A 270,298-nucleotide genomic window follows, 5' to 3' on the forward strand; every position below is an offset into this window, starting at 1 on the left:
GTCTTATTGTCATTAATGTATCGTACTTACATCTCATTGCCTTTCTGTTAGGCACTGCTTTGATTCTCTGCAATGTCATTTTTGAAGAACCATTCCCGAAATGAAGAGGTTCCTGAACTGCCACTTTGAAGAAACTAAGCTTTCTGAAGAACCATTTAAGGACCTTTATATTTCTGAGAGTGGTGTAAGAATGTGTATAATGTTGTGTTTCTCATACCTTCCACTTTTAGGTTGATAAATGACTCCTTATTTTTGCTGATGGTGCTGGTGTAGCATTTATATCTGCCCTCATCTTGAAGTGTCACCCCTGTCAGCTGCAGTGAGGCGTTTCCTTTGGCGATTTGGTCGTTGAACAGTGACGTTCTGCCACTAAAGCGCTGGTCCTGGAGTCCGAACTGGTCTTTGTTGTGGTAGTACGAGTGGACCTGAATGTTTCCAGGCAGAATCCAGTGGATGACGACTTCGTCACCAACCTCAAAAGTGCACGGTAAGATGCACTGCTCCTTTACATCACAGACGTGCTCAACATCTGTAAAACATTGGTAAAGAAACATCCAGTAAGCTTCAGTTAATGAAAAACTGCCGTCAGAAACAAGTGAGGAGCTTTAAATTCACTCACCGACAGTAATAATTTGTCTTTTTTTGAAAAACATGCAACATGATCTGAGAAAAAACAGGCCTTTTTTGACATATATAACTGTGTGTGATCTGCATAAAGCTGGATAATACATCATATTGCCAATTGTAATGGGACCTGATTCCAGAATAATGAATAATAATAAACATTGGGTTGTGCCTACATATATTTTATGTGTTCAGATGTCACTACAAGTACTAAGACAGCACTCAGAGTGGCCACGCCGTTAAATATGCACAACTTTCAGCCTTAATACAATTTAAAAGGGTGATTTATGTAAAAATTCTCCTCGCACAGTTGTCATGAATAGTGAATTGGTCCATGTAGCCCCAAAGCATTTTCTGTACCAGGCTGTAAACATGTTTATTTTTCCTGTAAAATTGGACATCTTAACATGGAAGTCTATGGGGACGGACTCCCTTTTGGAATCGGCCTCGAGTGGCCATTTGGGAACTGCAGCTTAATTTTTCATCCCCAGAAACTGCTGCCATGTACAATGTCCAAAATACTTAAAAAACCCTAAAATATAATAAACAAAAAATACTAAATATGTATTGTATGTAAGTTTATATTCATGACATTAAATCAGGGTCCACCATCACCACAATATATTTGCTGCAAGGTGCAAATCAGACTGGTTAAATTAAATCCAAGCTATAGCTCACTTTCTACTATTTTTACTATTATTGATTTAAGTATAAAATAAAATGGATGCAAAACAAGCCTTTTTGTCTGTGTGTGTGTGTGTGTGTGTGTGTGTGTGTGTGTGTGTTAGATTCATAAATGAATAACAACATAACAAATTGTTCTTCATATTCCAATCTTGGGTTCTTATATTGAATAAAAGAATGATCCACAAGTTATTTAAGACTTTTACATTTTAAGGGTAGTAAAGTTAAAGGTGTAACTTCTTGTTTAATCTGAGTGTTGTATTTTCATTTTCAGTAACAAGGAAATGACAACATTCATTGTAGGTGTTGGAATGAATTCCAGCAGGTTTTACAAGATTTCAGGCGTTCTCAACAAAGCTCTTAATCTTCTTTCGACTTCATAACACTTCCATTGTGCTACTTCACTTCTTCACATTTTGGCTGTTGTTAAAAGTGCTCTTTATATGCCAGTAAAAGGGAAAATTAATATTTTACTATGGATTTTGCCATGTGAAGGGTCAAAGTCACTGATAATAAACAAACACAGTTGTGTCAAGCTGTACTTTGTCAGCTGACTTGTTGCATAGTTTCAGTTTAAATGCCTGTGCTAAATCCTTTAAATATTTTCTCCCCTCCCTCAGGTGAATGTCATTTTGCTTGTAGTAGACCCAACAGCAGTTATTCAGTAAAATCTCTTTTATAGGCTCAAAGTGCCACAGATGGAGGTAAATTCTCCTCCACTATATTAAGGCTGAGGCTAAACTATACACGTTTTCCTTTGAAGTTACAGTAAAATGCTGGCAGCTGTGGTATTTTACTGTGTGTACATACTTCCCCCTTATGTTAAAATACAGGTAATAACCAATAAATATTAATTTACTGTCAAAACTAAGAAAACTGTAAACATCTACAACAAAAATCGGTATTTTTACAAACAGTAATTTGTTCTGTCACAGTGTTTGACCATAATATTACATGGTTTTCCTGTATTTAAATATGCTAAAGATGGAATTATTTTACAGACATTTGTTATGTTCACTGTTTTGAAACATTAAAATATTCCACCATTTTTAACATATTTTTCTGACATCCTTGCCGCCAGATTTTTAGTTTTTACAACACAAGCAAGGATTTAGTTAGGAGACAACAACCTGCGTAAGTGCCATAAAACAAGTTTTAATCTCATTTTTTACAGTGTAGAATGTGATTTACTGTTCTGTCTGTAACTTGTCTTTCCAATAATAGACTGTATTTATATTGTGTTGTGTGGTAATAATAGACTGTATTTATATTGTGTTGTGTTGTAATCAACTCTGACTGTAGTAACTGTAGTAAATACACCTTGTTTTTCTGTAAACTGCAGAAGTATACCGTAAATAATAATGTCTCTTTAATCTTGGATTCAGAACCACAACCAGGTGTAGTATGTAGTATAGGTTTTAGAAGCCAAAAAAATAAATAAAAATCAACTTTTAAATGTCACAATAATGTTCTTAGGTACCCAACACAAACCACTAGCTCACACTGTCAGTTTTTACAGTGGTACAGTGTAGTAATGAACCAAAAATAACACAGTATACCAAGTTCAGACGAGTTTGTGATTCATGCTCAGACTGCAAGAAGTACAGAAAAACTGTAAGAGACTCTCTCACCTCCTCTGCTAGAAGTCCACAAGAAGTTCAGGACCAAAAAACACACAGAAAACTGATTGACCGCCATCGTCCTGGTAGGGTTTCTCTGTCACTACTTGCTTTTTAATGACAAACACAAAAATAGATGTTGGCCAAACCAAACCCGCCTTACCGGCCTGATTGGTTACAGCCTTGATAGAATGTGACCTTGACAACTAGACAGCTCTGAGTCTGTGAAAATCAGGAGAATGAATACTGACAAAGTTGCACAACAGAAGTAACATATTAACCAAAATCACAAGGGTTAATAAGTTCCAATAAGTTCCAGCTGCATGTTGTTACTGAATAATATAAAGGACTTTCTGTGTGAGTTTTGTAAATCTAGCACAAAATCTGGGACTGTTTGCTGCCACTTGTCTGCAGAGAGAGTGACCTGCAGGCTGCAGCCACACGATAGTCTATTTAAAGACCTTACAGCAGCTGTTGGCTTCTGCAGTGCAACAAGTACACAGAAACACTCAACACAGTATGAGCAATATACAGGTAGCCAGTCATATATTAGCAGCACACTGCACACATCCACATATAGCAGGTGAATTATGTACAAGGCTTTAGGAAAAGCTGTGAAGTCTGACACTTGTAGCGCTCTCTGCAGGATGGCACTGGAAGAGCATATTTGCTAGTGTACGTCCTGTAATAAAAGACGTGAGGATGGCGGAGTAGAACAGAAAGACAAGTTGGGGCTTTTTCCTGATTTTTTTTTTTTTAAAGCTGCCAAGTATGTTAAAGTCCAGACAATTCCAAAGAGCTTCAATAGGAGGCGACTGGACTTTTCTTGTTGTTTCTTGAGGATGTTTCATCTTTTGTCCAAAATTTCTTTAGTTCTAACTTACTGATGGGTAGTCCCGGGTATATTGTCATGATCTTGGGGTTTGTTCTGTTTATTTCCTGTTTTATTTTGACATTTTCTGTCCATCTTGATTTATTTCAGACATGTCACACTCTCATAAAGACAAAAGAGTCAAAACACACACAAACAAAACATGCAACCAAACCAAATCCAGAACCTAAAATAATGTCTAAAAAAGACAAGGATGAAGTTTAACTTACTACCTCCTACCGGCTACATGTCTGTATAGCTCATATCTTACTGTTTCCTGTTTACATCAATCCTTAAACCTTTGTACCTCTTTAGAAACCCTAATTTAAATAATTTAAAAGTCTGTGGTGGTTTTACTTCTTCCGTTTGTCTGTTTCCCTCCCCTTTCGATTGCACTAATCAGTTTCACCTGTACATAATGTATGTAATCCTGCATTTCTTCCATCTTTTTTTTTCATTTTTCTATATGTCAAAACTTTAAACTTTTATAGCTCTTTAGAAATCCCAAGAACACGTTTACTGCTCTACATTATAGTCTTTTGTGTATTTTCTTAGATTGTTTTGTAGTTGTGTTCATTTTGACATCATCGTCCAGACTGTTGGTGGTTTGAGCAAATGGCTTTTTAAAATTTCCTCTTAATATATAGTTTCCACTGTTGTTTCTGTTGTGTGTTATCAGGGAGTAACTTGGTGCTTTATTTGTATAGTTGTAAATTTAAATCAAAAATTTCCTTGTTTGTCTCTAATGGCTTTACTACTTCCCTTTGTCCTTTTCCCTCCTCTTTTGATTGCCCTATTCAGTTTCACCAGCATCTTGTCTCCCCGATCAGTTCTTTCTGAAAATAATCCCGCTTTTTCCACTGTCTTTTATCATTTCGTACTTTTTCTCAAAACACAAATAAAATAGTAATTTTGATGTTATTGTATACACACCCGAACCGACTGCCAAAACATAGAACAGAGAAGCTCAGATTTCATCACACCCAGAATACAACTTTATTTCCTGCTAAGAATGCCATTATTTCACTGTATCTGTACATGGTAGAGAGTTGCTTTCAGCTGTAGTAATGCTATATTTAAATTAGAAATCTTGCATATTGCACTTTTAAGCTGGATGTCACAGTTTGCACCCAAAGGTGCAGATTGGAGGCCTAAAATAAATAAATAAATAAATAAATACATGCAAGCATGCATACATAAATACATAGATACATAGATACATACATATATACATACATATATAAATAAATAAATGTAAATGGGTAAGTAAAAAAAGAAATAAACAAAACAAAATTAGCTCTAAGAACAGTAATAAATGAAAGCCATCAAATCAATCAAAAGCCTGACTAAAAAGGAAAAAGGTCGGTCTTGAATTTGCTTTTAGAAAAGCTTTAAAGCCTAAAACACATCTGTAGTGCTTGTTAACAGCAGGTCACCTCTTCATTAAAGCTTGTCAGTGTTTTTCCTAGCTCCCGTACACGTTTCACATCATAGCCCCCAGCCAGTGATAAAAGTTCTAAATCTCAAAGGAATTTTAAGGGACATTGCAGACATGCAGAGGAGCAGAAATGGAAGAAAAAGCATTCCGATTATCTTGCTTCTTACGAACATCTGATATGTACATTATTGTGTAAGCACTGAAGAGGAAATGACCTCTTGTTTCTGTATCACAGACGATGTGATTGATCTGCTGAGCAAACCAGCTGATTCATCCCCAGAGAGATGTTAATACTTTTAGTCACTGCTTTGATAGTCAACTTCCCATACTGCTTATGCAACTTTGTGTTTTAATCACGCAATATTGTCATAAATCTCTAACCAAATATGACTATGTTTTACATTGAACTCAGGAGTCACCCTTCAAAATTATTCCCACATGGCCCAGTGGTAAAACTACTCAGTACATTTCCCACAGTTCTGTGGTTAAGTAGAATTCTAAGTAAATTTATTCTTCTGCGTCACCACATTTCAATGGAGAATTGTAACAGGTGAAGCCAGATTAAGATTTTATTGTTTGCTTAATTTGGACGAAATGATAAAAGACAGTGGAAAAAGCGGGATTATATACACAAAGAACTGATCAGGGAGACAAGACACTGGTGAAACTGAACAGGGCAATCAAAAGAGGAGGGAAAAGGACAAAGGGAAGTAGTAAAACCAATAGAGACAAACAAGGAAACTTCTTTTTAGTTAAATTTACAACTACGCAAATAATGGTCAAATAAAGTACCAAGTTACTCCCTGATATACAACATACAACTGACATACAACAGAAACACTGTAAACTATAAATTAAGAGGAAATTTAAAAGGCATTTGCTCAAACCACTAGGAAGAGGGTAAACTTATGGAACAGTGCAATCAAACAAGGAGGGAAACAGACAAATAGGAGGAGTAAAACCACCAGAGATTTTTAGTTAAATTAATTAAATTAGGGTTTCTAAAGAGGTACAAAAGTTTAAGGATTGATGTTAACAGGAAACAGTAAGATATGAGATGTACAGACATGTAGCCGGTAGGAGGTAGTAAGTTAAACTTCATTGTCGTCGTTTTTAGACATTATTTTAGGTTCTGGATTTGGTTTGGTTGCATGTTTTGTCTGTGTGTGTTTTGTCTCTTTTGTCTTTATGAGAGTGTGGCATGTCTGAAATAAATCAAGATGGACAGGAAATGTCACAATAAAACAGGAAATAAACAGAACAAAACCCCAAGATCATGACAATATACCTGTGTACTTGTTGCACTGCAGAAGCTAACCGCTGCTGTAATGTCTTGAAATAAACACAACTCAGACTGTAGTGTGGCTGCAGCCTGTTGGTCACTCTCTCTGCAGCCAAGTGGCAGCAAACAGTCTCAGATTTTGTGCTAGAAATACACAACTCACACAGAAAGTCCTTTGTATTATTCAGTAGCAGCATGCAGCTGAAACTTATTTTCCCTCTTGATGTTTCATCTGTTGTGCAACTTTGTCAGTCTTCATGGTCCTGATCTGCACAGACTCAGAGCTGTCTAGCTGTCAGGATCCCATTCTTTCATGGCTGTAGCCAATCAGACCACTAAGGCGGGGTTTAGTTTTTCCTACATCTACTTGTGTTGCTCAGTAAACAGCAGTAGTGACAGAGAAACCCTACCAGGATGATGGCGGTCAATCAGTTTTCTGTGTGTTTTTTGGTCCTGAACTTCTTATGGACTTCGAGCAGAGGAGGTGAGAGAGTCTCTTACAGTTTTTACTGTACTTCTTGTAGTCTGAGCATGCATCACAAACTTGTCTGAACTTGGTATACTGTGGTATTTATGGTTCATTACTACACTGTACCACTGTAAAAACTGACAGCGTGAACAAGTGGTTTGTGTTGGGTACCTAAGAACATTATTGTTACCTTTAAAAGTTGAATTTTGTCTTTTTTTGGCTTCTAAAATCTATACTACATACTACACCTGGTTGTGGTTCTGAATCCAAGATTAAAGAAACATTATTATTGATGGTACATGTCTTCAGTTTACAGAAAAACAAGGTGCCATTTACTACAGTTACTACAGTTGATTGCTGCAGCAACACAATATAAATACAGTCTATTATTGGAAAGACAAGTTACAGACAGAACAGTAAATCACATTCTACACTGTAAAAAAATGAAAAAATATGCGATAAAAACTTGTTTTATGGCACTTATGCAGGTTGTTTTCTCCTGACTAGATCCATGCTTATGTTGTATCTACTCTCAGATGTACATCGCTTTGGATAAAAGTGTCTGCTAAATGAAATTGCAGAATTGTAAACAAAAAAACTTACAGAAAAATATGTTAAAAACGGTGGAATACTGTAATGTTTCTAAAGTTGCACCTTTAACTTTACTACCCTATAAATGTGAAAGTCTTAACCAACATATGAATCATTCATTCGACAAGGGAACCCAAGATTGAAATATTATTTGTTATGTTGTTATTCTTTTATGCACACAAAAAAACAATAATGGCTTGTTTTGCATCCTTTTTATTTTATACTTTAGTCAATAATAGTAAACATAGTAGAAAGCGAGCTATAGATTGAATTTAATTTTGATAGTTAACCAGTCTGATTTGCACCTTGCAGCAAATGTACTGTGGTGATTGTGGGACCTGATTTAATGTCATGAATATAAACTTATCAATATATTTAGTATTTTTTATTTATCATATTTTAGTTTTTTTAAAGTATTTTGGACATTGTGGCAGTTTCTGGGAATGAAAAATTAAGCTGCAGTTCCCAAATGGCCACTCGTGGCCGATTCCAAAAGGAAGTCCGTCCCCATAGACTTCCATGTTAAGATGTCCAATTTTACAGGAAAAATAAACATGTTTACAGCCTGGTACAGAAAACACTTTTGGGCTACATGGACCAATTCACTATTCATGACAACTGTGCGAGGAGAATTTTTACATAAATCACCCTTTTAAATTGTATTAATTGTATTATCTTAACACATAAAATATATGTAGGTGCAGGTGACACACGGTTATATATGTCAAAAAAGGCCTGTTTTTTTCTCAGATCATGTTGCATGTTTTTCAAAAAAAAAGACAAATTATTACTGTCGGTGAGTGAACTTAAAGCTCCTCACTTGTTTCTGACGGCAGTTTTTCATTAACTGAATCTTGCTGGATGTTTCTTTACCAATGTTTTACAGACGTTGAGCACGTCTGTGATGTAAAGGAGCAGTGCATCTTACCGTGCACTTTTGAGGTTGGTGATGAGGTCGTCATCCACTGGATTCTGCTTGGAAACATTCAGGTCCACTTGTACCACAACACAGACCAATTCAGACTCCAGGACCAGCGCTTTAGTGGCAGGACGTCATTGTTTAAAGACCAGATCGCCAAAGGAAACGCCTCACTGCAGCTGACAGGGGTGACACTTCAAGATGAGGGCAGATATAAATGCTACACCAGCACCATCCGCAAAAGCAAGGAGTCATTTATCAACCTGAAAGTGGAAGGTATGAGAAACACAACATTATACACATTCTTACACCACTCTCAGAAATATAAAGGTCCTTAAATGGTTCTTCAGAAAGCTTAGTTTCTTCAAAGTGGCAGTTTAGGAACCTCTTCATTTCGGGAATGGTTCTTCAAAAATGACATTGCAGAGAATCAAAGCAGTGCCTAACAGAAAGGCAATGAGATGTAAGTACGATACATTAATGACAATAAGACTAAGTCAGTTAAAATAGGACTAGAATAGAAAAGTAAGAAGTAATTCTGACAATGATTCTAAAGTTAAATTACACATCAGAATCAAATATTGCATAAAGTTTTTTCCTTTTTATTGGAGTGATTTGGTTTGGTGGCTGCAACTAACAATTACTTTCATTATCGATTAATCATTTGTTGTATAAAACATCAGAAAACTGAGAGAAATGGCCATCAGTTTCAAATATTAAATGTGTTCTAGTGGAAGGGACTCAGAAATGCAAATTCTTACACTTGCATCGTTTTTTGAAAGAAAATTACTAAAACAATTCTCAGGCCCTGTGATCAAAATAGAACCAGGCTGGTCATAAAAGAACCGTCCAGCAAGAGTTCCCTCGTAAAACTATTTCCTTGAACAGTTCTTTAAAGAATCCCCTAAAAGCATCATAAATGCTCCTTTAAAGACCATTAGCAATAAGCTTCTTCAATGACATCACTGCAAAGAACCATTTTTGGTTCTGCTTAGCACCTTTATCTGTACAAAACAAATAACTGTCTAGCTTCGGCTCTAGAATTGCAAGAATTATTTGATTAGTTGTCAACTATTAAGTTAACTGCCAACTATTTTGACAATAAATCAGTTTGAGTAATTTTTTTTAGAAAGAAAAAGTCCAAATTCTGTGATTGTAGCTTTTTAAATGTGAATATTTTCTGGTTTCTTTTCTCCTTAATGACAGTAAACTGAGTATCTTTGGGTTGTGGACAAAACAAGACAGTGGTCATCTTAACAAAACAGCTGATTGATTAATTGACACAATAATAAGCTGATTAATCAACAATCCAGTTAATCATTAGCTGCATCCCTAATCAAGATTAAATAAACTTTGTCATTTCCTAATGTCAGTTATCTTGACAGAAGTTCTGATCTCTGTTGCATTGAGTTCCGACTGTGGAACCTGTTTTTAGTATAAGAGTGAGAACAAACACTTACTGATCAAAGTAGAGCTAAAACAGTTACTATAAGTTGATGCAGTGTTGAATAATTGCTGAGTATCAAAGATGCAACCATGTTTGTCTACATTACTGCATCAAAAAACAATGTTCTTACAATTTCTTTATTTTTTAAAGCTCCAGTCCGTAAAGTCAACATTCAGCTGGCAGGAAACAACATCACCTGCAGCTCAGAGGGGATCTACCCTGAACCTAAGCTCACCTGGTCCACCACACCTCCATCCAACATGAACCCCGACAACACACCCACAGTCCAGCAGAATGAAATGCAGCTTTACAGCATCAGTAGTTCTCTGGTCCTCTCAGATAGTGATGCTGATGTGGTCTACAGCTGCACTGTCAGCACCTCAACGAACAGGAGGATAGCCACTCTGTCTAAAACAAGTACGTATTTTAAGATGACCTATACTACAGATTTTTTTCCCTATATTTTTGAAACACACAAAAATGTCTGTAAAATTACAAAAACATACCGTGAATTTCAGTATCTGATGTAAAACAACATAAATGTCACTCTGATTAACTGAAACCTCCATTTCTTTCGTAAACATTCTGCATAAAAAGAGTGATTTCACAAATATTTGCTATGTATTTGATAGATGATGAACTCAAACCCAATTAAATATTGTGAAATTCAAGCGTAATACTGAGAAAATTAAAAATGTAGGCAGCTTTTTGGTTGCAAATTCGGGCCAGACTACCACAGTGATTGCATAGCCCCGACAGTGGAGCACAGAATTGGCAATGGGATGATATGGGGCTGCATGGGTATAAAAGGTTTCTTTCTCCCGTTTCAATACATGATCTGCATGACAGCGTACAGTAAGGAACATTTTTCTGTCTTACAGCAGACTCAGCAGTTAATATGCGGCAGCCAGTTAATAATTGTTGCAAATAATGTCAGTAAATTTGCCTATTCCATGTGACTGTGCCTCATAAACATTAAGGGGACACTTTTTACATTACATAAGATCTGTGTAATATTAGTCCCATGTGAGTTGTTTAATATTGTAAACATATTTCTAAAATTAGTTACCATTAGTGAGAATTAACAGAAAAATAAAGAACTTTACATTGATTTCTTTGTGAAATGAGAGATACCTGAACAAATGTGATTTCATCAGTGTATATCTATAACCAAGGACAATCTACTTAACATGAAATATCCTTCGGTAACATTAAAAAGCCAAGAAATTCACATGATCTCAATTAGAATTAAGGACAGAAAACTGATTTTAAATACAGAAAACGATGTCATGTAATTTTATAAAATGGTGATTTTCAGTTATCTGACAGTTTGTTTTTGGTGCCAGAAATTGCAGGCACTATGAAACCTACAAAATCCTTTAATCATTACAGGAGACGACTTTCAGAGTTGCTCTTGGTTTGAGTCTGGCAACAGGTCTGTATCAAAATATTCTTCATTTTCATATGTGCTTATAATTTCAGCATCTTCTAGTGGATCAAGCTCTGAAACAAAACTCACCTGCGGTACCTCAAAAACTCCTCAGATGGACCTCATCTGGAGATTCAACCACAGTCAGACTATCGTGGACTGGAAAAGGACTAGTAGCAGTTACACAGTCTCAGAGGGGTGGAGGCAGCAGGTGAAGGATGTCTCAGACTCAGGAGACATCACACTGAAGAACGTATCTTCAGATCAGGAGGGAATATACACCTGTGAACTCAGTGATGCTGAGGTGACATCAAGCACTATTCTTAAGCTTAAAGAAGGTAAGATCAAGTCCAAGTTAGTAAAGTCTCTCTGAGTGGAAACTGCTAGTATTTGGGTTTTATCATACTGTTATTTCACACTTATCACAGTAGTTTTCAGTCTAAGCTGCTGCAGTAAATAAGTGAGTGGAGACTAGAGGCTTCTCTGTGTCTAGATAGCATCTGGTATAGCCTGCATATAAGGCATTTAGGGAACATCTGGAAATAACAGGGTCGACCGATAAGCAGCAAGTAAGGTTTAGGTACAATTTTTTCTTCCACTCTGCTGTCTGTCATTTGTAGAGTCGAAACTCCACCAGAACTGATGCACCACTTTTTTCCCCCACACCCTTCTTCTGCCTCTTTTCCACTTGAAAATTCTGGTGGCTGTGTGCCAATTTTGAATGAAAGTTTGTAGAGGTTTTTAGTCGCAAATCCAGGCCAGGACTACCACAGTGAATGCACAGTCCTGACAGTGAAGCACATAGTTGGTTGTGTGATGACATGAGGGTAAAAGGTTTTTTTCTCCTTTTTGAATAGATGACAGCATAGAGTAGGGGACATTTTGCTGTCTTACAACAGTTAATTTGTGGCAGCCAGTTGTTGTTATTATGTGATATTCTCAAAGTCCTTTATTTTCATTATCAAACACACTGACTATGAAACAACCATAAGATCAATCGGCTCTCAGTAAAGGTAATGAGTTTGTTATTTGACAGAAATCTTGGCTTTTTCCTGTTATTTCCAACCATTTATTAAACAGAAATGTGTATTATCCTTGAGAAAATGGAACCACAATAGTCGCTTAAAATGAAAATGTGTGTTTTATCTCAATTTTTATAATTTTGCCACTGTTGATTTCTTATTAGGAATGCCACAAATTTCTGTTGCTGCTCTAGTCAGACTTCACGCTCCATAATCTCTACCAGCATCATAAATGTGTATGAAGCAAAAGCAGGCTGTAAAATGCAATATTACTCAGAAGTTTAATTCACTGACTCTTTTTCTGTTGCAGAGACAAAACCTCATTTCGTAGGCATTGTTGTAGGAGTGTTAGTGATGGCAGTGGCTGCAGTTTCAATATTTGTGTTCTGCCGTAAACGACCCAAGGTAAAAATAACCAGATAACTGTAAAAATTTACACGTTTTAATCATCTTGTGTTATGATGCTTGATTTTTATAAATATGCTGCATTGCTTTAGTTTATATTAATTTCATTTCATTTGAACTACAATTTTTGGTCACTTGAGTGGAAGCTGGATAAAATAAACCAATAAATAACAGTTAATCCATCACTTAAAGGCAGTCATAGTTCTCTAAAGATGTTGAAAACACTGAATTGACCACAGCTTTTTCCTACTCCCACCAGAGTGGCGTCCCCTAACATTCCAGAGCTTGTAGCAGGGACATGGAGTGATTCAACAAGATGCACTCTGAGTAACTGTAGACAAATGAACTGTTTCGCTGGGAACTGAAGGACTAATGACACTCGGAGGCTCCGATTTGCGATTCTTCAGTATCTCAGGAAAGAAAACAGCAAAACCTGCAGGTGTGACGTTCAGCTGGACTTCAGTTGGACAGGACTGTGAGTAGAGAGGACCAGGGCCAGAGTGGGACTCATGTTCAGCCCTAGAGTTTCATGCCTCAGACCGGCCCACTTTAGATCACGACCTATTATTATTAAAATCACGTAATTATAACCCTCAATCTTAAGTCTACAATAGCGCACTGTTCTGTAAAGCCTTGTAATTCAGTGTATTTTTCTAAAATATTTCCAATTCGGTACAAGTAAGGGTTGCTTCACAATGAGGGTTTATTTCTACATGAGTGCACATCTCTTACGTTATTCTTTACAACACATCCTTTTCAACAATATCAGAATCTATATTCTGTTCAAATAAGTGTTCACAGATATCCAAACCTTAAAAAAAATAAAAGAATGAATAAAAATATTAGATTTAAAAAATAAAAAAGTGTTGCACTTTCTAATAACACTATCATCTCTTTATCCTCTTAGATTTCACAAATATGAGAACATGAGTTAAAGGGCAAATCTCCAACACTATTTTTCACAACATCAGAATGTAGGTATGTACGTTCTGTGACTGAGGGCGAGCAAAGTCATCAAAACTATCAATCAACTCATCTTCATCTGTCTCAGTCCTAACTTGTGATTCAGGGTCCTGCTGCTGCCTCTGTGATCCGTGAGTAGACTCTGCTTTCCCTTTTATACTTCCTCCAGTTTCCCTAGACTCACCTGCACCTGTATCACAATAAAAAGGACAATAATCTGTATATGCATTTCGACTTAACCAACTAAGATATTTTAAATGGCAAAATATGCAGGCTTATTTCATATTACTTTCATCCTATTCCCTTTAAATTGTGTATTTACTGTCTTACTTTTAATGATAACAACGGGTCACTACTATCATTCTGGCATAGAAAGTGGTTATATTGGAACTAATGCTTGCTAGTTCACACACACTGTTACAACAGCTCACCTGTTCCTTCCATACTGACAGGAGCAATCCCCTCATCACTGCTGGCTCCTGGCTCTGCTTCTGACACTAAATCACATTTTTAAAATGCTCATAATTCTCAGCACAAATCTCCGCTTTTTACAAAGCCTTCTGATCAGTTCAGGTCAGTTTCATTAATGTAGTGCTGAATCATCTAGCATCTCAGACACTTTTCATATAGAGCAGATTTACACCATACTCTTCATTACATTAATTCTAATAATGTCCACTCAATGAGCAACCCTACCTGCCCACTCTGGACTTGTGGGCTCATGGCTGCTGCTTGGTGCTGGATTTCTTCAGACTCTGAGAGGCTACAAGACAAAATTTCCCAGTTATGTGGCATTGCATCATACTGTTATTTAAATTATATAATGTTATGTTATATGCCACAATGCCACACAATTCATTGACTTTAATTAACTTGAACGGTGTTTGCTACATCAGAACTGGTGCCATCTCTGATGAAGTTCATTAATTTTGTTAGCAAAACGTCTACAACCACCAAAGACAAACGTAAAAGCTTGATTGCAAAATTAAGTTCTTTCAAGTTTTGCGGTTTCTGTGAGCTTTTTGTAACACAATGTTATGACGTTATTACTGTGTCAGCTGCAAATCAAAACTACTGATCTCAAAACTGCTGCTGGTGAATCATTCTTTGTCATCCTGTGTCACTCTACACACACACTATCAGTCAGAAGTTTGGACACACCTTCTCATTTAATGTTTTTTTTTTTTTAACTACTTTCTACATTGCAGATTCTCATTGAAGACATCAAAACTATGAAGCAAGATATATGGAATTATGAAGCAAACAAACCTGATAGTAAGGAATTGCAATAGTCAAGCCTGGAAGTAAAAAATGCATGGACTAGTTTTTCTGCATCACTCTGAAACAAGATGTTCCTGATTTTTACAATATTTCTCAGGTGAAAAAAAGGAAGTCCTACACACTTTTATGTGTGAGTTAAAGGACATGTCCTGATCAAAGATAACTCAGAGGTTCCTTACAGTACTACTGGAGGCCAAAGTAATGCCATCCAGAGTAACTATATGCTTTGAAAGTGAGTTTCTGAGATGTTTGGGGCCAAATACAGTGACTTAAATCTTGTCTGAATTCAGCAGTAGGAAATTGCAGGTCATCCAGGTCTTTATGTCCTTAAGACAAATAGTCATAAAATAAAGAAAAAACATTAAATGAGAAGGTGTGTCCAAACGTTTGAATGGTAGTGTATATGTAAAATTAAATAAATTATATTGATAAGAAAGAAAACATCTAACAATGAGTCAAACCCATTTTGAGAGACTTGAAGCTAATTTAGTCAAATCTGCTTTCTACCTACAGATTGAAAATAAACAGAACAACACACCTGGAAACTCAGCGATTAGTCTTTTTAATAACAATATTTATGACACATTTGCGAAAGAAGTCAAGTATAATTCATGAAACGTGGCACCAAGCGAGGCACAATGACAGCAGGTTAAACAGTAAAGCTGATTTTTGCTAATTTACTGTCTCGTTAACCTTTATGACCCAGGAAATGGAAGCCAGAACTCTTCTTTAAGTTCAGGCTAGAGGCAGAACATGAGGTTAGTCTTTGAATTTGAACAGTCTCATAGACTCCAACCTCAAGAGAAAACACATCCTCACCTGTTTAACACATCATAAATAATGACACAAACTGTCTTTTACTAAAAACCAGACTCATAAACATTGAGTCTGTAGGATTTCTGATGCAGCTATTTGTTGTTGTTTTTTTTCAAAAGCTTTTCTGGTCGGGAATCAGATTTGTGCCAAAATAAACCAGAATACTAATTTGACTGAGGGAAAAAATATTTAAACTTAGATAATGTGTTTTTTTTCACAGTTCACTCTGCTTCTTTTTACCTTCACTGTGGGCTTGTCGCTGCCTGACTTTTCAATCCACATTGGCGAATTTTGCTAGTTGGCTAATATTCTAGAACAATAAAGACGCCCTGCTGCATCTAACTTTCTATCTGAGTGATAATTTCAGATTTAATTAACACCAAATTCCCAGTACAGCTGCTTTTAGCTCATGTTTATGGTGATTTCAGGGTTTTAGCGACGCAGAGGAGCAGCTTGGAAGCGACCGCCGGCCAATATGTCGCGTTAACGGGCTGCATTTCAGTCACTATGTCACACTTGTTCCACTGTCTGACAACAGACACAGTAAAATATGTAAATGTGGAATTTTTTGGGGAAATTTGGCTGCGTTATCATAAAATTTGAGCACAGGCAGCAGGAGAAAAGCGAACAGGCAGACACTCAAAAACTCATTAGCAAGTAGAAACACACCCTGGAAAATAAAACAAAAGAGTTAGCACAAAGCTAACAGAAGGGGTAATTGATATATGGAAAATATCTGACAGATTTTTCTGACAGATACCGCATTTTAATTCATGATTTAAATTTTTATAGTCAAATTTCATTTCAACAACATGGTAGCAAGAGTTTGTCAAACCGTTGCATGACACTGTAAATCTCGCGACCTTCGTGATTTGTGAATTCCATTTTTACAAATTGCATTTTGAAATCCATATATGGTTCAGTCCAAACCGACAGTGAGGGTAAAAGCAATCAAAAAAGCCCAATAATTTGTATGAAAGTTATAGTTTTAGTTTGATGTTACATTTTATATCTTAAATTCTTATTTTCATTTGATATTTAGGAAGTTTTGTTTCATTATAGTGGCACAAATCTCAGTCTTCCAGTGACCTTTTTGAGGAAATAATGCTAAATCAGGTACTACATTAAGTCCCTTTATCACATCTCTGCTTTGAAGAACTCTAACAGCCAACACCATCATTTTGTCAACATAATCAAACAATACAATGTCCACCTCTTGTCGTCGTGGCAACCGGTGTTTGCTCAGTGTTCGAATAACGTGCATGTCATACGAACATTTAAAAAGGTGGAGTTATGCTGCAAACTCAGTATATTTCAGTGGAACCGTTTTGATCAGTGGATTGGATCTCGATGTTGAAGTAAATTAGTGCAGTTTTTCTTGTCGGGTTCAGCTCTGTTGATTAACTGTAAGGCACTTTGACTCAGCTTCAAGAGGACAGAATGTCCAAAATAGAGGAAGCTGAAGGATCCTCCTCTGTAGAATCTCTTTGAAGGCTGTTTTTGATGGAAATAAAGGACCTACTTCAATGCAGGTACTTCTGAAAAACTACTAATGAGTATTTGTCCTCGTCTAGTAGTAGTTTTTTCCAACATTACCATTAATGGCGGAAAATTCCCCACATTGGCTACACAACAAACCTTCATTGTTCTATTACATATCATTAAAACTAGAGTTATATCCAGTAAATACTATTTGTCGTTGGTTAGAAGAACTCAGAAACCACAAGGGTCGATTATGGCCATTTTTCAGAACCAGAGACGGACAACCAAACTTCTACAACTCTTGTTTGTCACAACACTTATCAAACTGGATGATCGCTCAAGTGGTTTTAAAGGTTTGTTACCACCACAAAACTACTTCCTGTCCAAGTATACGTATAGTTTTAATGGTTTATTGCATCCAAACAGTACTTTCTAAGTGACAGGTTATGGGTTTAGATGTTTATTTCCCCCAAAGTGCTACTTCCTGTCCAAGTATTTATCATTTTATAGGATTGTCCCACCTAAATAGTACTTTATACCTGAAAAGTTATGGGTTGAAAGGTTTATTCCACTCAGATAGTACTTTCTAACTAACAGGTTCTGGTTTTAAAGGTTTATTCAACCCATAAAACTACTTTTTGGTCAAGTACTTAGAGTTTTAATGGTTTATTTGACCCAAAAGTACTACTTTTGCACTTATGGGTCCATATATTCCACCCAGATAGTACTTTCTAACCTCAGATTCTGGGGCTTAAAGGTTTATTATACTACATTCTGTCTACTCATAGTTTTAGAGTTTTTTTCCCCCACCAAAGTAGTATTTTCTAACTAATGAGGTATTGCTTTAAAGGTTTATTCCACTCAAAATACTGTTTTATTTCCAAGAACTTGTACTTTTAAAGGTTTCTTACACCCAAATATTTCTAACAATTTATGGTTTTTAAGATTTATTCAACCCATGAAACTACTTTCTGTTCAAGTACCTATAGTTTTAATGGTTTAATTGACCCAAAAATACTACTTTTGCACCTGTAGGTTTAAAGGTTTGTTTCACCCAGAATTCTACTTTCTGTCTAGTACTAGGTTTATCCCACCTAAATAGTACTTTATACCTGACAAATTCTGAGTTTAAATGTTTATTTGTCCCAAAATACTACTTGCTGTCCAAATACATAAAGTTTTAATGGTTTATTGCACCTAAATAGTACTTTCTAACTATAGATTCTGGGTTGAAAGGTTTATTCCACTCAAAATACCACTTTATGTCCAAGTACCTATTGGATTAAATGTTTATTCGATCCAAATAGTGCTTGTTAACCTACAAGTTATGGTTGTAAAGATTTATTCCACCCAGACAGTACTTTCTAACCTCAGATTCTGGGCTTAAAGGTTTATTATACTACATTCTGTCCAACTATGTATAGTTTTAGAGTTTTTTTTCCCCCACCAAAGTAGTATTTTCTAACTAATGAGTTATTGCTTTAAAAGTTTGTTCCACTCGAACTACAATTTTATTTCAAAAACTTGTACTTTTGAAGTTTTTTTTTTTTTTTTTTACACCCAAATACTTCTAAGAAGTTATGGTTTTTAATGTTTATTCCACCCAAAACCTACTTTCTGTCCAAATACTTATGGTTTTAAAATTTTATTTCACCCAGTGTACTACATTCAGTCCAAGCACATATAGTATTATCTTTTTAACCGACAACTTATGGTTTTAATGATTTATTCCAACCAAGTAAACTACTCACTGTCCAAGTATTTCTGGATTTAAACGTACATTTCACCCAAAATTGTGCTAAGTTATTAACAGTCTTTGTTGCCATTGTCTGTGGGCTAGAGGAGCTAATTTCCCTTTTGGAGTATAGTTGTCGTCGTGTAATGTGGCCCAAATAGAGCTAATAAATAACTGTCCTACAACTGCAGTCGTGAAACTACTTCATCCTCTGCTGCAGATGTGTTACTCAATAATAGGGGTGTTTGTGTAAATACTTACATCACATCACCCCTAATCCAAGATCCTGCAGTAAAACTATGATTTATTAGCTGTATTGTTTGATTCAGGTTCATCTAAACCCTTCTGTTGCAGGAATAAAACAGTCTACTGCAGAGACACGAACAATGGTCTGTATACGTCTTTATACGCCAGTTAGTGCTTCATTTTCTCTTCAATGAAGCTTTTCTTAGTCAAAGTGGTCTGTGATTTGGAATAAAATCGTCAGATATCATAAATTCACCATCTGGAACCAAACCTATGCCACAGACGTTAATTTAGTTTAACTGCTGTCTGGAGTGAGCAGGACTTAAAGCTCCACTGCAAACATTGCCACAGTAGCTCCTGGACCATCAGAAAGTGCTTCAGCTTGACCTTCTTGGTAGTCTTTCAAGATAATAGTGAGATTCCTGCAGGTTTTCAGAATCAGAAGAAGCCACTTATAGGGATCTCCAAAAACAAACATTTCCCTAAAGGTTCAACTTCACATCTCATCTATCAGGGCTCAGCAACCCTTCGTGGAGATGCTTGAACGCATCGTCTGTTCAACGTCGGCATGTACAGTCTGGAAAGTAGCCGTAGACTCAAAACCGTGCCAAAATAGTAACTTTAAAGTGTATGCTGTGATCCTTTAATAATAAATCCTTTCAGAGACTTCCTGTTTCCAAGAAGCCCTCCGTTCCTCTTCAGTGTGTAGCCGTGTGCGTGTTTGCCTTGTTAGTGCGTTGTTAGTTTAGGTCATTGTTTCTGTCGGTTCTCAGGTCAACCGAGTCCCAGTCTGGAGGTTTGATTGTCCGTTGGTGCCGCCGACAGCAAACGGGCTGCTTTCATTCAGGTTACTGTCAGCGGCTGCATCTGCAAGATCAGAAACAGAGTCTAAAGGTTAGAAGATGTAAAAACGGATGCAACGGAGTTCAGCAAAACAACTAATTCTCATGTAAACACTAGTTTTTCTTCATTTCTCTGCTCACGTCACTCAGAGCTGTAAGATTTTTAGAATATAAATTAGAATTACATCAAAACTTGACACTTTGTTGGGTCCACATGTAGTTTTATACAGTTTTTGTCAACTTTTCTCTGAGCTCTAAGCAGTTTCTGGATGTTTCATTTGCTCCTGTCTCATTTTTTCACTGCAACATAAAGTCCTGCACCTCTATGGAAACTCAAAAAGGTCTTTTGTGCAGTATGACAGTTATAAAGCCATACATAAAAAAGAAAAAACACAAGTTGATTTTCTTTAATGATTAAATTAAATACCTAATCAGTCAATTCAAAATGATGGTAATTGGAGTGTGTATCCAACATTTTGTCCATTTGATTGATGTAAAGGGGAATGAGTGAGTTGAAGACAGAATAATCTTTAGTTCTTCTCCGGCTCCATCTAGTGTCTGTTTTTATTATCTGCTGACCGACCTTTAACCGAATGCAGCTCTGTGATCTCGTCTGGATCATTTCTGGGCTTCGAGCTTCTTCCTGCAGATAAAGGAAGCAGAAAAACATCTGAAACAGTGAATTCGAAATTAAGACTGAAGTTAAAAAACATTTTATTCACTGTTGTTTATTCAACCGAACATATCTGCTTCTAAATCAGCTGGACACAAATAATCTTGGCCTAATTTAACATAGCAGATAATTATATATAAAACAGACTGAAAACTGACTTCATCCTGTGCGTTTGGTTAATTTTTCTCTCTTTTTGTTCGGAGTATATTAAATTATTCTACTTTTTATATCCAGAATAAGTTTTTTGCTTCTGTATATATTCACAAGTTCTTCAGAGCATTTGATGCAACAAAATGCAATTCAGTTTAATGGAAAAGTTGATTTTTTTTTTACAGTTTAATATAAAATCTGATTTAAAAACGTCATTTAATGTTTTGTCTGATGAATATAGTAAAAATTACCCAGAGATTGGCTCGTTTGCTTTGATATTTATTACATCCTTAGTCGAAATCCGCATTTTACGTAAATAAATGCTGATACCAAATAATTTACAGTTTAAAACCAGACATCTTAAGTACTTCCACACACTTCAATTTTGAATCTCTATTTCACTTTTCACTTAGATTTAGTCCACGTCTCCATGGTTACCTCTCAGCTTCAGGTAGGCCAACATCCCGACCAGAGCCAGAACCAGCCCGACGACCACCACGGCGACGATCCACCAATGAGATTGATCCTCTGCTGTGCTTCGCTCACCTGCATGTAGAAATACACACTTATTTACAAGAAACAACGTTTTTTGTTTTTCTGTGGATTCTCAGCCTGTTTTTTATGATGTTGTATTTGCTCTTTGACGGTGTTGTTTTGCGTCTGTTCACCTCCAGCGATGGTGACTTGGCTGCGTTCGGTGTGCAGGCTGTGCGGCATCGAGAACTCGCAGATGTAGCTGCCGCTGTGCTCCGAGTGTTTGGGGTCCATCAGCCGCAGGGATCCGTCTCCGAACGGGACCCTGAAGCCGTCCAGCTCCACGTGGTCGTCCCACGACGGTGACGAGACGCTGTGGCCCGACCGGCTGTCGTAGCTGAGGATAGGGGACGGATCCTCGCCGTTGGAGAAGCTCCAGCGTAGCGACGGGTTGCTGAGGTACGTCGGAGCGCTGCAGGGGATGGTCAGGTCCCGGCCCTGACTGCCTCGAATCTCTGCAAGAGAAGAAGAAAAAACACTGAACATGCTGCACTTTACAGTCTAAAAATGAGTCACTATTTATAAACTTATTATCCTTTTAAAATTAGGGGAAGCCTGATAAAAAATGAAATCTGTGCAAAGTGCTGAAGTGATAAACTCCACCTAATATGACATTTAGGAGAAAAATATAGATAGAATATTTTTAAAAATCGCCAGAGTTACAGTTTTATTCCTAGCCAGAAATGGTAAAAGCAGAAAAAATGGCCACATATTCAACTTTCCTACGGTCCTCAATCAAATCGTGTGACGAGGGTTCTGTCAGTTTAAAAAAAAAAAAAAAAATCCAATTATACCCTTAAAATTTCAGTTTTTCATTAAAAAATTCACCAAAAATAAACAGTTTTGGACCAGATCCTGCAACAAAAAACAAACAAAAAAAAAAAACAAAAACTGAGCCCCCCAGTGCAACAGGGCATGTTTGAGTATTTTTGTTGTTTTTACAGAATCTGGTGATAATTCCACTTAATACAAAATTTAGCTTTTGTTGTTTAGTTGTTTTCGGAGAAATATGTAGGTAAAATCTGGGCTAAAAGGGGATATTTTCTCATTTAAAAAATCAGGAAACTTTCAGCATTTTTGTTGTAAAAACTGAAAAAAAAAATCTGATTTTCAACTTTCTGACGGTTCTTGAATGAATCATGTATAATAAAATGTTCTGTCAGTTAAAAGTACCATAATGACTTTGTTCTCATTCAAAAGTAAATGAATAAATGTGTGTTATATAAAATATATATATTTAAAATGTCCAGTTTTTGTTTGCAGTCACAAAAATATACAAATCCAGTCTCATCTTTATTATATAAAGTCATTTTAACCTTCTGATCCTCAAAATCTGCCAGCAGGTTTGAAATGTGTGTTTCTATTAAACAAATAAACAAAAGAAATAAATGCCAATAAAAAATGACGGCATTTATCAGAGCCATAAACAGTAAAAACTGAAAAAAACATCAAATTTTCATACTTTCCAACAGTTGTTGAATGAGTTGTGTGACAACTGTCAGTAAAAATACCCGATAATAAGCTTGAAATCACTTTGGCTCTATATTTAATACATTTTATTTACCACTTGGTGGCGCCAACTCCCTTAGGTTTTTTGTTGCTCATAGCTGAAATAGTCATGGTTTCTCAGTTCATTTTATTGAAATTTTCTGTCATTTTATGTATTTTAATATTATGTAATTTTATTTATAGGATCTGGAAAACGCTGTTTATTTTTGGCAATTTTTAAAATGAGCCTCGTAAAAGTAAAGTGACTTTGATGAAAGATCACAATTTTAATCCTGCGCCTAATTTAAAGTGACTTTTATTTAAATGACTGCACTTTTTTCTATTTGTACTTTATCTCGTTCATGCTTTTAACCTTCTATTGTCTTTTTTTAGCCGTTTTTATTAGAAGTTTTAATTCTTCTAATAATCTGCGCACTTTATCTGTACTGTTTCTAATTATTTAAATTTTTTATTATTATTAACACAAAATACTCCACCATTTTCAATAGCATAAATAATAATAAAATTGAATATTGTGCAGACTGCTGAATTGATAATATACAAACGCTGAGAATTAGCAGAATTTTTCAGTTTTTAGAGTTTCTGGCTATGATATATGGTGTAATTTTGGTGATTTTTGAAAAGATAAAATGCCTTTCAAAACAGGATTTATGCACATCACGAATAAACATGTGAGGTTTGGGCTTTTTCTTTATTTTTATGTGTTTGCATTCAGGTACTTTTTTGTCCAAATGCTTGAGATTTTCAACAGCAACTCTGACTGAACTGTAAAAGGGAGACTGATTAAAGTCCACAGTGGAGTTACACTCAACAAAAGTGATTTTAGAAGCAGTTGTTCCTCTTTCAGCACAATGAAACATATTTTTTTACCTCTCTCCCTGAGTGAAGCCGTCCAGGCCGGCCCTCCGTACGAAGTGGTGACCTTGCAGATGTAGATGAGGTCCGGCTGCCCGGTGAGCTTCTTGAGGCGGCTGTCCACTGTGTACAGGCCCTTCTTGTCGGCCTGCATCCGTGTGACGGGACGGAGGTCCTCGAAGGTGGGCGGCTCGGTCGCCCAGGTTACCCGAGGTGCCGGGAAGACGTCCCGGACGGTGCACTTCATCTCCTCGTAGCCGCTGAGCCTGGACAGCTCCAGGAACAGGCCTTGGATCGGCGCTGTACGCAGAAATGTTGGTAAATGCCACCGCTTAATATAGCATCAGTCTTATCAGGACGACATTAGACCTCTGATAGCAATAATATAGAGGCACAGACGGTTCCAGCAGCACTACTGTGATATTTCTGTCCGTAGTAAAAGGTAGAATAAACAAGAAAAGAACTCAGAGAGCGCAGTACTCCACCAAGGCTGCTCAGTCGTATCATTTCAGATGGCTGAAATCTTAAAAAATTTGAGGTAGAAATCACAGCAACATTGAATGTGTCCATTTAATATAGATGTACCCACAAATAAAATGACCTTGCGCTGAGCACAGGCGTGTGTTATGCATGTGCACGTTATGTACAGATACAGAATCACATGACCTAAATATGTAGCGGGCAGCAGGAATTGATGGGACTCAGAAACACCCCCACAATTTAATCAATTGTTCCTTGTATCATTTCCGTGTTCGATCTGTAGTAGGATCACAATCATGTGGTCGTCAGCAGGCAGCTGATGTAGTGTTCACTTGTTGTCATAGTTACAGTGACGCCATGCTGCTATCTGGCAATGATTCAGAAATCTTTAACAAATCTGTGGATCCAGACTATAAGCCACATCACTGGCAAAATCTAATCACTTGGTCCTTGTGTCATTTCTGACCTTCCCTGAAAATTTCATAAAAATCCGTTAGTCTGTTTCTGAGTAATTCTCAAGCAAGCATAAGTTATGGCAACTGGACTAACCTCGTGTGAGTCGAAAACGTTTCACCTCTCATCCAAGAGGCTTCTTCAGTTCTGAAAGCCTGGTGGGGAGTACCAGATATTTATCCACCAGGAGGGTGGTGGCAAAAACAAGTGGACAAAGACCCGAAACCAACAGACTCGTTAGGTGTTAATGTGAGTCGTTAGCCTTTGATGGGCGGTCGTTACCCCTCCCAGCCCTCTAGGAGGGTGGTTGGGGGTCCAGCCCGGAACTGATTGAATATCAGTGAAGATATTAATTTTTGAAATGTTAAGATTTTTCCTTTTTTGGACTTCAGCATAAGCTATTGACATGATTTCAACTTTTTCTTGATAATTCTGAGATATTCAGTTTTTTAAAAAAGCGACAGCTGAGGCTTTAAAAGAATCACTGAAGTTCTCAAATTTAAATTCAAGCCCACGCACACCTCTCTGGTATTTCCTGGTGTGTCATGGAAACCCCCTGCAGTGACGCCTTAGTGTGTCACCATATCTGTTAAATATCTCTTGAGGAAGTGTGAAGGAGGTTCTGCCCTGATTTAACATCGAGTCATTTGTAATGCAGATTTAAAGCAACAGTCATGGAGCCAAAGTGTTTTTCCAGCAGAGAAACAAGTTAAAAACTAACCTAAGAAGTTTGAAGATCGGGGTTGAGACCCCACAGTGTAATTTACAGTGTAGATTAACCAGAGCAATTTAAGCATTACAGTTGAAACCCTATGAAATTGTATAAAATGCAGGAGGAGATCTTCGGCAGAACCAGGTTCAGTGAGAGCAGACGTCTACCTCAACTGCTCCAGTGTATGTTTTCTCTTTTTCCCTACATTTTTTAAAAAGATCTCCTTTAGCACAATGCAAGCTGCCTGATTTACCTAGTAAGTAATTTAAACATAACAGTTGAAACCCTATGAAGTTGTTTAAAATGCACAACGAGATCTTTAGCAGAACCAGGTTCAGGAGGAGCAGACATCTGCCTCGGTTGGTTGGTCGGTTTGTGGCAGTGAATTGTGCTGTCTTCCTGTATTTAAATCAGCTGAAATATAATTCTATTAGTCACTCTTCTCACAGTGTGATAGTATTTAAGTGTTGCAGTATTCCACCATTTTTTTGGGTTTATTTTTGCTGCCCGATTTACCCAGTAAGTAATTCAAACATTACGGTTTAAATGAAGTTGTATAAAATGCAGGAAGAGATCTTTGGCAGAACCAGGTTCGGGGAGAGCAGACGTCTGCCTCGACTTTTTACAATTAATGCTGTAAATAATAATAGTTTCAAAAAACTGTATTTCCACAATTTTGTGGCTTTAAATTGTGCTGTCTTCCTGTATTTAAATCAGTTGAAATATAATTTTGTCACTACGCTCATAATGTTGTAGTTTTTAAGTGTTGCAGAATTCCACCTTTGTTTTTTGGTTTATTTTTGCTGCTTTATTTACCTTGTAAGTACAGTTGAAACCCTGTGAAGCTGTATAAAATGCAGGAGGAGATCTTCGGCAGAACTAGGCTCAGGAAGAGCAGATGTCTGCCTCGACTGGTTAGGGTGAGATCAGATCAATCCACTAATTAAGGAGCTCACCTTCCACCTTGAGGATGACCTTGGCGGTGTGCTCGCCCCTCTTGGTATGAACGTGACACCTGTAGGTGCCTCGGTCCTTCAGGCTGCTCCTCCTGAGGACGAGAGTGGCGTTGCCGCGGGTTACCAGGTGCGGGGAGACGGAGGCCCGTCCGGCGAGCTGATCGTGCTCGACGTGCTCTTTGCTGCTGCTGCTGTCGCTGTCGTCGTCATCGTCGCTCCGCTCAAACTTGTAGACGACCACGTCCTGCCGGAACCACTCGACGGTTTCCTCGCCGCCCGGCTGGAAGCTACAGGGAAGGAAACACTCCTCGGAGACGAAGCAGGTCACGGTGACGTCTGGAACATGACGGCAAGACCAGAAAAAGTAAGTTAAAGTTACGTAACAGGATGATATAGTGTCACCGGTGCAAACTTTGTTATCAGGGTTAAGGGATAAAGGCTTATTTTATTTCAGTTTTGCATTGTGCTTTTATCTTTTCAGGCCCTGCATTTCTTATGTCATTTTGTGTTTCTGCATAGTTTCTGGCAGATATTTGCCTTTATTTTAAACAAAATTGTGTATATTAAAGATTGAGAAATATTAAATAATTTTAAACTCTTATTTTTATGATTTTGTTTTGTTCAAGTACAGATAACATCTAGTAAAATCACAGAAGATAGAGTATTAATTTAAATGTTGACTGTAAAAAAACAAAAACTCCCCAAAAAACAGGCCAAGCTGTAAATAATGTCAAAAATAAAAGTCAGTTTTTTTCGCTATTTTCACATGTTTTTTTTCTAGTATCTTTGCTGCAAGATTTTCGAAAAAAATCATATATCTATACATACAATTTTAGTTTTTATTTTTTCAAGGTATAGGAAGTATGTTAAACTGCATCTCTGCTGTTAAAAAAGGTAAATTCAAACTCAAATTCTGTTCATTTCTATTGAGGAATGTGTCTTTAATGCAAAACATACACAGAGTTTATTGTGGTTTTTGTTATTGTGTTAATAACTCTGCTGTGTTAAATGCTTTGTACGCTGATTTGATCTAAAATTTGATTATTTCTGCTGATGGAATTGTACATTGCACATGATGTGTTCATGGACTGTCGGAAAGTCGGAAGTATGGAGATTTTTTCAGTTTTTTCAGTTTCTTGCTCGAGTAAATGGTGTAATTTTGGAGTTTTTTTTAACCACGATAACATACTACTGTGTGTGTCCAACCTAAGAGTTTGTACAGCGGTCTGGTGTTTCTTCTTGTGTGGGAAGAAAAGCTGGTTGTCATGTTCACCAAAACACCAAAACACAACTATTACACAATAGCCTATCAGATATCAGCATCCCTCCACTGAAACATGAAAACCTTTGTTTTCTGGAGATGTTTCCTTCAGCCGGTTCAGATTACAAACTTAATTTATGACTTTATTCTGAACTGGTCAAACAAGACGAAAACAAAAGATGTTTTCATGCTCATCTATCATCCACTCTTTTCACCCTTATATGCCCCGTTTACAAAGACAATAAAACACGTTTCACAAAGCAAAAACAAGATTTTGCACAAATGTAGATCTGTAAACTGCAGGTTAGAGATAAAACAAATGAAGTATAAAAGCAAGCATCTTATCAAAAATAGACGTAATAATTCACAAAACGTGTAAACTTTAAACTGTATGCTGATTGGATGATGATAAATCAAGTCAAACGGTAAAAAAATAATGTTTCTTCATGTTTTTTAACTGTAATTTATTTTTACAATTTACCTTAATTTTACAAATTTCCCTAGTTTTGATAAATGACAGATAATAACTAATAAATTCCATAAGTATGTATTCACTTGTTTACCCAAATAAAAACAGTCCCAAACTGTAAATAATGTCTGAAAAACTATAAAGATAATTTTTTAGATTTTATGTATGTTACATAGATTGGAAAAGTGGTGAACAATTTTGCAGTTATTTTTGCAAATTTTGTTTAAAACAAACAAACAAACAAACAAAAACAGGCTAAACTGTAAATAATGTCCACATCAAAAATGAGTATTTTTATGAATGGTAATTTGTTATTTTATGAGATTTGGCCATAAAATTAGAAAATATATGTATATTAATAATTGAAAAATAGTAAATCCATTAAGAAAAAATGCTGTTTTGCATATTCCCGTTTTGTTGAATTAAGTAAAATAACAGAAAAAAAATGTAAATGTTAACTGTTTAAAAACAAAGTAAGATTAAATTGCAGTTTTATTGTCTTGTATAATCTGTTTAAAAAAATCACAATTTTACAGATATTTGCTGTTACTTTCACAGTTTTCTAGATTAATATTCTACCATTTTTCTGTTTGTTTTTCTGCCAGATAGTAATTTTGCAGATTCCTCCAGTTAGAAAAAACTAATTAAAAAAATAGAAAAAAAAATTCCTGGTTGATTTTTTTTTGATAAATATAAAAATAATCTGAAAAATAAACTGACCAAAATTTTACATAATGTCCACATTAAAAATCTGGATTTACAACATTTATTTGCAAGCACAGTATTACAGTGTTTTACTGCATTTAAATCTGTTAAAAAATATTATTGTTTTACAGATATTTGCTGGTATTTTCAGCTTCTTTTTTTTTACTTTTTACAGTTTTGTATATTAGTACATCTTTATTGTATTTTTTCTGTCAGGCTGGGATTTTTCAAATTCTTCCTGCTCTGGTAAATTACAGATAACTAGAAAAAGAAAATAATTTACAGGTTGACTTTAATCTGTGTTAAAAAAAAAATTAAAAATCACAATTTTACAGATATTTGCTGCTATTTTCCCAGTTTTTTATGTTACTATTCCACCATTTTTTTATTGTATTTTCTCTGCCAAACAGTGATTTTGCAGATGTTCCCTGTTAGAAAAAAAACTAAAATAAATAAAAATAGAAAAAAAAACAACTTACTGGTTGACTTAAAAAATAAATTAATAAATGTTAAAATAATTTTAAAAAATTAACAGGCCACAATTCTACATAATGTCCACATCAAAAATCTGTGCTCAAGCATGGAGTTACACTGTTTTACTGCATTTAAATCTGTTAAAAAATATATTACTGTTTTACAAATGTTTGCTGGTATTTTCACATTATTTTTATGGGATTTTTTTTTTTTTTTTTTTTACAGTGCGTGATTATTCTACTAATTGACGCTGATATCACTATGTGAGGAAAAAATCTGTTCTTTTGAGGGTAAATATGTACAAATGTCGACTTCCTGAATCATCACTAATGGAAAAAAGTTTTAACAGGCGGTAAATATTTATGAAAAGAGGCAGAAACTGTTCACAAGTGAAAAATTTACCCAAATCCATCAATGTCCATTCCTTTGTATAGTAAAGCATCGTTTGTGTCCACAGGGGAAACTGATGAAATCATCCTGTAAGTATATTGACCTAGAATGATGTTTTAGATTTATTTAATCCCCGAACGGCAGCTCATAAATATCAAATTAAATGTGCATCTCGGCTGTTTCTCTCTTGTTTGTACGAGCTTTAGAGTGTTTCACAGCTGGAACGGTGAACACGTGAGGACAAAACGGGAATTTGTTGGTCTTTCCACACAGCTGAAGGTGAGTTATTCATCCGGTCAGTGACGAAGAGATTACACCAGCATGAATTACACAAACGGGGAAATCAAACCAAGTTCTTGGGAAACACTGGCAGGAAACCCAACCTCAAACTTTCTAGTTCTTACACGCCTGTTGTACCAGTTTTCTTGAAGTTTTCTGTGACATGTTTGGCGTAAAACCCAAACACCTCGGCCAGTTTAATGCAACCAAACCGCATCCAACATCCACATCTGAGCCTAAAGTGGTGAATCATGCAGATTTAGTCGTTACTGTTGCAATTTCCCAGCAGAAGAGGGTAATCTAATCTGTAAATCCTGTTAAAAAAAGATGAAAACCAGTCCTGTCTGGTCTGATTCTCAACACTTTAATCTTTAATCCTTAAATATGAAACATCGATTGACTCAGATTGGAAAAAAAACAACAACTTAAAGCAACCCTACTTGTATAGAAATGTAATTATTGATAGATAGTCAAAGGGTAGTTGAAAGGTTTATAAAATGTGCATCCAGTGGTCGATTTAGGCAACATCCAGTATAAGTCAGACTAATTCAGATCAAAACAACAAAAAAGTCAACGAATGCAGCTTTAAAACAAATCATTCCCAGTTTTGTCACATGATTTAACCTGAAATATTTGCTATTTCTACATGTCAAAATGGTGATGTGACAAAACCTGGTGTGCATAAAGGTTCATATAGTTTCCTGCTTTGTGAGTTTCCAACTTTTTTCCTGAAAATTAGTCCAATACAAGTGACTTCTTTCTCATTTACGCTTTAAAAGCAGCATCAAATTAGGTGTTTTTTTTTATCATCTGTTGGTGCTAAAGGATCCAAAATGTTCTAATCTAGTTGGGAAGTTCCAGCTTTGTACAGGATTTCTTACCTTTCTGCTTCACCTGTCCATCAGTACTTTCAATACTACGACTGATTGAGATTATATCTGTGTACACTTTGATTCATAGTAATGTTTTCAAAGATTATTTCTGAATTCCACACACACCACAACCAGCTCCCAGAAAACCACTTCACTACTTATATGCTCCTGTTTCCCTCTGACAGGTTCAGGCCGGGCGACGCCTGGACGACAACCGAGACAAAACTGGAATCAGAGAATTGGTTTCGTGCCAGACGGTATTAGATTATCCTTTGTTTGCACGTCATATCTTTTCACATCTGTGTGTTTGCCTAAGTGTGCGACAGTTACTGGCATGGCAAGAGATGAATAGCTGCGGGGATTAATTGTTGCGGCTCTTTCAGCGCTTCACTCGCTGCAGATGGTGTTATGACGGAGCTCATTGTCACAGCTGTTTGCGCTTGTTCCTGCTTTTCTTGTAAATCACGCCGTTGACAGCAGCGTTGCTCTGACTCACACCTGAGTGACGATGTTTACCTGCCTGGCAGCACTGCGAGGCGCTGACACCGCGGTCGCACACCGATGTGGCATTTGGTGCCCTTGCAGAAAGTTTTGCGGTGACGCAAACACGTTTTCTCCAAGTGCGACCTGACGCATGCCGTTGTTTGATTTAGCTCCGTTTAGGTACAAGCTTTAACTGATAAACCAGCAGATTAATGCTTTTAAATGAGATTACAAACAGGCGATAGCGCTTCGCTAACACCAAATTTCCAGCCTGAGCTGAAACTCCTCCAGCTTGAACTCACAGATCTGCAGAGCGAGTCGGCAGGTTTTATATTCCGTCGTGTGGCATGAAAGTTGATTGTTAAGCTTGAATATGGAAAAAGTCAACTTAACCCAAGGTCCTTTCACAAGCATTTTCAAGGGCAAGATTATCTGCAAAAACCAACTGGAAAATAAACCACGAGTTAAGATTATTGTGTGAAATTGTGGCATTGTTTGGTTTTTGACAGTACTTTGCAGAAATTTGTCTTCATTCTGGCATGAAAGACTGTTAACTCTAAGGTAAATTCTTGTCAAAAAAGTCAGATTAAATTCAGCACAATTCAGTGTTGAAAAGCAAAGAAAAGGGAAAACTTCCAACACATGGTCAGTACTCATATGTTTCTCAGAAGTTGGTTTAGTCTACATAGTCAGACCAGATCTGCACAGCGCTGTGTCACCACCATAGAATGGTCTGACAACACCTCATTATCCTTCTGCTACAGAGGGAGTCGTGTTCTGGTTTGTTTGTATTTCTTGAAACAAATCACGGTCGTCTTAAGCTACGCTAAGCCCAGGATGCAGCAGTGGTGCCCCATGCAAGATAATGTTTGGGGGGATCTTCAACTTTCAAAAGTTCAACTTTTCTCCTATCATTCATGCTATGAATTTGAATTATTTATTTGATATACACAGCGATATCAATAAATTATGGGTTAGCTGGTGAAATAAATTTAGCATAATTTGTAGCCAGGTGTTAGAAACACTATCTAGTTTATGACTACTTGGATTAATGCAGAGTAGTAGCCAGAAGTCATTAAGCCTCACAGAAGTGTTTGTCATGGTGCCCCTTTACTAGTTGAAGATTAGCAATTACCAAACAACTGGGTTTTTTCCTGACTTCACTACAAAGCCTAGTTTATGTGCTACAAAGCCATGGTTGGAAACAAGCTAAATTTGCACTATCTTTTAAATCTTTAAATTTTCATTTTTACGTTCAAATTCTCCTAGCAGTTACATGGAAACACTGTGAGTTGTCATAACAAGGAAAGGACAGTTGAAACAATGGCACACTTTGATAGAGCCATAAAAGTGAGTCACATAATGTTCACATAACCAGGACCTTGGAACCAGCTCAGCTAAATAGAATGTAGTCATTGTTAAAGTGATCGATTACACCTGAGGATTTCCTGCTGTGATAAGGCTGAAAGTCTGCTGTTAAACTTACGGGAAAAAAAATCCACATTTGACCAATATTTTTAGTTAGTTGTACAGTGACCCATGTATTTACACTGAAAAAGAAAAAAAAAGAATGAAATGGTGTAATTTTATAATCAATCGTGTAAAAAAACAAATATTGAAATTATGTATGGATTTAGCGTTTTTCTTTTTACTGTCAACATGTACATTAATCCTTTTTTATGAGATTTTACTACATATCATCTATGACTAAATTACCATTTTTTGTCCTTAATATATATATTTTGTAATACAGCAAATATCTGGAAAAAATTAATTAATAAATTGCTGATTTAAATATAGTAAAATAGTGTGGGTGAATCGCCAAATGTTGTAAAAAAGACAAATTACTATTCGTAAAAATACAGATTAGTTATTATTAGTTACAGTTTTGGTCCATTTTTAAGGGTTAGAATGTAAATCAGTATTTTTTTCTATGATTTTGCCAGTTATAATCTGTACTTTCGCAAATTATGGGAAATCTGTAAAATAACAGTTAAAATATATTTACCCTTTTTCAGTCTTTGATATACATTTTTTTTTAATAGAAGCAACTAGCTGTAAAAAGATGATATTTTACATTGCAGTTTAATTCTACGGGCAAATGTAAAAGAATAAATTAGTATTTGCAATACACAGATCTGTAATGTGGCCATTATGTAGGACTTCTTTTGTTGTTTTTTTAAGTCAAAATGTACATTAATACTTTTTTAAAAAAAATATATTTTGCTAGATTTTATGTGTAGTTTACCAAAACTTATACTATATATATATATATATATATATATATATATATATATATATATATATATATATATATATATATATATATATATATATATATATATATATATATATCACATCACTCCTTTTTTAATCCTTAATATAATACTTTTTAAAAACGACAGCAAAAACAGATTTTAAAAAATTTGAATACAGCAGAAATAGTTTAACTTTATGGTTAAATGTAGAATTTTTGAAAATTTTTGATGTTGCCGCTATGTACAGATTTTTTTTTAAAGTCAACATGTAGATTAAATCTTTTTGTTTCATTTCGCTAGACTTTACTTTTTTATAATTCTTTAATTATTTTTTAAAGCCATTTTTATATACTTTTTTTTAAATAACAGCAAATACCTCTATAATATAGATTTTTAAAATATAAATGCAATAAAAAATAGTATAATTTTACAGTCAAGCATTGTAAAAGCATTTGGAAAAATACAGATTTTTGATGTGGACGTCAGTTATAACATGTACATTCTTACTTTTTCCTTTTTACTCATTATCACATGTAATTTAACAAAACATAAAAGAGAAAAACATTAAAATATGAGTAAATTTAGCAGAAAACACAGGTAAAAGTGGTTTTAGAACACTCATTTTTACAGTGTAGCTAGTTGTAACTTTAATTTTATGTCTTATTTCAAAGTGAAGCTGTTTAGATTACAGTAAAACCTCGACGGATGTGAAGCAGCTGAGTCAAACGTTCTGTCAGCGCTCAGGAATGATGCTGAAAACTGTGAAAATCAGACCAGACGATGTTTTTCCTTCAAGGTTTTGCAGCTTTCATTCATTACAGAATGTTTCCATCCTGAGTTCATCCTTGGGATTAAATTCAGAGGTAAAACCATCTGAGTGGAACTCTTGCAGCTTTAATAATGCCCAGAGTTTTTTTTTTTTTTTCTTTTTTCTCTACAAACTGGGTCTTTGTATGGGGTTCTGCAGAGGAACCTTTTAATCCCTCCTGCAGACGGATCATTGAAGCTGCCGGACAAAGAGGCGTTTGTGTCCTACCTGGGGTTTTGTCCTGCAGGGAGAAGCCGATCCACAGCAGGAAGCAGGTCCAGGTGAGTATCGAACACATGGTTTCCTTTCAGCTGCACTCATTTAAGACGCAGACCTTCAGTCCATTCTCCTGCCACTGTGCTGCCTTCTTTCCACTCTTCTTTCCCTTCCGGCAGGTTTTTTCCTTGGATCTCTCTGGGTGGTTCTGGCATCACACACAGATACAAGAGAGAGAGAGAAAAAAAGCATAATTAGAGACACATTCCTGCCGATCTGGACACAGGAAGGTAGAACGTGACGGAGCATGTGCACAACTCAGGTCTGATCCTTTGATGCTTCAGGGAGGATTTCCTTTTCATGGCCACAAAAACCAAAATGAAAGTGAGATTTGCAGCCCTTTCATCCACCGCAACCCCCGAAAACCTTCTTCCTTTTGTTCTCCGTCATTCCTACGTGTCATTTCTCCTCCTCGTCCTCCACTTCCAACCTTTGTTTTCCATCTTCTGGTAAGAATAAGGATCCACGTGGCTCTCACACTATCTCCACACCATCTCCAAAACAAGCACAGGTGAACTTCACTTCAAAGACATTCAGAAACCTGAGGGAAGTTTACTGCTAGAGGGAAGAAAATGGTTTAATAATGAGGAGGTGATGAAGGTCTGAGTCGGTGTCGTAACGGCGTGTTTACGTTGGTTCTTCCTGCTGAAGACAATACCCTCTTTAGGTTTAAACACCACAGAAGAAGAACCTTATCTCATATTTACTGATGATGGATGTTTGTTGGCTGAAGAAGAAGAGAAACACTTGGATGTTTTCCAATAAAAGGACTAAAAGTGCAGAAACAGTAACACGAGGAGGTTAAGACGGTATTTTATAGTGTTTATTTTAAAGTACCTAGGCATATTTTTTAGCGTAAAGACGTATTTTCTAGTATTAAGACATATTTTCTACAATTAAGGTGTATTTTTATAGTGTTGAGATGTATAATTTACAGGATTAAGACGTATTTTAGAGAGTTGAGACATATTTTTTGGTGTTAAGATGGATTTTTTGGCCTTCTGTTTACTTTATTAGATAGGTGAGTTGAGAGTCAGACAGGAAAGCAGGGAGAAGAATGGGAGAGGACCTGCAGTAAAGGGCCGTGAGCTGGAATCGAACCCAGGTCGCTGCATCGAGGACTATAGCCCCAGTTTACAGGTCAACTGGTTGAGCAGGTAACCCAAGTCCATAATAAATGCTCTGTGTGTGCTTTACATTAAAGATGCATATCTAAATTTAAATGTATGTAGAGAGAAAAACTGGTTTGTAGAGGTTGTAAAAGCGTAAATAGTTCAAGTCAAATAAGTGATTTACAGCATGTGGAGCTCCAGGTTTGTCCAGAACTGGTAGCACCTGTGGACACTTGGAAAAACATCTTGATTTCATTCCCCCCCCCCCCACAAAGAAACGTATGATTTAGGGCATTTAAACTATGTTATACCTCTGCTTCTACATGGTTGTTCTGCCTCCATAGAACTGCAGGATTTTAGATTGCAGTGAAAAATGAGCTAACAGTGAATCAAAATGTGCCTGTAGCAAGAAACACCTCGGAACTGTTTAATGTTCCCAGGGTTACTCTTATATTTAATGAAAATAGTTTTGTATTATCAATATCTTTAGTGTTTTTTTTGTCATTTTGTGTAATTTTCCAGTTTTAGCATCTTTTTGTGACAATTTTTGCATCTTTTTGTGTCATTTTAGCATCTTTTGTATCATTTTTGAATCTTTTTGTGTCAATCTGTGCATCCTTTATGTCATTTTTTGTCTTTTTGTGTTTTAGCATCTCTTGGTGTTGGTTTTGTGTCATTTTTGTGTCTGTCATTTTAGCATCTTTTGCGTCATTTGGTTGTCTTTTTGTGTTGTTTAAGCAGCTTTTATGTAATTTTAGCATCATTTTAAGTCGATTTTTGCATCTTTTTGTCATTCCTTTCTCTTTTTGTGTAATTTTAGCCTCTTTTGTGTCATTTTGTGTCAATTTTTCCATTCTTTGTGCCATTTTTTTGTCTTTTTGTGTTGTTTTAGCATCTTTTGATGTCTTTTTTGTCATTTTAGGATCATTGTGTGGCCCTTTTTGCATCTTTTGAGTAATTTATTTGTCTTTCTGTGTTGTTTTAGCATTTTTTGTGCCATTTTTGAGTCTTTTTAGCATCTTTTTGTGTCAATATTTGCATCTTTTGTGTCATTTGTCTTTTTGTGTTGTTTCAGCATCTTTTTGTGTCACTTTAACCCCTTTGTGTCATTTGTTGTGTTTTGATGTCTTCTTAGCATCTTCTTGTGTCATTTTTGTGTCTTTTTGGCATCTTTTCTGTCAATATTTGCATCTCTTGTGTCATTTTTTGTCTTCTGTCATTTTAGGATCTTTTGTATCATCTCTGGGTCTTTTTGTGTCAATTTTTGCATCTTTTATGTCATTTGTTTGTCATTTTGAGTTGTTTTAGCATCTTTTTGTGTCATTTAAGCATCATTATGTCTCAGTTTTTGCATCTGGTTGTGTCATTCCTTTGTCTTTTTATGTCATTTCAGCATCTTTTTGTGCCATTTTGCCCCTTTGTATCATTCTGTGTCATACTGAACAGAAGACATTTCTGAATTCTCTCTACTTCTAGTCATGGTTGTTCTGTTTCCATAGAGGTTCGGGACTTTAAATTGCAGTTAAAAAAATGAGCCCATAGTGAGTAAAAATGTGAAAGGAGTATATCAAAAAAACAGAAGTTCTGAGAATGAACCTTTGTCGTGCAATATCTGTAATTAATCACCCTTCATCTAGAAAGCTACATTAAAACACAAGAAACTGCACTAATAAACACAAACTATACCGTCTCAGCCAACTCTAAAATATACACCAACAGGCTTTTGTCACTTTATTTTGTTAGATTTAATGTCTGCATCATCTTTTCTAAAGAAACAGTTTAAACATGAATTTTGGCCTCTATTTACTTTTAAAATGCAAACTATGTAAAAACAAGACGATAAATGCTAATAAAAAGCCCAAAATTAATTCTGATCAGGGTATCAGTGCCTATTTATGCTAATAAATTAAACATTTTCTTGAAATGGACAATGGATTACATTATTATTATTAATTACCATTTCTGACAGTTGTGTAGAGCTACTAAGATGTCAGCTCTGCCTCTCCCAGGTTACCTCAGGTGACACTTACATGCAGAGCAGTAAATAAAGGTAAAATCTACCCAGTTTATTAAATTTATGAATGAAAATCTGGTTTAAATGACTCTTGTGAATTAGAACATTGAAACACAACCTTATTTTTTACAGCAGAAATTGAAAAATCCTCAGTTTGGATACTTCTAAGACTTTAAAATGTTCATATAAATCTTCCTTACAACTACTTTTAAGGGTGAGTTACTCATCAAAGCTAGTCTAGTATCATTAAATAACAGAAAAAAGGCAAAAACTTACAGAAGTTTTCCATCATCAGCAGTGAAATCCTACTTTTTTACAGAGAGAAAAAACCACGCAGAGCTGCTACAGAGCTGAAATTAACCCCATCTGTCAGAGAAACGCTGAGAAATCTGTGTGATAGCTGGAAAAAGAGAAAAAGGAAAAAACCCTCAAGACTCACAGTGACTCAGATGAAAGCCAGCAGAAGGAGGAAGAAGAGCCAGAGCCTGCTGCTGCCTGCAGAGACTGAGTGTCAGCCTGACTGGATCAACAGGTTATTTAGAGAATAGGCTGCGCTCATGCACGCGTTTGGCCGTGCACACGCCCCTCTGGATGGGTGGAGTTTGGTGGGAATTTGGCAAAGTCAAAGCCAACAAATGCTCAGACCCTCGCTGAGTGTCGACTCCGCTGCGACCGGTGAAATGTCAGAGGGGTATGTTTCCAAAGTGCAGAGCTGTTTTAGCTCCTGCTCTGTACATTGAGCTATGTCAAACACTCCGACACCTGCTGAGGCCAAACGCAAGCACAAGATAGTTCTTCAAGTCGCTTTTCTCACCTTTAATTGGGGCCTAAATCACACTAAACAAGCCACGCAAGCACAAATCTGGCGTCAAGTTTCCTTTAATTCATTATTCATTCCACAGAAACTCGTGTCACCTTTATTTCACCCCACGCCGACTTCTCTGTTCTCCTTTCCGATGAAACTCTGCCAGTTTCCTCTGGTCCAGCAGCAGAAGGGTTAAAGTGCTTCAGGTTAAAGGCTGGTAAACAGTGCTAATGAGTCCGTTATCTCTCTTTGTGTAATTGCAACAACCGCTGATAAGACTGGAATAGGAACCAGGAGCCAATTACTAAGCAGTGAAATGAGCAGAGAAAGAAAGAGTCCCGACAAGTAGAGTCAAGCAGCGGTAACCTGAAAAACCACACAGCTGTCAAGGCCGGGATCTAGAAAAGTTAAGTTATGATTATTAGTTCTGACTCAGTCGCCTGCTGCCAGATAGAAAAGGTTCTTGTCAAGAAGAATTAGACAGTTGCTGTTAACGTGTCCTTCATCTGTTGCCAGATAGATAATTTGCATTTACAGCAATGTTGGGTGATAAATAATCAATATTCATCGATCAGCCACAACATTATTAAGGGTATATTAGGCAGTAGGTGACCGGTGAGTTCTTGAGAAGAAATTCAAGGAAAAATGTGTAGCATAACATCTTGTTTTCATGTAGCTCTGTCTTCATATCTGAATTTACCAAAACTCCTATAATTCATATACGAAAATTCAACTGTCTCTGATATATTTGCGAAACTTTGAGTTTTGAGTTGGAGTTTGCCCCGATTACATAGGAAGTTTTGAGGTGATAAATAGTCAATTATTAGGGATATGTGCAACATACAGTCTGTTTTCAAATGTTAATTAACCAAAACTCCATTCAATCCAATTAGCTTGAATTAAATTCCCTATTAGACTAAATGGAATTCGATTACGGAGGAAATTTTGGTTTGATAATCAATTATTAGGGATATTTACAGCATAAAGCCTGTTTTCGAATATGAATAAAACAGAATTTGTGATTTCCACTGTCTGCCAAACTCTTCTTTCGAATTCAGAATTGGGTTCGATTACGTAGAAAATTTTGACCTTTTCCAGTAAATTACGAAGAAACTGAACTGCGTGCGTCAGGAAAGCAGACAGATTAGCTAGCTAACAGGCTGTTTAGTTGATAACTATGTTGACAGATAAATTGAGTAATTACAAAATAAACTAGATCAGCTAGTTTAGCATATACTAGCTGTCAAACGTCCATCTGTAATTACTTTGCATGAACACCAGGGGGCGCAGCCTGAATGTTTTACGAAGATACTGACACAAATTTACGAGGCATCAGGATTAAAGTGACAGACAATGAAGCCAGAGTATCTCCAAAAGAGAAGAACTTTTGGGACTTGCAAAAAAAAAAAACTTCTGTATCTGTTTAAATAAAATTTTAGTCCTTTCATATTTATTAGTTTTCTTCAACAAAAACCAAAAATGCTTTAGGCTAGTTGTTGTGGCGTAAAAAAGATTTTACTCTAATCTTTGTAAAAAAAAAAAAAAATTTAAAAATTTGTCTAGTTTTCATGAACCCCAACTAAAAACAATTTTGTTTCATTTTTGTAAATAAAAACTAAAAACTAGAGCATTTTTTATTTATCTTTTGTAAACAAAAATCAAAATAGATTTTAGTCTAGCTTTAACTGACAAAACTGCTTTGTCTGCTTTTTGTGAACAGAAATTGAAAAGATTTTGGTCTTCTTTTTTCCAGGGACGTTTTTGTCTCATATTTAGGTGCTGTTTTTAGTTTTTATATTTAAAAAGATGTCACCATCTTTGCATGAAACTTGCTGTTTATTCCAAAGGTGCTTCCTAACAGTCTCAAGAGGATCCAAACCACATTTTTTTAGTGGTATGTTGTCCTGACGAAGTGCATATTTCCAATTAATTTTTTATTAATAAATAACAGAACTGTATAACTATAGAACTATATAACATAACAAGATTGTGAGTAGCTACAAAAGAACATGTCCTAGAAGACTGAGGAATCACCTGATAGTAAATGATTAAATGATTGATACATCTGTGAAACGGTCGACATTAATGATTAACGGATTGTTAATGAGTAGCGCTGCAATCAGGACTAAGTCATATGAATCACGCCACTTTGATTCGTTCATAAATATCAGGGACTCTCCTGATTGACCTCTAAACTACATGATAAAAAAAAGTCGACCCATTTATTCCTCTGAGCTGAACCATTTGTTCAGCTTTCTGTGTCGCTGATTGACTTCATTATTTCATGATTTTGTGGCCATTTTTTACCCATTAAATGACCCCAAAGACAAAACAAACAAACAAACCGTTACGGAGCGTCACCATATTCTCATTTAATCTCAAACCAGAATCAGAATCTAGATTTTAACTTTGAGCCTGAGGCTGTTCTCAGGTCATTTAAGGATCTTTTATCTTGTTCGTTATCAGGTCAAACAGGCTGTGTCTTGCTTCTTTAAACTACTGTAAGATATTCAGATCCTCTGTCATTCCACATGATAGTAGTAGCAGCTTTTTTGTATGAGCCTTTATATTAAATTTTAAAAATATTTAGAATTATGAATTTATGTTTTTACGTTTATGTCACCATGAAATGCCAAAACTGTAAATAATGTCCACGTTAAAGATCTGTGCTTTTATATAGTAACCCTTCTTTATTTATTATAACAGTTGGTTGTATAATTACACTGTTTAAATTGCAGATAATATCAAGTAAAATCACAGGAACAAGTATGAATTTCATAAAATATTTGTAAAAAAAAAAAAAACACACACAAACAAATGAATTCAAAAACTGTAAAAAAAAACCTAAAAAAACAAAACATATATATCATATGTATGATATTTTTACATCACGTAAATCAGCAAAAAATACCATTATTTTAAAGTTATTTACTGTTATTTGAAACAAAAAAATTGTATATTAAGGATTGAAAAGCTGTATCTGTCAGTTTTTTTAATTTATCAATGGAGAAAAATGTTGTAGTTAAATTTTTAAATAGTTTTACAACAATTAAACTGTTAACAAAACATTTTTATATGAAATCATTTTCAGAGCCTCTCAGTTAAGCTTTTTTCTAGACTAATAAAAAATGTTCATTTAAGTGGTAGTGCTGAAAAAAGTATGAATTGCAATGCATTTTTTTATTTAAAAAATGAATTAATAAAATTACACTACTTTTACTTCACTTAAATCAACAAAAAATACCATTATTTCATTTGGTATTTTAAATAATAATTATGTGCATTAAAGATTAGAAAGTCACCTTTTCAACCGGTTATTTTACAGATTTTCTCAGCTTATTAGATTACACATAAAATCAAATTAAATCACAGAAAAATTTATTAATATAAATGTTGACTGTTGCTTTCCTTGTGTTTGTGAATTTTTTTATTTAGAATTTTTTTTGCCTAGTTAGAGTTTTTTGGGTTTTGATTCTTGAAACAGTGTTTTGCAATTTTCGGTTTTAGTTTTGTTTGATTTAAATTTTATTTCCACAACCACCGTTTTCCCAACCATGAATACAACAACTAAAAAAAATGCATTTGTATGTTTAATATGTAACAATCAGAGTACATTTGTCAGCAAAAAAATGCATTTTACTGTACTTTTAGTATCACAGTTGTAATTTATTTAAACACTAAATTACTCTGCAGTAGAAAATGCTGTTTACAGTTTAATACTGTAACTAGATTTTCCTTTAATAACTGTATTTATATTGTGTTGCCATGTGTTTCTTTTCTGTTTTTTATCTTGTTTGTGAGGTTTTTGATTCAATGTTTTTTTTTAGTTCTTTGTATTTTGTTTGAGTTGTTTTGTTTCAATTTTATTTTGTGTCTTGTTTGTTACAGTTTTGTCTCCTTTCTGTTGTTTAGTGTCTTATTACTCCTCCAAGGAGCACAACGGAGTTACGTGATGATGAACACTTGTCTGTCTGTCTGTCTGTCCGTCTGTTCGCAACATTACTCAAAAACGGATTAACGGATTTGCATGAAATTTTCAGGGAAGGTCAGAAATGACACAAGGACCAAGTGATTAGATTTTGGCAGTGATGCGGCTTATAGTCTGGATCCATGGATTTGTTAAATATTTCTGTATCATTGCCAGATAGTGGCACAGTGTAACCATGACAACAAGTGAACACTACATCAGCTGCCTGCTGATGATCACATGATTGTGATCCTACTACAAATCCACGGCTGCAGACTTAACGGGACTTATCCATCAGAAATGATACAAGGAACAATTGATTAAATTGTGGGGGTGTTTCTGAGTCCCATCAATTCCCGCCACCCGCTACATGTTTAGGTCACACGATTCGGTATCCGTACGTAACGTCCACATGCATAACACACGCCTGTGCTCAGCACAGCGTCAGTTTGTTTGTGGGTACATCTATATTAAATGTTGCCGTTATTTATGTTATTACTTTTTTGACGATTTCATCCATCGGGAATGATATAAGGACTGAGCAGCCTTGGAGGAGTGCTGCGCTCTCTGAGGGATTTTCTTGTTTCTGTTTGTGATTGTTGCTGCAGGTTTGCTGGATTGTGTTTGGGATTATGTCTTCCAGAGGTGTAAGCTGAGGAAGGCGCTAGGTGAGGCCAGATTAGACGCTTTTCGCTGGGATTAAAACCTCCGCAGATCTTGTCGACCTTTTGTGGTTTGAGCTGCCTCCAGTGGCCTGGTTTTGCGTTTGGTGGAGGTGTGCCTTCACCTCACATAATCACACCAGGTGCCTGTTTTTTCATCGTCCCGCTGAGAAAATCCTGATTACTGACGGGTTTGTGTGTGTGCGACTGTTTGTAGGTTAGTGAAAGATTGCTGTGGCCGTGGATAAGAAGATTAGGGTGGAATTAGTGTCATTCCTCTATCGCCGCGAGGAATGGATTCATATCGATTTTAATCAGGGATAGAACCGCAAAAACCGCCAGATAAAGCGGCGCGAGGACGAGGGGTGGATGGACGGCGTGGAGGGAAGATTCCCGGAGACGGCCGGGATGCAGCCGGACGGATCCGTGCACGTGAGCCGCCAGCCGGCCGCAGAGCACCGCAGGACGCCGGGGAACCTGTGAAGGATGAAGGTGGACCTGCTGACCTGCCTGGCTCTGGCCGCCACCGGCCTCGTCGCCATGGTGACCGGCGGCCGCAGCTCCAACCGTCGGAAGCACAAGGAGGTTTTCCTGGGCGAGAACAGCAAGTTCAAGTTTGGAGGGTGAGAGTTTTTGCACCAAACTGCAAACAAAACACGAGTTTAGCTGGTTTTCTGCACGTTTTCAGTTTGCTCCGAACCTCAAGCGGTTTCTGGCTGTTTCTTTTCTGCTCCTGATACAGTTTTATTTGCATTTATTAGTGCAGTTTCTTGTGTTTTACTTACTGTAGCTTTATAGACAAAATGATGTCAATGATGGATCATGTTATTAATGTAAAATGCGCGCAATAATCTAAACTAAAATGTGTGTTTAATCTGAAAATTTGCCCAAACACATTAATTTATAGATTTTTAAAGTAAATAGACGCAAAATTGAAATTGAAATTGATGTATTTTCTTCGTAAAACTGACACAGACACACAAAATGAAGTGAATTTGCATTAATGCAGTTTCTACATGTTTTTACACATTTTTTTATTCAATTGCTTAAATTAGAATGAACTTTAGGATTTTTATTAGCATTTATTGTCTTTTTTAATCAGAAAATTTGCCCAAACACATTAATTTATACATTTTAAAAGCAAACAGAAGCAAAAATAATATTGAAACTGATGCTGATTCTTCATAAAAATGACAGACACACAAAACCTGACACTAAACAAAGCAACTTTACATTTATTAGTGCAGTTTCTGTGTATTTTTACGCAGTTTGTTACTCAGTTACTTAAATTAAAATGAACTTTAGGATTTTTATTGGCATTTATTGTCTTGTTTAATCAGAAAATATGCCCAAACACATTAATTTATATATTTTGAAAGTAAATAGAAGCAAAGATAATATTGAAACTGATGCTGATTCTTTATAAATATGACACAGACAAGCGAAACAAAGTGACTTTGCATTTATTCATGCAGTTTCTTGTGTTTTACTTCCTGTAGCTTTCTAAATAAAGGGCTAAATATGTATAATGCTGCACAACAAAGCTGTTTCTGTATGTTTTTACACATTTTTTTACTCAGTTACTTAAATTAGAATGACCTTTAGGATCTTTATTAGCATTTGTGGTCTTGTTTAATCAGAAAATTTGCCCAAACACATTAATTTATACATTTTAAAAGCAAATAGAAGCAAAAATAATATTGAAACTGATGCTGTTTCTCATAAAAATGACACAAAGTGACTTTACATTTATTAATGCAGTTTCTTGTGTTTTACTTGGTATAGCTTTCTAGATAAAGACTAAATGTGTAAAATGTTGGTCAACAAAGGTTAACATTATAAAACAAAGTAGTTTCTGAGTGTTTTCACACACATTTTACTCACTTACTTTCATCAGAATGAACTTTAAGCTTTTTCTTAGCATTCCTTGTCCTGTCTTTGTATTTATTAAATGTGTGTTTAATCTGAAAATTTAAATAATATCACCCTGCATACTAAACTCGTCAGTAATTAGATCTGTTAATGATTAGATATGTTGCCTGGTTTACCTTCTTTGCTACATGTGAACACCTCAGTCTTTAAAATAATGTCATTTATTTCCGTTAAGCACATATTTCTGAGTCGTACAGTCCCCCCCCCATCATGGTTCTAATATTTTCATATTCCAGACAATGTCCTTGACACAGTTATACAAAGAAATCTACACTGGCAGCATATAAAGGGCAATATAAACCATCTGCAGGTGTTATCATGTTAGATGATTGAAGGTCTGCATAGCTGCGACTGTTCTGATAAAAAATCAAACAAGATGCCGCATGTGTGGCCTTTAAAATGACCAAGATAAGAGTTAAGAGAGTGAAAAAACCCTGATAATATCAAGGAGCTCGCAGGTAAAGTACTTTATCTAGATCTGACTTGTTTTGGGAAAACAGAAAGATAACCATGAGGGGTTTGGTTGCAGATCTTTGACTGATGACAATTTCTGTGGAAGTTGTGATTTCACTTCTAATGAAGACACCTCATAGTTTAGTAACTTTCACTTCCCTGTTCTCTATGAAAACCCACACAGCTCTGCCGGGAAGAAAATTTCACTTCTGAGCATTTCTTGTTTTAATTTGCTCCTGAATTAATGGAAATGTGTTGAAAAGTGATGGCTTCTTGGCTTCAAACTCCTCCAGGTGGATTATATTAGCTTAAAAGCAGAAGAAACTGTTTTTGCTTCCACTGGATGACTGAACGCTGCAGTTTTAACATATTCCAGGTTTTGGCTTAAAAAAAATGTTAATCTGCACCTCCAATAGTGTTTTATTTGATTAATGGAGAAAAAGAAGCGGTCAACTTTCCAGAATTGAGTTCAGCTTCGTGTCTGTGCAGCTGACTGAAGCTCTTTTCAGTTTTGGGATCAGTAACATGGTTTTGCATTTAGTCTTGTAGACATTGGTCACTTTATTTTTCCTTGTTGCTGCATTCAGACAGAGCGACGGGAAAACTTATGGTATGATATTTGTCATACAGCTGAGACTGAGAAGTACCTTCAGGAGCATAATACAGAATTAAAGCTGCAAGCAGCGTTGAATGGGTCCTCGAGACATCAAGCATGTCCACCAGGTGGCGCTGTGGCTGAAAGTGTGGTTTGGCCTATGGATGTAATGAGGACCAGACACTGATCACACATGTAAAGTTTCATGCAGATTAGAGCATGTACAGGCTAGTTAGACATCATTTCCTGTTTTATGGCGAAAAATCTAAATTTCGGGGGGCCACCATTTCCATGACCTCAGACTTTTGGGGCGTGTTTTGATAGCTTTTATTCACAAAGTTCGGCTGTACATCCTGGCCAAATTTGAGCTGTGTCGGCCTTAACCTGTTTGAGTTTGTAGCTTTTGAAAATGTCCAAAAATCACCCAAAATCGTCAAAGTATGACACATAATTCAAAATGGCCGACTTCCTGTTGGGTTTTGGGAATGAGTCTCAATTACATTTTTGTGCGTCTTGATGAGTTACATACACTATCAGTCAAAAGTCTGGACACACCTTCTCATTCGAGGGTTTTAATTTATTTGTATTATTTTCTACATTGTAGATTAACACTTTCTGGACATAGTTCCACATGTATTCTTTAATAGTTTTGATGTCTTCAGTATTAATCTACAATGTACAAACTAATTTAATAAAAACCATTGAATGAGAAGGTGTGTCCAGACTTTTGACTGGTAATGTATGTGTACCAAATTTCATAGCTGTATGTGACACTACTGGTCATAGCAAATGTTTGAAATTTTGCAGGGGGCGCTACTGAGCCATTTAGACTCATACCTGTGCAATATTTCGCTGGTCCTGATGTGTGCAAGTTTTCATAAGTTTTCGAGTATTTTTAGGGGTTCAAATTTGAGTTTTAATGACAACGAGGAACAAGGAGGAATGTTATGTAAGCAACATTCAAAAAATGTTTTCCAGATGTTATTGAGGTCTCAGAAGGCAGAACTTTCTTTGAAAAATGTTCCAGTAATGTGACGTATTTACAAAGGTGGAACAATTAGCTGCTAATGCTTCTAAAAAAAAAAACGCCCCACAATGCAGAGTGCATTTAGAAAATGTTTCAAGAACACCAAACTGTTATAAAGTGTGTTTAGCGAACATTATTCAGCCTTTAAGATTCTGGGAACTAAGAAACATAACTGGGGCTTTGCAGAACTTTCTCAGAACATTTTAGAACAAGAAAATCCAGCTGGAATGGAAATTAAAGAGGTGGTTTTTGGACCAATATTGGTGCAAAAATGTGTGAAAAGTCTCCACAAATGGCTTCACAATCATCAACATATGTTTTATATTCAGTAAGACTTGTATGTAAAGTTTTCTGTTGCAGCTTTTACAGAAAACTGAGCATAAAAATGCTCATTCAGATGTAAAACTGCTGCCAGATTAGCAGAAATAATTGCAGGAAAAATTTGCAAAACATGACAATAACAATAAACCGTTTGCTTAGGATGTTGTATTAATAATAAAAGCTCCATATCTGACTGTTCATAGACTCTCAGCGTCAGTAAAACTCTGATTTTGCAGCTGTTAGCTGAACTCTGGCTGCCCTGTTTGTAAATGTCACATTTTACTCCACAGCTGACGTTTGTGTTGCAACACAGTGATAAAAATACGACCTTGACACTGAAACGACGCAGTGACTCAGGCAGGAAACAGAAAATGACTCAAGTAAAAATAACTCTGTAGGTTTCTGCTTTCTAGGAAAATCTGTAAACATGAAATAACAAACATCCACAATGCAACGACCTGAAACAGAAGCAGCTAAATGGAACTCAGACATTAATAATTGTTATTAGTAATAATAATTCCTATTGAACTTCTTGATTATTTCTGCACTAAATACCTGTAACATTAACCAAGTGGGCATTGAGCGTTACACAAGTCTTTGTCATGGTGCCCCTTTACTAACGAAACTCCCGCGATGCTCTCTGCTTGCCAACACTGAACTACCAGTAGTTTATTTCCAGCTACTTCTGCTTTGTTTATTGCAGCCATGTAGCCTCTAGCGTCACCTTGAAGTCATTTTGTGTCTCTTTGTGGTAGTATTGTGACACTTTTGATCATTTTGTGTCTCTTTATGGTCATTTTGTATTTATTTATGCTCATTTTGTGTCTCTTTATGCTCATTTTGTATTTCTTTATGCTCATTTTGTGTTTTTTTAATAGTCATCTTGTGTCTCAGTGTTTTTTTTAGGAGTTTCTGCTCTGCTAAAACTATAGAAACAAGAGCTGCTGTTAAAATTGGGTCAAACTTTACGTGCTGTGTTGATTTTATTTAATTAAATTAGCTTGGGGACTGAGATTAGTATTAAATTCCTTTTTGGGGGGATTGTGTCGTGTGATTAAAGGTTAATTTGAGGGATTACGGAAAATGGGATTTGGCTCAAATTATGTGATGACCATAGCAGCGCGGCGACAAATGTGTCCTTGTTTGTGTATTTTAAGATGTATGACTTTGAAAGAGGCTTTTTGTCAGCGGGGGAAATCTCTAGCTGATTTTTTTTTATCGCTTTTACCACCTCGTGAGTGTGTGTTTGCCGCTAAAGTGTCGCTGTGTTCACACGCTGTATGTGCAGCTCTGATTACAGCTCCCTGGATGTTGTCTGCCCGGGGTTTCCCTGCTCCACCGTCACGTTTAGCAGTTTGTGTAGCTGCACTCTGTGTTTATTTCATGTTTTGTGACCACCGCAGACACTCGACAAGCCGTAAAATACGTATGGTGACGTTAAAGCAGAGCCTGGAGCTCCAACTCACTCAGTGTGCTCTGTTTACCTTCTGCATGAAATCCAGATGTTTTAACGTCCCCAGATGTTTATTTGTGACAAACTGAGGCCATGTGAGAGTAATTTAACCGTCTCCATGACAACGTCTGCACAGAATACTGCAAGATGGAGGGTTTTTTTTTAATGCTGTGTGTCACTTTGTTGGAGGTTTGATTGTCTTTGTGTCTTTGTTTTGTGTCTCTTTATGGTAATTTAGTGTTTTTTATAGTTATTTTGTGTATCTTTGTAGTCATTTTATGTCTTTTTAGTCATTTTGTGTTTCTTTGCAGTCATTTTGTGTTTTTTGTAGTTATTTTGTGTCTCTTTGTTGTCATTTTGTGTCTCTTTATAGTCAGTTTGTGTTTTTTTTAGTCATTTTGCATCGGTTTGTTGTCATTTTGTGTCTATTTAAAGTCAGTTTGTGTCTCTTAGTTGTCATTTTTTGTCGCTTTGTTGTCATTTGGTGTCTCTTTATAGTCAGTTTGTGTCTCTTTGTAGTCATTTTATCTTCTTTGTTGTCATTTTGTGTTTTTTGTTGTCATTTTGTGTCACTTTGTTGTCATTTTGTGTTTCTTTGTCCTTATTTTGTGTTTTTTTAGTCATTTTGTGCTGCTTTGTTATCAGTTTGTGTCTCTTGTAGTTATTTTGTGTCTTTTAATGGTTATTTTGTGTCTCTGTAGTTATTTTGTGTTTCTTTGTAGTCATTCTGTGTTTTTTCCAACCATTTGTGTCTCTTTGTGTCTTTTTTAAAGTCATTTATTTTCTCCTTATAGTCATTTTGTGTGTTTGTGGTTGTTTTATGTCTCTTGAATAGTTTGTTTTTTTTTGTGGTACATTTAGGTCTGTATTAACTGTGTTTCTCTGTGTCTCTTTACAGTCTTTTTGTTTTTTTTGTAGCCATTTGTGACCATTGCGTGTCTCTGTGTCTCTTTGATAGTTTGATTCTCTCTGTAGAAATTTGTGTCTCTCTGAGTAGCTTGTTTGTCTTTTAATGGCAGTTTTGTTTTCTCTTCTTAACGATAGTTTGGTTGTCTCTTTATAGTAATTTAATGTTTATTTAGTAGGTAGATTGTGTGTTTTTTTGTAGGAATTATGTGCGTCTTTGTGGTAATTTTGTGTCTCTTTGCAGACTTTTCATGATCAGATACAAAAAGCTAAGTTTTAGCTCATAGTAAATTTGATTTTTGATGTTTCTCAGGAACTAAAATGATCTGATGATAAAATAACAAGTTTGAATGAGTTTATCTGTTGTCGTGTCCATAAACGTTGTAAACCTGTTCTGCCTCAATGGGTGTTGTGTTTTAAAAGGTTGTTTCTGAGGACGTGATGACTCACACAGTGTTAAACACTCATCATGTGTTTAATCGACAGTCTGCAGCAGCACTCAGGCTGGTTTCTGGAACTAAACAGAACTTGTACGTGTGTTATTTGTTGGTGGATCTGAGCCACGTCTTTGATTGAAGTTGTGGTTTGACAGACGAGAGAACCACAAACTGTGTCTTCTAATCAAAACCTGCAATTACAGCTTTAATATAACTAATCACTGTGTGTGTCTGTGTGTCTGTGTGTGTTGTTTCTACAGACGTATCGACTACAAGCTGAAGCGACAGGACAGCACCAAAACTCTGCTGATAAAAACTGAACAACTGCTGAGGATCGAGGAGCACGACTTCGCCATGAGGCCGGGCTTCGGAGGTGACACACACACACAGACACACACACACACTCTCGCAGTCAAACCGAGCGGTCCTCCAGGTTTGGTCCCTGATCCTGATGATTTAATCCACTCACTCACACGTCGCCTCACAGAGAAATCACTCGTCGTCCCACGCTGATGATGCGTACGCTCTGATTTGATGATGCGACGACAGCCACTGGGTCACCCAGACAACGGATGTGTCGATCCAAAAATCACCAACCCTGACCCAGATTACGCCATTGTGTGGCAGCATGAGTGTTAGTGTGTGTCTGTGTGTGAGCATTAATGCATTTGAAACACAGTAGGACTCAGTGTGCTCAGATGTGATTGTGTGTCCATCTGTGTTTTCACAAAATATCAAGTGTGTGTGTGTATATCTTGTGTGTTTGGTTACAATTGTGTGTTTGTGTGTCTGTGTGTATCTGTATGTATATGTGTGTGCGTTTGCATGTTTGGCTATTATTGTGTGTCTGTGTGTATCTGTATACAGATACACTCTGTGTACGTATGTGTGTTTGTGTGTGGTTCTGTGTGTGTGTCTGTGTGTCTGTCTATATGTGTGTGTGTGTGTGTGTGTGTGTGTGTGTGTGTGTGTGTGTGTGTGTGTGTGTGTGTGTGTGTGTGTGTGTGTGTGTGTGTGTGCGTGTGTGTGTGTGTGTGTGAGCATTAATGCATTTGAAATACAGTGGGTCTCATTGTGCTCAGATGTTATTGTGTATCCTTCTGTGTTTTCACAATATAACAAGTGTGTGTGTGTGCATGCGTGCGTGCATGCATGTGTGTGTGTGTGTGTGTGCGTGAGTCGGGGGGAATCGTGTGCATTAATCTGGATTATATTCCAGGTCTGGAGCAGATGGAGGTTTGAAACAAACTGACGTCTGCAATAAAGATCATCAGACTATCAGACACACAACAATACCCTCATTCAGACACACGAGGCTCAAACTGTTTCCGTGGAGAGCTCGGAAATTGTGGATTAAAAGTTATATCAATATATGAAGAGAAAGCCTTTAAGGCGATAAATATTGCAGATTTATTAGTAAATCCGTGTGTTTACATTAAGAGATATTAAGGTGGGAAGTAACTGAGTGTATTTAGTGTTTATATCAGCTACATTCCACATGGGAGGACTGAGATCTTTATCCCCCTACGGTTATCTGACGGCTGCAAATGCTGCTTGTTTTACAGATTCTGATTTAATATTCAATATGAGACGCAGTGACGTAATTGTTGGGTAAAATGACTATGAAAATCAACTTTTTAGGATTGTTTTTCAGTAGATTTGATTAGATTTTAGGAAATCTAGTCTCTCCTCTTAGTGTTGAAACAAGTTTTTGCCTAAAAAAGTACATTTTTTGACTTCATTTTAGTCGTAAAATGGGTTTCACCCCATATCTAAATTGAAATCTGGGGATTAGTGAATGTTAAAACCCTCAGCTGATAAGCCTGGAGGTGTTAATGGTGGTGAAACCGACTTGGGAAGGACCTCAGGACTGTGTTATATGTACCTGATAGGTGAAAATGTAATTGTTGTCGAGGTAAATGGTGAATTTTAGATGTTATGAAACCATTTATTAGCATCTCTTCCACACATATGGACCAGTAGGGACATCCTCCACCTTCCAATAGTCTAAATAGGTGCATTATTTTGCAAATACCTTCAAGCATCCCTTCCAAAAAGTATATAAATTTAATAAATATAACAGATAAGTTGGGTCCAAAAATGAAAATATTACTCCAACTTGTCTAATTTGCTCAATCAGTTGTGAAATTTCAACAAAACACAACTTTTTTCTCATTTTTTGTGGTCAAATATTTCACATGAAACACAATTATACGTGTTTTGTGGTTCAAAAACCATCACTGGCTGATTTCTTTATCACATTTTTATTGTTAATTTCTTCAATGATTAGAGTTTTCATGGCTCTTCACTCAATTTAGCCATATTCAGAGATTATTTGATCTACTTGTCTGATATTGCAGATTTTAAATCAATGTCATGATGTGAAATAACAGTGAAAATTTCAGGCTTTTATCTTTAATAGTTCCTTAGATGTTGTCATCCAAGCAGCCTCAAACTTTATGCAAAAAATGTGCTAAAAGTGGGTCGACTGGCCATTTCTAAAGGAAATTATCTCAGATATGATGCTAAAATTTCATAGATACCATTTTAAATATCTATATTAAAGATTTTAAAAAGTTTCAAAAAAATCAAAAATAGTTGAGCAGAAAGACCCATGATCATTTAAGATGGAATAGCCCAATAGCATCATGGTTTGGACTGCATTTACCAGCTGTTACAAACCGCCAGTTATATTTCATATGTTTGCACTTATTTACATTATCAAGGATTATTTTCTGTTCATCAGTGATCAGGATGGATGACACTTTGCCTGCTGAGCCTATTAGAAGGTGCTAGAAGCTCCCTACTAGTCCTTATTTATGGGAATTATGTATATTTTAATGGGCTAATAACACCAGAATCATATTATTGTAGACTGAAGTTTACACCCTCCTTCTTATATGTTGTTAAGTTTACTAAAAGACTTCTCGTTTCCAACATCTAACCAAGATGGGCGCCGTTTTCCAAGCTGTAGTTCAATGTTATTCACTTAGAATAATTAGTTTGTCTCTGCTTGAAAGACTTCAGTTTAGCTCAAAATCTTGACTTTCCATTTACATTCATCAAATTAAAATGTAAAACTTGAAGCTAACAGGATGTTTCTGTGCGTTGTGTTCATATAAAATAACATGCTGTCCTATTGAAGTGTAGATTAACTGGATAAACACTTGAAGACACATCATCACGAGCAGCAGAAGGTTGCATTTGTTTACTTTCTGCTGCAGGCGTCTCCATTGTTCCTCCATTCAAACAAATGAGGCTTCACTTTCTCGCTGTTTGCAGTCTGAATGTGACTTTGGGTTTAAAGGAAAATTAAAAGAAACCGCTGCTGGCTCCTGGCAGGAGTCTGGACTGGAACTGTGGTCTCCACCCACATCTTTGAGGTTTTTACCGTCATTATTCGTATGACCACAATAGGCTGCGTGGCGTGAAGATGTAAACACGGGTCTTTTTAAGTTCCACAATGCTGTCATTTCTCTGCTGATGACAGTCTCTTCCTTTCATTCTTCCAGTGATCTGATCTTATCTGTGCTCTTCTTCACTTGGAAACTTTCACTTTTGACCGAAATTGTAGTTTATCGTGCTGCTAATAACTGCTTTTTCGGCTTTATCTGATTACTATTTACCTCCTAGTGCAGTAAAACTACACTTTTTGAGTCCCTGATTTAAAATTTTCCATTTATAAACTTCTAAAATGAGGCTTTTCTTCCCCGATTTTTAATGTTCAACCCCAGCACACAGTCCTGGCCTCCTTACTGCCATCGTATCTTTTCGGTCTATATGGCGGGTTGGCGTCTCTGTGGTCCTGCCTGTCATTCTGGGTGGGACAACAAAAGCACCACTGTCTGCCCCACGGCCCTGTGGCATTTCCACGGGCTATAATTTTACACGGCGGGAAAATCTCAGCATTTTTCTCGCTCATATAAGCCTATAGCTGCTGTGTGTTTTTCTCTGTGCGGCGCTGAAGAATCAAAACCACCCCCATCCTCAGATACCACGATAGAAATACCTCCAAGTGACATTTCTTTATTATTTGCTGCACGTGTTGAGCGCTTGTAGTATTTTCTAAATCGAGGTCAACCTTCAACGGGTGACTATAAACTTAAATTAACCCCTGCAAACTGCTCTAAACTTGTTTCCTTGCCACCTCAGTCTCTCCACACATGCAGACACCAGAACGCTTGTAAGTGATTTAATAGCAGGGCTCGGACTCTGCTGGCGTCCTGCCTCACGCTAGTGTATTTTGGCTGCAGCTTCGCAATGTGGGAGCATAAAACAGAAGAACAAGTTGGTGATGACAGTTTGATTGCAGGTGTTTCTGCCCTTAGAGAGGTTTGACACCTTCTCAGACAAGGTAAAGCTGTTACTGACTTGTTGAATTCATCCATCCATCCATTTTCTTCCACTTATCCGGGGTCAGGTCATGGAGGCAGCAGATGAAGCAGGTCGTTCCAGATGTCCCTCCCCCCATCTATGCGTTACAGCTCTTCCTGGGGGATCCCGAGGTGTTTCCAGACCAGATGAGATACATAATCCCTCGAGTGAGTTCTGGGTCTACCCGGGGTCTCCTCCCAGGTGGACTTGTTTGGAAAACCTCCAAAGGAAGTCTCCCCGGAGGCATCCGAATCAGATGTCCAAACCACCTCAACTGGTAGAGCAGTGGTTCTACTCCGAGCTCCCTCCGGATGTCTGAGCTTCTCACTTTATCGATAAGGCTGAGCCCAGCCACCCTGAGGAGGAAGCTCATTGCGACCGCTTGTACCCGCGGTCTAATTTTTTTGGTCACTACCCAAAGCTCATGACCATAGGTGAGGGTTGGAGCATAGATGGACTGGTAAATCGAGAGCTTCGCCTTGTGGCTCAGATTCCTCTTCACCACGACAGTTCAGTACAATGCCCACATTATCAATCCACCTGTAGAATTCAATATGACATCCAGCTTGTAGTTAAGAGGTTTGCAGCTGAGAGCAAAGCTGCTTGCATGAGATTTGATACCTCCAAGTGTGGATTTGCCTGTTCTTGTCCTTGCCTTTTGGGTTGGGGATGATGTTTTGGAGGTACATACCTGGACTTCTTGTTCTTGAGTGAGGAATGAACAGAACTAGAGGTTAAGAGCTAGAGCAAAGCCGCATTTGCAGGGATATGGACGCTGTACTTGTCTGATTAAGGCAAAGCTATTGATTTACAGGTCAATTTACATTCCTACCTTCACTTGTTGTCATGAGCTAACTGAAGAAGTAAGACCGTGGATGCAAGTGGGCTTATCCTTAAAACCAATTCATGCTGGTTTGCGAGAGTCCACATGATGTAAATTTCATCCTCTGCTGAGTGTGTTAGGGTTCGCATTGATCCCTCTGCGGCCAAAAATGAGTGACTCTGTTTAAAACTAATTCTTTTAGAATTAGGAGAAACTATGTGAGGAGATGCTCCGTCACATAGACACCTTCATGAGTCATCATTTAAAGAGTTTTAACTGATGTAGTTGCTGCAGAACTTTGGAGGTGCTTCAATGTGTCATTGGTTTCCACTGATGGTGCCCAAACACAAAGGGAAGTACTAAATTCTCCAGATGTCCTGTGTATTCCCATATACATGTCAGAAAATGTCTAGTAGATCAGCTGTAGTACCTGGTCTTACTATTTAATGCTGCACTGACCACAGCAGGCATCACTCGGATTGCCATTAGTTCTGTTTTTGCAGGCAGAGACCATTGTGGGAGTTTAGCTAGTAAAGGGGCACCATGAGAAAGTCTATTGTGGTGCTTAATGCCGACCAGCAAAAGCTTTTTGGTGAACCCAAGTGTGCAACAGTATGACTAAGGGCTAGTGGCTGATTGTATGTGCCGGTAGAGTAGCTCTTGTTACGTTATAAGACTGGATTGAGTGTATTTTGGCTTATTGATACTTTGATTATCACCTATAAAAGTTTAGGTCAACAAGGGCAACAGTGGCAGCAAATGTTGAGATAAATAAACAAGTTTTAATGTAGTACAACAAGAGATATAAAGTCAGTAATGTGAATTCCACATACATTATGTACATTTTGCCATATTAGCCATATTTTTGCCAGCTTAAGATTTAAACTTTTCCAGGACAAAAGAGAAACTTGCATGCTCTTACTTTTAAGGACTACAGTATGGCTTTGGAAAGTTTTTGCTTCGTGTCTTGTCCGACTTTAGATTCGACTCCCAGAATACCAATCGAAATTTGGTGGAGTTGCATAATTCATCACAAAAAACACCGTGTGCACATTTTTTATTTATTTTATTGTATTATAATATGGTTAAAGTGCACTTTTAGCATGCTAATTGCTAACATAGTTGAAAAAGTTAATGCAAATTCAATCTGGAGTTACACAATTTATGCTAATTTCATGAGAGGGTTGAACATTATTCTGCCATTTTGAAATTATTCCTGATCAGTTATGTGCACTATATTTATACTATATTGCCTTTTTCTAATGTTACCTGTGATTTCTTGATGTATTTTGTTGTTCAGTTTGTGGGTTTTATTGTTTTGTGAACCATTTATTGTCTTTTTTTTTTTAACACAGATGCACACAAACGCATAAGGACAGATATTAAATTACTGTTAGAATTTTTATGGAATATTTAAATTAACTTTATATCTTTATTTCAACCTTAGTCAAGTATCTGATAGTTGATTTTCTCAGGACACAGAAATGATTTTTCATGGTGTTTTTCAGTCTGACGTGCTTGCTTGTCTGTTTTTCTGAAATATATATGAAAAACCTTGGATGCTCGAGGCCACTATAGATTCACATTTTCTGTTGATGTTTCTCAATGGTCTCCCCTTACAGTCAGCCTTGCAAAGCCTTGATTAGTTCCGTCATTTTTCCAACCGCAGAGACGGCAGCGAGCTGAATACCAGACGTACTTGAGTCACTGAAAAACTGAGTTGTGGGCAGTGATTCAGGGAAAAAATGCATCCAAACTATGCAGCGAGGTTTTTCTGAAAGGTTAGCTGTGATGTAAAGCACATACGACTTCCTGTAAATGTGCTCAAACACAGAAAACCACTGCTATGGTGTCGTAAAGGTCCCATAAATACAGCGTGGGGGCAGCAGACCTGCAGATATTTCAGTCCGATGCAAGCAGAACTTTCATTACATTACAGTGTTGGAGGCGTCACACATGGCTGCGCTCCGTCGGTATGGATTCTGTAGTCGTATTGTCCAGAGAGTCACCTCTTAATCCCTCCACCTCTCACCTTCCCCCTCTGATGATTGCTGCCGACGGAGGCTCGGCTGAAATATTACGCTGCTTATGACTGCATGAATTGATTCATCTGCAGGGATTAAGCGACTCGTTGCAAAACGCCGAGCACACAAACAATATTGGACAAAAAAAACGTCACCTCAAAGCTGCACTGGCCAGATTTTCATGTGTTATTAAGGTAAACCGACAGCAGCTTGCTCACTGAGAGGTCACCGCTTCACTCAAATAAAATTTAGTGACCTGCAGGACGATGACGAAGAAATTTAGGAACATTTGCTGCTGTATTTCAGCTTTAAAGGACAGATGAAGGTGCAAAAGAAGTGTCAGTGTTGCTGCCCCTTCTCAGAGTTTACTTATTATGTAACGATGGGCGTATGTTTGTCCGTCTGTCTGTTTGTCTGTTAACAGCATTACTCAACAACAGACTAACGGATCTGGATGAAATTTTCAGGGAAGGTCAGAGATGACACAAGGACCATTCGCTAAAGAGGCATTATAACAGTTTGGTGTTCTTGAAACATTTTCCAAATGTGTTCTGCATTGTGGGAAGGTTTTTCTAGAGGAATTAGCACCTAATGGTTCTACCTTTGTGAATACGTCACACTACTGGAACATTTATCAAAGAAAATTCTGAAAGTTTTTAGCGTGAAGTGTTGTTTTTTTGGTTTGTTACTCCACCAAGGAACACGACGGAGTTATGTGACAATCGCCGCTGGTTTGTCTGTCTGTCTGTCTGCTAGCAACATTATGCAAAAACACAAAGGGATTTGGATGAAATTTTCAGGGAAGGTCAGAAATGACACAAGAACCAACTGATTAGATTTTGGCAGTGATGTGGCTCATAGTCTGGATCCATGGATTCGTTTAGGATTTCTGTATCATTGCAAGTTAGCGGCACAGTGCCACTGTAACTATGACAACAAGTGAACACTACGTCAGCTGCCTGCTGACGATCACATGATTGCGATCCTACAACAAATTGACAGCTGCAAACTTACTGGGATTTATCCGTCGGATAATGATACAAGGAACAATTGATTAAATTGTGGGGGTGCTTCCGAGTCCCATCAACTCCCGCCGTCCGCTACATATTTAGGTCACGCAATTCGGTAACCGTAATGTTCAGTAGTGTTGCCGTGATTTCTGATCATCAATAACTAATAAACAAATGCTGCATTTCTACAAAAAAAGGCTGCATTTCTGACAATGGCATATGGGGGAATGAGCAGCCTTGGAGGAGTACTGCGCTTTCTGAGTGCTTTTCTAGTTTATTATTTGAGACCCAAAGCTAAGTTGTGTAACATATTTTGACTGAATTCTGAGATTTTCAAACCTGAGGAAAGATCCCGGTCTAGTTTATCTCTAGTTTACTCCATCAGTCTGGTTTAACTTCGGTGTTTGGAGTCACAATCGTCTGAAAAAGCACTTTTGAAGAATTTTCAGCCAGAAATGACATTTTTCCATACTTCACAACTAGGAAAACAGTCCAGTGATAAATCCACGTAGCCTGGTTTCTAGCAGGCAGGTTTCTCAGGCTCAGTTTATTCTAAGCAGCAGATAAAAAGTTTTTCCAACTTACTTAAATCTGCATATTTTTGGTTTCTAACTTAAGAGTGTCTTTAAACTTTTATTGGAGATTTGATAGTGAGGAGGCAGACAGGAGGTAAAGTTAGAGAGCTCCACTTGCACCTTTGATACTTCTATTATTTCAGGTTTTAATCATATCTTCAACATCCGCTGCATCTTGTTTTAAATGTTCCATCATCATCTCTAAGGCTAGGTTGACCTTGACCTCCTTTTGCATGTTTCTGTCTATAAAACGTTGCCTCATACCTTAAACATCCCCTGACTGGGTGCGACATGGGAAAAGGAAAGCAGTAAAGTAAGTAGAGGAGGCTGAGTGACCTTCAGATTCAGGTTTTTCCCACAAACTGCAGCCGTTGTCATGGCGACGCTGACTGTTGATTCTGCGCCGCTGGTGGTTTTTAAGAGTCGCCGGGACAAAACTGGCTACAGCAGGAGCTTTATGGTCCTGGCTGTCAGATGAACTTCATTAAGTGAAGTGTTTATTGTGCTGCCGGTCTTCTAACATTCAGGCCAAATTAACACACTTTGCTTCCTGAAAAAGACACACGCAGACACCTCAGAGGAAAACTTTTTATTTCTCGCCGTCCTTGAGGGTGAAAACAAGAATGTAAGCCGGTAAACCAAGTCCAGACGGAGGTCACGAGCTGACCAGAGTGTGTCTGGGTTTGTGCACACTCAACCAGCAGACATGGTTTGGGTGATTTGCAGGATTTACAAAAGGAAAAAAAGAAGCTTTTGCAGTGTTTCCATGCTGAGCTCACTTTCTCAGAACCCTCCACACAATCTCATCTTTGCAAATGTGCACGTTTATCGCACGTCCAAACTGCATTAAAGCAACCAAATACATCAACTCTACCTGAATTCACACAAGAAACTCACTGATATAAAGCAAACACGAACAAAAGATAGTTTTGTGCTACATCTTTAATCCTCTGATCCACTAGTAGGTTTTAAAGGTGTTTTTTTTTTTTGACAACTGTTAGAATTACACCATTTATCAGCCAGAAACCATAAAAACAGAAAGAACTAAAAAAGCACTCAGGGAGCACAGTACTCCGTCAAGGCTGTTCATTCCCCCATATGGCATTGTCAGAAATGCAGCATTTTTTTAAAGGAATGTAGCATTTGTTTATTAGTTATTGATGATCAGAAATCACGGCACGATAGAGTTTGGCCATTTCATGTAGATGTACCCGCAGACAAAATGACCTTGCGCTGAGCACAGGTGTGTGTTATGCATGTGTATGTTATGTACGGATACCGAATCGCGGGACCTAAATATGTAGCGGGCGGCGGGACTCGGAAACACCCCGACAATTTAATCAATTGTTCCTTGTATCATTTCCGATGGATAAGTCCCGATAAATCCACGGTGGTGGATTTGTAGTAGGATCACAATCATGTGATCGTGAGCAGGCAGCTGACGTAGTGTTCACTTGTCATAGTTACAGTGACGCCGTGTCGCTATCTCGCAATGATACAGAAATCTTTAACAAATCCGTGGATCCAGACTATAAGCCACATCACAGCCAAAATCTAATCACTTGGTCCTTGTGTCATTTCTGACCTTCCCTGAAAATTTCATCCAAATCCGTTTGTCTGTTTTTGAGTAATGTTGCTAACAGACAGACAGACAGACAGACAGACAAGTGCTGGTCGTCACGTAACTCCGCCACGTTCCTTGGAGGAGTAATAAGACACTAAACAACAGAAAGGAGACAAAACTGTAACAAACAAGACACAAAATAAAAATGAGACAAAACAACTCAAACAAAATACAAAGAACTAAAAAAAAACATTGAATCAAAAACCTCACAAACAAAAAACAAAAGAAAGACAAAACTACAGTTAGAATCACTGCTGATTACAGTGGCAACACAATATAAATACAGTTATTAAAGGAAGATCTTGTTACAGTGTTAAACAGTAAACAGCATTTTCTACTGCAGAGTAATTTAGTGTTTAAATACATTACGACTGTGATACTAAAAGTACAGTAAAATGCAGTTTTTTGCTGTAATTGTACAGGAAAATGTTATAGTGCTGACACTTTCTAATCTCAGTTCTTAATGAGTTTCTGCTTCATGTTGATTCATCCCATTATTTATATGAACATCATTCCTGCATCTTCCATTCCACGTGATCCCAGATCTGTTCTGCTGGATTCACATCTGTCCACTGAACTCTCTCTGGAACCGGCTTCTTGCATCATCTCGCTGCAGAAGATGGTGAACTGTGGTCGTAAACATGGTCGGGAGGAAAAATCAGAGCGGCTGTGGCATTCAAACCATGACTGTTGGCATTAAGGGGCCCGAAGCGTCCAAGAAAACTTCAGCAGATTCCACATATTTCAATGTCTACTTTAGACCTGCTTTATGTCCAAAATAGTTCTTTAAATGCAGCTGAAACAACAGTTAGGATGTAAATCAGAAACTGAAAAGTGCAAATCATCAAACCGGGCTGCAGACTGGTCAACATTCCCCTCATTGTTTGACTCTTAGCATCATCTCTGAGGAGTTTAAAATCACTGTTGATGCTTGTGGTCGGAACAGGAACGGACGCTTTCAGATGAATCCTAAAATTAGCCGGGCAGGTTTACAGAGAAGAACAAGACCGCTAAACATGAATAAAAGTGGTTAGAAGACGGATAAACATCCTGAAAACCTCCAAACTCTGTCAGGTCTTGATTGTTTGGTGGAAGCTGAGCAGCAAACAGAGAGCTGGTTGGAGCCACTGTTGTTGTTTTTTTTTTTTTTGTTGTTGTTGGGATTTGTGTCGTTGGGCTATTTCTGCTCTGTTTGTGAGCACAAATGAGGTTGTTCAGGTTTAGCGGTTAAACAAGCTTAATCTGCTAATGATGGAGGAGGGCGAGTGTTGAAGACAGATGTTGACATTGTGGTTGGCTGGCAGTGAAGACGGAGGATGGAACAAACCAAAGGGAGGTTTGCGGACCAGAACCAATGATGAGATTAAAGAAACAGAAGCCAAAGAAGTAACTTAAACCTGATATTCATATTTTATTTAGTCATTTTTGAGCCACTTTTACTCCAAATCATTGAAAATACTCAGATTCCCCAGATGTTTTACTCTTTGTTGTCCATTAAAGCAGCAGCTGTAGCCCTAAGACTCTTTTTTAACTTTGCACTTTATGGCTCCATTGCTAACATTCGTAGAAAAAAAAGAAAGTAAGAACAGAAGTTGGATGCTTTAACTGATTCTGTGTGGTCAGCTGAGTGCTCAGTCTTCAACTAGTCCTCCAGTTAATCCAATGTTTGAGTCATTTTAGACAATATTTGAGCCATTTTGGACAACTTTTCAATCAACTGTGAGGCAGTGAGGCTAACAAATTTGCACTAAACTTAGACAAATTACAAGTTTTTGCAAATTTTGGACATGTTTCACATCATTTTGTATAATATGTGAGCCATTTTGGACAACTTTTCAATCAACTGTGAGGCAGTGAGGCTAACAAATTTGAACTAAACTTGGACAAATTACAAGTTTTTGCAAATTTTGGACATGTTTCACATCATTTTGTACAATATATGAGCCATTTTGGACAACTTTTCAATAAACTATGTCATTTTGACAGATTTGCACTAAAATTGGACAAATTCCATGTTTTCTCAAATTTTAGACGTTTCATGTCATTTTGTACAATATTTGAGGCATTTTGGACAACTTTTCAATAAACTATAAGTCATTTTGACAAATTTGCACTGAAATGGGGCACATTCCAAGTTTTTACAGATTTTTGATGTGTTTCAAGTCATTTTGGGGAGTGCTCAGTCTTTATCTTTTACTGATTTTATAGAGAGCTGAGTGTTCAGGCTTCATCTTTTCCTCAAGTTGTTCTGAGTTTTGAGCCATTTTGAACGATTTTGGGTAAAATTATGACACCTTCGAAGTCATTCTAGACAAGTTTTTTACTCAGTTTGGAAAAGTTTTCAGTCATTTTGCACAATTTTTGAGTCATTTTGGACAGCTATCGAATCATTTTAGACTAGTTCTGTTTCATTTTTTGACTATTTTCAAGTCAATTATGACAAAATTTTGGGTAAAATCATTTTGGGTCATTTTGACAAATTTTGGGTAAAACTATCATCATTCTGAACAAATTTTAATTCAATATGGACACATTTGAATTCATTTTAGGCTGTTTTTTTAGCTATTTTAGACAACTTTTAGGAAATTTCAGACAAATTATGGCTCATTTTGCCCACATTTCAGTCACTTTGGACAAATTCCAAGTCATTTTGACAAATTTTGGGTTAAATTAGACAAATTTCAAGTCATTCTAAACAAAGTTTAACTCAATGTGGACACATTTTAAGTCATTTTAGGCTATTTTTGAGCAATTTTAGACAACTTTAATTTTAGACAAATTATGGTTCCTTTTGGACACATTTCACTGTGATTTGCATTGTGATGTGAGGATGTTCCTCAGCAGCAGGCGTTGACTTTTTTTAGACTAATTCCAATTCACTTTGGAGTATTTTCAAGTCAATTATAACACATTTTTGGTAAAACTGGACAAATTTCAAGTCATTCTGGACAAATTTTTACTCAATTTGGACAAGTTTTAAGTCATTTTGAACAATTTTTGAGTCATTTCAGACAAATTATGGCAAATTTTTTGACACATTTGAGTCACTTTGGCCAATTTTTGAGTCAATTTTACCGAAAATTTGTCAAACTCTTGTGAAGCACGGTGGTGGCAGCATCATGATGTGAAGCATGGTGGTGGCAGAATCATGATGTGAGGATGTTTCTTGGCAGCAGGCCCTGGAAAAAGTCTGTTTTCACTTTGATGTTATAGAGTCTTTTTTGGGTAATTTTCTTGTCTAAAAAGCCAAATTGTATCGACCATGATTCAGTGTTGAAAAGCAATAAAAGGGGAAAACCTCCAAGGAGGATGAATCCTTTTTATAGACGCTGTAGTACGCTAGTGAAAGATTTACTGTCTCCCAATGCATAGTATGTCGCATACAGTGTGCCACAAATACCAGCATCACATACCTCACGCTGTCTCAGTTTGAACTGCAGAACTAGTGCACAAAAAGCAGACTGTGATGGATATTTAGGGAAAGCTTAAGGTGTGATAATGTGACAAAGTTGTCTTTATGACACTGCATGCAAAAATACATTGATGGGGTAGCTGTAGTACACAATAAAGGGAGACAGTATGTGATGTGGAATGCAGGGTCAGTCCTCAGTCATCTTCCATCCTAAAGACAGACTGGATCGCTGTGCTCCAGTCAAGCTGCAGAAATCTTTATACCTGGTTTAAATGTGAGCCTCTGGTTTGTGTTGTGTTAGACTTCCTTGTCTTTTCCCTCTATCTGCTGGCTGCTGGGTGCTCACTGTTGTTATGCTCTCAGACACTGGTTTGACTGCCTTTAAACTGGGCCACAGTCGACTTTCCCACCACACCCACATTCAGTTAGTTCTCTGCTGCCTTTGTGTGTCAATTTGGGTGGGATGTTGGGTCGTTCGGGTTTGTTTTCATTGATTTATTACCAACCACATCCCCTTGTTTTCTTCCTCTGTTGGTTGATTATGCTACTGTGCAATAAATAACTTTGCTGAGCCAAATACAGCTGGTTTTACGCTTCCTCTGTGACCTTAATGACTTAAATGCGGTTGGGTTTCGCAGCTCAGGTATGAGAAGACTGTAAGTGTCGCTGGAGGCTGTTTGGCTTCTGTACTGATTTAACTGTGGTGTTGTTTCAGGTTCAGCCATCCCTGTGGGCATCGACGTGCAGGTGGAGAGCATCGACAGCATCTCAGAGGTCAACATGGTGAGAAATCTCCAACTTATCTCATAATATAAATAATGGAAATAATTAAATAATTTTTTCCGGGATGAATAAAGTAGATATTATCTTATCTTAAACATCCAGCATTTTATGTTTTCTGTGTTTCTCATCAAGGCAGGATAACAGATCTTAGCAGCTCGCTAAACCTTGAAGAACCAACTTTTAAAAACACAAAAAGACAAAACATTTTTACACTTGAGAAAAGATAAACTCTCTGCTGACGCTGAAGCTGCTTCCTGTCGCTTCATCTGGTTTGTGTCCCTTCAAGTGTTTCAGCTTTGAACTCAGATCACAGTTTCTGAAACGTTGCTCCACCCAGCGGAGATAAACGTGGAGAGGATGATGCTGTCATGGCAGCTCAGTTCAGACTGCAGTAACGTCTTCATGCAAACCTCAGAAAAAAACGTCTGACACTGGATTGTTTTCAGCTTTCAGGAATCCCAAAATAATGCGCTTTCGAAAAATTGTTGCTGATTTTCATCCTCCATTAAAACCCCTCAGTTTCTGGGCTTTCTTTTGCTTAATTTTACTCATTGTGGGTTCATTTTTCACTGCAATATAAAGTCCTGCACCTCTATAGAAACAGAACAACCATAGCTAGAAGTAGAGGAAAATCAGAAATGTCTTCAGTGCAGAATGACACAGTTATAGTGTCTTAAATCATAAAAAAAGAAAATGCAAAAGTCAAATTTCTATGTTTATTTGTTCACAATAATTTACATATTTTCCACATATTATACATATTTAACTATTTCCATTTATACAGCGTCTACAGATTTTTTCTCTCTACTCGGTTCATCAGCTGCAAAGATGTTTCACCATGCTGAATGTATCTCCCAACAACTTGCTCCTCTGTTTACTGTTTTTGAGCCTTGCTGCATTTATTTTATTGCTGTTTCATTATTCTCTCTACACAGGCTGCAGTTCAGCCAAATAATGTCAGATTTTTTACTGTGTGTTTGTCGGTCACAGCTGAGTGACTTGCAGCTTTTTAGTAGCGCAAACGAGTGCAGAATTTTTTGTTACCTACTAGCAGGTTCTGGTGTGAACGGTTTATTTTTTGGTGAATTTTTAAATGAGACAAGTTAAGCGAAAGAATTAAATTTTTAAGCTGAGATTTGGCATCATCGGAAAATTGGACGTCTAACGATTCTTTCTGTTTTCATAGTTTTGTGTTCTGTTAAATTGTACAGTTTTAGGGATGTTTTTAAAGTAGCCTCTCAAACCCATCTGAATATTTTAGAGATCAAAGGTATGCATTGATTTTTACCCAAAAAAGCAAAACAAACAGACATCTTGAAAAGAAAACGGTACAGAAACAAAGATTAAAATGTAGGAACAGCAGTGATAAAAAACACAACTAAATCACTGTAACTGTTTAAAGTCCATCAAAGCAGACAGTAAAATTCTTTTCTTATTGTGCGTTTTCTCTTGCAGGACTTCACCATGACTCTGTACCTGCGTCACTACTGGAAGGACGAGCGCCTTTCGTTTCCATCTCGAACCAACCAGAGCAGGACATTCGACTCGCGGCTGGTGAAGAAGATCTGGGTTCCCGACGTCTTCTTCGTGCACTCGAAGCGCTCCTTCATCCACGACACCACCATGGAGAACATCATGCTGCGAGTTTACCCCGATGGAAACATCCTCTACAGCGTCAGGTAGCTCAAGTACTAATACCGCTCTGTAAAAGTACTTCTACAGGTAAAAAGCTCGGAAAGTGTTTGGATGCAGCCCCTGTTAGCCCTTAGTTAGCGTAGCTTAGCATGAACACTGGAAACAGGGGTAAACAGTTAGTGTGGTTTCATAATATCACACTACGTCCTTTTTTAAAACTTTTTTTTTGCTAAGCTAAGCTAGCTAACGGCTAAACTGTAGCTTTGAATGTCGCTGAATTTAGCTTTAGCTTTAGCAGCTTCCGATTTGGTGGAAAAACTTAACCATTTTTTCCCACATTTTAAAGATGTTAGACTTTTTATTTAAACCCCTATTAGTGTCTGAAACCCACTTTCACACATGTAGACATGAAAAAAAAGCAGTCAAATCTACCTTTTTGGTATTTTACACATATAAAAAATGATTAAATTCTGAAGACATAAACATTGAATATTTGACATGAAAGAATATTTACTATGGGGTAACTGTGAAGGACAAACAAACTGAAGTTGTTATAAAGGTTGTTTTATTCATTTTTTGTGAAATTTTATGAAATCATGTACATTTTTAATCAGAAAATCAGCTGTAAACTAAAACATTTTTATCCTTTTGAGAATAAAACACCTTAAATGTAACATCCATAAACAGATGTCTTGATATGACTCTGGCTTTATGTTTGGGCTCTTTTCATGTTGCAGATATCTATATTACAGATAATTTTTAGTATGAAACACACACAAAAACTATACATTTATATTTAAAAATACATACCAAGATGATGTAAATTCTGTCCACATGAAAAATCTGTATTTTTACTGTATTTAAGTCATCAATATATCATTTTACAGATACTTTTGTTTTTTTGAAGGAAAAAAACATGTATATGAATGATACAAATGAATGTGATGTCTTGTGACAGATAAGAATGTAAACATTTAAGCTTTTTGCATGAATCTCTAAGTAACTGACAAGAATTATTAAAAGATCCATTGACACCTTCTTCATTTTATTCTCCTCTTCGCTGCCATCTCACCACAAAAGATGGCTGATGGCTGAACGAGCTGTAGGGAGGGCGCCATGTTGTGCTCTGGTTTCCGTGGCAACAGCAGGAAAAGGTCTGCTGAGGACACGGTGAATACCTGCAGTGAGATGTGCTGTCTGTGTTTCAGGGTGACGGTGACGGCGCTCTGCTCCATGGACTTCAGCAGCTTCCCCCTGGACACCCAGAACTGTTCGCTGGAGCTGGAGAGCTGTGAGGCCACCACATTCACACAAACACACACAAACACAATGCAGCTTCTCAGGTCAAGAGCCGAGACGACGTCATCTTTTTTCTCGTCCCCGACACCCAACACCTCCCTCCTGTGTGTCGCTGCAGACGCCTACAATGAGAACGACTTGATGCTGTACTGGAAGAACGGCAACGACTCTCTGAGGACGGACGAGATCGTCTTATCGCAGTTCTTCATCGAGCACTTCCACGCCTCCAGCGGCCTGGCTTTCTACAGCAGCACCGGTGTGTGTTTGTGTGCTTGGCCTGACACTTTTATACTTACTGTGGGCTCATTTTTCACCGCAGTATAAAGTCCCACAGCAACTAGAATAAAAACAACTCTATGGTGCAATATGTAAAGCCATGAAGCATAAAAAAGAAAGATTAATTATCTAAAAAGAAATGAAATAACCTAGTATCAATATGTACAATCTTACCCTCACTATGGTTTCATTTTTCACTGGAATATGAAGTCCTGCACCTCTATGGAAACAGAAAAAAAAACCATGCACAAAAACTCAAGAGTTTTTTGTATATATGAATACAGGGTTTTACACTTGATAGCAAAACTAAAATCTATTGTTGATTATTTGGCATTCTTTCCTTGCTTTCTGTGCCTTGTTGTCAGGTTGGTACAATCGTCTGTTCATTAACTTCATCCTGCGGCGGCACATCTTCTTCTTCATGCTGCAGACCTACTTCCCCACCATGCTGATGGTGGTCCTGTCCTGGGTGTCCTTCTGGATCGACCGGAGGGCCGTTCCTGCTCGAGTGTCTCTGGGTAACATAAACATTCATGGGTGTAGATTTCAGAGGGGACACAGGGGGTTAACACCTCCCCTATAATTAGAACACAGACCGCTCTAACCTTTAGCCATAAACGCAACAATACCTCTGACAGGGCGACCTTTATCCTTCAGCAGATCAAACATACATGCTCTGAATGTGCAGGAAGTTTGGAACACGAGGGTTTATGCATTCATGAAAATGTATTTATTTATCTTTGAAGAGATGCCACAATAGCATAAAGGCAAGAAAGAGAAAATAAATCACACAAAATGGCAAGAAAATGTGTGAAAACAAGTAGGATGAAGTTTGACTCATTAACTCCTACTAGCTACATGTACAGATATCTAATAATTCACTGTCTCCTGTTTGCATCAAACCTTATATTTGCAAACTTTTGAACGGTAGTGTAGATCTTAAGAAACCCCAAGAACGCCTCAAAATGATTATATTTTTCAAGCAGTCTTTTTTTGCACATTTTCCTGAATTGTTTTATGGTTGTATGAATGAAAACAAACTGTGCTGTGATGCTGTCCTTCCTCCTCCTGCAGGTATCACCACGGTGCTCACCATGTCCACCATCATCACCGGAGTGTCCTCCTCCATGCCTCAGGTAAGGCTGTGTTTGTGATACTTCAGCAGACCTTTAGATGCACCAGAAGCATTTATATCTAGTAATATAATAATATCGTCTCTGTGTGCTTCTGTGGGCTCTTATTGTGTTGAATTTTAAAGCCTTACTGATTCTCCTTAATGCTCCCCAAGACTTTTTTTCTTGCTGCATTTCAGAACTTAAACTCCTAAATGAGCTTGTTTATAATTTCAGATCCCTCAAGTTACAATCATTTATAAAATATCTTATAAAATATGCACTTTACATTAGTATTATTATCATTTTGTGAAGCATAATAACCCATTCTCTCAAAAAACCAAAACATCTAACCTCAACTGTAACAACAACAAATTGTAATCTGAAAATTTTACATTAAAACTTCCTTGATTTTATCATATTTCCCACAAAATGTTTATTTCTTACCACCCGCATATTTGTCATAGTGTCATTTCTGAAAATATACGATAGAACCCTTAAAAACTACTTGCTATAAAATGGGAGATTTCATTTATTGCACAATGAATTCCCCTGGGGATTAATAAAGTATCTATCTATCTATCTTATGCAATATGAATGAGCTGGGCTGGGATTTGTGGAAGCTGTTAGATGTTATAAAATATCAGAAAATCTATCTATAAAAACTTAATGACCAAATTTAAGACATTAAAACACAAAAAGAGTACATTTTGGAGTTACTGAGAGGATGGTATACCCTAAGAGTCTGTTTTGTGAACTTTAAGGAACTTCTTCAATCAGTTTTCCATGTTTTTAAACATTTTTAATGCATATATGACTAATTTCATGCCATGAAAACATGGAGATCACCAAAAAGTGTAAATAAAAGATAAAAGGATTAAAAAAATATCACATAAGTGATACTGTCGTCCAGGTGTCGTACGTGAAGGCGGTGGACATCTACCTGTGGACCAGCTTCCTGTTCGTCTTCCTGTCTGTGATCGAATACGCAGCCGTGAACTACTGCACCACTCTGGAGGAGATGAGGAAGATGAAGAGGGGGAAGGTCAGACAGCCACAGGACACCAGGGATTATTATTCTGCTCAAAACCCAGAGTAAACCTTAGAATAATCATAATTTATCCTGATGTCTCCCTCTGGTGGTCAAACTGAGATGTTACATCAAAACACAAATGCAGAACTGAATGCAGCTGCTGGTTTTGGGCAGATATTTAGAATATATTTGCATTTTCTGACAAAACGTTGGAGTATTTTTGGAGATTAAGGTGCATTTTACATCCCAGAGAATCAGTCAGTGGCTCATCAGTATTTATCAATGGAAGTTAAACCACAGAGGACTTTACATGTACGCTTCTAATGACTTTACACTTTAATTGTGCATCATTTCATTGATTTTTAAGCAAATAAATAAGCAATTAAATCTAGCATTTCTGAAACAATTAGGTGCGAATCATTTGCTCAATCCATAAAAATATAATTGTCTACTTGTTTAGTTTTTTAAACAAACATATCAAACAATCTCCTTTTTAACTTTTAAAATATGAGGATTTTATTCTTTTTTTTTTTTTAAATAATAACTGATGATAAAAATAAAATAATTAGACAAGTTTGAACTGTAGGTTGAATAAACCAAAGAATGGAGGTTTTTAAAACATTTTCTGACATTTTACAGCCTTGGTTATTTGTCACAATATTAGTCTTAATATGATATTAATTGTTAGTTGCGGTCTTATAATTTTAATACAAGTTGTTCACAAACTGTAGGATCCAGAAATCCACGTATTCAACTTCATAATCATTATTGTTTTGGTAAATTAATTCATTTATTTAGTCAAAATTTTAAGAAACAAATAACATTTGATTTAAATACAGCAAAAATAGTGTCATTTTATGGTCAAACAATGTAAAAGTACAAATTATTATTTGTTATAATACATATTTTTTGGGGCAGTGGTGGCGCAATGGTTAAGTGTCTGGACTACTGATCAGAAGGTCAGAGGTTTAAGCCCCGATGCAGCCACTGTTGGGCCCTTGAGCAAGGCCCTTAACCCTTCCTGCTCCAGGGGGCGCTGTACCACGGCTGACTCCCCCAATTGGGGAAAGATGCGAAAATCAGAATTTCCCCTCGTGGGATTAATAAGGGATAAAAACCAACAATATTTTTGATGTGCATGTTATTTACAGATTTATAGTTTTGGCCTGTTTTTATTAATTAATTAAATTATTATTTTTTTGTTAGTGTGTTTGTTTTACAGTTAACATGTTAATATATTATTTTGTTCTGTATTTTCATCAGTTAATGGTAATTTGACAAAATGGGAGTCCTGTAAAATAACAGTAAATTGTAACAAAAACTAAAATAAAATTACAGTTAAAATGTTTTTAATAAAACATTTTTAAAAACTTTTTTTTTTTACAAGATTCAAATTATTAATATTATAAAAACATAAAGGAACCTATGAAAGCACTGAGAGTACTCCTCCAAGGCTGTTCATTCCCCCATATGGCATTGTCAGAAATGCAGCATTTCTTGTAGAAATGCAGCATTTGTTTTTTAGTTATTGATGATCAGAAATCACAGCAACATAGAATGTGTCATTTTAATATAGATGTAACCACAAACAGGCGTGTGTACAGTGACATCGTGACACAGGATTATTTAACAAACCCGTGGATCCAGACTATAAGCTGCATCACTGCCAAAATCTAATCAATTGGTCCTTGTGTCATTTCTGACCTTACCTGAAAATTTCATGTAAATTCGTTAGTCCATGTTTGAGTAACGTTGCTAACAGACAGACAGACAGACAGACACAGACAGACAGACAGACAGACAGACAGACGCTGATTGTCACATAACTCCGCCGCGTTTCTTGGCGGAGTAAAAACAGTAAGATAGTGTTATTTTACAGTCAACCAAGAAGAACAAATTACTATCTGTAAAAATAGATTTTTGATGTGGTCGTTACTTTTAGTTTTTGCCTGTTTCTGCTTTTTTTATTTACAGTTAACATGTAAAATATGTTTCTACAGCCAGAGGTGTCGCCCCCTGCAGGCTGTTAGAAAGAATGCTACGTCCATTTCTTTTTCTTTTACTTTGCATCTGAGTATTTTCTTTTCCTCTCCAGATCCCCTCCACCTTCAACGCCAGCCAGGCGATGGCCTTCGACGGCTGTTTCCACGACAACGACATCGAGCTGACTCCGTTCCCTCGGATGGCGCCCACCCTGACCTCCGACCCCCTCACCCCGCCCCCCCAGAACCCGGACGTCCGGCCCACGGAGGGGACTCGCCTCCGCCGGCAGCGCTCGGTGCGTGAGAACGTGGACCTGCTGGTGAGCAACAGCTACATGATCGACTCGTACTCGCGGCTGGCCTTCCCTCTGTCCTACCTGCTGTTCAACACCATCTACTGGAGCCTGTACTCCTGATCCACAGAGGCAGAGCTGGATCCTCCGAGGCTCCACGCTGGATTTACTCGTCATTTCAGGGCTCGTCCAGCTCCGTCATGTTCACTGCTGGAGAGGTTAACCTAAAAACACTGGAGTCCATCAGCAGGAACTCTCTCATTCTGCACAACTATTTCACTCAAACTCATGGAAGTGGCTTAAAACCTGAGATCACACCAACAGAATCTGATTTTTTTTTAATAATCTGTGTCTTTTCTTTTTGTGCTTCATAGTTACCTCAAGCTTTTATTTCTGAACGATGTTATTTACCCATTTCTTTAGCTACAAGGACATTCAAGTGAAAGTGTGTTTTTTTTTCTTCAAATAAAAGCTCCTTTGATTGGAAAAACAAATTACTAAACATGTAATTTATTTTATTTGATGCATTTTTAACCGATGTGCTGTAGCTGCTGCCCTGAAGTCACCGCCCTTACCGTGAATTTATCTTTAGAAGTAAAGAAATAATTTTAATCTGATCTGAAATAACTACTTCAGAAATACAATTTGAAATATTTTACTTAGAAAAATCATTGATATGGGTGTATGTGGTTCAAATTTTGCCCTTGAAAATGTCTAGAAATAACAATACTGATAATTTTGAATTGTAAAATTTCATAAAACTAGACTTTTTTTCAAATGAAAAATTGTGGGTATATTTTTTTAAAGAAAATCCAATTTAAAAAAGAGTTTGATGGTTGAAATGCAGACACCAAAATGTAATTAATTTAGACTTAATTACTTATTTTAATCCAAAAGCTAAAAAAATTTAATTTTATTATATTTATATCAATATTAATAATAATTAATTGTGGTATTATTACTAAATAATAGTAATACTATTAATATTTAATATTTTATCATATTTTATAATTTAATTGTATTTTTATGACTAAAATACACTAAAATCATACAATTGTATGACCAAACAACAACAAAAACATTAATTAATAAAAAAGCAGACTTTTTATGTGGACATTGACAGTTTTAATCATTTAGTTACAGTTAACATATAAATTTATACTTTAATTTTAGCAGTGACTATAAAATACAGTTTTGTCCTGTATTTTTAATATTAACTTTTTTAAATGAACTTGTATATTGATTTTTTTCTATGATTTTACTTGATATTAGCAGTAAATTAACAACACATCTTTAAAATAGCAGTTCAAACAAATCTCACGTTTTTAATTTGCAATATAGATATTTTTTCTTTCAATGAATTAATAGTTGATCTGTAATTTATGTCAGTTATAAGAAAAAGCATAATTTTTTAAATCTATAATTTAGATTCTTTTCCAAATAATGACAAATATCTAGAAAGTGGCTGATTTTAATGAAGTATAGTAGCATCATTTTCTGATCAAACAATTAAAAAATTATTATTGATACAAATCTATTTTGATGTAAACACTATTTACATTTTAAATGCAAATAATATATTCGGTATTTGTCTCAGTTATCATAGGTAAATTAATACAGAAGGAGAATTGTGTGAAATAACAAATTAATTCTAATTAATGTTAGATTAAAATAATTTACAATGTATTCTCCTTTCGCATAGCTCCTTAAATTTCACAGTTACTGGATTTAAATATTATTATTATTATTATTATTATTATTATTATTATTATTATTATTATTATTATTATTATTATTATCTTTGTTCCAGGAGTCATAGTTTTGTAAGTTAATAAAAAATATAAAAATATAATATTTATTATCATTTTCGTTTTTTTTTTTTTTAACTACAGTTTCCATGGCAACCACAGAGTTCAGCGAGAAAGTTAATGGGAGGTTTTAGACGAAGAGAAGGAAGTCTCGCACCGGTAAACTTACCGTAAGAAAGCCAGAAACCAGCCAGACTTCTGCTCGGTCCAGGTGACAGGTGAGTTCTGAGCCACAGCCGAAGAAAACATCCCGGACCGAGGCCGCTGTTAGCAGTCACGGCTAGGCTACGTTAGCATGCTAGCTAGCAGCAGCCGTTAGCCCAGTTGATGCTACCGTTCGATTTGCGGACGTTAACCGGGTCAGTCAACCGCAGCTGGGAGGCTTTTCAACCGAAATGCTCCTCACACCGAGGAAGATGGGAGGTTTTCAGCTCGGGTAGCTTCACTCACAGTTGGACAAATTTGTTCTTAAAAAAAAAAAAAAAAAGTTTTTTCTCTCTAATTAAGGTTTTCGGCGTTGAAGACCGTTTAAAAGGCGAATTACTCTGGATAACGAAAAGGTAAGATGAAGCTAATCTTGAGCCTAACGGTAGATATTTCTAGTTAACAACATGGATATTCACTTAAAGCTTTAAATCTAAAGTTTTAACCACATATGTGCATCTAAACTGCCTGTTTTAACTCGTCTTAAATAAGAAAAGTCTCTTTAAATGAGCCGTTAGCTTGCCAAGTGCAGAGCCGTTAATATCAGTTTGTGTCAGAAAGTATGAGACATCGAGGTGACGTTAATAAGAATTAAATGCATTTACCCTACACAATTTCCCTTTAATTAATTGTGAGTTTTGTTATTTTATCTGATAACTTGTTATTATGTCTGTGTGAAGGATTTAAACAGTGTTCAAAACTGAGTAAACAGTGATACTGATGGTTAACGGGGTCACTTTGGGTTTTGCATTGGATGTTAAGCTGCTGATTTCTTGCTGTAAAAGACTAACAATTTGACCACAATACATTTATTTTTTTTAAAGATTTCTTCGCCATATTCTTGGGAAATATAGTCCTCTAATCTTAGATGCCTTTTTAGATTCAGTTTGAATGTGGACAAGTCAACTTAAATTGGTTTAAAGTCGAAATTTGGCAGTTAATATCAGTTTGTGTCATGAAATTTCTGTGTGACCAGAAGAAGTAAATGCTTTTCCCCACACATCCTTTACCAGTAAATATTTATGAGTTTTCACCCGAAATTTGTGTTTTATGTGTTCTATTATAAGATGTTAAGCGTAATATTTCAACTTATTTGGTAGCTTTGTGTTTTAAATATTATATTGCAGGGTTTTAACCATAATATTTAAACTTGTATGGTAAATTCTGTTTCTTTGTATTGTAAATTTGTGTTTCTTGTATTGGATTTTAGGGTCTTAAGTGTAGTATTTGAACTTGTTTGCCAAATTTATGATTTGGCAAATTCACTGGACTTTGGTTGATTTTTATATGAATGTCCTTAAGAAACATTTTTAGCATTTCTTTTTTCCACAAAAAATGTTCAAAGATTTCCCAAAAATGTTGAAAATGTGGACATCAGAAGTTTCACTGTGAAAATATTTTTTTTCTCCACATTTTCAAACTTTATAACGGGTCAATTTTGACCCGCAGGACGACACGAGGGTTAATCCTTTTAGCAATCTGCAACACCAGGAATTCTCTTGTTAAAGTTTCACCAGCCTGAACTGCTCGTCTGGATTTCAGTGTTTTTTCATTTTATGCAGTTTTACTTTAGTTCATTCAGCTGTTTGTCAGACTGACTAAAACATTTTCAGATGTAATTTAGTGCTCTGGTAAACCGTGAACAGCATCTGTCTTTAGATGCTTGACACAGATTAATGATAAAAGTTTTAATGAGTAATGAAAGTAGTCGTTAGTGCCAGACTGAGGAGCATCTGCTGGTCACAAACACAAATTAGGATTCTCTTCTTTCTTTCACGGCAGTTCCATCTGCAGTATTTCTCTGTTTCGGTCCTCACAAAGTACTCTACCTGTTGCAGTGTTTCCATCACGCCAGCTGGTGTTGTGATTCATTTCCTTCTCTTTAGCGTTCATCCTGCCGGTCTCCGTGGCGACCATCAACAGCAGCAGCACTCGTCCTGAACACTCACCCGCCAGCTCGTGTCACATGACGTCACACCAGAATCCACTGTATCCGGCTGATCTACAGGTGCAGTTAACGCTGGGAGACCTCGGTCCTGGATACTTCTACTTTTACCAGGTAAATCAATCCCCACCACAGACTGTTCTACTGTATTTATACACGTACTGTCAGGTGACGACTTTATGGTATCTCCAGTTTCTTTTTTGAACAAGTCTAGTCCAGGGGTGTCAAACATGTGGCCTGTGGGCCAAAAGTGGCCTGCCAGAGGGTCCAGTCCTGCCAGTGGGACGACTTTGTCAAGTGTAAAACCTACAGAGAAGACATTAACTGCTAATTGTAAATTGGTAAAACTATAAATTTAAAATAATTTTGAGACCTAAAATGAGTTTGACACCCCTGGTCTAGTCAGTTTTATTTCTGTAATTCAAAATCACAAAAGTGCCTCAAAGGGCTTTAGGGTCCATGTAGAACTTTTATCAAATTTTGCGCCTTCAACTCAGATAAGGAACCACAAAAAACAAGGAAAAAATTAAGAATTGTATCCTTGCTTCAGAACATGCTGTAGATGTTGTGTCTACAGAGTGACTGCTATAAAAGTTGATTCTAAAGTCATTCTGAGATCAGTGTTTGCAGTCTTTAGCCGCCACTACAGAGCGATCAAACTGATTGTTGAGACCCGGATGGCCACTGGTGCTTTCTGGGATTTTGGGGGAGCAGTGGCCTTGTAAGGAGGAACAGGGTGGAGGTTAAGGGGGGGAAACTAAAGCAGCGAGGGCGACACTGATGTAAGTGAAAGGGAAAGGTATCAGTGGGATGGAAAGAGGAGTGAATGGTGGGGGGAGAAAGAGGAGTGGACCAGGCTGCAGCTCTGCTCTGTGATTGGTGGGCCGCTGGACCATGTGCTGACCTCTCTCAAACTGTAGCCTAACTGGGGCTCCCACAAATTCACTCACACACACACACACACACACACACACACACACACACACACACACACACACACACACACACACACACATAAAGCAGTGTGCAGCGATCTGTTGAGTGGCAGGGACATGTGAGCTGCTTCACATTTGCTATTCTGGTCAGGGGAGGGGAAAAAGAGGGGAGGGAAGGGGAAGGGGCGAAGCAAGGGGGAGTCGAGGGTCGTTTCTCTTTCTGCATGTGGCTGAGCCGTCGTGAGGAGCTGCTCATGATTTTGTCTCATGTTGTGTAGGCTCTTGGTGTGTGTGGCCATAGCAGTCTTTTGTTTTATTCCCACTCTAGGCTGGAGAAGATGGGGTGCTGCTTTAGTAAGGAGCTCAACCCCGGCCTGCAGTCTGAGAGGAGCAGTCTGTTACAGCCCCCACAGCACGATGGGCTGAATGAAGCAACAGAGCAGGTCAGGCAACACGCTGCTGCTGTAGCTCAACATGTGTGCCTGGAGGAAGAAGAGAAACGTGCGTCAGACAGACCGGCCCGGGGGAACCCTCTGGACGGAGAGGAAACCCACCCAGAACTGGACAACAAAGTTTGTACGGAGGCGGTCGTGGTCAGCAGGGACGACACCCAGCAGACAGAGAGGGATCTTCAACCAGCGAACACTCAGGAGGAGACGGCGGCTATTATTAACACAACCAGCAAAAAAACACACACAAACACGGACACAGTGGCAGGCGTGACACGCTCCGCCATTCCCAGCCCCAAGTCGGCTCCCTATATGGAAGTGTCCACACACCGTCCAGTCAAACAGAAGATTCTGGACAATGCCACGCTCAGGGCTTTATGGTTCAGTCAGGCTCCAGAGGGGCAGGAGCTGCACAAACCGGCCCTCTCTTTGTCAGCTCCGTCCAGGTTAACCTCTCCTCCCTGGCCAGGCAGCATCACAGAGACTGAGGTGTCACATGACCGGCCTCCGTTGGTCAGCGAGTGTCAGGGGACACGGCAGGATTCCCCCAGAGCAGAGCACAAGGAGGAGGATGGCGAGGACGTCTGCGTCGTCGCGACAACACTGTGTCAAGTTTTGGAAACGAGGACCCGCAGCTTCTACAGCATTTGTCCGATTGACGCAGACGACCTTGAACATGACCAGTCCCAAACAGCTGGAGCAACACAGTCAGTGCTCACAGCTGAAGCAGAAACAGCTGCTCCGCCCTGCAGAGTGGAGTCTCCGCTCTGCAGCCAATCACACTCAGCGGCATCTACAGCCTGCCACCACACACATGTCACAGAACCTAAAGTGACCAAGCAGTCACATGGAGAGGAAGCAGCTTCTTTGCAATCACTTGCTGCTCAACACTCTTCCATCATCTTGTTACAGACACATACTGATAATTCGCTGTCAGCAGAGCAAACCGTCTCAACACAACCTCAGCTGGTGGATCCTCTGTCTGACACGCTGCCTCTCACCAGCGATCACATACACAGCGAGGACCCTCAGGCATCTGCACCCAACAGCCCTCAGCTTCAAGCTCTGAATTGGCAGACAGCTGTGAAGGGCACGGATGAATTCACATATGATGCTTCCAGCTCAGTGATGGCACACACAGTTGGAAATACGTGTGAGGAGGAGGAGGAGGAGGAGAGTGAGTGTGCAGAGGGTGAGGCAGTGAAGGAGCCAGAGGACATAACAGTTACAGAGGACAGTGTGAGTGTGGATAGTGGATGTAAGACAAGTGTGAGTTCAGAGGAGGAGATTGTGAACTTGAAGGACCCCAGAGCAGTGGAGGGAGACTTTAATACCACAGAAGAAATAGTGATCAACTTCCAGGAGAAAGGAGCAGATCAAACTGTGAATTCTGACTTCAGGCCTCTGGACGTCCATCTGCCTCAATCTGAACTCAGTGCAAAGCAGGACGTCCACAATTCACATTCAGACACTAGAACTCCTGAACTGAATTCTTCCTGTCAGAACCCCGTATCTTTAGAGTTCCAGAAAGAACAGGGGGATGCTCTCTGTCTGCCTGGAGGACGGACTCAGCTGGAAGAACCCTCCCAGCAGAGCGAGCCCATCCCTGTGAGAATCCACGCTTCAGACGGTGATGTTGGTCACAGCGGCACAGCAGACACAACTCTCACTGAGGTGTCGTCGTTTTCCACCATCTCCACGGCGTCATCACTGCCCACTGAGCTGATCGCCTTCTGCTGCCACACTAATGTGACACATCTGTCAGATTTAACTAAAATCCAGCAGAGTGGATCCATCAAAACTGATGTTAATTCAAACCATCCAACATTTGAGTTGAGCAGCATTAAGTCTTCTAGTAAAGGTACTCATCTGCCATTCAGTCAGTCTCAGAAAAGCAGTGCTGGGTTTGGTCACTGTGACAAACTGCTTGATAGCTTTGTGAAAACTGAATGTGAGGCGTTGTCTGGCTCAGATGAGCCTGTCCAGGATGTCCTGATGAGTGGAGACGACAGACAGACTGAAAAAAATCCAAAACCAAATATTGCTCAGGAAAGTAAGCATGATGAGGGAGGTGATAATCCAGCTGGTTTACCTGAAACAAGCCAAAACACCTCCCAACCGGAGATGAGTGATGAAAAATGTGACGAGTTGTTGGAACACCGTGATGACTGTGTGGTTGTAAATTCCAGCATCACTCCTCAGGGCCCTGAGAAACCTGAGAGCAGCATTGAGGATTCAAGTCACGGTCCTCTCACTCAGCCTCCTCCTGCTGAAAGTGAGCTTTCTGTTACTGCTCCCACCACTCCTCCTCCCTCCTCCTCAGCTGCCTCTCAGAGCACATCTGAGGCTGAAACTGCTGCTGCTGCTGAGAGTGAATGCGGCCAAATCCTACTGAAGACAAATCCACCACAGAAAGTGTTAGTTAAGGAATGTGAGGAAGTAGAAGAAACAACAGTTGAACAGCAGACTTACACTGATGAGCTTATCTTGATGCCAGTCAAGCACAAATCTGCAGATACAGTCGAGCAGCTCCCACACTGTCCTCATCTAACCTCTGAAAGCCCAGAAATATTTTCCTCTGACTGTACAAACCCTCTCGTTGATGCTGACAGTTTAGCTCAATCTGATCACCTGGTTGAGATGGAGATGAACACATCACCAGTACAGTACTCCTCCCAAAAGACTGATATTCATTCAGAAACAACAAATACTTTAGTTACTGAGACGCCGCCCCAAAGCATCGAGGTGGTTGATACCAGCATCTCTGACGACCCGAGCTGTCAGGATGATAGAACCTCGGCCTTAAACAGCCAGATGGACCACACTTTGATCGCAGCGGGTTCAGGTCAGATCGATCTTTATTCCTCTGAGTGTAAGAAACCTCAAGTTGATGCTGACGTACAGCATGAAACTGGTGACAGTTTACCTCAACCTGAAGATCCATCAAGCACAAATCAAATGGAAGACAAAGATGATCTTCAGATGAAAGCATCACCAGTAGAGAAGCCTGCATTAGACAGTGATGTTTGTACAGAAACTCATAATAATTTACTTCCTGAGAGCCCATCCCAAAGCACTGAGCTCCATTCTGCCCCCAGCAATTGTGACTCACACGGGATTCTTGATGACTTAAGTTGTCAGGATGACAGAACCTCAGCTTCAGACTGCCAAGAGGATCACACTTTGATGGCAGTGGACCCAGGTCAGATCGACATTTATGCCTCCACTCCATCGTACGAGATTCACCTCCTGGGTCGTGAACCATCATCATGTGCTGCTGCTGAGGAGGGAGAGAAGGAAGGAGGGATGAGGGAGATGGTGTCTGAGCTGCTGGGAGATGACGGAGACTCCTCGGTCTGCCGTCTTTATCCTCACCCCTGGATCAAGCTGGGCCTGGAGCAGAGCTGTGAGGGTTGGGCTCAGGGAGCGTCTGAAGCCGAACCCAGCCAGAGGGACGGCCAGAAGGATATCGACGCAGAGGTGATCCCAGCCTCGGTGTCAGAGCTGCAGCCCTCCATGGCTCTGCTGGGAGCTTACCCCTACAGCACTGTGATGCCTCAGGGATCCTGTGTGTGGGACTGGCACACAGATTGCACTCAGTGTGTAAGTGTTCACTCAACATGTGGGGTGGCTGGCTGGAGTGAAAACATTCAATACAGCTGTCTTATTCCCAGAATGTTTAAAAGATGCATGGGATTCTGTGAGAGAAGGACTTGAGTGTCTGAGTAATTTACATTTTTTATGGGTACACTGATGTACAGACAAAACACACTGAACAGATGACAACAAAGTGTTCATGACTGGAATGAAAGCTGGCACTTTCTTAAATACTCATTTTTGTAAAACGTTGCATATCAAGTTATTGTTCGTGCATATGGCCTTGATTCATACTCACAGCTTGACTGAAGAATGAAATAATGAATTCCAAAATGCATTGTTAATTCAGGTATATGTACATCTTCTGAAAGCTGTGATCTAGTAAGATTGAGCCAACTGATTCAGAAGTTCTCTTATCTGAAATGGTCCTCTGTAGATGGATTTTAAACAGATGGATGAAAGGTTAACACTTCAGCTTTAAGTATAGTCTGCTCTAATGTGATTCAGTAGAATAAAAAATGTATTTTTTTCTTCACTGTTAGTATTAGTGTATAGAGTATGTAGTCCTGTGGATTTCATTAATTCCAGTTACAGATTTAAGCTGCATGTTTTCTCTCTCTACTCTTAAAACTCTAACCCTGCACACACTGTTCTCTGCTTTCTTATCTGTCGTTAACCTTATTAGTCATGTCCTCTAAACAACTTAGCAACTCAGGTTTTTAACAATATTTAAGAAACACTGTTCTTTAAACATTGTGTACATTTGTGCGTTTTGTTTCCAGGCACCTGTTCCTGCTCCTGTCCTTAACCCTGATGCTGAGATATGGACCAATCACAGCTTTAACCTGAACGTCTCTGAAGCTGCCTACCCACAGCAGCCGTGGCTGCAGGTCCCCAACAATCTGACCGGTCAGGAAGGTAGGAAGGAAGGAAGGAGTTGCCTTTGCCTGCATACATGCCTGGTTTAGTAAATGATGCTAAGTTATTGTGGGGTTGACTTTTAGGATATGTGCCAGAGTTTCAGCTGCACAACATGGGACTGGTTGAGGCTGATCCATCACTGGAGTATCAGGCAGTGACCACTGAAGCCTCTGCAGTTAATGGAGAGGTTGGTGACCCACCTGTCACAGGTAAGATTCTGATTTAGTCATCTTTTTAAGGTTCATATCAACTGTATTTATGTTCCACTACAGTAAAATGAATCTAAGTTGAAGAAAAAAGCAGGATTAACGCCTCTGTGAGCTCCAGTAATGAACTCTTGTGATTTCAGATGAGATCAGACAAGAGCTGAGCACAGTGTTGGAGTCCTGCCTGACCAGGTAACAAGTCAACACACACCCAGTCCTTATCTGTAGGTTGAGGAACATAACAAGCTGTGTGTGCATTATTGTTTGACCCATATGTAAATATGTATATACATGTAAATAGCCATTTTGCCTTTTCCTTGGTTGGACAATAACACATTTATTTAGTTTTGCTGAGCTTTCACACATGTTTAAAATCTCCTAGTCTTTGGTAACCTCTCCGTCACCAACTCTCCTCAGTTCTGGATTCTTCTTAGCATTTCTTCTGTCCATCCTCAGGGAACACCTTTGCAGTGATTTGTACCTCAAGTCTCAGATGGACAGTGATCAGTATGTTTCCATCGCAACCCTGGCCAGTCTGGACAAGATCAAGAATCTCACCACAGACCTTGACCTCATCTCTGATATTCTGAAATGTAAGTTTTGGTTTCTGTGCATGTGTTTGAGTTTTTATTCAGGGTGCAGATTTTACCAGCAGCCAGATTTGGTAATCTCATGCTGTGAGAGATATGGAAGCTGAATTGGTCTGAAAAGATGTTCAATTCAAATCTTAATAAGTTTAATGTAAATAAGGAAAATAATTCATGGTAAGAATTCCTTTTCTGCAAAAACAAATTAATTCTGTCTTGATGAGAGACATTTTTCCAGTTCTGAATCAGTACAAAAGAATCACTACTATAATTAAGCAATTCAGAAGTCCAGCAACATCTTGAGAGTGATGCATGAGGTTTGTTGTCCTGAAACGTTCTGTCTTCTCATTGGTTGGCAGCCATGCCACAGATCCAGGTGGCTCCATGTGGACAGAAAGTTCGGCCCAGACAGAGCCGCTGTGTTGTCATCCTGCGTGAGATTCCTGACACCACACCTCAAGAGGCAAGAGTCCACCAGCTACACAAACACAGCACAACACAACACAACCCAACACCACCTCTCTCTGTTCAGCTGCAGTTTATACAAGTCAACGCAAATTCAGATTCTTTATGTCTTCTCAAACTGTGATATGACATGTTGTGACTAGAAACCTTTGTTTGTCGACTTCAGTGAGTGTCATGTTGTACTAATCAAGCTGATAAAAAGCAGGGAATCTTTAAAGTTAATTCTATAAGTAACATTTTCAGTGATGTTACTGTTGTTTTACAGGAGGTGGAAGCTCTCTTTGAAGGAGAGAATCTTCCCAAGTTCCTGAGCTGTGAGTTTGTGAATAATGACAACTGGTTCGTTACCTTCAAATCAGAGGCAGACGCACAACAGGTAAAATAAATCTGCCACCTCGTTTTGTTCATGAGGAGTAAAGAGATGTTTCATGAGAAGAGTTGATAGTGGAAAAATGCAGAATATCTACTTCTGTTACATATTTTGTCACATATGTAGATGGATGGATGACTGTGCTCGTAAGTTTACATACCCTGGCAAAATTCGTGAAATATTGTCCCTTTTTTTTTTTTTTTTATAGAAAATATGTTTGATCATAGAAAAACTTTTCCTTCCTTTAGGGTTAGTGGTCAGACAAGTTATTTATTACCACACAATTGTATTTGCTTTGATCATTCATGTTTTTATTAAAGAATGGAACATATTTACCAAATTTTGCCAGGGTGTGTAGACTTGTGAGCACAGCTGTATGGCCTGCTTTTCCAGCTGCAGTATTTCTATTGTCATATCGATAATGTTATGTGATATAATGATAAGTGATGAGGAGAAGATATTTCTTGTCTCGTACAGTATTCTAACTTCACAGCAAATTGCTAAAATTGTGTATTGTTAGTTTGTAACTGTGGAAGGGCTAAGAACTTGAAGCCCCTCTTTGGTCATTGATTAAACACTTGACATGTCATCTCTGCATGTCACGGTACATAATTAGAAGTTTTTTTCAATTATAAAGAGATATATCTGCCTTAAATTAGCTTTGATGTAATTTAACACTTAGAATGTGCAGATCTAAGGAGTCTCTGCCCCAATGTTTCCACTAATGGCAGCTCTAGCACACCAGCTCAAACTACACTCTACCACACAATGCAAGTTGTAATATAAAAATAGACAGAAAGCTGAACCCTGAAACTAGTCAGGATCGGTTGTTACGTATGAAACCATGAATGTTTGAATCCATGTTCTGAGACGGTCAGCGGTTTCAAGTGGAACAGCCATGGTGCTGACTCTTTTTTCCCCTCGTGATGTGTCTTCTGGTACATAAAAAACAGCATAAGACAGCTTGAGTTTTATTGAGCGAATCTTTAAGTATTATGTTTGTAAGCTTGTATCATTGTCATGATGTCTTCTATGCTTCGTTTGCATCTTCAGGCATACACATACCTTAGGGAAGAGGTTCAGGTGTTTAAGGGGAAACCCATCATGGTGAGGATAAAGGCCAAAGCAATGGCAGCCACTTCTTACGCACCAAACAACGGCTACAGACCCGCCCAGCTGGACCAGTGCACCAATCACTACTCCTACTTCCCCCCGACCACCTACCAGCAGTCCTGCCCCGCCCACATGCCGACACAACTGCTGTACGACTTGACCAATGAGATGTGGACCTCAGCTGCTGCAGAATACCAAAAATGTGATGAGGTGAGTGTTTCCAGTTCTTGAATTGTGTGGTATAGAGTTGATTAATTCTGACAGAAACATGTTTAATTTCTTTACCAACATCAAACAGATTAAAACTCTCTGCACGTATATGACTCAACCAGAACTCCACTCATTCCTATGTGAGCCTCTACCCTCTCTGATGTGTCTGTGAAACTCCATCTTGTTTTTCTGATCTCAGATTTTCCTTGAGTACATTGAAAATGTTTAATTTTTTTGGTGAGTGACGGAGAGACTGTGTGGCAGGAAGTTGGAAAAATGAACAGCTGACAGGCTGTTAAGCTGTTTTACTACGTTGACAGTAAAAATCGTGTGAAAGTGTAATTACAAAATCAATTAGTTCAACAAGATTAACACGCTATCTGTGTAGCATACAGACAACACACACACTGTAGTGGTTCATACGGCCTGTAACAACATATTTCTACTAAACTGGCTCCACATGTGGCAGAGCAACCTCCTTCCTTATTCCTCTCCATGTATCCTTAGACCTGTTTTAGTAGCAGTAATACTTCATACACATACATAAAACTGGACATTAAAAACCTCTGAGTGACGTTTCCATTCATCCATAATGACATTTCCTTGCATTGAACAACAGGGGACTCAGTTAATTATTGTCCTAATTTGCAGACATGCAGCCAAACTATGTGGAAATGAGGCGTGAGAGTAGTAGTTTTGAGTTTATTTTCTTTAATTTGTGGTTAGCGTTGCTGTTTATGGCTCCCTGAATGTGCGAGCAGCAGCCATGTGGTTCCTCGTCGTGTTTTGTCTCAGAGGTGATTAAGCTGTTGTTGTTTTTGTCAGCAGCCTCTACTGCTGATGGATGACTTCATGAACGGGTTTGCTACAGCTACCAACTTCAAACCAAACAACTCACACAGGCTCAGGTAGCTTCTCTTCTGTCTCTAGCTGCTTCTTTGGTTGTCATCTGTGGCTGTCGCTGGCCAACATAATGTTTTTAATTTCTTCCAGGAGAGGATCGAGGTGGTCAAACTCTGACCGCTGGCAGTCTCAACAGAATGACTCCTCACAGTCTTCAGAGCAGCCATCGGTGGATCACTCTTCCTCTCTGAAGACGGGTCGAGGCCGTTCGCGAGGCAACTCACGCCGTTGGGGCAGAGGAGGAAGGACGGAGGCGAACAAGCAAGTCATGTCACCAATTTCTGAACCAGGAAGGTAACAAAACATCAGTTTGTCTTCACGGCCTGGCGTTTAGATATCCATCCCAACCTAATCAGTGTTAATGTGGCAGAAAATGATCCAATGTAAACTACATTTTAGCCATATTGTCCTTCCACTTTTGATATAAACAATATTTTAAGTGAACATAATTTGGTTTAAAGCTGCAATGCAACACTTTTGTCTCCTCCTTCTAGCATTGCCATAAATCTTTTGTTTTTCCTTAGACTGTTATCCTTTTTCTTACTAATATCTTTTAATGTGGAGCATCAGAAGCTTTTCTTGGATGCTTCCTACATTTTTTCTTGATAGGCTTCACCACAGTGCTAGCTGTTGTAGCCTTCACAGTCTCTAGCTACAGTGGCTTCCTTCTTCAGCTCTGGCAAAGCAATTGTTGCTGTTTAATACAAAACACATTACTACCAATGTGTGTGCATCACCACAGAAAATATATTTCAAACTCTGTGATAATATGAAATACAAAGAGATTTATGTGAGCTCGTTTGGCCTGAATGTAACATAAATGTTTATTTAGAGGCAGAAGTCTAACCTGTAGTTAGCTTCTTTCGGTCCTGACCAAGAACAGAAATAGTAACTTCCTCCTTGTAGTTCTGGTCTGTTTCACGTTCTCATTGGCCTCTTACAAAATAACCAAGAGCTGTAAGTCTGAAGCCAAATGGACAACAACAAATATCCTCAAAAAAAAGTTCCTGAAAAATCAAACTATAACTAGACCTTATGTCATAAATTATGTTAAACAAGTAGAGTCAAGGACAAAATGAATAACATTTATTGTAATACTGCTAAAATCACATGTACACTTTCACAAAACCCTGTATTTTTTCTGCTTTACTTCTGTTTCACAAACAAACTTGCAGCCCACTGAGTTTTTGTTGACAGTCTTGACATGAGCCCAAACAAAGGGGCAGATGTTTCAGAGTTTGTTTGTAATTTTTGTACTAACTCCAGCCAAGAAATGTATGTATAATATCAACTTATCCTGAAAAGACAGAAACTGGGCCAGGACTGCTGGGTTTTTCTCTGCGGGTTATTCATTTTTCTCAGTGCTCATCTCTCTGCATGCAAATGTTTCAACAAAACCATTCCATGCGCCACTATTTTGAGGAAACACTGAAACTGAGTCCTTCATCTCGCTCTGTCCAAGATGATTGTGATTGGTTCAAAGAAATACAAACAAAGCAGAGCGTTTTTGTTCTTCTTATTGCAACACAATTCTACAGAACAGAGCGGCTAAGTGAGGCTAGGTGAACTATGCTCACTTCTCTGGGTGCATGTTAAAAGTCAGGCTGCAGCGTTTGGCATTAACTTCCATCTTTGGCTGTCTGTCTTGCTGATACCAAAATAAAATCCATCCATTATCTATACACCGCTTAATCCTCATCAGAGTCGTGGAGGGGCTGGAGTCTATCCCAGCTGATTTAGGCTAAAGGCAGGGGACACCATGGACAGGTCACCAGTCTAACACAGGGCTACATATAGAGACAAACAAGCACTCTCACATTCACACCTATGGACAATTTAGAATCACCAATTAACCTCAGCATGTTTTTGGACTGTAAGAGGAAGCTGGAGAACCTGGAGAAAACGCACACATGCACAGGGAGAACATGCAAACTCCATGCAGAAAGAAGGCCGGGAAGCGAACTGGGGACCTTCTAGCTGCAAGGCGACAGTGCTAACCACCAAGCCACTGTGCAGCCCCCAGAATAGTACCAGACAATAATGAAGTGTGGAGGAGATGAAAGTAATGCTGACTTTTACACATTTGCAGAGGAGAGGAATGACCTGATCCTTTATCTCAGCTGGTCAAACCCAGACTGAACCACTTTGTCTAAGTCTAAAATAACATCTACGTCGCAGACCTTCCAGATATTACTTGAATAGGAATCCAGACTAGAGGAAAATATTGAATGCAGAGATATTAATCAGACTTTCCTCAGAGCTGCAGTAACTCTGCTGCTCTCCTGTGTGTCTCTGCTCTGAAGGAGAGGAAACTTCAGCCAGAGGAGGAGAGAGAACCAGAGATCCTGGGAGAAATCCACTCACAGCAGTCAGGTAAGTTACTGGCCACTTATCAGGTCTGATACTTAGTATTGTTTATGATTAGTATTATGTTTTAACAGCTTCCTGATAAAATAAGGCAGTTTAAAACTGATGCAGCCACCTCCCTTTTTCTGCAGTGATCTGACCACAGCATCTTCTACCTGGTTACATGTTATTCATAATAACTCAGCACTGAGGGATAAATGTTGAAATCTTCTCTTTTAATTAAATACATTTAAAACATCAAAAACAAAGGCAGTTCAACAAAGTTTTGTGTTGGATTTTGTGCCAGTCCACATTTCTACACCAAGATTTTTACATATTGGGTCTGAAAAACAACACATCAGTTGATCCCTAATAAGCAGCTACAGATCATTGTTGATGTTTTAGTTCACTTTAGGTGCTTTTCCAGCAGCACCGACTCGACTCGACTCGGTTTAGGTCGTGTTCCATTACAGGTAAGTACCACCTCATCATGGGTGGAGTCATCATAGCACGGCGGCCCGGAAGTCCCTTAACGTCATTTACGTGCAACACAAATGCAACACAACAATGAAGGACATGGAGGCGATGGTAAACCTGCTGCTCAGTCTGTGGCTTTCTGTCAGATTCAAAATAAAAGCACACCGTCGCTGTTGCTAGTTTTTTTTTAAATGGCAGGTTTGGCTTTCGTGAAGGAGTCGCTCTCATGTGTCGTCACTCCCTGTCCAATCAGTGGCCTGCACTCTGTAGATGTCACATAATCTGCTCCACTCAACTTGCTTGGAACCCCGGCCGAGTAGGTGCTAAAATAGTACCTGGTACTACGTCCTGATGGAAAACCTCACAGACCGAGTAGAGTCGAGCCGAGCAGGTGCTAGTGGAGAAGCGCTGTTCGTTGAGACTTTGTGTTGACTGTGTGTTTGTGTAAAATGCACAGAGTCAAACGCCTCCTCGTCAGCCGTCTCCTCCTCTCGAACTCGGCCTGACGAGTTTCCCTCCTCTTTCTACGGCGAGCAGCGTCACAACAACCAGACCTGCTGCCAACAGCAACACCGAGGTTTGTTCACCGAGTGTCGTGTCATCGAGGGAACTTTTCATCCTCAGAATCCAGACTGTGTAAAGTCACAAACACACTCGTAAATGCCCTGATGGTGGGACTGTGTTTTCAGGGTCCAGTGAGAAGCAGCAGCTCCAACACATCGCTGCCAGCAGAGCCTGATTCAGCCCCTCAGCAGTGAGTATCTCTGAGACAGCAGCTGGATGAGACTCTCCTCTGGCTGTTCCACTTAATGCTCTGTTTTCACCTTTCCTCTACATTTCTTTACTGTTCATTCTTACTTTAGACACCATTACCAATCCATAGCCACAGCCAGGCCTCTCCACTTATTGTGCTCTGAAGCTATTTCATGTGTTTAATGTGCAGAACGTTTTCCAGCTGTCCTGGCTCCAGCTGTGTGTGTTGAGATTGTTCTGTTTGTCTCTGTAGGAAAGTGAAGGAGAGTGTAGAGGTGACCAGTGAAGTCAAACCAGTTCAACTCCCACAGGAACCAGTCACAGTAAGACTTCATTTATTTTCACCTACTCTGTTGTGTCATTTGTTTGTATTCAACTCTTCCACCACACTATTTACCCTGACATATACCAGATAAGTATATGTTTTGTGTTAGCAGTGTTTAACCCTCCTGTTGTCTTCATTTACAGGCACCAAAAAGATTGTTTCCTTGTCTGAAAAAAATCTAAAAATTCTGCAAAAAAAATTCCCCAAATTTCTGAAAATTTGCAAAACCTTCAGGAAGAAAATTCCAATAATTCCTTAAAAGTTTCCCTTAAAAGATTTATTTTAAAAAAAATTTGACAATAAAATTCTTGTAAATATTTTCAACAAATTAGTAGAAATTTTCCCAAAAAATCCTAAAAATATCTTAAGTGATTAAGTGATTCCATATATATCAGTAAAACTTCTAGTATTTTCTTTAAGAACATTCACATAAAAATCAACCAAAATCCACCAAAATTCGCTGGATTTTGGTTGATTTTTTTGTGAATGTTCTTAAGAAACATTGTTAACATTTCTTTTTATCCACCAAAAAATGTTCAAAGATTTCCCAAAAATGTTGAAAATGTGGACATCAGAAGTTTCACTGTGAAAATATATATTTTTTCTACATTTTCAAACTTTAAACTGGGTCAGTCTTGACCTGCAGGACAACATGAGGGTTAAATACATTGAAATGAATCCATCCATCCATTATCTATACACTGCTTAATCCTCATTAGGGTTGCAAATTAGTGAGAAATGGAAAATAAATTGAATTTAAGGCTGGACTTCAGGCTAGTTTTCCATGTTTAAAGTCCACCTCTGGCCACATCTGTCTGAGCCACAAAACATGCAGGAGCAAACAGCAGAACAAACTTATAAAAACAGGTTCTGTTCCTACATTTCAGTATCACTTATCATTTTTAGTTTTCACTGTCATTAGTAGTAGAAATGATGCCAGTTTTCATCTCTGTCAGTATTTATGTGGAAATGGCATCAATCAGTTACTAGAGCTGTAACTTCCAGGTTGATTGGTTTGTCTTCGTGCTCTCATTCAACCAAATTCTCATTAGTCAGACAATCTCTGGTGTTACTTTGATAAGGAGAAAAGCTGCATATCAGCAGCCTTCCAGGATTCATCCATTATTGTTGGTAGCAGGACGAACAAACTACCTGTTAACGCCCCATATCTTCTAACCAAATGATTTAATGTTTACTGAACGTTAATTTGGTGTAGTGTCAGAGTGGCTGCATTTTGTTTAAACTGATGGACAGAAAGTCAAGTTTAGTTTGTGTGTTGCAGCTCAACAACCAACAGATCAGATCATCAGACTACTGCAGCCAGCTTGTCTGTGTTTTATTCCTCAGTGGTTGTTCTGTTGAATCACCAGTTGATATATTTTCAGAAATTCTATGAATATGTGCAGCTGGTCTGATCTTATAATTTTAGTATAAAATAGCCAGATTCAAGTGATGTAATGTCTGCTTATTTTGGCTCTATATGTTGATTCATATTTAATTAAGGCTAATAATGCTGCAGGTGGTGAGAACTCTGTGTTCTGTGGAGCATTAAGCTGATCTAGAAACAGTCTGAGTAGAAACCTGCCATCAGTTGCTTTCTCCTCCCTTCAGCTCTACATACAAACGAGCCAGAACATTTTTTCCTCCTTTAGCAGAATGGTAATGAGGTGCAGCCAGATCGGTCTGTACTGCACAATGCACAATGCAGATTTTTCTTCACACGATTTCAGTCGACCAAGATTTCCTTTATTTGAATTCAGCCATTTAAGTCGGGCCATAAGAATGAGAATATTATTTAGAGCAACATCAGAGAAAAAAATACTGAATATGAACTCAACATTTGAGTTCTCTCCAGTGTTGTTTTGCTGACTTGACTATCTTTACTCTGTCTGTCTGTTACTCTGTCCATTTGTCTGTTAGCAACATTACTCAAAGACAGAGCAACAGATTTGGATGAAATTTTCAGGGAAGGTCAGAAATGAAACAAGGACCAAGTGATTAGATTTTGGCAGTGATGCAGCTTATAGTCTGGATCCATGAATTTGTTAAAGATTTCTGTATCATTGCCAGATAGCGGCACAGCGTCACTGTAACTATGACAACAAGTGCACACTACGTCAGCTGCCTGCTGATGATCACATGATTGTGATCCTACTACAAATCCACCGCTGAGGACTTATTTGTCGAAATGGCTTTTATTGATAGGTGCAGTGAAGACAGAGAGGAGAGGGGGCTTCTTCTCCCCCCTGTGGGGGGGAAGCCATGCAGCAAAGGGCTGTGAGTGGGAATGGAACCCAGGCTGCTGCATCAGGGACCAGCTCCTGTACGGGGGTCGCTTAACCCACTGAGCTATACAGGCACCCTGTGTGGGGGTGTTTCTGAATCCCATCAGTTCTCAACACCCGCTACATATTTAGGTCACGTGATTCGGTATCTGTACATAACACTTGCTCAGCACAAGGTCATTTTGTTTGTGGGTACATCTATATTAAATGGCCACATTCTATGTTTCCGTGATTTCTGCCACAATTTTTTCAATATTTGAACCGGCAGAAATGGTACAAGGACTGAGCAGCCTTTGTGGAGTACTGTGCTCTCTGAGTGCTTTTCTTGTTTGTTTGTGTCATGTTTTGATGCTCTTGTTTGGAACTTCTGATCGTATGTTAGGTTCATGGTCTAAATATCGAGACAAACGCGTCAATACATCCCGATTTTAGATCTATATCTATGGAGAGCAGAACAGAAGAGGAGTTCTTGAAAAGAGTATTAGAGCGACATGATTGGTCATGACTGCTGCACTTGACAACCTCCACTGATGAAAAGAACTGACTGTGATCCTGCTTTGTGCTCTGGTTGTCCAGGAGTCCAAGAAACCAAGTTACGCTGAGATCTGCCAGAGAGCTTCATCCAACGAGCCGCCGCCTCCCGCTGGCCAGACGTCCTCCGAGGAAGAACACATCGTCAGATAAGACGGACAAAGAGACGCTTGTGAACTTTTTTCCTTTTTTTTTTTGATCTTATGAGTGTCTAAAAATGTAGAGTTGTAATGTCCTGATTGTATAATTAGGCTGCGTATTGACTGTGAAGAGTAGTCTGTGAGCACCGTGCTGAGAGATTGTGAGGATTTATACCACGAAGCACAAAACACAGACTTTAAATCAACTGAATTTAGCTCGGATGTGACATGAACTCTGGTCTGACTTTTCGAAGGTTTGGGTCCGGGTCTGTCAAAGGCAACTTTTCAGGTTTTTATGCAGGAAGCTTGAATGAAGTGTAAATGTTGATCTGCTCCTTTACTTTAGTTTTATTTCTTGGTTGGTAGTTGAAGTCAGTTTATCGAGAGCCAGGTTCCATTTTGATTTATTCTTGTTTTGCTGATTTCACCCTCACTTCTTCTCTTTCCTCACTGTTGTGATTCTGAACTCCTTTTGGTGATTTTTTTCTTTCCCCCCATACATCTGTGTTATTCTTTAGCCTACCTGTGGACACACAAGATGTTTTTTTCTTTAAATATTAGTGCTCGTCACGCACGTTGTTTCCATTTTCAGATGTTAAGGCCTGTAATGAACCGAGGTCCAGTGTCTAGTAGTGAGTTTCTTACTAGTTGAGGGATCAAACTGAATTTGAAAAGCACTGAATATCAATCCTTTATCTCTGCATGATTTTTTAACATTTAATTTTAGGATTTCATTTCTGTCATATTTTTATTTACGTTAAACAGGAGTGTTTTTGTGCGCTACAGCTTCAGTTTCATGTCTAATTGATGCACCTTTGTGTTGCAGTGTTTTTATTTCACTTCAGGCCTTCAGCTGAGTGACGTAGTTACTGAGAGTCCGTAGACAAGCACTGTTTCAACACAAAGAACTTGAACTGTATTTGAGAACTTGAACTTGACTGTAGTGAAGCCAATGTTGTTTTGTTTGGAATATGAAGTTTTAAATGTAAAGCAGTTGTTGTGAAGAAAGAGCAGGCATGTTTGTGGCACGTTTCTTTGTACAGTTGTACATAATATTGAACAAATATTAAAAAAGTGCCTTTGATGTTAAAGTTTTTTGTGTTTCTATGTGTTGATTCATCTCAGCGTTTCCTCACCACACCGCTGCATTTATATGTTTATAAACAGGAACAGAACTGAATGTCCTCTTTTAAAAAATCAGTTTAACCCTCCTGTTGTTTTCATTTACAAGTATCAAAAAATATTGTTTCCTTGTCTGAAAAAAATCCAAAAATTTAGCAAAAAAATTCACCAAATTTCTGAAAATTTGCAAAACCTTCAGGAAGAAAATTCCAATAAATCTTAACAGTGTTATTTAAAAAAAAAAGTCACCCAAATTTGGCAAGAAAATTCTTGTAAATATTGTCAAAAAATGAGTAAAAATCTTCCAAAGAAATCCTAAAAATATCTGAAATGATTACAGATATATCAGTAAAACTTTGAATATTTTCTTTAAGAACATTCAGAAAAAAATCAACCGCAATCCAGCGAATTTTGCACATTTTCAAACTTTAAACGGGTGAGTTTGACCTGCAGGACAACACGAGGGTTAATGTGACTTTTCACGCCTTTATTGTGGTTCCTTGTTGTAACCAGCAGATGGCAGATGAGTCCCATTATTCCTCTGATTGTTCCATTATGAGGCTGATTTGATTCTTGGAAGGCTACAGTCCTAATGAATGGGCAGAAGAATACTAATGATATCCACTATATTAGACGGACAAACTGATGCTCAGTCGTGTGTTGAAGCCACATTAGACTCATTCAATCATACTGTACTTAATTAAAGAGTGCTTGACCTTTAATATTAATCACATTACTCTGTTGAGGCTGAGTTTCCACATGCAGAATAAAGAACGACCCCATTAAAAGCCAAGGAGCTGAGGAGAAGAAAGGCACTCTGTAAAATAGAAGAACATCTCTGACCAAATGCTGCTTAATTAAATATAATTGTCCAGACAGTGTTTGACTTTAACAGCTGAATTAAAGGTAGGAAGCTCAGAGTTTTGTCAGCTTTTGGTCAGATTGAACTATTTCTTCTGGTTCTAAACATTCAGCAGGATACTTGATCACATAAATGTTAGAGAAAGAAAAATGTGGAACCATTTTCATTTGTACAACATGTTGATCTCATTATACAGTGAGTTTCCTATATTTGAAATAATATAGTAATAATACAATACGGTAGGGAAAAATATCTTCAATTTTGTTGAACACTAAAAAATTAAATTACTTTTTTATTTTTAAACCAGCCCAACAAAATTAAGTTTATTATTTATCAAATAAATAAAGGAAAATATAAAAGAATGAAAAAGTTTTTAAAAATCAAATAATAATATAGACAAATAAAATACAAAATAAGAATATAAAAGGAATGAATAATTATAACTAAATAAAATGAATTTAAATATTGGTAATAATAATAAATAAAAATAAAAGATGAAAAGATTGATAGAAATGTAAAAAAGTTATTCTTTACTAAAAGTGAAAAACAAATAGGTTTATCTAAAAATAATATTGCAATACAAAACTAAAAGGTTAACAAAATAAAGAAATAATTGCAACAAAAAATAATACATTTTAAAGAATACTAATATTAAAACAAGAAATCAGTGATTACTTATACTAAAACAAATAAATAAAGTACATATAGGACAGGGGTAACCAACAGGGTGCCCGCTGGCGCCTGGTTGCCCGCAGAGACCATGTGAGTTGCCCACAACACGTTCTAAAAATAACACTAGTCACCATGAAATTCCTTATAAAAAAATATAGTTGCTGTTCTTTTTAAATCAAAAATACTTACATTAATGCAGATTTTAAATTACAATATTTATTATAATTTTTTTTAAAAACAAAAACGTCTTCGGTGTAAATAAACTTTGATCTTGTCCGAGTCAGAGTTCACTGCGCATGTCAAACCACTACGTCACTCTGCTGAAGCTTCCGGACGCAGACAGTTCGGGAAGCTAGTTGTGGTTTTTACACCCAAAACAGGACAGAGAAGTGAAAGAGAAAACACTATTTTCACGATGACTAGGAGGAAGAGTTCTTTTTCACGACAGTGAAAGATAAATGTATGTATTTGCGGGGCGACTATTGCGTCGGCAAAGCGGCACAATGTGGAGAGACTTTACTTTAGCCGCTACAAAGCTTCCATGCTAACTAGCCACCTGCTAGCGCACATAGACTGTATGCGCACTACGGACAGGAAAACCCGGGACTTAAAGGCAGCTTTGACATCTTCTACGCGGTGAAAAGTTTCTTCGTAGAGAAAAATATACCATTAGAAAAGCTTGTTTCAGTGAGGACTGATGGGGCTCCTCCATGACGGGTCGGCATGCAGGCTTCACTGTACGATGCAGAGGTGATCCAGACTTCCCAGCATTCCTACATTACCACTGCATCATTCACCAGCAGGACATATGTATGTACAAAAGTGGCCGGATTTGATCATGTGATGACTCGTGTCGTGAAGATCATAAATGGCTCCAAAACCAAACAACCAGGACATTGAAGGTGTTGCTGGAGGAGCTGTCAGCTGAACATGGTGACCTGTTACTACACACAGAAACCCCATGGATCAGCAGGGGACCAGTTTTACAACGTTTTTTGTCACTGTTGGCAGAAATCAAAGAGTTGATGCAATCCAAAGGGGAAGACACCTTGCTGCTTGAGGACACTGGGTGGATTCTTGCCCTGTCATTTTTAACGGACATCACTGGGAAACTGAACCATCTGAACTGTGAGCTGCAAGGTAAAGGTAAGACATGATAAGCTCTGCAATACCAGGCTTCCCACTAACACACATTTACAAAGAAAGAGGTAACATACGTTGTCATTCAAAACACCGTGCCATTACACAAAAATGTGAAAAATAATTTGTTGAAAACATGTAATGATTTGTTGTTATGATCTGTTAAAATGTTGCAATGCTGGTGAAAAATGCGGGTGATTAGTACTGATGTGATAGGATTCATTTCAAAATGTGAAAGAGTTGATTTTTTTCTTACATAACTGGTAATTTGTACAAACATGGGACAGAGTTCATGAATTGTTCAAAAATGTTACAAAGGTAGCGGTTTGCACAAATGAAGCATGATTTGATGACAGTTAATAATTTCCTAAAAATGTTAGAATTGAAATTTGCACAGAAATGTAACTGGTGTGATTTTGAACAAAATGCTGCAATTAAGCTGATTCATACAAAACTGCCAAGAAAGATATTTACCAAAGTTTCAGAGATGGGATACCTCTGACTTTTAAATATTGGAACAGATTTCCACATATGTGTTTCCTACCGACATTGTTGTGGAAATCATTGTTAATAATTATTGTATGGAATAATTAACATAAATGTGATCAGACAGTCTTTTTACATATTATTTTCATTATTATTATTATTATTATTGTTTAAAGATGATAGTGCAAGTTTGCTATTGAGGAAGTTTGTATCAAACAAGGTGCCCTTCGTACTACTCAGTACCCTTGAAGTTGCTCTCAGGTTCAAAAAGGTTGGTGACCCCTGATATAGGAGATAAAAATGTTAATAAAATAATAATAAATAAAAATAAAATAAAACTAAATAGTATAATAAAATAAAGAAATAGATAATAAAGTACAAAATGTAAGATTACTAGAAAAGTAATAAAAAAAATTTAAAAAGCGGGGGAAAATTATTTACTAATAATGCAATAAATAAATTAATTAAACTACAAATAGTAACAATATAAAACAAAAGATGACCAATAATCAAATAAAGAAACAATTGTAACTCAAAATAATGAATTTAACAAAATGATTACTTATAATAAAATAAAAAACTAAATTTTAAATGAATAAAATACATTAAAAATGTTAATAAATAATAATAAACGATCCAAACAAAATAAGTGACATAATAAGAAAATACAGAAATAAATACATAATAGAGTACAAAATATAAGATTACTCGGAAAGTAATAAATAAAATGTAAAAAGCAATAAAAAAATCTTTACTAATAATGCAAAAAAACAAGTAAACTACAAATTGTAACAATATAAAACGAAATATTACGAATAATCAAGTAAAGAAATAATTGTATCTCAGAATAATTAATTTTAAAAAGTGATTACTTATAATAAAATAAACTAAATAAATAAATTAAATTTGAAATAAATAAAATACAGAAAATGTTAATAAATGATAAACGATAAAAAATAGGAAAATACAGAAAAATGCATAATAAAATACAAAATAATTATAAATTTAATTTAAAAATATGATAAATGAAGTTTTTGTTATTGATAATACAAATAAAATAAAATAAACGTATAAAATAATATAATTTAAATAAATGTTAATAAAACAAATGAATAATAAATATCACACTAATAAATAAAGCAGTGGTTCAGGTGTGGTCGGGCTGCAGGTGAGCTTCCCGCTGCGCCCCCTGCCGGTGATGCTAGGCTCCTCCCCCCTCCTTCCTCCGTACAGTCACGTGACGGCAGCGGTGAGGCGCAGCAAACCGAGCCTCATCATCATCATCATCATCATCACCACCGTACCGCCGCCACGACCACCGCAACGGCAGCCGACCGAGCCGAGCGACACACCGGGCTTTACCGATTCCAGGAGCCGGGCGCCATGGCGGGCCGCCGCTAGGAGCACCGAGATTTAGCCTCTTTGTTCTCCCTCGACGCCGCGCCGAGTTTCCGCGCCTCCGCCGAGGAGGGGCCGCCGAGGAGCAGCTTTCCGAGCGGAGGAGGAGGCGGCAGGAGCAGCAGCCACTACCGGGGAGGTGTTTTCTACCGAGCCAGCCGAATGGCGGACCGAGAGGCGTCGCCGATCCCGCTGGAGATCCGAGCCCGGCTAGCGGAGCTGGAGCTGGAGCTGTCAGAGGGTAAGAACCGAGCGGCGGCGGAGGGGAGCGGAGAAAAACAGCCTCCGTCTCTCTACCCCCCTCCTCCTCCTCCTCCTCCTCTCCCGTTATCACGTTATCTCATCTCCATCTCCATCCGCACCGGGAGCCCCACCGACTAACGGAATCTAACCGTTCATTCCTGCGCCCCCCTCCTCCTCCTCCTCCCCCCGGTCCCCTCCCGCTCCTCCCATCCAGATGTTTGTGAGCCGGGAGTGGAGGTGGAGGAGGGGGGGGGACCGGGCCGGGCAGCTCCGTGTGGCCGGCGGAGGGTGCGCGCGGAGCGGGCAGACGCTGCGGGGTTCGGCCGCTGCTGCTCTTTTGTCCTCGGACCGGCCGGCCTGCTGGTCCCGGTCCCGGTCCCCCGTTTGACCTTGAGACGCCGCGACACGATCGGGACTACCTGTGCGTGTGCGTGTGAGCGTGTGCACGTGTTTTGTTTTTGTTTTTTTTTGTAAATAATAGCGCAGGGTAGGGGGGGGCAGTTTGCTCCAGATGCCCCCCGATCCCAGCCTCCTGCCGAAGCCGCGCTCAGAGGCCTGCAGAGCGGCGAGGATGAGGAGGGTGAGGAGGAAGCTTGGGAATATTTTCCACCCCTTCCCACCCCTGTTGCCCCCCCTCTATCTATCTATCTACCCCTCCTTTCTGCCTCCACACACACAACAAACAGCCTCAATCTCAGCATCGGTGTGAGCGGAGCGTCTCCTCCTTATATAACGGAGGGAGCATATTTAATTCATGCGGCCTGAGGAGGCCTCGTCCCCGCTGGATCTGAGCCACCTCCGTCCGCCGGGCTGTGGATGTGCGCAGGTGTGTGTGAGCCTCATACAGAGCAGCTCCCTCACTGCAAACTATGTCGATTTAGCTTTCCAGTTAAAAAAAATAGAAAACAACATCTGAAGCTTCACCTGCAGAGATGAGGAGGAGATGTTGTTGTTTTAACCCTCCTGTTGTCCTCATTTATGAGCCCAAAAAAAATATTGTTTCCTTGTCTGAAAAAAATTCAAAAATTATCCGAAAAAAATTCCCCAAATTTTTGAAAATTTGCAAAACCTTCAGGAAGAAAACTCCAATAATTCCTTAAAAGTTCCCCTTAAAAGTTTGATTTAAAAAAAAATCCCTCAAATCAGGCAAGAAAATTCTTGTAAATATTTTCAAAAAATGAATAAAAATCTTCCAGAAAATCCTAAAAATATCTAAAGTGGTTACATATGTATCAGTAAAACTTCTCATGTTCTTAACTCTCCTGTTGTCCTCATTTACAAGCGCCAAAAATATTGTTCCCTCGTCTGAAAAAAATCCAGAAATTCAGCAAAAAAATCCCCCAAATTTATAAAAAATAGCAAAATCTTCAGGAAGAAACTTCCAAAGATTCCTTAAATTTCCCTTAAAAGTTTTATTTTAAAAAAAATGGCAAGAAATAAAAATGAAAAAAAGAAAAATTGTAAATATAAAAAAAATGAATAAAAATAAAAAAAAATCCTAAAAATATCTAAAGTGATCACATATATCAGTAAAACTTCTAATATTTTCTTTGAGAACATTCAGAAAAAAATCAACCAAAATCCAGTGATTTTCGCTGGATTTTGGTTGATTTTTTTCTGAATGTTCTTAAACATTTTTTTTTAAATTTCTTTTTTCCACCAAAAAAAGTTCAAAAATTTCCCAAAAAATGTTGAAAATGTGGAAGTTTTCACTGTGAATTTTTTTTTCCCACATATTTAAACTTTAAAATGGGTCAATTTGACCTGCAGGACAAGAGTAGGGTTAAGAAACATTTTTAGTATTTCTTTTTTTCCACCGAAAAATGTTCAAAAATTTCCCAAAAATGTTGAAAATCAGACATCAGACGTTTCACTGTGAAAATATATTTTTTTCCCACATTGTCAAACTTTAAACCGGGTCAATTTTGACCCGCAGGACAACATGAGGGTTAATTCTGTGGCATCTTTTACTCAGATTTGTGAAAACTGTCGAACTGTCCTTCACTCGAGCCTTTTCTTTTCTGCCACTGCAGCAGAACACCACAGCTGCACCACATATTCAGCGTCTCTCTGAGACAAACGCAGGAATTTATCCGCCTAGGATGAGAGTTTTTAGGGCAGAACATCTGCAGAGAAGATGAGAAACGAGCTGCCGGCTAACGCGTCTTTGTCTTTCCTACTACATAAATTAGGACATTTCAATTTGATGCAAAAAGGGCAGAAATGTGTTCATTTTGTCGGATAGAACGTTATTTACTCTGATTTAAGGGTTTGTTGACATGCAGATGGCAGCAGAAAAACAGTAAACAAGGAAGATTTAGTTGCAGAAATATCAAAATTCTCCATAGATATCAGAACAACAGCAGAATAAATAGGTAGAATACTGTTATAATGTCACTAATTGACAAAATAATGACTCTTTTTCTTCAGTTCCGGACCTATTTTAACTCACTTTTGTCTCATACAGCTGCTGAATCTGTTGTGTAAAACATAATTACATCCATAAATATTCCTTTATAGCCTTAAATGTCGTCTGGTCCCTGAATTTAGTCGTTTCTTTTACATAAATGAAGACATTTCCACCAGAATTTGCTGCAAAAAAGCACAAATTTGTTCATCATGTCAGATAGAAGAAGGGTTTGTTGACATGCAGGCTGCACATGTGCACAAGAAATGAGCAAAAACCAGCAGAACAACACAAAAAAAGGAAGATTGGTTCTCAAAAAGCAGAATATTATTCTGAAAAACAGCTATAATGTCACTAACTGACAAAATAATGTGTCTTTTTCTTCACTTCTGGACCTACATAACATAATTACACCCATAAATATTCCTTTATAGCCTTAAATGTCGTCTGGTCTCGGAATTTAGTCGTTTCTTTTACATAAATGAAGACATTTCCACCAGAATTTGCTGCAAGAAGGCACAGATTTGTTCATCATGTCAGATAGAAGAAGGGTTTGTTGACATGCAGGCTGCACATGTGCACAAGAAATGAGCAAAAACCAGCAGAAAAACACTAAAAATCGAAGATTTTGGTTGCAAAAAGAACAAAATCCTCCTTCGATGTAGATTTTTAGAGGGGATGCAGGAGACAATGGCACTTTTTTCTCCATCAGTGGACCTATTTTAACTAGAAATAGGAATTATGTCTCATACAGCTACTGAATCTGTTGTGTAAAACATAATTACACCCATAAATATTCCTTTATAGTCTTAAATGTCGGCTAGTGCATGAATGAAGACATTTCCAGCAGAATTTGCTGCAAAACTGAAAAACAGTCACTAATGTCACTAATTGACAAAATAATGTTTTTTTCTTCAGTTCTGAACCTATTTTAACTAAAAATATGAATTATGTCTTGTTCAGCTACTGAATCTGTTGTGTAAAACGTCATTAGCTCCACATTTATTCTCAGTCACCACCCGGTGCATTAATCCTGACTTTTCTTTGACATATATTACAACATTTCCAGCATAAATTGGTGCAAAAACACACAAATTACCCTCTTAAACAGCCACCAGAATGCAGGACAAGGCACACATTTGTTCTTCATGTCAGATAGAAGAAGGGTTTGTTGACACGCAGGATGCAAATGTGGCCAAAAAATGAGCAAAAAACAGCAGAAAAACACTAAAAATGGAAGATTTGCTCACAGAAAGTAGAATATTATTCTAAAAAACAGCTATAATGGTACTAACTGACAAAATAATGCCTTTTTTTTTCTTCAGTTCTGGACCTAAAACACACAAATTACCCAGTTAAAAAGTCACCAGAATGCAGGACAGTAAGTGTTTTTCACTGAAAGACCCTCAGCAGCAGCATTTAAATGAATGATGTCGACAAAAACAGGCTAACAGCACGCTCTGACATCGCAATATTAAGGTTTTTCTGTGGTAATGTATTGAAAAAAAATCCACAAAATGTCACCAGATGACTTGAATATAAAGCACATGAGTGCATTTTATTCAGAAAAGACGGCAAGTTCCTGAAACCCTGCAGAGCCGTGGTGTAACTGGGAATGAGTGGCTCTGGGTGACATTCAGATGTGACTTTGTGGTGCAGATTTAAATGAAACTGTCGACTCGTCCTGCAGGATTTATGACCGCAGCGTCAATACAAGCAAATGACCTCAAACACTTCAGGATAAAGCTGTTTTCGCTGTTTAATCCTGAAGGAAACGTAGCACAATTCTCATTTTCCATCACCAATCTGTCTGGTAATTTACTCTGATTTAAAGTTTCTTGGATCCTCTGAGTTTTATTGAACTTTATTTAAAAGACACACAGTTTGTTGACATGTAGTCTCCAGAAAAATGATTGAAAAACGCTGAAAAAGGAAGATTTGGTTTCGCAAACAAACCCAACGTCGGTTTTATGGAAATATTTCAGCTACAGAACAGAAGATCAAAAAGGTATCTGGAAGTGAATGATGTTCTATTTTACTTTATGATCAAAATGACAAAAGTCAGACAAAGAAAGACAAAAAAACATCAAAAACAAGACAAAATATTTCCAAAAATGACACACAAAATGACAAAAAATGAGACAAAACAAAAAAGATTACAAAGCAGTTTCAAAGCGACAAAAAAATTGACAAAAACTAGATTAAAAAATTACACAAATGACAAAAGCCAGAAACAAAACGACAGAAAAGTAGACAACACAAGCGAGACAAAAAACCCCACAAAACAACAATTAAGCAAAACAAAAAATGACAAAAATAAGACAAAATATTACAAAAATGAGACACAAAATCTAGTATTTTACTTTATGATCAAAAACAACTTGTCAAGGTCTAGACATTATTTTAAATTTAGAGTTTTACAAATTTAGAATCTGTAGTTAATGTCTTCTCTGTAGTTTTTACACTTTACAAAGTTGGGCCGGATTGGACCCTCTGGAGGGCCGATTTTGGCCCACAGGCCGCATGTTGGACACCCTTGATGTAAATCAACAACACAAAGAAGTGAATGAAGAATCTCTTTCCCAGTGTTGCACCAGACGACATTTACGGCTGTAAAGGAATATTTATGGATGCAATTATGTTTTACACAATAGATTCAGTAGCTGTATGAGACATAATTCATAGTTTTAGTTAAAATGGGTCAGAAAAAAAGGCATTATTTTGTCAATTAGCGACATTAAAACTGTTTTGGAATAGTCTTCTGCTTTTTGTGAAAAAAAAAAAATCTTTTTTTAATGTTTTTTCTGCTGTTTTTTGCTCATTTTTTGTGCACATGTGCAGCCTGCATGTCAACAAACCCTCGCTGTATGAGACATAATTCATATTTTTAGTTGAAACTGGTCCAGAACTGACGAAAAAGAGGCATTATTTAGTCAGTTAGTGACATTAAAGTGGTTTCAAAATGCTTCTTTCGTGCTTTTATTGTGGCAGACAAATGCACTTCCTGAAATTTGCTTATATTTTGGCAACTGAAATCTTCCTTTTCAGAGTTTCTGCTCATTTTTGCACATGTGGAGAGACTCTTTATATCCAGGAACTCTTCAGAGAACAAGTTTTCTTTTAATATCATGCACCAAACTGTGAGTTTGCAGCTAAATCGATATTTCATGCGCTTCTGGTAGACGTTGTGTAAATTCTGGGGTGAAAGTTGCACAATTCGACGTGAAAACGGCTCAATTTGTGATCAGAATCTGCAGCTTTGGCCGGAATGCCGTTGAACCGGAGACGTCCTGTTTGTTTCTGATGGGTGGCAGCTTTAATTTATCCGCTGCAGCGACACACGAACACTCTGGTGAGGCGGCTGCAGGCCCGGCGGGTCCTAATCCGGCCCGGAGCGTTTATCAGAGCAGAACCTGCCTCCTGCAGACGTTGTTAACGACGAGACGCTGCCAGGGAGCGTCACGGCCGACGTCAGCCGCCGCCGAGCGCTCAGGTCGGCCAGGTGAGGCCCTCGGAGTGATGGAGGCCTCCGGGTGTGTGTTTGTCACCCAGCCAGAGTGTGTGTTAGTGTGTGTGTGTGTGTGTGTGTGTGTGTGTGTGTGTGTGTGCGATAGTGTGTGTCATTACAGGGTAAGAGCAGCAGATGAGGCCGTTTTAATGGATGGCATCTTTTCAAAGAGGCTTAAAGCCGGACGGGAAACAAGAAAAACACTCGCCATTCTCCTCGTCTTTGTAATTCAGGTTCAGGTCGTTTTTGTGAATCGCCGACGGATAGTTCTGGTCGTAAAATGTCTGAAAATAGAGACGAATGCTGCAGTTCCGCCCCGAATTATTCACAGTCATGACAGATTTTTATTTACAGGGAATTTTTATGTGACCAGTGGATGGAAATGACACAAACAAACAAGTAAAGACAGGAATTATAAGTGTTTCTACGCTGTTTCTTTTAATCTAGATGGTCAAACAAGATAGACAGATGGGTAGATATAGACAGATTTAAGAAAGATAAGGAAACTCGTGAAAAATATCATGACAGCATCAGTATTCTCTCTATAAAATGTCTGAAAATAGTGACAAAGCCCTGAATTATTCATATCCTCACCAAATACTGATTTATAGTGAATTTAAATCTGATCAGCAGGTTTTTTTCTGGTTGGAAATGACAGAAACAAGTGGCAAAAGAAGCAACATGATATATACTGTGACGGTATTGATCATTCTGCCTATAAAATGTCTGAAAAGTAAGATTTATAGTGATTTTTATGTGACCAGCAGGTTTCTTCTGGCTGGAAATGACACAAACAAGCGACTAAAGACAGGAATTATTATTGTTTCTACGTTGTTTCTTTACACGCTCACTAATCTAGATGGTCAGACAGAGTAGATAGATGGGTAGATATAGACAGATTTAAGACAAATAAGGAAACTCATGAAAAATATGGTGATTCTGCCAATAAAATGTCTGAAAATAGTGACAAATGCTATAATAGGGCCCAGAATTATTCATATCCTCACCAAATGTTGATTTATAGTGAATTTTTATGTGTCCAGCAGACTTTTTCTGGCTAAAAATGACAAACAAGTGACAATACTGTGACAGTATTGATCATTCTGCCTATAAAATGTCTGAAAATAGTGACTAATTCAGATTTATAGGGATTTTTATGTGACCAGCAGGTTTGCTCTGGCTGGAAATGACACAAACAAGTGAGAAAAGGCAGTAAAACATGATGTTAGAGACGTTAATAATGAATTTTAACTATGTTTTTCATAATTTAAGTGATCAAGCTAATTAGTCGTGTTGTCTAATGATCATGACAGCATCAATATTCTGTATATAAAATGTCTGAAAATAATGACAAATTCTGCATTAAAGCCCTGAATTATTCATATTTTTTGCCAAATTTAGGTTTAGAGTGGATTTTTATTTTCACCAGCAGGTTTTTTCTTGTTGGAAATGACAGAAACGTGACTAAATGCAGTAAAACACAGTGTTAATAATGAATTTTTAATGATATCTCTGTTATATTTTTTAATGCTCACTAATTTAAATGGTCAAACACATTAGTTGATGAACAGATTTTTAAAAATTAAGGAAACTAACGTGCAAAATAACAAATCTCAAATGCAAATCTCACTGGTTGAGTTTCCTCATGTGGCTGCATGGTATAAATCATGACAATATTGTTTTTTTCTGCCTATAAAATGTGTGAAAATAGTGACAAATGCTGCGTTAAAGCCCCGATGTTTTCATAGTTATGCAGAGTTTTGAACTGTAGTGAATTTTTGTGTGTCCAGCAGACTTTTTCTGGCTAAAAATGACAAAAACAAGTGACAAAACAAGGAAAGAAACTGCATCAGAGAATATTATTGATCTCTATTTCGGTCATTTTAACAGTTTAATACAAAAAAACACGTCTAAAACTGTTTATTACCCTTGAAATTGTGACAGATTTTTGATTGTTTTTTTACCGTTTAGACTGGTTCTGGTAATTTCCACTGTGTTCTAGACAGAATTCTGATAATTAACTCAGATTTATAGGTTTTTATTTAACTTTATTTGAAAGACACTCGGTTTGTTGACATGCAGGCTAAAGAGAGACGCTGAAAAAAGAAGATTTAGTCGCAGAAATGAACCTAAAATCGGCTGAATGGAAATATTTCAGCTGCGGAAGGACTGATGTCGACCAGAAACAGGTCGTTTTTCTGCACTTTGTGAAGCAACACAACTAATTTGTTTGATTTATTGGGTGCAAACTCAGATCCAAATGTCATCCAAAGCAAAAAAAAAAGCTAAAATGATTTCACATCTTTTTGCAGCCGAAGGGAAAGAAAAACTCAGTGTTTTGTCATTGTTTTTATTGCTTTGGATCATTTTTGTGAACAAGTGATGGATGGTTTGGTCTGTAAAGTGTCTGAAAATACTGAGAAATGCTGCAGTTAAGCTCAGAATTATTTATAACCACAACAAACTTTGATTTATGGTGAATTTTTATGTGTCCAGCAGACTTTTTGTGGCTAAAAATGACACAAACAAGTGAGAAAAAGCATTAAAACGCAGTGTTAGAGATGGTAATGAGGGATTTTAACCATTTCTGTTTTTTTTCCATTTTTACACATTTTTCTTCTTAATAATCAGTTCTGAAGCATGTATGTGCCTTCACATCAATCAAACAGTCTTTCTTGATGTCTCCACTTGGATTTAGTTCCTGAGTTTTAATGGAGACTAACCTTGTCCAGAGTCTGATTGAAGATGTTTCTACCAGAGCTGCTCGGATTCTTCAGGATTCCTGGATTCTTCTACCAAGTGTGGAACTTCTTGCAGTTCTGTCTTCTTCTTTGCACTGTGGACGCTTGAAAACTCTTCGATACGACTTTCTAGCCTCCAAACTTCTTGCAAACAGCATCAAAGTGCAGCTCGTTCTCAGTGAGGGACTCTAATATTAAGCTCATGAAGTTCTCAACTAACTAAAGACCTACAGCATCTTCTGTTCCCTGTTTATAGTGTATTGGAACACACTGGAACATGATAATAACTGATTCAAACGGTACAGAAGTTGCATTTTCTCAAAAATTTGCAAAAATTTCAAGGGTTATGAGCATTTCTTGACATGGAATTTTTATTAAAATAGTAAAAACAGACATAGAAGTAGTTAAAATTCATCATTATGTCTTGTTTCTTGGTATCATTTAAAACAAGGAAACCAATAATAATTGACTCTAAATCAAAATTTATCCGGGTTATGCATTATTTTTAGCTGAACTACTGATTCCTCCAGATTGCAAGTCATTTCTTCAAGTGAAAACACCCCAAAATGCACTTGTTCCTGCTAATCTACAGCAAAAGTGAACATAACAGAATCAGGTTTTGCTCAGCTGGTTGGACAAAACAAGAAAATATGAAGATTTTGATCAAATAATCCAAAAACCACTCTGGAGATTCAGTGATAAAGAAAATAACTGTTAAAGCGCATTCGAGGAGGCCGGTTTTGAGCAGCTTTGCACCATAAATCTTCCCTCTGTTCAGCTCTGGTTTTGATTTCTTTGAGCTCGATGGCATCTTGAAAACATGAAAAGTGGAGATCAGGATGTCTCAAGCATCTCAGCATTTATTTTAGGAAAACCCTGAAGCTCAGACAAAGTTTAGAAACACAGAAAAGCAGCACATTTGTTGGTTTTGCTCAATTAAAAGGCATCTTGAAGATTTGGCATTTTTGGTTATAAGAGCAGCAGAATATGAGAATTTCTTGCATTTTTGCTTTATAATTCCTAATAATAATGACTGAATACTGGAATACTAGTCCAGTCACTTCATTTATAGCTTTTGAGGAGCTAAAAGAAGCCACAGATGTATGAAAGCTACATCTCCTGTTGCTGTTTTGACTCGTGGCACTAAAGTGAAACAGGTCTTCTGAGAGATTAACCAAGTTTTCAATCCACAAAGACCTCTGCTTCCAGATAAGTGGCGTCTGAGGACGCCGAGTCTCGGCCGTCATAGGAACCTCAGGCGACAATTTCCTGTCAGATTTGACGGGCAGAAAACTTTACTCCCCGTCTTTGGCGAGGCGATGCGACACTGCACCTGTTTATTGGATAAACTCAGCAATCAGTTGAGCTCCGGCCGATAAGCCCCGGAGCCGCCGCATCGCTAAATCCCATCATCCTGCTGTATTACTGCGACCTCTGCAGCGTCGCCAGGCGTTTAGCTGCAGCTCTTTATGCACACGGACTCCAGATTTACACAAAGTGAGCCGTCGACGGACTCGTCAGTTACAGCTTTACTGCAGAGCTTCCTGCTAGCTGAATGCTGCAGAATGTGGCAGTTTTATTCACATTTCTACTCACTGTGGGCTCATTTTTCTCTGCAATATGAAATCCTGGTGAAACAGCACAACCATGACTGGAAGTAGAGAGAACTCAGAAATGTCTCCTGTGCAGTATGATACAGTTTTAAGGCCATGAATCATAAAAAAAGAGAAAAACAATATACAGAAAAACTAAAATGCAATCAACGTGCATATGTTCCACAGGTGCTACCAGTAGTGAAAATAATTGGTCCATCCACATGCTAAACATGCTAAATATTTACATTTGCAATACATTTAATTGAGTTTTTTGTTTCATGGAATCATATACAAAAATTTTCAACAAAAGTTATTTAATATTTACATTTTACAAACTTTAAAAACAAGGCTGAACAAAAAAAATAATAATTTTAATTATGACAACTTCTAAAGAAATTATGTCCAGCCAATGAACTACACTGAATTTCCTTTACAATTAATGGTATTTTTAATGACAGATTGCTTAATAATTGATAGAATAAGAACATGGTGGAGACAAATTAAGCTATTTAATTGCTACAATTTGAGTATAGTTTTGAATCAGTTAACGCAGATTTTTTTAAAATATTAAGTTGGTGTAATTACCAACGATGTAAAAGGTTTATCTAAATAACTAAATTTGGATTTCTATCCTACAATGCATTTAATTCAGTGATGGTAACTGTTCCTCTGAACTAGTTTTTAGAGTTAGAGCTCATCAACTCTGAGATGTTTCACCATGCTGAATGTATCTTCCAGCAGCTTGCTACTCTGTTCACTGTTTCTGAGCCATGCTGCATTTATTTAAAATTTTTGTCATGTGACTGTCTATCACAGTTAAATCATTCATTGCTTTTTAGTTGCACCAAGGAACACAGATTTTTTTTTTTTTTTGCAGAATCCACTTAATTCAAACTATCTGTTTATGGTGAATTTTTAAATGTGACATGTATAATGATGAAATATCACAATTTTAAGCTTAGATTTGGTTAATTTAGTGCAAAAGGTGTTAGAAACAGGAAAATGTGGTAATTTTTTTCTATTTTTGCAGGTTCTAGCTCTGACAAATGGTGTCATTTTGGCATTATTTTTCTTTCTAACCTGCTGGTGGGTTTTGGGGTTTACACGGTGAAAGTCTGTGGAGGTTTTTTTTGTGTCTGACGACCTCTTCAGATGTTTTTCTGGATTGTTTAAGTTGAATCTGTGGGATCCGTCAGAGGTGTCCGACCAGCAGGAACTGATTTGAGATGAGCGAACGTCCACACATGCATATTTAATGGACAAAGTGCTGCTCAGGTGTGAAACCGACGGAGCGCTTTCTCCTCTGCTAAATATTTCACGTCGTATCAAAGCTTTTATCGGGGAGGCGATGGAGGAGCTTCACCTCTGACTTCTTGCAGGTTTTTGTAAAATGCAGCAGCTTCAGATTCAGACAAACATGCAACAGCGACAAGAATCATAATTTCCCAAAGTCTTTGTTGTAGACAAGCACAAATCAATGTCTTTATACACTGTCGGATCTCCATTTCATTGGTCATAAAAGTCTTCTAGATGTGGATTAGAGGCCCAAACATAAAAGAAAATATTATTTTTGTTGCATAATGTCTGTATGGATGTAGCCATATTGAGTTAAACTGCTTAAAGTTGTGCCAGTTTGTGAGTAATTTTAGGCGATAAGGTGAAACTTTATCATTGCCAGATGTTGCCTAAAAGGAAAGTAATTCAATATAGGTACGATTTAATACTGAAAATGAAAAAAGGAAGCTAAAATATGAGTAGAATAGAAACTGGATGCTGACGTAGTGAAGCAATATCGCACATGAAAAATGAAATATTGCACATGAAAAATGAAATGTTGCACATGAAAAATGAAATGTTGCACATGAAATTGATAAACGATTCAACATTCCCAGAGTGGCTAAATACAAAACAGTCATACTAGAACTTTGCCTCCATAAAATGGTCTAAAGTTGGCAAAAATTCTAATTTACATCTGGTAAGAAAAGTGAATAAACTGATTAAAGTCAGTGGCAGAAAAGTTTTGAGCCTCGGTATCCTCCCTGTCGATCTATTATTTGCCTAAACGATAATAGATGAAATCAAAAGAACAAAAGTGGCATGGACTTGTTGAAAATCTTGACTTTAGAATGCATTTTTGGACTTGTAAATCTCTGTTTGTGGACTCCAAACGTAAGGGAAAATATTGCTTTTGCAGAATATCTGTGTTCATGTGGCCTTATGGAGTCCAGCAGCCTAAAGTTTTGCAGCTTTGTGAGCAATTTAGACGATCATATCACAAAAAAAGGTTCCCCGAGTAGCCAAATATGAGCCGTCATACTAGAAGTTTAGCTCATTTTAAATTAAAATTAAATAAAACGGTCAGTATTCTTTGCCACCAACACATATCAGTCAATAGCAGGAAGTGCTGAGCCCTGATATCCTCCCCGTTGATTGATTATTTGGCTAAAAGTTGACAGAACGAGTCGGCAGAACAAAAGCGTTGTGGTTTCCGCTTTAAAACGGGAAACGTACCGGTGACAGCTGAGTGTTTCCAGGACAGAGCTGCTGTCAGTCATCCGTTTGAAGTGACGTCCAACTCCGTCAAGCAGAACAGGGCTGGTTCTTGTTGTGTAACTTGACCGGTCGACAAGTTGGATCAAAAACATTCAGACCACCTGAAAATCAACGTCAGAATTTTTGCTGATGATCCCCCATCAGGCCTGCTGCCTGACGGTTATTTTAAAAGTTCCTCAGGAGTTTCTAGTAGCAGCCATTTGTGCTGGATGCTTCTGATTTGCATAAATTAGCCTTGACCTCATATTTATGTAAATGAGGAGCAGTGATTGTGACGCCCCGTCTCTACCACAATGTATCGCTCCATTGTTCTCGTAGACAGTGAATTGGAAACATAGAAAGGAGGATTCCTGTGGACTTGTACTGTAACTTATTGAACATTTACTGAACGTTTGCTTTCAGTTTGTTTACCACGGCTCATATGTTAGATCATCCTTTAACAGCAACTAGCTTACCTGTGCTATATTGGCAGTTGTTGAGCTGGATCACCAGGTTTAACTGATTTATTATGCTGCAAATACCAGCTGTTTATGTTAAATTAGAATCCATTTAGGCTAGAGGTAGAGGATCCAGAGAGAACAAACTCAAAGATGTTCAGTTTACAGTCATAGAGGAGGAAAGAAACCAGAAAATATTCACATTTAAACAGCTGGATTCAGAAATATTAGCCGTTATTTTCTTGCAAATGACTCAAACCAATTAATCAATTATCAAAATAGGTGGTGATTAATTTAATATTGCAGCTCCAGCAGCTTTATGGCAGAAAATATTCCCCCAGATTCTCCTCCAGGTCCAGATTTAGCACAACACAACCTCAAAACACAACCAGGAACTGAGTCGCGGGAAAATCATTTTTGATGTTGAGGCCAGCAGTTTCCAATCTGTGCTTTTATTCCGGTCCAGAATTTTAGACATTCGCTGATAAGCCTGTAAAATATCAGAAGAAACAAGTTGATTTCTTCAGATGGCTTGCGTTTTTTGGACCCAGATTCAACAATAATACATTTTCAGTGATATAAAACATATTTGAATAGCTAAAACTAACATTTTCAATCAGTAAATGAGCAAAACATCACTTTATAAAAGCAAGAATCATGACTAATGCTAATTCCAGAATCCCGTAGCTCACAATTTTTATTATCTGGGTGTACCTGTGACTGAATTTATCAGTTTAACCTTTGATTAGGTCAGATTGAAGAAGTGTCGCTGCTGCTGGAACAAAGGAGCTGAAATTTAAGTCTCATTTTGACAACTGGTGAGCAGTTAGTGTCATTTATTGAGTGAAAACTGGAGTTTTTAAGAATTTTAATATTACAATGCCTTTATAGACTCTCCAGTCTCCATTTCATTGGTTATAAAAGTCTTCTACATGTGGATTAGAGGCCCAAACATAAAAGAAAACATTATTTTTGTATAATACCTGTATGAATGTAGCAATATTGAGTTTAGCTGCTTAAAGTTGTGCCGTTTGTGAGGGATTTTAGGCAATAATTTAAGACAAGATGAAACTTTATCATTGCCAGATATTGCCTAAAAGAAAAGTAATTAGATATAGGTACAGTACAATACTGAAAATGAAATAAGGAAGCTAAAATATGACTAAAGAAGGCAACATTTCCAGTGAGCAGTTTAATCTAGTTTTACTGTATTTCCACTGGTGGCATCTTAACCCACTGTTCCGACCCGATGGCCTGCTTCTCTGGTTTGTCTGCTGCTGCAACTGTGTCCACAAATATAAATATATAAATGTGTAAATATATAAATATATGTGTGCATGTGTCCGGTGGCTCTGCTGAGCACCGATGAGTTGTAAAGCCAGAGGACTCCAGCGTCCACACGGGTCTCTGCATGTGAGCGTTGCAGCCCAAAGCATGACGTGTGTACGTGTGTGTGTGTGTGTGTGTGTCTGTGTGTGTCTGTGTGTGTCTGTGTGTGTCTGTGTGTGTCTGTGTGTGTCTGTGTGTGTCCGGTTTCCATGCCGTCTCCTTGTGGGTGGTTCTCGGCTGTTCATGACGATGCGATAAGGAAGAGGAGATCAAATAAAAAGCTGGCTGTTGAAAATAGAAGACGACAGAGGAAGTAAAACAGAACCACTGTGAAGAATGCAGATTTTAACAGTTCGGTGTCATTTCTTCCATCAGCTGGCTGTCATTTTACAGTTTCCCTGTTTTGTTGCACCATTTTTGCTGTCTTTAAAAGTGGATATTTGCCGTTGCTTGAAAGAAAAGTTAAAAGTGTGTTAAGAATTTTAAATTTCAAAGCATCTTTTCAGCTGGCATTTTGCAGATTTTCCCTGTTTTGTTAAATTTAGGTACATTAATAACTAGCAAAATTTCTTAAAAACATTAATTTACAAGTTAATTTAATTATACTACAATATAAAAACCACTGTAAAATTAGTTCTTCTATAATATTTGATTGTATAACTGCACAAATCAAATAAAAAAAGTATTATTTTATTTCCATACTATGCCGCTATTTGAAAGAAAAAATCTGTAAATCGTACATTTTTAAATATTTATCAACTGTTATTGTACAGTTTTATTAAATTACATTAAAACTAATAAAATCACAGGGGAAAAGCATTAATTTACATATTGATTGTAAAAATAAACTAATTAATCTAAAACTGTACATCATGTTCACATCCAATCATCTATAGTGTTTCAGTCGTATTTTGTTTTTTTACAGTGTGAACATAAAATTTGAACCGTTTACTGTATTTAAACCCGATATTTGCAGTTTTCATTTTTTTTAGTGTTTAAATGTTAGTTTTCATAGTTTTTCAATGAGAGATGAGTATTAACAGTTTTTAACTTCAATTTCTTTTAACAATTTCCTGTTATGTTACAGATTTTTCCCTTTTTGTTAAATTATTATTAAAATATTGATTAATAACCAGTAAAATCCAAAATAAAAAAGTACTTTGACAGTACAAAACAGGCCAAAACTGTAAATAATGTGTACTTTTTACATATAGTAATTACTAATTTTCCAAGGTGCGTCTTATTTAAATCAGCTAAAAGTGTAAGTAATTTACAGGCATTTCCAGTTTTCACCATTTTTGCAGTTTTTGATGTGCTTTATGTTTACAGTGTAGATGATTAGACCAACTTTCAGTGCTGTATTCTACAGATGGATCAATGCAGTATTAGCAACTTTTTGCAATTTTTGATCCCTGATCTGTCACCAGTTTTCTGTCCAAGGGGTCCTCGACTTACGTCGGAGTTCCGTTCAGAATATGAATCTGTTTTACTGAGAAGCTGGTTTTCATTTAGGTTGGTGTTTTGGTGCAGAACAATAAAGGCTGACAGAGCAGAACATTTAAAGAAAGCGGAGTTTTAAAGTGAGATAAACAGGAAGTGTTATAAAACGGAGCAGAACGGGACAGATCGGGGTTTGAGTAAGAGGTGCAGGTCGCCGTGGGAACCGGAGGGAATGACTAACCGGTTGATGGAAGAACTCCCAGAAATGATCAGACATCACAGATTGATCCCAGATAATGAATCTCTGATCTGGAAGCCTTTATTAGCTCCTGTTTTTTTCTTCTTTTCTCTTGTGGCAAACTATCAGCTAAGTGGTTAAAGTTTGGACCAGAGCAAGTGTGAAACAGGCTCATTCTAAATGCCAAAAATTTGCCTGTTTTTGCTGGTATTTGCTGTTTTGGTCCGTTGTGATGACGAGTTCTGGATGTTGGACGGAAACAGTGATTCGGTTCTTCTGCTCAAGCTTCTGACTTGTGAAAATCTGCTGCTTTTCTTGGTCTGAAGTGATAATAAATGGATAATATTTAAGGTTTTGGATGAAACATTTACACTTGCAGACACTTGGAGAAATATTGTGCATGTTGCTTCTGGTGGTTTTAGATTTTTGCAAAACGAATAATTGCTGTCTTTTTAGGCTTTCCTGAGTTTTCTCTACTTGTAGTCATGGTTGTGCTGTTTTTATAGAGGTGCAGGAGTTTATATTGCTATGAAAAATGAAACCACAATGAGAAATCTAAAAAAAAAAAAAAAAAAATACACCCAGAAGCTGTTTGGAGTTTAGAATTTTGAAGGAAATTATGTATTTGTGCCACAGGAAAGAAGGAACATCAGAATGTGCAGGTCAGAGTTGTAAGAAATCAGAAATCAGTGCTTCATGAGCTCATTAATTGAAGATTTTTTGTGATTAGTTGCAGCTTTAAATGTTCAAATCTTTTTCGGAGGATAAATCATCCTGACTGTCTTTGAGGATAAAGCTGAGCAGAAAACCAGAGAACACGTTGATGTGTTTGCTGCAGGAAACATTTTTTTCTGGTTTGTGGTGAACCTTTTTTTATTTATTTTTGGACCTTTTGGCTGCACGAACTCAGCGGGCGTAAAAAGTCCAATCTGCAGCAGGCCGCTATCGATCGTCTCTCAGCTGTGAGACGGTAGAAGAGGCAGCGAGGAGGAAGTAATTAGACTGCCGATACAGCCGCTAACACAGACTAACACACACTAACACACACACACCAACACACACAGACATATGCGCTCGCCCTGGCAGGTATCATTAGCCCACTTCTCACATCTGATGCTCCAAATCCAAGATGGCCGTCTCAGGCCTTCTCCAGGAGAGCCGTTGCCTAGCAACTCCCTCCCTGCTCTGCGCGCTGCAAGTGGAAGATGGCGTCTCCCCACGGAGTGTGTGTGTGTGTTATAGTGTGTGTGTGTGTGTGTTATAGTGTGTGTGTGTGTTATAGAGCGTGTGTGTGTGTTATAGTGTGTGTGTGTGTGTGTGTGTTAGAGAAGAAGCAGGATGGTTGATACGCTGCAGTTCATCTAAGAAACGCTTCACTCGCTTCTAACACACACATTTATATACACACAACATACACATACACACACACGCATGTTCACAGAAAAGGCATACTCATACACATGTATATATACACGATACACACTCATACTGACACATACATACATAATATGCACTCGTACACATATATATATACACACAGTACGTACTCACACACAAATATATGCACAATACACACACGTATATACAAAGTACACACTTCCACACATACAGAGAGAATACACACATGTATACGCAATACACGCTCATAGAAAATGCATATATTCAGACACACACACATGTATACACACTACACACACTCATACGCACCTGTATACACAACGCATGTATATACACACATGTATATAAACAATATAAACTCATGTGCACATATGTATGCAATGCACACTTATACATACATGCATATACACAATACACACTCGTGCACACATATGTACACAATATATACTCATACGCACACATATAGACACAATACACACTCATACATACATGCGTATATACACGATGCACACTCACACAAAAATGCACATACACAATACACACTCATACACATGTATATACAAAATACACACTTGTACACACACATATGGACACAATACACACCCATACATACATGCATATACACAAGACATATATACGCAATATACACACATATGTACACGATACACACTCATACATACATGCATACACACAAGACACACACATACACTTACATACACGTTACATATTCATACACTTATATACATACTCAGTACACACTCATACACATGTAAGTACACAATACACACACTTATGTACACAGTACACACTCATACACACGTATGTACACAATACACACTCATATATACATGTATGTACAGAATACACACACACAAAAATGCATATACACAATACATACACTTACACACATGTAGATACACAATAAACACTCATAAACATATGTATATACACAATACTGTTCATACACTCATATATACATAATACACACTCACATGCACATGTATGTACACAATACACACAAATACACGTATATACACATTACACATTCATACGCACAAATATATATCGACAATACACATACATGATGTGTGTTTAGTAAAGATCAATGTTCTCCTGATGATTTTTGGTTTCATCCTCCTTCATTATTCCATTTACTTTCTATGAAGCTCCAGTTCCACAGAGCATGATACTGCCACCTCCATGCCTGATGCTAGGTTTGGGAGTTAAAGGCCTCACTTTCTCTCCTCCAAACAAGTTTCTGCTCAGTTTTTGTTCCATCTGACCACAGAACCTTCCTCCAGAAGGCCTTTTCTTTGTCCAAACCTGAGTGGAGCTTTAAGGTTCTGCTTCTAGAGGAAGAACTTCCTTCTTCATGGAGCCTCTCAGCTCATACATTTAGATAATAAACACTCATACACACAGTTGGGCAGATGGAATCCAGATGTTCTGGCCGTCCTCCACAGTCAATGAAACACAGACTGTGTTCTTTCTGACTCTCTTATCTCTCTATCTATGAATGACGCTCTGTTTTTCAGCCTCAGTTCATTCGGTCTCAGTCAAACTCTCACTCTTCACAGCTCTGCACCAGCTCTTCATTTATTTATTTTGTGTGATAATTCAGGATTTTGGGCACATATTTTGTATATTTAAACCCTTTTCAGACATGAGATACGTAACTTTACTGCTCTTTCAGTCTGTTAAAATGACGCCACATGTCATTTTTATTGTCCGTCACTGTTTGTTTAGTAAGCAGTGAAATTCTGTCCATGTGTTGATAATCTAACTTCACCAACAGTACAGTAATAATATCCTGACTGCTCTGATGGAGCTGAACCTGAGGACTGTGGAATTACTGATTTAACTGAAGTTGTCTAACGGCTCACCTGTCTGAGGTGAAGAAATGTAAAGAATATCACAGCATCTGATCCATCCTGTGTCTATGTTGGGGATCATTAAAATAATAAGTAATGAATGATGTTACTACTCTTTGTAGGTGCAGGTGTTTATTAAACTCAGAGGAAATAGTTCTAAACAACTGGAAGCAACAAACTAAACCTCAGCTCCTGTTAGTCAAAACCTGGATTATATTTATTATGGTCGAGTCCCGTTAATCTGACCCGTTTTATCACGTTAAAGTTTCATTTTTCAGTTTGGTAACGAGGTGAAGCTGTAGAGCAAAGGGGACGTGAAAGGCACATGAACTGTGTCTTTGGCTCTCTAGGATGTTTTCGGAGCAATTTTAAAGAAAACCCTTCCTTAAATCGCTTCACACAAATATATTGTCTTGTGCACCACTATCTTTTAATACAGGTCAGATGAAGAGAAAGCAGCGCAGGTCTGAAAGGAGCTTTTGTTTTGCAGAAACGTCTGATCTGTGGGGAATAAATGGGCAGCGAGCATGTGCTCAGTGGAGATTTATGAACTTGATTTGCAGTCGCGAGACTCCTGCAGGAACAAATAGTTCAGGAAGCTTCTCTCTCCAGGAAGCGATTCCAACAGAAACTGGATTTGCTGCATTTCCACTTCGGAGGATGAAACGTGTCAATATTTGTTTGCGGCTTGTTTGTATGCGGAAATGCACAACTGCATCCGAGCCCTTGAGTCATGCAACAACACCCCCCCCCCACCCACCCCCCCACCCCCGCACCCAAAACAACAATCCATGAGCAAACAGCTGAGTTCATCTTTTTGCAAATTGAGTGGCTGAGTCCCCACTCAGGTGTGATAATTTCACAGCAGCTTGAAATAAAGTCCAACACCAGCAACGGCAAACAGAAGTGAGCCTCTTTTGTACTCCCTGCAGGATGTTCTTCAAGCGGAAACATGTTTGACTCTTTTGTATTCGGTTTTTCTAGTAGTATAGATGTGTTTACCGTCAGGTTTTTGTCAACACAGTCTCATGAAAACACCAAAAGCAGCGATTATTCATTGTCTGTGAAGCTAAAACGTTACTCCTCTGTGTCATAGAGCTCCATTGTTACCAAAAACGAATGAACTAGCTGACATGGATTAATCCACTGCTGAAAATAGTCCCCAATAGATGCACTTTTTCCTCCCATTTGTGTCACTTATACCCAGCTGTTTAGGAAATAGATTATAGATTTGCATCTGTAACAGAAACGTGGGAAAATATTGTGTTAAATATCACTTATCATGGCATTTGTTGGCATTAAGAAAACGTTCCAGGGTTATCCCTTTCAGTCAAGTGTACACAAGCGTCTTAAAATTGACTTTTTTGTAATGAAAACATCTTTTAGGTCAGTGAGGTGAGATAATTTGGAAGTAGGAACAGTATTTATCGAAGTAATATGAGTTTCTAGCGATCAAAGTTTCAAACTGTGAAATGCTGTGAGCAAACGAATGCAGGAAACAGGACAGAACTTCACTGGTGTTGGTTGAGAAGAGTTATCAGATGGTCGATGACCCAGAAGGATGAGGTGGTGACAGATAGGCCCAAAGAAAGGGTTAAGTTGTCCTCCTCCACCGCTGTATTTCACTTAGTGCTCCGTCTCTCTGGCAATCAAATGACAATCAATAACTAGCCAACTGGTGTGAGTCGATTTAACAGCTTTTAATTGGGACCGACCAGGAAGTGTTAGCTCATGTTAGCCCTGCGGGTACTGAGATCGACGGGTTTAGAAACAGTGACGCAGCTTTGTGGAGCTTATTTTAGACTGAATACTAGTTTAAGACTTGTGCATTAATGGATTAATCCTGGAGAGTTGTTGATGTAGAGCTTTTCTCCTTATTAAAGCAGCACCAACCAATGAGAATTTGGTCTATTAAGATCATATCGACCAACGGCTATAGTCTCAAAGTCATGGAAGTTATGGAAATGAACGTTTTCACCCAGTTGAATTCAGTTTTTTGAGACTTCAACGCACTACAAACCCAGACAGTTGCTGCTTTGACACTGCTTTGTAAGTTAGAAGATGCTATGTTCCTGGTTGCAACGTCAGATGTGGTTTTTCAGCTCCATGACCCCTTCAGGTGATGTTTTGTTGTGTAAAAACAACAATTCCACACTTATTCTTTCACTATTCATCTGTAAATTCCCCCCCTGCAGTTTTTTCTAATCTAATGACGAAATTTCCTTCAATTATCATGTATCATCATTCTTTGAAACATTACTTTTTATTCTTCCTTTTTTCCATTTAAGTCCATCTTTAGTATGACAGTAGATACAGAAGATGCTGTAATAAGCCCAGACAGATTCTGCCATTAAAGAGAGGTGGTTGTTCCTCAGTTCGCATGCTCCAGGCTCTATTCATTTGCTCCTCTGGAAGTTTAATCCTCTTATTTCGTGTGGGACGGATGATTCACCGGCAATCCATCACAATTTTTTGCAACGTCATCTTTGGTCCTCCAGGTTTTCATTTTAGTTCTGTCTCTGAAACTAAACACTGACACCAAAGATGGAGGAGTTTCCACTGACTCTGAGTTTTCTCTGATGGAATCATTGAAGCTGGAGTCTTTGTCACAAAAGACAATCATGCATTTTGATTCTTACATCAATTCGTTAAAGGTCTTTTGGAAATATGATCTAATCTGCTGGATCAAAAATATACATTATTTGGTCAAACATCCTTTGGCCTTTTTCACCTCAGGTGGGCATTTTAAGCTTCTGGTTTATCTTTGATTCTTCTGGACAGAATTAGTGCAGTTCAACTAAATTTGTTGGTTTTCTGACACAAATTTGTTTCTCCATCACAGTCTACAAGTTCTTGATGGGTTTAAGTCAGAACTTTGGCAAGACTATTCTAAAACCTTCATTCTAGCCAGATTTAACTGTTTCTTTACCTCTTTGATGTGTTTGGGGTCCTTGTTTTGTTGGAACTGTGTCCAAGATCAACCTTCTGGCTGATGATTTTAGGTTTTCCTGAAGAACGTGGAGGTAATCCTCCTTCATTATTTCGTTTACTTTGTGTAAAGCAGCAAAACAGCCCAAGAGCATGATACTGCCGCCACCATGCTTGATGCTTAACCCCTTGATGCCTGAATTTATTTACAGTTGTATAAAAAAATAATGACTTGTGTTTTTGCTTTCCAGCTAATGATAAAATAAGTGGAGATTGTTACTTTATCTATTACACATAGAACAGATATATAATAATTTGGTCCTGCTCCAACCAGTCTTACGAGAAACCAGTGCTTGCAAAAGGTTCATTGGTACATATTGAATCTGCACAAACCGGCATTGGGGGAATGGAAATGCTATCTCGGCTGCCGTGAGAATGAAAGTGATATGATGCAAATTCACGACAGCTGACATCAAAGGGAGATTGTGGGAGATATTTGAGATTGTGGAAACTTTTAAAGGTGTCCGAAAACCTTTTTCCACCACTGTAGAGAGACAATACACATCCATGATGTGTGTTTAGGCTTGTTGTCTTGTTGAAACACCCAGCTGGATCCAAGATCAACCTTCTACTGATGATTTTAGGTTTTAATCTTCCCTCTTCATTATTCTGTTTACTTTATGTAAAGCTCCAGTTCCACAGAGCATGATACTGCCACCACCATGCCTCATGGTAGGTTTGGCGTTCTTGGGGTTTAACGCCTCACCTTCTCTCCTCCAAACATATTTTTGCTCACTGTGGCCAAATCGGTTTTCATGTGAGTCCATGTTCTGTCTCTGAAACGAAACACTGACATCAAAGATGGAGGAAAAACCGAAGCTTTAAAGTGAATATCAAGTGCGAATGATGAGGCCTTGATAACAAAAAGAAAACTGTGCTCCACAGTGATCCATTGTAATAACGAACCAACACATTACCATATGTCCTTGACAGCATCTGCATATGTGAACGTTATTCCTGTTTTCTTCATTTCCATCGTTTTTCATCGTTCTGCATGTGTTTTATTTCTGTTCGCATTCTTCTGTTTAATTAACAGTCGAGACACAGATGTTAAAAGACTGGGAGAGACAGAGGAGGTTGACAGGAAGAAATTTAAGCCCAAAAAAAAAAAGGATTAATGAATTAATTTAGTAATTAGCTGGGCAGAAACAGCCTCCACCGTCTCTCTCACTCTCTTATTTATCTCTATCTGTTTGCAGGCGACATCACTCAGAAGGGTTATGAGAAGAAGAGGTCCAAGCTGATCAGGGCATATGTTCCCCATGCTGGAGGTAATTTAGCGACCTCTGACCCCGACACACACCAGCTATCATGACAAACACTACAGGTTTCAGATAGAAAAACAGACAAACCGAGTCCCTGGAGCTCAGCTTGGGCCTGCTCCTCCGACAGGCCTCCAGATCTGCTCGTTTATCTCAGGTTCTGTCAGACAGCATTCTTATGATTTCTTCTGTGTCGATTATTTTACGTTGTGAACTCAGAAAAATATGATTTTTCTGCAAATCATCTCCATGTTTGTGTTTTTTTTTGTTGTTCTTTCTTGGCACTGGATATACTGCTTTTGTCAAACGTGTCTGTGCATATGTGTGTGTGTGTCTGTGTGTGTGTGTGTATATATATATATATATATATGTGTGTGTGTGTGTGTGTGTGTGTGTTTGTCGCCTGCTTGCCGGTTGCCTCTGTAGGAATGGAAGGTCCGATGTCCCACCGGGCTCCACTCGGACCTCCGTCTGCCGCCAGGTTCCACCGACGGAGAACCTCCGGCACCAGAGATGAGCGCTACCGATCAGGTACCAAAACTACAAAAACTTAAACTACACGCAAATTCAATTTGTTGTGGAAATTCAGCGATGTCGAGAGAGGATTAGGAGGCAGACACAGAGAGAGATACACTGGAGACTCAGATGACTTAAATTGACAGTAATGTTTACTGACATCTGGAGAAGTGTCACCGACAGAGCAGAAGTTCATGCCAACATCAGTTCTGAGGATTCTGTCTGAACTTCAGGTCTAAATTGTAGTTGGGAGAAAGTCAGATTTAGATTACAGACCAATATGGAGACAACTCGTCTGTTTAGTCACGTCAGAAAAGACAATATTTAACCTTAACCGTAGCAGAGAGTCCTATCATATCTTCCTCCTGCAGCATCTGCCTGTCTGAAGATAATTTGGGATGATGTCAGCTCCTTCACACCTATAACAATAATAATTTTGAATTCTATGACACAAATTTATTTGTATATATTTAAGCATTGTGTAATCTATTAGCAGGAAACCAGTGGAGACTTTATGCTAAGCTAACTAGCTTTGATCTCATGTCAAACCCTCAGCAAGAAAACAAACAAGCACTAAAATTTTCCTTTTATATTGTATGAAGATTAAACAGACAGTTAGCTTAGCACGAAGCCTGGAAACAGCGAATAAGGAAACCAACCTAGCGGTAGCATTGTTTAGTTTATTAGCAGTAAACCAGTGAAGACATTATGCTAAGCTAACTAGCTCTGATCTCACGTCAACCCTCAGCCAGAAAGCTAGCAAGTGTTAAGATGGTATATAAAGGTTAAATAGACAGTTAGCTTAGCATAAAACCCAGAAAAAGCTAATAAGAAAACCAGTGTTGCAGCAGCATTGTTTAATGTATTACCAGTAAACCAGTGGAGACTTGATGCTAAGCTAACTAGCTCTGATCTCACGTCGAACCCTCAGCAAGAAAGCAAACAGGCACTCTTCACTTTGGGTTTGAAACACAACTATTGAGTTTCCAGTGAACTCAGACTGACTTTGTGTGAATAAAACTCTTTTCCTGCCAGACGTCCACACTGAGGCGGTTCAGGCTGTGTTGGCGCGCCACGTGGAGAGGAAGGTTGCCGTGCCGATGCCCTCAAAACGACGATCGCTGGTGGTGCAGACCTCCATGGACGCCTACACGCCTCCAGGTGACGACAAACACACAAAATCACACACTTTAAGATTCATTTTAAAAGATCTGCTGAGGCGAGTTCATTCAGACTGTCAGATTAGAAGCAGCTAAAAGTTTCATCTTTTACGTGTGACTTTTAAAATAACTGTACGATTTTAAAAAAAAAAACAAAACAAAAAAAAACAGCTGGAAAAAGACACAAACCACTGCAGTTATCTGAGCTGCAGCCTGAAGTCTGACCCTGGAGAGTCGCCCAGACAGGATTATGACTTTAATGCCGCCTCTCGACTTTCTCAGATGCCAAAAAACTGCAAAGACACACATTTTCTGTGGCGTTAAAAAAAAAAAAAAAAAAAAATGGCGACAGATTTACAGTCAAAACAAACCTCAGTCGGCCAGAAAACAGTCTTTAAAAATAGGAAAATAGCAGCTATCTGTCAGGGTTGGTGTGCAGAAGTGACCTTTACCTCAGATATGAGCTCATCTGGTTGAGTTTAATCAGAGCTGATGCAGGATTTTGATGCTGATTGAATTTTAATGAAGGAAACGTAATAACTTTGTTCACCGCTAATTTGCTTTTTAACCTTTGAGGGGATTCTTAAACGAAGCCGACGTCCAACCAAACGCTCAACGGCTGCTCACTTTTCTGACGTAATACCTGAGAAGTTTTGGTCTTAGAAATAGAGGATTTTGTTTCTTGTAAAATTGCCACTTTAATCATTGAAAATATCCATACATAATTAACAATATTAAAATATACGTATTTTTTCTTGTAAATTTCCCACTTTAATATCATAGAATATTTGAGATTTTTTTAGATTTGCCACCTGAATTCCAGATATTTTTATTTATTTATTTATTTATTTATTTAGTTTGTAAATTTATCACTTTAATTTCAGAGAATATCCTTATTTTTTCTCTTAAATTAATTCCAGATAATAATAATTAAGAATATTAGAATATCATTTTTTCTTGTGAATTTCGCACTTTAATATTAGAGAATATTTGAGTTTTTTCAAATAGATTTGTCACCTCAATCCCAGAGAATATGTAATTTATTCATCTTGTAAATGTAAGATTAAAAAAATTTACATTTTTTTGTTTCTTATAAAATTACCAATCCAATTAATCTTGTTTTTTCTCTTAATTTAATCCCATAGAAAGTTTTTTTCTTGTAAATTTCCTACTTTAATCTCAGAATATATGCTTGTTTTTTCCTTGTAAACTAGTATGTTTTTCTTTCAACAATATACTGAGAATTTTCTTGTTTTTTGCCACATTAACCCCACAGAATGAGTTTTTTTTTCTCGTAAATTTGTTTTTTTTCTTTGCAGTCTCCCACTTTAATGTCATAGAATATCCTTGTTTTTCTCATAAATTTTCAATCTTTTTTCCAAGATTTTTCTAAAAAAAAAAAAAAAAATTGTATTTTTTTTCTCTTAAATTCCCCACTTTAATCTTAGACAATTAGATTTTTTATTAGATTTTTTTTCTTTTAGATTTACCATCCCAATTTCAGCAAATATCCAAGTTTTTGTCTTATAAATTTATGATGTTTCTTATAAAATCATCACTTTAATCTCAGAGGATATGCTTGTTTTTTTTCTTGTATATCTGTATATTTTGAGAGAATATTTCATTTTATTTCTCTTAAATTTACCCTCTTAGTCCCAGAGAATTACTTTTTTCTCTTGTAAAAATATCCTTGTTTTTTTCCTCATAAATTGAACCACCTGAATATTAGAGAGTCTTTGAGTTATTTTCCTTGTAAAATTACCACTTTAATGTCAGGGGAGAATATCCTTGTGAGTTTTTTTGTTGCAAGTTAATCACTCTAATCTCAGAGATTATCCACGTTTTTGTCTTGTACATTTACTATTTTAATCTCAGAGAATATCCAAGTTTTTATCTTGTACATTTACAATTTTAATCTCGGAGAATCTCCTAATTTGTTCTCATAAATTTAGAAGAAAAAACCCCTCAAAACTTTTTCTCTGAATATTACTCCTCTGCTGACGTCCTGACAGCACTGCTCTGCTATTTAAACTCCAGATTTCTCTTCACGTCAATGTTTCTGTGTCATGAACTCAACTAAAAGCACTAAATTCACTCCGACTCTCTGTGAAGTGCAGCCTGAAGCCAGCTTTAAATAATTTGCGTCTTGTTTCTGCATAAACTGACTAATTATTGACATTTTGGGCTCCAGAACTTGTTGCTTTCGGTCGTTCAGAGGTCAGAAAACTTTAGCGGTGAAAAGTATGAATCATATTCTTATGTTGTGTTACTGACTATTAAAAACCTCCATTCAGATGTGTTTATTATTATTATTTTAAACTGAACGCTGCTCCACTAAATAACCAAAAGTGCAAAGAAACTGCAGAACATTAAACCTAAATGAGCATTAAGATGGAGGTTTTGGAAAATGGCTGAGAGACTTAATGAGGTCCAATAGAGCTCCAGTTCTTTTTAGCATTTTGCTACTTCTGCTTTTAAATATAACATTAGCTCTGCGCATCAGAAAAAACATGCAGCCTTTTTTGAAAAAGAACTAGAAACAAGAGAATGTGTGTGGAAACAGAATATTACGGTAAAAACAATGCTGAATTTTGCTGCTTTTCCAAAAATCAGCTGTGATTCTTGTCGGCTTCTGCAGTCGTGACTTTTATATTGTTTTAAATTATAAAACAGACGCTTCACTGCTGGGTCATTTATACATTTAGTGAGGGAAGAGACAGAATATATTTAATATTTCTGTCAAACAAGCAAACAAGCATTGAAATGTTGTAAAAAAAAAAAGTTAAATAGACATTTAGCTTAGCATAAAGCCTGGAAAAAGCTAATAAGAAAACAACGTAGCAGCAGCATTGTTTAATCTTTTAGCAGGAAGCCAGTGGAGACTTTTTGCTAAGCTAACTAGCTCTGATCTCATGTCGAACCCTCAACAAGAAAGCAAACCGTCCTGAGTGTTCCTTTAATGTTGTTCTAATGTTTTTTTCTCTTTATCTACTCGTGTTTGTTTTTATGATGTTGTGTGGAGGTTGTGCACTAACGAATAACGGCGGCTGCTGACTCTCACCAGGCCTGTCCCCCCTGTGCTCAGACTCGTCGTCGGGCTCCGAGGAGGAGGCGGGGCCAGGCGACGACATGTCGGGCATGGAGCACTGGATGAGCCGCCCGTCACAGCTAGGCCCCGCCCACCTGGGCTCCACCTCCTCCTCGTCCTCGTCCACTCAGAGCGGCGGCAGCGGGAACGCCGGGCGGCTGGCCGACTCGCTGGCGCACACGCACATCTCACACCTGGCGCACACACACCTGGCGCACACACACCTGGGCCAGTCGCACCACCAGCAGAGCCACCTGTCGCAGTCGCACCACGGTAAGACTGAAGTCCGGGTTATTGCCCTCGTAAATGTGAATCTGTGGGCAGAAATAGTCAAACCTGCCCACTTAGATAACCTGAATGTCTTAGTGAAGGTGGGTTAAAGAGGAGGTAAAGTGTCAAAGCATAACAATAATATTAAAAATAATGATGATAATAATAGTAAGGGGGCAAAACTGTTGAAGTAAGATGAAGATTGTCAAAATAAATCAATGTAACAACACCAGATTAGAAAAATAAAATGCCACATCAAAGTACTCGTGGAGGGTACAACCATAAACACAAAGAGAAATAAAATGAAATAAAGAAATAAAATAAACTGAATTTTAAAAATCAATTAGACAATAAGAATAGAAAATAATAAAAATGCTAATAATAATAATAATAATAATAATAATATACAGCACAACAACACGTTCATGATTAATGAATTCACTGATTATTTTTGTCAATTTAATGGCTAAAAAAATTGACATATAAAATAAATATATAAATAAGTAAATAAAAGTGTAAAACAGAATGAAATGAACAATGAAATAAAGTGAAATAGATAATAAAGATAGAAAATAATGATAATAATGATAATAATAATAATAATAATAATAGACAGCACATCAGCACTTTTGTTGTAAATGAATCCACTGATTATCTTTATCAATATAACAACTAAAAAAATTGGTATATAAAATAAATATGTAAATAAGTAAATAAATTAAGTGTAGAAACAAAAAAATGAACAATAAAATAAAGTTAAATAAACTGAATTTTAAAATTCTGTTAGACCATAAAAAAAGAAAATACTACTACTACTACTAATAATAATAGTAATAATAATAATAATAATAATAATAATAATAATAATAATAATAATAATAATAATAATAATAATAATAATAATAATAGACATCACAATAGCACTTTTCTTATCAACTAATTCACTGATTATTTTCCAAATTTAATGACTTTAATCACTTATGGTCTATAAAAATGCCAGAAAAAGATCAAAAGCTTTTCAAAATAAATTAATTTAACAACACCAGACAAAATGATGAAATGCAACATCGAAGTAAGAAAAAAAAAACTGATGGAATAAAAGAAAAATATAGAGTAAGACCATAAACACAAGGCTGAAAATGATAATAATCACAGTAATAGTAGCAGTAAAATAAATATGTAAGTAAGTAAATAAATAGTAAACGAGAGTATTACATTAAAATCAATAAAGTTAAATAGTTATAATAATAATAGCAATAGTAATAGTCTCTATTTAAAGACTATTTGGTTTGTAAAATGTCAGAAAAGTGTGAAAGATGTCTTATATTACCAGATTTTGTCTGACCAACTATAATATTTACTATGTAGGACATCATCAGTTGAGTCCTGCATTCATTTTAAAGCGGTTAAAGACTTAAAAATTAACACTGATAGACACATAATAACACCTGTCAGGCTCAAAGTTTACAGTTTAGTTTTAAAATGTAATATAAAAATAAACACGGCTTGTTTTATATGCAAGTTAAAGCAGTTTTCTTATTTTCGGTCAACATGGACATATTAAAAGCCAGCGGCCCTTCACAATAAAAGTCGACATAATTATATGTCAATACCACCACAGGAGAGACCTTAAAATAGTAAATAAAAATATGTGCATATGTCAGTATTGGTCAAAATGAGCAGGAAAACACTGAAAATCGCAAAAACAATTCTAAATATCCTGCATTTGTTTTTTAAACTGAGGTTTTGGCTTAAACACAAGAACACAAGGCCCATTTAGTGGCAGTTCTGGAGCTTTCGATCAACTGTTATCTTCACCAAAAGATGTGCAATGACGGACACAAGCTCATTAAAATGCTCACAGATGTGCTTTTCCATTGTAGTGAGATTCAAAATTGTGTTCTTGAAGCCACGAAAGACTATGTCATAACAACAGCACAAGTCATACCATAAAAACTAGAAAAAGAGACATTATTACAGCAAAAAAAACATTAAAAAATGCCTCCAGGGTTTAATGGTGCAAAGTGGTCAATCAATTTTAATTAAGCTAATTACCATTCGACTTTTGTGTCCCCTGGGAGGTGAGAGGCCACAATGAATACGAAACAAATGTATAATTTAATTGATTTTAGATTTATGAATGTTGATGCCTGTTTCCTACACTCAGCTAATATATGCAATACTTTACAGATTAGCACTTTTAATGCATTAACACAGTATTTTTCATGCTGATACTTGCAGTTTCACACTTGTTTCTCCAGGTCCGTATATACAGTGTTGTGTTATGTTGTGCGTCCAGGTATCGGCCACCTGTCCCTGAAGAGGAAGGGAGCTCTGAGTGTCGCTGAGAACGGAGGATCTCTGCGACGGTCCTGCGAGTTTGGATCCGACATGTTGTGGCCGCCGCCGTTGGAGTCGGACGGTAGGTAGAAGCTAAAATAACACCCGTCAAAGAGTCTCTGCAGGTCGAGGAAGTGTCTTAATCGAGCTCAAATCTCAGCTGAGTGCAGATTTTAACTCTTGGAATAAACAGACGCTCAGTATTTTTATTGATTTTAGAGGAGCATTTAATGAGAGATCGATCAGAGATCTGGTTTAAGTTGTCTGTTTGATGCTGCGTCTGAGAAACCCTTTTGAAATTGCACACTCTGGTAATACATTTTAGAATAAAATGGCTGTATTTGCAGATTTTATAACTAAACAAGAAGGTTTAATTTATAAATGTGACAGTTTTTGTCATCCTTTACTTAACAGAGTTTTGCATCAGGGACCGGTTTGATTCTTCTTGTCTACTTCTAAACAAATTTCACTTCTTATAGTTTAAATAAACAGTGTAAATTACTACATGAGTCTGCAGCATTAGTAATGTGAGCTTCTCTTTCTGTCTCCTGATGCATTTATCTTAATAAATTGTGAGTCTAGCATTATTATGGATGATTGATTAGAAGATGAACAGCACAAACTGTGGCTTTTTCATAAAAATCACCTTAATTTTGCAAATGCAGCTACAAAACACTTCTCAAGGACTCCGCTGTCATTACAGTAAAGCAGCCGCCATTTCTACGTTTATCCTGCTTTCTGCTTTATCCTGCCTGTTTTCTCCATAAAAAACAATGAAAGTGATCGAACAGTGACATGTTAAGAAAACAGAAGAACAGCAGAGACAAACTGGTTATTTAACCTGGATATTAGCTTCTTTTGTAGCAGCTAAGGCTGTGCTAACGGCTAGCGGCTAAGCTAGAAGGCAGCCAAAAATTACCCAGAAACAGAGTCTGGAAAACAATAATTAATAATACTTTAAGATATGAACCTTAGTGGACAATAAAAGTGATAAACCAGTGAAAAATTAAGAAAATAGAGACCAACAGCAGGAGAAAAACTGATCAATCTTAGTTGATAAACTGAGGAGAGCGTCCTAATTTATTTACTCCTATTTCTGTTTTACATAATCAGTTATAGTCACCCTTCTTAATGAAGAAGCCTAGTTATGAATGAGTTGTTCTCTGCTATCACATGCTGTTAAAACATTACATTTATTGCTCCAAATATCAGTTATTCTTGATTACCAATGATCCCATGAAACTCAGTCAGTTGATCTCTAATAGACGTCAGAGCCTCACTGACTCCTGTGTTTGTCGTGACCCAAATTAACCACGAGACTAAACGGCCATTCATGATGTGTCTAATTGAGCGTAACGGCTCTAATAAGGATAAAGGTGAACCATGAGTCACCGCTAGCTGATTTCTAGTTTCTGTCCGCTTCACCTTCTTCCATTTCTTCTTCTCCCTACCCTCAGAAAACCACTCGGCCCCTCCGGATGTGACGGGGTACTCGTCGGACTCGTCCCACTCCCACACCGAGCGTCACCACATGGCCAACATGGGAACGATTGCCAGGAACACGCAGAAGTACGGCAACGCAGAGCGCATGGAGACCGGCGACGGTAGGAGTCATCGAACGCACCTCCAGGCTGCAGCCGGCTGCCGAATAAAGACGGCGGGGATAAAAATAGCAACTCTTTAATCAGGAAGTGAGCTCAAATTGGACCAGCGCCTCAGAGAACTGGCCAATTACACAGTTTCAGGAGATGACGGTCCCCTGGACGAACAGATTGGGCTTTTTATTTTTACTGAGCACAGCTGACGCAGCACCTTTGTTCTTTCTCAGCACGATTCACAACCACAGTCACAGTTAGGAAGCTGAGAGCTCGACAGTCTGGTAGCGGCACAGACAGAAAAGCACAACAAACGAGGCCTTTCAGTAATTTTCTACACAGTTTACAAGAGCACATCAAATAAATGAGGTTCTAAAAATCAAAAACAGTGATTCCCTTAAATTTAACCACCAACCCTGTGGTTGTGTCCTCATGTAGCGCTGGACAATTAATCGATTTCAAACCCAAATATGAAAAAAATGCAAGTTGCAATGACTGCAATTTGGGATACACATTAAAGCATTCCCTCTTTTTCCTGACACAAATGAGACACAAAAAGAGAAAAAACATGAAAAGCGAGACACAAATTGACACAAAGGAGACAAGAAAAAAACAAAACAGGACATACAACACAAACAAGACCGAGAACGACAAAAATGAGACCAAAAAATGAAAACAAGACATAAATTGACACGAATGAGACAACAAAAGACAAAACAAGCCATAGAACAACATAAACAAGGCACAAAATGAGACAAAAACATGAAAAACGAGACACAAAGAGACACCAGCGAATGAGACAAGAAAACATGAACGAGACATAAAACAACACAATGAGAAAAATTACACAAAAATGAGACAGTCAAACCCTGATGGGATGAATTCATTGTGCACAAGCACGTGAATATCTACACTATCGTTCAAAAAATTCATTCATTTTTGTCATTTTATGTCTCGTTTTTGTCAATTTATATCTCGTTTTTGTTGTTTCGTGTCTTGTTTTTGTCATTTCATTTCTCGATTTTGTCATTTTGTCTCATTTTTGTCCTTTTATGTCTCGTTTTTGTCCTTTTGTGTCTCTTTCATGTCGTTTTGTCTAATTTTTGTCCTGTTTCTCATTTTTGCAGTTTTATGTCTAATTTTTGTCGTTTTGTGTCTCGTTTTTGTCATTTTATATGTCGTTTTTGTCCTTTTGTGTCTCTTTCATGTCATTTTATGTCTCACTTTGTGTCTCACTGTTGTCATTTTGTGTCTCGTGTCGTTTGTGTGTGAGTTTTCGTGGAAAACAGGAAATTGCCTGGGTGACCCCAGACTTTTGAACGGTAGTGTAAGAAAACAACGAACGTGCTCCTGGTGCTTCTTCCTCTCTGAAAGCTGCTGTTTGTTCTGCTGATGGTAGCCGCAGACCCACATCTCATTACAATGAGCTTCATGGAAAAAAATCCCACCTGTCCGCTTGAAGGCGGTCATAAAAGCATGTGTATCACAGGTCCAGATGTTGATACCGTGATGTCACATGGCCTCCTGACTGATGAGGGTTACAGTTTGCTCGTGTTACGTGCACGTGACCATGACGCGCTCCGTGCACGTGCAACACCAGCAGAGCTTTTTAATTCCATAACGCAGAATCCAGTGCAACAACCTCCTGATCCCAGGCAGTGGTCTGGTTTCAGTAGCAGCAGAACTTTTCCTAACACTAGAGGTTTGTCGGTGCTGTGATTGATTAGATTATTTAGATTTTATTTTTCTCCTGCAGGTGTTCCGGTCAGCAGTCGTGTGTCGGCGAAGATCCAGCAGCTGGTGAACACACTGAAGCAGCCGCGCAGACCTCCGCTCAGAGAGTTCTTTGTTGATGACTTTGATGAGCTTCTGGAAGGTTGGAAACTGCATGACAATCTGCTATTCTGCATCTTCATTAATAATATATGAATTGCTTCCAAGTGGTTCATTAAACAGCCTCTGTGTTGAAAATGTAGGAACATCACGTGCAGCGTTTTGGTGTCCGTCAAAGTGGTTTAAAGCAGGTCAACAAAGTCATCAGAAATCAGCTTTGTTAACTGTGGTTTCATTCACTCAAGCTCATTAGACAGTTTTGTTTGCACTGTAATAAATAATTGTAAAAGAACAGCCAGATTCTAACAGTAGTGCTCAGTTTTTCCAAAATACAGTTAAAAAGTGCAAAAATTGATGCCTGCTGTAACAACTGACGGTGTGAACTGACATTTCACACAAAGTGACAGAAATAAGATGCAGTCAACACAAGTGAGACACAAAATGAGACAAAATGACAAGAATGACACACAAAAGAAACACAAAGCCACACAGAGGAGAAAACAACGTAAATGAGATGATGAGACAAAATTACAAATATGAGACATAAAATGAGATACGAAATGACAAAAATTAGACACGGAACAACAGAAAAGAGACACGACTGTCCTAAAGACATGAACAAAAACGATGACACAAAACAACAAAAATGAGACAAAGTGACAATAATGAGACAAAACTATCACAACGAGAAACAAAAGGACAAAAATTCAACACAAAATGGCACAAATGAGGCCCAAAATTACAATAATGAGACACAAAATGAGACAAAACAACAAGAATGAGACAGAAAAGAAACACAAGGCGGCAGAGAGAAGACAAAACTATCACCAAGAGGAACAACATAGGACAGAGACACAAAAGGACAAAAATTAGACATAAAATGACAAAAACGAGACACAAAATTACAATAATTCAACAAAAATGACAAAAATGAGACACAAAATTACAAAAATTTGACACTAAATTATAAAAATTAGACACTAAATTCCAAAATGAGACAAAAAACAACACAAATGAGACTCAAAGGTGCAAAAATCATTGAAATGTATGCAGAGGTTGTTTTAACTGCGCCTAAAACTGTGCAGACAGAAAAGGAAAATATGTAGCTGGTGTTAATGACATACATCCACATCTGTCTCCTCATTTTCATCATGTGAAATTCAAGTTGCAGCAGTACCTGGGTTGTGTTTTCAAAGGAAATACAAACTACAGGAATCTTGAGTTACAGAGATGTTTGCAGATCATCAATGTGTTTGTGCTGCTTTTACCATCTGGGCATGTTTTCTGTCTTGTCCTATATTTTGGAGGTGTTTTCCAGCGTGCTGTAAATATCTGTGGTTCGGTCTCCAGATGATGTGGAGCTCAGAGTCGATGTTGTGGTTTAAGACCTTCGCTTCGCTCTGGATCCATTTTTCATGACAGAAGCTTAGAGTTGAATCCTGTTAAATCCTCTCAGCCTCTCTGGTGTCACAACAAAAAAAAAATGAGCTGAACAGTCTCAAACTTTGCACCTTTTTTACAGCACATCTGTGTTAATAACAGCTTCAGCTAATTAACCAATGTGTTTAAAGTGTGATTACAGCTAATAAATGTGCTGCTAAACAAACATCTGTGACGGTTTTATCACCTCCAGTCCAGCAGCCCGACCCCAACCAGCCCCGACCCGAGGGGGCTGAGATGATGCCGGTCCGAGGGGAGGCTCTGGGGGTCGTCACCAACTGGCCTCCGTCCCTGGAGGCGGCGCTCCAACGCTGGGGAACCATCTCCCCTAAAGCACCCTGCCTCACGAGCCTGGACACGGCCGGGAAGCCGCTCTACGTGCTCACATACGGTAACCAGACGCTCACTTTCTGAATTTACTCTATTGTACATTTGCAACATCATAAATCACTCTCATGAATGAGATAAAGACACACAAAATGACAAAAATGAAATGCAAAACGACATGAAAGAGACACAAAATGACAAAAACGAGATATAAAACTGCACAAATGAGACAAAATGACAAAATGAGATGCCAAAGGACAAAAACGTGACATAAAATGACACAAAAAAGTCACAAAATGGCAACAGTGAGACACAAAATGACAAAAATTAGACATAAAAGGACATGAAAGTGACAACAAAGGACAAAAAGAAGACAGAATGTGATAATAAGTAGGAGACACAAAAGGACAGAAGCGAGACATAAAGTGACAAAAATGAGACACAAATTGACAAAAATGAGACACAGAAGGACAAAAACGTGACATAAAAAACACAAAAGAGACACAAAATGACAAAAATGAGACATAAAATGACTCGAAAGAGACAAAATGACAACAGTGAGACACAAAATGACAACAATGAAACACGAAATAACAAAAATTAGACAGAAAAAGACAAATTCACAACAAAACAACACAAATGAGACAAAAGGACAAAAATTAGGCACAAAAGGACAAAAATGAGACACAAAAGGACAAAAACGGCTCAAAAAAACTCTAAACAGACAAAATGACAAAAATGAGACATAGAATGACAAAAATTAGACATAAAACGACAAAAATTCACAACACAATGACACGAATGAGACACAAAAGGACAAAAATTTCACACAAAAGGACAAAATGACAAAAATGAGACAAAACGACAAAAATGAGACACAAAATGACACAAACGAGACATAAAATTACAAAAATGAGACTCAAGAGGGCAAAAATATGACATGAAACGCCTTTTAAGAGACACAAAAGGACAAAAACGAGACCTAAAATGATAAGTAAATAGTGAATATTCAATTAAACGTCTTTCACACACAGAAGTACGGAACAGAGTAACGGCTTAATCTTGGACATTGTTCTGATTTGGATGAAGTGAGACTGGATAACTTTTTTGAGCGAAACTGAGGTCAAATAAACGCCGAGGTTATTGGCGATGAGACTGCTGTGTAGGTTCGGAGAGTTAAAAAGTAATATTTCAGATTTGTTGAATAAACTTGGTGTGCAGGAATATTCCTCCTCCTCCCTGAACACCTGTCCACCACCTGTGCATTAGACGGCTCCTGCTCTTAACTGTAATCCATCCACAGTTTTCCTCCTGACTGCTGAAGACTCTTAAACGCCGTCCCTTTAGACGCCGCTTCTTTTTTTTTCCTTCCCTTTTATCTACTTCACGTCCTCAAAATAGAAACCCTCTCCCGTCCTCAGTGTGTCTCTCTCACACCTTCGTTTCCTGTTCCTCCTCCCTGCAGGGAAGCTCTGGTCTCGCAGCATCAAGCTTGCCTACAACATCCTCCACAAGCTGGGCAGCAAGCAGGAGCCCATGGTGCGACCGGGAGACCGGGTGAGTCACGCTAACCCACCGCCACACTGTTTGATTTTCTGTCTTTGTGTTGTCCGTAATGAATCAGCAGCAGTGGCTTTGGTTAATAAACTCATTTATTAAGTCTGATAACTGGGGGAAGCAGGTGTTGCAGTGGGTCGTCTATGAATCTGAAGGTTGGCAAACAGATGAACGCTGTAGAAACTTCACCAGAACTTGTGTTTTTCACAGGTTTTTTTTGTTAACAAACTGGGCCGATTCTGGATCCCATCATTTCTGACTCGTCTCTCCGTCCTCTAGGTGGCGCTGGTGTTTCCCAACAACGACCCGGTGGCCTTCATGGTGGCCTTCTACGGCTGTCTGCTGGCTGAGGTGGTCCCGGTTCCCATCGAAGTGCCGCTCAGCCGCAAGGTAAAAACATTCCACAAGTCCCACCGCAAACCAAACGCTCCCCGAATCTTATCTTCATCCATCGCTGCAGCTCTCCAATCCTTTTCCGTTGGTTCTAAATTTGACACTGAAGCCGTGTTGCACAGGATTAGCTCCTCAGCAGGAGGTCAGGTAATTTGATTTTTGTACGGTGCTGCTGTGTCGCGTTAATCCTCCGTGGTTCGGCCACATCTGCTTTTCACCTCGGTGCTCCTGCTGGGTTTCATTTCAGTCCCGTTACCGAGAGACTGCTGGAAAAAAAAGATGTTTTGGATCTTCGGTCTCAGCTGTTTGTGAGCAACAAGTATTTCTGAGAAAATAATCCTGTCTGAGCAGAAAAAAAAAAAACACGTCTGACACGCGAGAAGCGAAGCCTTGAAATCGCAGGAAAAAGCCCTGTCATCACTTCGGCTGTTGATCTGTGACATTTCTCTGCCTGGAAGGAGCTTGTGGCTGAAAAAAAGATGCACCTTCTGCTTAATTTAGTTGTCTTTTTTATTGTTTCTGCTTCAGTCTGTGGCGCCTCGGTGAGACTTTGCAGCAGCGTTGGCATGGTTACACAGTGATTACTTGCTGCAGCAGAAAAATGCCTTTTTGCTGCACGTTGGTAGCCTCCGATGAACCCCTTCCCCCCCAGTTCTGCATCTGTGCTGCAGGATTTTCCATAAAATTTCAGTTTGAGCTGGTGAAGGAGCAGAAGCAGCAGCAAACGCCACCTCGCAGTGCTGCATGTGCACATATATCATGATTTTAGCACGCAAACGGCACCATATTAAGCAAAACATACACTCTGATCGCTTCTAAGTTTGATTTTAAACTGATTTATTAAAAGGAAGCATCAGATAAAGGTGCATATGATTTAGTTTTTATATTTTCTGGTTTTAACACTTTCCGTGTCGTCCAATAGGATGCCGGCAGCCAGCAGATTGGCTTCCTGTTGGGCAGCTGTGGCGTTACCGTGGCGCTGACCAGTGATGCCTGCCATAAGGGTCTCCCCAAGAGCGCAACAGGAGAAATCCCACAGTTCAAAGGTGAGTGGGAACATCATCAATCACAGCTGGCCTGATGTGGGGGAGGATCTGCACACAAAAGGCCTTAATTCAGAGTGAATAAATTAACCAGCGCTGCATTATTAGCATTATTATTATTCACTGTTTCTCAATGGGGTCTTTACTTGAAGATTTGACACAGAAAAGCTGCAAATTCAAGAAGCTAGAAGCAGCTTAAAATGCCAGAAGAGCAATGAATCAATGAATCTAAAACTGAATAAATTGGAAAAACATAACTGACTGAGTCAAGAGTTTAACCCTCTGAACCCCCGACCAGCTTCTGAGGCTGTTCATTATTTGCTCCCGTCACATTTTTACTCACTGTGGGTTCATAAAGTCCTGGAAACAGATCTCAGAAATGTCTTTTTGTGTAGAATGACGCAAATAGAATGTCATACCTTCTATAAAGAAATAAGATTATTTGTTTTGCAAATGTTGAAAATTCAGAAAAACTAATAGAAGCTTCTTGGTTGCACTGAGGAACATTTTCTGGCTCTGATAATTGGCGTCATTTTAGTCGTTTTTTCAAGACAACTTCCCTTTCAAACCCACCGGTGGGTTAAGAAATAGTTGACTCTGTGAAGCTGGAATTCTTGTTTTGTGTTTGACTCTTTTACTTGAGGTGTCAACTATTATTCATAATTTGGGACTAGAAGGAACGTGTCGAGCTGCTTTGTGAGAACACATGAATGAAAGAGAGTCCGTCTTTTCAGCTCCTTCAATTATTCACATCAGTTGTTGTTTCTGTTGTTTTCTCGACACCCTTTTGACGCCGTCTCTGCATGCAGGTTGGCCGAAGCTGTTGTGGTTTGTAACCGAGTCGAAGCATCTCTCCAAACCTCCCAGAGACTGGTTTCCTCACATCAAGGACGCCAACAACGACACTGCTTATATTGAGGTGAGCTAACAGGCTAGCTAGCTGCTGCACACGATAAAGCAGTGGATCTAGAGCAAGGGTGCCAAACTCATCTTAGTTTAGGGGCCACATCCAGCCCAGTTTGAGCTCAACTGGGCCGGACCAGTAAAATCACAGCAGGGTTAGAATTGTCCCAGATTTTTCCTTTTGTTTTAGTGCAACAAAGTACATTCTGAAAATGTTCACATTTAGGGAATTATCCTTCTACAAAACATCATGAACAACCTGAAATTTCTTCAAAAGCTTGAGTTCAATTTCAACAACATTATGACTCGGTTTATCATTTTCACATAAAAACCTACAGATCACAGAGTCTCTACGAAGGAACAAAACATTTAGTCACCAGGAAGTGATTGATATAGTATTTGACTTTATGATCAAAATGACAAAAGTCAGACAAAAAGCAGGACAAAATATTACAAAAATGAGACACAAAATGATAAAAATGAGACAAAACGACAAAAAAATGAGACAAACAGCAGAAGTCAGACACTGAAAGACAAAAAATAACCAAAACAAGACAAAATGTTACAAAGATGAGACACAAAACGACAAAAGAACAATAATCAATCTAGTATTTTAGTTTTGAGAGACATAATGTGCAATATTCATATTTATATTGAAAAACTCTCCGTATTACTATGATCCCACTGGCTTTAGATGCTGCCTTTATTGTTTGGTTTTTTTTTTATTGCAAATGTATGTGTGAGTGTATGGAACTTCATTTTAGGTGCTGCACAACAAATTTTGTTATATAAATGGCAATGAAGCTTATTTACTGGAACATTACACTAAAAAAACAACATTTGAGAACAAATTCTTGATAATAATAATAATCTTTTGCAGCCATATCAGACTTAACAAGACCCTACACAGATAATTTCACATCTTTAGAGTCAGAATATGGTTATTTTATGTTGAGAAATGGGTAGAAAAAGTGACTCATGTTGTTTTTATGCCCTCAGTATAAAACCTGTAAGGACGGCAGCGTTCTGGGAGTCACTGTGACCCGGATCGCTCTGCTCACCCACTGCCAGGCGCTCACCCAGTCCTGCAGCTACACTGAAGGTACGATCGCAGTGAAATCCCTCACGGCTCCGTCTGTAGGTCATTTCTGAATAATTTAACTGTTTTTATCTCCGTCTCCGCCTGCAGCCGAGACCATAGTGAACGTCTTGGACTTCAAGAAGGACGTCGGCCTGTGGCACGGCATCCTGACGGTAAGAAAGAGACGGTTTTCACTGTTTCACCTGAAGCAGGAGGTCGAAATCCAGTATTTTAACTTTCATTTTATCATAAATCTTACACTCATTATCATGCATCATATGCTCAGGTTTCTAATTATAAAGTCCTTCTTGGTCTGTTTCCTTCATATCTTCAGATTTATATCTTTAAATAAAATATTGTTGTCTTTATTCCCGGCACTTATTTCTGCTGTTTTTGTACTAATTACATGACTTTTACACATAAATAAGAGAAAATACCTCCTACAGCTTTTTACACAATATTTTATTTTTACTTGGAAGTTGAAAACCTGACAAAAGTCTCTATTTTTGCAGTTTCTGATTCTTATAAATGGTGTAATTTCAGAAGAGTTTGGTAGGTATTGGAGGTCTGACAGTTAAATTACAATAAATAAAAAAAATCCAAAATGGATGCAAATACAGTCATAAACATGCGAAAACAAATAAAAGTTGTGCACTAATTACATGAGTTATGACACATTAATAGGTGAAATATCATCCATTTATTTTTATTTCTTTTTTTTGTTTACTTTTCTATTTCATTGTTCATTTTATTCTCTTTTACTCTTTATTTACTTTATTTATTTATACTGTGATTACTATTAATCATTTTCAGCCTCTATTTTTCTTTTATTCCACTCCCTTACTTGGATGTGGCATTTTATTTTTAGTCTACCTTAGTCTAGTAATTTGTTTTGAAAATCTTTCACCGTGTTTGGACCAACCAGTCTTCTGTTGTTCAATGTTCTTCCTGAGTTTCCTTCTTTCCTTTGTTTGTCTGTAAAGCACTTTGGAATCCCTGTTTGTAGAAGGTTCTACATGAATAAAGTTTTTCTTCTTCTTTTTTCTTCTTCTTTTTTCATCTTCTTTTGTTCTTGTTTTTCTTGTTTTTCATCTTCTTTTCTTCGTCTTTCGTCTTCCTTTTCTTTTCTTCTTCTTTTTCTTCTTCCTTTTCTTTGTTTTCTTCTTGTTTTTCTTCTTCCTTTTCTTCTTCCTTTTCTTCTTCTTCTTGTTTTCTTCTTGTTTTTCTTCACTTTTCTTCTTCTCTTCTTCTTCTTGTTCTTCGTCTGGTTGTGCAGAGCGTGATGAACATGATGCACGTGATCAGCGTTCCCTACTCGCTGATGAAGGTCAATCCTCTGTCGTGGATCCAGAAAGTCTGCCAGTACAAAGGTTAGGAACGCACTCAAAGCTGCCACTCGGCTCCGTCACTTCACTCCATTCACCTGCCCTTCAAATAGATTAAATGCTAATTCTCTCCCTGCAGCTAAAGTGGCCTGTGTGAAGTCCAGAGACATGCACTGGGCTCTGGTGGCCCACAAAGACCAGAAGGACATCAACCTGAGCTCGCTGCGCATGCTGCTGGTGGCCGACGGATCAAACCCCTGTAAGCTTTAGCGAGGTGTTTCTGAGAGGGAGAACGTCAGGGGATTGGAGAAACCCTCTTGGGATCTGGGAAAACTGGGTCACTTACAGGAATAGAGCAGGCAGTGCACACAATTGGCACAATAAATGGTTTTGAACCGGACTGGAAACGCCGCTTTAAGACACCAGGAGCTGGCGGTTTACATGTTTCAGCTCATTAGCTTCACGCTGTTTGCTTCGCCGGCGACCTCTGCAGCTTCTTCCTCCTCCTGCTGCAGCGACTTGAAACTCGCCTGATGTCGCCGTTCTGACAAACCGTTGAGTCACGATCACGTGGCGAAGCCGTTCTGAGCTGGTGCTGTCGCTCCGCGGTGCCTTCAAGTGAGCTGCAGCATCAGAGCCGGGAGTACACTGCAAAAAATTAGATTAGAAGCAGTTTTTAAGAGTAAAATCTCAAAAACCCACAGAGGTGTTAAGTCTTTTTTTGAAAATATTTACAAGAATTTTCTTGCCAAATTTGGGGGACAACAGGAGGGTTAAAGTGATATCTCACTGTGGTGTACTCACTTCTCTGTTATGCTGTAAATAGTAGATTTTTTTAAAAATGTTTCCTGCAGTGTTCTAACCTCAACAGAAAACACAAAAATAGCATGTTGCTAACTGAAATGGATTACCTGGACTAATGAAAAAGAAAGAATTGAGTTCAGCGTTTCCTTTGAAAGAAGGAAATCCGCCATTAAGAGGTTACCAACGTTAATCTAATTATGTGGGCTAAAACATTCGAACCATCAGTACAAAATGATCCTTTGAGTGTTTTTTAATCTCATTCGGGGATGCAGGATAATTGATTAAACTGCGCTTTTTTAGAAAGCTGCATAATGGCGGTTGGATTTCTGTGCAAAAGTAGCTCAGCACCTGAACTGAACCCGGTCTGACAGTTGGCTGCTCTTCCTGTCTGTTAGGGTCCATCTCCTCCTGCGACGCCTTCCTCAACGTCTTTCAGACCAAAGGGCTGAGAGGCGAGGTCATCTGTCCCTGCGCCAGCTCCCCCGAGGCCCTGACGGTGGCCATCAGGAGGTACACAGCTCACCCGCAAACACACAAACACACACTCTCAGCACTGCTTTACATTCACTGATTATGCAAATATGTGAACACACAGACATGAGTGCAAATATGCAAACAGTCTCCTCCACACCTATGCAAACACATCCACTGAGAGCACATACTGTAAATACATGATCCCATACATACAAAGTCACACAAAGAAGTCCAGGTTGCTTCCCTTTGCAGCACACAGACTGCCTGAAGCCTGCAGCATTTTGTAGATTCAGTGGTTTGTCAGAATTTAATGTTTATGCAGGAAAGCTCCAGCCGTCACAAACTAGTTTATTAAAACAATTAATGTTCAAAGAAAGAGCAGTTTAAAATGCAAGTGAAGCAATAGAGATGGCATAGAGACATCGACTTCACTGGATCTTTACATTTTATGGCAAGCTTACACTGCAACAAGTGATATTTAGAAACAGTGATACACATGTATACTGACAACAACCCTGGCACATTTTTAACCTGACATTTATCTTTAAAATTTACCTGTATAAATCAGAATTCATTGTTCCATCAGTGACGTCTAGCCATCCTGTTCTACATGAAGCAAAACAGCCCCAAACCATGATAATGCCACCACCATGCCGGTCTTTTTGTGTGACTATGGATTGGTGGAGTCCAAGCAAACATGTATACTGACACAAATCAAAGTTTGTGTACCCTTGAGAATTTGTTCTGTTTCTACATGAATGTGACCTCAAACATCATCATATTTTAACACACAAATCCTAAAAGTAAAAGAAAACCGTCAATATTACAGATGTAATTTTTTGCTTTCAGTATCTGGTGTGACTCCACTCCAGTAACCTTTGTTCAGTCCTGCAGATAAGTTTGGAGGAATTTTAGTCCATTCTTCTGTACAGAACAACTCTAATTCTGAGATATTGCTGGGTTTCCTCACAAGAGAACTGCTCACTTCATGTCCTTCCAGAAGAATTTTGTTGGATTCAAGTCAGAATTTTGAGTTTTTCATTTCAGAGCATTACGTTTATTCTTCTTTAACCTGATATGTTTCTTTAAATTTCTAACAGCATCCTATCCCAAATTAAAACACCCCTAAACCATGATACTGCCACCACCGTGCCAGTCATTTTGTCTGACTGTGGTCTGGCGGAGTCCAGACTCTTTAGAGATGGTTTTGAATTTTTTTTTTTTTTTTTTTTATGTGTGCCATGATCTGTTTTCACAAATGTATTGATCAGAATATTATAGATCCCTGATGTGAAACATGGTGGTGGCAGCATCATGATGTGAGGATGCTTCTAGGCAGCAGGTCTTGGAAGGCATTTAAAGATATTAAAGGTAGAGGGTTTGTAGAAACGTGTTTCACTTTGACATGAAACAAAGTTAGTACTTTTGAGGATCTGTACGTCTCTCCGACTCTTCCTATTTACGATATCTGTGTTGTGTTTTGTGTTCAGGCCGGTGGAGGACAGCAGCCAGCCTCCGGGTCGAGGCGTCTTGTCCATGCAGGGTCTGAGCTATGGAGTCGTCAGGGTCGACACCGAGGAGCGTCTGTCGGTGTTGACGGTTCAGGACGTGGGAACGGTCACACCAGGAGGTACGTCCATGTGTTGGTGAAGTTTCAGCAGCTGCAGCAGTTCAGTGTTGGATTTGTATTTCCAGACTCATGAGTAGAATACTTACATAATGTGTCAGAAATGTTTACGTGTTAAGGAGAATTCTGGTATATTTCAACTTGGTATGTTTCCCATTAATGTGGCGGTTGTGGCTTTAGGCATTATGCTAACTTTGCACTCTTCACCTCCGTTGCAATTAGAGAAACTGAGCTTAGTGGATGGCAGTTAGCCTGAGCTCCCTGCAGCTTTCCAGAGAAATCTAATATTTACATGAATCATTTCAAACATCATTATTTAGCTGTCTACCCACAACTTTTCTGCTCCGGTTTACCCTTGCCACCCTTACTGTGTCACTTTTGGCTACAGCAGTTAACTGTTTATTAGAGAAAAAGGTCTAAAACGTAAACTGAACACTCAGTGTTCAGCGAATGGAAGTCCAGCACCTCGTGAAACTTTTGGCAAAAGTCTCAACCAGCCGTCATTGAACTAAAACGAGGACAGAAAATGGATCCAGTGAACTCGTACCATTATGGTACGAGTTCACTGGATCGCATCTGAAAATTTCCCACTTGGTTGGTGGGTCACTAGCGGGCCACTAGGTGGTCACCATGACAGTGCTTGAGCTTCAGTCCAGTAGACTTCAGTCCAGCAGTTCCTCTTTTATTATGAAAACACTTCAGCGAAAGTATTTCTGAAAACATCTGAGACTAGAAATAACCAGTGCAGCAGGTCCTTGTTCTAGTTCAACAACGGCTACTTTAGACGTTTGATGAAAGTTTCGCGATGCGTCAGATCTCCGTTGGCTGCACCGAATTTGCATAAAGTAGAAGTTGAGTCTACTTTATGCAAATGAGCTCCGGGGAGACGCACCGGATCGCACCTTGAAACGCGCTGCAACAGAACCAGCATTCAACGTGGTGCGTTTCACATAGACAATGAATGGGATGTGGGAAATTGACGGATCCTGTGGACACTTACCTTCAGAATTAGGTTGGATGAGGACGTATCGACCAATCAGTCGACCTAAAAACCAGTTTGATATCAAATTCATATCAACTTAACTCTGATCCAAAGTTAGAATAACATTTCTATCAAGTTTAGACCATGGTGGTGCAGTATAAGTACTCTCTGCTTCTATACAGGCTTCAGTTGTTTCATACTCTGTATGGCGAAAAATCCATTAAGTCCATTAAATCGTAAAATTAGTTCTACGGGTGCGTAAATGTGCAGCCTCTCCGTTTCCATCAATATCCAATTTTTTAGGAGCAGTTTCTCCTCATGACTGAGTGAGTTTAGTGCGTTCTGCTCTCCGTTATCAAACGCTGCCAACGCCTGAAAGAAAAAAAACAAAAGGCAGCGGCTTCAGTGCAGCCTCAATCCATTCTAATCACCAGAGTTTTAGTCTCTGGGGGAAAACTGTTAGTTTAACAAGGTAATGCAGAACATAAAAAGGCTTTCGGGGCATAATACGTCTACTGCTCAGGTCTAAATGAAGAATCCATGAACAGCACCGACGCTGTTTGTCTCTTTTTACAGCAGATGGATTGAACCTGTTTTTAATGAGCAGTAATTACTTTCATTATGGATTAGTCCATAATTATATTCTTGATTTATTATTAAGTCTTTAAAGAAGCGCATTCAAAACAAGTTATTCAGTTTATTGTCATAAAACAACAAGAAAGACTGAACATATTCACATTAAAGGACTTAGAATCGATATTTTTGATTCTGATAAAATGAATTCAAATGTTTGGTAATTAAGCTTCTGTTGATCCACTAATGGACACTAAGATGTAATTATCATCACATTTAATAGCACTTAAAGTAATTAATTCCTAATCTTCTTTTGATGTGGACGCCATGTGCATGTTTTAATACCAACAAGATTGTTTCCAAGAAGAAATATCACACAGAAATTACAGCCCAACAAATCACCAGTTAAATGTAAAAGAACTAAAACTCTTATGTTTTTTTATATTTTTCTTATTTTTAACCTCAAATAAAGTGTTCTAGGTGTTCTTTTTTATTATTGAGGCCAAGAAATTATTTTTTTCTAGACTTTCAATATGGTTTATTAGTATTTTATTTACCTTTTTAATCCATTTTAGGTAGTTTTTCAAAAAAATATTATATTTTTGAGGCAACACATTTTGTTTCTTTATTTTCAACATGGTTTTTATAATTTTATTTACTTTTTAATCCGTTTTATGTAATGTTGGGGTTTTTTTGAGGCAAGAAATCATTTTTTCTTGATTTTCAAGATACTTTAGATTATTTTATTTGCATTTTTAATTAAGTTTTTGTATTATCTTCTTGATAATAATAATACTTTTTTTGAAATAGTTTTTTCTTGATTTTCCATATTTTTTTAAATATTTTTTTATCCATCTTATGTAGTTTATTTTCATATATTAGGTTTTTGAGGCAAAAATAGTAATTTCTTGATTTTTAGTGTGGTTTTTTATAATTTTGTTCTTGTTTTTAATCAGTTTCTTATATTTTGTTTAATGTATTAGGTTTTTGAGAGGAGAATTTTTTGTTAATTTTCAGTGTGTCTTATTTTTTTAATCACCTTTGTAAATCCATTTTTATGTAGTGTCTTTTAACAGGTCGTGTTTTTGGGGCAAGAAATAATTTTTTTCTTGGTTTTCAGTATGGTTTTTATAATTTTTTTACCTTTTCAATAAATTGTATACAGCTTTTTTCTATTGTAATATGTTTTTGAAGCAGTTAATCATAGTTTTTGTACTTTCAATATGGTTTTTCTTATTTTATTTACCTTCATAAATCAAGTTTGTACATGTTTTTTAATGTATTAGGTTTTTCAGGCAAGAATTTTTTTTGAAAATTGAAAATCAATTTTACGTTTTTTTTTATGTATTATGTTATTAAGGCAAAAAAAATCTTGATTTTCAGTATCATTTTTATTATTTCATTTATCTGTTTAATCAATTGTATTTAATTTCTTGCAATATATTATGCTTTTTAAGAAAGAAACTTTTTTCTTGATTTTCAGCTGTTTTTTTTGTTATTGTATTTACATTTTTTAAAATACATTTTATTTAATTTCTTAAATGCATTATGTTTTTTAGGCAATGACTGATTTTTTTCTTGATTTTTTTAATTATGATTTCGATAATTTTATTGATCTTTTTAAGTCAGTTTTTTGTATTTTTTAAGTATTATGTTGTTGAGGTAAAAAGTATTTTTTTTCTTGATTTTGGAATATGGTTTTATCATTTTATTTACATTTTTATTCAATTTTAATTAGTCTTTCCTATTTTACTAGGTTTCTGAGGCAAGAAATCAACTTTTTTCTTGCATTTCATTATATTTTTTATTATTTTATTCACCTTTTTAACAAATTTTATATAGTTTTTTCAATGTATTATTGTTTTGTTTCACTCCATTACGTTGCTTTCTTGTTATTTCTTAGTATTAGTTCTTTGTGAAGCATCATGCCACTTTTAAAACAGGAAAACATACAGGATATTATAAAGAAAATGCAGAAAATGCTGTGTTTTGGGCTCCGTGTGCAGCGAGTGGAAACAGAAATCAGACATGAGCTAGAGAAGGTTGGTCTCTTCTAATCCATAAAGACGGCAGTAATCTGCAGACGGCAGCATGTAAACCCCGCTGATCAAACACACTGGCTGCCACAGCTAATCAAACATCACTGTCGCTTTCCCGTCGCCCTGAACTCACGCCTCCTGCTGTTCACCGGCGGGATTACACTGGGAAGGAAACTCATTTAAAGAGCTCATTAATTAAGATTTCAGCTTCATTGATGCGTGTTGGACGTTTCTTCTTCTGCCTGGTGATGATTCACCCACATTTAAAACCCTGAAATCAAACAAATATTCCTACGAGTCACTGAAACTGATCCTTCTCTGTGAAACTAGACAAGAAAATCCGTCCTCATAGTCGCATTCATGATTAACAGCATCGTTAATGAAACACTGTCACCATTTACCTGCTCCAGATATTCTGTTTTTAACCCACTTTCAGTTGTAACCTGCTTTTATCGAGACGCAGACAGAAACATACATCAGTTTTGGGTTGGAACAACCTAGTTTAGGCTATAAATGTTGGAAAAGGTGACTCAGACGTGGTTTACTTTCATAAAAAGGTGTGTTTGGAGCCGAGCTGTAGCAATTAATCAACTAGTTGTCAACTTTTTAGTTAAATGCCAGCTTTTCTGGTCAAAATAAAAGTCTAAATTCTTTGATTTGCAATGAATAATCACTCATTTCTCAACAATTAAATCAATTGCCACCTATTTTGGTAAATGGTTCATCAGTTTCAGTAATATTTAGATTTTTTTTTAAGTCTAAATTCTTTTATGTTGACAAATGTGACTAAGACTCGTGGTTTACTTTTATTTTGAATAGAACTGCAGCCATTAATTGATTAGTTGTAGAGGTATTAAATCAATCAACAGTTATTTTATTAATCCGTTTGTGTTATTTTTAAGGAATAAAATGTGGAAATCCTCTCAATGCTGCTCCTCTAATTGTAATATTTCATGTTTTTTTTCTTCCTCTATGACAATCCGCTGAATATCTTTGGGTTGTGGACAAAGCAAGAAGTTTTTTTTAAACGTTTTTAAAAATAATTTTCTGATGATTAATCTGGAAAATAGTTAAACAGTCATTCTAATCAGCGTTAATTGCAGCAATATTAAGAAGTTGGTGTGATTTCAGTCAACACTTTTCTGTCATTAACTCCAGCAGCAGTTAATACATTTACTTGATTATCTGCACACTATTTTTTTTCAGATATTCTGTATACTTTTTAAAAAAAAAAAAATATGGCACACTTTTTTTTTTCAATCATTAGCACTCTTTTTATTTATGTAGTTTATTAATTGGTGCTTTTTAGAAATAATTTGCACACTTTTTATTTACTGTTTTAGTAATCGCCATGCTTTTTTCTTATTTTTTTAAAGTATTGACACACTTTGCAATATTTTTTTTAAATAATCGACACACTTTTAATCCATTTTTTAAATAATTGGCACACTTTTAATTTATTTTTTAAATTATTGACACACTTTTAAATGTTATTTTTAATAATCCACAACCTTTGTATTTTTTATTTTAATAACCAGCACATATTTTTTTTATAGTTGGCATAGTTTTAAGGATTATTTTTAAATAGTTGGCCCACTTTTTATTTAACATTTTAATAACTGGGGCACTTTTTGAGCAGGAAAGGTCATCCAGGTCATACTAACTGGATTTCTTAATTGACCAAAACCACTAATCAGTTAAAAAATAACCAATAAACCAATTAGCAGTGACAATCGTTGGTAGTTGGATGCTGTTGGGATGAAAAATGAACTTTTTTCATGGAAATTTCACCAACGTTAACCCTCTGATTCTCTCTCTCTCTGTGTCTCTGTGTGTCTCTATGTCTCTCGCCCACTCAGGCCTGGTCTGTGTGGTGAAGCCTGAAGGCGTCCCTCAGCTCTGTCAGACTGATGAGATCGGAGAACTGTGTGTTTGTTCCATCGCCACGGGAACGTCTTATTACGGCCTGACAGGGATGACCAAGAACACCTTCGAGGTGAGCGGCTCCAGATTCATGTCATTTCTGTAAATAGAATCAGTCAAAGTAATCAAGTTTTTACTCTAAACGTTTGTTAGAATCAACAATTCATCACAGAAAACCACATCGTTGGACTGAAACATTTCCAAACTTTACCTGAGAGATTTCATGGTTTACTCCATGATCTAATATCCTGATATCTAACAGATACGGTTCTATTTTTTTGGTGTAATTAAGACTTTTATTTTTATTTATTCAGATAAGACTACGCCATAAATACCACTGATGTCTTAAAAATGTTGAATAGACCTGATTTGACTATTTCTGTGATTTTATTTACTTGTTTGAATCCGTTTTCAGCGTTTTTCTCTTTTGAAGTTTGTTTTATTGTAAAGAGAAACTCCCCAAAAAGTGACGTTTCGCACAAATCTACACTTTTCCCTGTAAAATTCCAGTTTTTAGATGAATCAAAAGACTTAAATAACAGATGTTAGAACCCAGATACTATTTTATTTTATTCACTGCAGAGGCATTATTTATAGTATCTGAACAGAGAAGAGGTTTCTTGCTAAAAAAGATGCCAAAAACAAACCGTTGGACGCTGAAATCATATCAGATAAAAGATTAAAAATTCTGTTTTAAGAAAAAAGTTGAACTGAGCCAATTTGTTTTTTAAAGGTAGTAGTTTTTTTTTTTAAATAACAATTTTTATAAGAAAATAACATAATTAGTATTTATATTTGTTATATTTCTAATAAATGTGTATAATGAATTATTATAATAAATATTGTTATAATATTTATAATAAATAATATTATTTAAATTTTATAAGAAAATTAGATCATTAATTATATAGTATTTGTTATATTAATAATAAATGTTTATAATTAATGTTTATAATAATTTTTTGTAATAAATGTCATTGTAAATATTTATAATAAATTTTATTTAACTTTAATAAGAAAATCTAGTAATTTTATAGCACTTTGTATCTTTGTTTTGAAAAGGTGCTATACAAATTAAATCATTATCATTGTTGTTGTTGTTGTTATTGTTATTTTATTGTTATTATTACAATTCAGGGTCAAGATTTTTTTGTTTTTCTCACTTTCATAGGAAGAAATGTTACATGACAGTAAAAAAAGAATTAAAAATGTATGTTTTGCACTTTTGTTTCGAGGTTAGAGAAAACTTTTACCATTTTTTCTGGATTTTGTGAGTTATTTTGTGATTTTCCTCTAATGTTTTGTTGCTGTTAAATGCTGAGTTACACTGAAAATAATACTACAAATAATAATTATTATTATTGTTGTGATTATTATTATTACAATTCAGGAGCAAAATCAGGTTTTTCTCACTTTTATAGGAAGAAATGTTACTTGACCATAAAATCAGAATCAAAACTTTATATTTTGCATTTTTGTTTAGAGATTTAAAAAAACTTTTGCCATTTTTTTTTCTGCATTTTGTGGTTTATTTTGTGATTTTATTCTCATGTTTTGTTACGTTCAGGTGAATTAAATCAGGCAGTAAAATCTTCTGCATCACACCTCCTTTTATTAGTACCAGCAGTGTGACATTATGAAAGTTAAAAATACCGTGATGTCTGATGTTGGCGGAGATCCTGGCCGGTTGCCATGGCGACTGGGCCAACCAACAGTGTGTGTTCATGTTTGTGTTTGTGCTGCAGGTTTACCCGGTGAGCTCCGGAGGCGGCCTGATCAGCGAGTACGCCTTCGTCCGCACCGGCCTGCTGGGCTTCATCGGCCCCGGCGGCCTCGTCTTCATCACCGGCAAGATGGACGGACTCATCATGGTGAGCGGGCGCCGCCACAACGCCGACGACATCGTCGCCACGGCGCTGGCGGTGGAGCCCATGAAGTTCGTGTACCGGGGACGGTGAGTGGATCCGAACCGTCAAACGGCGACACGTTCACTGTCACCCCGACAAACGAGCAGCACGGCGGCACGTAATAAATCTAATAAAGTAGAGCAATAGTGGGCGAATTCAGCAGCAGTAATAGAGTGAAGTTTAATTGTGTCTGCGAACACCGAGGAGGACATTCATCTTTCAGCTGACAGGCTGAGGGACGCTTTCTGGAGCTATTTAAAGGTTCTGTCTAAGGAGGAAGCAGCTGAGAGCACAAAAAGTCCTCCTAATGTGTAAAATGTAGGAGTTAATGCAGGGTTTTTTATTATTTAATTTAAACAAAACAAGGAGGGAAAACAAACAAAAACAGGAAAGAAACTGTCCAAAAAAACACAAAAACTGATATTATAGTTTGTTTCCTGGAGCTATTTATAGATTCTGTTTAAGGATAAAGCAGCTGAGAGCATAAAACGTGTACAACGTAAGACTTAAAAAGGGTTTTTATGTCTCTAACTACTACAGGTAATGCACTAATTTGGAGGAAAAACAGCCAAAGGAAGATGGAACAAGGAGGGAAAACAAACAAAAACAGGAAAAAACAGTACAAACAGGCAGCAAACTAATTTTGGGGGGAAATCGATCACAGCAATGTGGACCAAGAGTCCGAACAAATAAACAAAAACAAAAAACGGAGGAAACATCCCAAAAACACACACAAAAAAAGAAAAGTGATGAAAGTCGGCATGTTTAAACTATTTAACTATTTTAAGTTTCTTTTTAAGAAGGAAAGCAGCCGTAGAAACCCTGAGGAAAGACAGGTGTTTATTTACAAAAACAAACAAATAAATATTCAAAGTCACTGTAAAAACTTTGAGCGCACAAAAAGCACATAACATTTAGGATTTAGACTCGATGGAACATAAAACACACCAGCAAAGACAAGAATTAAAATGGGAAAAAGCCAAAAAATGCACCAATAAGAAGAATATAGAAGATGCGTAGAAACTGTGAGCTCCCAAAAATCCTCCAACCATGTAAAATTATTGAGTTAAACTGTTATTTTATATATATATTTGTGTGTCTGGGATTGTTTCTGGTCATTTCTCTGGTTTTTGTGTTTTGTTTTTTTTTTTTTTATTTCTGGCGCTAAAGTTGCATCTGTTTACTGTTTGATGAAGACCTTTGATAACATCATCGAGTGTTGCGTTTGGTTTTTTTTTTGGCATTAAAGTTCCTCCGTATATTTCAGTAAATCTCCACCATGAATATAAAAACACTGAAAACACAAAATGACCCTCTGAGCTCAGTTTCTCTGGACTCTGCTCCTTGGATGTTACACCAGGAACTAAAGGAGATGCATGTAGAATAACACATTTGGAGTTTTTTGTTCGTGCTGATGACTGACGGAGGTTTGTGTCGCCGTGGTTACAGGATAGCGGTGTTCTCTGTGACGGTGCTGAGGGATGAGAGGATCGTGGTGGTGGCCGAGCAGAGACCCGACTCCACAGAGGAGGACAGTTTCCAGTGGATGAGTCGCGTCCTGCAGGTACTTCTACTGGTTTTAGAGCATGTGTCATATTTAAAACTTTCTGTTTTTGTGTGCTACAGTTTCTTTCTTCTATCAGATAACAAAATCCTTCCATCATCCAGCATTCACCGCTACGTTTTTATTATTATCTGCTGCCACAGAGCTAGAAATTGACGTATTTGTGCTGAAATTCTAGGATTTACAACCACTGGTGGTCATTTTGCTGGGTGGTTCAGGCTCCAATAACAGTGTTGTAGTACTTTTTAGAGGTTTGTTTGTTGAAAATCCTTGTCTTCAGATTTTTAGTTTTTCTCAGCTATAAGCCTGATCATCAAAATACAAACAATAAAAGGTTTGAAATGTTTAGCTTTAACCAATATAAAATACATCATGCACTAATAAATAAGGTGGCAGCAGTCAGACTTTCTCCCTTTATCTCTTCTCTTCCTCTTTGTTTGAGTTTGTTGTGTTTGTACTTAAATTTTTTGCTCCTGTCACATTTTTATTCCTGTAGACTCATTTTTCACTGCATTATAAAATCCTGCATCTCTATGGAAACAGAACAACCATGACTAGAAATAAAGAGAACTCAGAAATGTCTCTTGTGTATTATTTCAAAGGTATAATGCTTTTCATTATTTATTTTCTTTATTTGTTTCTTTCCAAGTGCTTGCAAGTGTTACTAATACTGGGAAGTATTGTTGGCTCCACATATTTCACTATTTACATTTTTACAATCTCTACAAACACACACACTACTCTGCAGATTAACTCTAGAAAGATGTTTCACCGTGCTCAATGTCTCTTAGAACAACTTGCCTGCTGACTTTTTTGCACAATCTGGTTAATGCAAGCAGTTTATTTTTGGCAGATTTATAGATTTGTCATGTAGATTAATGTGACTTTGATAAACTGTGCATGAAGAAGGTACAGTTGTACCCATAAGTTTACGTCTTCGGTGGTCAAAACTGTTTTACCTTCCAGGCGCAACACCGGACAAAGATTGGTTCCTACTTGTAATGTAGTGCTCAACTGGTTCCTACACTGGTTTTGCTGCAAAAAACTGACAAATCACACGTGTAGATGTAAGAAATCCCAACCACAACCCCTCCGTCTGTCCCTGTTTCAGGCCATAGACAGCATCCACGGGGTCGGTGTCTTCTGCCTGGCTCTGGTTCCAGCCAACACTCTTCCCAAGACCCCTCTGGGCGGCATCCACCTGTCGGAGATCAAGCAGCTGTACCTGGAGGGAGGCCTGCATCCCTGCAACGTCCTCATGTGCCCCCACACCTGCGTCACCAACCTGCCCAAACCCCGGCAGAAACAGCCAGGTCCGTGGGCGCTTCTGGTCCGTAGGCTGTCTGCTGTGTTCGGTTGTCGTCGATGTGCTGACGGGTGTGTTTGCGTTGCAGAGATCGGACCCGCCTCTGTGATGGTGGGTAATCTGGTGTCGGGGAAGAGGATCGCTCAGGCCAGCGGCAGAGACCTGGGACAGACCGACGACAACGACCAGGTCAGACTTTAGAGTCTCGTTAGTTCAAGGTTCTTTCATGCCCGAGTCAAAACAGATTGCTATAAAGTACTGCTGATTCATTAAAAACACAAAACATAAACTAAGTTATTAAGTATTCCACACCTCTCAAGTCTGTATTTCATAGATGCATCTTTGGCTTTTTGCTTGCCTCTAGAACTTTCACCTTATTGTCTTTAAACCATTTCTGTGTATCTTTGGCTGTTTGGTGTCTTGTCGGTCTGCCTCACCAGTGTCTTTCTTGAAACTACTTCAGAGGAGTCATAGGTGTCTTGGTGGCCTCCCTCACTGGTCTCTTTCTTCTCACTCAGTTTTTGAGGACGACCTGCTGTAGACAGATTTACTTTACGTTAATTTAATTTGGGGGTAAAACTATGAAACTTGGGAAAAATGTTTTGCTTCTTGGAGGTGAAATGTCAATAAGGTGTTATTTTGACGCAGATTAGTACATTAGCAGATATGCAGCACAACATTGAAGTGAAAGCAGAGCTCTATTTAAATGTAAAAGTGCAATAAAAATATTTTGATCCCGATATTGATCAAAATAATCAGGATTGTAATCGTGCAGCCCTGTTAACTATGTAAAACTTCCTGGTTTGTGCTTTGAGAGAGTCATTGTCTTGTTTTCATGAAACCTGCTGAACTCTGAATAATTACCGACCTGAGTGAAGGTCAAGACTCTTTTTCTCAGCTGCAGATTGAAAAGATGACATTTTAGAGGAACAGCATCGCTAATAATCTTGTAATCAGGAGCAGGGATTGATTTTCAATCATAAAGCGGCGGTAAACAGTCTGTACAAACAGCCCGACCAATCAAAGGTTTCAGCCGCTGCATCTTTGAACTGCTCATAGACGGACTCTTCAGAGGCAATCCCAGAACTGGCAGGTCTGATTTTACCTGCTTTTAAATTTCACCGTCTGTGATATTGATTGAACCACTTTAAGGACAGACGGCAGAGACTCGGCAGTAAAACAAATCATGCAGCAGCTGGTGAGTAAGCGCATACTGACGGGGAATTCATCTGACAGTCAAGACTTATTTATACCAGCTCTGCAGTCTCACACCGATAGCGGCTTTATTGGAACTTTATGTCTCCTGTGTGCGTTGCAGTTTCAGTATTAAACGCTGATGTTACAGTAATTGATATTCTGGGTGAAATGCATCATTTTAACATGTTTGATGCCGCTGAAGTTGGATCAGAGAGACTTGTAGAAGTACAGAAACTACATTTCTGCCTATGTTTGTGTTGCAGTTCCTGTTCCTGTCGGAGGTTTTGCAGTGGAGAGCTCAGACGACTCCGGATCACGTCCTCTACACCCTCCTCAGCTCCCGGGTAACAAACACCACAGTAAACATTCATCTCACACAAAATCTGCATCCGAACTGTGCAGCAGCGACTGGAAACTGTTTTCCTGTAAAGTACAATCTGTGAATAAGTCATATTTCCATTTGTGACTTAAAGATTCTCAGTTGAATGTTTTACTTGCGATGGAAATATGGACAAGTAGGAAAAAAAAAGGTAGGAAAATAGCATTAGAAGTTCTGAGTAGACAACGAGATTTCAGTTTGAGAGGTCTGAGCACGTGTCAAACAGAAAGCAACAGTTAGCTTTTAAAGCCATCTGTTGCCTTGCTTTTTGTATTCAGATGTCAAATATATACAAAAAAAAATCTATGAAGTCTGGAAATTTGCTTCCAAACAAGCTTTCTACCAAGTCTCTTTCAGACTGCATCAGGTTGTCCTCCAGGATTTCTCCATACTTTTACCTTTACAAGCCTTCCACGGCCTGCTGAGGAAAAACATCCCTACATCATGATGCTGCCACCACCATGCTTCACAGTGGGGATGATGTGTAGTGTTTTGTGTCCACCAAACTAAGCATCTACTCTGATGGTCAAAAAGCTCCATTCTGGTCTCCTCAGACCAAAGAACCTTCTTCCAGTCCATGTTTAATTAGTTTTTTTCCATCAGTGTCTTTCTCCTTGACACTCTCCTATAAAGTTTTGACTGTTGAAGAACAGACAACAGTCTCTCCAGTCTTAACTGCTGAGGCTTGTAACTCCTTCAGAAGATTCATAGGTGTCTTGGTGGCCTCCCTTACTAATCTCTTTGTTGTTGATCTTTCAGAAGAGTCATGGGTGTCTTGGTGGCCTCCCTCACCAGTCTCTTTACTGAAACGCGTTTAGAGGAGTCATAGGTGTCTTGGTGGCCTCCTTCACTAATCACTTTTTTCTTACTCCTTCAGAGATGTCTTGATGGCCTCATATACTAGTCTCTTTCTCAAAACTTCTTCAGAAAAGTTATAGGTGTCTTGGTGGCCTCCCTCACTAGTTTCTGCCTGAAAAATCTACACAGAAGTCTAGAAATCTTTTTTGAAGTGTAAAAAGGTGTAGGAACCGTGTTGGAACATGAATCTGCTCCTAACAACGCTCCCTCTACTCTCCTGTAGGGGGCGGTGTCGAGCTCCCTCACCTGTCTGCAGCTGCACAAGAGGGCTGAGCGAGTGGCGGCGCTGCTGATGGAGCGAGGAGGTCTGCAGGAGGGAGACCACGTCGCTCTGGTTTACCCCCCAGGTCGGACGGGATGCAATTAAACAGCAGCGTTCACAGAGTTTTACTGTGTTTTATTCATACCTGTGTTTGGTCCTGCAGGTATCGACCTGATCGCAGCTTTCTACGGCTGCCTGTACGCCGGCTGTGTTCCCATCACGGTGCGGCCGCCTCACCCCCAGAACATCTCCACCACGCTGCCCACCGTCAAGATGATCGTCGAGGTCTGACTCTTATTTTGTTGGTTCAAGCCTCCTTCTTTCTCCAGGTGTGTTTATCGGAGGTGTTTAACGTCTTCTTGTCAACTTCAGGTGAGCCACTCGGCCTGTGTGATGACCACAGCTGTGATCTGTAAGCTGCTGCGCTCCAAAGAGGCCATGGCCACCGTGGACATCAGGAACTGGCCTCCAGTCCTGGACACAGGTATAGAAACCGTTTATTCAGCTTTATTCTCCACTGTCACAACCTCCATTTATCATCATTTTATCACCAGAATAAACAGTTTTTCATAATCATGTTAAACAGGACAAATGTTTTGGTTTAAATGTCCAAATTAAGCTGTTACCTCATTAAATATGGACTAATTTTTTAAGAATTTGTTATAAAACCACCTTCTAATTCTATTTTTTGTAGTTTTTGTTGTTGACAGTTAACGTCAAGTTGGTCGGTTCGATTTTTACATTTTGAATGTCACTTTTTATCCCTCTCTAACCTCCAACCTGATAACCTGGTCATTATTACCTCAGCCTGCTTTTAATTATAATCTGCATTCCTCTACATTTATGAAGCACAAAGAGCTGTTAAAGTTGGTCTGTTATCTTTATGAGAGATCAGAGGCTGTACCTCTTAAAGGACATGAACCTTCTTGATCTGCAGCATTCAGACTATAAACTATGTGACCTTTCTGAAAACAGGGTTTCCTCTACGTTTATTCAGATTTGGAGCTGAGTGGCTCAAAAACACAGCATACATTACTGTTCAAAAGTTTGGGGTCACTTAGAAATGTCTATTTTTGAAAGAAAAGGTTTTTTTCAATAAGTATAGCATTAAATGACTGATAAATCCTGTCTAGACATTGTTAATGTGGTAAATGACTATTCTAGCTGGAAACAGCTGGTTTTTAATGGAATATCTCCATAGAGGTACAGAGGAACATTTCCAGCAACCATCACTCCTGTGTTCTAATGCTACATTGTGTTAGCTAATGGTGTTGAAAGGCTAATTGATGATTAGATGTGCAGTTATGTTAGCACATGAATAAAAGTGTGAGTTTCTATGGAAAACATGACCCCAAACTTTTGAGCGGTCATGTAAATCAGGCTTTAGATACTCGTGCAGCTCCTTTAGCAGAATATATTCAGTGTTGGTTTTGTTGACGGTGATAAAAAATGCAGAACGTCGTCAGATTTGTGCTTTGAAGGAGCTTCTTGGCTGCAGACAGTAAATTCTGAGTGGTGTTTGAAGGATCCGCTGTGTGGGTTCAGCTCCAGGTCAGAGTCTGATGAACTAATAAATGTGTGTTTGCAGACGACCTGCCAAAGAAGAAGCCTCCAGCTCTCTACAAGCCCACCAACCCCGACGGTCTGGCCTATCTGGACTTCAGCGTGTCCACGACCGGGATGCTGGCTGGAGTTCAGGTCAGCTCAGCTTTAATCCTCCAAATGAAACCATTTCCTTCCTTCATGTAAACTGGAAAGCAGAAATAAACATTTTTACATGTCAACAGCTTTTATTTTACACCTACAAGTTTAAAATAACCACAATAAAAATGGATTTTCACCATATGGAGGCTTCAAGTGAATAGAAAATGACTCCCGACACTGAATTTATTATAACGACGATAAGTTACTAGTAAAGAAATGCACGGATATGTTTAGTTTTATTTATTTTATATTGAAGTATGCTAAATTAGGTAATTAAATGTGGTTAATTTGCATTAATTTCCAGAACAGAAATCTTTTTTTTGGTAAAACTAGCTTTAACATTTAAAAGAACTGCCTTAAAAGAGATGTTTTGTTAAATTCCAGACATAATGATTGGAAACCACCATTTATGGGTTTATAAAGAATCAAGAAGAAGACAAATTATAGAAGCAAAACAGCCCAGAAACTTTCAGTTCACAGCAGAATTAAACCTGGATTTTTCTACTTAGAATAAAATTCAAATGACAATAAAAAGTTTTATTGTAGGTCTATATAACTGGCGTGTTGCGTTATTGTCCTTTGGTGCTTTAATGTTCGTCAAAAATGTACAGAAAATAGACAAATAAAATGAAACAAAAATGAAAAATGGAGGTAGAAATTCAAATAGAAACTGGCTTTGTAGATTTAATTTGAGACAATTTATTTTGAAATTTCACCAAAACAGTGTCGGTGAAAGAAATTAAGCAAAATTTAGGATATTCAGCTGCTTTAATTTTAGTAGTAACAGTCTCATTATTACTGTGGATTGCTTCTAAAACTACTTCCAGCTGTAGAAATTGTTCGTGTTCGGCCTTTAGGCTCCAACTTCACTGGGCGAGGGCTCCTATTTCCTCTTTCAACCTCAAATTTCAGAAAAAAAAGTGTGTTTTTCCTCTTTTCTTCACTGCTTTTTCTTTCTGAGGTGAGATTCAGCTGCAGCATAATTTTAAAAAGCAGAATTAAAGCACATTTTGCACCATTTGCTGAAACAAAAACCAGCGTGTGAGTTTAAAAATGAACTTCCTGTGTTTCTACGTTGTTCGTCTCTTGTTGTTCGTCTCTTCCTCGTCCCTCCAGATGTCCCACAATGCCGTTGGGGCCTTCTGCCGGTCGGTGAAGCTGCAGTGTGAGCTCTACCCGTCCAGAGAGGTGGCCATCTGCCTGGATCCCTACTGCGGCCTCGGCTTCGTCCTCTGGTGTCTCTGCAGGTTGGTGCAACACTCAAATGTGTCCCCGTCTACTCAGAAACCCCGTTAAATGTGTGTTCATGACTGATTTTAATGCTGCACTTCATCCTGGTTGTTTGACTTGAGAGACAGATGGAAGAAAAATGGTCCAAATCACAGCAGCAGGTGTCAGGATGTAAACTTTTACTGCAGAAAAAGTAGTCATTTGCATCCATCTGTGCATTTTCTTCTACTTCCTCCTGTTTATTCTGGAGGAGACTTAAACTCTCCAGTGTTTCCTGGATCTGCCTAAAGTCATCTCCTGATTGGATGAACCCAAAACCTCACGTGGGAAGCTTCTTATACAGATGTTCAAACCACATCTGTTGGCTCTTTTCTTTTCTCTTGCACTCCAAGCACCTCCTGAATGACCGACATCCTTTATTTCTGAGCGTTTCTGACACTTTAATTAGTCTTTCAGTCACTAAATGCAGCAATAAGTGAGAGTAGAAACAAAGATTGACGAGTGAATTGCCTTTCATTTTCACTCCAATTGGACATTTTTTTAGAGATAAAAAGGCTAAATTCAATGATTACAGTCTTCTAAAGTTGAATATTTTCTAGTTTCTGTCCTGTAGACTAAATCTGCAGCGATTAATTGATCAGTTCTCAACTATTCAACCAATCACTAAATATTCAGATAACAGATTAATCTCTGTTTGTTAAAGAAAAAAGTCTAAAATCTCTGGTGCTGGCTTCTTAAATGTGAATATTTTCTGGTTTCTTTAATCCTCTATGACAATAAACTGAATATATTTGGACAAAACAAGCCATTTTTCAGCTTAGATTAAACACTGATTGACATTTTTTCGCCATTTTCTGAGGATTTATCAGGTAAATAATCGATTAACGACAATGAAAATAATCAGAAATTGCTGCAGTATTGAAAACTAGATGTGATTTGATTGAACCTTTCATTTCCTCCAATCCTGGTAAATACATTTACTGTATATTCTGGGAAAACTCTGCACTTCAAGACAATTTTACACAATTCTTGAGCAGAAAAAGTCAGTCCAGAACCAAAGAAGCTTCTTGGATTACAATGAAATGTCTTGAAGAACCTGAAAAAGAAGTTTGGTTGCTTTTTACCATCCTGCTGATGCAGAGATTGCAGATTTATCTCAAGCATTTAAGTCATTTTGCAGTTTTAAAGCGCAGAGCTGCAGATGATTTAATAGAACAAAACATTTGAGTTTCTGTCAAACTAAAGCCTCAAAAATTCAAAGATTTTAAATCAGTTCAACTAATGTGCAGAGAAAAAGATCCATTAATTCTCTATTTCAGTCTATTTTAAACAGTTTATTTGAAAGTGTTGCTGCTAATAACAGTAAAATCTGAGGTTTTGTTTGTCCTTTATAACTTTAACTGAGTAAATTCATGACCAGAAGGAAAAAAACACTTTTTTTGTTGAACATTTGGTCTTTCTCATGTCAGAACCTCGTCTGGCCTCCTTCAGGAACTCGAACAGACGTCTGCGCGGTTGATCTGTAAACTTCTTCAAACCTTAAATCTTGTTTCTGGATCTCAGCTCTGGTTGCTTCTCGCTGCTCGTAAATTCGAAACTTGGCGAGAGGTTTGGTTCTCTGCTGCTAAATGCCTCACGCCTGAACAAAACAAGCTGCAAATCACCTTCAGAATGAGGATTTCTGGCCTTTAAAGCAACAATAAGTCACGTTTCCTCTTGGTTGTTGTGAGATACGGATCTGTAGATGCGACTGTCGGATTTAACTGGAAAATACGTTTGATTTTAACATGATTTGGAGCTCGTTAAAAGGATTATTGTCTGTTTTATGGCACGTACATGCGCAGATACTCAGTGTTTATGAGTAGATTTATCTATTATGTTTTCCAGCTCTTATATATCAATCTTCCCTCTTTTCTTTGACTTTAAATAAGAATATTGTTATCATTTAGCAAATTTTAAGTTGTTTATATTATGAACTATGTAACTTTGCATGTTCTCAGGTAAATATTTTGCACATTTCTGCGCACTAGAAGTATTTCTAGGACTTTTTGTGCCTCATAATTGCAGCTAATTTGACTCGCAACACTTTTTTTATTCTAAAAGTTACTGTTAAAGACCAAGTCGCATTCTTTGTATGTGAAAAAGACAAGAAAATCTAATTTTCATTCTGACTTCAGCATCACAAAGAAGCAGGAAATCCATGCAGTGTGTGATTTAGAGGCAGGACTGTGCACATTTTAGATGTTTTGCACAGCAGGTGGCTTTGTTTTAATCTTCTGACCGGTGTTTTCTGCAGAACAAACAAATAAGCTGCTGCACGGATTCACAGTTTCTGCACTGAAATCACAGGTTGGAGCTGAAGATGAATCCAGAGGTGTCCATGTATTTTTCTTTTTAGCAAATATTGTGTCGTCAGTTTTTAGTTTTGCTGCTTCAATGCAGTAATTCTTGCAGCAGTGTTGCTACTACAAACATTAAAAAATATATATTTGTGCTACTTTTCTTGCAAAATAATCAAAATCTCTAATATCCCTACGGTGTGTTTTTCTGTTTTTCAGCTCCAAATACTGCAAAGATGTTTCATTTCACTACGACTCTGTAACTCCTGGTTTTATGGATGCTCTGAATGGGCTGTTATCTCTGAAAAAACACTGAAATTGCTATTGGTTATTTGGCACCGGGATTGAAATCTTACTCACTTGTGAAGTTGGGACGAGTTGTTTTTTTTGTTTGTTTTTTTTGCATTTTCAAGTTTACAACAACCACAAAACATTATAAACGTGTATTTGTAAAAAAAATGGCTACTGACAGTCAGTCCATTGAAGATAACTATATTTACTATAATGAGTACAATAAATCACTGTAGATGCTTTAGATCCAGTCAAAAATCTGCACTGAAATGTGTTTGATGCCTGACAAGAATGTCAGTGTTTCTGAAAATATACATTAAATTCAAATGATAATAAATGATAATAATTTTCTGGTTTCTTCTGAATAGAATCTGGCTGGCTCAAAAGTTTGGACACACCTTCTCATTTAATGGTTTGTCCTTATTTTCATGACAATTTACATTGTAGATTCTCACTGAAAGCATCAAAACTATGAATGAACACAGATGGAATTATGTAGTAAACAAAAAAGGTAGCCATGCTGGTTCAGTGTGTCTTCAGTTTGGAATAAATCCCCAACAGTGTCACCAGCAAAGCACCCCCACACCATCACACCTCCTCCTCCATGCTTCATGGTGGGAACCATGTAGAGACCATCCATTCACGGCGGGTGGAACCAATGATCTCAAATTTGGACTTCCTCATGAAGCTCATGGAGAGAATGCTAAGAGTGTGGAAAGCAGTAATCAAAGCAAAGGGTGGCTATTTTGAAGAATCTAAAATGTAAAAAATATTCAGAGTTATCTCACATTTTTTTTTTGTTTACTACATAATTCCATATGTGTTCCTTCATAGTTTGGATGTCTTCAGTGAGAATCTACAAAGAAATAGTCACGAAAATAAAGAAAAAACATTAATTGATGAGTTGTGTCCAAACTTCTGACTGGTTGTTATTCTTCTGGATGATCCACTGTTTCTAGAACTACTTCCTAAAGTTCCTGTTTGGTCTTTAGGCCTTCAATTTCACCTCTTTTCTGACAAATCCAATTTTACCTCCTACTTGCTTAGATTTCTACCATTAACTCTTTGAAAGTTTTGAAGCATTAAATGTATTTTTCTGTCAGACTGGTTTTTAGCTCACAAAGATGGTTGCAGTACCAGACGTGGTCATTAATGAAGCCTGTTTTGTCGTCGTCCTCCAGCGTCTACTCGGGCCACCAGTCCATCCTGATCCCTCCGGTGGAGCTGGAGTCCAACCCGGCGCTGTGGCTGCTGGCCGTCAGCCAGCTGAGGGTCCGAGACACCTTCTGCTCCTACAGCGTCATGGAGCTCTGCACCAAAGGACTCGGCCTGCAGACCGAAGCACTCAAGGTCAGAACAGACACCAGCGACATTTCACTACAAGAAACATTTGTCTTCGTATTCAGGCCCAAAGGAGTTTTACATGAAGTCAGGAGAGCCTCTAACACATCTAACAACAAGAAATCTGATTGAATGGTGGTGAAAAACATGATTTTTTTGTTGGGAAATTACAGGAAAACCATAAAACTGCATGTGGAACATCTGGATCTGATGGTGCAATCAAACTACAACTACACAACACGTTAAACACATGTTAAACGTTGATAATTCTTTTTTTTCTATAACATTTAAACCATCTGTTTAACCCAAACCCTTGCAAATGGTGTGTACCAAAGATGGACCAACGACGTGTTGACAAACCATAAGCAGGATTTATTTCTGGTTCATCTTAATACAAGATCTGTGTTGCCAAGAAAAGCCAACTTTTCTGTGTGCAACCAAAGAATTCCTGCCGCTGTTATACTTTTTATAAGCTCTCCATGAGTTCTCTGCTGGTAAAAACTTGTAGAAGACAAATGCTGATTGGTTCAAATTTGGAAAAAAAACCAAAAACTGATTGTTTTAAACTCATAGAAGACAAATGCTGACGAGTTAAATCTCGGGGAAGACAAATGCTGATTACTTAAACTTGAAGACAACAACAAACACAATTATTGCCGCCCTCGCGACGTCCTGTCTTCTTTCCAACGTCACCATCTTCAACGTAGATCCACCATTTAGGCTAACACAACGAACCCTCATTGTTCTGTTTCCTTTGTGCTCATGGAACTGGAGTTACGTCCAATATGTACCGATTTCTGGGTCTTTCCTGTAAATGTTTCCACCACTTCCTGCAGTCTAAAGCCACCTGTAAACAGCAGATATTGGTGATACCGTCACTGTTCGTCCTCTAAATATAATTTTGTAGACAGATTACCACTGATTGTGTCCTAAAACCGCTCCCACTGAAGCCCAGTCACCTATCAGGAGCCCACAGAGCCACAGTCAGAAGAAGCACCAGGATTTGTTCTGGCCACAGGTGGCCTGAGCTCAGCAGATAAAGCCACATCCTCTCCGTGAGTCCACAGATCTACAAAGACGCCGTTTGACTTCCCTCACCAGTAATAAACTCCGTCTCCGTCTGCTGAGCCCGAGGCGCCGTCTGAGTGCTGGACTCGCCTCTGATTGGTCGCTGATGGAGTTAATTTTAGTGATTATCTGTCTTTAAGTCTCCGTGGAGACTGAAAGCTAAATGTAGAGCGAAAAGTGGCTTTTTTCTAACAAAGCTCTGTCTTCTCGACTCTTTTGCGGCTACAGAAGAGTCAAAGTTTTTTCTTCTAAGAAAGAAACTTTTAACAGCAGCAGATCTTGAGACTTCTTTGAGAGATTTTATGTACAGTTAGACCATTTTTTTGGAGGCAGATGGGATTTGGTTGTTTTTTTTTCTACACTGGTGCCAAGGCAGAAAGTTTATAACAAGACAAAAAAAATAATTTGACCATATCTCAATCCACCTGTCAACATAACACACTGTCTTTAAAAGAACATTCATTCCCACTGGAAGTTTTCCCTTTCTATTGCTTTTCAACATTGAATCATGGTCAATTTAACAATTTGGGGTTTTTTTTTTTTTTGTTTTTTGTTTTTTACAAGAATTCACAAAAAAAAGACTCCATGTCAAAGTGACAACATAAAGTAATGTCATTTTCCATTACTGTGCTACTTTCATTTTACCTTTACAAGCCTTCCAGGGCTGCTACCACCATGCTTTACATAATGATACTGCTACCACCATGCTTTACATCATGATGCTGCCACCACCATGCTTTATTTAATGATGCTGCCACCACCATGCTTTACATCATGATGCTGCTACCACCATGCTTTACATAATGATACTGCTACCACCATGCTTTATTTAATGATGCTGCCACCACCATGCTTTACATCATGATGCTGCTACCACCATGCTTTACATAATGATACTGCTACCACCATGCTTTACATCATGATGCTGCCACCACCATGCTTTATTTAATGATGCTGCCACCACCATGCTTTACATCATGATGCTGCCACCACCATGCTTTACGTAATGATCCTGCTACCACCATGCTTTACATCATGATGCTGCCACCACCATGCTTCACATCATAATGCTGCTACCACAGTGCTTCACATCATGATGCTGCCACCACCATGCTTTACGTAATGATACTGCTACCACCATGCTTTACATAATGATACTGCTACCACCATGCTTCACATCATGATGCTGCCACCACCATGCTTTATTTAATGATGCTGCCACCACCATGCTTTACATCATGATGCTGCCACCACCATGCTTCACAGTGGAGATGGTGTGTGTGTAATGATATGCAGTGTTTGGTGTCCTCCAAGCATTTAATTTACATTTAATTGACATTGCTTTGTAGAAATCAATTTTCATTTGTAAATTCATGTCAGAAATGCCAAATTAAATTATCTGTGATGCAATAATGAAAAGCAATAAAGCAGAAAACTTCCAAGGCAGGTAAATACTTTTTTTGGGCATTATACATACCAGACATTCTCATGATGTAATCCCTAAAACAGATGTGAAGAAGCCCCTCATTCCTGTCTGATAATTATTTTTATTTGCCCTCGTTTTTCATCCAGGCTCGAGGTCTGGATCTGTCCCGGGTTCGGGCCTGTGTTGTGGTGGCGGAGGAGAGGCCTCGGATGTCGCTAACTCACTCCTTCTCGAAGCTCTTCAAAGATCTCGGCCTTCACCCGCGATCTGTCAGCACAGCGTTCGGCTGCAGAGTCAACCTGGCCATCTGCCTGCAGGTAAAAACACACACAATGGACTGTACATTTCAAAAAAATATGTAAGTAACAGCAAAAACAAGACTAAATACAGATAGCCAGTAACACTATCAATAAACCTAATCATAACAGTCTTAATATGGAACTTATACAGAAGCTTATAATGTCTTTTTAATTCTACACCAACCACAGAAATGCGTTGTTTTTTTGTCTTTTTGGGGTTATTTAGTGTCTAGTTGTGGTCATTTTCATTAGTTCTATGTCTGTTTGGAGTAAATTTGCATCTGTTTGTGTTCCTTTTTGGTGATTTTTACTGTAATTTGGGATCCATTAGCTATAATTTTGTGTCTCCTTGCGTTTTTTTGTGTTTTGCGTCCATCTGGGGTCATTTTGTGTCTTGTGGTTGTTTTCTGTGATTCTGCGACCAATGGGAACCATTTTGTGTCTCTTTTTGGTCCATTTTGCACATTTTACTATCATTTTACTTCAGTTAGGGATCATTTTGTGTCTTCTAATGATCATTTTGCATTGTTTTTTTGTCTTTTTGGGGTTATTTAGTGTCTAGTTGTGTCCGTTTGGAGCAAATTTGCATCTATTTGTGTTCCTTTTTGGCGATTTTTACTATAATTTGGGGTCATTTTGTGTCTCCTTGCATTTTTTTGTGTTGTTTTATGTCCATTTTGGGGTAATTTTGTGTTTATTGTGGTCATTTTATCATTTAAAGTTTGCTTTACACTTTCTACTTTGCATTGTGACAGTGCAAACAGTTAAGAAATGGAAAAACAATATGCATGAGTACTAGTTCCGATTGTTGAAATTCCTTTGTGTGGCACATATCAAAGGTACTGCACTGACTCTTTATGAGTAAAAATACTGACAGAGAAGTATTAATACTGCACAGTTTGGCCGTAAATAGATATTGCACAGATTCTTTATGTGTATCTTTAACAACAAGACGCATTTCTTAATTCACAATGGAAAAAAGAGCCAGAAAACCAGGTGGCACACTGTTTTATTTGACTTAACTGGTCACATGCTCACTGTTTGTGCGCTCTGATTGGCTGCAGGGCACGTCAGGACCGGACCCCACTACTGTGTATGTAGACATGAGGGCGCTGCGCCACGACAGGTACGATCATCTGTCCGTCACATTTCACTTCCCTTCTTCTGTTCGATACACTGGAAAAAATGCCCGTCTCAAAACAAGAAAAAACACTTATTTCAAGGAACTTGTACCTTGAAATAAGTGAAAACGTCTGCCAATAGAACAAGGGAAAATGGCTTGGTAAGATTTCTTGAAATAATATATGATATTTAGAATATTGAGATCTTAAAATTAGCTGGGAAAACTTATTTTAAGCTCTATTTTACCAGGATTGTCAAGCTTAGTTAAAATAAGCCAGACATGCTAAAAAAAAAATAGCAGTTTTTCACTCAAAGATAGATTTTTGCTTTCATGTAACTTCCTAATTTGAGATGTATTAACCCTCCTTCTGTCTTCATTTATGGGCACCAAAAAATATTGTTTCCTTGCCTGAAAAAAAATCTAAAAAATCTGCAAAAAAAAAATCCCCAAATTTCTGAAAATTTGCAAAATCTTCAAGAAGAATACTCCAATATTTCCTTAAAAATTTCCCTTAAAAGTTTTATTTAAAAAAAAAAATCCCCCAAATTTGGGAGGAAAATTCTTGTAAATATTTTCCAAAAATGAGTAAAAATCTTTCAAAAAATCCTAAAAATATCTAGTGATTACATATATATCAGTAAAACCTCTAATATTTTCTTTAAGAACATTCACAAAAAATCAACCAAAATCCAGCAAAATTCCCTGGATTTTGGTAGATTTTTTGTGAATGTTCTTAAGAAACATTTTTAACATTTCTTTTTTTCCACCAAAAAATATTCAAAGATTTCCCAAAAATGTTGAAGATGTGGACATCAGAAGTTTCAACATGTAATTTTTTTTCCCCCACATTTTCAAACTTTAAACCGGGTTATTTTTGACCCGCAGTACGACACGAGGGTTAAACTTATTTTGAGTTTTCTTGTAAAATACAAATCAAAACAAGGTAATTTCAAGATCGTTTGACTTAACAAGATATTTAAGATGCATTGCCTTAAAACGAGTCCCTCCATCTTGCTGAAATGTCACTTGTTGAGTGAATTTATCTTAAATCAAGTGGGACGAGACATTTTGACTACAAATAAGACAAATAGATTTTGAGTTTTTGCAGTGTGTTTTGACGTGTTCATGTTTTTGCTCCTGTCAGGGTTCGGTTGGTGGAGAGAGGTTCTCCTCACAGTCTGCCCTTAATGGAGTCCGGCAAGGTGAGTGGGCATATTTTACATTTGATGTAACTGTGGTTAAAATATTCACGCAAACACATCAAAATAGATTTAATTAAACCCCATTTTACCCCCCTGGGACGTCCACCTGAGAGGCGATTCATGACTTTGTACGTAAAACCATTAAATAACAGCAATTACCGTACGAATAAAAGCCCACAACTTACACAAGAACCGGCCGAGATGTCGGAACAGATTGAATGACGGCGCTCTGCAGGACTATTTCTGCTCTCGGCTGCACATCCTCCCACATCCAGTGAGTCAAATCAGACAGCAGGTTTGATTCATCCTCCCTTTCTGTCTGAGGACATGTGGGAGAAAAAGAAAAAAAAAAGAAGAGCCACATCAAAGCCTCTAAGATGGTTGTCGAGTCCGTCAGTAAATCTGCAGAATGTGGAGGTCTGAACACGTCTTCCATGTTTGGATCTCCTTCCAGATTCAATGAGAACATGGCAAAGCTTTTTTTAAATGTTTGTTTTGGGTCATTTCATATAAAATCAACCAAATCTGAAGAATTTTCTATGTGTGTTATTTTTAATTATGAATATTTTCAGTTACAGACACTTGAAGTACAGAGAGGTTTTGAGAAAAAATGACACAAACTTTTTTCTGTAAAACTGATGAAGATTTGTTCAAACTTTCCTGCTTATATGAACTTTTTCTTCTGAGACTCTTCAAAATGTGCATAAAAATACACTGATAGAAACACAATTTTAGGGTAATTTCATATAAAATCCGTAATAAAGTCCCCACCTGGCACTTTATCTGTAATAACTTTAATTTGTTTAATGAAGCCATGTATAGTTTTACCTTCATACTATGAATATTTTCAGACTTACAGGCTTTTGAAGTACACAGAGGTGAGTCCAACCTTGATTTTTCCATCATTTCTGAGCTTTATAACTTCATCAGTTCTAGTAAAAAACTGCAACCAAATCAGGTTTACATCGACTCTAGGTGTCACAGTCTAAAGGCATGCATCAGTATTATGGGATGTGTCATAGTTTGAACAGTAAAACTGCAGCAGTTTAATGTCATAGAGTCTAGAAACAATCATTGGTACCATGGATGTGTTTCAGTTTCACTTTATTCAAAATGACTAAACAGTTTTTTATGATCCAAAAATTGTCCAAAATACATGAAATTGAGCCAAAAAAAGACAAAATCTTGCCTATACTTGACACAGTTTGTCCAAAATGACAATAAAAATGTCCAAAATGCCTCAAAGCATTTCTAAAATCACTTTCTGGACTCAAATATTGTCCAAAAACCTGTTTAAATGAGTCAACATTCACTAAAATAACTTTAAAAAAGTCCTGAATCAACTGAAAATTGCTCAAAGTGTATTTTAAACATACCTCAAACTTATACAAAGTGATTTTATATCCAACTTGTCCAAAATGATTAAAAAAATGTCCAAAACAACTAAGTTATTCTTCATAATGAGCCAAAAATACCTGAAATTTAACCAAAAAATGACAAAATCTTGCCCATACTTGACACAATTTGTCCAAAATGACTGCAAAAATGTCCAAAATACCTAAAAACCTGTCTAGAATACCTCAAATTGTTTTCAAATTGCTTGAAACTTTTCCCAAAATACTTTAAAAATCAGTTAAATGAGTCAAAATTCACTGAAATGATTAAAAAAAAAGTCTAAAATTGCTTTAAAATTGCCCAAAATGACTTGAAAATCATCCAACATACCTCAAATTTATACAAAGTAATTTTATATCTGACTTCAAGCCTCAATATTATGGGATGTATCATAATTTGCAAACCGGTTTGATCAATGAGATTTATCCAAATTATGTATAAAACGTGAACAAAAAAGTTGTTCTTAGATTTCAGTCAGCGGGTTCATTCATGAGTGTTAAAATGTGACTATATGACTGTATTAGACATTAAACTGCTGCAGTTTTGCTGTTCAGAATATATTGAACAAAAATTTTATTACATTTTTACAATTGTGACACCTTAAGTGGATGTAAAACTGATCTGGTTGCAGTTTTTATCATAACTCAAAAGTGTCTTTATGTCCTGAAAATGTCTATCTGCTGTACTGATGAAGCTGTAAGGCTCAGAAATGATGGAAAACATTTGGAACCACTCTTCTATGCACTTTCAGTGCCTGTAACTCTGAAAAAATTCATAGTATGAAGGTAAAACTTTATATGTCTTCAGTTAGGGTACTAAAGTTACTATAAGTAAAGTCAGCTGATTCTCTGAGAGAAAGGTGGGAGGAAGGGATTGATTTTTCACGTCAAGGCCCTTTTGTTTTGAAAGTTATCAGTTGGTTGCACCACCAACAGTGGACTCTCCCACTCTGCAGCACATTTTATTTCAACCTAAAGCCCCGGATGTCAGCAGAAACGGAGACTCGGCTGCTGTTGGGTTGCTTTTTAAAGCCACAATGGGCAGAAATCTGAGAAGGGGCAAAGAAATAAATAAATAAATTGAAAGCACAGCTGTCTTCCTGCAGCTCTGCCCTCTCCTTGCGCTCCAAACACATAAAAATAGTCTAGATCAAAGTCAACTCGTGGATTCTCTCCTCAGTCGTACCACTACATCCTCCTCACTCTGTTTATACTGCAGAGGAAAAGCCAAGAGGAGCTGCAAGAGGCTAGAAATACAATATACTCCACACTTATTGTGGAGTTTTTTGCCCATTTCCGCTTAAAAAAAGCTTGCTTACCCCAGCTTTAAACAGCATGTTTTCAGGTTTATTATCCCCAGAAAATAAAAAGTTTTTTACCCTCTCGTTCATCCTGTTATCACCAGAAAAGCAACCGTTTGTTTTCTTAAGATATGAACTTATTTACCTCTTGGTTTAGAAATAACCGTCCAGAAAAGACTAGAGACTAGTCATCAAAGGCTGGCAGATGGCAGAGGAGGGAAATATCACAACCTGCAGTAAAGGCCTCGCCCACATCCAGCAGATACAGTCCAGCTTATTTTTAGAGCAGGTTTTCAAAAACAACAAATGTTCTGCTGCTCAACGTTTATCTGCAACTTGTTCGGTCCCGATCTGCGAGCTGAAGGGCGGCCGTCTTGTTTCTGCTCTGACTTTAGGCTCGTTATCGCAACTGAAAATGATCCGAACATTTCATGTTTGCAGAGATGTGAAGGCCAACTTTTTATTTTGCCACCATCATTGCAGGAACAGGAAGATGTTCAGTCTGCCTGATAAAGATGTAAAAAGTCCCTGAAAAGCTTCTTAAAAAGTCGCATTTGCAGCGAAGGCGGCTGAGCCATCCTTCACTGAATACCGATTCCTGCAATCTGCAGGAACAAATCACATTGTAGTCGTCTGACGGCCGAGCAGCGCTTATTTCACTCTCATTTAGGGGCTCTTAGCAACTAGACGAACTCCATCAGCGAGGTCGGCGGGAGAAGGGACGGCAGAGCAGCGAGTCTAAATATATAACAGTTGGACAGTTTATGTTAATGGCCTCAATAGCTTTGCAGGAGAACATGAAACATGGCGTTGAAGTTCTGCATTTGTCGGCTGAAAAAAATGTGAATCAACTCTGACTTTTTCATTCTAAATCTCCGAGAGGCGACGTGACGAATGTGTTATAATTGCCAGAAAAGGATTTAAATGTCTCAGAACTCCCCATCATTCTTTGTTATTTTCAGTTTCAGACAAGGAAATGCTCTCGGTTTGTGTGTTTGGGAGCAGTTTAAAGGGAAGTAAACAAGAAAATGAAGTGAACAAACCATTCATCATGTCACCTTCTTCTACTTTAAACCTTAATACAATTCAAACAGGTGACTTAAATACAAATTCGCCACCTCTACAGTTGTCATGAATAGGAGACTAAGCTATAAAAACCAGAACTATTTAATATACCACGATGTAAACATGTTTACTTCTGCTGTAAAGTTGAACATTTTAACACAGGGGTCTATGGGGACAAACTCGCTTTTGGAAACAGCCTCAAGTGGACATTTGAGGAACTGCAGTTTTTTGCACTTCAGATTTTTTTTGCTGCTTGGTCCAAATTAAAATTTCTCAACCATTGAATATGTTCAGTAGTTCTTCAGACATTTGCAGTCCCACTTCTGGCTTTTCTTTAGCGCCACCATGAACTTTACAGTTTGGGTTTTCAACAAACTTAACAAAAACCAAGGAAGAAACTAAAACAAACACTCTGTAACCAATTTATCCATTCGGATTTACCGTCCCCAATTAGCGCTTGGTTTCCTTCTGATAATTTGGTAACTGTTAAATTGTTTATTCATTAACTGTATATAAAAGACTCCAGGTGTGAAAAGTGAAGCCAATGAAGAAGCGCCTTAAACCTGCATTTCCTCTAGCAGCCACCAGGGGGCGACTCCAACTGCAGTGTGATAATATAGAAGTCAATGAGGCAATAAACCAACTTTTCAGTTGATTTGTTACCTTGGTAACCATTTTTTCATGAGTTTATGGTGTCAGTCTCTAGTTGTAAATGAAAGAACAAAACAAAACCAGTGACATGAATGTGTCTATAGGAGAGGTGATCTGTGACTTCAATCCAGAAATCCTGATATTTTTGAAACTATTTCCTTCCCTAGACAGACTGCCCACTAAACAAGATATTTCCAAACGTTTCAAGCTAAAAATACTCATATTTCTGTCATTTTGGTATAACTATAGGGAGTGACAATTAATCAACATATCCCAAATAAAACATGAAGGGATGGATTACATCCAACATCCAGAGACGTGATTGCTTCAAATCCCAAACAACAAAAACCGTATTTGGAAAAAACTGAGATAAGCCTGCAGTTGCAGACGGACAGACGGGGTGTCTGTCCTTGTGGGGTTTTAAGTATTTACATCAAAGGTTTTTTTAAACAGTTTATTTTGTAATTCATGACTACTTCCTGTAGTACATGAGGTTTGTTCGTTGACGGAGTTACAGCTGGTCCGTATTGAGGATCTCTTTGTATCAACCCATTTGCACGATGAACACTGAAATGTGTGTTGGAGTCTGTTTGATACTTTTAGAAATGTCCATCCCACTCCTGCATGAAAATAGGAATTCTAAGAGTTTCTTTGTACCAAACAAGACATCGAAAGTCAACAGAAGACGGTTCAATTTACTGACCAAGAGCTCCTAGATGTTCACTGTTAAACCCTCAATGTGAAACCTTTGGCTCCCCCTTCTGGCACATAAACATGTTGTCCTCTAAAGTTTCATTTCCATCTGGAGCATCAAAAACTTTTCTTAACGCCTCCTAGCAACTCCGTCAACTCCGTTTCCATTGTTCTAGATGCTTCCTTCTGCATAGCAACCATTGTTTAATCACTACAGAAACCACATTTAAAATGACGATACACTGAAATAGAAAGATGTAGCTGGAGCTAATGGACTTCTGGCTTGAATATTCATTTAAATATAAATATGAATGTCCTTCGCTCCCATCTGATGATTCAAACGCGAGTCCTGACGCGTGAGGAGAGCAAAGCATGAAGGAGCATTAAAGTGACGGATCTTTTCTCGGAGCTTGATGAGTTGTTCTTCGTATGTTCTTCCCCCACACTGACACACAAAAGGAGGACGTCATGTTTCAGAGCCGGTCATCGATCACAAACGCTGCCGATTTTGACTCACTGTATGTGGGAGAAACAGAAGAAAGAAAGAAAAAACACAGTCCACGGAGTCTTCTGAAGCTCCTCGAAAAGACGTTTAACTGTGAAAAAAACCTCAGAAGTCTCAGATCTGACTCCTTATTTAATGTCAGACGTGCTTCATGAGGCTGGATTTTAAAGTGTGACTGCGTGTTAAATGTAAACAGCTGCATCTATTTATGGAGACGTATTCATGCCGGAATCAAAGGCGTAACCATGGCGACCGGTTGTGTTTCAGATCCTGCCTGGAGTTCGTATCATCATCGCCAACCCGGAGACCAAAGGGCCGCTGGGAGACTCGCATCTCGGAGAGGTCGACATATACGAGCAGCTTCACCTCTTTTCTCTTATTTCTGTTCTGATTTTTCACTTTTATTCTGTTTCTCTTTGAAATTTTTGTTTCTGTGGCTTGTTGTTTCCCTCATTTGCATCGTCCTTTTCCTTCATCTACACCTTTTTCTTTTCTAATCTCTGCTTTTTGACGTTTTTTGTCCCACTTTCTCCTTTGTTTCCACATTTTCCATTCCTTACCTCCTTCTTTTTTTATATTCTTTTCAATCTTTTTGACCAGAGTTGACCAAAATGCTGCACATTTTTACAGATTTTTTAGCAACAATCAAGTCTTTCTATTGTTTCTATTCTTTTCTATTCTCTTGCTGTCTGCCTCTGTTGCAGCTGTATCTTTAACTCTTTTCTTCTTGCAGATCTGGGTCCACAGCGCCCACAACGGCAGCGGTTACTACAGCGGTTACGGCGAGGAGGTCCTCCAGTCGGACCACTTCAACTCCAGACTCAGCTTCGGAGACACGCAGACGGTTTGGGCCAGAACCGGATACCTGGGTTTCCTCCGTCGCACCGAGCTCACCGACGCCAATGGAGGTAGTTTCCGTCTCTTGCATCTCCTTGGTTTTTGTTTTTCCATCGCAGCGGAACTAACCGTGAGCGTTTGTGTCTGAACAGAGAGACACGACGCTCTGTTCGTGGTCGGAGCTCTGGAGGAGGCCATGGAGCTGAGGGGGATGAGGTACCATCCCATAGACATCGAGACCTCCGTCATCCGCGCACACAAGAGCATCATGGAGTGGTGGGTTGATGCTGACACTGTGGTGGAGGAAGTCTTAGAAAGCAACATGTCTAACTTTATATAATGATATCAGTTGTAAACAAAAGTTTTCATACACTTATCGAGTCACTGGAGACTCAAGACATGGCAGTTTTGAGTCTCCAGTGACTTCTGTAACTCAGAATTTTCTAACATGGAATCATGGAAACCCATAAATCTTTGTCACAAGACAGCAATCCTGCATTTTAGTTCTTTAATAGATTTATCACAGGTCTTCTGGAAACATCACAGTAATACTAATATTTGGTTTAATGTCCTTTGGCTGTTTTCACCTCAACTGGGTTCTTTTGGTTTCTTTTGGTTGGTCTACAAGCTTCTAGTTGCACCTTTGACCACAAGTCTTCACAGATTTGATGCAGTTCAACTAGATTTGTTGTGCACAGACTTGTTTCTTCATCAGTCCACAGCTTCTTGATGGGTTTAAATCATGATTTTGGTGTAAAACCTTCATTCTAACCTGATTGAACCATTTCATTACCACTGTTGATGTGTTTGGGCTCATTGAAACACCCGAATGCATCCAAGATCAACCTTCTGGCTGGAGATTTTAAGTTTAATCCTCCTTCATTATTCTGTTTACTTTGTGTAAAGCTCCAGTTCCACAGAGCATGATACTGCCACCTCCATGCTTGATGGTAGGTTTGGTGTTCTTGGAGTTAACAGCCTCACCTTCTCTCCTCCAAACATATTTCTGCTCAGTTTTTGTTCCAACTTTCCTCCAAAAGGCCCTTTTCTTTGTCCAAACTTGAGTGGAGCTTTAAGGTTCTGCTTCTGGATGACGAACTTCCTTCTTCATGGAGCCTCTCAGCTCATGTTGATGTAAAACACTGTGGACACTGACAGGTTCTTGATTGACTCTTGACCATCCTGACCAATTGTCTCTCAGCAGCAGGTGATAGTTTGTTTGTGTGGCAGTAACTGAACTTTGTACTTATAAACAACTGTTTGTACAGATGATTATAGGATCTGAAGCTGCTTTGAAATGGCTCCAAGAACTTTCAGATCTTTGCTGAGCTCCTCAGACTGTAGTGTTTGAGGCTTAGTCTAATGAGTGGATCAAATGGGTTCTATTAAAATAGACTCAGAGGAGTCACCAGCTGTAGTCAATCGCAATCATTCATGAGAACTTAAGAGGCCCTGAAAATAAGAAAATCGGATTAACACAACTTTCTACATGAAGTTGCGGAATATTTCTATTGAAAATTTTCAGTTTTAGTAATCCTGACATCTAAAGACTCCTATTTTTGCTTTTAAAATATAACATTTAGTTTATATTGGATGCAAATATCAGTTATTGGTGTTTCTTGATTACCAATAATCTATATCAGATCTGGATGACCCTCACTAACTCTGGCGGTTGTGTCCGACAGTGCGGTGTTCCCCTGGACCAACCTGCTGGTGGTGGTGGTGGAGCTGGAGGGCTCCGAGCAGGAGGCCCTGGACCTGGTTCCCATGGTGACCAAGGCGGTGCTGGAGGAGCACTACCTGATCGTGGGCGTCGTCGTGGTGACGGACATCGGCGTCATCCCCATCAACTCCCGCGGCGAGAAACAGCGCATGCACCTCCGTGACGGCTTCTTACAAGACCAGCTAGACCCCATCTACGTGGCCTACAACATGTAGCCTGAGTGTGTTGCTGTGTGCGTTACCGCGTGTCTGTCGGAGTGTGTGTTTGTGTGCAGGGCGGAGAGAGAGAGAGGGAGTGAGCGAGCATGCGTCTGTATGCTGTGGATATTGCCGTTGTTGTTCATTTATTTCCCGAAATCAAGATGTACTGTATTTTTGAACCTGCATATGGTGTGGTCTTAAATTGTCCGTTTTCTTTAAAGTCGTGTTGTGCCGGTTGGTTGGTTGGATGGATGGATGATTGGTTGGTTGGTTGGACGGTTGGTTAGTTGATTGGACAATTGGATGGATGGTTGGTTGGCTGGTTGGTTCATTGGTTAGTTGATTGGACAATTGGACAGTTGGTTGGTTGGTTGGACAGTTGGTTAATTGATTGGACAATTGATTGGTTGGTTGGTTAGACAGTTGGTTAATTGATTGGACAATTGATTGGTTGGACAGTTGATTAATTGATTGGACAATTGGTTGGTTGGTTGGTTGGTTGGTTGATTGGTTGGTTGGTTGGTTGGTTGACTGGTTGGTTGGTTTTTTACACCCCCGCTCAATCTCGTGACCGTTACCAGGATCTCGTCACTGTAGAAAGCCTTAGAGGGGAACACTGTGGTCGGCCGTCGTCTTTCCAAGGTCTTAGGAGGTAAAAGTAGAAAAATACTAGACTGTATCTGTCATCATGTTTTACTGGTCGGGTCGAGGAAAAAAACTTACCCAGATTTGTGGTATTATTTCGAAAATTAGAACAGGGGCAGCCAGATTCTTGTAAAAAATATAAATATTGTACATAGACATAATAATCTATATGGAGAGGTACCTAAAACACAGTGAGGTGTAGTAGCCCCTATATGCAGCTTTCTCCACCTGCACCCTGTGTGTGTCTGTTTGTGTGCAGAGTGTGTTCATCTGTCTGTGTTGTTGTGCGACAGGGACGTTTGTTGTAGTTTCAGCGTGAAATCAGGCACCGGTTTTAGACAGAGACGATCAAAGAAGAGATGTTTTTATGGAGTTGAAACCCACAAAAAGAGCAAGTTGTGTGTTTTCAGTGTCCAAGGTGTAAGAAAAACTGCAATGATGCATCTTTTTCCTTATCTAGTCACGTCTGAAAGGCAAAAAAAAACGCCATAAGTTTAAGTAAAATGCAAATTCTTTATGTGTAAATTAAAGCAAAACCTGCACAATAACTGAATCTGTTAAAATTGCAGACAGAAACTCACAAAAAGAACAGCTTTGTGTGTTTTCAGTGTCCAAAGTGAAAGAAAAACTACATCGATGTGTTTTTTTTTCTGAATATAGTCACATTTTAAAGGTTCCCTTTTAACACAAATTTGTTTACAATGCCAGTTTTTTTCACATTTCAAGCAAAAATGCCGCAAACTTTTAACATATACAACAATTTGTGCATGTTAAAATGTTTTTATGAAGGTAGATACCCACAAAAAGGAACAGCTTTGTGTGTTTTCAGTGTCCAAAGTGAAAGAAAGACTAAAGTGATGCATCTTTTTCTGGATCTAGCTACATTTTATAGGTTTTCTTTGACCTTTCTGGCAAAAAAACAACATAATTTTAAGTACAAGGTGAGTTCTTTCTGCAAAGGTTACAGCCAAAGTGCCACAAATCTAAATAATTTATACATATTATAGTTGTTTTATAGAATTAAAGAACAATTGTGTGTGTTTTCAGTGGCCAAAGTGAAAGAAAAACTACCCTGATGCATCTTTTTCTACAATTAAAGGTTTTCTTTTACCTTTTTGGGAAACGAACAACATCACTTTGACCCTTGTGGCACCACAAAAACACCACAAATTTTAGCACAAGCCAAGTTCTTCGAGTAAAAATGCAGCAAACATTCAGGCCGGACAATAATTTGTGCACATTAAATGGTTTTAATCGAGTTGAACCTGTTGGAACTGCAGAGCAAACAGCAACTGTATGTGTTTTCAGTGCCTGAAGTGACAGAAAATCTACTCTGGTGCATCTTTTTCTGAATCTAGTCACGTCTGAAAGGCAAAAAGCAAGTTCTATCTGTAAAATTCAAACTTTTAACATGCACATTAATGTTTCTTCTTGCCAGTCAGTCAATCTTTTGCTGAGTTTCTTGCAGTAAAGCTGTGAAATTCAGCCCCTGAAGCACCCAAAGCATCTCGTCGAGCAAAGTGCACTGTGTGAATATGAAAGAAATGTATTGTTAATGTTATTTAAAAGGAATTTAAGGGAAACGCTGCGTCTTCGATCAAAGCCGGCGGCGTCCAGGTGTTGCTGCAGCTCTTTTACATAAATGTTTTTTATTCTTTTCAGTCTCCTCTGAGGGGACGCGGGATGATTAACGGGGCGAAAAAAGACGAACATTATGCTGCAGATAAAAAAACACAATGTCTTCTGACGTTTATTGTGAATTACTGTGAACTCCCGCCTCCTCGGGCCGTATTCAGATGAAACAGTGTGATGTAAAACTCAATTTTGTGTCTCGACAAGCCAAAAAGATCTACTGCGCGTCAGGTTTTAGAGCAAATGGAACTGCAGGAACATCTGGAGGCTGTTGGGGGGGAGAAAAAGGGAAGTCCAGATAAAGTTTACATAGAGAAGCTCCTCTTGTAGCAATAATCCCCAAAGGATGCTCTTTACTGCGGGATTCGTCCTTCTGCATGCCGCTCAGCTGAGGTCATCTGCTGCAGATTTAAACATCACAAACCAGCTGTGGAGCTTCTGTGTCTTTTTACCAAGTTTCCTCATGGTGTCCTCCGTCTCTAGTAAGAGTCTGTTCTGCTGCGTCACAGAAAGGCAGAAGAATTGAGGCAGTTAAGGATGTTTTTTAGTCAAATGTCAGTTTATATGTTTAACCCTCTGAACACTAAGCTGTTTCTGGGTGTTATTTGTTCGCCGTGGGTGAAGTTTTTAACAGAACAACCACTGCTACAAGAAAATAGAAGCAAGAAATGTCTTTTTTTTTGCGGTATAACATGGTGAAAATGCCATAAATCATAAAAAAACAAACAAAAAAACTACAAGTTTAATTTTTTAAAATTATTTTTAAAAAATACAAAAAACTAGAATCAGCGTGTGCACCATTTTCTCATAGTGATTACAATAAATTACAGATACAAACAGTGACTCTGCATACTATATTTATATTAAATGATACACATTTTTATTTCGTTTTCGTCTCCTGCAGCCTGCAGTTCAGCCAAAAACTCTGATTTTTTGCCTCTTTACTCCCAGTCACAGTTGAGTCTCTCATGGCTACAGATTTGCTCTAAAGAGAGCAGAATTTTTTATTTTTTGCAGAATCTGTTTAACATAAACGAGCTATTTTTGGTGAATTTTTGAATCAAACCTACTGAATAAAATGATTTTTATTCTGGATTTGGTCACATTTTCCACCACAGCAGATGATTAGTTCAAAGACTGTTGTAAATCTGATGATCGGTTCTGTTTTTGCAGTTTCCGGCTCTGATAAAAGATGTTATTTTTATGGGGTTTTTTAAGAAAAAAATAACATCTTTCAAACCCCATAAAGATTTTAGGGTTTAGAGGGTTAATGTGACGACTGCTGCTACTTATTTTTATGGATTTATCTTCATGATCTTCAACTGGAAAAAGCTAAAGAGACTTCAGTGAACATTTCGTGCTGCTAATAATTCACAAATCAAACATCTTTTCTGTACGTTTTTACTGACAGTGACAAATTATCGTGTCTTATTGTGTGTCGTTGAACCAATCATCAAAAATTGCTGGTAAAATTCCGTGTCGTGCAGAAACATCAATGACTTTTTAGGAGATTTTAATAGATACACGTCAGATTTAAACCAGAAACCTTTCAAATCTGCAGTCTGTCGTCTCATTAATGTCATAAATTTTCATTATCTTACTGCTCAAATCCATCACAAGGGTGTCACCATGAAAAATGAACATAATTATTTCCTCGCTGCCACCTTGTGGAGGTTTTGGTTCATTGCAGCACATCACAGAGAGCTTGACTAGTGAAATGTCACAACTTTGTGGTTAATTTAGCTCAATATTTAGACTTAAATGGGAATATAAGCTGCTGTAAAACACGAAAATAAAGAGAATATAATGAATCCTGCAGCAAAATCTTGATTAAAAGGACCTTTTTCATGCAAACCTTGAAGAAAAAATGATGTTTTTTTGTTATTTTAGAGAGAAATCCTGAGTAAAGAGCATCCTCTGGGCTTTGGTACAACAGCTACCACCTTTTATGTGCACTGATGTAGTGAGGCTATATAAGATTATAAGATAAAGAACTATATTCAAAGTTTTATCCCCAACTGTGAATCCTGGGAATCACTGCGACCTGCTGCAGGTGGCGTAAGAAAAGAAAACAGCTTTTATTCAGGGTGTTATTTAGAAAAGCTCATCGTCTGTCTGCATCTCTGTGGGTGAGTCGTGTGTGACGTCGTCTCATCGCTCTTCTTCTTTGGTTTTACTTTCATTTTCTCCACATGTTTATCAAAAGAAGAAGAAGAAAAAAAAACTTTATGCATATCAGAAGTTGCTTAGCGCTTGTATGGCTAACTTTGGGTTCGTTGGTAGCAGCGTAGCGGTCATGTTTCAGTCCCTGAGGGTGTGTGTGTGTGTGTGTGTGTGTGTGTGTGTGTTTGTGTTTGTGTGTGAGGTGGAGGATGTTGACGAAGAAGGACTCCCATCAGAAACCCAGAGGAGGACTGGTGTGTGTGTTTAGAGCCGGATGGGAGATGGACTGCTTGGTGTGTGTGTGTGCGTGCGTGCGTGCGTGTGTGTGTGTATATTGTATGTAAATAGTGTTGATTTTGTACGGTACAAGTGTGTGTGACTTGTTTTGTACACATGATAAAAAGATTAAATGACACTTTTATAAGAGCCTGCTATTGGCTCACCGTCACACTATACAGTGCAATAAAGTGCTTTGATTGGCTAAAACTCAGACTGGTCGTTATTTTATTACAGTTTTTGTGTTGTGTGTGTGTTTTTTTTATCTATATATAAGATAAGATAAGTCCTTTATTTCTCACCACGCCAGGGGGAATTCACATTGTTACAGGAGCTTATGTAGCAATAGACATAGTAATAGAAATAAAATAATAATAGAACAGTAGTAATAATATTTACAATATGTACAGGGATGAAAAATGAGGATGAAATAGTACAGTATTGACACACTGTAAGACAATGTAGTATAAAGTGGCTTAAAAAAATAAGTTTAAAAAGTGCAAAGATGTAGCAGTGCAAGAATTGCTGTGCAAATGTTATGGTTTGGGATGATATGAGTCAGTTTATGTTAACATCAGCCAGTGATGCTGATGTTGTAAAGTCTTATAGCAGATGGGATGAAGGACCTGTGATAGCGCTCTTTCTTGCAGGGTGGATGTCTCAGTCTGCTGCTGAAGGAGCTGCTTAAAGACCCCACAGTGTCATGCAGTGGGTGAGAGGGATTGTCCATGATGGATGTGAGCTTTGACAACATCCTCCTCTCACCCACCTCCTCTATGGAGTCCAGGGAACAGTCCAGGACAGAACCAGCCCTCCTGACCAGTCTGTTTAGTCTCTTTCTGTCCCTTTCAGTGCTCCCTGCTCCCCAGCAGACCACTGCATAGAAAATAGCAGACGCTACCACAGAGTCATAAAATGTCCTGAGCAGAGTCCTGCACACTCCAAAGGACCTCAGTCTCCTCAGCAGGTGGAGACGACTTTGGCCCTTCTTGTACAGGACCTCTGTATTGTGTGTCCAGTCCAGTTTGTTGTTGAGGTGAACACCCAGGTATTTGTATGTGTCCACCATGTCAATGTCCAAACCCTGGATGTTCAGGTGCAGTCTGAGGTGTCCTCCTCCTGCTGAAGTCCACGATCATCTCCTTCGTCTTACTGGCGTTGAGCTGCAGATGGTTTCGCTCACACCAGTCCACAAAGTCAGAGATGACCATCCTGTACTCCCGCTCGTCCCCTTCAGATACGCACCCAACAATGGCTGTATCATCGGAGAACTTCTGGAGGTGACAGCTCCCAGAGTTGTAGTGGAAGTCTGATGTGTACAGGGTGAAGAGAAAGGGGGAGAGCACTGTTCCCTGTGGACCTCCATGCTGCTGACTACCACATCAGACACACAGTCCTGAAGCCTCACGTACTGTGGTCTGTTGGTGAGGTAGTCGATGGTCCAAGCAGCCAGGTGACAGTCTACTCCTGCTCCTTCTAGCTTCATCCTGAGCAGAGAAGGCTGGATTGTGTTGAAAGCACTGGAGAAGTCAAAGAACATGACCCTCACAGTGCTGCCAGGGTTCTCCAGGTGAGTCAGTGATCTGTGCAGCAGGTAGACCACTGCATCATCCACTCCAGTGTTCGGTTGGTAGGCGAACTGCAGTGGATCCAGATACTGGCTCACCTGGGGATGGAGGTTCCTGAGGAACATCAGCATTTTCAAATCCTGAACCTCTTTGGAAACAGCACAACTATAGCTAGAAGCAGAGAAAACTCAAAAATGTCTCTTTTTTTGCAGTTTAACAAATGGCATAAATTGGAATTTCTCTGGCAATCTATTTTACCAAAATTGAAAAAATAAAATTTAAAAAAATGGAATCAACTCATACAACATTTTTGTATGACTCCAGGGGTGTTACCAACACTAAATGAAAGCAATAGTGGCTCTATATACTATAGATATTTAACTGTATCTACTACACTGACTGCAGTTCAGCCCAAAACTCTTAGAATTTTTGTCACGTGACTGTCGGTCGCAGCTGAGTCACTAATGGCTTCACAGTTGAACCGAGGAGTGCAAAATTTTTTGTTTTTTATAGAATCTGTTTATTGTAAATTGTTTCTTTAGGGGACAGTAAACAGATTAAATGACACTTTTTTTTAGAGCCGTCAAACTATACAGTGAAATAAAGTGCTTTGATTGGCTAAAACTCAGACTGGTCGTTTTTTATATACTATTTTTATGCTTTTTAAAAAAAAATATGTCAATAATATGAAGTCCTGCACCTCTATGGAAATAACACAACTATAGCTAGAAGAAAACTCAGAAATGTCTTTTTTTATCTTTTTTTTTGTAGTTTAATAAACTTGTAATGCCATAAATTTGAATTTCTCTGACAATTTATTTTACCAAAATTGAAAAAATAAAAGTAAAATAAGTGTCGTTAAGTCTCCACAGGTGCTGATGCTAGTGTTTTTGTGTGTTTTTGTCTATATATCAACAATATAAAGTCCTGCACCTCTGGAAATAGCACAACTATGGATAGAAGTAGAACTCAAAAATGTCTTTTTTAAATTTCTTTTTTGCAGTTTAACAAACTTATAATGACATAAATTGAAATTTCTCTGACAATTTATTTTAGCAAAATTGAAAAAATTAAAACAAATGGAATGAAGACGTGCAACAGCTTTGTAAGTCTCCACAGGTGCTACCAACACTAAATAAAAACAATAGTGGCTCTACATACTATAGATATTTAACTACCGCCTACATTTCACCCAAAACTCTCAGAATTTTTGTCACGTGACTGTCGATCGCAGCTGAGTCACTAATGGCTTCACAGGTGAGCCGAGGGGTGCAAGTTATTTAGTTTTTTTTATAGAATCTTATTAGTGTAAACAGTTTTTTATGTGGCAGATTACAAAGTGACACTAGCATTAAGCTAACATCAAACACTTCTTCCTGCATTCTGATGAATCTTTACGTACATATTCATGCCTTTTTTATTTAACTTGCCCCATAGATATTAATATACTGAAGAAAAAAATCTGAATTATGCTTTTAAATGTCAGAAAAAACTAACTTAAAACTCAAGTGGAGGTGAGAGTGGGGATGGCAGGTGTTGAGGCCAGAGGCTGCAGATCCAGAGACATCCGTGAAGAGAACAAGCGCAGATTCTACACCGCCTGGTCAAAAAAAGCATAACAGGAACAAAGACACTGAGGATCAAAGAGCCTCTTGACCAAACTCCTGGCGTCCACATGAGGTCGCTGCTGGTTTTCAAATCAACACATTTCGATCCCAGGAGGCTCCTTCAGGTTTTGACTGCGGGAGCGCGCATCGGTTCTGGGCGCTTTTAGGCACACGTGTGACGGGGGCGCGCTTCGCCTGGAACAGGGAGTGAACCGGGACCACCGCCTCGCTGCAGCTCCGCTCCCCGGACCGGCAACAGAGCAGCTCCTGACCCGGATCTAACCTTTCATTTGGACCCTTCCAGCTCCGGATCCAGTCTCTCCGTGTTCCCCCAACACCTGGATGAATATTTCAGTCCCACCTGAACTTTTCAACAGGCTTTAAATCCTTGCTCTGTGCGCTAAAGTCGGATTGAGTTCGGCGAATTAAGTCGTGCGTAAAAGTAGCGAACCAGGTGCCGAAACAGGATTAAAAAGCGACATTTTACGCGCCGGAATCACGCACATTTGATGTTTTTCGGGTTTGTTGGCGTCTCTCCACGCGTGTTCCAGTGTGAGGATGAGTGAGCTGCTGTTCAGGTGGGTTTAACCTGCGCTGGATGAGATGCGACCATGTCCTTTACGCACCGGCTCGCTCTGCTGCTGCTCGGCTTCAGCTTCATCCACACGGTCAGTCCTTCACCATTATCACTACTATTCATTAAAAATATTAACGTTACTCTTAAAAAAATGTGCTTAAATGTGATTTATGGGCTTTACATTTGCATTTTGGGCAATTCTATGGTGGAAAATGTGTAATTTTACGCGTTTTTCTAAGAATATGGCGCTAAAATGTTTCTGGCACACTGATTTCCCATCTGATTTATCTTTGTTTCTATCTTGTGTCTTTACTTTTAGCCGCTTAAATCAGCTTTACTTCTCTGTCTGTTCATTTAAATCCTCTCATTTGTGGTTTCTGGGTCGTTTATTGGACACTTTCTGGACGTTTCAAAGCTGTAAATCATCTCAAACAGCAGCAAACTTTCCATGACAAACGGCCTCTGCAGCCTTTTCTTCTGCAGCTTTTCATTGTTTAACTGTAGCATGAATTATAGATTCACTTTCTGGCTGCTGCTGCTGCTGCTGGTTAAATTTTAATAATCACACAGGAGCTTCAGCTGTTTCTCTCTGTATATATAGATCCTGCAGCTGGAATCATTATTTTATTAATAGGACTTGTTAAATGCAGGAGATGTTCAAAGCAGATCTACTCCAGACGGCTCAAGTGGATGATTTACTCCAAATTTACCTTCAGTGGATGAATTGGAGGTAACGTCAGTGGCACAAAAATCCACTCAAGTGAGAGAAGCAGTGACTCATGTAGTATTTAAAGTTTCTGGCTTGAAAAAAAAAGAAAACAGAAGAAAAGCAGCAAAGATTAATCATATTTTATATTATCTGCATTTTGAAACCCAAAATCTTGATGTATGTTTATATGTGATGAGTTTAAATGCTGGGAAAGCTGCATTTTGGGCGTTTTTAGCCCATAATTTGAGTTTTTTTCCTGTTTCTTCCAACATTACTGATGCTAAACGCGTTTAAAAACTTCGAAAAACTTAAAAAAAATCTCAGTTCTCCATTCACAAACCTCAAAAGTGATTTGTTTTTCATTCTAGGATATCAGTAGTTTAACATTTGCATCTAAACATTGAACTATAATTACTATAATGCTGTAAAATGTAACTCTGATCGCATTTACAGACCTTAAAACGAACTTTAAATGTTGGAAAAACCTGCATTAAGGGAGTTTTTAGCCAATAATTTGAGTTTTAATTCTCTTTTTCTGCTGTTTCTGCAAACAGTGATGCAAACAGACATTTAAAAGCATTTAAAAACATTTAAATTCTCAGTATTCCATCCACAAACCTCAAAAGTGATTCCTGTTTTTGTCTTTCCATGGTATTGATCTATAAAATTAGTTTCAGCAGCATCTACACATTGAACTATAATCACTATGATGCTGTAAAATGTGACTCTGACCTGATTTACAGACATAGAAGATGAGTTTAAATGCTGAAAAACCTGCATTTAGTGGATTTTTTAGCTGAAAAATTGAGATTTAAGCCTGTTTTTCTGCTGTTTCTGCAAACTTTACTGATGCAAAAAACATTTAAAAGCTACAAAATCCTTTTAAAAATCTTGATTTTCTATCCACAGTCCTCTAAAGTGTTATTTCCTTTAACATCCAGGCTATATAAAAAACAATCAGCAGCATCTAAACGTTGAAATTGAATAAACAGAATGACTTTAAATGTGGGAAAACCTCTATTTTTGTGAGTTTTTAACTGATTATTTGAATTTTAGGCCTCTTACTGTTTTTGTAAATATTACCGATGTAAAACACATTTAAAAGCATCAAAAACCTTTAAAATCTTGTTTTTTCTTTCTTTTAGATTTAAAAAACGTCGTTTTGTTTCAGTTAGCATTCATACATTGAAATATAACCACTTTACTATTATGAAATGCCAATATTTATGTGTATATATGAAGTTTAAATGTTATAAAAGCTGCAATTTATGAGTTTTTAACTGATAATTTGAGTTCCAGCATTGTTTCTCCAAACTTTGCTGCTGCAAAACACATTTAAATGCTCGAAAAAACCTTTAAAAATCTGGATTTTCCATCCATAGACCTCTGAAGTGTTATTTTTTTAAACATCCAGGTTATATACTGTACAACTCCTGTATCAGCAGCATCTAAACATTGAAATATAATAAATAGAATGACTTTAAATGTTGGAAAACCTATTGTTGTGAGTTTTTACCTGCTTATTTAAGGTTTGGGCCTCTTTCATTGCCGTTTTTGTAAATATTACTGATGTAAAACGCATTTAAAAGCATCAAAAATCTTTAAAATCTTGTTTTTCTTTCCATACATTGAAAAATAATCACTTTACTATTATGAAATGCCAATATTTACATACATATGTGAAGTTTAAATGTTATAAAAGCTGCATTTAGTGAGTTTTTAACTGATAGTTTGAATTTTATGCCTGTTTTTTCTGCTGTTTCTGCAAACATCAGACATTTAAAAGCTTGAAAACCCTTTTAAAATCTTGATTTTAAAATCCACAGACCTCTAAAGTTCTATTTTCTTGAACATCCAATTCATATACAGAACATTTAAATGCATCAGAAACTTTTAAAATCTTGTTTTTCTTTCTTTTAGGTCAGAAACAGTCTAAGTTTTGTTTCAGTAGCATCCATATATTGAAGTATCACCACTATGAAATGCCAATATTTATGTACATCTATGGAGTTTAAATGTTATAAAAGCTGCGTTTTGTGAGCTTTTAACTGATAATTTTGAGTTTTAGGACTGTTTCTGCAAACATAACTGGTACAAACTGACATTTAAAAGCATCAAAAAATGGTAAAAGTCTCAGTTTTCTGTCTGCAGATCTCAAAAGTGCTATTTTTTCATCAGTTATTTATCGTATAACCTTTGTTTCAGCAACATGCATATTGAAATATGATCAACAAAACTACTTTATATGTTGGAGAACTCTCTTTTTGGCAGATTTTGACTGATAAATTAAGTTTTAGGCCTGTTTTTCTGCCGTTTCTGCAAACATTGGACTTAAAAAACCCCTTTAAAAACCTTTAAAAGTCTATATTCACACATTGTTTGTATTTTCCCATTGATTTGCTCCTTTTTTGGCAGCCAGTGCGTCCTTTAACAACTCCGATAAACTAAAGACGGATGTCTCTTTGGCCTATTGGCTCATTTTTAGACCGTTTATGAATTAAAACAGCTGAGCAGAAACTAAACATTGTGAACATCAGGGAGGTTTTGCTTTCTTTGCTCTGATTTATCGTGCGTTTGTGCGACCTCGCAGCTGTTTTTTCATTTAACCTTTCATTCACGTTTGAACCACAGCTGCTGGAGGCGTCTCAGTGTTCGGTTGCTGTGATTTTCCTGCTCTCAGCTGCGTTTCGAGGTTTTATTCTTGAGCTAAAGGCCCGTTTTACTGCCGCTTTCCTGCTGCGGTTTCTGCCTGCTGCACGCAAACAGCTGGATTTCACAACGTCAGACTTTCACCACCACCACAGCAGCAGAAGTGTGTGAGCTGTGTGTTCCAGCGGAGGTCAGGCTGGATGTGAGTGTAGGAGTGTTGACCCGCTGCAGAAACGACCAGATCCAGGTCACCTGATAGGTGCAGCACAGTGCAGGGAAAAGCAGCTGCAACCCTGGATGTTTGATACCTGAGGAGGAGATGAACTCATGTTCCTCTGTCCTGCTTTTGCTGTCGGAGCTGCAGATCTGCAGAGCGACCGTCGGACCGGAGCGTTGAACTCCTGCAGAGTGACGTCGGTAAACAGTGACTGATCTGGTTCATCGGTGACGCAGACGGAAAGCAGGGAAAGCTCACTGCTGAGTCTGCAAATCCTGCAGCTCAATCTGGGCTTTTTTATGCAAACAGTTTCTCCAGCAGTTGCATCCATTTTATCTCAGAGCTGCACAATATGTCGTTTCAATCATTATTATTTAACAAAACAAGGAAAATAGCAGCTAATATGCGTCATTTTTGCTTAAAATATCAACAGATATGTGTAAAATTATGAGATTTTGGGCAAAACGCTGCTGACAAAGAGCCTGTTTTTGGCTTTGTTAAAACTTTTCTACAGTGTTTTCAGTTTTCAGTCTCCACTCACAGTTTTTGAGGCACATTTCCATTAAGTGAAAGAGTCTTCAGAGTTCTGAACTGTGAAGAAAGTTTGACGTATCCAGACTTTAGTGAGTCATCGCAACAAAAACTGAAACCTCAGTCAGAGAAAACAGGAAGGTGGTTTTCTACTTTCTGTTTACTCCGAATTTCTGCTTCTAAATCTGTGCATGTTCACATGAAAGTGATGGTTTCTCAGTCTTTCGTTCTACCTCACTCTCACTCTATCTCACTCTATCTCTCTTATTCACTCTATCGCAGTATCTCACTCACTCTATCTATCTCTCTCTCACTCCATCTCACTATCTCACTCTCTTCCTCATTCACTATCTCTCTTCCATATTAAAATCTTTGCATCTTTCACAGATTGTATTTCATTCTTGCACATTTAATCTCAAAGTTGCATTATTTAGTTATATTTCAATCATCTAAAACTTTATTCTTCATATTTAACTGTTATTTTACAGATTATCCCTGTTGTGGTAAATTAGTAAAATCACATTTAAACTGTAAAACGGTTAATAATGTTGCCATCTGTGTTGTTATTTTAAAGGAAATTACATATATTAAGGATTGAAAAATGGTAAATCACTTTCCTCCAAATGTCCACATTAAAAACCTACATTTTAGAAACAGTAAGTTGTTGTTTTACGATGTGACTGTTAAAATTTAACAATTTTTCACAGATTGTGCCAAAATCCTCACCATTATTCATTCAGAATGTTAATTTTGAAGCATCCTCACTTTACTTTTAGAGTCTAAAACTGTATTTAACCACAAACTCTCAGTGAATCGAGGTCAGACGAGCTTCAGGATGACAAGCTGGAAAACAAATATTCTTTGGTTTAATCCAGGAGGTTTCATCTCCTGCCTCGCTGTGTGTTTGTGTGTGTTTGTGCTCATTAGATTAGTCTAAAATGAGATTATGATGTTTGATCGACTGCTGTGGATCCAATCTGGTCCCACGATTTATCCTCCGACTTCTGCTGCTTTCTGTTGGTTTGGAGAAGCAGCAAATGGAAACCAGAGAGATTTCAAATCAGAATTTAAAGCGCCCCCTTCAGGATCATCTGCTCTCTGCCTCAGTGTTTGTTTAGCACGTTTAATATGCAAATTAGTTGTTTATGTTAAAAACAGTCTGATGTCTGAGCAGTTTCTGTCAACAATATATTCATTTGTTTTGCTGGAATCGGAATTAATTTTGTGTGTTTTTGTGTATATTTGTGTGTGTATGTTTAGTTTTGTGCATGTGTTTCTTATGTGCATTTCAGTGTATGTGTTTTTGTTTTTATTTGTGTTTTTGTGTGTATTTGTGTGTCTATGTTTAGTGTGTTTCTGTGTGTGTTTTTCTGTATATTTTAGTGTGTTTCTGTTTTGTGTATGTGTTATGTGCGTTTCAGTGTGTCTTTTTGTTTGTATTTGTGTTGTTGTGTTTGTTTCTGTATGTGCCTGTGTTCTGTGTATGTTTTGTGTGTGTTTGTGTTTCTACATGTATTTTGTGTGTGTTACTGTTTGTGTTTTTGTTTGTATTACTGTGCGGTGTGTGTGTTGCGTGTGTTTCTGTATTGTGTGTGTTTTTGTGTATGTTTCTCTGTGTGTTGCATTTGTGTGTCTGCATATTGATGCGTGTGTTTTTTGGATACATTTTGTGTGTCTTGTGTGTTGCTGTGTGCTGCTGTTTGTATTTTAATGTATGTTTTTTGTGACATATTTGTCTGCCTGTGTGCGTTTTTGTGCACGCGTGATACATAAACACACAGTGAACAGACCTCCTACACACACACACACACACACACACACACACACACACACACACACACACACACACACACACACACACACACACACACCTTGTCAGTATATCAATGAAGTCAGCTTGACTCATGGGCTCCTTCCTTTGGAGTGTGAGTCTCTTTGTGCAGATCGCTGCCCTTTGTGTACACTCTGTTTGAGTGTGTGTCCTCGGTTACCGTCAGCTGTACCAGGACGCACACACACACATACACACACACACAGTTGTGGTTTCACGGTGGCAAAATAAGTTTCATTCTTGGCTCTAACCAGCAGAATCAATACTAATTAATGAGCTTAATTCAACATAACGGAGTGTCATATAAACACAACCATTGAGAAGTTTGCAACCGACTTCTGCACAACACAACTGATGGTTCCAACCCCATTAAGACGGCAAGAAATTCCACAAATGAACCTTGACAAGGAACACCTGTGTAGTGAAAACCATGTCAGGAGACGACCTCATGGAGAGAATGCTGAGTGTGGAAATCAGTGATCAAAGCAAAGGGTGCTACTTTGAAGAATCTAAAATATAAAACATGTTTTGACTTATTTCACACTTTTTTGTTTACTGCATAATTCCATGTGTGTTCATTCATAGTTTTGATGCCTTCAGTGAGAATCTACAATGTAAATAGTCATGAAAATAAAGCTTAAATGAAAAGGTGTGTCCAAACTTTTGACTGGTACTGTATATTTATGTGTTTCTATGTGTTGTGTGTGAACAGTTTTATCTAGAATCTTCCCCAGAAAGCTGCTGCTGATTGTCTTAAAGCTGAACTTTCAGTCCAGGAAGCCGATCGTTGATCAAACAACAGCGAGACTCTTTGTTCAGATCATATCCCTGATATCTGTTTCCCCTCCGACAGGTTCATGGAAGGTTTCCTCACTGCCAGCTGCACTGGGAGATGCAGCGAGCCAAGACAGAATGTCAGACACAACTGCAGCAGCAGACGGCCAACACTGCAGGTACACAATGAAACACACTGTAAAACACACGATAACACAGTAAAATACACGATAGCACAATAAAACACACTGTAAAACACACAATAACACAGTAAAATACACGATAGCACAATAAAACACACTGTAAAACACACAATAACACAGTAAAATACACAATAACACAATAGAACACACTGTAAAACACACGATAACACAGTAAAATACACGATATCACAATAAAACACACTGTAAAACACACGATAACACAGTAAAATACACGATATCACAATAAAACACACTGTAAAACACAATAACACAGTAAAATACACGATAGCACAATAAAACACACTGTAAAACACACAATAACACAGTAAAATACACAATAACACAATAAAACACACTGTAAAACACACAATAACACAGTAAAATACACAATAACACAATAAAACACACTGTAAAACACACGATAACACAGTAAAATACACGATAGCACAATAAAACACACTGTAAAACACACAATAACACAGTAAAATACACAATAACACAATAAAACACACTGTAAAACACACGATAACACAGTAAAATACACGATAGCACAATAAAACACACTGTAAAACACACAATAACACAGTAAAATACACAATAACACAATAGAACACACTGTAAAACACACGATAACACAGTAAAATACACGATAGCACAATAAAACACACTGTAAAACACACAATAACACAGTAAAATACACGATAGCACAATAAAACACACTGTAAAACACACAATAACACAGTAAAATACACGATAGCACAATAAAACACACTGTAAAACACACAATAACACAGTAAAATACACAATAACACAATAAAACACACTGTAAAACACACAATAACACAGTAAAATACACAATAACACAATAAAACACACTGTAAAACACACGATAACACAGTAAAATACACGATAGCACAATAAAACACACTGTAAAACACACAATAACACAGTAAAATACACAATAACACAATAAAACACACTGTAAAACACACGATAACACAGTAAAATACACGATAGCACAATAAAACACACTGTAAAACACACAATAACACAGTAAAATACACAATAACACAATAGAACACACTGTAAAACACACGATAACACAGTAAAATACACGATAACACAATAAAACACACAATAACAGTAAAATACACAACAATACAGTAAAATACACAATAAAACACACAATAAGAGTACAATACACAATAAAACGCACAATAACACACAATAATCCAGTAAAATACCCAGTAACAGCGAAACACTAAAGGATCTGTTTGTAAATCAGTCTTTTCAGTTGTTTTGTCTCTGTTTGCATTGATTTTACTTGTATTTGTTCTCATTTTGTGTCTGTTAGATGGCCTTAATCTGTTTCTTTTCATTTTGTGTGTCTTTGTGGTAATTTTGCATTTATTTGTGTTCATTTACATCTCTTTTCTTTGAGGATTTGTGTGTCTTTGCTGCTATTTTGCATCTCGTTGACCATTTTGTGTGTCTTGGAGGTGGTTTTATCTCTGTTTTTCATTGAAACTACATCTGTTTGTGTTCATTTTGTGTTTCTGTTAGTCAGTTTTATTCTCTTTCTGGACTTTTGTGTGCCATTGTGTTGGTTTCGTATGCATTTGTTAGCATGTATTGGTTATTTTACCATTTAAATCAACCACTTAAGCTCCTAAATTGTTGATTTTTACTCCTTTCTGACTGCACAGTGAAGCAACACGTCAAAACCTCACAAGACTCTTTCATGTTGACTTGATTTACAGTCAGTGGTTCAATCAGCAGAACAGGAACTTCTGCACAGCTAATGCGTGTGTGTGTGTGTGTGTGTGTGTGTGTGTGTGTGTGTGTGTGTGCGTGCGTGCGTGCGTGCTCAGGATGTGATGGTGAGTGGGACAACGTGTCGTGTTGGCGAAGTGCAGCAGTCGGTGAGGTGCTGATCCTCCCCTGTCCGTCTCCCTTCCTGCTGCTGTTTGGCAAGAACGGTGAGTTCAACGTCTCAAACACACACTTCCTTTATTCACACACACACAGTAGAAAGTGTTGATATTTCCACTGCGTGACGATTCTTTAAGATATTCTGTCAGTTCTGTGCGATTTTCTTTCTAAACCGACTCAGAATTCATGCAGTGTTGTCAAGAGTTGCGTTTTTCCACAGATGTGAAACAGAGCAACAGTATAAAAGCAGCTAATGTTGGTTTGAAACTGAATTTTCCAGCGATTTTTCTAAGCATTATTAGCAGTTTCTGTACTATGAAACAAGTTCAACATTTACAGACTTTCTTTGTGTGAGTCGGCTCAACACAAACTAAAACCTCAGTCAGAGAGAACAGGAATCATGAAGGTGCTTTTCTACTTTCTTTAACTCAGACTTTCTGCTTCTAAATCTGTTCACGTTCACATGGAGGGAAGTGTTTGTTGCATCATTTGACTCTTCTTCTGCACAACATGAACCGATCATGTGCAGCTGCTCCAGTCAACGTTTTGTTTTAATGGAGAACAATGAGGATTATAAATATTATGATGATAAAAAGCTGCTACTGCAAATGATGCAAGACAGGAATGCTGGTAGAAAACTGATGAACGTTAGTGATCGGCTGCACATTAAAGCTGTTAAACTTAATATATTTTAAACATGATAGTGTATTGAAGTGCATGTAGGTCTGACACAGTCCCACAGTGAAAGAAATCAATTTAATTTGTGGCCAAATCAAAGTGAAAATGATGTTACTGATTGATTATTCTCCATAATAAAACCAGCAGAATAATTAGTTTTCTAATCTGTGTTCTACTAGCAGTGTAAGCATAACAACACATTTATGTGGTTTGTGGATCACCAGCTGAGAACATGTAGGTTCCCATGGCAACACACTTTTTTTTGGGTGGTTTTAGTAACATATACCAAAACAGGTTTGGAGATAACAGAGAATTTTCTGCATTTTATTTGAAAAAAAATGCAGCTAAAATATGTAATAAATAGTCAAATTATTGCCGATTTCATTGCTGTCATTGCAACTATTTTCCTGTTTTTATTCCTTTACGTTGTTTTTTTTTTTTTTAGGTGAAAAATTCTTTTTCTTAATCTGAACAAAACTCTCAGGATGATGGAAGATTCTTGGTTTCAGATCTGATAATAATATTAATAATAATCTTTATTTATGAAACAATTTTCACAATCTGAGTCACGATAAGCTTCACAAAGGCAGCAAAATTAAAGAGTTTGACAGAAAATTGATAAAACAGACATTGGTGGACAAAAAAAACAAGAAATATTTTTAAGAAAATACAGTTTTAGTGATTAAAATTGGCCGTAATTTTCACCTAATTAATGAGCTGCTACTGTGTCTCCTAGGCAACCTGAGCAGGAAGTGTACAGAGAGCGGTTGGTCGGACGTCTATCCCATCATCACCGTCGCCTGTTCATCAGACAACACAGACGAACCCAGCGAGGTGAGTTCAGTGTCCAAAATAATAATAAAAAAAAGTTTATTTAATGAGTCCAAGTCGAGTTTTACCTTCATACTATGAATATTTTCAGAGTTACAGGCCTTTGAAGCACACAGAGGTGAGTCCAGACTTGATTTTTACATCATTTCTGAGCCTTATAACTTCACTCCAGGTGTCACAATCTAAAGACTAAATCAGTTTTTTGTTCATTTTTAGTCCTAGAAACAATCATTAGTACCCTGGATGTGTTTCTGTTTCACTTTATTCAGAAAAATGACCATAATGACTAAACTGTTCTTCACAATTAGCCAAAAATTGGTGAAAATACCTCAAATTCAACCAAAAAAAAGACAAAATCTTGTCCATACTTGTCACAATTTGTCCAAAATGACCACAAAAATGTCCAAAATGCTTCAAAGCATTTATAGAATTACTTTTTGGACTCAAACATTGTTCAAAAACCTGTTTAAATGAATTACAATTCACCAAAATGACAAAAAAAAGTCTAAAATCACTTGAAAATTGCCCAAAATTACTTTAAAATGATCCAACATACCTCAAACTTATACAAAGTCCAGGGTACTAATGATTGTTTCAATCACTCTATGTCATTAAACTGCTGCAGTTTTACTGTTCAAACTATGATCCATCCCATAATATAGATGCATGAAGTTGGATATTGAAAAAATGAACAGAATACAGATTTAGTCTTTAGACTGTGACACCTATAGTGGATGTAAATGGTTTGGTTGCAGTTTTTTAGTAGAACTGAAGAAGTTATGAGGCTCAGAAATGATAGAAAAAGTAAATTTGGACTCACCTCTGTGTTCTTCAAGGGCCTGTCAGTCTGAAAATATTCATAGTATGAAGGTAAAACTTTGCATGGCTTTATTAAATCTACTAAAATTAATAAAGTGTCAGGTGGGAACTTTATTACAGGTTTTATTTGAAATGATCCTAAAATTGTGTTTCTGTTGCTGTATTTTTGTGCACATTTTGAAGAATCTCAGCAGAAAAAGTAAATAAAAGCAGGAAAACTTGAACAAATCTTCCCCGATTTAGCCAAAAAACTGCGAATTTGCCTTTTTTCCCCCCAATAATTGTGTTTTGTGGAGCTTCAATCTGCGCCTTTAGTTTGCAGAAAACAATCATTAAGTCACATTAGCCCATGGATTTGAACAAAAACTCTGCTGCAGCAGCTGTCGTTTGTGTTTATGAGCTGAAAAGTCTTCTTATCTGATCAGTGCTGCATTTGTTCGGTTTCATATCCACATTCTTTGTTGTTAATTAGGCAGAAACTTCACACTTCTGATGTCACATACAAGCAGAGAAACGAGAAGTCCCAGAATGCACCAGTTGGTATCAATACAAGCTGATCGGCAGCGGTTTATATTTCATCTCTGGAGATCAAAAGATTGCACTAAATGCACACACAAGATGCTTACTGGAATAGAGAGGAACAACAGAAGGTTCTTGTAGTTCTATTGAGAAGCATAAAAGCCGAAATGGATGGATGTTTAAATCTGAAAACGCTGCGCTCAGGTTTTTCAACCACAAAGATTTCCTTTTGCATTGAAAAGACGCCTGCAGAGGAGAAAATGAAACCACAGATTTCTGCTTTGACCCACTTTGAAAAGCTTCTCCAGGTAGAAAACCAACCACAGATCCAGCTTTATAAAGTCAAACCATAGACTAGTTTCAGTGTTTGTGCTGCAGTTTCTTTCAGGTCCAACAATAAAAAGCAGCTTTTATTGTGGTAAATGTGATTTTAGACTCTGTATAATAACATACAGTCGAGCTGGTTTGGATTATTTGCTGCTGTGCATAAAATAAATGACCCTTATTTATGGTTTGGGCTGAAGGCTACAGAATATAAACATAGATTATTTTAGATAATCATGTTACTGTTTGTGTTTGGTTCTTTCCTTCTTTTTTTTTTAACCCTTTTTACTTGCTCCTGTCACCGTTTTTACTCACTATAGGCTCATTTTTCACTGCAAAAAGTCCTGCACCTCTACAGAAACAGCACAGACATGGCTAGAAATTTAAAAAAATAATGTTGAATGTCTCTGATTATTAACATGTCCAGTGTTCTTCAAAAGTCTTACCAATATTGACTGAAAAAATGTGACTCTACATACTCAGGTTATTTCAGTATTTACACTTTGTATTTGATGTAGTACTTGTCTCCTACACTGCCTGCAGTTCAACTGAAAACTCAAACGTGTCTTCTGTGTTGTATAAAGCACTTAAAAGACCATATTTAATTTAAAAAAAGAAGCAAGACAGAAAGAAGAAACTTGTTTGAAAAGTTGTCTTTGTTTACAATTTTAAAAAACGAAGTTAGGAATCAACATGTCCACGATATTTCCAACTGCCCACAGGTGTTACCAATATTACATTTGTTATCTATTACATCTATTTAAGTTTTTAGTTTAATTAAAATTAACAATGTCTTCTGTTAAGTATGAAGGAAGAAGTAGTCAGATAATTCCCCAAAATGATGATTATTCAACCAATACATTCATTGCAATGAAGCAACTAACCTGATGAGGAAAATAATGGCCCAAAAAAGACAAATGAAAGCAACAGTAATGTTCAAAAGAGAACAACAGCTTCCAGTGAGACGTGTGATATTGGTTAAACTATTTACTAAATACTTACACTAGTAGTTAAAAGTTTGGACACACCTTCTCATTTAATGGTTTTTGCTTTATTTTCATGACTATTTACATTGTAGATTTTCATTGAAGGCATCAAATCTATGAATGAACACATATGGAATTATGTAGTAAACAAAAAACTGTCAAAACACGTTTTATATTTTAGATTCTTCAAAGTAGCCACCCTTTGCTTTGATTCCTGCTTTTCACACTCTTAGCAATCTCTCCAGGAGCTTCATGAAGTAGTCTCCTGAAATGGTTTTCACTTCACAGGTGTTCCTTGTCAAGGTTCATTTGTGGAATTTCTTGCCTTCTTAATGGGGTTGGAACCATCAGTTGTGTTGTGCAGAAGTCAGGGTTAGACAGCCCTATTTGACAACTGTTAGAATCCATATTATGGCAAGAACCAATCAGCTAAGTAAAGAGAAACGACAGTGCATCATTACTTTAAGAACTGAAGGTCAGTCAGTCTGGAAAATTGCAAAAACTTTGAATGTATCCCCAAGTGCAGTCACAAAAACCATCAAGCGCTACAATGAAACTGGCTCACATGAGGACCACCCCAGGAAAGGAAGACCAAAAAACCAAAAGTTCATCCGAGTCTCCAGCCTCAGAAATGGAAAGTTAACAGCAGCTCAGATTAGAGTTCAGATAAATGCCACCCAGAGTTCTAGTAGCAGACACATCTCTATATCAACTGTTCAGAGGAGACTGAACCAATCAGACCTTTATGGTCAAGTAGCTGCTAAGAAACCACTACTGAGGAAAAGCAACAAGCAGAAGAGATTAGTTTGGGCCAAGAAACACCAGGAATAGACATTAGACCAGTGGAAATCTGTGCTTTGGTCTGATGAGTCCAATTTGAGATCTTTGGTTCCACCTGTCGTGTCTTTGTGTGATGCAGAAAAGGTGAATGGATGGTTTCTACATGCATGGTTCCCACCATGAAGCATGGAGGAGGAGGTGTGATGGTGTGGGGGTGCTTTGCTGATGACACTGTTGGGGATTTATTCAAAATTGAAGGCAAACTGAACCAGCATGGCTACCTTTTTTGTTTACTACATAATTCCATATGTGTTCATTCATAGTTTTGATGCCTTGAATGAGAATCTACAATGTAAATAGTTTCTGATCTAATCTTCTGCGGTGAAGACGAAGCTGATTTCATTTCTCCTCCCTGTTGAAGTGTGTTTACGTGTCCACTCTGACCGAGATAAACCAGCAGTTGTTCGTCTTTTCCCTCAGACCACCGTGAAATCAGACTTTTCCTTCATTGTTTGTGTCCGTATTGAAGAAACGAGCGAGTTGCAGCTTCAGTCCGTCCAGCCGACATGAAGAGAAAGAAAACAGCTGCTCTCGTTTATCGTCCCGCAGATATGTTTGGTTTTATTTGTGCATCCTCTGATCCTCTGACATTTCTGCCTGCAGCATGAGCTAGATTTAATTTGCGGTTTAGAAAAATTAAATCAACTTTAAGACTGCAGAGGTAACAGTTTTGTGGTTGTTTAGTTAAGGTATGAGTGATTTTTACGTGGTAATATTTAGGTTTCATCTTATTTTATGGTTACTATGTCAGAAGCTGTATATGCAGTGTGCTCATATCTATGAATAATATACACGGAATAATTTTGATGAAGTAGTAGAAGCACAAATATCTGACTTTACAACATGTTTGGAGGACTTTACCTGTTAAAAACAAGGAAGGCTTCAAGTTTTCATTACAGCTTTGACAGTAGTAGTAGTAGTAGTAGCAGTAGTAGCAGTAGTAGTAGTAGTAGTAGTAGTAGCAGCAGCAGCAGCAGCAGCAGCAGCAGCAGCGGCGTGGCTACTGTTAGCTTTGACAGTGGTACTAGTAGTAGTAGTTTAACCAATAGTAGTAGTAGCAGCAGCAGTAGCAATGTGGCTACCGTTACCTTTGGCAGTGGTAGTAGTCGTAGCAGTAATAGTTGTAGTATTAGTAGCAGTAGCAGCAATCTGGCTAACATTAGCTTTGCTCGTGGTAGTAGTGGTATTAGTTGTAGAAGTTTAATTAGTAGTAGTAATGGCGGCAATTTGGCTTGGATGGTAGTGGGAGTAATAGTAGCAGCAATAGCAATGTGGCTACTATTAATTTTGATGAGAGTAGCTGTAGTCATAGCCACATTGCTACTGCTGCTACGAACATTAACTTTGATGGTAGTAGTAATAGTTGAAGAAGTAGTAGTCATAGTTGCAGTAGGAGCAGCAATGTAATAGTTGTAATAGTCGTAGTACTAGTCGTAGCAGCAATGTGACTAAGATTAGCTTTGATAGTAGTAGTAGTAGTAATGGTAGTAGCAGTAGCAATGTAGCTAACATTACCTCTAATGGTTGTAGTAGTAGTAACAGTTGTTGTTGTAGTCGTAGTAGGAGTAATAGTTGAAGAACTGCAAGTAGTAGCAGACAGAATCCCAGGATGCAGGGAGAGTTTTCTTCCTGAAGGTGGCGGGAATAGCAGCAGCTCATTGGTTTTCATAGGGAAATTATTGGTTTAAAATACCCCTAAAACTGGGAGTTATACGGTAAAATCTTTGCAGTGTTTTGAGCTACAAAGTTAAAAAAACACTGTGGGGACTTGTGAGATTAGCATTATTTTGCAGATTTTTCCGAGATTAAGTTGTAGTTTTTGAGGTTTGGCCTTCATTCGCACTTCGGTTCGTTATTGAAGCTGCACTTTTCTCTACCAACTCTTCCTGTTTTAGCAGAAGGTTCAGGAGAACAGATGAAGGCTCAGAGATTTTCAGTGCATCCTGACCTGTGGACTGGTGTCGAGACATGGGCTTAGACTGCGGCAGAGTGGAGGTTCAGGTCCAGGTCTTGGCACAATCGTCTCTCTAATCCCTCGTCTGTTCTCATATCTGATTCTTCTCTAGATGAAGGGAAATCTACTTGAAACTTTGCCCCCCTTCAGCCCACTCTGTGGAGGATTATCAATCTGAATGACACTTTTGACCCCGTGAACGTTGCAGGTAGTTGAGGAAAAAAGGGGTCGACTCACGTTATTTTTTTCTTCTCAGACTTCTGTTACACTTTTGTGTTTTTTTTTTCTGCTGCTGTATTGTCCTTTTTGGTCTTTCATGTGTGTGTTTGTATCCTGTTGCCTTGAGGCCACGAAGCTTATTTTCTGACCTTCCCAGTTATTGCTGCATACCACAACCTTTTGTTTCACACTGAGCATTAAACGAGCGACTAACATCCAAGTTTAGGAGAATATCCGGAACCATTATTGTCTCCCTGACATCATACCACACACTCCTACTGGTTTTTATTTTTCATTTTTTCTGCTCTAGAATCACATTTTTTATTCTGTTAAAGTGCTTTTCTTCACATTGGCATGAATCAGAAGTAGTGACATTTGCAGTAGTGGTAGTAATGTTTGTAGTAGTAGTTTATCTTGTAGTAGTAGTAGCAGCACTGTGGCAAACATTAGCTTTGACACTGGTGGTAGTAATAGTAGTAGTCATAGTAATAGTTGTAGAAGTTTAACTAGTAGTAGTAGTAGCTGCAGTAGTAGCATTGTGGCTACCGTTAACTTTGACAGTGGTAGTAGTAGTAGTAGTAATAGTTGTAGTAGTAATTTAACTAGTTGTAATAGTAGCAGCAGCAATGTGGATAACATTTGCTTTGCCCTACCCTAACAAGCAGTTGTAGTAGCAGCACTGTGGCTAATACATCCATCTGTTGCAGAAATCACACGTGTGCCTGAGTGAGAGCTGAAGCTGTTGCAGAAACTAGATTAAAGGGCAGTTTGTGCAATACTTCCTTGTATAGAGAAACCCAGCAGAGATCCATCAGTGTCACGCAACAAAAACAGCAGAACTTTCTAACGTAAACCTGCCGCGACTTGATGCATGAAGATGAATCTGATCGGCACTAAAAGTTAGTTTTAGTCCCAAAACTGGCAGAGACACTGAATTAGACAAAGTAGCTCATAGTAAGGTGCTTTTTTTTTTTTGCCATTTTCTGCATATTGTTCCTCAATTATCGGCTGAAAATTAAACTTTCAAGGAGTCGGTTATTAGATAAAACGTGGTTTCATCACAAACCCACAGAAACAACTTTTACCGTGTTTTCCTTTTTAATCTGACATTCACACTAATTTTATTGCACAAAGGCACAATTTAGCAACAGATTGTAAATTATAAATAGTTTTTTCCTTACGTTCAGGGAGGTTTCTACTGATTGTTTTCTTTCACATTTGTGACACACTTTCAGCCTAATTCACGGTGAAATACGAGAGAAGTTTTCTTATTCATTAAATCTATTGTTTTTTTGGTAGTTTTCATTATATAGACTTTTATTTAACTCATTTATGAATGCAATGAAAATGAAATGAAAACAAAAGTAAACAGTGACAGAAAAGGACAGAAAACAGTGATTGAAACAAAAGCAAACAACATCTGACAATGAATGTAACAGTGGGTGAAAATGACAGAATAGCAAGTGAAAGCAAAAGTAGCGACTAATAAAGGACAGGAGTCAGTGACAAAACAGTGGCTGGAAATGATTTTAAAAAAGCAACTAAAAATGAAAATAAACAGCGACTAAAACAAAAGTTAACAACTGAATATTAAATTAAACAGCAGAAAATAGCAAGTAAAAACAAACAACAACTGAAAATGACAGGAAACAGCTACTGAAAATAGCAGAATAAAAGGGACTATAAACTAAATCAAACAGCAACTAAATTAGAAATGACAGAATAGTAAACCTGAAAACTGACCAAAAACAGCACCTGAAAATGGCAAAAAAACAATCACTAAAAGTAAACAGCGACTGAAAAAGGCAGAAAATGGTGACTGAAATGGATGTAAACAGCATCTAAAAATGACAGAAAAGCCTGACTGAAAATAAAAACAAGCGTGAACAGTGAGTAAAAACAGAAGCTAATCGCAACTGAAAATGACAGAAAAGTCAACGGTGACTGAAAACAACAGAAAGCAGCCACTGAAAGTTTAAATAAACTTGTTTACTGGGCAGAAAGTCTCAAATCACATTGTTTTGAATCCATTAAGGTGATGTACGGAGGCAAAATTTTGAAGCTGTAACTCAAACCTGACTGAAACCTGAACCCTGAAACCTTTAAAGACTCAAACGTCCTCACAGTCGAGGTCTAAAGCTCTCAAACATGATGTAGAAGTGCAGGTTTAAATGCACACAGCTGGCCCTGATCCTCTCCAGAGCCCTCAGGTGTGGCATTCCCGCTGTCCGACTCCCTGAAGCTTCTGTTCGCTTCCTGTTGAAGAGACGAAGGTTTTCCATCTGGAATATATTCTGCCGAGTCCAGGAGTCAGCGCTGGCACTCGACTGCAGATACAGAAGGTCGTCTTTCTGATGGACCGAAGCAACAAGGAAAAGTTCTCAGATCAAGTAAAAATGCAGAAATATCAGCAACAAATCATAAATCCACAGCAGAACGTCCCCTGTGACTGATATTATTAGACTGTAAATACTGATGCATCGACATGTAAGCAGCATTTTTCTGTTTATTCTGAATGCATTTAGCTGGTTTAGTTCCCAGACTCACAGGGTCACCTGTTTAATCTGAGGGGTCACCAGAGGATTAATCAGGGAAAACAGGATAAACAAAAGTCCTACTCCCCAATTTTCTAATACTTTTGTGCCCTATTTGTAGTTTATTTCTGTAGTATTAGATCTTTTTTTTTTTTTTTTTTTTAACCCTAGCAGTAATTTAGATAAAGCAATGTGAGAAATGGTACTTACATTACTGTTCAAAAGTTTGGGGTCACCCAGACAACTTCATGTTTTCCATGAAAACTCACACTTTAATTCATGTGCTAACATAACTACACAAGGGTTTTCTAATTATCAATTAACCTTTCAACACCATTATCTAACACAATGTAGCATTAGAACACAGGAGTGATGGTTGCTGGAAATGTTCCTCTGTACCCCTATGGAGATATTCCATTAGAAATCAGCTGTTTCCAGCTAGAATAGTCATTTACCACATTAACAATGACTACACTGGATTTATGATTAATTTAATGTTATCTTCATTGAAAAAAAGCTGCTTTTCTTTCAAAAATGAGGGCATTTCTAAGGCACCCCAAACAACTGAATGATAGTGTATGGACAAGAGGTCACACACTAATTTTAACAGTTTGCTATAAGCTTTTTTCCACACATATTGCCATTTATGCACCAACATCCGACCGTATTTATTGGTATTTTCTGATGTTAACAGCAGACAAAAATGGTATTGAACAAATGACATCAGTTTCTTTATTTAACAGATGATAACATCATTCAGGATTAACAGATCAGCCTTCAAGCTGGATAATTTTAGCCAGGAATACTTTTTAAAAACCAGGACTTGAGTCTCTGTCATGCCTCATTTTGATTTAAAACACAACACAGGAGCAGGAGATAAAGAGAGTCCAGTAGATTTCCACCGTAGCCAGGAAGCTGTTTAAGCCTGAAGTTCAACATGGCTTTAATTCTGTGGTGTCACAGAGGAAGCCAGAGTTACTGGACATAGAAGGCAGCAGGTCATCAGCTTCTAGCCAGAAGGCCTGAGAATCAAACTGAGGAATGAGAAGCCGATGCCAGGCTGTCACTGTCTGTGTATGCTCAGATATTCGTCTGTTCGTGTGAATATTTACAGTGGACGGATAGAGACCGGTGGACCCAATACCGAAACTCATTACTGCAGTCAAAGTCCCAATGCCACAGTGGAAAGATTTTCCTTAAACGGTCTCTTTTTTGCATCACATTCGTACCAAAGATTCCTGCTTGTTTATGTTTTGTCAGTGCTGGTTTGAAGTAAGCAGAGAGAAATTCTGTGAAAAAACGTTTTAGGCACTTTAGATGCTTAGATTTGCCTCCGTCACACCATCATTCTGCAGAAAGACGGTAATTATCCTGGTCCCAAAAGCTGCACTTCCTCAGATGTCCACTAGAGGCTGGTTCCAGAAGCGAGTCAGTCCCCATAGACCTCCATGTTAAAATGTCCAGCTTTATAGCAGATAATAACATGTCTGCTAAAAGTAAATAACAAATGTCCTGATTAATAATACTTTTTCCTGGGTTTCGGAGCCTGATCCAGCAGCTGTTCATATAATGCAACCTAAGAGCCAATTTTTGTGTTTGTTTGCAAATTATATTTTCACATTTTGCTGTTTTATCGAGGTAAATCCTTTCCTTTGACATTAGAATTAATTATTGTTATGAAAGTTATTGTAATTAATCAGAAGGAAATTAGGGTTGCAGGACAGATCCTTGACATAAACATGTCTTTGATTCCACTGTGACTTACAAATGTTTTATTATTTAGCTTAAATAATGGCTAAATAATGGCAGCAAATTCAGCAGTTGTAGTGTTGAAGCTGTGTTGGGGCTTTGAAGTACAGTTTTAAAGTCAAAATATATGCTAAATTTAAGCACCACCAAAAGTAGTTCTGAAGTAGGGCTTAGTTTTACTAAATATTTAAACTATGAGGCTACTATATTACAGCTACATAGCTGATAATTTGTCTGTTGCAAGGATGAAAACGTTCAATTTTGAGCACCTCAAAGAGCTTATGATATCTATTGTTAGGTCGATTAACAAGCGACAACGTCCAGGACTGAAAAATGACTCCAATATGGATGTGCCAAAAGCTGCAGTTCCTAAAATGTCCACTAGAGGCTGGTTTCAGAGACGAGTCAATCCCCATAGACCTCCATGTTAAAATGTTCAACTTTCCAGCAGAAATAAACATGATTACATCGTGGTACCAAGAACAGTTTTGGTCTCTGTAGCTAACATCTTCATTCATGGCAACTTTACAGGGGTTAAATTTTTATAGAACTCACTCATTTAAATAATATCAAAGCTTAAACTCGTACGTAATAAAGGTTGTGGCTGCATTATGTGACAAGAGGGTGCCGTCATCAGACAGTCTGTGACTCAGAAACCTTTGCATGGTTCGTCTCAGCTCCACTCATACTCCCCTTCTTTGCTCATTTTTGGATTAGCCAGGAGTTTTAGAGTCAGCCACCGCCAAGATGATGAAGCTTCCACACTGTGACCCAGGACATAATACCAAAGACATTACTAAACAAACTAGATGTGATTTACACCACCTACTGATGTGGAGTTAGTAATCTCATGTCAGTGGTTCCTGGCTGCAATCACATTTGTAGTTAGGTGAATGTTAAAACCAGGTTAGTCTGACTCACCGGATGTAGACTATGGGTATAAATGTGCACATTTTACGCCGCTTTCTCCTCCAATTCTGCTATCTACGCATCACCACAAACCTCAAAATTCCCTTTATTACAAGAAACTACAAGACTCTCTGAGCTGCAAACTGAAAATGTCAAGATTTGGAGTATTGTAGTACGGCAGTACTGCAGAAAAATTGTTTGGACATCTTGCTGGATGTTTTCAGTGCTTTTGTCATTTACCATAAATTAAAGAAACACACAAATACCAAGAATTGTCAAGATGGCTTACTTTTAGATTAAAAGTTAGTAATCAAAAATTCCAATAAAGTCTAGAGATTCAATTTGTGAGAAGGAAAGAAAGACAAAGCAAAAAAAAAGAAGGGAAGGGTGAAGGAAGGAAATAAAGATGCAAGAAAATGAGAATGAAAAGTAAAATGGAGAGCAATAAGAAAGCATGGACTGAGAAGCGAGACTGAAAGATGAGGAGAATTAAGGACAAATGGGCAGAGTGAAGGACTTGTCAAACATTTAAGAAAGAAATATGGGAGGAAAGAAATATTAAAAGAGGGTCAGAGACGATAAGAACGTCTCCAAAAAATTTAGAAAAACAAGTAATACTCACTAAATGCAATCAAAAAGTGGCTGGTCGTCGCTTCTTTAAAGGGCTGTTGAACCGATAAGTACATTAGTCATGTTGATTAAAGCTGTGTTGCATCATGTGTCTATTTTTACATGTGTAAATATGCTCGTGTAGTGTTTGTGCGACTGTAAGCTATATGTAGACTGTTTGTGTGTGTGTGTACTCTTAGTTAATTGCCAGATGGTGTGTCGGACGTGAGGAATGTTGTTTATACATGACGAGAGAGCGACGAACGCCAGGCACCGACACACACTCACATATATATATACATATAAATATATATATAGTGGGCAGCATGAACAACCTCACAGTCCAAATCTGTAGCTCTGAGTCTAAAGAGAGCTGTTTTGAGATGGACCAGATCCTCGTTCTGGTCCCGACCTCATTGTGAAAGATCCTCTGGAAAAAGAAGCAGGAGGGTTGCTGCTGATAGCGTCTCATCGGTGTCGACTGCTGTGGGATAAATTGCCTGGACGGGGCATTTTTCTCTCCAGGAAATGAGCTCGAACATTTTATGAACTCCGACATGGACTTTGGTGCTTTTTGGTCTCACTAATGGCTGTTTTTAAAAATTTTCTGATGAACTGCAGGCAGTGTTTACACAGAGCAGAACAGAAACAAGTTGGTGAGATGGTGGTTAAAAAAGGTGAACAGAGCAGCAAGTTGTTGGAAGATACATTCAGCATGGTGAAGCATCTTTCTAGAGGAGTGTGAAAAATGCACAGTTTGAAGAAGTTGTAGAAATGTAAATAGTAAAATATCTATATTATGTAGAGCCTGAATTTTTTCCACTGTCTGCAACGCCTTTGGGCACTTGAAAAAATGTCATATATGCTGTTTATAGTTGTTTTTTTCCCATTTTAGTAAAACAAATTAACTGTTTTTGTCTCTCTTTTTTATGATTTAGGCATTATAATGATGATATACTGTACAGAACATGTTTTTGACTTGTGGATGTTCTGTTTCCTTAGAGGTGCAGGACTTTATATTGCAATGAAAATGAGTAAGAGAGACCTTTTCATGAGCAGTTACCATATTGTGCTCTGTGGAAGCCCACACAGCTGGCCTTCACATTAAGTGGCTGATGTAGCTTGATGTTTTCTCCTGATTTAACGACCAGTGAGTAATTTTCTTTATTCTGTGTGCAGTTAATCTTCTACAAAGTGGTGCAGATTCTGTCCACTCTGGGCCACAGCCTGTCGCTAATCAGTCTGTTCACCAGCACCGTCATCATCTGTTTGTTCAGGTAAACACACTCATCAAACACCGATCACGCAAAAACAGCACACAAACCCTCTGCAGGAGCCTCCTCAGGCCTCCATATTTACAAATACAAGCGTGCACCATGATTCTCTATAACTCGGGAAACTGAAATGACATTTAGAAGCAATGATTGGCTCCAAACATCTACTGGGAGAGGCCCAATCTCAAGAAATAACCAATAAAGATGAAGAAATACTGCCGCAACACCCTCTGCAGGACAAAAACAAAGGTGAGTTATGTTTATTTATTACTCTGCTAAGGAGGTGGAGCCTCAGCGGAGCTATGTGATGATCGGGGTTGGTTTGTCTGTCTGTCTGTCTGTGCGCAACATTACTCAAAAACGGACTGACAGATTTGGATGAAATTTTCAGGGAAGGTCCGAAATGACACAAGGACCAAGTGATTAGATTTTGGCAGTGATGTGGCTTATAGTCTGGATTCATGGATTTGTTAAAGATTTCTGTATCATTGCAAGATAGCGGCCACTGTAACTATGACGACAAGTGAACACTACGTCAGCTGCCTGCTGACGATCACATGATTGCGATCCTACTGCAAATTGACCGTTGCGGACTTTTCTGAACATAAAAAGCTCAAGATCTTTATAATATTGTAACCTCCTCATCACATGTCATTAGCCGTAGCTTTTCTTCTCATAGGCATCTTCTAATGATCACAGTCCTCAAAGGTAACTTTCTTTGATCTCCCTGTAACTGATCATTGATTGAGTCTTTGCCATTTTGGCTGTTCTTTGATCCATTTGAATGGTAGTTTTCCATTTTCTTCCACATCTTTCTGGTGTCAGTTGCCATTTTAAACCATGTGAGATCATTTTAGCTCAGCAGCCTGTCATTTTGAGCACTTCTTTATATGGTTTCCCCTCTCCATTGAACTTTTTAACCAAAATTCTTTTGAACATTGTCTGGAACGACCAATTTTACTCAGAGAATGATGCACTATAACCAGCATGTACAACGGTTGCTGCCTTCATCTTTACATGAGGTTCACCTGTTTGACACCTGTCTTCCACAGAATGAATGACCTCACTAATTGAACTGCTATTATTTTCAACTTGCCCCTTTCAATTAATGATTCAGTTGCACAGAATCAACAGCATCCATGTCATGACTGTTGGGTCTGTTGGTTTTCTGTTACTCTATTACACCTACTAGTGAATTATTTCTACCAAACATGATGTTGGACTGCTATTATTTTGAACACAACTGTTCGTGTGACCAATGTACACCCAACACCAACAGTCCCACAACTTTCTGATCACCTCTCCAATGCTGCTTCTTCGTGTGAAGTTAGTTCATAAATACTTCAGAAGTCATTTCTCCCTTTAAAGACAGACTTTTTGTGCAACCTTGAAACGTGGTCGAATTAGCTCAGGATGTATTAGGGATTCCTCAGGTTATATAATAGAGTCCTATTTATACTCTGTTGAACACACATGCGTCCTAACAGGCAGTGCTCTCGGGGTGATAACAGTTTGCTGTAGACAGCTGTGAAACTCAGCTGCTGGATCTTTTCCAGCTGTTCGCTCGGCGGCTATCGGCGTGTTTAGATACCACATCCTTCACTGGATTCACACCCTGACACTCTGTGTAAACACACTTCACAGCATTTTTCTGCGTGTGTGCTGTGTGCAGGAGGCTCCACTGCATGAGGAACTACATCCATCTCAACTTGTTTGTGTCGTTCATGCTGCGAGCCGCGGCCGTGCTGGTAAAAGACTCGCTGCTGTTCTCCGAAGATGAAACCACCGACTGCAGCACGCAACCCTCACTGGTGACCACAAACACACACAAACAAAACACTTGTTTATTTTACTGAAGCTATGACAACATCTGAGCCCTTTGCAGGCATGGGATTTGTAACATTGCTGCTTCTACAATCTGTTAACGTGATGACATTTTGTTATTACGTTTATTGTTTTCACAGTACCATATTTGTCATACATATGAGAGTGGATAGTACCTCAAGTAATGCATAATGCTTTTTGATACACTAGGAAACAAGAGACTAAATGTATATTCACTATGTAACGAAGGATTTAACTTCAGCTGATAAACTATGATTCGGTGTCACCTGTCTGAGGTGAAGAAAACTACATATTGTGATCCATCCTGTCTTCATTTTGGGGATAATTACTCTGCCAATGAATGCGATGGAGTTATGTGACGATCGGTGTACGTTTGTCCGTCTGTTCGACTGTTAGCAACATTACTCAAAAACGGACCAGCGGATTTGGATTGAATTTCCAGGGAAGGTCAGAAATGACACAAGGACCAAGTGATTAGATTCTGGCAGTGATGCGGCTTATATTCTGGATCCACGGATTTGTTAAAGATTTCTGTATCATTGCGAGATAGCGTCACGGCGTCACTGTAACTATGACAACAAGTGAACACTACGTCAGCTGCCTGCTGACGATCACACGATTGCGATCCTACTACAAATCCACCGCTGTGGACGTATCGGGACTCATCTGTTGGAAATCATACAAGGAACAATTGATTAAATTGTGGGGGTGTTTCTGAGTCCCATCAATTCCTGCCACCCGCTACATATTTAGGTCATGCGATTCGGTATCCGTACATAATGAACACATGCATAATACACACCTGTGCGCAAGGTCATTTTGTTTGTAGGTACATCTATATTAAATGGACACATTCTATGGTGTTGTGATTTCTGATCATCAATAATTAATAAACAAATCCTGCATTTCTGACATATGGGGGAATGAGCAGTCTTGGAGGAGGACTGTGCTCTCTGAGTGCTTTTCTGGTTTATAATAAAGTCTCTTTTGGAGACACTTAAATGGATCCTGCTGCTGTCTGATGCTGCATGTGTTTAATAAACTCAGAGGAAACACTCCTAAACAGCTAGAAGCAACGAACTAAGCTTCAGCCGTTGTAAACTTTGTTGTTAGTGAGTCTGATTAATCTGACCTTTTACAGAGTCTTTGTTGAAGACATTTTTAATTCTTGTGGATTTTGTAGTTTGTAATAAATCTGAAATTGCAGGAGAAAAAATGTTTTTGTTTTAATATCTTTTTCTTTCTGTGATGTTTTTGGACCAATATTGGCAGTGAAATGAGTGAAAAACTTACCTGTAACTCTGCCATTTAAATACTTGAGCATTTGTTAATTCGATTGCATGCAGTTCAGACTTGTACCTTGTTAAAAGTGGTACAATTATGCTGCTAAGTCTGACTGCTGTTGTGACTTTTGCAGAGAAGTAGCCAGGCTGCTCATTCAGACTCATACTACCTTGACAGAACTGTATGAAAGTTGCTCAGTACTGGAGTTTTTTGCCTTATTTGAAAGCTGCAGTGTAGCTAGAGGCAGGAAAAACGGGAGGACGTGATAGCGAGGTTGTGATTACTCAAGTCCAGGCTCATAATCATCATGTCCAGCCAGGTTAAAAGTCAGATTAACAAGATTCCTGCAGCATCATACCTTAAAACTGAGCTATAATTCTCTCAGGTGTCACTGGGAGTAAATGTTTAGCAGCTAGAGGAAGAAAAGCATAAAATTCTGAAGCAAAAAACACAAATCAGCTTTTAAACAGTTGCAAAGCACTGAAGTTCCAAACCTTTTACCAACCAATGACGTGTTGGATGGGATGGAATCAGTGTGTAGGCATGTTAACTTCTAGATTCATCGTCTTCTGCAACAATTATCTACAAAATAATTTCTGAAAGAGTAAATCTGGATGTTTTTGTCATTATTTAATTCATGCTTTTATACTTTAATGTTGTTATATTTAGTTTTATTGCACAAACTGCTCCATGTGTGTAATAAATCCTGTTGTTGTTGTAGGTGGGCTGTAAGGCCAGTCTGGTGTTCTTCAACTACTTCATCATGGCCAACTTCTTCTGGCTGCTGGTCGAAGGTCTCTACCTGCACACGCTGCTGCTGGTCATCCACCGCTACTCCACCCACCTCTCCATCTACATGCTCATCGGCTGGGGTACGCTGCACCGTGACTTCATCCAGTATTTAATGATTTTTTTATGTCCATATTGTCCCCCGTTTTGACCACGATTCCAGTTCAGAAAACCTCACTTTCATTAAAACAACCTATTAAAAGATTTCAAACTTTATCGTTCAGCCAAATTTTATCCAAACCCAGAGAAGGTTATTTCTAACAGAGCTGCAAAGGATTTAAATGCTGCCAAGTAAACAAGACTGACTTCTAATGGACTAATGTGCATAAAATAAGTAGCGTAAGAGGATTTTACCAACCTTGAAGCTGCGTAATGGGAAGCAGTGATAAAAGCAGTAAATTATTGAAATATACGGATGCAGTAAAAGAACTACAATTTGTCTGCATCTAGGCATTTTCATTTATACATTAAATCAGCTTGAATTCATTCATTTATTCAGTCTTTGTGTGTTTTTCACAGCTGATGATGTCTGTGATGCACAATTCTGTGGTTTTCCGACCAAAAGAGGAAGAGAAAGAAGAGCTCATTCTCATTCCTTATTGTTTTAGCAATCTAATTACTGCTTTAAAATGCCAATGGGGGACGCCTCCTGTTATTTTCACAAAGATATCAGAGTGTATGAAGTCCAAATATGCCTTTAAAGCAGCTACACGAGGAGACATTTTGGGAAATACATGTATTCGTTTTCTTGCAAAAAGTTAGATGCACTGAATAACACGTTATATATCTAGAGGGGAAATGAAGTTTCATGGCCTGTTATCAGTTACAAGACGAATAATAGTTCTTGTTGTGATTCTAATGTGGCAAAGCTGTTCACATTGGCAAAGCGAAAAATACATTTTCAGTTTGCGAAGCAGTTCAAGATGGAGCTTCGATGGGGACCAGCTTTAGATGTATAGTTCCGCTTATGGTACCAGCATTTCTGTGTAGGTGGTCCAGTAACTTGGATTCAGGGTGTGTTCCACTATACTATACTTCCCCATTCTGATGCTTGCTTTGAACTTCAGCAAGTTGTATTCACCACGTCTACATGCTTACATGTAATGAGTTTCTACCATGTAATTAGCTGATTAGGTATTTGTGTTAACAAGCGATTGAACAGGTGTACCTAACAAAGTGGCCGGTGAGTGTGTGTCAAAAGCAGTGTGCCAACAATACAAGGGTGATACTTTTTTCTTGCTGTTCTGGCCCACAATACTCTGCACAATGAGAGATTAATCACAGTCTTCATGGAGCCTCACACTTGTATAAACCAGTATGAGCAGAGACGTCTCCGTTGACAGATGACAGCACAGGGTTTTCTTTTTACGTCAAATCGCACACAACAGATCAGCAGCATGAGCAGGAGGGTCAAAGTTTCATGCCTATGTTATGACACTGCTATGCTTAGATTGAATATGTACTGCATGCAACAGTGCATGCTTTGGAAGGGAAGCTGTGGTTTGTACTGAAAACAAAAACATTAACATGCAAAATTTCCAATTAAAAAAAAATCACCCGACCGAGCTCTTTGCATCATTTCTGCACAAAACTTTTTTTTTACTATTTTATCAACCATTTTCCATATTTCCATGCTGTGATTGAAGCATAATTTGTCCACAATCAGAAAGGATACAGCAAACAAGCAAAACAACAACCAAATACAAAATATAAATAATACTTAACTTACTATAGTCCAACTACTTGTGATATTTGCAGTCTTTACGAATCTTGTCGAACTTTTTATTCTGTCATTGCAAATTTTCTGTAGCTGCAGAAGGAGAAGGGAATACTGTCATCCAGCTGCAAAACCAGATGCCGCCAAATATTTATCCCGGCATGAACAAGTTAAAACGACTTGCCATCGATCAGACAGAGATGGTGGTGACAGATAAGATTTATGTCTTTGTCACCTCGGGCTGAGTTTCTGCACAAAACACAACGACAACACACAGACGGTGCGTCATGCAGCTGAAGTGGATGGCTGTATTTATGGTCGGCCAGTAAACAGTCTGCTGGCCTCTGTTCCATTCTGTCTCAGCCGCTGCCATGCAACGCCCCCTTCCACTATCCATCAACACTTTACCAACACTTCCTCCATTGTGCATCGGCAGCTGTTTAATGTACATGTGTGTGTAAACGCCATGTTTCCTGTGTGGCACTCTTTGGAGATGTTCTGTGTCTGGCGGACGGAGAATCTAAACACAATCTCTCCTTCTGACTTTCAGGAATCCCTTTTGTTTTCATGGTGGCATGGATCATATGTAGGGTCAACCTGGAGGACACGAGGTGAGTCTGCTGGCTGCATGTATAGGATTTCTGCAGGAATAAAACAATAGAATGTCAGGTAGATGAGTCTAAATAGGTCAAAATGAAACAAAAATGACACAATTCCTTGCTTGTAAGTGGAAAAACTAAAACAGAACAGACATAAGGGCATGTTATGGTGTCTGTTTAACTTTTCTTCTTTAATTGATTTTCAACATTGAGTCATGGTCAATTCAACAAGAATTTTTACAACTGGGAGACTCTTAAGTCAAGTGGAAGAAGATTCTTCGGTTTGATGAGACCAAAGTTTTCCCATTTGGCCATCAGATTAGACACTGTCTTTGTCGGATGACATATACTGCACACCATCATAAATGTACCATCCCCTACTGTGAAGCATGGTGGTGGCAGCATCATGATGTGAAGCATAATCATGATGTGAAACATGGCGGTGGCAGCATCATAATGTGAAACTTGATGGTGGCAGCATCATGATGCGAAGCACGGTGGTGGCATCATGATGTGAAGCATGGTGGTGGCGGCATCATGATAAAACACGGTGGTGGCGGTATCATGATGTGAAGCACGGTGGTGGCAGCATCATGATGGTGTCATGCAGCGTCCAGATGAGGTGACTGAGACCTATCCACAAAGGCTTAATGATGTCTTGAAGGGGCTGAATACTTTTGCAATCGCTAATTTAATGTTTTGATATTTTCAATTAATTGACATTACTTTGTAGAAATTAGTTTTCAGTTTGTAACGGAGTCTTCTTTGTGAATTCTTGTCAGAAAAGCCAAATTAAACTGACCATGATTCAGTGTTGAAAAGCAATAAAAGGGGAACCTGATTCAGTAGAACTTAGAATTTAGGAGACTACAGTATAACTGATTGTTTTTTTTTTATTATTTCATGTACAAGCTGTTTAGTTTGCTTTTAAACCATCATCTATCTCTGGCTTATGAAACAGTAAAAACCTCTTTTGTCTATTTTCTGTCTTGCAGGTGTTGGGAGGTGAATGATAACCCCGTCCCTGATAGACTCATCAACTGGCCCATCATGGCGTCCATCATTGTGAGTTTTGTTTCAAGCTGCTGTCAGTTAGTCAAAACAAACGCGGATGTCTTTTCCTAAACACTTTTGAAAGTCTCCTTCACTTCTGTCTTTGACCTCGTGACATTTTCCATCCACTGTAGCGCTCTGAGGATCTCAGTGCTTTGATAATAATTCAACACTGGATGTTTTTGATGTGTGTCTGCTGTGCATCACTTTAAATGCTGCTGCTGCAGGGAGTTTTAGGACTTCATTATCTGCTTCCCTTTCATAGAGGATGGACCAGCATATAATCCACAATCAGAGATAAGAAAGAAGCATTCAAGACCTTTCTTTAGCTTTTAAAGGGCTCTTATCATGGCTGCAACTTCGATATTTCTGGGCCATTTCAGAAAAAAAGACCAGAATCCCAGTCTGACTGATGAGAAATAGTTTTTCTTTCTAACATTTGCTGTTACCGTATTTATTTTAAAATGTCCATCTTTTACTATGAGCTAAAGCACATCTTTTTAAAGTATTAACTTTAATTAATGACTAAATTTTTGGGTTTCAAGTATCTGTAGCTGCTCAGAAGCGCTGATTTAGATAAATTTAAAGTTATGTGACAATCGGCGTACGTTTGTCCGTCTGTCTGTGCGCAACATTACTCAAAAACGGAATAACGGATTTGGATGAAATTTTCAGGGAAGGTCAGAGATGAAACAAGGACCAACTCATTAGATCTCTGACTGCTTTTCTAGTTTAAATCTGTGAAGACATTATAAAAATATGACAACCAGTGTGCTAGAAAATGATGCTTTAAAAGGGCAGAATATTGAATGTAATGATCAGAAATGGTTTCAAAAATGGCGACAATACCAGCAAATATCTGTAGAATAATGATATTTTTAGCTGATAAAATGTTGTAAACCAGTGTAATTTTATGGTCACACACTGTTAAACAACTAATTGCTGTTTGTAAGTACAGATTTTTGATTAATTAATACTTTTCTCTATGATATTACTAGATATTATCTATAATTTAACAAAACAGAGAGAAGGTGTAAAATAACAAAAATGTCCTCCTATTTTTCAAACTTAACATACAAATAACGGCAAATATCTATAAGATAATGTTATTTATTACTAATTTTATAAGGTAAAAAATAGTGTACATTAGTTAAGGTTTGAATCTGAACATTTTACAATTAATAACTGTTTTGAAAAGTTATTTTTAAAGTGTATGTAGGGAAACTCTACAACTTAAAAAGTTTGCTTAATCTCCTAATGAAAAACTGACATCCAGTGTCATTTTTATCTGCTGCGCCACTATTCTTCTTTTACTTGGGTAAAGTTTTGACTTACTTTACAGTAAGTCACTCTTACTCTCTACAGTTATTCTAACTTTGATTTTGCATACAAAATTTTACATTAAGCATGACGACAAGAAATCAGTATTCGGGACCAATTTGCATCACAAGTATGTTTAATTTGGATACTTACACTGATGTATTGCTGCTCTTTAAGTGAAATGTCTCAGTACTTCTTTACACTGTACATTCTTGTACTCTCACCATCTGACATGAACATTCATAAACAGTCTTAATGCAGTTCAGTCATCGAGAAAACATCTACAGTAAAAACACAGATAAGTCTCCGATAAGGTTCAATCACTCAGCAGCTTATTTCAAAACATGTTGGCCAGCAGCTGATCCATCAGAACGAGTTGTCATCATGAACTTTCCTTTTCTGTTTTGATTAATGTATTTTTTTCTCTTTTTTTGCCACAGTGCAGCTCAGCTTGATTAATTGCGGATGACATATTTAATGCTGCCGTGCTGAATTTGGCTGAGGCTGTATTCTATTCCATTTAAATGCACTTTAACACGTGTTTGTGTACAATTCAAGACTGCCGAATGATCCCTTTAACAAACAGGGAGGGATTATTTATTCAGTGACACATACCTGAATCACCTGAGCCAGTTTGGACCTGTAAGGTTTTACTTTTTCTAACAGTAAAAAGAGCACTCTGCACTTGTTTTTCAGATGCAAAAAACTCTACTGTTTACGGAGAAATGCAACCGACTGGTGCTACAAATCATACAGTTAGTTAAATGGAGGTGATTTTAGTGAATTAAATGGGTATAAAGACTCCTGTATCTGGAGGGTCCAGTCACTGGTGAATCAGTACTCCAGGAAGTAACTCCACTATGAAGACAAGAAACTCTATGAAAGGGTTTTAAAAAGCGCACGTCAGGAGATGGATACAAGAAAACTTCCAAGTAACAGAATATCTCTTGGAGTTCAGTTAAATCTATCATTAAGAAATGGAAAGAAGGTATATAAATCTGTCTAGAGGAGGTCGTCTTCAAAAACTTAATGATCAATCAAGAAAGAGACTAATGAGTTAGGCCACCAAGACACCTATATCTCCTCTGAAGGAGTTAGAAGCCAAGATGGGAGACACTGTTTATAGAACAACTGTTGCCTGTTCTTCACAAGTCAAGTTTATGTGGGAAGCATGGTGGTGGCATCATCATAAAATGAAGCATGGCGGTGGCAGCATCATGATGTGAAGCATGGTGGTGGCAGCATCATGATGTGAAGAATGGTGGTGGCAGCATCATGATGTGAAGCATGGTGGTGGCAGCATCATGATGTGACGCATGGCGGTGGCAACATCATGATGTGAAGCACGGCGGTGGCAGCATCATGATGTGAAGCACGGCGGTGGCAGCATCATGATGTGAAGCACGGCGGTGGCAGCATCATGATGTGAAGCACGGCGGTGGCAGCATCATGATGTGAAGCACGGCGGTGGCAGCATCATGATGTGAAGCACGGCGGTGGCAGCATCATGATGTGAAGCACGGCGGTGGCAGCATCATGATGTGAAGCACGGCGGTGGCAGCATCATGATGTGAAGCACGGTGGTGGCAGCATCATGATGTTCCACATAGTGGAGGCAGCATCATGATGTGAAGCACGGTGGTGGCAGCATCATGATGTGAAGCATGGTGGTGGCAGCATCATGATGTGAAGAATGGTGGTGGCGGCATCATGATGTTCACTCTTGATTCCTGTGCATTCCACTTTTTATAGGCACTGTAATTAACCTATTCTTAGTCTCTAAAAAAGACAAATTTAATGTATTAAACTGTAATCTTTCTGGTATAGAAGAATATATTTTCCTAATGTAACTGTCTCTCTGTTGTTTCTCTACAAGATCAATTTCATCCTGTTCATCAGCATCATCCGTATCCTGGTACAGAAACTGCGCTGCACTGATGTCGGAGGAAACGAACAATCACAGTACAGGTATAAAGAGGAAATGAGGGATATTTGACCTCTGAGTTCCTGATGATGTAATGTCCACTGTATCTTGCACCCTCAGCTAGTTAAGCAACTCTTATCACATTATCAGTCGATTGGACCTCCCAGTGTCAACAAAGTCCAGCTCAACCAGCATGTTTTCTGTCAGATAAGACTGTTGCATCTCTTACATGTGTAGACATAGAGTGGATGGGAATAAGGTCCATTGTGTTTGGTTTAACAAAATTCTAATAATAGTCACCGTTATTTCTCAGGACAGGCAGGGAGTTTAAATGGATTTCAGGTGCTGGCAGAGTCCCTGGTAACACTGCAGTCATATAAGGTCATCATATGTGAATTCATGGGTAGTTAAAATGAAGTCAGATCTAAGGATGAACTGTGAAACATCACCATGCCTGTTATACAGAATTAGTTGTTCCCCTTGGACTCCAGTGGCTGCCACTAATGCTGTGTTTGCTGCCAGCCATTGACACCTTCGTTCCGATCATTGATCTTTAGTGCAATGGCAACTCTTAAAAAGGAATCTTTTCCTCCTGCATGTTATGAGACATGCAGTATACAACTTTAAGGCATGATGATAAGAAAGTTTAACAGAACAAAAATGTGACTTTTCTTGCATTTCTTGGCTGATGTGGTTTATTCCACATTATTATACCAGGCGCCTGGCGAAGTCCACCCTCCTGCTGATCCCTCTGTTCGGGGTGAACTACATGGTGTTCTTCTACCTGATGGAGCCAGATGATAAGAACATGAAGCAAATCAAGATCTTCTTCGACCTCGGCCTCGGGTCCTTCCAGGTATCAGCAACCAGAATATTCAAACAGATAGTTAATTTGTTCTGTAGCTCGTGGTATGTCAAGATTTTCCAGTCTTCGTTAAAAATGTTAAAATCAGTTGAACATACATGGATGACTCTGCAACATTTGTGTTTTTTTAGGGTTTAATCGTTGCCGTCCTCTACTGTTTCCTCAACAGCGAAGTGAGTCAATGTTCTGAGCACAATGTGAAACATCTTCTGAATACTTGCAGTAATTACACTTAACTTTACTCTGTTTTGTGAACGAAAAGGTGCAGAGTGAGCTGAGGAGGACGTGGAGGAGTTTGTCTCTGAAGCGGTACGTCAGACGGGACTACAGGCTACACGCCACGTCCATGAGCCGAAATGGCGTCGAAAATCAGTTTCCAAGGAACTCCCGAGCCCAGTCCATCCTGCAGACTGAGACCACCATGCTCTGACCACAAACAGGGATCCTCTATTTTTATAAACTCGTATTGACAGTGAGTCAGAATGCAGGACATCTTACTCCAGGACACTTTTATAGACTTATCGTTTGCTGCTGCAGCAACTGAACTCATCCTCGGCCTGCAGCTGAAAGGCTTCTTGTGGAACTTTGGACTTTTTCTTACATTCTTGTTGACATTTTACAACAGATGAAAGTGTGCCTTTCCAGGACACAAACCTGCATCAACAAATAGATCTTTTATTGCCCATGCCAGACAGTTTCTTATGAGTACACTTTATTAACAAAATGCTGCAAATTCAAACTATCAGTTCCAACATACCGCATCCATATCGGGGAGAAAATGCTCTCTAAAAGCTGAATGTATAATCTGTGGTGCAGCTGTTTTTGTTACGCTGAAGACAACTTTAAACTTTTTATATACACATCTGCACTTAGAATGGGAGTCTTCAAAACAAAGAACATTGACCACAGATGTTCTAAAACAAGCCATGAGGTTTTTACGTGACTGAAATGTGTTTATAATTTTATAAATAACCAAAAATAAATCATATATGTATCAATATTAAGATCATATGAGGTCAAAAAGGCAGCACTGGGCAAACCTGCCTTTAAATGTAAACTTTGCTGGTGAAATCAGCACTACAATGGTTCCCAATATGTTACAATGAAGCAGCAGCTTGTCTGCTTTAACTTGTTTGGTTTAAAATACAAGGTGAGATTAATAAGTTCAGAGATTGCACCAATAAATATCAAAAAAGTACCTGATTTAAATTTGGTCACCATCCCCATTACAGTAGTGTCCTTGTGCAGTGATGCTCTGCTCCCAGTGCTCCTACAACGCTTAAAACACTACTTGGACATTCTGTTTTTCTAAACATCACCTGAGTAAAAACAGCAACCTTTCATCTTGAATTTCCTTTTGGAGATGAGGAAGAAGTTGCAGGGAGCAAATTCTAGCGAGCAGGGTGGGTTTGGGAGCAACAATTATGCAATGGACTAGAAACTCGAACGTAGTCACCATGCTGTGACACACGTCATTGCGCCACAGTTCAGGTCATTTTCTCTGAATGTTTTTCCTCAGGATGTTACAGTAAAACTCTGCATCAACCGTCCAACACTGGTGGATGAATTCACCGTGCACAACTACAAGAATGTGAAAGAAAACAACAAGCATTTTGTGACCCTGAATTGGGAGCCAAAGTCCTAGTGGGAGGATTAAAAGTGATTTTATTTGATAGTTAATTTTCCCTTTAAATGTGTACTTTTCATATGTTTTAATTGGTACCAAATTCAGCGTTCAACAAATGTGTCTTTGATGGGCATTGAATCATAAATAGGCTTTAGTATGATCATTTTGCATTGTGGAACAAATCGACCAAATATTGAGATAGTATTGCCTTTAAATTACCTAAATGACTAAATATAATTCTATGTATCTTTACTTTATCTGCAGGGATAGAAACTGACAATATCCAGCTCCGTACTTTACTCTAAGTCTGCTAAATATTCCATTTCCTGCATACAGAATGTTATCCAGAATGACTTGCTTTACTTTCAAACAACCAAAAACGCAGATTTGCCTTGTACAGGGACTGTTTTGTATTTTATGTCTTTTGTTTTTTTGTTTTTTTTTACACTGTTGAGCATATTCAGGGTTGACTGAGCATTTGTAATCTTTTAAACACAATTGTAAGCCATATGTTTGATGTATATAAACTTTTATCATTGAGACCACGGCATGTTTGTTCTCTCTTCTGCAGGTTTTCTGCATAAAATGGCAGATCTAGACTCATTTATTGGTATTTGCAAAGTGAGCGTGGCAGTCAGAAATGTACCAGTGTGTTTATGTCATCTGTAAAGGATTATTCTTAGATAATCAGCCTTTAATAGAAATACATGGAGAAAAATAACTTGAACAAATTAACCTCACTTATAGCAGCACAATTAAAAAATGCAGATTACCATGGCAACAAGCATGGATTAAAATGATAACCAGCACTGTTTATTAGAGCTGTCGTCTCTGAGTTGTCTAATTATCATGAATAATGAACTCCGAGGAAGAAAAGGCACACTATCTGACAAGTAATTCATTAGATATAATGAATTATAGCAGAAAAAAAGAATATACACATCAGTATGGACACTGCATTTTATTAAGTGATTTTTTTATTACCATAAAATTCTGTTTTCTTGATTTAAGTGAGAAAAAATTCAGCAGAGAAGTAAAATTATTTTCTAAAAAAAAATCAAAGAATTTTATAAAAGGATTTAAATCAAAATTTATGCACTTGAACTAAGAACAGTAACAATTTTTAGAAAATGTTTGGAAGCAGGTTAAAGTAGTCTCTCATCACTGGAAGATTTGCTGAAAATAACATTTTATCTTTGCATAATGTCAATATTTCCTATTTTTTCAGTGAGTTCCTGCTGTTGTTTGGCGTCTGTGGTTCATTTTGGAGTTTCATGTTGCTAGTTTTCATTTTATTTACTCATTAAGATATGTTTTAAATCAATTTTATGTTCTTGTGATGAATCACAAACCAGACAGGAAGTCACTGCTTTCTCTACAGACACTTCTCTGTTCTTTTCTCCTCTTTATGTTTCCTGTGGCCCTGAGGAAAACCATCTCATTGGAGGTTCACACTGACCCATGCTGTCAGAGGCCAGAGGTCAATGAGGAAGAGGCTCTGCCGATAAACAGATGCAAACCAACCCAAAGGTGAAGCACTTTTATTGTTGGGTGACTTTGCTTTTCTTGTAGGAGCGGTTTTGTTTGCTTTCGACCAGGAGGCGTTGCAGCAGATTGGAGATATGCAGTCATCAAAGGAAAGCAAGTCCAGAAACCTGAGAAACTTCTTGAACGGCAAGTCGACTCTTGTGAAAATTGTTTTATTTCACACTAATTTATTCACCACGATGCCAGGTTGCAATGCAATAACTGAAGGTTTTAGGTTGGATTTGTCAGGCTGAGCTTCATCTCTGCTCCTTTATGTTCTGCACAGTGCGACAGAAAGTCTTGTTTTCTCTATATTTATCCCAATACTACGGTCAATAGGATTGACAATGAGCAAATTACACACCGCTAAAGGTGCATAAATGTTACCTTGAATATTTACATGTGCATTTGTGCCACTCAATAAAAACAAGAATGAAGGACAAGAATTTAATCTTTATGGCCGCTGTAACATTTATTCGCAGACTCTTTTTTTTCCCCATAAATTTGTCAGATCTGCAGAAAACTTTGCATATTTGGAGTGATTTGATTGGTTATACGTCACGAATAAAACTCCTTTAACTTAACATCTGTAAACAAAACAAAAACATATCAACAAAGTTTTCTGTTAGAGTTTGTGTTCTCCTAAGTTTAACTCCAAGATTTTAAATACTTTCATTTACTGCAAATGAATATCTACTCCAAATGTCTCACTAATAATCATTATCAGCCTTAAAAACCCACAAAACACCTCTCTATACTCGACCACACTTAGTACAGTCCGGTTCCCCCTTCTATAAATCTGCTTGGAATCTTCCACTTCCTGTTTGTCAAAGTGGCCTTCTACCTGGACAGGTTTTGTTGGAGCTCATGCAACAAACATTTTGGGTAACTGCACTTTAATATGGATGGATGACACTGAATTAGAGTCTGTTTTAATGAGACTGAGTTAAGATGTGTAGCTCTGTCATTAAATAGTAAATGATTTCTCAGAATTCACAGAGAAAAGTCTGAAATGTTTGCTAGGTTAGCGTCCCACATGTTCTTTGGCTCAGCTAAAGCTAACTCTCTCCAACTTCTGGATCTCTTGAGTTGCTTGTTGTTAAAATATCTTGCTAGAGGTGCTGAAGCTCAGAAAGTCTGAGATGTTTGTTCAGAATAAGCTCATTCTCAAGTCTGATCTGAACTGTCCTCTTTTGTTTGAACTTTCCCTAAACTTAGGAGTTAATGACAGAGCAGCACCTCCAGACTCAGTCTCATTTATGTAGAGATTAAACTTCAGTGTCATTCATTGATGTTAAAGTGCAGTTTCTCAAGTGTTTGTTGCACATGCTCCTGACCAAAGCAGTCCAGGTGGAAGATGATGTGAAGAGAAAGCTCCAGAGGATGAATATCACACATTTACATTGGAAGTAAATGTCCGTTAATTAGACATTGTCATGCAAAAGTTGGATTTCCCTTTAATGATATTCAAATCTTTGTTGAGTGTTTTGTTGATGTTGGTTTCTAAATGTTTTTTGACACTTGGCCCCAAAGATTAAAACCTTTTACGGCTCACAAGCTGCAACAATTCACACATTATCAACTATCTTTCTGACTAAACTAAGATAAAAAGTGAAAAACTGCCTGATTCCTGCATCATGAATGTAAATCTTTTCGGTTTTTATGACAGTAAACTGAATATATTTGGGTTTGACATTTTATAAACCAAAACAAGAAATGAATCAACAGATTAATGGACAAAGAAAATGTGTTTTCCAACATATATGGCTGAATTACTCCAACATGACAAGATACATACAATTTGAATTCAATTTTATTTATATAACGCTAATTACAGGTCAAATTGTCTCAAGACGCTTTATTTTTATATTTTTTTGTCATATTTAAAATATGACAAAGTGAGAAATTTAAAGCTCTTGACTAATCCAATTTATTATTTGGTTTTTAAGAAACTAATCGACAACTAAAATAAGTTTCTCCACTAAAACTAATAAACATGAGGTGAAATAGAAGGAAGAGTTTTAAATACTGCTGTCCCACGACGACAAGAATAAAGTTTGTCAACAAAAAGTAAATCCGCTGGTGGATTCCATTAAAGTCCTAATAAATGATAATAAAGTGTGATACTAAAGGTTTGTGGTGCTAAAAATGTCAAAGTAAAGATATCAAGTTGAAGATCTGGATAGGGGTGATAAAAGTTGACCTTCATTCATTTCTCTGGAGCCGACTCCATGGATTTTATGGATGGTGGTTAAAGACCTGCTCTTCTAGTGGTCTTCCTTCTAGTTGCTGTAAAAAGTCAGTCCATCCTGGCCGACTTCAACACCTCTTCATGACAACTTGTTCTGCCTCTGACCTGGTGGAAACTCCAGAAACTGGGGAAAACCTGTGGAGACTCGAAGAACTCGTGGAGACTCGAAGAACTCGTCGGGCGGGGGAAGGTGTGGTGGGCGGTGGGGAGAGGTGGGGGAGTAGAGGGGGGAGGCCGCCACCCACCTCCCCGCCTACTCTCCGCCCTGACTCCACCCAGACTCCGCCTTGGCTCCACCCATGTGGTGACTTCAGCAACTACGATGACAAAGGGACGACGAAATTATGTTTTTTTATCTGATCTGTAGCTCAGTGAGTTAAGGATTTGCCTATGGAGCTGCAGGTCGCTGGTTCAAGACCAGACACTTCTTAAATTTTCTCAAAATCCTGACAAAGACAAAGAAAGAAAAAGGCCGGTGGCGAGTCTCGAACCTGCGACCTACCGCTTGGTAGGCTCTCGTCTTATCCCCCTGAGCTACTCGCTCAGATACAAATTCTTCTTTTTTTTGCGCATTTATCATCTATGTTTTGGCGTTTTCGAGTTTTTTTTTTAACTCGAGTCTCGACTCGACCGTTTTTCTCAGGAGGTTGGGCTTCAGCCTTTGAGCTGGAGGGTGGAACCCTCAGTTCCAAGACTTTCCAAAGCCTCCACACCTCCCGAGTCCTCAGGACCTGAGCTTTCACACAGTCTGAGGGCTGAAATTTTCTAAGTCCCACAGTAGTTCTCTGTTCGTTTGAACCTTCAGACTGTCTGAGGACTGAAATCTTGAAAGTTCTTGAGTAGTTCTCTGTTAGTTTGAACCTTTCGACAGTCTGAGGACTGAAATCTTGAAAGTTCTTGAGTTGTTCTCTGTTAGTTTGAACCTTTCGACAGTCTGAGGACTGGAATCCTAAAAGTTCTTGAGCAGTTCTCTGTTAGTTTGAACCTTCAGACATTCTGAGGGCTGAAATCCGAAAAGTTTCTGAGTAGTTCTCTGTTAGTTTGAACCTTTAGACAGTCTGAGGACTGAAGTTTTAAAAGTTTCTCAGTACTTCTCTGTTAGTTTGAACTTTCTGGTTAACAGAAGCTTTAAAACTTGTGACCATGAGTCTTGATTTCACATTTAGACCATTCATCTGAGTTCTTCTCAGACCTTCACCTGTGGGTTTTTTAGAAATCCTGAACAAACTTTGATTCTTTTCACTGAACAGTAAAGTTTGTAGAGATCAGAAGGTAACATTAGTTTGATCGATGCCTTCAACTACTAGTAGACTTTATCTAGAAAGCAGTTTTCTGAAATGAGTTCTTAGTAAATCTGTCCACAATCAAACCGAGAACATAGAAAGAGGAAATGTTTGAAGAAACAACTTGATGTTTTCATTTCAGACTAGAAAACACTAAGACCTTTATCTGTTTCTGCTCTTTCTGATCATTTTATTGTCTCTTCTGTTTAATTTGATCTTCTAAAGTTTAACTGGTGTCTTTTCAAACGTTTTGTCTTTAGTTTGATTCTTTTTAAATGTTTAGTTTTGCTCTTTTTTCACCTTTTATTCTTTTCTAATGTCTGATTTGATTTTGAAATGTTTTGTCTTTTTAATGTTTGTTGTTTTTTAAAATGTTTTATCGGCTTGCTTGAAAAATTTCCTTTCCTTTCCCCGTGTTTAATTTTTCGATTAAATTTTTAAGGTTTTTCTTTTTAAATGTTTTCCCACCTTTTAATGTTTAATTTTCTTTTTAAATGCTTCATTGTATTTTCTGTTTAATTCCTATTTAAAGTTTTATTGTCTTTAAGATATAATTTTCTAATTAAACATTTAATTTTTTAATTAAATGTTTTGTTTTTTTAAAGGTCTAGCATCTAATTAAATGTTTTGTACTTTTTTAAATGTTTAATATTATTGTTTAATTGTATTTTTTAAATGTTTAATTATCTAAAATATTTAATCTTTAATGTTTAATATTTTTGTTTAAAAAATGTAATTTCATAATTACATCTTTTGTATCTGTTTAATTATCTAATTAAATATTTTGTCTGTTTAATATAATTTAATTGTATTTGTTTAATTTTCTTTTTAAAAGTTTTATTGTATTAAATGTTTTTTTCTTTTGATTGCTTTCTTTAATGTAATTTATTTCTTTCATCTTTTTTTCTGTCAAGATTTTAACCCCAACCTTAAAAATTAAACAAACCCTTAAATCACAATGAAAATACTTCTGTTGTCACAATCATCAGTCAATTATTCAGTTTATCAATTCAGCTTTATTTGTTTAGCACCTTTCACACAGATGACAAAACTAAACAAGCAAAGAGAAAAAACTATGATTAAAACTATGACTAAAACTCAAAAACATTAAAAAAAAAAAAAAAAAGCTTTAACATGGTAATAAAATCTGTTGTGTCCAGGGGATGGAGGGAGTTTATTGAAGTCTTCTTGGGCTCACATGGTAAATCATTTAAAATATAAACTTGATATTCAGTCTAAGGAAACTGCAGAGCGACAGAAAAACCAACAATATCTCCTGTTTTCTCCTTTAATGAATCGACTCTTCTTGTGCTTTCAGACCAAAGAACTACAGACTCTTCACAACCTGCTCAAACTCTTGGTACAGGACCTCACCACACGGGTCAAGAAGGTTTCCGTCTCATTTCTACTCTGAAGCTCACCTTCTCCTGCTCAAACTGCTGACAAATGTTTCTGCTGCTCTAAAGTCTGGTCTCCAGAACTTCCTAAAAACTCTCAAAGTCTCTTCTGCTGCAGGTTGCTTTGTAGAACTGTTCCAGAAAACCTCACTAAACCACATGGAGGGGCCTCAAGATAGTCGTCCAAATGAAACCATACAAAAACCAAACTAGCACAACCCAAACGCTAAAGTCTCCTGCAGCCGACCACAGAACCTCTGAGAACAGAGAATCAGGACAGGATCTCTTACCTTCTGGACAAGAATACAGAATGTGTCTGACCAAAAACCTCTGAAGACTCACTACAGCCAAGATAAAGACACAACTCAGCTGCATCAAATCCACTAATCACTGCACATATTAGCACCATGTGCCAACTGTGGCTAAAGAACCACATTTACCAAGACAACTATCCAGTACAAAGCCCTAAAACACCCCAAGAAACACATTAAAGACGATTTTACTGCTGGAAGCTGCAAGCCAACGCCTAAAGAACAAACTGAAGCAACGAAGCCAAACCCAGATCAGTGGTGAAGAGAAACAGAGGAAATGTTTGTCTGCAGCTAAATAAAGCAGGAAGACAGTGAGCTGCTCAGGTGTTCCTGATAACACCAAGCTGCTCAGGTGTTCCTGATAACACCAATCAGCCACCTGGACAGCCAATAGGAACACAGCTTCCTGGAAGTCCAGAGGGCTGGGTTAGTCAAGGAAATTTAATTTAAAGTTGAAGCAGAAAGTTAACAAAGAAAGTTGAAAACCACCTTCTGATACCTGAAATCTCTGAGTTTTCACACAAAGAACACCTGAACATGTTAAACTGGTTCCATAGTAGAACCCTCATTGTAAAAACGTCATAGTATGGTGTGTTGCTGAAAAAACATTACGACCCGGCTGTCTAGGGTTGTCGAGGAGCAACACAAAAACAGGACAAACACTGGTTTCCAGAGGGTTAGGCGGATATTTATTTGAAAGGGTAAGTTTACAACAACACAACGTGTGAGCAGAAAAATCACAGTCTGTCTTTAGTTCAGCTGAAAATATTAGTTTTTGTCTTTTTTATTGACCAAACTTTTCAGGAAGTAGATGAAGAATAATTAAAACTCTCATGCAGAAGTCCAACTTATTTTGGATTCTTGTGGAGAGTTTAATCTTAGAGTTTGTACAGCTGTTGAGTTTTTAGAGTCACATGGATTGTTTTGACATTTAATAACCGAGTCCTGAAAATAAAATTACAGTTGTAGATTTCTGTCATTTAGTTTGGACTAAACAAATAACAGCAGCATAAATCTCAGACGTCATTATGAAGAGTCTGGATTGAGGTTTCTCACTTGATAATGATCAAAACATGAAATTTAGGTTGGTTTAAAGGAATATTCCACCTTAAATCTTTGAATGTTGACCTAAAAGTTTGGTTTCAGGAAGTATTCTACCTATAAGGTACTCAGACATCCACCTTAAAGGAACATTCCACCAAAATCCTTGGACATGCACCTAAAATGTTGCTTTAACGGAGTATTCCATCCAAAATCCTCAGAGACCTGAGGGGCTGGTTAAAAGGAATATTCCACCTAAAACTTCAAATATAGACCCAAAAGGGTGGTTTAGAAAAAATCCTTCAATGTAGACCAAAAAAGTTAGTACGGAGGAATATTCCACCTGAAATGTAGACCTGAGAAGTTGGTTTGGAAGAATATACCATCCTAAACATCCTTACATAAATCATGATATTCTAGAACAGTGGTTCTCAACTGGTCTGGGCCTGGGACCCACCATAAAACTGAAATGACAAGTCGTGACCCAAACAATATTTCTCCAAAAATCAACAATTTATTGATTGAGCGTTCGAGGACAAAACTTTTAACCCTGAGCTCAAGTACTTCACAACAACTCAAACTCAAGCAGCAATACTAATTCAAGTACTGAGGACTTTGAAACAAGTATAACAATAGCCTCAAGTAGTTCTCAGGATATATAAAAGTGCATTTTTTTTCTACAAAAAAAGTGCAATTCAACAAAACCAGTAGCTTCTCATAATACTGCACAAGTCTGCAACATTGCTGTTGTAGCTGGAGAAACTATGTATAGAAATATGTGCAAAAGAGTCCAAAACATGAAAACTGATGAAGTGCATTCAACAAATTATTAAAGAGAAGAAATGCTTAATGTTCTGATCAATCTCAAAATGTAAACACAATAAAACATTTTTCAAAGGGCTTAACTATATTTGAAAGCCAATATTTGGGGAAAAAATAGTGTGCAATATTGAAAGAAAAGTGTGTTTTTAAGCACTTACAAATAAACAAAAGTCACAAGTCACAATAAAAGTACTGCAGAACTACATGAAGTTCTAATGGCTTAGCTGAGGATGCTTTTTGGCCTTTACAAGAGTCTCAAAATCTGGCTGTATGCATGATAAAGCAACTCTGAGGTCATGCTCAATGTTCAGTTTATTTCGGTATTTTGTTTTCAGCTGAACAAGAGCTGAGAAGCCACATTCACAGAGGTATGTGGTGCTGAATGGTAGGAGGATTTTTACAGCTCGACTAGCAATGGAGGGATACTCTCTCATCACATCGTTGCACCAGAACTGGGAAAGGCTTACCTCTGTGAATTTCTTTCTGAGAGTGCGGTCACATGATAGCTCCACCAGCTGACATTCATCGCTGCTAGGCAACGTGATGCTTTCCATGTTTATTCCAAACGGGTCGCGCACCCAGTCGTCCTCGGGTTGTTTATCGGGAAAGTAGTCGCTAAACCGCTCGAAAAGTTTATTCAGATGCGTGCTTTTGGACTCCTTTGTCTTCGATGTAGGAAAATCCATATTTAATGTACTCGCTGTCGTACTTGCGTTTAGCCATGCTGCTGTTGCTCTGAAAACATGCAGTTTCTTCTACAGTAATACGAGTGTCCTCAACGGTCGCTGCTGACACGACGACCCCCTGCGGGTGCGGAGGGGAACTACAATGACTCGCCACTAAATTGGATTATCTTTATTTTTCTCTCTTTTTAGAAAAAGGCTCGCGACCCACCAAAAACGGCCCCGCGACCCACTTTTGGGTCGCGACCCACCAGTTGAGAAACACTGTTCTAGAGACTTCTCTTCTCCACTGCACACATACTACACTTTTGTATAACTCTGGATGTCAGAGTAAAGGCAGACAGATCCACCAATCAGCCACAACATTCTGACCACTGACAGCTGAAGAGAACAACATCCACCATCTTGTTCTAATGCAACGTTCTGCTGGGAAACCTTGACGTTCATGTGGATGTTTGACATGTACCACCACCTAAACACTGTAGAACAAACAACCCCCTAGAACAGGGGTAACCAACAGGGTGCCCGCAGGCGCCTGGTTGCCCGCAGAGACCATGTGAGTTGCCCACAACACGTTCTAAAAATAACACTAGTCACCATGAAATTCCTTATCAAAAATTATAGTTGCTGTTCTTTTAAAATCAAAAATACTTACATTAATGCAGATTTTAAATTACAATATTTATTATAATTTTTTTTAAAACAAAAATGTCTTCGGTGTAAATGAACTTTGACGTTGTCCGAGTCAGAGTTCACTGCGCATGTCAAACCACTACGTCACTCTGCTGAAGCTTCCGGGCGCAGACACTTTGTGAAGCTAGATGTGGTTTTTACAACCAAAACAGGACAGAGAAGTGAAAGAGAAAACGCTATTTTCACGATGACTAGGAGGAAGAGTTCTTTTTCACGACAGTGAAAGATAAATGTATGCGTCCTATTTGCGGGGCGACTATTGCGTCGGCAAAGCGGCACAATGTGGAGAGACTTTACTTTAGCCGCTACAAAGCTTCCATGCTAACTAGCCACCTGCTAGCGCACATAGACTGTATGCGCACTACGGACAGGAAAAACCTGGGACTTAAAGGCAGCTTTGACATCTTCTACGCGGTGAAAAGTTTCTTCGTGGAGAAAAATGTACCATTAGAAAAGCTTGTTTCATTGACGACAGACGTGGCTCCCTCCATGACGGGTCGGCATGCAGGCTTCACTGTACGATGCAGAGGTGATCCAGACTTCCCAACATTCCTACATCACCACTACATCATTCACCAGCAGGACATATGTATGTACAAAAGTGGCCGGATTTGATCATGTGATGACTCGTGTCGTGAAGATCATAAATGGCTCCAAAGCCAGACAACCAGGACATTGAAGGTGCTGCTGGAGGAGCTGTCAGCTGAACATGGTGACCTGTTACTACACACAGAAACCCCATGGATCAGCAGGGGACCAGTTTTACAACGTTTTTTGTCACTGTTGGCAGAAATCAAAGAGTTGATGCAATCCAAAGGGGAAGACACCTTGCTGCTTGAGGACACTGAGTGGATTCTTGCCCTTTCATTTTTAACGAATATCACTGGGAAACTGAACCATCTGAACTGTGAGCTGCAAGGTAAAGGTAAGACATGATAAGCTCTGCAATACCAGGCTTCCCACTAACACACATTTACAGACAGAAAGAGGTAACATACGTTGTCATTCAAAACACCGTGCCATTACACAAAAATGTGAAAAATAATTTGTTGAAAACATGTAATGATTGGTTATGATCTGTTAAAAATGTTGCTATGCTGGTGAAAAATGCTGGTGATTAGTAGTTTTAAAGTCTAGTTTTTTAATGGATTAATTTGCAAGTTTTGTATTTTCCTGTGGCAAAAATACAGAAGATAGCAGTTACCTTTTGGTAATTTTCACCCAAAAGAATATTATAAAAAAAAAATAAAAAATCTCTCTAAAAAGAGGTAATTTTAGATATTGTAATAATGTAATGTTATGTAATAATGTAACTGAATTATCTAACAAATATTGCAAGGTAGAATGGTAATCTTTTTTATTTATTTAAAAAAAATCATGAAAATTGTGGATATTGCATTTGGCCATATTGCAGTTTTAATAGCATTTAGATTAATTTCCTTCAAATAAATGTTTTTTTTTTTCTTTTATTGAATTATCTCTGGTCTGAAAAGGCCTGCGACTTCACACCTCGTCACACCACAAAATATGTCCTGGGTTTACTGGTTTGCTGATTGTCCCACATCTCACCATCTCTCTGTGCTCTGATTCCAGTTTTAATTTTTCTCTCTGCTGGATTAATTCTAAACGCAGCCGGATTGACCTACCACTGTGTGTGTGTGTCGTCGTGTTTCTGGCTCTCCCGTATATTTATAACAAATACAGTATCATCATGTGAATAACTTTAGGTAACATTTATTTTTCTCCTTGTTCTCAGGTCGTTGATTCTACGTCATCGTCTGTTGGTCATCAGGTCAAAACTGGTCGATACGGTAAGTCGAACTTGTTCAGTTTTTCTATGGCTATGTTTCCATCTTCCTCTTTTTCTGCCCGTTTTAAATTTATTACACCAATTCACAAAAGTGAAGTGTTTTTTAAATGTATGAATGTTGTTTATCAGAAGAAAAAAAAAACAAGATAAAGCTTGTAGAAAATTTTATCTGATAAGATATCATCATATTCTGGCATTTTCTTGCAGCCTAAATTCTAATGGTATGCAAAAAAAATATAAAGATGAATGAATAAAAAACAGAATAACTGTTAAGGATTCTGTGTTGTATGTGCTGGTCAAACCTGAAAATAACAAAAAGCCTTTAACCTCCTAAGACCCGAGCTTAGGTTGGGTTTGCATTTTAGATTTCTTCTAGTTATTTGGGATAAGGACTAACCAGTAAATATAATAATTAAATAATATCTAATATCTGATTATTCCATTTATGTTTTTTTAATTATATTTATATTATATTAATCTTATATTTATGTTGTTATTATTGTTGTTGTTATTTTTATTATTTTAATTATTATTATTTTATTATTTTCATTATTATGAACAATACACTTTTTCAAATTTAAAAAAAAGAGGTTTTAGGAGGTTAAAATAGGAAATAAGCACAACTATACATTCTTCACACACACATGTAATCCAGCAAATCTGTTACACTGTAAATGTTGAACTGAAGCTTGACTTTAAAAAATGATATCATATATAAATTATAATATCATCCAGAACACACATTGTTCAGTCTTGGGTTCATTTCTGGTTCAGAACTCAAACATATATGTCAGAGAATAGACTGTGACTTGAGTGGGATGTTTAAATTCATGTTTACTTTGTCAAAAGTAGAAAATCTGCACCACAAACTCTTAGTTTCACTGCTGCGTTGCTGTTTAATGTCAGCTGTTGCCACAAGATGTCACCAATGTCCACATGAATAATCAAGTTCATGATACGTCTCATCTACTTTTAGAGCCAAAATGCAAATATTCAAATTTAATATCAGTTTAACTGATGAAGCGCATTGACTGGGTACTCTGTAATGTGATTTAATATTCCCAGTGGTTTTAGGTGGAACAGTGGTTAAGGAATGAGTTTTCACAGCCATTATTTACTCTTCTGTAGACCACAAGTTTGTGTGTAAACAATCTCATTGCAGGGAAGCTTTTCAGCTGAGAAATTATATTTAATCAACAAAACTTGATATATATACACTGCCGTTCAAAAGTTTGGGGTCCATGAAAAGTCACCCTTTTATTCATGTGCTAACATAACTGCACAAGGGTTTTCTAATCATCAATGAGCCTTTCAACACCATTAGCTAACACAATGTAGCATTAGAACACAGGAGTGATGGTTGCTGGAAATGTTCCTCTGTACCCCTATGGAGATATTACATTAAAAACCAGCCATTTCCAGCTAGAATAGTCATTTACCACATTAACAATGTCTAGACTGTATTTGTAATTGGTGTATTATTCTCGCAATCAGCACAGAATTAAAATTTGCACTGCATTTTTCTCCATCGGAAAAAGTTATTCTTCAGCTTTCAAAAGCTTCTGCTGAATGACATGAAATCCATCAAAGAAAATATCTTTTGGCCTAATTTTTTCCTTATTATTAAAGCATCTTTTTCCAGTATTAATTAATATTTATATGGGGTTCCTGCAGGATTGTCTGCCTTTACAAGCTTCACTTTATCATCTATATTTTCATTTAAATTTTTCCTTCTCAGTCAAGACGGTGTTAAAGAATTAAATTTGTTGTGAGAAAGTTCAGTTGGATATGATAGGATTTAAGAAATTAAGGCAGATTTAAGAGTCGTAACATTTAAAAACAACAACAGTATTCTGCTGAAAAGACAAAATGAGACTCGTTTTAGTAAAAAATGCATTAACATTCTTAACGTAACTTAAAAAACAAGCTTTATTTTGGGTTACAGAATATATTAATGTTTGATTATAGGTTTTCTGTGGATATAAATGTGAGCGATGCATTCAGGGAGGTTATTATAGTAGGATATATGAGTGTATATGCATGTTGCCGTTATGTACAGCAGCAGGAAAGTATTTGCTCAGACAGGCAGCGACGCTTCACTCCTTCGTCATGTTGGCGATGACTAGAGATGAGAAAGAGAAAGTCAAGAAGGGCTGTTAGAATTTTATAGTTTTAATATTTGTATGAGGCTAAAAGAGAGACTCAAGAAACTAGATTAAATTGTAAAAATAGTGAAAAATATTGACCACAGTTACCAAAAATATTCAGTTTACTGTCACAGAGGAGGAAAGAAACAAGAAAATATTTGTTTTTGACTTTTTTTCTCAAAAGATCACTGATTATTTAACGTCAAACTAGCTGCCAATTCGTTTACTAGTCGATCAATCATTGTAGCTCTAACTGACAGTATGCTGTTTTTACCTTGTATTTCAACATCCTTGTTGTCATTTTGTAAAATTAGGCCATTATCGACAGCTAATCCACTTAAATAAAAATGCTTGCACGCTGTTGTTGCGTCACTATTGGAGCTCATCAGTGTGATATCGTAAACTTCACTCATTTTATCTCACAAATCAGAAAAAAATTTAATTTTCCTGAGGTCAGTGACCGTAAAACAAAGCAGGAGATTTAATCTAACAATCTGTGGTGTTAAAAACAGGCAGAAGCTGCTACTTTTTATCATTTCTTTAAATTGATATTAATATTAATTGACATAACGATAAATAAAGCTAAATGACGTGCTTTATAGTGGTTGGATCTACTGTTTCTGACCGCATAAAAGCAAAAAATCCCCCCAAAGCCATATTACGACGTGTATTTGGTCGCTGCAGCATTAGTATTTCTGTGTAAATGCTGTTATTTGTGTGTTTGTGCACTTACGCTGCTGGACCCATTTAGCCTTAGGATCGGCACAAACTTGTCCATTAATTGTGCTGAAACTTTAAAACAAGAAAAGACAGTGAAGGCGAGTCCGTGTCTTTATATCTGCATGTATTAATAATGTGTAAACTGACATTATGGCGTGAACGCAGGGTTTTTTGGCCTGTTGCTCTCGATACTTGTTGCCAGTGACGTTCCTGCTGACGTTCACTGTGGTCACGCTGACGCAGCACATCCGACTCTTCCCAGGGTGCCGACCTCCTGGGGGAGCTGAGAGGGATCGATTTATTTAGATAAATCATTTTTTATTTAGATAAAACATTTTAAAACTGCGATAGAGAGAAAAGCAGAACAAACTACAGGTTGATGGAACTTCTCAAGTCAGTGAACGGAAGCCAGGTATTAAAATGACCTGACTGTGCTTCATCCTGAGACCTTTTTTTTTTTTTTACACATTTTGCAATATTTAAGTTTCAATTTTCAATTTTTAAAAACAGGCACTTAAACGATAAGCACTTTATGACAGGCTCTGAATAGTAAGCACTTTACTAAAATAATAGCACTTTAGGGTAGGTTTAACCCAGTCAGAGTTAATTTATCATTGTCTTGGTTTTAATATATATATATATATATATATATATATATATATATATATATATATATATATATATATATATATATATATATATATATATATATATATACATATATATACACACACACACACAACTAAAAAAAAAACAACAGATGTTTGGGACAATGGATGGGAATTAGCACTTGTGTTAAATCCGGCTCATTTACTGCATTAATATGCGCTTTCCCGTCCAAATAAACAAACAAATGAAATGAAATATGAGCAGAAATCTTGCTGAAATGCATATGAGCTTTTCCAGCGGTTTCTAATGACTTCAAATTCAACTTTACTGTCATTCAGCATCGTACGCAGTACACAGTTCAAATCAAATCAAACTTTATTTCTATAGCCCTTTACAACAGCTCAAAGGGTGACCAAAGTGCTTCACAGTAAAAAACAATAAAATAATTTAAAACACTACAATAACTTAAAACAGGACAAACAGTCACAGTCGCACCTACAGGCAGATTTAGAATAATCAATTAACCTCAGCATGTTTTTGGACGAGTTAAACCAAATGACGTGTCTCACATCCATTCATAGCGCAGGAATAAAGTTAATGTAATTTACACTCAAAACAAGACCGACAACATTTTTGAATCTAAATATCTGACCGTTACACGTTGTTAGATGTGCAGTTTTTACAGTGTTCTGTTATAGAGGATGATATTCTGAGATTTATTTCCTTAGAAGGTGTTTAAGTTGCAGCTGTAGTTCAGGAAATAGAGAATATTTTATTGTGACTTTAGATTTATTGGTTTGTGACGAAAGTCCCCTTCGTTATTTGTCCTTTTGTACAGTATTTGTACGTAAATAAAGTAAATCCTGTCCACCAAATGAATGCAGCATGAAGTAAAAACAACATCATGGGTGTCCTGGTGGCTGAATGTTACCTATAATTATCGTATAAATGAAATAGAACATTTCTTAGACCTCTCTGCTCTCTTTTCCTGTTAGCTTTGACACCGTCGGTTGCCAAAACACTTATGTGAGGTTAAAAATATGTTTGGATATGTATATTAAGCAGAAAGCACAGTGTATCTGATGTAATGTTTGTGGTAAGAGAATTACTGTTAGATACGCGGCTGCAGGCTAACTATGTATTGGTTGTGCTTGTGCACTTAAAGTCTTCCTTTTCAAATATTATATATATATATATATATATATATATATATATATATATATATATATATATATATATATATATATATATATATATATATACATATTATTATTTTGCAAATAACAAATTTTTTTCCTCACTTTTTCTGTCAGTATTCATAAACATTGGTAAATTCTTACGTTGATGATTGTAAACAACAATAAAGGTGCAGGCAAATGTTTTGTTCTTTCTTTGGTTGCATTAGAAATTTGTCCTAAATTACTCATAAATTGTAAAAATGATGCAAAATTTCCCCAAAATGGTTTCAAACTTGTCCAAAATGACTAAAAAAACTGCCCCAAATAACTTGAACCATGTCCTAAATGACTCAAAACCCATATAATTCTACGTTTCTTACATTTGAAATGGCTCCTTTTTGAATTTATTGTATTTTTTTTTTTAAATATCCACTGTTTCATGGGTTCTTATTTCCATTTAATGAGAAATTATTTTATTTTTGCCAGCATGTTTTAACATTAACAAGCTTTATTCTGTATTTCTAATACATTTTGTAATGTTATTATAAACATATATTATCTGTCAGATAGGGCTTTCTATAAAACAATGTAAAATTAAACATGTAGCAGCATTATTTTGCTGCGACAACAAAAATACTGTGTTGATTCCTAATAAGCACATCTGTCATATATCCAACCACAGCTTCACCCTTGCAGTTGCAGACAAGTTTATAACATCGGCCCTTTACAGATGAAAAATATGCCACTTCAGAACATCATAAGTGGAATTATCATTGACTAATGTCGTTATTTTGTTGTCGTAATCAGCTGTGTTGAGTCCCACTGTGCATTTCTCCTCATTACTGGACGGGACCAACAAACCAGCTGTTCATAACAATCAGAGGAATATAAATCATCCTGTGAAGAATCATTAGTAGTTCTCGCTTCTTACATCAGATTACATGCCTGAGCAGCTTCAGCTGAGGGTAAACTTTCTTTTGTTGTATTCTGGCAAATTTTAACATCACTTCTGACGAGTTTCTTGAAAAAGATGTGCTTTTTTTTAAGCGTTTCTGTATGGAACATTGATGCTCAGATAGCAAAAGCTCAGTTCCCAGCTGTGCTTTGCAAGAACGAAATGAGTAATATTCCTGTTTTATCATATCTCAATGTTTCCGATTTGATTTAATTTACTTTATCATGTCACACCTCTACATGTCTGGATATAAATTCATCATGCCTCATCTGTACATGGGAAAGGTTCATAGTCTTTTGCTTTTTGTCCTGTTGCTTTCGTGCCTCTTTTGTGTTTTGCTGCTGCAACGTGTACATTTTCCCCCTAATGAGGGACCAATAAAGTTTATCTTATGTTGGTAGACACTACAGTTTACTGATGTTCCTTGACTGTCTTACGTGCATCACTAGACGCTGCTAGCCGGCTAAAAACAGAGAAGCCTCCAGTCGCCCCATTTAGCTGCTGCCATTTCAAACAGATATGTTGGACAAAAATTAAGTTAAAAAGAGTGAAGTGAGTTGTTCTAATGTCTAATTTTATCTATCTGGGTACACACAAAGCTAAATGTCAGTTCAACCTGTGAAAATGCTGAATCACACCTGACAGCTTGAAGATTTTTCCTCTCTAGAGCCATAAATGATAAATATATCTAAATAAACTTGCATTGGCACCATTGGCACACACAAATGCCCAAATCTGTCATGCATGCTGCAAGATATTTCAAAAAACCAACTAGATAATAAACAAGACAGCCTCAAAAGTTGCACCAACGTTTGTTTAGACTGTGTGTGATCTTATGAAACAGCAGAACACTGAATACAGTACTGATACTAAACACAACACACACAGAAAAGCCACAAAGGGCAACATGAAACAGGCCTGAGATGAAAGACAGTCGCTTGTAAAATCCTGTAGGAGCAGTGATTGCGTGTAATAATTAAATCACTAATAAATTTTATATATTTTACTTTTATTTTCAGTACTTACTGGCGTCTGCAAAGGACTCAAAGTAGAGACACATGGCGAGCAGGAGGACGGAGACGGACAGGACCTTCATGGACATTTTGACCGACGGGCTGATTCCAGATCAGGCTGAAACTACGGCAGCTGATCAACGGTGGAGCATTTAAAGGTGAGTGCAGAAGCATCAACTTGAAGTGGGTTTGTTTGGGGGCAGGACTGACGGCGTGTTCCTGGATGCGTTTGCATGTCTGTCTGGTCGTGGTACTTTCACACCTCCTCCCCCCAGCAGAGAGTCTTTTTAGACTCATCCACCGACGGTTTGTCTTTCTGAGAAACAACGCGACGACTTTGCACAAACAGACCTGTACACTTTAGCACAGACACCTCAGAGTGATGTCGTGTTTTCCACTTTGATTGGCTGATGATGGCTGTTTTTCTCCTGTAGTTAAAACTAAAACCACACAGGGGCTGTAATTGTGCGGCGAGATGGAGACTTTTTGTCATTCATTAATTCACTTGTTCATCAAAAAATACTTGGAGTTTAGTTTTTCTCAACTCAGGTTACAAATGGCTAAATGCTCAACATTCACATGACTGCTGTTGAGTTTTTGTAGCTTTATTAGATGACTAGAAATTCAGATACCATCTTACATTTTGTTTACGGCAGTGAATGCTAAGTTTCCCATGTGAAAATAAACTGAGTGACACAAATGCGATGATGTCAATCGTGTTAATCTTGCAGCACAAATAAGACCTGCTGACGTGTTTTCATTTTAGTTTGTAATTATCATCATAGATAAAACTTAGCTCGGTCACTGCTCCTCTCATTAGTCAGGTTTTATGTTGCTTTTACATTAAGGTGTAACTATACATTTCTCAGAACACAAATTTATGTGCAAGATGCTGCAAGAGAGAAGATGCAGATTACGTTTAGGTTTGACGAATAGCAAAAATGCTAGTATGAAGTAGTGGGTAAATTTTAAGATTTTAGATTGTAATGCAGTTGAACTTGCTAATATCCTCATGTTTGTCTAGTGGGATTGGAGATGATGGAGTTTAAATCATGTTTACCGACGTTTCTTTGCCACTTCTGGTGTCAGAGGATCAACGTGTGACGGTGGAAACTGTGACAAACGGCACCTGGATCCACCTTTCTGCTCCTTTGATTCAACATGTTAACCCTCATTTGTTTAATCTGCACCAAAATTTGTACAAAAAAATGTACAATGTGTTGTGCTGAGCATGTCCAGCAGACTCTCCAGCTCTGCAGTGTGGCCTCTTTCTTCATCAATGACCAGGTATCTAAGCTGTCTGAGGTTGTGTAGATGTGGATGCCTTTCTTTGATCGCCTCGGCGTGGCAGCTTCACTGTAGCATCTGTCTCTGTTTATGCTGTGTCATTCCATCCACCACTGTGGCTGTTTTGATGTCAGTGAATTTTGCGTGGCATCGATATTGTGTTTGACCTGAACAGCCAGATCCCTGGTTGGCGTGAGGACCAGGCCAGGAAGAAGCTGATTCTGAACTCCAGCAGGTTTTCCGTCAGAGATAAACTCTGCATTTTCAATTAGTGGAACCCAACCATGCAGATCCTTGCAGTCTCTCTCTACTCAGCACGCTACATGCAACACAGCTACTTAACGCCTTGACACCTGAATTTGTTTAGAATTAAATAAAAAAACATTTTTTGGGGTGTTTTTGCTTTCTAGCTGATGCTAAAATAAGTGGAGATTGTTCATTTATCTATTATACATAGAACAGATGTATAATAATAATAACAGCTATATAATAATTAGGTCCCACTCCAACCGCTCCTACAGAAACCAGTGCTTGTAAAAGATTCTGAGGTTCGGATTGAATATGCACAAACCGGCATTGGGGGAATGGATACGCTATCTCAGCTGCAGTCTGAATGAAAGTGGTATGATGCGAATTCGCGACAATAGGCGTCAAGGGGTTAACTATGATTGCACACTGCTGTTAAAAGCTGACATTCTAAGGTTAGGTTTTCTGCAGTATATATTGCAGATTAGTAAATATAAACTAAAAGATGCAGTCTGTAGCCGAAGCATTTATTCACTACTTTGTCTGTTCTTATTCAGACTAGACAGCTTCTCTCATCTCCGTTGTGATGTCGTCACTTGTGTTATCATTTGGGCAAAATGCAGTTCGCAAAGAGAACCTTTCAAGCTGCAAGTCCTCATTAATAAAGTCAGACGCATGTAGGCCTTTGTTGTGTTTGCTGTAGCTGCGTAATATTCCACTTTCAGCTGCTCTGTTTCAACTTCCAAGTTTCATACAGATTTGGGGTGGAAACCTGAGAATATCAGGTTACAAAATGACTGGATCATGTTTTTAAATAACTTTTTGTTTACTGTGTTATACATCATGTCTCCCATGAGGTAAGAGGTTGTGGCATCCGTGATTTATTTTTTTCTGATACAGCGTGACACTAGCAAAGGCCTCCATTAGTTTTTTTGCTTTGAATGGCAGTCAGTCATACAGAGCTTTGTGGTGCCGATTTAAATAATCAAACAAATTAGTTGTGTTTGGATCTATTTTTGCAAACAAATCGTGCTTTTAAGTGTTTTACTGCTGTCCTTCGCTCATGTTGTTGTGCACATGTAGAGCAGCATGTCAACAAACTTTCCGTCTTGTAAGTAAAGTTAAAAAATAACATGAATTTATACGAGAGCGGGGAGCCTGCCGCCGCTGCAGGAAAAAATCCGAGAGGAAACACTGCCATTCCATCATGTTGATCAGATATGAAGGCTATTTTGATATCACACTAGTGTGAAGATTAATAACGTTACCGGTTATTTACGGTGGAAGATTGCAGCTTGCTTGCTGAGTTCAGTTCTTTGGACTTTGTCATTAAAGTCATTATTTTTTGCCATTTAATTTATAATTCAAGTAACCTGGTGTTTACTTTATCTGTTCTTAACACTAAATGTCCCTGGTTAAATACAGTATTATCGACATATGGACAAAATGTCTGCTGTAATATATTAATTTCAAGTATTTAGAGATTTTGATTTTTAACATGAATCATTTAAAATTTGCACCCCTACTGCCAACGCATGATGCTTTTACAGAATTCGGGCTGTGACTAAATTCAAAGTGGAATCTGAATTTGTCTTTTGGTAGTTCTGATGTCTCACTGTGCCAACACCAGGAAGATGACTGCAAAGGCAGCATGACCATGTATGATTGCCCCAAACCAAAAATACCCACATTGTCATATTTGAAGAGCAATCGGCAGATTAGCAGCTTGTGGTTTGACAAAGCCTTTTAGGACTCGTGATTCAGGGTACAGAGAAAAGAAGCGAATAGACTCTGACTCAGCAAACGGATGTCAGAATTTATTACAATAAAGAAACAATGAGTCAGCTTTTCACGAGAGGGGAACTTCTACAGAGAGTCCATGGGATAATACTGATGAATGAGGGAGAGAGGAAGAGAAAGGAATATCAAAGATCCTCTTTCGTTTAGTTCAGGATGTCTCAAATTTGGAAAAATAGAAAAAGGCTGAACCTGTTGCTGCCTGGCCGAAAAAAAAAGTTGTACACTGATATTTTGTTGGACCACCTTTATCTTTGAGTATGGCACTCATTCACCGTGGCATCATTTCGATAAGCTTCTGCAAAGCCTCAGCATTTATTTCTGTCCAGAGATGCATTCATTTTCTACCAAGATCTTATATTGATGATGGGGGAGTCAGATAAGTCTTCTCCAGAACATCCCAAAGTTTCTCAGTGTGCCTGAGGTCTGGACTCTGTGGAGGACAATCCATCTCATGCTCCCTGATCCACTCATTCTCAATGTGGGACCCATGAATCCTGGCATCATCATCTTGGAACATGTCCATGAACATCAGGGAAGAAAAACTCCACTGATAGAAAGACCTGGTCATTCAGTATATTCAGGTAGTCAGCTGACCTCATTCTTTGGGAACATAATGTTGCTGAACCTGACCAACCCCAGATCATAACTCTAACCCCCACAGGCTGGTAGGAACTAGCCATGATGAGTGCATCACTTCATCCACCTCTCTTCTTACCCTGATGCCCCCATCACTCTGGAACAGGGTAAATCTGGACTCATCACACCACATGACCTTCTTCCATTGCTCCAGAGTCCAATCTTTATACTGCGTAGCAAATTGAAGCCTTTTTTTCTGATCAGCCTCAATTATCAGTGGTTTTCTTTGAGCTACAGCTGTTTAGTCCCAATCCTTTGAGTTCTCTTCACGTTGTCCATGTGGAAATGCTCCTACTTTTACTCCTAAACATAGCCATGAGTTCTAGTGTCGATTTCCTACGATCATCTAAGAGTTTGTTCCGACCACATTTCTTCGTGGAAAATGATGGTTCTCCACTATCCTTCAGGTTTTAATAATGCGTTGGATGGTTCTTAATCTGATTTTTAGTAGTTTCAGAAATCTACTTAGTTGTTTTCTTTGCTTGATGCAGGCCAATAATTTGACCCTTCTGAGACAGATTAGCATCCTTTCCATGACCACAGGATATGTCTTCCAACATGGTTGTTTCAGAAATGAGAAGCTCCTCACTGCATCAGCTAGAGTTAAATAAGTTGTTCCTGCTGAAACATATTCATCACTGCAGTAATTATCTAATAGAAAGCTCTTACCTATTTGCTTTACTTTTTTTTTGGCCAGACAGCATATGTTGGATTTTGCAGCTCTTGATTAAAACTAGTTTCATTTTTCTACATTGTTTCTGCAACCTTTCAAAGACCATAAAGGACTTGATAGACTAAGCAAGACTTGTCTACTTCTAGTAAAAACAGTTTGTTTAACAGAAATCTGTGAATTTTCCAATTATTTCTAACAATTTTACAAACAAAAATGTCTATTACATTTTGGTAAATGACCTCCACTTGACAAAACTCTTCAAAAAATTAGTTGCTATTTTTATTCTCAACCCTTGTGGTTTTCCTGTTTTGCTGTGAAATCATCTTAAGTTAGTCAATGTAGGAAAAACCCTGCTTATAGCTTCTTTTTTTTTTGCCTTTGCAGAGAGGAATGTGAGAAACATGTGGCAGATAGGTTGGAGATAAACAGTCAAACAGGATGTAAGATCACATGTGCAGCGTTTATTTATGACCAATGTTTTCACAGTTGCACAACTTCAACTTTAGATAAAAACTTATGACAAACTCTCCAATAAATAAAAATGTCAAAACATCTCCTCAACACAATTTCTCAAATGAAAAAGAGGAATTTATCAGCGTGCATGTAATAAATTAACAATAAACTGTTCGTGAAGTTTTACAGTAACTTGTAAACACTGATAAATACACTTGGTAATAAATATATCCTATTGTGTTAACGCACGTCAATTGGTTTAAGAAATAAATAATGCCATTTAAAAGGAATTAAAAGAAACTAAATATCCAACATAAAGTAATAATTTAACAGAGTTTGGTTCTTCAAGTGCTCTTTAAAACATCAGTTCACATCAGCTTCAAGGGTGTAACTTGGGAAGATGAAGGCCTACTCGGCGCTGCCCTCTGAAAGTGTCTCATCAACCGGCATCTTGGAGGTCGAGGATGAAGGAAGAGAGGAAGAGGAGGAAAGTAGGGTGAAGGATGAAGAGGAGGAAAGTGTGGTGGGAGATGAAGAAGGGGAGGCCGTGGATGTAATGATGGAGAGGAGGGAGACCGGAGACGTAGAGGCCACAGACGGAGTGGTGGCCTTTGCTTTTGCTTTCCTGTGAGGAAAAATAACAAAAGTTAGTTAGTTTGAATTTAAAGTCACAAATGAAGAAGCGTATAAAATCCCAAACGAGCTGCTAGTTGAAATCAAACTCACTCGAATGCGACAATCTTGGGCCGAACCCAGGGAGCGTTCACCTGGCTGCAGAAAAGACCCGTCTCTGTCTGGAAGCTGCAAGAATTGCAAACAAAAACAACATGAACACCTTTGAAATAGAAGCTACACTCACTTGGAGTAGCAGAAATAGGTCAATAAATTCATTTCAAGTTTGATATGATGAGCTCAATTCAAAAGCATTCATCATTTGGACAGTTAAAAAGCAACATGACTTGTTTCTTTTCAGTATTTTCAGTTTGCCCAATAAGATCAAAGATTTGAACAAAATTTATGTTCCAAGTATAGTTTTTGGCCTCTATCAGTTGCTTTTTCAGGCTATTTTCCCTGCTTTAGAGGTTCCAAGTACTCTTTTTACTTACATGACGGCCCTGACACATGGAGGATTCGGCCTCTGGACCAGATATCCTAAGATCGGCTCCTTTATCTCCACATTGGTGACCGTCTTGCAGCAGGACGCCAGCTTCTCTGCTAGGATTAACCAAAACAGAAGTGAGATTTAGATTCTGGCTCTCCAAACAGAGCAGAAGCCGTCTCAGTTTCTCAAAAGCTTCGTCCTACCTGCTGCTCCGGACTCGACCACGGCCACCAGGACGACAACGACCAACGCATTCTTCAGCAGGCTTCCAAAGTTGACCATTTTCACAGAGTCTGACAAATATGAGCTTAATTAGAGAAGTCTCTGCTGCTCTGTCTTCCTCTTGAGAGAGCTTGCTGAACTGACAGCCGTCTGGAGACAGAAGCTACTTAAAAGCCCGTAAAAAGCAGAAGTGGCCCATCCAGTTAGTCATCGTAAGACCTTTCTTTAATCCTGCCTCTGTCTTCATGTGAATGAACGAAACGCTGATTTAAGGGAAATTCCACCAAGTGACCAACAACTTCCCAACCGGAGACACTTTCATCACAAGGTTTCATTTGGAAAATTAAAGTCAGGCTTCTCCGGAGTGTCAGATTGCGGGGGTGTTGGGAATCCCTCCGAAGGCGGAGGTCATGCTCCTTCCTCAACTTTAGTTCATCAGCACTTTAATTAAAGCTCAATTCATAAACAAAAAGGATGTAAATCATTTACTAACTTTAAAACAAACTGGTCACAACCTCATGTGAACAGGCAGTGGCTGTAAGATAATGCCTGTTATTTTCTCAGTAAAAATAAATTCAGAATCTTTTTTTTTTTTTCAAGTTGAAGCTATTCTCGTTAAGCAGAAGTCACTTCAGTGGCATTTATGTCACAAATGCTTTTGCAATAATTCAGGGCAGGACTTGCTACAACATGAAGTGACACTCAGTGACACAGACATGTCACAACATAAACCTCTGAGCTCCAGAACCAGCATTTACCTTAAAAATACTGCCCAGGATGAACTGTAGCGACGGACAAGAGTCTAATTGTAATGAAAGTATAGTGGAGAAGCAGCAGTCAATATATGAAAGCTAACAACCAACATGCACCCTTTGAAACCCTTTTTTCACATTTCTGGGCTCATTTTTCACTGCAGTATAAACTTTTGCACCTCTATGGAAGCAGAACAACCATAAACAAAATAGGATGACTCAGAAATGTCTCTATAAAAAAGTTTTGACGCTATAAATCATAAAAAGAAAGAACAGGACTTGAATTTTTTTTTGTTTTATGTTTCCTACAGGTTTTACCAATATTGGGGAGGAAATGGTGACTCCACCTGCTATTAAAGGCAATTTGACTAGACCTATTTACAGTTTTACAACTTCTGCAAACTAGATGTTTTTCACATTACTATGTGAATGTGTCTTCCAGCATCTTTCAAGGAACCCGTTTCTCTGACTACCATTTTTGAGCCATTAATTTAAATGTCTTCACACGTCTCCAAAACCTACCAGTGGATTTGAGAAGTATGTTATCTTTATAAAATCACCACAATTAAATCATTTATTAAAGCCAGAAATTGTAGAAACAAACACAATCTGGAGATTTTACACTTTCTGGTGGTCTGTGACATATGTTTGAATCAGGAGAATAAAACCAAGTATAAATTTGGCTTTTATGAACTGGAAAACACACAGGTAGGCTTCAAAGACATTTTATATTCAAATCGTGGCCAAAATTACACCATTTAAAATTGTAAAAACAAAGAATTTCTGGATCTTCAACTTTCCGTTGGCCCTTCTTATGGGATATGACATTTTGTCGGGAAAAATAACCAAATATTAGCTTAGAATTGTGATTTTACATCACTTTATTCTATATCTCCTCTTAAAAATTGACCAAAATTAATAAAAAATAAAAACAAGAAAATCACTCAGAGAGCGCAGTACTCCCCCAAGGCTGCGCAGTCATTGTATCGTTTCCGACGGATGAAATCTTGAAAAAAAAATTGGGGCAGAAATCACGGCACTCTAGAATGTGTCCATTTAATACAGATGTACCTACAAACAAAATTACCTTGTGCTGAGCACAGGCATGTGTTATGCACCTGTATGTTATGTACAGATACCGAATCGCGTGTCCTAAATATGTAGCGGCCAATGGGAATTGATGGGACTCTGAAACACCCCACAATTTAATCAATTGTTCCTTGTATCATTTCCGATGGTTAAGTCCCGATAAGTCCACAGCGGTGGATTTGTAGTAGGATCACAATCATGTGATCATCAGCAGGTAGCTGATGCAGTGTTCACTTGTCATAGTTACAGTGACGCCGTGCCGCTATCTCACAGTGATGCAATAATCATTAACAAATCCGTGGATCCAGACTATAAGCCGTATCACTGCCAAAATCTAATCACTTGGTCCTTGTGTTGTTTCTGACCTTCCCTAAAAATTTCATCCAAATCCATTAGTCTGTTTTTTGGTAATGTTGCTAACAGACAGACAGACAAATAAATGTATGCAGATCGTCACATAACTCCACCGCATTCCTTAGTGGAGTAACTATGCATTCATTTGCACAATTAAGAACAGACAAACAGTGAAGTTGCAAAAATTCAGGGCCTACTCGGCTGAACTGCAGGCAGTGTTTACACTGATCAGAAAGGAGACACACATGGAAACCAATTAAAAATGTGAGTCGTAAAATATCTGTAGTATGCAGTCAAAAAATGTTGTACATCATGATTTATTTTTTTCCTAATTTTGTATAATGACTAATTTTAAATTTCTGGCATCATAACTGTGTCATTCTGCACAAAAGACATTTTTGAGTTGTTGTGCTGTTTCCATAGAGGTGGAGGGCTTTGTACTGAAGTGACAAATGAGCCAACAATGAGTAAAAATGTGACTAAAAAGAAACGCCCACAAACTGCTTGGAGTTCAGAGGGTCAAATGCAGATGTCATTTTTTTCAGACAATGTTTAACCTTATCTGATAAATTACACTGAATCCTGACTGTTTTCCTGCTTTTGGACTAGTCGACTACTGTAAATGGAAATAAATTGTTAGAAACGTTGTTCGAAACATGCTTTCGGTGTTACAGTTTCATGTAACAAACCAGTAGAAATCTGACCTTAAAGCGAGAACCCTCAAACCAACTACAGACCTGACTCGTGTTTTCTTTACCGGTTCTGCTACTTGGTTTTGGTTTCAGTGTTTTGTGGCCTCTTTGTGTCCTCTAAACTACACAATATCTCTTCCTATCAACTCATCTGATGTGTAAATCTGTATAAATCTTTGAAAAATACACCAAAATTGATGTTTTGGTTTTTTTTTATATTTTGTGCAAGTTTGTTAAAGAAACCCAGATATTGCTTTGAGTTCAGTGTTAAACTTGGAGATTTTAAAAGAACAGCTGTAAAAACCTTAATCTGCTCACACATGTTTGTAAACCAAACTGGCTCCTGCGAAGACATTAAACTGAAGGAAATGCCCGTGACTTAGTCGGTCAAGATGGAAAGAGTAACGAAAGGAGACGGGAAATGAGCAGGAATTACATCAGCGCAAAAGCAGAAGCAGCTGCACTGAGCAGACTTTCAGTTTGTTGGGTTCTCGTAAGAGCTGAACGAAAACCAAAAGCATCTTTGGGTACGCCGTGTTGTTTTTTTCTAGAAAACATAACTTAAAAATCTTAAAACTTTACTGCTGTTTGCTCGAGATGATTTGAATGACCGGCATGCTTGAAGATGCTTTTATTTTGTTTGTTTCTGTGTCGATAAAAGAGGAATTGGATGGTTAGTTTCTGCAGCCACTGTGGCGCCAAAGCCTTCCTGGTTGCCCTGCTGACATTTGTGTAACTCAGTGATTAATTTCTGTTCATCCCTTGGCCTTTCATTGAAATGGTTCTCATCATCATCATCATCATCATCATGTCTGTACGAGGTGTGAAAACAGCTCGCAGCTTTGCGGATTTGGCTTTCTGAGAAATAAGCGTTGGGCGGGTGTTACGCCGAGTGAAGAAGATTGCACTGTGGTGATCTGATATCCACACAAAGTCGCACACAACATGAAAAAGATAAATAGATTGTCCACATTTTCACATCAGTTAAACTGATTAGAAGACAGATTGTGCAGTTTGGAGATAAAAGAGACGCCACAAAAAAAGACAAAACCACAAATTAACACCAAGCTATACAACCAGTAAACAGTGAGTCAGGCTTGTAGTTGGTTTGAAATTAAACTTCTGCTGTCTTTTTGCATGAAACTGCAACTCAGAAAGCTCAGTGTTTGGACTTGTTTCACTCTTGATTAAGTGCTAGTTTTATTTTTCACTTGTCCACCGGCCTAAAAGTAAGAAAACACTCAGAAAACAGTCACAATTGTGTATTTAACCCTATGAACTCCAACAGTTTCTGCAAGGTTTTTTGCTCTTGTCACATTTTTACTTACTTGTTCCCTAATTTTTCTCTTTGGAAACAGAACAACCATGACTAGACGGAGACAGAAATGTCTTCTGTGCAGAATGACAAAGTAATGATGCCATGAATCCTTGAAAATATGAAACAATAGCTGAATTTATTTGATTATTCATTCAACAAAACAGAGAAAATACTGGAATCAACATGTACAACCTTTTTCCACCAATACTGGAAAAACATGTGGACTCTGCATGCTAAAGATATTCATTTTCACTTTTAATTAGTTTCCATACTTGTCTCTTCTCTGCTCTGTGGAAACACACCTGCACTTCAGCTGAGAAATGTCTCAATTTTAGTCAAATGAGTCATAACTTCTCGCACTCTTTTGTCTTTTTTTCAGGGTCTGGTGCAATCGATTTTAAATGAGACCTGTAGAATAAAATTATTTTGCTGAAATATCAATTAAATGTCACATTAGATTTGGTTCACTTTTCCACAGTGGGGTCAGAAAATTTGAAGTCCGACAAATATGTTTGCTTTTACAGTTCCTGGATCTCAAAAATGGTGTAATTTCAGCTGTTTTTAAAAAGATAACCCGTCTCGTAAATGCCTTTATTTTCTTAGGAGGGTTAAGAGCCGAGCTAATTAAACGATACTGTCTGTTTTTACAGTTTCTGGATCTAATAAATGATGTCATTTTAGCTATTTTTTAAAAGATAACCGCCTTTCAGATGCCTTTCATGTCTTCAGGAGGGTTCATCTAATTCTCCAATAATCAAATTGTATTTTAAATGTAGCTGAAATGTGGCAGTTTGCAGAAACGAAGGGCCTTATCCTTTCAGACTGAGCAGGATCACAGCGTTTGCAGGTACAATAATGTCATGTTGTTTTGCAGATTGAGGCTAACCAGCACCAGCAGCCTCATTAACGTCCAAACACCTGCACTGAATGACGTTCTGTGGTCACATTTCCAGTTTATTCAGACACATCTGGGATTATTTTAGTTTTCTAGATAAGTATACAGCTAAACTGCTGGTCTTACTGGGTGTGATCTGTCCCAGTTTCCACCTTGCTGGTTGAAAACATCCATTTTACACCAATAAAATATGTGTAATTAGTTTAACCACCTAGTTGTCTCGCAAAGAGAGCAATATTTAATCGTTAAATAGATTAATTACATGCCTTTACAGTCTCGCATACTTCAAATGTATACATTTTAAAGGCTACATGTTTGTGCTTTTTACATTTTCAGTAAAAATCATCAGTTACCGTGTATGTTAGTACTTTTTGGACAGAAATATATAAAGCAAAAGATGATTTCAGAAGAGTGATTTGAGGTTAAGTTCCCCAGTAGCCTCCACTCTTGTTGTGTCGGTGGTAAAATAACTTCCTTATTGCCCACTTCTCTTTCTCACTTGCGTCACATGGGGTGTTTTTCACAGAGCTCCAAATCCAAAATAGACTTTTCAGAGAATTTCCCTCTGAAAAGAAAAAGCTGCTTTTGGAAGAAAAATGCAGCCTTAAGTCCATTTCTCAATCCCTGCCTGCAAGACATTAACGTCAAAAATCTTAGAATTGTGTAAGCGACGAGCTGATAACAGAGGAGGGGCTGCATTTTTCTAATTGCGCCCTTTTAAAAACTGCGTGCTTTCGTCAATATTAAGCACGACTGCGGCTATTTTAATCTTATCTCGCATATTTATACATGAGCAGCATTAAAAGGAATGCAAAGTCTTTTGTCAGAAAGGAGGTCACGTATTTTCATGGTCATGCAGGAATGCAGAAGTCAGTGGAGACAGGCTGAAAAAACAAGCAAATGAGAATAATGTTCTTTATTGACTTTTATAGTTGTTTTTTTTTAACATTTTCTGAGCACAGTGTTGGAAAGCAATGTCATTAGGACAAGGGCGGGAAGAATAAGCTGAAAAATGTTGTAGTTATATAGACTTTTTGAGCTTTGATCCCACATAAGAGCTGCTGTGTAGCTGTAGACTAGTCATTGTGTCCATGCTGACCTCTGTCCATGACTGAAAGCTCCAACAAAGGACATCAGACCTGGACGATGGAGCAGTGGAGTGGAAGAAGGTGGTCTGGTTTGATGGATACGTTTTCTTTTACGTCGTGTGGATGGTCTGGTGTGTTGTTTACCTGAGGAGAGATGGCAACAGGTGTGCAGGAAGGCGAATCGGCAAAATCAATCGCTGTGTTCCAGTGTAATTTGTGATTTAATCTCTGATTGTGTTCGACTCCAAAACCTGGCTCAAGTCTGAAGGTGGACAGAATTTTGAAACTTTGAAACTCTGTGAACCCTGATGAAAAAGCCTTTTACTGTGTCGTTATTTTACTTTGGTTGGAGATTATTTCACCTTCTCCATCTGAACTTAGTAATTTTGTGGGGTTTATTTGCTCTCTGTTCTTTCAGTGGCCTTTATTTAGGGTATTCATGTCCTAATTTATTTATTTTATGCCATATAAGAACCGGGATTTACTGTACACAAGTGGATATATTCTTGTTTATTTACTATTCTTTCTTAATCTTTCACCGTTTGATCACTTTTATTTTCCACTAAGGCCCAAATCTTAAAGCATCCTTTCTTATTGTTTTCCAGACACTACTTTAGGGTCATCTGTGGCTGTCTTCCAACTTAGCTGCTCGCGTAGAACAAAAAACTAACATCTTGATTTGTGGAGACCGATGTGTTTCTTGTTCAGGTTTGGCATGTTGTGTCTCTACTAGAAAGATGTATGTCAGTTTAGAGCAAAATTTTGAAGCCAGTCTTATCTTTCACCTTCTTTAATTGAACTTAATTGTTATTTATTGGGTTTTATTTGCTTTCAAAGACCTTTTTCACTGTTTTGCACCACTGTATTAGCAAAGTCACTCTCCAGCGGGTCAGTATTTTCGCATAGCACAGCTTCTCTTTTAGTTTCTTTCGGTTTCCGATCGGATCTGATGCATTAATTTAGCACAAAAACTACTTTTACTGCACGGACAACAAAAAGAAGCAAGAGTGCTTTGCATATTCCATCTCTACTGTACAAAAATAGACATGATTTTCCTTCCAGTCACGTATTTTTCACCCTCCATGGGTCGTGGTTCACCACAGGAGCAGTGAGTTGGTGCAATAAGACCGCCGGCGTGCGAATGGCTGAGTTCACTTGTTCCCACAGACTTGCTGAATACATTTAGAAATTGTCATTATTTTTTGTCAGAAAACAAGGCAGTGATGGTTGTTTTGTGTCAAAATGAATGGATGTCCAGGTTGCATTGAATTATACAGTAAAATAAACTGAATCAGGTGGGGAGGTTTAGGTGGGAATGTCGAGCAGAGGCTCCTGACTTGTAAAATCTTCAGTTCCTGTCTTCTTCAGCTCTGTTCTGCTTTCTAAATGAGGTTACAGATATTAAACAAGCATTCAAATCTTCACAGTCACTCATGGCTCAGTGGTGGCTGTTTGCACATCTGGAATTTGTGGAGAAAATCCAGTGTATTTTGATGCTTTTCATGCACAGAACAGGTGTAGATTTGTGTACCAGGTTTTTGCTGACGACATCGTTGTGTTGGCCTCCAGTTTGCACCAAGAGAGTTTTCCATTGACGCCAAGTTAGTTGGGTTGAAGCTGCCGGTAAACGTGCTCGTCAGATGGTCGAGCAGCTTTCTCTGGAAATCCCCTCCTCTTTACCTCGTGGGCCGTCACAGACTGTAGCTTTCTGTCACAAACAGTTTTACATTCACACCTACTTCACACATTCGCCGTGTCTCAGTAGGTGTGAATGAAGCCCGATATACTGAGGTGATAAACCTGACCCAGTTCTCAAGCTCTTCTTTCTTTACGCAGCGGCATTGTTTTCACTTTTTATCGAAAAACAGAATGATATAATTGAAACTACTTACCGCAGTAGCATCTTTCATTTCAGTTTATATTGATTCATCATTTTTGATTATCTGATTTTGATAAGCGAGTACTTTAAGATGTTTATCAGGGAACGCAGGTAAGTTTTCCTGTTAAGACAACAAAAAAAAGCAAAGAGATAAATTTTCACGTAAATACATTTAAAGAGAGCTACTGAAATTCCATGAAACTTTAATTTGAAGACATTCTGTCTGAACATGCAGCTCAACTCCTGGTGCAGGCTGTAGTAACATCACATATCAACTACTGCAGCTCCTCTTGGACTTGTTTTATGGCACTTATCCAGGTAGTTTTCTCCTGACTAGATCCTTGCTTGTGTCCTTTCTACTCTCACATGTACGTCACTTTGGATGAAAGCATCTGCTAAATGAAATTGTTGATTGTAGCTCACGATCCGGTGACGGGTAGTGGCAGCGTCTGGCTTATATGGAAGCGGGATGACACATGGTGATCACTCCCAGCTGCTGGCCCGCTAATTGCACTGATTGTGATTGGCAGCACCTGTCCTTATGCCATGCGTTACCTAGGAGAGGAAGAGATGGGGGAAGGGAAGGAGAATCTGCCACTAACTGGCAGCTGAGGTGGAGGGCGTGACAAATAATGAGATATAAACAATGTTTATTGGGATTTTTTTTGGTTTCTGACACTTTTGGATAATTAAACGTGCCTTAAGTCAAACCTACATCTTTGCTGTTCCTGAGAAATGAACCTAACAGGAGGGTTAATGGGTTCTAGCTCTGAATGTTGTGTCAAAGGTGAACAAAAATGAGTTTATTTTCATCCAAAACAAGGTTTATATTTTCATTTTCATTTCATTTAAGTGCATTATTGTACTCCTTTATTCCACATGAATGAACAGCTGGAATGATTACTACAACATAACTACAGATAAGCAGGTCTTCAAGAAATTTCATTTTACAGTGGAATTTTTGTGACCTCATGGTTTCCACATGCCAGGAAGGATGATATTTCCTCAAAATCTCAGAACGACTTCCTGCCTTCCGTTTAATATCTGCTGCTGGGTGTATAAAAATATCCAAATGGGGAAGTGATCATGTCAAATAAGACAGTGATTCGGAAGGATGACTGGGTCATGTGCCGCATTGATCATACTCTGGTTCACCGGCGTTCACGTTGACATCAGCATTCGGCGTCTTACTAATGCTGTCTGTACAAAAGGCTTCATTGTTCAGCTCATCGTGATACCTGAGTTTCACAGGATGTGGTGAAATGATGGTCAGTCTTTTTGGAAACATGTTAAGCAAATCACCATGACAACCGGCTGTTAGGAAACACAGTCTGCGGCAGGTTGAAGAAGGAAAACCGCTGCTGGATGTGGTTGGTAGAAAGGCTTCCTGCACTGTAGGCATCAGCTTCTTCCACATTAGTTGTGTTTCAATAAAGACATGTTCTACACTGTGAAAATTAAATGAATAAGACCCACTTCTAGCTTTTCTCACAGCCCCTAAATATGTCTCATGGTTTTTCTCAGTAGTAGTTTATCACATCACGGAAACGGTTGCCTTGAGAACGTCTGACTAAACATCAACCACTGATTGATGTGATAAAAATTAAAGATATTTAGTAAGATAGCAAGCAAGTCTGGACTGCTTTATGACCGTGAACTTCAAGTGTAGCTTTAGGGTAAAAGTAGTTTATGTTAAATCTGAGTGAACCCCCTGAACCTCAAGCAGTTTCTGAGCTTTTTCACATTTTACCTCACTGTGGGTTATTTTTTTAAGTCCTGCACCTCAGTGGAAACAGAGCAACCATGAGGAAGTACAGAGAACTCAGAAATGTCTTCTGTTTAGTATGAAACAGCTACAGTGCCAAAGAAAAAGAGGAGTTTTTTTTTTTTTTTTTAAACAAAAATTGACAAAATCAACATGTTCAACAGGTAATATGAACACTGGAAAAACAACTGTAGCTCCACATGTTATAAATACTCATCTGTTTGTAATTTTGCAGTAAAAAAAAATTGCATTTTTCACACTAATCTAGAAAGATGTTTGACCGTGCTGAATGTATCTTCCAACAGCTTGCTCCTCTGTTCGCTGTTTTTGAACCATGCTACATTTATTTATTAATCAAGTAGGTTTTATTTTACTCTCAGTCTCCAGTTGTCTTCCTCACACATCCTCTCTGTTCTGGGGAAACAGAGTCAGTCATGGTTTCTCAATTAAGCCAAAGATTGCAGAAATTTTAGTTTTTTAAAGCGTCTTGTGCAAACGGTTTATATTTAGTAAATGTTTAATCAACACATGGAGATTAAAGTGATTTTATTGAATTATCACCATTCTAAACTTAAATTGTGGGTAATATTTCTGATGAACGATGAAGCTGAAAATCCAACGTTTGTTTCTCTTTTAACAGGGTGTAAAAAAGGGTATTTATCTGAAACATAGTGTATCCGTAACGGTATATATACTCATGAAGGACAAGCCTTCTTCAGTTTGATAACTTTTTACATGTATTTTAATCATTCAACACAGATACAACCTAAAAACTCTGCTACAGCATTAAAATCTAATTATCTTTTTTATTTAATTTTGTAGTAATTAAAAGTTCTTGGTGAGTTATACGTGTTTTTTCTCATGGGATACAACTCTTAACTATTTCTAGGATCTGATTTTAGGTAACAGTTGTGTTGAGCTGAAGCAGTTGTAATGTTGCTTCTGTTGTCTCTTTTGATTCGATGCCAAGTTGGTATTTAGGTGGTGATGAAAATGAGAATGAAACCGCTGCGACCACAGCGGCTGCCTCCTCAGTAGTGACACAGTTTGTTTGTTTGATGATTCAGCTTTAGAGCGAAGCTTCGATAAGTTAGATGAGATCATCCTATTTAGGCCAACACAGCTACAGAAATGAATTTACTTGACGTTATAAGCTTATGTTTACAAGAGTTGGATGTAAATTTTGTGCTAGTTTTTGTCTTCTATTGTGCCAGATATCTGCATTTTAATGTGTTTTTGTGAATCTTCTTTAATGATTTATGAGGTTATTAAAACTTAACGTAGCCTGAAGTGGATGAACATAGTTTTTGTGGCATTAAAGTCATGTATCTCCATTTCTGGTAAATTTAACATGAATATATGGGATGTGTAAGGTCCACAGCATCTAATTCTAATCCATTCTGTTTTATTTTGTTTTTAAACGCATAATTTGTCATTTAAATCCTTGTTTTAGTCACTATTATGTATTATTAATGGGGTTAGCATGCAAAAAAATTGTCACCTTATCCAAAAATGAGCAATAAAAAAAAGAGGGAAATTCTAAAATTCCGATTTAATTCAGTGCATGCTAACTCTGCACTCAGCAGCTTTATATGTGGAAAGAAATTTCCAGAATTACAGTATCTTAGAACACTTTTGACTCTTAATTAAGGAGGTGTTTGTTCCATTTTTTGTGATAGCTGCAGCGTGATATACAGAAAGAATTAACCTGTCATCAAATTTAGTTTCATTTGTACCTGGCTGATGCAATATCTGCCTACAGTAGTGAAAAAGCACACAGCTGCTGAGTCATTTTGAAACCTCCTACTGACAGAGTGATCTGAATGGATTCTTATTCGTTAATGAAGTTTCTTTTCCAACTTGTACTTTCTTTTCTTTGTTTTTTACATTTAAATACACCGTCCAAGCAAAAGCAGGAGACCATTAGCAGTGATGTTGGGATTTTGAAGCAGAGACTGTTAATAATTAATGAACATAGTCACATTTCACACTAAAAATACAGCATTTAATTGACATTTAAGCAACTTTCGAGGTGCTTTAAGAATGTAAAGCTACATTTAGGTTTTGTATTGCTAAAATATTCCTTATTTCAGGCCTGTCTTGCATGTTTGTGAGCTGGGTGACTCTTTGTCTCACCCTGCTGGTGAAAAATAGGAAGTGTTGTCATTTTGAGAGAGTGCCTTTTTAATAATCTCAGGTTAATCCACAGCTGTCTTGTGGAAGTAGTTAAAAACATTAAGACTCATTTTGTTGTTGTAGAAACAGGTGGCGAGTGAGATGTGAGCCCATTAAGGTGATGCAGAGAGTTTGGAGACCCCTTTAGGACTTTTATTATGCTGGGTCAGTAGGTGATGGACCATTATGCTTCAAGGGGACTTCTTGTCAGCAGAGGATGGCTGAAGGAGGCTTAGCGCTCCCTAGACACAAGTCAGAGCTGAACCAATCACAGCTGGCTCACCGGGATGAGAATGTTTGATGTTGAAAGACCTGAAGCCCCCGATGACCCCGTTAAAACGCCCCTGTGGATGTGAGCAGGTGCACCGTGTCAAGATGATGGAAATAACCGAAGAAAACTAAAACATCTGAGACTAAATGCTTCCATGCCATATGTGGCACCAGTCAGTTTGACACAACTCTGTCGCCATCAAGTGGGGAAACGAAAACCTGCAGCAAGACAATATTAGATCCTACTACTACTAAGCATATTCCTAAATAAAGGTGCATTTAGTCAAAATACTAGCCTGTTAATACTAATCCAACAAAGTGTTTGAAGAAATATTAAAGCTGCCATGCATAGTTTAGGAACCTGAGGTTTAAATATTACACAAACAGGAAAATCCAGACAGTTGAATAACTTTAGATCAATACGCACAAATTATTTGATATTGTGCAACTTGATACCACATTTTGCAAGAATATCAGTTCCTCCAGGATTTCGTGGGTGTTTTTCGAGATCGTTGCAGCCGAAAATGCACGAATTCTTGGCAGATTTTCTAAAAAATTGTGATGTATTTGTTGCTATGAAATTGTGGGAGACAGTGACAGTTGCTAAAAAGATACATTTTTTTCAGCTCTTACAACATCTTTCAACATTTTAATTGACAATATTTATTCCGAAACTAATTCTTTAACACACTCCAACTCATTTACACAAGCTGGCACACCAAGGTTGGAAATTAATAGCAGCCAGATACTGGTTTGACATGAAGTGGTTGGTAGATTTAAGGCACTAAATGATAATTTACTATTGAATGAATCGTATCTGACATTTGTCAGTGGCTTGGTGGTTATCACTGTTGCCTTGCAGCTAGAAGGTCCTGAAAGTTCCCCCCCAAAAATGAAAACATCAACAGTTCTGTAATCCCTGTGCTAAATCTGCCTGCTGAAGAATATCGAATGAACATTTTTTCTTGTAAAAAATCAAAAATGAATAAGAAAGGCCCCCCGACTAAAGAAGAAAGATGAAAAACACCAACTGGAGTTTGCTAGAATGAAGGTTGGTTGAATCTCAGCGGTTCTGGGAGAACAATTGTTGGAACAGACTAAACAAAATTAGAGCTTTTGGAAGGTTGCTTTAGCTCTATGTTCACAAAATCAAAAATACAACTTTAAAACTGAGAGTTTGCGGTTTCTTCATGGGTTTTCTTTGCTGTATCTGTCCCAGAGCACCTTGAATGAAAGAAATCAACCCAAAACATCTTTATCTCATAGTTTGAATGCAACAAACCTGAGAGAAATTTATAAAAACAAACATTTTAAGAGGCCTTTTGCAATGAATAGCTGAACAATACGACCTTCTTAAAGGTAGCATTTATTGCGGAAATGTTCCGTTATTTTACATTATCTCTGTTTTTTTTAGTTTGGCTTTGCTTAATTTCGGTTAAATGCTGATTATAGGTTATATTTCTGTGTTGACACCATGTTCATACAAACCACTACTCTTCGACCTAAAGTACCTCTTCCTCTTTGTTGTTGCTTCATCTGTTCAGTCACCATGACAAGACATGTTGTGGCTTCTCTGAATAGGAGTTTCCATGACAGTGCATCTTAACTTTATCAAACTGTATTAGTGCTGTCCCATCATTCTGTAGCAATAATGGCTTATCCAGTGATAATCAGTTGAAATGGTACACGTTGGGTTCATATTTTGTTTGGACATCAGTAAGTGACAGTTGTTCCACCCTGATTGTAACCACAGATTAACAGACTGGAATGACATGAAGTTTTATATTGGTGTATTTGTATTGCTTCAACTCACATTGCTTAGTATTTTATCTTTTCATTGATTTTCCCCCCGAACGAACCTTAAAAAAGCCTGGTAACTCTGCGAATACAAGCCGCCCAACTTGAAAAAGCCTCGTCACCCAACTTGAAGACACTAAAGAGAACCACAAACTGCCACTATTGTTTCATAAAATGCCGTTGTTGGTTTTGCATTGAAAACCATATTAGTAAATCATGATAGCAAACATACACTTAATGAAACTACAAAAGATTGTTTATTAATTAAAGTCATAAAAACAAAACAAAATGAATCAAAACATGACATTTTTTAGGTTTATACTGATTATGAAGAAAGCATTGAACGGTAAACCTGAATAGTGTTTTTAAAGAGACCAGCTCGGACTATGGGTCCAGTTCAACTCTTTTGACTGCAACTCTTCACATTATACATGTGCACTGATCAGACAGAACATTATGGCCACCTGGCTAATAATAAAAAGTTTTAGGCATTTGGGACATTTCGAAGAATATTTTTGATAAGATTTATGTCATTTTTGACTAATTTTGAGTAATTGTGAGAACGCTGTAGTCATTAACGACACAATTTGACTTTGTTTTGGACACATTTGAGTCATTTTAGACATTTTTTTGTCATTTTGGATCAATTTTGGATAAACTTAAGTCATTCTGGATGGATTTCACCTAATTTCTGACACAATTTAGACAAATGTTAGAAAAGTTCTAGTCATTGTGGACTATTTTTGCGTAATTGTTGACAAGATTTATGTCATTGTGGACACATTTTGAGTCTAGTTTTGTGTACACACGTGGACAAAATTGTTGGTACCCCTAGGTTAATGAAAGAAAAACCCACAATGGTCACAGAAATAATTTGAATCTGTGAAAAGTAATAATAAATAAAAATTCTATGAAAATTAACCAATGAAATGAATGCTTTTGAACTGTGGTTTAACAGAATTATTTAAAAAAATAAACTCAGTCACGTTTCAAAGTCATTTAATAAGATTTATTTTTCATTTCACAAACGAAAGCTGCCAAACATTTGATTTAAAATTGAGTTGAAAATATGAACAATTGTTCAGTGGATGTTTCTGTAAAAGCAGTGAGCGGTTAATCGGCCGACTTTTCTCAGCATCGAGATTTTTTGCTACTCGACGTCGTCGTCATCCAGCACATCCAGGAAAAATGTTTCACTTCTGAGGCCGAGGCGACGACATTTTAACTCCCCCTGTGGTGAGGAAGGGAAAAGGAAAAGGATTAGACAGTTAGACTGAAAAATTCATTCTGTTGTTTTCCTCTGAACTGAACTAAAGACAAACAGAATCACTGCTGAATCTCAGTTTTACACACAGAAATACAACCGCTGCGATGCTATCACTTAGCTTAGCATCATACATCTTGAACAAAACAACAGTCCCTTCATATTTTACATCACATCTCACCTTCCTTAAGTGATAATTAAGTTACCATATTGTTGTTTTACATCTGTGCTGCTCTTCAAACGGATGATTTTTCTTTTGGAACTGTTTATTTTACAGGTGTGTTGCTTGGTAATAATGACCAAAAACTATAATTTCCTGTCACTTCTTGGAAATTATTGTTTTGATTTGCTACACGCCCAATTTGTTAATTAAACTAGCAATATTTTAGTCAGTGCTTTAGCATACCAGCCAAACTTACAAAAATGTACTCTTACTTTCAAGGAAATTAGTTGTTTTCTTTGTATTCATGACCAAATGATATCATTCTTTCATGGAAATACGTGCATAAATCACAATTATGTAAAATGAGGCACTACCAACCTTCACTAGAAACATTATTATCTGTGTTTTCCCACATCTAACATCAGCACTTTAGTCGAGTATTTTCATTATATTATACTTTATACCTCCACTCTACTACAATCAAATGGTAAATATTTAGCTTTTATCACACTGCATTTAATTGACAGCTTTAGTTACCTTTAAATGAACATTTTGCACTGTGGATATCATAACAAGCTCTCAAAATACACACATAATTACAGAGCAAACCAGTGGTTTCCAGCTTTTTTTGGTTTCTTACAATAACCAGCACTTGTTAGGACTCATGTCCAAAAACTGAGAACCTTCCTTCTTTCTTGTCCCATTAATCATCTCAAATTTACCTGCTGTGCCTGTATATAAAAATGGATATAAAGTGCTTCAAACCTGCAGCAGCTACAACATTAACACTCACTATTGATATTCTCATACTGACATATTATAATACATCAGTCACCGCCTTTAACGAATGTGGTGACTGATATATTGTAATATATAATAACCAATCATGCACCTTAACCCAACATCTGAAGAGACATTGCATGCACTAGATGGGTCTGAAATTGAAGAAGTTGATGATTTCCTACATCTTGGAGGCTACACCAACACAGCACAGGATATAGAAACAAAAATTGGTAAAGCTTACAGAGCATTAAACTCTCTGTCAAAAATATGGGTATCTCCAATTAAAACAACCAAAATGAGAGCATTCAAGGCGTCAGTGGAGTCCATCTTACTCTATGGATCTGACTCCTGGTCACTATTGAAGACTCAGATGGTACAAAACATCTCCTGGAAATCACACCTCACCAACAAGTCGCTATATGGCTCACATCCACGCTTGTCAACCATCATTAGGCAGCGTAGATCAGCCCTGGCTGGACATGTGGTGAGACCCAACGAAGCAGCTGGTTGAGTACTGCTATGGAAACCTGATACTGTCAGAAGGGTTGGTGGCCTAGCACAACATTAAGGAAGGTTCTAGAAGAAGACACTGGTCTGGAAGGCAGAGATCTTTTGACTGCAATGCTGGACAGAGGGAGCTGGATGAAGAACTATATTCATGTCACCGATTCTGTTGGATGCAATTGACTGACTGACTGACATCTGTCACAGGGACAAAAGCAGGACTTTTACTATGATATTTGACCTACATTTTGCTGCTGTGTACTTTAAAGTAGGATTTTTATGCAGGACTTTTACTTGTAATGGAGTACATTTCATACTGAGTCGGATTGTGAGACCGGGCCAGTGTTTTAATTGCTAAATTCTCACCGAATATAGGCGTCTTCTGACCCATTGGACAGTCGAGTTGACACACTTCCACTTGTCATTGATCCAAATCCTAGACACAGGAATGAGGGAAAATTAAAGCAGTTCTCAATGCTGGTAATTTCTCAAGTACGTCTGACTTAACAGTAGTCCTGCGTTAGCTAGAGTACAGCCAGTTGTCCTTTATTTTCATTACCCATATCATAAGTGTTGGCTCTCTATTCCTTATTTCTACACAGTATTTATACTTTCTATTCTGCTACAGGGCTCCAGACTGCGATCGAAAAAGAGCGAATGAGTTAAAATTTCAAGTGGTCGCGTTCATGCGAGTGAATGATGATCATTCTAACCTGCACAGGCAGTGGAAAGTAGTACTTTTATAACTTTGTTGCACCTACATGAGCTGTTTTCTCCGCTCCTAGAAAAGACCACATGTAGAAAAAAAATCACTGTTTTATCTGGGACAAATCTGACATTACAACGCCCTCGTTTAACTCTTTTCACAGTAATTTTTGGTCACACACCTGTTCGAGCACCGCAGCTACCGCAGCCTGTGATGTGGGGCTTTTAGGGAACATCTGTAAATTGTTGTGTCTGTTCATAAGAAGATGCTCAGCAAATAATATGTTTTACTTGTGACCAAAAGAGACAGTGGGTCTGGAGCCTTGTGTTAGCACTATTTGCTCCTCATTATGCAACAGTTACACCTGCTTATGCTTTATTTTTTTATATTGTACTTCTACATTATATTCTATTAGCACCATTTGTACCTCTTCTTTTTCTTCTATTAGCATCATTTGCACTTCATCTTTTTTCCTACCTGCAAAATGTGTAATGTGTGCAAGCTAACAGCAGAATTTCCTCAACTGTTTAATTAAAGGATCTATCTATCTATCTATTGGACAAAAATTTATCATTGGAGAGAAAGTTAGATGCAATTTAAGGTGAAGTATATGTCAGTGCAACTCGCTTGATCTAGACGTTTTTGTGGCATCCATTTCAGACCACTGTGACCAAAATCAAGCAATCTACCGTTCAAAAATTTGGGGTCTTCCAGATAATTTCATGTTTTCCATGAAAACTCACACTTTTATTCATGTGCTAACATAACTGCACAAGGGTTTTCTAATCATCAGTTAGCCTTTCAACACCATTAGCTAACACAATGTAGCATTAGAACACAGGAGTGATGGTTGCTGGAAATGTTCCTCTGTACCCCTATGGAGATATTCCATTAAAAATCAGCCATTTCGTGCTAGAATAGTCATTTACCACATTAACAATGTCTACACTGGATTTATGATTCATTTGATGTTATCCTCATTGAAAAAAATGACTTTCTTTCAAAAATAAGGACATTTCTAAGTGACCCCATATTTTTGAACAGTAGTGTGTTTGCAGATGGGGTGCTGGACTTACACATAGCCAGCTGGGCAGCCTTTTCCTGGTGCCTGCTTTCTGCACGCCACCATGCCGTCAGGCTCCAATATGTCTTCAAACGCTCTACAGCAGCGCTTACTTCCAGAGGGAACGGATTCCACTGCATCAGACCAGTACAGAGAAAGAGAGATATTGTCATTAGTCAATACTACTTTCTGGTTTCTTCAAGATTAATTTTGCTTATTAGTAGTCAAGGATGAAGGGATTAAGGGCCTCACCAAGAATTCTTGATAGACTTCTATCATTAGACACAAACCCATAAATATGTTAAAGAACCGTGCTGTTAACAAGATTTTTTACTATAAAGTCAGAACACTGCACATGCAGTAAATAAGAAGCTGTACCTTCTGATGCTGATAAGAGCATCACACCAGCCAGAGAGATGACACAGATCCAACGTCTGTCAGAAAGATTCATCAACATCTTCAAACTCTGCAGGGCACCAGAACCGACTCCAGACTTCAGCTGCTAACTTTTTTTTTTTTTTGTTAACTTCTTTGTCCTTTAGTTCTGACGATGAGTGAGCCAGAGAAGTTGGTAGTAATCTTATATAATGCAGCTTCACGCTAAAAGAGGAACCATTTGTTGTGACTTGCAATGTTTCTGGAAACACCCACAGCCTGAAAATAGTAGAGTTTGTGGATCATGACCATAAATGTTCAGGTGTTTATCTCATATCAGGGTTGATCTTGTTCGTTGATGAAGCGGCAGTTTCTGTGTCACTGCTAACAGTCATACTTCACTAAAATCCAAACTGATTGCAATGAGGTGATCAGAACAATCATCATCATCATTACTGTAGTGGTGAATGGCAAACGCTAAAATGCTTAATTTTCTATATTTCATTTCATTTTTACATCTCTTTCCTCTGCTCCATTACATAGTTGCCAGTCACATTTTCCCACTAGGGTTTGATTCAGCAAAAGATAGTATTTATCATTTGGAAATGTTAATTTAGATTTTGCTTATTGGTTCCTAAACAAATTGAACCTGTGCTAGTTTGTGGTCAGTGTACTGCAAACATCTACCGTATATTTACTGCTATCTGTCTGCACCATTGGCCATGCAAGCTACATGTCTGCAAGCCTTTCTGTTTCCAGATGCATTTGTACTAATAAATTGTGAGTTTAGCGTTATTATCAGTTAACCAGGCTGTAGATTGTCCAAAAGTAAAGTGATGCAGTGCTATCTCCAGAAGCTTTGGTATTGACTACTGAGCCATAAATACAGATGTGAACCTTCTGATACAGTACTAGTATTTAGACATACTGACTTGATCATACTGGCACATCATATAGTCAGTGTTTCACCATTTTTAAATACATTTCTATATTTCATGTCGCTTTAACATACTACTAAGCTTTGTTATTATGTTGTTTTTGGTTCACTGTGGTGGTATTTTTCTACAATGTTGTCGTGAATCACATTCTCACAGCATCTGTATCCAGGTTTTGGTCCATTTGGAAAATTTAATACTACTTCTTACAATTATACACTGCCTGTCCAAAAAAAAAGTTGTACACTCTAATATTTCATTGGACTGCCTTTAGCTTTGAGTATGGCACTCATTCACCGTGGCATCATTTCGATAAGCTTCTGCAAAGCCTCAGCATTTATCTCTGTCCAGAGCTGCATTCATTTTCTACCAAGATCTTATATTGATGATGGGAGAGTCGGACAAAGTCTTCTGCTGAACATCCCAAAGATTCTCAATGGGGCTGAGGTCTGGACTCTGTGGAGGACAATCCATCTCATGCTCCCTGATCCACTCATTCTCAATGTGAGCCCCATGAATCCTGGCATCATCATCTTGGAACATGTCCATGTCATCAGGGAAGAAAAGCTCCATTGATGTAAAGACCTGGTCATTCAGTATCTTCAGGTAGTCAGCTGACCTCATTCTTTGGGAACATAATGTTGCTGAACCTGACCAACCCCAGATCATAACTCTAATCTCCACAGGCTGGTAGGAACTAGCCATGATGAGGGCATCACTTCATCCACCTCTCTTCTTACCCTGATGCCCCCATCACTCTGGAACAGGTTAAATCTGGACTCATCAAACCACATGACCTTCTTCCATTGCTCCAGAGTCCAATCTTTATGCTACCGAGCAAACTGAAGCCTTTTTTTCTGATCAGCCTCACTTATCAGTGATTTTCTTAAAACTACAGCTGTTTCGTCCTAATCCTTTGAGTTCCCTTCTCATTGTGTGTATGCAAATACTCTTACTGTCGCTATTGAACATAGCCGTGAGTTCACCTGTTGATTTCCTACGATCATCTAAGAGTTTGTTCTGACCACATTTGTTCCTCAAAGATGATGGTTCTCCACTATCTTTCAGGTTTTTAATAAAGCGTTGGACGGTTCTTAACCTGATTTTAATAGTTTCAGAAATCTCCTTAGTTGTTTTCTTTGCTTGATGCAGGCCAATAATTTGACCCTTCTGAGACAGATTAACATCTTTTCCATGACCACAGGAGCTCCTCGCTGCATCAGCTAGGGTTCTATAAGTTGTTGTAGCTGAAACATATCCATCACTGTAGTAATTATCCAACGGAAGGATCTTATATTTGACAGGGTTTCATACTGAATATAAAAGTAGAATTTACCAAAGTTTATGTGGTACGTCTTGGTCTTTTACCTCATTTATCTGTAAATTACTGTTTCCTCATTAAAGCAGTGAATTCCAGTCAGTCAAAACCAGACATTTATCATTTGTCCGGATTTATTTTTAATTTCAGATTCTGCTTAAAAAAAAAAACAACAAAAAAAAAACAGCTCTGCTATTGTAGTCATAGTTTACAAAATAATGCCAGAAATTGGTTTAAAAGCATGTTTTCATTCTCAGTTGAAAATTATCAGCAATGAAGCAAAATGGAAATCAGTGATAATGTTGAGAGCATCTTCTCCGTCTCGATGTTCTGGTTCAGCTGCAGCATCTTAGGTTTCAAATCCACTTTTACGAACAAGTGGAGAACATTTTAAAGTTCCCTGTAGGGGAAAGTTTAAAAAGACAGAAACAGGATTGTGTCATTAGACCAAGAAGTTCTTTCAATTCACTAAATCCTCCATTTGATTTATTGTTGGTTGCAGAGCCTTCTCAAATACCCATATATATGCTGAAAGAATTATAGTCCTGATGTCTTGTACAAACATGCAGTACACCTAATGTTGCTTCTGCATGAGTAATAATTAGACTGGATTCTCTGATGTGCGTTTACAGCTTTGTTTTTTTTTGTTTTTAAAAATTGCATCACAGTTTGTGCTCAATAACAGCAGAATCTCAACCCAGGCAGGAAGTAGAACTTAACCAGATCATGTAAATGGGGCATATTTCTCAGTTTATCTCTCTCGCAGCTTATCACCAAAACTGCAAAGATATTTAACTTAAAGTCAGATAAAATTAAAAAACAGCTTCAAAGCAAAACTAAGGTAAGATATAAGAGCATCAGTAATAAATACTGTCAGTAGTAATCATGGTGTTTTAGAAGAGACCAAAAATATGTGGTTAAAAAAAAAAAAGGTTTGAGATTAAAGAGACTTTTTTTGAACTCTCAGAACCAGTTATCCAATATGATGAAAGAAAAATTTCCTCTTTATCTTTAACCTCAAAGTGACACTTAGTGGAGGGACTTTGCACCAACAATCATTTAAAAGATACCCACTTAATTAGTTCAAGTATTAACTTGAATTTTCAGTGTGTTTTTACTCCGACTAAGGGCTGTGGATTTGGTTTTCCACCTCATACAAGCTCTTCTGGCTCCTGTATTCAGTCTAAAGTCCCAAAACAATCCATTTATATAATTACGACTGAATAAACAGAAGCAACTGTTCTCCTTAGAGGACCTGACACGGCTCAATAGTTAGAACATTTAGCTTGTGGTTAAACATGCTTTTACCCGGAGAGTAAATTCAGCAAAACAAAACAAAAAAAATGCAATTTTTCCTTGGGTTTAGTTCATTTTCCAGATATCTTTCAGTTCTAACAGTTTCTGCCTCTGATGGATAATTTTGTTGATGTTGGTTTTTGTTTTTTTTTCCAGAGTCTGGTGCAAATGGTTTAATTCAGGAAAAGTTATAAATATTCCATGTAGAATAAACTTGTTTATTACAATTTTTGCTTAGATTTTGTTCATTTTCCAGA

The 270,298-nt window shown here is 37.8% G+C and overlaps 7 protein-coding genes across 15 annotated transcripts in view; 4 read left to right on the forward strand and 3 right to left on the reverse strand.

Annotated features, from left to right (window-relative positions):
* LOC111584116 (uncharacterized) overlaps window positions 1-3,186 on the reverse strand; it is a 22,870-nt gene extending 19,684 nt beyond the window's left edge. The window contains exons 1-2 of the mRNA XM_055007345.1: window positions 2,940-3,186; window positions 218-529 (exon numbers count right to left, since the gene is read on the reverse strand). Of these exons, the coding sequence (XP_054863320.1) occupies window positions 218-529; window positions 2,940-3,006 (379 nt within the window). The 5' untranslated portion in view covers window positions 3,007-3,186. The remainder of the gene's footprint in view (window positions 1-217; window positions 530-2,939) is intronic.
* Window positions 3,187-15,590: 12,404 nt separating this feature from the next.
* On the reverse strand, window positions 15,591-38,485 carry hhla2b.1 (HERV-H LTR-associating 2b, tandem duplicate 1). 2 transcript variants are annotated; one of them, XM_055006938.1, is made up of 8 exons: window positions 38,328-38,485; window positions 34,715-34,910; window positions 26,488-26,823; window positions 23,902-24,186; window positions 21,657-21,977; window positions 21,427-21,534; window positions 20,749-20,808; window positions 15,591-20,190 (listed from the first exon to the last, which is right to left on the reverse strand). In XM_055006938.1, exons 2-8 carry the CDS (start codon window positions 34,782-34,784, stop codon window positions 20,093-20,095), a joined length of 1,278 nt encoding a protein of 425 aa, XP_054862913.1. In that variant the 5' UTR covers window positions 34,785-34,910; window positions 38,328-38,485; the 3' UTR covers window positions 15,591-20,092. The 2 variants fall into 2 exon arrangements, with proteins under 2 accessions (XP_054862913.1, XP_054862914.1); XM_055006939.1 differs by lacking the exon at window positions 38,328-38,485 and adding an exon at window positions 38,165-38,318.
* On the forward strand, window positions 24,180-73,396 carry LOC111580144 (gamma-aminobutyric acid receptor subunit rho-3). Of its 2 annotated transcripts, XM_023287754.3 has the most exons (14): window positions 24,180-26,851; window positions 29,854-29,875; window positions 29,993-30,065; window positions 31,123-31,194; window positions 34,646-35,919; window positions 50,707-50,819; window positions 65,004-65,071; window positions 66,527-66,750; window positions 67,915-67,997; window positions 68,124-68,261; window positions 68,647-68,799; window positions 69,356-69,417; window positions 70,307-70,438; window positions 72,522-73,395. In XM_023287754.3, exons 6-14 carry the CDS (start codon window positions 50,801-50,803, stop codon window positions 72,822-72,824), a joined length of 1,182 nt encoding a protein of 393 aa, XP_023143522.1. In that variant the 5' UTR covers window positions 24,180-26,851; window positions 29,854-29,875; window positions 29,993-30,065; window positions 31,123-31,194; window positions 34,646-35,919; window positions 50,707-50,800; the 3' UTR covers window positions 72,825-73,395. The 2 variants fall into 2 exon arrangements, with proteins under 2 accessions (XP_023143522.1, XP_023143521.1); XM_023287753.3 differs by lacking the exons at window positions 24,180-26,851; window positions 29,854-29,875; window positions 29,993-30,065; window positions 31,123-31,194; window positions 34,646-35,919 and adding an exon at window positions 42,515-43,945 and having other exon boundaries at window positions 72,522-73,396.
* A 1,215-nt stretch (window positions 73,397-74,611) lies between these two features.
* Window positions 74,612-94,362, forward strand: LOC111580142 (la-related protein 4B-like). 5 transcript variants are annotated; one of them, XM_035956054.2, is made up of 16 exons: window positions 74,612-74,727; window positions 76,600-76,772; window positions 82,422-82,557; window positions 82,644-82,769; window positions 82,910-82,958; window positions 83,223-83,359; window positions 83,713-83,816; window positions 84,084-84,194; window positions 85,242-85,511; window positions 86,337-86,419; window positions 86,505-86,708; window positions 88,718-88,787; window positions 89,695-89,814; window positions 89,927-89,991; window positions 90,244-90,313; window positions 93,177-94,362. In XM_035956054.2, the coding sequence occupies exons 2-16, from the start codon at window positions 76,680-76,682 to the stop codon at window positions 93,282-93,284; spliced, it is 1,746 nt and encodes a 581-aa protein (XP_035811947.2). In that variant the 5' UTR covers window positions 74,612-74,727; window positions 76,600-76,679; the 3' UTR covers window positions 93,285-94,362. The 5 variants fall into 5 exon arrangements, with proteins under 5 accessions (XP_035811947.2, XP_035811946.2, XP_054863228.1 ...); XM_035956053.2 differs by lacking the exon at window positions 74,612-74,727 and adding an exon at window positions 74,896-75,069; XM_055007253.1 differs by lacking the exon at window positions 74,612-74,727 and adding an exon at window positions 77,922-81,645 and having other exon boundaries at window positions 76,634-76,772.
* A 4,429-nt stretch (window positions 94,363-98,791) lies between these two features.
* LOC111580141 (disco-interacting protein 2 homolog C-like) lies at window positions 98,792-183,049 on the forward strand. Of its 3 annotated transcripts, none has more exons than XM_023287748.3 (38): window positions 98,792-99,192; window positions 122,899-122,970; window positions 123,388-123,492; window positions 124,513-124,638; window positions 127,723-127,998; window positions 130,295-130,417; window positions 131,793-131,939; window positions 133,687-133,806; window positions 135,397-135,594; window positions 136,996-137,087; window positions 137,367-137,477; window positions 138,403-138,526; window positions 139,333-139,442; window positions 140,426-140,528; window positions 140,616-140,680; window positions 141,784-141,877; window positions 141,972-142,091; window positions 143,032-143,146; window positions 144,601-144,740; window positions 150,191-150,327; window positions 152,000-152,208; window positions 153,611-153,725; window positions 154,837-155,038; window positions 155,120-155,220; window positions 156,492-156,572; window positions 157,689-157,812; window positions 157,891-158,012; window positions 158,100-158,211; window positions 159,316-159,425; window positions 160,548-160,678; window positions 164,473-164,641; window positions 167,273-167,443; window positions 168,490-168,551; window positions 169,693-169,750; window positions 175,627-175,701; window positions 176,093-176,267; window positions 176,349-176,472; window positions 177,882-183,049. In XM_023287748.3, exons 1-38 carry the CDS (start codon window positions 99,114-99,116, stop codon window positions 178,132-178,134), a joined length of 4,851 nt encoding a protein of 1,616 aa, XP_023143516.1. In that variant the 5' UTR covers window positions 98,792-99,113; the 3' UTR covers window positions 178,135-183,049. The 3 variants fall into 3 exon arrangements, with proteins under 3 accessions (XP_023143516.1, XP_023143515.1, XP_023143517.1); XM_023287747.3 differs by having other exon boundaries at window positions 98,793-99,192; window positions 127,702-127,998; XM_023287749.3 differs by lacking the exon at window positions 122,899-122,970 and having other exon boundaries at window positions 98,793-99,192; window positions 127,702-127,998.
* A 3,145-nt stretch (window positions 183,050-186,194) lies between these two features.
* Window positions 186,195-223,243, forward strand: vipr2 (vasoactive intestinal peptide receptor 2). The gene is made up of 13 exons (XM_023287756.3): window positions 186,195-186,678; window positions 193,378-193,477; window positions 195,373-195,480; window positions 196,848-196,945; window positions 209,584-209,681; window positions 211,351-211,489; window positions 213,529-213,679; window positions 215,864-215,924; window positions 216,908-216,977; window positions 220,162-220,253; window positions 220,927-221,065; window positions 221,206-221,247; window positions 221,337-223,243. Exons 1-13 carry the CDS (start codon window positions 186,622-186,624, stop codon window positions 221,502-221,504), a joined length of 1,323 nt encoding a protein of 440 aa, XP_023143524.2. The 5' UTR covers window positions 186,195-186,621; the 3' UTR covers window positions 221,505-223,243.
* Window positions 223,244-236,430: 13,187 nt separating this feature from the next.
* On the reverse strand, window positions 236,431-241,345 carry ccl34b.4 (chemokine (C-C motif) ligand 34b, duplicate 4). The gene is made up of 4 exons (XM_023287757.3): window positions 241,155-241,345; window positions 237,534-237,669; window positions 237,400-237,458; window positions 236,431-236,641 (listed from the first exon to the last, which is right to left on the reverse strand). The coding sequence occupies exons 1-4, from the start codon at window positions 241,228-241,230 to the stop codon at window positions 236,616-236,618; spliced, it is 297 nt and encodes a 98-aa protein (XP_023143525.1). The 5' UTR covers window positions 241,231-241,345; the 3' UTR covers window positions 236,431-236,615.
* Between the last annotated feature and the right edge of the window lie 28,953 nt (window positions 241,346-270,298).

The sequence above is a fragment of the Amphiprion ocellaris genome, chromosome 22 (assembly GCF_022539595.1).
Source record: "Amphiprion ocellaris isolate individual 3 ecotype Okinawa chromosome 22, ASM2253959v1, whole genome shotgun sequence".
Taxonomy (NCBI): Eukaryota; Metazoa; Chordata; class Actinopteri; family Pomacentridae; genus Amphiprion; species Amphiprion ocellaris.

Excerpts from the sequence above, each read along its gene's own strand:
- LOC111580144 (XM_023287753.3), top strand. The coding sequence starts at position 43,809 with ATGAAGGTGGACCTGCTGACCTGCCTGGCTCTGGCCGCCACCGGCCTC. Across the intron at positions 67,998-68,123 it reads TTCGCTGGAGCTGGAGAGCT|ACGCCTACAATGAGAACGAC; the intron begins GTGAGGCCACCA and ends GTGTCGCTGCAG. Across the intron at positions 68,800-69,355 it reads TCCTGCTCGAGTGTCTCTGG|GTATCACCACGGTGCTCACC; the intron begins GTAACATAAACA and ends CTCCTCCTGCAG.
- LOC111580141 (XM_023287747.3), top strand. The coding sequence starts at position 99,114 with ATGGCGGACCGAGAGGCGTCGCCGATCCCGCTGGAGATCCGAGCCCGG. Across the intron at positions 141,878-141,971 it reads GAAAGTCTGCCAGTACAAAG|CTAAAGTGGCCTGTGTGAAG; the intron begins GTTAGGAACGCA and ends CTCTCCCTGCAG. Across the intron at positions 155,221-156,491 it reads AGACCGACGACAACGACCAG|TTCCTGTTCCTGTCGGAGGT; the intron begins GTCAGACTTTAG and ends TTTGTGTTGCAG.
- vipr2 (XM_023287756.3), top strand. The coding sequence starts at position 186,622 with ATGTCCTTTACGCACCGGCTCGCTCTGCTGCTGCTCGGCTTCAGCTTC. Across the intron at positions 215,925-216,907 it reads GTCAACCTGGAGGACACGAG|GTGTTGGGAGGTGAATGATA; the intron begins GTGAGTCTGCTG and ends TCTGTCTTGCAG. Across the intron at positions 221,248-221,336 it reads ACTGTTTCCTCAACAGCGAA|GTGCAGAGTGAGCTGAGGAG; the intron begins GTGAGTCAATGT and ends GTGAACGAAAAG.
- ccl34b.4 (XM_023287757.3), bottom strand. The coding sequence starts at position 241,230 with ATGTCCATGAAGGTCCTGTCCGTCTCCGTCCTCCTGCTCGCCATGTGT. Across the intron at positions 237,670-241,154 it reads TGAGTCCTTTGCAGACGCCA|CTCCCCCAGGAGGTCGGCAC; the intron begins GTAAGTACTGAA and ends GATCCCTCTCAG. Across the intron at positions 236,642-237,399 it reads GGCTAAATGGGTCCAGCAGC|TCATCGCCAACATGACGAAG; the intron begins GTAAGTGCACAA and ends TCTCATCTCTAG.
- LOC111580142 (XM_055007253.1), top strand. The coding sequence starts at position 77,932 with ATGGGGTGCTGCTTTAGTAAGGAGCTCAACCCCGGCCTGCAGTCTGAG. Across the intron at positions 82,959-83,222 it reads TTGGAGTCCTGCCTGACCAG|GGAACACCTTTGCAGTGATT; the intron begins GTAACAAGTCAA and ends GTCCATCCTCAG. Across the intron at positions 85,512-86,336 it reads AATACCAAAAATGTGATGAG|CAGCCTCTACTGCTGATGGA; the intron begins GTGAGTGTTTCC and ends TGTTTTTGTCAG.
- hhla2b.1 (XM_055006938.1), bottom strand. The coding sequence starts at position 34,784 with ATGTGTTCGATACTCACCTGGACCTGCTTCCTGCTGTGGATCGGCTTC. Across the intron at positions 24,187-26,487 it reads GGTCATCCTCAAGGTGGAAG|CGCCGATCCAAGGCCTGTTC; the intron begins GTGAGCTCCTTA and ends TTCTGCGTACAG. Across the intron at positions 20,809-21,426 it reads GGCCTACCTGAAGCTGAGAG|GAAGAAGCTCGAAGCCCAGA; the intron begins GTAACCATGGAG and ends CTTTATCTGCAG.